Genomic DNA, 214,792 nt, shown 5'->3' on the forward strand with positions numbered 1-214,792 from the left:
ACGGTGTAAAATAGTTTTACATAATCGTTCAATAAATAACCATTAGTTTGCCATGTCATGTCAAGAAAGTGGGGTAAAGTGGCGGAAAACATGGTTGGTATTGGTTGACAGTGTAAAATTATTTTATATCATCGGTGTATATCAATTAAATCCTAATTTAAATATATAATTTGAAATTTTAATTTTTTCAAGGTCATATTTAATACATTATAAAAATCTCTCTTGGAAAAGTTTATTTTTTTTTTTAACAATTCATTATTTAAAAGCATAGACCAAGGTTGTCAGAATCGAGTTTTAACATCAACTCATTTAGTTTAGATGAAATCGAAACGTAAACTCAACTCATAAACTCGTAGAGTTTATGTCATATATATCTCTTATATGAAGAATTTTATTTTTAGTCTAGAAATTTAAGTGTGATGAATATTAATTAAATAAAATATAAAAAATTAATATATTATTTATTTTAAATTAAAAAAATCAATTTTAATATTAAATAATTCACATTCAATTGATTTTCTCTCATTCTAACGAATTAATTATGACTATAGTCATGCATTTCAATATTAAATATTGTTGTCTTGCATCAACAACTATATACCCGCAATATATCTTTTAAAGAATAGTATTTTTTTTTATTTTCATGTATTAAATATGACTCTTTAAATCATGCATGTAAGAATGACTATTATATATGATATAAATATAAAGTGATTGTATTGTAAATTTTAAGACCCTTTATTTTATTTTTACGGAACCCCTATTATATTTATGTATCTATTATTTATTAAATAACTTATTATATAAAATTTTGGAAAATTCTATAGAGTATTATTTTATCAAAATATAATTACTTATACGTTTCATCTCTTACATATTTTCATATATTCTTTTGTATTTTTTTCAATTTCTTATTTTGGCACACATGCATAAAAATAAGAGATGTTGTTTTTTTGACAAGAGATATTCTTTTGTATTTTTTTACAAGAGATATTGTTGGAAACGTACAAGTACTAAAAATTCTTATTTTTCTAACTTACTCCCTCCATTCCTTACTATAAGGCAAAATTTCACTTTTAGAATAATTGATGTATTAATCTATAATATAGGCCATATACATTAGTGGTCATTCATTGAATAGATAAAAAACAGAAGAAGTATATTATTATAAAAAGTACGTGTCAAAAATTGTTAATAATAATAAAATCTTTCTAAATACTATATGATATTGTATTTATTATTATATATATTTTTAAAAATATACATGGATTAAACAAGAATTGTTACTCCTCAAGATACTTTTTATATGGATTAAACAAAATTTGAGATATTTTATAGAGACAGAATTTATTTAACCCTTAATACTATCTGTACATACAAACGTAAAAGTGTAAAACTTCCTTCAAATAATGCATCAAAATTAAATTCTTAATATTGAAATAAACGGAAATTTTAGGCCACTTAACATCTGCTAATTGGGAAAGACATAACAATCTATACTTCCTATTTTAGGCACTTATCTATACCTGTTTTGTTTCCTTACAAGAGTCTAACATATTCCTTTTTTTAACCAACACAAACATAATATGGTTTCCTAAACTTTTGAAATAAAATATACAAATGATAATTCACCCATAATTTGCTTTATTAGTTATAATTTGGGAGGCAGAGCAGCATAGGAATTCAGTCATTTATGACAAATTGGGAGCTTTAACTATTTGATCCTCGTGAGGGATAGAGGAATGATACATTGACAAAACAATTATCAACAAAACCATTTATCCTCTAAAAAAGACAAAAACTATAAATATTAACAAATATAGCTAAAGCCTATAGACAAAATCATACATCTACTGGACTCAAACAAAACACCTCCAACAAAAGAAGTTGCGCGGGCATGAGTGCAAACACATTTAGTCTATCATCACCACCACAAAGAATGAAAAAATGGCGTATATTGCAAAATAGCTTCATTAGCATCCTGCAGCTTTCAAAAATTTATCATAGGGGCTCGAAGGTGGAAGTCTCAAAGAATGATGCTGCCTAGTGTCGTGTGAAAGGAAGCGGACGTGATCCTGTGCTTGAAATTGCTCCTGAGCTACTAACTTCAAATCGCCTTTTGAATACTCTAGTGCCTGCACAACGGCACAGTATTGACAAATTGTTATCATTTTCAGAAAACAAAAACACTGAATTCTAATCAGAGACTCAACTTTGTGACTCATTGACATGTATTATGCCCTCCTATGGCATGAGGCCCTATCTCATGAAAAAAAATTATGATGTAATTTGGGACTTGCGAGTAATTTCATCAGTCCACTAATAACACAAAATGTGGCACAAGAGATCAATACATACAGGCGCAGTCGTCAGTCTATATATATGCATGACACAAGAGATGAGAAAGCAGTATTCATGGGTTCAAATCCTGATTGACTGACAGAATGATCCTCCTCTCCATCAAATGTAGGAAAGAGGAACACGACATTGTTTCACGTTATTTTTTCAACACTACTATTGAGGGAAATCTAATTTTGACCTAATTACATAACCTAAGGTCCTAGGCACACTCTTGAATAGTTGCAAAATGGGGTTTCATCTAATACTAGAGTTGAAAGTGTACTGGTAATATTTGTCCTAAATAAATACACAAAATTTAAGCATACAGCATTGCATGTTCATATTCTTTCCAAATATACCATTACACAGTCGCTAGTTATTTATAACAAACTGGTTGAAAAAATTCATTCAATAGAAATCAAGAGGCTATGAAACAAATTTTATCATTTGATGGGAATTCTGATATTGCAGAAGATATGATACTCGGAACATCGGTTCAAAAATAGGAGTATACTATGACAATTGAGCAGATGTTGCTTTTAATAATTTAATTTTGGTCAATAACTATTTTGACCCAGCATAGCAATCCATCAGTCAATAATACTAAACATGCAAACCATTATAACCAATTGAATTCTAAATAGATCCTGGAGAAAAACTCTATTATAACATACACTTCTCTTGTACTGAAAAACTAAACTATTGTAAGAAAATACTAACCTTAACAGGTTGACGGGAAACTTCTACTTCATCTTCACTTGAAAGAACTATGGCCTTGGTCTCCTCTTGGTGCTTATAACTGTAAATGGTTGACATCTTCTGTTGTTTCCCTGTTACAAGGGCCTCACACTGGTTCTTCATTTGGTCATAAGGTAAAGGAGTTGAGGAAGTGGATACGCTTGCAACTTGCCGAGCAGTTTCCAAAACCTATCCATATGATAGTTCCCATATGTCATTAAGAGAAGAGAGTAAAAACACATTCATTCTCCAGCAGAAGCATATAAAATTTGATTCAAAGTACAATCAAAATGTTTTAGATTAAAAAGAAATGCATATCATTTTTACCGATTCCAAGAGTTGATTAACACCTAGAACATCTGGACAGTTGGTTGAAAGTGATGTTCTGCGATCTGACTGGCTTCCACTTTGTTCAGGTTCTTCATCCATCAAATCACCTGGAGCCATTATCTGGAAAACCAATCACAGTATTTGTCACAAGCTTTTCAAGATAAACTAAATGGAGATGTAATTTTAGATAATTTTACCTCATCAAAATCAGGGAACTCTATCTGAGCAAGTGGAGAACCTAGCCTTGGTGTCTCCATAAACAATGGAGGTCCCGATGGATAAGCATCATCAGGAGAAAAACCCTGTAGAAGTTGATTTTTTATGCTGGACAAATCATCCTGGTAAATATCAAAAACATCATGTTATTTCCACAATACATATACATTATACATAACCAACATATTCCCCTCCAACCCACTCCACTTTTACATCATGTTATTTCCACATTTACATAAGAAAATATTAATTTTTAGATAATTTCCATAACAAATGAGTGTGTGTGTGTGTGTGTGTGTGTGTGTGTGTGTGTGTCTGTGTGCGACACTGGAACATATACACAGAACAAATACATAATTAAATATTGAACCAAAAGCAACCATTTAACGTGTTATATTCAATCATTATTTAACACTTATCAGCAAGGTTGTCCATCAAGATGGTGTATCAAGATCGTAACTCGTAACATCGCAACTATTTATTTTCTCTTTCTTGTTGCTACTATCACTACCCTTCTACTCACATGAGCATACCCCCTGCGATTTTCTTAACTTCTTTTTAATATTGCACATGGAGGGGTTTTATGTGGGTTTATAATAGAAAGAATAACAAAGCAACATTTCAATAGAAAATCATCTTATTTTTACACACCTTAGAAAATCACCTTACTGTATATTAATTTAGACAAAAAGAATATCATTATAACTTCTCAAAGCATATCAGAGTGTTCTTTGTTCGCCCAAGCAAATTTATATTACCTCCGGCAACTTTGAAAATTTAGTCATAAAGTATGATGTTACAGTCTCTTTCAACTGTCTGTCATCCAATTGTACAGCTGATAGTGACTTCATAGCAGCAACTTCATCTGCCTCAGATCCATAAATTATCCTGTCTGGTTTTAGACAAACAGCCCGCAGCAGGGTATCATCCACCAATTCAAGAAAAGGATCTACCTGTGAGTTTATGATTTTAATTAGTTATAAGCATAATTAGAAAAGGAAAACAAGGACGTGGAATAGGGGATCAAATCAAGAGGTTAAGGGTAGAAACTAACTGTCAGGGATGCTTTGACTTTGGGAATCAGATCAGGGAAATTGCCTGCCCTGGCAGAGAATACAAGCATGTGCGAAGCCAAGGATAAAAGGGACCTCCTGCGAGATGGTGGTAAGCCTCCTTTAACAGGCATGTAAAGAAACTTGTCAGAAAATATAATTCTCAGTTAAGAAGGTCTAGCCATTGGACATTTAAAAAATTGTAATTTCATTTTTGCCACCATTCAATGGGGAAGAACATTCCTTTGTTCGGCATGTAAAAAGCCAGGGAATGATGATTCCATTCCCAACCTCGATTGCATAGAGATAGGAAGTCTCTATGTCATTTCGTCTTACGAAGTAAAAATCACATGTATCCCACTTACCTTCTTGGTCCAAAGATATGCTCCTGAGGGAAAATGCCAGTTGGAAGCATCTTACTAAACCCATGTAACTGGATGTCTGTGGAAAGCAATAAACATCATCATGAGCTTGGACAAATTAATCATGTAACTCGTTAGGTTCTAAATGCTATCCAGATTAATATTTTGGGACAAAAATGTGGTATACATTATTGTTTATTAGTTTTTGAAAAGATGAAAACTCCTGTCTGTGTATTCGCCACCGACACTAAATGCTGGTAATGATATCAAGCGAAGTAGAAATACTCTTTTATAAGTTGCTCTTATAATTAATTGCACGTTCATAACCCATGATAGTAAAATCTACTCGCAAATTCTATAATGATAGCTAATTATATGAATAATTATTTATTTTAATTTTACTAAGATATGTATAATTATAAATGAGCAACAAAGTAAACAAAATAAGCAAAGTGATTTTGGTACTTTTATTGATTAAAAATCTTTGAAAGTAATCATGGCACTTTGTATGCACCAACCTCACCTTAGAACGAGTAAATAATAAAGCAATGCTATAAGTGTGCGCCATTGCCTCATAGTTTGCAGGGCCATTTTCAGCAGATGTTGCCTGAACCCAGATTGAAGAAAGCAAGAGACTCACTTGGTGACTGCTCAACCTAAGAGATCTTGGATCCTGAAATTTGCAGAGATAAAACATTTGGTTAGGAAATGTTATAGCAAGGATGAACCATACAAGCTAACTGATTACTGAACGCCCATCAACATAACTGAGTACAACAAGAATCATCAAGATTACACTGTGATGAATAGGAACCAAATACCTTCAACCCATACGACCAATATGAACACAATTAAAAGCATAAAGTAAATAATGATAAAATATTTCTCACATCTTTTCCATCACTTCGAGCACGAGTGAAAATTTTATTTCCACTCACACCTGCTATTACCTTTTCTTCTACCAGTTTCCCGTTTAAGTGCTCAGCTCTAGAAAAACTTCCACGCTGAATGGAGAGGCTTTCACTCTCTACCCTCTTAGCAATCATTTTTTGGTCTAACCAAGGAGAAACCATGGATGGCACAAGCACCACAGAGAAGACACTGTGCGCTCCAATTTGTGTTTCACGGTCAAGATGAGTCATGGTCAGGAGTAATTGATGAAACAACCCATCAGGGAAAGCCTGCAAAAGTCAAAAAACAACCCCAAAAATTAGACAATTAAATAGAGCCGATCATGCAGAAACACCATTTCTCAGTCTAAGTAAAATTACTTGCCTTCTTGTGATACGACACATTAGGGACGGAAGTGATTATCTTTGCAGTTTGATAGACAGAAGAGATTGTTGTTCTTGCTATGATAGTAGAACTCGAAATATTCTCTAGCACTACAGCCATCAAATCAAGAATGGGTCCTGCATCTCCAACCTGATACAGTAAAAGCAGTGTGACAAGACTGCTGCAACATACCCAATCCTTATACTTCTATAGCAATTTAGTTGTTTATAAAATCAAGTCAGTTTCTACTCAACAAAAGAGAGGAGAACAGTGTAGAAACTTAATTACTCTTCTATAAAAATCGGAATTCAGAGGTGACATTTTAACAGTCTTTTCGAGAGATTGACAACCAAAGACCCCAAAGGAAACCTCTTTGGTAGAGAGAACGGATAACAAATTCAAATAGACATATAGAAATGAAGACACTTTTCTCAGAGAATACCCATAACAATATCACGTGTCTTATAATAAAACATAAATATTGAAAGAGAAACCAATAAATTGAAACATAATGTTAGCATATATATACCTTGTTTGAAAGTTGTAATATGCACATTTCAATGGCAGATTGAAGTTTAGTATTTAAGTTATATGCATCATTTCCAATGCCGGAAGCCTCAGCTGAATTTTGTAGGCATTTCCTTAAATGTTTAATGAGATCATATATTGCACCAATGAGTGCAACTGAGGCTTGCTGCTTCACATTGTGTGCAACCTGTGTTGTGATGTTAATAATATCAATCTGAAGGATAGGTTTCTTGGCAACATTTTTATGATCCAAGTGCTTGACCAATATGGACAAGAGAAGATGGGAGTTATTTCCTGGTGTTCAAAAAGCGATGATCAGTTATTGAGAAAATTTGGGAGAATTTTATATCCAAGCAAAACAATAACACGGGATGTAACAAGATTACCTGATTCAGCTAAAAGGGATTGCAAATACATCAAAACACAATAAGCAACCCCCTTTTCAGAAGACCAGTGATTCTCAGTATCAAAATAATGAAAAAGTGGTTCCAGGACACGCCGCACCGTCGTAGCTTCCTTTGCCAACTTGGCTATATTATACAAGCAAACCTTTGACCAATAAGCAGGATTCTTATCATTATCCCTGTGAAAGTGGTGAACAAAGGCTGTTGGCATCATGGATGTTGAATTCATACATAATAAAGGCAGTTGGGAGAAGAATAAGAGAAGACATACAACTTGGACTCTGTATCAAATCCTGTCGCAACAGTCAATGCGGAAGATATATGGGCTTCTTCTTTAGGAAATTCTTGAACCAATTGGTTCTGAGATTGTGAATTCAGTTTCTCTACGTTGACAAGGTTGGATTTGGATTGAAGGTCCATATAATTATCCAAAACTGCTGATATAATCTATTCCCAAAACCCACCCACCCAACAAATAAGAAAATAAATAAATTAGATTGAAAACAAAACGTGTAGCTTAAAGTATAAACTAACATCAAAATTCAAGACCCAAACTGTGGTTCAAAATTTGGAATAAATACATGGAAACTATGCTTCAAGGTTTTATGCCAACCCTTTGCTTGATGTCACTGCTGGAAACAATAAATAGACTAAAGGAATAAAAATAGGACTACAATACTCACTTTGTCAAAATCCATGGAAAGATGTGAGTGCTCACCCATGAACTTTACCTGGTCAAAAAAAAAACAACAAAGGAGAAAATAAAAAAGGCATCAAGGGAAGGTACAAATACCGCAAAAGGAAACTGCTAACTAGTTAAAATGATGTAATTGTATCACTATAAGTATGAAAAAGTTTAATACTTAAAAATTATTGATTAAAAAAACTAAAACTGCTAATGACAATCTTTGTTGTTCCTTTATTTTATATTCTGGGCAGATGGAACCTTTTCATAAAAATAATCAAGGTGTGTTGATTCATGTTTGTTTTGATCAATATAGAAAGATATATTCTTGCATTTATAAACTTATGAAAATGCAAGAGCAAATTCAGTAAGAAAGAAGTGAAAAATGAACAAGGAAAGGAGTATTACCATAGAAGATAGAGCTTGTAATCCAGCTGAGCGTAGAAGCAGAGCTCGTTCATCATCTCCCACTTCTTGAGCCAGTTGACATAGTTTCGGGATAAAACCCTCTAAGTTGAACATGTATGTACCATCTGTCTATTTTTAGTTCAAAGGGTCAATATCACTAAACTTAGGGTATTCAAAAAATGTGACAAAAAAAAACAAACTACAAAGATCTATAAATTGCAATATATCATGTAGCAGAGGACCTTAATGTCGACTATAATGTTAAACTGAAATCATTATATCTACTTTCAAAGTGGTGCTGACCACTCACAAACAGTGCTGTAAGTTTTTAACACAAAAATCAGAAAAACCGAATGACCATATACCTGGAAATAAATAAAATCTACAAGAGTATTGCAACCTAAGATCCGCACTTCATCTGCTCGAGTTTGCTCAAGAAGAGTCCGAATGATCCCTAATAAACTACTGGCAAATAGTGGTCTGCAGATTAAGAAGCATTTATTTCAAATATTACTCAGTACAATGAAATGTAGCATCTAACAACTGGAAATCAAATGGACCAAAACTTTATTGTCTAAAGCTCAATTCACTACCAAGTAGAAGAACTAATTGATAATGTTTGAATATAAACATTATATTGAAAATAAGAAGTTCTATATATCCATACAAAATCGTGTTATAAAAAGGGTTTCTCATTGCATTGTATACTAAGATTACTCGTCCAGAGTAAGTTTATCGTATAAGTATGTATGCATAGTCCCATAAACTCATAAATGCTCATAAATTTCAGAAAACCTTCCGCAATGTAATACTCTTAGGATTACGATGCCTGAATCTTAAGATCTGGAAGATAATAAATCTTTCCCTCACCATACCTTTTTGTTTCAACCAACTCAATTGGAATAAAATAACAATTCAGTTCAAGGAACATGTCTGCAATTATAACTTAAAAGGAAAAAACACTTACATCTGCTCCTTACATGACGACAGCAATTTTCTGTATATGCACAAGATAACTTTCACAGAACCAAAGTTTTCATTACGCAAATCCTTGTAACATCTTTGCTCCAAGTTCTCTGTAATCTGCCGATGTAAAACACCACATAAACTCAGTGTATGTAAGATATTGAATTCAATACTAAAAATGAAAAATAATTCAGAGTTAAATTGATCATGGTGATTACTTAAACTTTATACATGGCAAAACTGAAATTAGGTGAAGAAATACTGAAAACAAATAGAACAGTAACTCAAAAGAATGGACAAAATCTGTGAATTGTATTCAATAATGAGAACAATTACATATTAGACAAGAAGAATCTGATAGAAGAAGTATTCTATCAACCCCAAAAAGCCAAAGGCTCCTCTCACCAAGAATATCTTGATGATCTCACCTTTACAGAAATTCTTAGATTCCTCACTCACTCTCCGTTCCCCACTATATAACTAACTGCTCATGCATTCCCCACGTTCTATGCCAACTTTACACATTCAGCGAATGAGAGTTCACTAAATACACTCAGTTGCAACTCTTTCACTATTTAAAGTATTACAGTATATATCACAATTATTCCCTTTAGGCATAGCCTCATTGAAAATACTAAATGACCAAGTTTCCTTTCACATATATTCAGCAGTTGAATGAAATTGTTGCCAAATATTACAAATTAGTGCTTCGGACTGTCACTGAAAATCTCAGTGCTTAATCTTTCAGTTCAATCAAACATGTGATTCGATGGTAGTATACTACAATGACATATTAATTAAAGCAGCTGGTAGTTTTTTACGAGAATGATTATCATATGTATATTTCCTCAAGCATGTCATAATTTTATTTATTAAGTGAAGCAACTAGACTACAAGTCACAAGTAACAAAGAGTAGACTTGTAACAACAAACAGTATATCACCTTGGGAATTCTCAATGGATTCTTAGAAGAATACTCGCATAACTTTCCGATTTTCCTATCATTGAGTTCAGCAGCCTGCAAAACACGTAATCTTCGGGTGAATAAAAAATAGTAATGTTTCTTATTATTTGATCATAAAACACACTCTAGTCCTCCTTAAGGTCTCAGGTTCGATTCTCTCTGGTGCCAATTTGGGTGGGCTAATTTAACTTCTTCAAAAAAAAAATAACATAACAAAACACCGGCCACTAATAGCAATAGAAATAAACCACAAAATAGCATTACTACTAGTACTAGTACTAAACTTTCAATGCATACATTTGCGAATAATTTCAAAGTCGACTTATAATTATTAGCTTCGTAGTAAATATAATAATATTTCAATGAGGTTAAAAATAGACCTGATTACGGGGTAAGATATCGGCAATCAACTTCTTGTAACGTTTGACAGGTTGTCTTGATCTTGCTCGCAAAGAAGGACAAAAAACACAGAGGTTACCGCAGGCGGGCACAACCCGCCTGGACATAACCCCCATTTTTTGCTATAAATGAATGAATGAATTCACTCACAAGTCTCCTCCTCCTCCTCCTCAACTGAAATAACAAAATTCAGTTTCCACAGTTCACAATTCACATCACACACAGTAATAATCAATATTTACCAACAAACAGAGTCAAATTCAGTTAAATTAAGAGTGGAATATATATATTATTATTAAGTGATTATGAACAATTCAATTAAATTAATAGAAACAGAGGAATATGTGAAACATACCAAAATATGAATAATTGAAATAATTCGAGAAAATGAAGCGTCTTCGATCGCGATCTAAATTGTAAACTATAGTATTAGACTGAAAAAAAGCGAAAATAATAGTAATTATTATGGTAAAATAAAGAGAAAGTGTTATTGATAATGGTAATAATAAGTGAAGATGAAATTGAAAAAAAAAATACCGTGGAAAAATGGCGAAGGGGTGAGAGTCTAAGAACTAAGAAGGCACAACTCTTCTTCCCCAGCCATCATCTAATATGATATATGATGATGAATTGAATATACGTTGAAAAAGGTATGTTTTTATTTCATTACCAAATTAAGCAACAATATTAAATCTCTACCAAAAAAACAACAATATTAAACCATTCTCATTTTGTAAAAAAATCAAGAATATTATTGGTATTGGTATTATGAAAAATTCACCAAAATAATAATTTATACTATATATAAAGATAATACATGAGTTTTGGTGTGAACTTTTCATAATACCAATAATATCTTTAATTTTTTTTTAATAACAACAAAAATCTTTTATTAACAAACTCATCATAACATAACGTACATCTTTTTTTAGTAGTAAAATATTTTTATTAATAAATTCATCATAACATGAGTCATATTTTTTTTAGACATAAGTTAGACACGAGGCATGCGCGGAACCAACTAATAATAATAATAATAATAATTTGTCTTTTGATCAAATTCTGGTGAGTTTAGCTCAGTTGATTGGAACATCGGATATTTCACTTATCCACGATCCACGTTAAAATTTTTAGTCACTAAACTACTTAAAAAAATAAAATAATTTGTCATGTATAGCTCAATTACTAAACAAAAAGAAAATATTAATTAAAAATAATACTGTAATTTGTCAAGAAAAATATTAATATTAATTATTAGAAAATTAAAATGAACGTGGGCGATTAAACTGTTGCGGGGTATATACCTTCAAATGCCTCATGAGTTTAGAATCTTATTGATTTTTTAATTTCTTTGACTAATTGTTAATTGATTGTTATTTAAGTATCATCGATTTTAAATTAAATTATATTATCAAAAAAATATATTAAATTAAAGTATGGGTTGTCCTTGTCCAGTTGTTTTTTTGGATGATATCAATGGGGGATGGATGGTGTGAGAAACAACGCTGCAACGTCAATTATGCGTTGATTCGAATATTTAGTGGATTTTTCTTATCTATGGGAAGGTATATTGCAAAGGAAGCAAAGTCCTAACTTCTTTCACTTTTCACTTTTTTATGATAAAAATAATTTTAAGTGAATAAATCCATGTTTGGTGCAGTTAAAGAAGACATAATCTATGTTTGGATTATTGTGAGTTTCACGCAATCACTACTCTAATTTTGAAAAGTAAAAAAAAAGTTGTGTTTTAAAGATGGGAAAATAGTCATTTTAGTCCCTGAATGTACAACTCGCAGTCATTCTGGTCCATGACTGAAGAAAAAATATAAAATAGTCTCCGACTCTACAATCCGTTAGTCACTTTAGTCCCTAACGTTTAAAATAATTGTTAACCTTACAAAAAAGGCTGATGTGACATTTTTTTTGGGACACATGGCATGTTAACTAGGCATTAGTTGGACATGTGGCCTAATGATATGGCGAGGGACCAAAATGACAATATTTTTTTCTTCTTCATTTTTTCATCTTTTCTTCCTTTCAATCGATTGCTATTTACCATAACTTCTGGAAAAATTGGAACAACCAAATTGTATCAAAAATATTTTCATTTGAGGTTTTAGCGATTTTGTTTGAAAATTTGGTTAAAATTTTACAAATTTTTTTATTGATGATATTTTAAAAAATTTGGGTTTAAAATTCTGGATTTTATTGATGAATGTATGAACAAGGAGTGAGAGGAAGAAGATGAAGAAATGAAAAGAAAAAAAAGAAAAGAAATATATTGTCATTTTGGTCCCTCGTATTGTCATTTTCGTCCCTCGCCATATCATCAGACCACTTGTCCAACTAATGCCTAGTCAACGTGCCACGTGTCCCCAAAAAATGCCACATCAGTTTTTTTGTAAAGTTAACGATCATTTTTAACGTCAGGGACTAAAGTGACTAACGGATTGTAGAGTCGGGGACTATTTTGTATTTTCTCTGTAGTCGGGGACCAAAATGACAGCGAGTTGCACATTCAGGGACTAAAATGATTGTTTCCCCTTTAAAGATTCAATCAAATTTAAGGTCTTGTTAACTACTCTATCTACACGTTCAAAAAAAACTACTCTATCTACGTTCAATAAAAGTTGATTCATATTTGTAACTATTTGTTACTAATTTATTAATTAATTATGCTATTTAAAAAGAGAACAAATTCACCAATTTATGCATCTCTCTCACTATAGCCTGCCGTATAAAATGAGGAAACCAAACATCTTTCACATTTTGTCTTCATTTTCAATTTGTGACCATCAAAATTATCAACCAAACATATGGTATGTGTATAGCTATATATATATATATATATATATATATATATATATATATATATATATATTCTCATGTACGGATGACTTTTGTTTTTTCTCTAAGTGCATCAATTAAATTAAAAATTATTGAATTCGTATGACGCTAATTTATGTAACGATATATGTAAATTTTGATAGTTTTATATTTTTAATTTTTTTTTTTTAAAAAATAAGTTTATATTATAGTAAAGTTTAGATTTTTATTTTTACTATCTTTTATATGATATCTAATTGGTTTTTACTTTTATGTCTTTTCTTTTATTTCTTTCTTTTATATGTTTTTCAAATTACTCAATAAAGGAAAGTAAAATTAATCTAGGAATTTAAAATGTGCATATTGTTTTGACTCTCCTTATTTTTAACTTTTATTCTTAGGCAAGCATTAAGACGCTGATAACGACTGTTGATCGATTTCCAAGCAGTGATCGATTTTAGAAACGTACAAATCTGTTGGTCGATTTCAAAAACATGCAGCCTTGATTCACGCTTTCAGGTTTGGACCAACATAATGAATTCATCAAAATTGCAAAATAGTGCAAAACCATGATTTCATGATTTAATTTCATGTTTGCTGGGTTTTTTCATTGATCGAGCCAAGGAAATATAGGAACCTATCTTTAGGATCAATCACATCTTGGTGGTTTTTTTCCTTGGACCGAGCCAAGGAACTGGTTTGACCGAGCTAAGGAATTGCTTTGTTGCAATTGTTTTATCTGAAAAGACAAAGCCATATGCTTTGTTTTAATGGTTTGTTCCATTAAATTTGGTTTGGTAGTTCATCTTTGGGTACTATTTTGTTGGAAACCACTCACGATTCGGATTCATCAAGATCTAGCTCGGTCCGATCACTTCGTACTGTTTTATTAGCAGGGTCATTTACCATTTTTTTTTTAAGCAGGTCATTTACCAAGTTGTATTAATATGTTATTATTTTTAATTTGTTTTTTTAACTATTAATATGATTGAATCCACTATTTATAGATTTATAAAACTAGATGCTCTAAATGAAGTTGTTGATCACTACATTTTTCATGATGACATTCTTTTTATTCAAAATATTTGAAGTTGTTGATAAATATATTTATTGTTGAATACTACCATCCTTTATTTATTTTATGGTTTTTGGTCTATAAAAGAGTTGTTATAGTTGTCATTTTTTCATAAAACATTTTTCACAAACATAAGATAAAACATTTTCACAAAACATAAGATTACACCCTTCTTTATGTTTTATACCTTTTATGTAGTTCTTAGTACTATTGTCCTTCTTGATGCATATTTGCATTCGGTGAATCTTCTTTTACCATGAAATAACTCTGACATTCAGTGAAACGTATGTTAATTATTTTTTTAAGGAATGAATGGTTAAACATGGAAAAATTACCACTCAATCAGCAATGTGATGATTAAATGGAGAGAAATTTTCAAGAAGAATTTTTCTCTCTGTTTAATCATCTCATTGCTGGTTAAGTAGTTTTTTTTTTTAAACCATTCATTCCTTGAAAAAAGAATGAACATACGCCTCATTGAATGTTGGAATGGTTTCAAGATAATTATTTATTATCACAATTCAAAAGAGTCATCGTAATTTCAATAATCAATAACCAATAATTTTTTTTCCCATTTTTACATAGAACTTATTTCAAACTAAACACAAAAAGTCATAATTCAAATTATTAGATTTTAGTTTTTTTAATATGAGACTTCGTCACCAAAACATTTGTTAAGAAAATTATTAAAAAAAATCAAAATTTAAGATTTTATTATTTTAATAATGGGTTGAATATACAGTTTTTTTTTTAAAAAAATTATTTAATTTCTTACCCTTTTTTTTATAGTCTCTAAAAATTATTTAATTTCTTACAAGCCGCCTTCATCTTCACTGTTGAAAACAAAATGCATTTTTAACATTTTTCAAAACAAAATGACACGTAAATCTTGAAAACAAAAAAGACAAAATTCTTAACCAAGTATACTAGTGTTGTTGCTTTGGTTGTGTTGTGTTCTTCCATAGATTGGTTAGTGTACTGATTCCGACCAACCCTTATTCTTCCTTCAACTCTGTAATTTCAACAACCCAAAACCCTAAAACCCCTTTTTTTCTACTAATTCCTCGCCGGAATTTCTACACCTCATCGTATATCGGTAAGTATAATTCAATTTAAAGGTTTCATCATCTTTCTCTTTCCCCTCTCATTTTTTCAATTTCTTCAATCAAACACTACATTACAAAATAATATCTGCTATTGAAATGAATTCAGATGAAGCATGGAACATTCATTGTTGAAATGAAGATTGTGATATTTGTTAGTGTCTCATTTTTATGTACTATAAATAAATGCTATTAGTATCGGATATTTATCATTGAATTTTGAATGGCTAGGTTAGCTGAAGACATTCATATCCATTATATGAATTACTGATTTGAATTTATGGTTTTTTCCAATTGGGGATGATATTTTTGTATTAGCATCTTGGAGACTAAATCTAGTAGTAGGTGTAATAATTGTCGATGCCGTGGAAATTAGAGAGCATATCATAGCCTAAGTTATGCTTGGCTTTGTTTGGAGTTTGGAGGGGAAGAAGGCGAAATCCGAATGGCCGACCCTATTTGGGGGAGTGTTTTTTGGAGGAGAGGGGAAGCGGAGGCTTATGATTATTATAAAAAGAGGAGAAGGATTTGGAATTTCTTTCAAAATCATCCAAAGATACCCCCCAAATAAATAGACCCGCGTGCAAGATAGGGGATATCCTCTCTTTCCCTTTCTTTATATGGAAGTGAATGTCACTGCTAAGAGTTAATACGGAAGTAAATTCGTTGTTGCAAAATTGAGAATATTACAATGAATGATTGAAAGCACAAGACATGATAGGATAGGATTAGGAACATGCATACTAGAGAGAAAGTTAGCATAGCATTTAATGTGGAAATATGGTAGAATATCACCTTGAGTGATTTGTACACGCGTGGAGAATATATGTAGAAGCTTCAATATGGAGAGTAGAATCAGTAGATCAGATGGAGAATTTGGCAATAGTTAGAGGTATAATTAGGCCAAAAAGCTACAGCAGTGTGAGATTTGACTCATTCTCTACCCACATTCTCTACCCTCCATACATATCTTACTCCACTTTTTCTTGATATCTGGGTGAGATTATCCTACACCTCAAAGTAAGCCTCTAATTTCTCACCTATCCGTCAATTAACTCCTTCACTGCAGCTTCTAGATAAGACAGATTCACATTCATGGCAGTGTTTTCGACAGCTCCGCACTTAAGGCATGCACTCTCCAACAATGGTCTTCTCCATGTGGTACCAATATAAGGGACTTAAAGTGGAAAAGCATGCCAGTGATTGTATTTCTTGTTGAATAAGAAAGAATTGGTGTTGTGCCGCACTAGTCCATCAATTCGACCCTTAACCTCCTCCGTCCTGACCAAAAAACATTTGATGTTTTTGTTGTATTGTCTTGGACATCACCTATCAGAAATATTTATATTCCAAACAAGCAGATTAACAAAACAAATTAGAAAATAGTTACAGGTAGTTACAGGTTTTATCAATGATCCAATTTTCCTTACATGAAACTGTTTAAATTTGATACATGAAACTTTTCTCCGTTGTTAATAGTTACAGGTTTTATCAATGATCCAATTTGACTTACATTTTCTGCTGAACTGTGAAGGATAATCTACTTATATGTGTTGTGTAATTCTTCTATAATAGGATGATGGATCACCAATCTGGCCAGGGATTTGATTCATATGGCAGTGACCCTAACGTGATAGCAGAAACCAGTGAGAAACATGACAAAGTAGACGTCGACATTTCAAACAACTTAGAATTATGTGCAGGTGAAGATGAAAGGTTTGTTGAACAACCTGTGGCAGATTCAGACACTATAGAACCATTCATAGGTATGGAGTTCAACTCAAGGGAGGAAGCCAGAGAGTTCTACAATGCCTATGGTAGACGGATTGGATTTACAGTACGAGTACACCATAACCGCCGTTCACGAATTAATAAAGAGGTTATCGGTCAAGATTTTGTTTGCTCAAAAGAAGGCTTTCGAGCAAAGAAGTATGTGCACAGAAAAGATAGAGTGCTCCCTCCTCCACCACCCACCCGAGAAGGTTGTCAAGCCATGGTAAGGATGACTTTAACAGATGGAGGGAAGTGGGTTGTCGCCAAATTTGTGAAGGAGCATACACATAAACTGATGAGTCCTAGTGAAGTTCCATGGCGAAGATCTGAGAAGCACTTGATTAGTGAGGTATGTATGTCTATCCAGGCAGTTGAGACTATAAACTCTTTTAGGGCATCAAAAGTCTTGTATCAATCGACTACCAGAAGATGTTTGATCATGATATTTTGATTCATGTATAATTACGTTCGTTGTTAGGATCTAAAGTCCATGTTCTGTTTGTTGTTTTTTCCTACCTTAAACCTGTGTTGTTAATTTATGTCACAGGATGAGAAAGATAGGAGAATCCGTGCGCTATCACTTGAGTTGTACAACGAAAGGCAAAAGTACAAACGACGTTGTGCAGCATATGAAGAACAAATAAATATGATTCTGAATGATGTGGAAAGGCACACAGAACACATCTCTAAAAAAGTTGCTGATGTAGTTCGAAATATAAGAGAGATTGAGGAAGACAAATCAGAGTCAAATGGAAGGTAATTGACGCCATTATAGCACATTTAAGTAATGCCAGATATGCTGGTGAGACAGTCTCTATTCGCAATTTGAAGCTTTTGGATATAATTCTATCAACATTCGGCTTTAAGTTGTGCAGTAGTGGTCACATTAAACTTAACATGTTCTTGTTGAAAAGTGATTCCCTTGTGAGCACTTACCATAGCCATTGTATTCTTACTTTAATTGGAATCGGATTTTTCCTACTGCGCATTCTGATTTATTATCAAACATTACCGCAAGTATTTACCTTTTTTCAAGTTGATTGGAATGGAACTATGGTTGATAACTTGATACCTGTATTTATCTTTTTCAAGTTGATTGGGATGGAACTATGGTTGATAACTTGATAGTGTAAGAAATAACTGCTTTCTAGATAAACTATTGTGTCATTTTTCAATTTCAACTAAAGGCCAATTTTATTTTACTTTTTTTACCATAAACATTGGGAAAAACCGCCCAACCCATGATACGAGATTCCAGTAGTTTGTAGTTTTTTTTTAACGGCAAATGCGTACAAAGAGTACTATGTCCACATATCGGGATGAAGTACGAGGGGTACTCACCTCACATAATAGAGGCAACCAAGTGCAAACCGTAAAAAGACCGACAATGATATAGTAGTATAACTTAACAGACAATGAATGAACGTGAGGGTTGAGGTATTATGGTGTATATCTTTGGCTAGTGTTAAAACTTTTTGGGAGAGTTTGTTGCCCATTTGGGTCCCACAAGACTCGAGAGATTAGTCTATGCAGTTGTGCATAGAGGATACCTGATTTATGCCAAAAAAAATATATTTTGAGAAGTTAAGATTCTATGTATTTCTCTAATCTATTTTCGGGAGAGATAGACACTTTGGTGCATTGACTCTATTTTTCATTTCTTACTGAAAACAATACTGCTCATATATTTCAAGGTGGAATTCAATAACATGATATTGTAACAAAATAATAAAATCCAATATAAAGGGAACATAAAAATTAAAAGAAAAATATCTTCTAACAGAAGTTTGCATTACATACTGAAAACAGAATCAACCCTTATAGTCCTAAAACTAAGGAAAAATAGAAGAAAACACAAACAATTACTGTCACAATGGTAGTGTATCCACCCATTCCAACAGCCTTCCTACCCCTCCAAAAAAAAAAACCCATTAGGAATACCTAGGTAGAACTGATTTATGTCAAGCCAAGTGCTAACCTAACCCGACTTAGATTCGACTCAGATTCAACGTTGAGCCGATCTAAGTTGTTGGTTAGAGATCCGACCATTTGCATCGTATCGTGACTTTGACAAATCATAACTTGAAATCTGAAAGTGTCCAATTTTTATCAACGGTTGAGATCATTGACTGCAATAACAGCTAGCCCACAACATCAAATGCATTTCCATACTATAACCACCCAAACAACTGGGATTGGAAAAAAACAAAAACAAAAACCAATACATAGATCATGAAATGCATCTTAAGAATCCTAATACACTTACTTATTTACAACAATGGCAATAGAAATCAATGTTAAAAAAACCAAAACCCAACACACACAAAAAGTCAACAAGAGTTAAACTAACTGAGAGCAGATAAACCACCACCCTTCATCATTTGCTTAAACTCTTTATAATCAACCAAACCATTTCCATCAACATCAACATTTCCAATCATTTTCTTACAATCTTCAACAGTTCTTCCTTGTTTCAATCCCAAAGACACTAAAACAGATCTCAACTCATCAACACTAATAAACCCATCACCATTTTGATCAAACACATTGAATGCTTCCCTCATATCTTCTTCCTCATCTTCAACACGTTCATCCATAATAGACTCATACAACTCTTTAAATTCCTCAATATCAACACATCCGTCTTGGTTAACATCGATTTTCTCGATCATTTGACTTAACTCTTTGTCAGGAATGAAGATTCCTAAATTCTCCAAGGAATCATTCAGCTCCTTTTTTGTTATTCGGCCATCGTCGTTACGATCAAACATTTGAAAAACACGTTTGAGTTCATTTGGATCCATTGTTTTTGTCTTGGTAATAACAAGACTTGTTTTTGATGATGAAGAAGTGTTTGTTATAGTAGTGGTTTGGATGAGATTGGTTAAGGTTTGATGAGTAAACCAAGAATGTGGGAAGAAAGTTCTGAGTTTCTTAGGAACAAGACTTATGAGAAATGAATTGACAACGTTGTATAGAAGGAAAATTCTAAGTAAAATAGTTGGCATTTCAAACAAAGAAACTAACCACTACTTATGGTGATGTTGTTTTTTGTTGGTTGTGTTGGTTTTTTGTTTAATAGTATATATAAAGGCAAAGAAAGTTTGGAGAAATTAAAGTAGTACTAACGTATACTAAGAAGCAAGTAAGCATAGGGTTCTTTTTCTTTGAGGTAGTGAAGGGTCTTTATTGTGTCTATGATTTGAGGTGGTGGGGTTCTTTAAAGTTTTCACGCGTATTTGTGTTTGGTTTGTTAGCTTATTTTAAGACTAATTAAGTGAGAACAATTATTGATCATTAAGACTTGGTTGTACAAAAGCGCGTTTGGATTAAATTATTCAGTCACAAGTGTTTATTTTATGTGGCCTGTGTGTGTTACTTCTTCAATTGGGTTGGTTGCATTTGTTTGCCTACATGTTACTACTACTGTACTACATCATTGTTTATGTTATTTTTCAGGTAAACCAACTTGCTAGTATCTCACATGAATGTAGAGATTAATTGTATAGTTGACAAGATTTAAAAACTCACTTATAGCTTAATGTATGTCTTATAATTTATAAGTATAAGTTTTTTTCTAGAAGGGAACGGAACAGAATTTCGTGCAGTAAAATGTCCACGTAGTTTCACGCGGTTTTGGATCTCAATCGTCCGATCATAAATGAATGGTTCAGATTACAAACAGTTAATTTTAGTAATATATAATATGGACCGTCTGATTTTAATCTAACGGTCGAGATCCAAAACCGCGTGAAACTGCGTGCAAAATGCACTGCAGCAAATCCAGATCCGAAGGGAACTAAGCCCAACTAAAATTACGCAAAAAATTAAAAGTTTTGTTTGGTAACAATTTTTTCATCACGAGTTTATAGTTTATTTTAGTGACTTAAAAACTATCATTCATTATATATCGGTTATTAAAACTATAAGCTCGTGATAAAAAGACAGTTATTAAACTAATCTTTTAACTTATGAGTTATAACTTATAAGAATAGACCCTGGTTCTTTAAAAACTAATCTCTGGTAATATGAGTTTTTTTTTTTCTATAGCATCGATAAGAGATTAATTTTTTTACTTTAAATAAATAAATAAAAAATCATTTTATTTTTTTATGAAAAAATAACTGAAATATTTACTACTTGTAGGTGGTAGCACATCATGTTTGTTGGTGTAGTATTGATGTTTAATTAATGAGTAGTAATGTATACTTGTCCAGAAATAAGTATATTATGTTGTACTAGAGTAGAAGGCAATTAAAAGAATTTCTCCCAACCAGTCTCTACCCTGACTCTCCCCTGTATGAAGAAGAGGTCTACTGTTGATTTTTAGTATTTTCTGTTTTGATTATTTCTTCCACGAATATTATTGTCAAAAAGAAACTAGTAAGACTAATTCTATTTTTTTTTTCTTTGACAAGATATTTGTTGATGATGTTACTAAATGCTGAAATTATTTTCTGGTTTTAGTAAGACTAATTCTTGATGGTGGGATTAAACAAGCGCAAAATAAATATATGTTGACGATGGTTACTAAATTAGTGCAAATTATTAATTGGTTAGGTGTTCATGGTCCGTTATCAAATTTAGTCGTCGATCATGTTTTACAATTTTGTAATGTTTATTTATGTGTTCAGTAAAGAAGTTAGGACAAGTCTCCAAGTCGTTTGATTGACTTGTTGTTGGAGTATATGGGAAGAAAGAAATAATATGATTTTTGCATTCAAAGAAACATCAATTGAGGTGATGTTTGATAAGATGAATTTAATGGTGGTGGTTAAAGAGTTAGAAAATAGGTTTCATATTTAATTTAAAATTATGGTGGTGTAATTATTTGTCTTGTTTGAGTGTGTAGTAAATTAGTAAATTAGTAATTATTTGTCTTGTTTGAGTGTGTAGTAAATTATTTGTAATTAAATAGGTTTCATATTTAATTTAAAATTATGGTGGTGTAATTAGTTTTGGGCGAAAGATATTTGATTGTTTATTTTATTTTGTAAGCTTTGTGTATATATCTTTTCGTTAGACAAGTTTATTTAATAGTAATATTTTGTTGGCTTTTAAAACAAAATGAAAATATAACAAATTATATATTTAATATAATGTATATATCATTTTTTTTTGTTTTCTTAATAGTGTGTAGTAAATTAGTAATACTACTATTTTTTTTTTCAATCAAGTAGTAAGTAATACTACTACTATATTAGGGTGTGTTTGGTAACACAAATAAGTTAGTTCATAGCTTATTATACTAGCTTTTAAGCTTGTTTCATAAAATTAAAGGTGTTTGATAACAAACTTTTTTTTATTAGCTTATACCTTTTTTTCATATGTTATTTTAAGTAGTGTTTGAGCTTATAACTTATAATTTTTTTACCTTTTATCTCAATTTTAACATTATTATTTTAATTTCTTTATTTTTTTTAATAGAAAAACTAGCGACTCACATAAAATAATTTTATACTTTTATGTCATTTTATGATAGCAAAAGTTAAATCAACTAAACATTTTAATTTTATTCTATTAACTTTTCAACTATCAACTACTCCCTTTGATCCTTAATATAAAATCCTTAGTATAAGAAAACTTTTGATATATCTAAAAAATAAAAAAGACCGGAAAGAGTACTAGCTTATAAGTTAATTTTACGAAAAAGACACAAGAGTTAGGAAAAGATGACCCATACAGAAAACATTGCTGGCTTTGTAGGTAACCGTCTTTTTTGGGGAACATTGTTGTTTGTGACCGTTGATGACGGATCTAATAAACGTTGGAGAGTGGGACCCGCAAAAGAAAGTGACATGGGCCGGCATTATTATTCAGTTCACTCACACTCACTCCATTTCCTCAACGGCTCTTTGCGCGTCTCTACTCCTCCTGCTAACACGTGGCATGCCTCTTCAAATCATTTTTTTTTGAGGTGTTTGGTACAAATAAGCTAGCTTATAGCTTAGGAAAATGTTAACATGTGCACCAAAGACACATGTTAAGAATACAAATGTAGTAATATTCTCTTGTAACTTGTGCATTATATTTTTTAAATATTAAATTCTTTTATGTTATTAAATGTAAATTTCTATTTTTAGATACTTAACATGTGCCCTTGATGCACATGTTAACATGACCCTATAGCTTATTATATGAACTTATATGTTTGTTTCAAAAAATTAGAGGTGTCTGGTAACAAGTTTTTTTAATAGCTTATAACTTTTTGTCGGATGCTATTTCAAGTAGCGTTTGAGCTTATAGCTTTTTACACTTTATTCCATTTTTATCCTTTAATTTAATAATTACACACTCTAAAAAAATAAACTACCCACTATCAAATATGTCATTTAATATTTATTAACTACTTCAAAAGCTAATTTTACCAAATACTTTAATTTCAATTAGTTAATTTTTCAGTTACCAGCTATAAGCTAGCTTTTCAGCTATCAGCTAGCTTATGACTTATTTTTACCAAAAACACATTGTGTTTCATTTCTATTTTGTTAGAACAAGATTATTGTATTTGATTTGATTTATTTTCCATTATCACACACAACATAAATTTGTTTTGGGACTTCTTATGTATCTTAAAAGTTAAAAACATTTTTTTTCTCGTAGTTTTTTTTATTGCCCATTAGGCATTAGCAATGTGTGTTTGTGAAAATATGTCTCAAGCTTTTGCCCAAATTATAATTTCAAAATTATAAAATAAAAAAGAAACACACACTAAAATCATTGACATTTTGATACAAAAGAAAGAAATGAAAAATATTGACATGGTCTTTTCGGCCACTAAAACTATGTTTGAATTTATTAAAAAAAAAAAACTATGGTTGAATTGTTGGAATATAATGGAGCGGAACGGAAATAAATACAATGAAATAAAGATGAATAAAATGATGAAGATGTATTTTTATTTAAAAAGCTCAGTTTTCAAAAAAAATGTATTTTTATGAGCTTTTAAAATAAAAATATTAAAAACAACATACACGTCAACTTTTTTTATAAAGTTAATGGTATAAATTAAGTTAAAGACTAATATGACTAACTGATTGAAGAGTCAAGGATTATTTCATATTTTTATGTGAGTTGGTGACTACTATTTGTGTGTTTGGTTTAGTGGTTGTTAGAATTGAGTTTGGTAGAATTGAGTTTGACATAATTGATTTTGGTTAAAAGTGAGTTGAGTAAAATTTATTTATGTTTGGATAATTTTATGTAAAAGTGATTCTTATCAATTTATGTTGTTTGGATAGTTTGGATTAAAATTACTTTTAGATATGTAATGACCAAAATGTGTTTTAATTGTTATTAAGACTATATAATTCATTTATATTATAGATAATTATTTAAATTGAGTTAAAAGTGAGTTGAAGGTAAATTAATTTGGATCAAAATTATTTTTAGGTGTCTAATTACTAAAATGGGTTTATGATTATATTTATAATACAATAATAGATATAATTTTTACCGTAAAAAAAATTAGGCTTTAATGCAGTTTTGATCCCCTTATTTTGAAAAACCTGAACTTTTGATCCCCCTATTTTAAAACTCATCAGTTTTGATCCCCCTATTTTAGTTTTTTGTGAGTTTTAGTCCCCCACCTCTAGGCCTGTTCGTGGTCGGATATTTTGACAAACCAAACCATATCCAAACCAAAACCACTTATATGGATTTGGATATATAACCATAACCATATTTTTTTATAAACCGGTTATATAACTGGTTATAAATCTGGATACGGATACATAACCGGATATTTTTATAAAACCGGTTTAAAAGTGGTTAATTTTTAAAACCAATTTTAAACCAGTTATTTTTTAAAACCAATTTTAAATCGGTTATTTTCTAAGCATGCATATTGAAGTTAAAGCCTTTTTCCCTTCAATTTCATAGCAAAATCATTTAATTTTAAACAAAGACTTTATTTTTTATTATAGATTTAGATAATTTTTTGTGGGCAAAATTACACCAATGATCCTTTATCTTTTTGATTTGTAACGTTTTGGTCCTTTATCTTTTTTTTCCGTTTAGGTCCTTTATCTCTTGTGAATTGCACATATCCATCCTTGTTTGTATTTTTTATTGATAATTATATTTTTAAAAAATATGTTTATTAAAAATAAAAAAATCTGGAAAGGATGAAGATCTTCATCTTCTTCCTATGAAATCTTCATCATTTTTCTTGAATCCAAAAACTATCTATTCAAATTAATATTCAAATTAACCTCCAAATATTAAGAATTTTCATCTCAATCTTTACCTAAATACCAAAATCAAAATCCCCAAATTTACAATAAACCCTAAACATCCAATTTTTCTAATTCAATATGTGCCTTCAAATTTCTTTCACTTTACCCCACCCACAATTTAAACCATCAACATAAAGATGACGAAGATTTTAAAGCAAGATGATGAAGATGATGAAGATCTTCATCCATTTCCAGATTTTTTAATTTTTAATAAAATTATATTTTAAAAAAATAAAATTATTTGATGTGGCTTGCCACATCATAATTTTTTCAATAAAAAATACGAACAAAGATCAATAGGTGCAGTTCACAATTGATAAAGGACCAAAACAGGAAAAAAAAAAATAAGATAAAGGACCAAAACGTTACAAATCAAAAAGATAAAGGACCATTGATGTAATTTTTCCTTTTTTGTGGGTTTGTTTGACAAAGGAAAACAAGAGAGATAAGTAGATAACCACACAAACCGACAAACCTCTTGGACAAAAGATTGCTGGTCATTGGGTGAAAATATTGTGTTAGATCTTGATAGATGAAGAAAAGCAGTTATTAGTGTGTCTAAAGAGTGTGTTAGATGGTGTGACCCTAACATTACTCTTATTGGAAGAGACTATCGGCAATTAGGGTTCAATTGGAGAGATTGATTATGGTGGATTTGGGATTTAGGGTTCGTTGCAAATAACATATAGTGAATGAATTTTATAAAATTACATTGTAGTTTGTTACAAAAACAAATTTTTAGAACATTTTCTAAAAGAAGATTTTTTAAAAGAAGATTTTTTTTAAAAGATGATCGTGAATGAATTTTCTAAAAAAAGATATTTTTTTTTTTACAAAAACAAATTTTAAAAGGATATGGTTTAATAACTAGTTTAAACCAAATCCGAAAATTTAATTTGGACGGATAACCGACCAAATTAGAATGGTTTGGTTAATAACTACATGTTAAAATCCAGATATTTTAAAATGGACTTGGATTTGGTTATGAGTTTGGATCTCAGAACCAGATAATTTGCACACCCCTACCCACCTCAATTTGGTCAAACTTTTGCTTATGTGTCATGTTCATTGGTGACGTGGCATTGTACTTGTGGACAACACATTTTCATGTCATTAATTTTTTTTAAATCAAATATTTTAAAAGTCCAAATATATTTAAAAATTCCTAAATTACCCAAATATATAATTAAAAGTCGCTAAATTAGTTAAATATATAAATAAAAATCAATAAATTACCCAAATATATAATTAAAAATCAATTATTTTATTTTTAATATATTTTATTTTAAAAAAAATTAATGACATGGAAATGTGTTGTCCACATGTACAATGTCACGTCACCAATGAACATGACACATAAGCAAAAGTTTGACCAAATTGAGGTGGGGGACTAAAACTCACAAAAAACTAAAATAGGGGGATCAAAACTGATGAGTTTTAAAATAGGGGGATCAAAAGTTCAGGTTTTCCAAAATAGGGGGACCAAAACTGCATTAAAGCCAAAAAATTATTGTTATAAAAAATTATTGTCAAATAAATATATTAGCCCATAATCCTTATTTGTTAGAGAAGATTGGGCCTATATCCTTTAACCATCCTTTCGTAAAAAAAAATCCTTTAACCCATTATTATCAATATTCGTCGTCACTATCCTTGAGAAAGCTATTCTCTCACTCACAGCAAATAAGAAACGTACTCCACTTAAACGGAAGAACAACAAGCAAATCAAACATCTTCAATCCATTTTTTTGTTTTAAGTTTAATTTAGTACGTTTTGCTCTCTTTTCTTTATTTCATCTTCAAGAGTTAGAACTGGTTCTGTAAGAGCAGATCTGATGAAGAGCTTAAGGTAATTAGGTAACTATATCTGACACTAGAAATAAAAATCCTGGAATTGATTTTGATCTGACGCAGAAGCTCAAATTTGAAGCTTTAAGTGGACTCGCGTTTGAGGTTAGAATCACGATTGAGAGATTTGATTTTGCAATCATCCAAACATCAAACAAAAGTGTTGGAATCGCGTTTCGGTTTGGGAACTCGCGTTTGAAGCCATAAAACGTGGAACCAAACGAGCGCTATAACAACGATGCACATTCAGCGACTAAAATGATAGTTTCCCTTTGGTCTCTCGTGTCAACTCAGTAAACTGATGTGTGTCAAAAAAAAGTGTCAGATCAACTCTTTGTTGACTCAACGGACAAATTTAACGCCATGGGCTAAATGACTAAAGAAAAATAGATTAATGGATTATATAGTAGTTTTTCCTCAGTGAGAGACCATAATGACAACAAGTTTATTGAATGACGAAAATGGTTGTTTCCCCTAAAAAGAACGATATGAACGAGGAACATGAGAATATGTAAATGAAAGAGAGAGAGAAAGAAAGTGATTTTAAGAGAGAGATAAAGAAGAATGAGAGATATGTAAAGAATTGAAGAATGAGAGGATCTCATTTGAAAGTGTACAATGTCCCACACATTTACAAAATTTATCCTATAAATATTGTGTTGTTACAAAACTTTCATGTGTATATGTTGTCGCAAAAGTGTGTACAAATATTATCTTTATACATGATTATAAGTGTTATTAAACTGAAATTCTAGCCACTAAATTACTTAGAAAAAAAAAGAAAAGTGTTTAAATATTACTAATTTTCTATTCTATTTTTTTATTGTTCCTTTTCATTATTCAATTTAATTTCTTCGTCTTGAGCATATAAATTTTTTCATTTGTGCATAGTTCCATACATATAGGGTCAAGTCAACCAACGTGAAAATTTAATTCCATAATTATATATATACTTAAAGAGCTTGTAATATAAAAAGAGCTTATACTAACAAAAAAAATAGTTTGTAGTTTGTACAAAAAAAAGAACTTTACAGAATATCCTCACCTTGCATTGTGGATATTCATGTGCTATAGTAGTATAAAAAGAAAAATGTCAACTAATGTTCAAAGACACTTGTTAAAGAAAACAAATAATGTACTATTATTTTTCGTCCAAAAAATAATGTACTATTTTAGTAATAAAATAGTACATTATCTACATTTTGCTGAGAAATTCTGTATTGTTTAAAAAAGCGAGTTAATCGTGAATTAATTTTATCTACAATTTGCTGAGAAATTCTGCATTGTTTCCTGCTAATTGGTTATAAAACCAACAAATTAAAGGAAAATTTTTTGATTCCTTGAGAAAAAGTAGAATCTTTAACAAATATAGATGGTTGTGCAATACAAGTCACAACAGTATGTATACAATATGGCCAATTTATCCGCACAACAGTTACCTTCCCTGAAAATATGAGAGGATTAAATATTGAGGCCTAGCTGAAAACAATTGTTCCAACGATTCCTTAAATCCCACGGCACCATATGATGATTAGTAAATGCCTCCAAAGCGGATTTTGAATCACTCTCTAACCAAACATTGCACCAACCTTTACTGGTTGCTATCTCCATTGCCATGATCATGGCCATAACTTCTGTATACCAAAACGCAAGTGCATAAGCCAAACGTAATTGTGACCTGATGAACTGAATTTCTCAGTGGTTTTGGCAGTTGTCCCACCTGGCATGCCAATTTTTTTGTCAAACTTGAAAGTTAGCTAAGGTATCGGTTAATAGCTCCCAATTGTGATTTGCTTTTCGTCAAGCGATTACGCTGAGGAAGGAACTATGTCCATCAGTTGTATTGTAATTTAACTCCTCTAAAGTTGGGTGTTTCTTAAGAAATGCATATATATAATGTAAAGCAGAAATAAAAATTAGTATATTGCTTGTTTGATTTATTGGTTGAAAATTTTACAAGTGTTATATTTATAGGTGAAAAATAGTCCTATTGGCCAAAACAACGTGGCTTACAAAATTTAGCCTTGCTTAGCTAATTACACAGGTAGTGTTGATTCCTCCCTTTGATATGGGTGCATGGCGCCCCAAGTTTGGCTTGATCTTCCCTCCTTTGCAGCATTTTTTCGTTTTCTCCATCCACGCTTGCATTGCCTCCATGTCAATAGTTGTTGCTTTTACTGGTTTATAAACATGGAACACAACTAAAATACCAAATTGTCAAGTTTTACTAAGCTTTGATGAGTTCTATCATTCTCACGACCTTGACGGACCTTAGTAGCAGACTTCAGAAAGACTCGACTAACTCGCATTCGAATATTTTTATATTCGCCTAATTAACCTTCACTTGGAAAAGGAGAATTCGGCTAACTCTAAATTCAACTATATGGAAATCTTGGCTAACAAGTTATTTATTTTTAGGCGTAAAACACAGTTTTAAGAGATATCAGCAAGTGAGCTGTGCATAGTTGTGCAGATAACATGGAAGGCATAGGCGTAAACACGGTCACATGTTGTCTTTCTGGTTCTATAAGATATGTGAACTTCAGTTTGTTCAAGAACGAATTTGAGTGCATTTTAAACTAGACAGATACCTGCTAGATTTGATTCCTAACTAATTGAGTTGATGCAATCAAATTCTCTTCTTTCTTTGTTGATTCCTTTACTGATTAAGTATTGGCTGCTGTTACTTTTAATACCATATCAATAATCTAATAAGATAGAACTTATATGGTCTTTCTTACTTTAACTAACTAAAATATCTGATAAATTAGTTGAAATTGCAATAGGCTGTTGATGAATCTTAATCTAGAAACTTGAGGTGAATAACATGGTATTTGGCTAAGTAAATCAAAATTAACATATGCATATATATAACTCACAAATGGAGAGTAATGATTATCCAATAATAACTGATGAAAAAAAATAAAATAACGGTACAAAGTATTTGAATAAACAAATAAAAATGAGCAACATAATAATTCAAGATCCTAAGAAGGTATCAACCTTTACATTTACTGCTCTAGACAAGAATTTCATGCAAATAGGTGGCTGCACACCACCAAGAGCAAGAAACGAGCTAGGAAGCGACCAAATGCCATCTCCACAAATCAAACCAGAAGCAACAGCCGATGCAAATGCATCAGCCTTAGCCTTATCAACCTTCTGCCAAACAAACAATATCAAGCTTCCAACACACATATCAATAGCAAAATAGCTTCCAATGTAGAAAGGTATAGCCATAGCCATAGGAACTGGAATAAACTTGGCATATTTTTCTCCGACCAAATCACGAACAAGGTTAATAATTATTGCTCCAGCAAAAAACACGCAGCAAAGTACAAGACAGTTTTTCGGTAGAGCGGAGATACCGTCCACACCTAGTATAGCTATGTTACGATAAACAAGTGCATAAGGTGCAGGGTACTCTGAACCGGGTTGACCAAGAGTACCGAAAGCATGGTAGAATAGCCAGAAAACACACGGTGATATGATACATCCCATAGCAGTTCCAATAATTTGGCTGACAAACATGGATTTCGGGGAAGCCAATGTCATGTAACCTGTTTTGAAGTCCTGCATAAGGTCTGAAGCGGTAGAAACAATGTTCATCATGACACCACATGCTGCTAAACCAGCTATGACACCGCCGTTAGCTGCACCTGCCCAAGCACAGATAATGAAGATGGCTAATTTTCCGTAGGTGGATGCAAGGGACCAATCTGTCAGTCCACAACCGTAGGCATTGCAAAAGGCTAGCGCCGGTCCAAAGATGTAAATGCAAAGTATGTGATACCACTTTAGCTGGTGGAAAATGTAGGGAATAATGATGGTTGAGATTATTGCAATAATGACATAGCCGGAGATAGCAAACCAGGAGGGGATTTGATCTTTGAGAAACATCTCGGTTCTGCGCTTGTCATCGAACGAAAGTGTAGGTGAGAGATCTTGGGAGGGTGCTACACTGCTGTGTTTAAATTGGTTATACAAACTGTAAAGAGTGCGGCCAAGAACTTTGACAAAATTGTATAGACCATCACCAAGAATCATTGCTATGGCTATGAAAACTTTGTAGCCTTGAAGACCATGTAAACTGCTTTGTTTGAGATCGGAAGGGTACCAATCTCCTTTTTTATCTTCGATGAGAGGCCACATGACACCCCAAGAAAGAATCCCACCAATGAGTAGTGATATATTGATTATATATGGACATATCATCCCAACCCCGACATAGGTAGCTGAAAAGTCAAAGTAGAACTTTCTTTGATAGGCTTCTAGACCAAATGTTGGGAAGCTTGAAAATCCACAAGAATCACCAGAAGTGAAAAACCATTGGAAGAAACCCCACAAGAAACTAAAGGAGAAGAACTTTCCAAGTGCTTGTACTTGCTTCTTTGCTAGTTTGGCACCTTCTGTTGTATGGAAACTGTTGATGAGAGTAGCTGTTGCAGTACCACTTGGATATGTCAATCTGAAGTCAACGATCATAATCTTTCGGAGTGGAACCACCGAAAATATACCAAGAAAGCTAACAACAAATAGAAACGCAATCATCCATCCTAAACCAGGAATCTTAACATCCATCATCACATTGCCACCGCTTTGTTTTGCAACAGTTGGACTCATTGCAAACAAGTAACTACCAAAGCCGCCGCTAAATGCAATGCCACTTGCAGCAACAACACAAGTCTGAATAACAGTATTCTCCTGTCTTGTAAACGGTTGATTAAGCAAACCCGATTTCTCAAGCACTTTAGTCCATGTCTTGACAAAGAAGAAACCTAACAATCCGGCCGAAACATTGAGAGAAGGAATAATACCGGTTGTAAGATTAAGCTTCATCACGATGAACGTGAAAAGCACCGATAACATGAAACTGACGATTATAGCCCTAACCGTAATCTGTCTCTGCCATGTTGGCACTGATTTTCCTTCAAACCCTTTTTCAATTGAAGCCTCCTCCTCCTCCAGCTTTTCTTCCTCCTTAACCATCACCACTGTTTCGTTGTTGTTAGCCATTTTTCTTGTTGAGTTTGTTGGGATTTTAGATGAAAGATTAGAGAATACAGTACTGCTTATTGATAATGACTTAACAGAGATACTTACTTCATATTTATAAGCAAGTAAGTAGGTTGTTTAGACTGTAACTTAATAATCCCTTCTTTATAGAGATAAACCAACAAACTCCATATATCTTATCTTTTTATTATAACTTAATATGCATTATCTTTTCAACAAACTAAATTTATGTATATTTTTAGACCAAAAAAAATTTATGTATATCTTATCTTTTTCACTGTAAACCAAAAAAATAAAAAATTATGTATCACTTTTTATTTGGTACTTGTTATATCTTATCTTTTTAAATCTAATTCTTAAAATTGCTTAAGTTATTTGTTACTGCTTTACTATCTTTTAATGTCATATTTCAATCCAAACTTCAACTATAAACTAGTTTAGAGATCCGCCCATTTGTACGGTACAATTGACTTTTATTCGATTAAATGTACTCTTTTAATTGGAATAATCCTTAATTATATTTTACTTATATTTCAAGTCATAACTCAACCTAACTCACTTGGGTTGGTGCATTGGTATTGGCTTGGGACCTGAGAATGTGCTACTCACCTTAAATTATATGGGAACTGAATTCCTTGATCATAGGGATAAGAACAACAAACCTAATCATCAATATATCTTAACAAACAGTATATTAAGTATGTAACCAATCCAAGATTATCTCGGAATTAGAACAAGTAGAGAAACAAACCAACTTCACACAAATTAAACTTTGTCCATCGATTTACTTTTAAATTGTAAGCAAACTTATATGTAAAAAAATGCTTAGTAGAATATTATATATTAATAAGGAACAACAAAGTGCAACTATATATAAGTCAACAATTCAACATATAATAAATGATTAGTAGAAACATTCATTAAAAATAGCATATTATAAATGATAATCTAGAGAAATAAACAATGAAATATATACATATGGTAGAGTAACTGATATTATGCCTTCTAGCTAGGCAGCCGGATCAAGTTGATAACTTTCCGATTCTGAAATGCGATTCTTGTATTTGCGGATGAAATCTTCTGCTCTCCTGTTAATGTTAGGCTCAGCAACACCCCAGTTACCTTTGTCTTCATCGCTAGGCCATGTCTTGCGCCCATATTCATAATCGTAGTACCCTCGTCTAGACTTATTCTTAGATGAGAAGATATTGAAAATTGAGAAGCAACCTGAAGAAGATTTTTTCTTATCACCTCCCATGATGAGTAATGAATTTTGTTGGCTAAGTTTTTTAGCAAGAACTAGTAGTGATTAATGTGTTGGTTTTCAAATGATCTTGTAATATCTCATATTTATATACAACAAATGTCTTGGCTTAAACAGTTTAAAATAAAGAATCTGATAAAGGAGGGGTAAGGAGCAACATAAATGGTTCAAATCATGCTGAGTGGCAGGGTTGATGCAACTTTGTCAAGGCACTTTTTCTGTGGTCCACTAGTTTCGTACTTAGAAGTTAGAACCTTTAATTCTACGAATAACGGGTGATTATTGGTTCTGCTCTTGTACTTTCTTCTCTTCTAAGATTCACGTCGGTTATTATTATTGGAACTTTTCCACTTCTAATTCTACCACCAAATTATGTAGACTATAATAGTTTTGCACATAGTTTAGAGAATTTGATTATAAAACTGTTGCTTACTTTTTACTACAGATATGAGCCATTGCTGCCACTGATTCTTGAATCAAAGACCATCTTAATTTACATTTACTTTTAGCACTTGCTATTATAGGATACTGCTAGTAAAAGAGGGTCATGTGCTACTGCCTATATATTGGCAACCCTGTTTGAAAAGAGTAAAGAAACAACAAAAACATACGATGTTTGGTAACAAAGTTTGAACGTCTCCGATAATCACACACTTTCCCTAAATAGGACACGTTGCGCCCATCTAGTTAGGTCTACGTTGGGAGACCTCTTGGATGTTGATGATGATGGTTGATCCATGCTGCTGAGGTTTTTTATCAGAACGCAAAGTGCATAAGCCAAACATAATTGTGACCTGATGAACTGAATTTTTCAGTGGTTTTGGCAGTTGTGTCCCACCTGGCATGCCAATTTTTTTGTTGAACTTGAAATTTAGCCGAGTTATCGGCTAATAGCTCCCAATTGCGATTCACTTTGCTTCAAGCTATTATGCTGATGAAGGAACTATGTACATCAGGTATGGATTATTTAACTCTTCTAAAGAGTGTTAAGTACAAAGTTGGGTGTTTTTTAAGCTGCTTAACTAAGGAATGTATATAAATATAATGTAAAGCAGAAATATAAAAGAATAAAATGAGTATATAGCTTGTTTGATTTATTGTGAGGGTTAAAAAATCTACAAGTGTTATATTTGATAGGTAAACAATAGTGTCCTACTGGCCAAAACAACGCGGCCTATAAAATTTAGCCTTGGTCGGCTAATTACACAGGTAGTGCTGATTCCTCCCTTTGATGTGGGAACGTGGCACCCCAAGTTTGGCTTGATCTTCCCTCCTATGCGGCATTTTTCTTTTTCCACCAATTGTACCTACGTCTCTGACTACATAACGGCTGTAGTACCTTTCTATTAATCAAGGTTATGGTTTACAAAATACAACTTATTTTAAAATTAAATTATACAGTCCAGTTTACAAGATTGCCTCTCAAAAGTGTGCTTACTTATTAGTAGTAAATTATGAATAATTCTCACAAAACTTAAAAGTTCAAACAAGTTCACATGGAATAGTAAATTTTGATTCAACTTTTTGTTGTCCATTAACTTGATTAGTCATGTGATATGGTTTTCTGATGTCTTTCTTGTCCTATAAGATATGTGAATTTGAGTTTTTCCAATACACCCTCATGCCTAGTACTATATATTGAGCTTTGTGTGTTGACTGAATGTCTAAATCAACCTTACAAAACCGGTAACCGGTCTGTAAGTCCACAATGTCTAGGGGTGTTACTCTTAAATTCATTTTAGACTTTATCTCAATATTATGTGAGAGAGAATTTGAGTGCATTTTAAATTAAACTAGACATATACCTATAAAAGATTTGATTCTTAACTAATTTAGTTCAAGCAATCAAATTCTCCTTCTTTCTTTGTTCATTCCCTTACTAATTATAAGTATTGGCAGCTCAGCTGTAACTTTTTATACTATATGAAATTGAATAATACAATAAGCTAGACCTATATGAACTTTTTAGAACTAAAATATCTGGACCAAACGTTTGAAATTTGGAGTATAAAGATTAAACAAGACATAAGGTTTTATTATGATCTCAAAAGAACATCTCACAGCTAGATATGAGAGCATAACTAAATAATGTTTAATTTTGTTATAGCGAAAAACAATAGCAAATTAGCAAGAGATAATGATTGGGAAAGTAAGGATATATTTTAAAGGGAGAATGCTTTTGCAAGAGATATCTACAATTTTCTGAGAAAATATTTTTGATTCCTTGAGAAAAAAGTAGAATCTTTCACAAAATATAGATGGTTGCAAATTCCATTCTGAAAATCTGTAACACAAGAGTATGTGTTTTGTTTATGGAATCTGAATTCAAAAAACAAAAGAAAGACAAGACAAAACTCCAAAAATTATTGGTTATAGTATGCAGATGCCTTATGTTTTGAAATTCTATGATGTTTACTTGTCTTTGTTTACTTTGGTATGATGATTACTGAGGTGATAGAAGAATGGCATAGAGATAGCTTAAACACCACAGATACAATGGTATAAAGGTGTGTCTAATGTAGAATGTTAAAGCTAAGGCTACTCTATTTTATTTCTCAATCATCCAATTATGTTCTATGTATATTAGTATAATCTTTTTGATTTTATGTATGTTCCAGTTCCATCATCCACCATAATTGAATGAGTGAATTAATATCATTTAGTCATTGACTATTCCTTCTGTCACAACAAGTCACATACAGCCATTAGCAGTTGGTATTATACAATATGGTTGTCAATTGAGACTCAAGATATGAGTATGAAACACCGACACTAATGAGTACACTTAATTATGTTATTTCCTCAAATTATTATCGGTGTTGACGTGTTAATGTCCGTGTCTGTGTTCGTGCAAAGTGGTAAGAAATCTCAATTGAATACCAGCAAATTTTGTTGCACTGAAAAAAATCTTAATTGTCATAATTGAATACCACGAAATTTATTTAACTTTTATAAAAATCTTAGATTGAATACCACAAAAATTTTTTATTATAAAAAAATCTTTTAAAATCTTATGAAATCCTAATCCAATATGCCCCCTAAATGTTTGGTTTGGATTGGAGAACGATAGAGAAAAGGGAAAGAATTTTAATAATTTTGTATTTGATTCAGAAGTTTAGAGGCAAGAGATAAAATTTTGTATTTGATTTAGAAGTTTATAGGGAAGAGATAATAACTTATAGACCCGTCAATGTTAAAACATAAAGTCATGAAGATTTTTCAATTTTAATCATTCTTATGGAAATTATTATATCCTCCCTCCGGTCCTTTTTATAAGGAACAATTTGGAAAAAAAATTTGGTCATTTTTATAAGAAACAATCATTAAATTTATTCTTACAATTCCATTTCTACCCTTATTAAATTGTGTCTATTCCAAAGTTATGCATTAATTAGAGTGACATATTCCCTAAGAATAAATTAATACACCAAGGTTAGTTTTGGAATAGATTGTAAAATTTTAGAATTTTTATTAAGAAAGATAAGGTTTCTTGGTATGTGTGTTTTTACCAAATTGTTCCTTAGACTACCCACAATGGTCTCAACACCATTTTATATTCAACACTCATTTTTTCACTCCACATCATTTTCTCTTTCTTCCACCTAATCATTCAACACACATTCAACTTTTACCCTCTCCAATGGTTTTTATATTCAACACCATACCCCACCACTTTCTCTACCCCACCACTTTCTATTTCATATTCTTATTTAAATTTTAATTTTTGTTTTTATGATTAAATGACATTATAATTATCGATTAAAATTAAATTAAAATAATACACTTAACAAAATTTATTTAAATATTTTTTTTTATTTTCTTAATTTAAAATGCAATACATCATACAAATAACGTAATTAATACGATACAAATTAACTTAAAATGCAATACAACACACAAGTTACATAATTAATACGATGAAATTTGGTGTTAAACCAAAATTAGGTGTGTTTTGAGGATGTTGATTGAAAAATTGATTTGAATTTTGATAATTGTTGGGATTTTGATAATTATTGGGGTTTTGATAATTGTTGGGATTTTGAGAATTGTTGGGATTTTGATAATTGTTGGGATAATTAGAAAAATTGTTGGGATCCATTTCACTAAAAAAAAGATTAAAACTTCAAAAGAAAGACTAATTAGAAGGTAAATAATAGATTAAGATAGTGTAAAATTTGGTTTTTTTTTCTGTGTCCAAATGAAATGAACCAAGTCTCTATTTGTAGAGAAAAAAAAATCACGAATTTTGGTATAAAAATTAAAAATTAAAAAATTAATTTTCAACGAAATAATTGAGTTCAAAGGATAAAAATCATAAAAATCCACCGGACCAATCACAAGCAGCCACGTGGCCTGCTTTATCCAAAGGAGCTTTCTCTCTCTGCGTCCACTGACGGCCACTCTCCTTTGTCTGCGCGTGTGCCACACGCGCCTGGATTGGCAAATGAAATCGCGCCAGCTGGCCCCCCGAGTCAGTTTCAACTGAGTTGAAAATTTTCAACACCTCTTTCATCCACCTAGGATTCAACATAGAGCTCCAATCGTTTCAACTTGTATATTGCTGTTGAATATACATTCAACACTACCATTGTGGGTAGTCTTATAATAAGGACCGGAGGGAGTAATTATTATAGAGTTTAATTGTGGTGGACACATTGCAAACCACTTTGGACAGTCATCCAATATTATTATGTCACATTATTTACTCTTTTTTTCCACCACTATTTTAATCTGGTTCGAGGTCAGTTCTGGCATCAAGTGGTTTCAGCCTCCACCCAGTCGTAGTTACGGGGATCAAACCACGGTCTTCCCTACCAAGTTTAGCGATAATCACCACTGAATCAACTAACGATTGGTTGTCACATTATTTACTCTTAAAATATATTTTTGATTTAAAAAAATCTAAAATTAATTATGATTTTGTTACATGTGCCAACGTAATCACATCCCCTTCATTCTAGGAGTTTCACGACAACCGACTCTGCAAGCAACTCTCTTCCATTGTTCCTCCTTAAAAAAAAAAGCTCTATTCCGTTGTTTGTGGTTTCTTCGATCAAAGTTTATTTTTAAGAGTAAATGATGAGGCATAATACTATTGGATGACTGTGCAAAGTGGTTTGCACTCTTTAACCACCACAATTAAACTCATTATTATATGCACTTAAAATCATATTGTTCGATCTTGATCACACGGTTGTCAATGTCCTGAGTGTGTGATTGTATAAATTTATGGGTAAATGACTTTTTACCCTCGTAAAATTAGCGAATTTTCATTTATCATTTGGTGCAATTTTGTTTTCAATATAATTTTTTTCTACTTATCCCTGCAATATGAAGATTCTCTCATTTTGCCAGTTGGAATTGGATAGACAATTGGATATTTGACTATGCAAATTTGATGATGTGGTATGTACACGTGGGAAAAAAATTAATTTATATATATTTTAATGTCACCTGGAAAATAATTATTTTTTTTAAAAAAATCTTAATATTTTTTTTTACAGAAATTAAAAAAATTATTTTTTTTAAAAAAAAATAAATTTTTAACGAAATTGTTTTCCAAAAGTAATAGAGCCCAACTTGTTTCATTTTTGTCTTCTTCAACCTTAGCCGCAAAACCAGTAACCGTCGTCATCGCCGCGACACAAAACTTCTCGCCGCCATCTCTCCGATAACAATGCATAGTGAAGTGAAAAGAGTATTCATTGGAGCAGGATGCAACAGAATAGTTAACAACGTTTCTTGGGGTGCTTCTGGTTTTATCTCTTTTGGAGCTTCAAACGCAGTTGCAATTTTCTGCCCTAAGGTCTCTTTCCACTTTCTTTTACTATTTTCAGTGACCCTTTGTGTTTAATTTTTGTTTGATGTTTTATTCTTTTTGTGTTTTCACAGAAAGCTCAAATTTTGACCACTCTTCCTGGTCACAAAGCTGTTGTCAATTGCACTCATTGGCTCCCAACTAGCAAGTTCCTTTTTAAAGGTACACACTTTTTCAATTTTTAATCAATTTCATCACTGAGGATTCTAATACTGATTCTATTTGGTAAAAAATAGAGTGCTTTATATATGTGTTTATAGGGAAGCTAAATGAGAAAAATTCTGAAAAACTTAAATGTAGAATTTGATTTCAACTTAAGTGAGAAGCTTGAAGTTAAAATACTCAGTTATTATGAATGCTTTCCACTTTTCTTCTTTATTACACATTGAACTATGGTCAGTTTTTGCCATTAGTTACCATATAGGCCAATCTTAGATTGGTTTTTTATCAGTCCATCATCACATTGCATATTCATTTGCTGTGCTTTATACATATGGATCGGGTGGGATTGATACTTAACCTAGGGTAGTACCAATAGTTTAGATTGGAGATGTGACACTAATACATATGTGGTTAAAAGTTACAACTAGAGCTGTAAAAAGGGCCTTAAGGGGCCGGCCCTTTAAGGGGCGGACCCACTTATTCCTGATTATTAATTTTATTTAAATTTTAAACAATTTTTCTAGTGTCGTGAACTTATTCTCGTTTTCTTCAATCAGCACTGTCCACGATCGGCACCCTAAAAAAACTGTGTTTAAAATTTAAATAAAATTAATAATCAGGAATAAGTGGGTCCGCCCCTTAAAGGGCCGGCCCTTTAAGGCCCTTTTTACAGCTCTAGTTACAACTACTTTCATTTTCTGGCGTTTACGTGTCAGTATCATGCAATATTTGTGTGAGAGCTTCATAATCAATGTGAGCCACTCTGCATGAGCGTGTCAGCAGATTATGTGACGTGCCATAAAAGTGAAGTTACAATTTTGATTTTGAAAATGACGCTATAATTATTCGCGAGTAATTACTGATTTAAAAATTTATCCAAATTGACTCATAGAATAGACCATTTGTCTTAGCAGAAAGTAAAAGAAGAAAAAAAAATAATCATCCGGTGAGTATATATATATTTAGATCAATTCAACAGAGGTAGGGTGAGATACCACAGGCTTAAGCAGTTCTTCTATGATTTCTTGTGCTTGCCTCAACCTTACATCAACAATATTAGCAGGTAATTCAGCTTCAATTAAGATGTGAAGTGCATCATTCAGGTGCTCATAGTCCGGCCTTCCCCTTAATAACTCTTCCTTTAGAGTATAAAAAAAGTATAACAAAGTTAAAAAAGAGTTATCAACAACATATATATTGTATAAGCAACAAAAGTTGCCAACAAAGCCAAGAACCATTGAGACACTAACATATAAATCTGGAGAGACATCAAGTGCTTCCCAGATCTACGCCATGGAACTTCACTAGGACTCACCAGTTTATGTGTATGCTCCTTCACAAATTTGGTGACAACCCACTTCCCTCCATCTTGTAAAGTCATCCTTACCATGACTTGACAACCTTCTCGGGTGGGTGGTGGAGGGGGGAACACTCTATCTTTTCTGTGCACTCTATTTTTTCTATAATTAATTTGATGTTTTTTTCATTCTAATTGTAGAGAGGTTATGTACATGTTTAAGTTGTTTCTATAAGCTTTTATGCCATAGATAATCTTGAATAAGTCAATTCAAACAAACCTTAAGAATGTTATTAAAGACTAATATACACCCCCTTTCCTTTTATACACAGCAAAAGAATTGGAGTTGCATTATTTGCTATCTGGAGATGCAGACGGTGTTATTATTCTATGGGAACTGTCGCTGGTTGATGGGAAGGTACATCATGTTTCATTGTTCTTTTCACTTTCTTAATTAATTTTGTACACATAAAGTGTATAAGAGATGCTTGTTCATTCATACTAGTTTTTATTTAATGTTCATTGCAAATTTCTATTTTTATGTTCATAGTGGAGGCAAGTGTCACAAGTACCACAATCACACAAAAAAGGGGTTACATGTATCAATGGAATTATGGTTTCTCAAACGGAGGCAATGTTTGCATCCACTTCTTCAGATGGTACTGTTTGTGTATGGGAACTTGTATTTCCACTGACAAGCAATGGTAAGCCCTAATTTCTAAAGATCAACGTTTACTGTTATGTTTGTATATCTACTATCTATGTTAATCGAGACTTGCTCTATCATTCTAGGTGACTGTAAATTATCATGCCTGGACTCTTTCACTGTTGGTTCTAAATCTATGGTAGCCCTATCGATGGCGGAACTGCCTGGATGCAGTGGTCAAATTGTCCTTGCAATGGGAGGATTGGATAACAAGATTCACCTTTACTGTGGTGGAAGGACGGGAAAGGTATCTTTCTCGCCATAATTATAGACAACTAACACGAACTCTCAGTTCCTTATAGTTTTCTTTTTAGGAGTGTGTGTAAGTTATATAATACTTTTTTTTTTTTTTTACCTATGAACCCAGTTTGTACATTCATGTGAGCTAAAAGGGCATACAGATTGGATCCGGAGTTTGGATTTCTCATTACCTGTATCCGTCAATGGAGAAGTAAACAATATTTTTCTGGTAAGTTCGTCCCAAGATAAATGCATACGAATTTGGAAGATGGCATTACGTAGCTCTATGCCAAATGGGAATGGCATTTACAGGAAGGAAGAATCAAGCTTAGCATCCTATATAGAAGGTCCTGTACTGGTGGCTGGTTCTTCCTCTTTTCAAATATCCTTAGAATCTCTTCTAATTGGACATGAGGATTGGGTATATTCAGTAGTGTGGCAACCCCCTTTGGTTGCATCCACAAAAGGGGATGCTTATTATCAACCACAAAGCATTTTATCTGCATCCATGGACAAGACTATGATGATATGGCAGCCTGAAAAGACTTCTGGTGTGTGGATGAATGTGGTTACTGTTGGCGAACTAAGCCACTGTGCTCTAGGGTTCTATGGTGGTCATTGGAGCCCAAATGGAGATTCGATTTTAGCACATGGATATGGTGGATCTTTCCATCTTTGGAAAAATGTTGGGGATGACAACTGGCTGACACAAAAGGTTCCCTCTGGTCATTTTGCATCGGTGACTGATATAGCATGGGGTAGATCTGGTGATTACATTATATCAGCCAGTCATGACCAGGTATTTTAAAGCTTTACTATTGGTCGTGTCTGTAAATTTATCTCTAATGTTTTTATATGAAAATACCTTATATAATTTGATGATGTCTTCCTATATGTTGTTTAATTAGTATAACTTATAAGAACATTGGTTTTATAAATTTTGCCTTTTTGAAGAGAAAAACAATGAAATTCAAGCCACTTGTTATTATGAATTTGTCTTGGCTCTATAATTGATTTTGCTGTGTGAAAATTGCAGACAACTAGAATTTATGCTCCGTGGAAAGTTGATGCTTCTCTTCAAGATGGAGAATTTTGGTATGAGATTGCCCGCCCTCAGGTTCATGGTCATGATATCAATTGTATGACAGTTGTTCATAGTAAGGGGAATCATCGTTTTGTTGGTGGAGCTGATGAGAAAGTTGCTAGAGTGTTTGAAGCCCCATTATCATTTTTGAAAACGTTAAGTAATGCCACTTTGCAGAAGTCTTGTTATTCTGATGATGACTTGACAAACGTTCAGATTTTGGGTGCAAATATGTCAGCTCTTGGGCTATCACAAAAACCTATTTATGCTCAAGGTCAGTTATTTTGTTGAAATTGTTATTTTTTGGTGATGTGATTATATAATGTTGGTATTCTTTCTCATTTTTACCTGCTGGTGTTGTTACTGCAGTGGCATTTGGTTGTAGACTTGTAGTTGATTGTTATGGAAAGAAATGCCTGAATAGATAAAGCTATTGGTTGAAATCTAGATGAAATTAGTAAATAGTTAGTAAGCTGTTGTTGGGATAAAGAATAAAGGTGAACTAATAGTTAAGATTAGTTACATCAGTTGGTTAGTTATAGGAAATTAGGAATATTGTGTATTAATAGGATACAAGGATAGCGGGGATTCATGCTGATATGCAAGTTCTTGGTGAATAGAGCATTGGCTCTTTGTATAAGGGAAGCCTCGGAGGGTGTTCTCAAATAGCGGCACTACAACACCATAATAATTGATTTTGATGAATTCGCTATGAAAACCACAACCCTATCCTAGATTCGCTGTTAGGGCAATAGCAGCTACTATTTTAGTTTCTACTAGTTGGTGTAGCGGCAATAGCATAAATAAAGAGAATTTTAGGATTTTTTAATTAATACTGAAGAATCTGCATGTGTGCCAAGCATAACCTATTTTCATAATAGAAAACTGAAGAGCCGGTGAGTATTACTCATATATTCACCATAATACATTAGCAGATTTTTGCCGTTCCGTTGGTTTCTGCAATCTGCTATTGATAGCCACTATTAGTAAAAAGAGTTCTTTTCAATTCAATTTCTTTGGTTTCTAACAGCTGTTAATAAAAACTATCTAGAGTTATGGTTACGGTTACGGAGTTAGGACATGTCTTTGTACTTGGACGCCTGTCTCTCATATTGATATGGGTCTATCCTAATGATGGCTGATAGTGATATCAATATCATAGTCATGGAAGGGTTGTAAAATAAATCCTGTGTTTTATTTTCCTATGTTAAAATATAACTTTTTAAACAATTATATATCTGTTCTGGTGTATTGGTCTCTTAAAAGTTTGTAATTTTGAGGATTATTATTGTACATTGCAGCTGTACATGAGACCCCTGATACAAATGGGGCTGATGGTCTCGACACTTTTGAAACTGTTCCCGACGCAGTTCCAACTGTGTTTACTGAACCTCCAATTGAAGATCAACTGGGGTGGCACACACTCTGGCCTGAATCACACAAACTCTATGGCCATGGAAACGAACTATTTTCACTATGCTGTGATCATAGGGGTGAGCTTGTTGCTTCTTCATGTAAGGTATGGACTATTTGTCTAACTTATAAGTTGACAGAAGATTAGGTGCTTGCTTATATTCTTCATTCCAATTTCTAATGCTTTTTTTCTTTCTTTCCAACATTGGATATATATTTACTTCGATCAAGTTGACTTAGTTCTGGTTCCCAGTTTCACTCCCTTGTACACCTCCATCACTGATATTTCTATGAGATTTTTCTAATTGTTACACGTGATTTATGCATTGCAGGCTCAATCTACAGCTGTAGCAGAGGTATGGCTTTGGCAGGTTGGTTCATGGAAAGCAGTCGGGCGCTTGCAATCTCATAGCTTAACAGTGACACAGATGGAATTCTCACACGATGACAACTTTCTTTTGACTGTCTCAAGGGATCGCCAGTTCTCGGTTTTTACTATCACTAGAACAGGTAGACTGATGATCATTGTTCACAAAACGCACTATATGCAAATTGCAATGTTGTATTTTTCTTATTAATTTCTGCAACTCAATAGAAATTCTAATCATTCAATTGTGGATTGTAGGAACTGGTGAAATTAGTTATAGTCTGCTTGCGAGGCAAGAGGGACACAAGCGGATTATCTGGTCATGTTCATGGAACCCATACGGCCATGAATTTGCAACAGGTTCACGTGACAAGACAGTAAAAATCTGGGCCGTAGATAAGGAATCCTCATCAGTAAGGCAGCTTATGACTTTACCTCCACTAACGAGTAGTGTGACAGCATTGTCGTGGGTTGGTCTCCCTAATCGAAGAAACGATGGAATTCTAGCTGTAGGAATGGAAAACGGCCAAATAGAATTATGGAGTCTGTCTTATAATAGACAAGACAATGGAAGTATTGTCGTACCTGATTTTGCCGCTACTCTTCTTGTTCGTGTAGATCCTTTCATATGCCATGCCTCTACGGTAAACCGTCTGGCATGGAGGAAAAATGAGGAAGATCACAAGAGTCTGCAACTTGCTTCTTGTGGAGCTGATAATTGTGTAAGAGTGTTTGATGTAACGGTTGAGTAATTAGATTATTGTTGCCCCTATTTTTTTGATATATCTGTAGAATATTTTATAGGTATGCTAAAAAATTTGTCCCTGTTTGTGTTCCTCTTGAGAAATATGAGCCTGCCACATGATTATGTATTTTTGGATATATAGATGAGTTGCTTATTGCATTTTAATGTGATAATATTGTATTATTGTAAACAATAATATTAGTCCTATGAACCAGGGAAAAAATTGGTTAGAACTGGATATAACTGGAAGAATAGTTGAACTGGTTTCGATTTTGAGAACTTGCACGGTCTAGGTCAATACATAAGTATGCATGAATTGAGTTTGGTGCAGGATGAGGTGATGTTTCCCAATTTCATCCTTTGGATCAATGCTTGTAAACTTCACAAACCTTATGATGTAAATGCCTTGAATTTGATGAAACTCTTGTGCTGTTGCGGTGCTTGAAGACTATGCATATGTGGGATCGCGATTGGGTGACTTTAACCCGGGAAAGTCACCCTGACTTTGAATCAATATCGCCCGTATGATTAATCATGTGAACAAAATGATGCCACCTGTCCTTCTATTTACTTTATGGCTTAATTAGTAAAATGATCCCTTAAAGACATTTTTGGTTTCACATTGGTCCCTTAAAGCATAAAAGGTCTGAATAGTAAAAAAAGGTCCGAATAGGTTCCTTAAAGACATCTCTGTTAATCAGTTTGGTCCTATTCGAACCTTTTAAGGGACCTATTCGGATCTATTTATACTCTTAAATAATGAATATTATTTTGACGGAATTCTTAAATGATATTTAAAATAGTTAAAATGTTAGTAACATAATAATATACGTGGTTCGGAGTGAAGAACCCATCTTATTTATCTCACAATTTTTTTGACGCGATTAGTTACCACTCACAATACTAATAAATTAAAGACTTTGTATCTATAACACGTCGACAAAAGTTAACTCCACAAATTACATGAGCAAAAGGATGTCAACATGATTGTAAAAAATAAAAAATAAATAAATTGTTTTGTGAGTATTAAACACTCTCTCTTCCTTGAAGCAAATTATCATCTAACAACCTTACTTCCACCACGATTATCATCTAAGAATGTTTCATCACATAAAAATAACCTAAAATGCCCTTTTCTTATCCACATATAACAATACTTCATGCCATTATTAAAACTCTAAAATGCCGTTGTCGAAAGAATGGACACATGTCCAACTAATAAAAAAAAAAAAACTTTTTTTTCCTTTTTTTTGCAATTTATGAAATTAGAAGGGCAAAAAAGAAATTTTCCATTAATGATTGATTTCCCTCCTTTATTACTCATTGCCATTTCTTTCGCGCCATTCTGTTCGTTCACAGCTCAGATTCTTTTCGTCACTTTCAACAGTTCGCGAATCTCTATTCGTATAGGATTAAGGTATTTTCGTACTTCTAATTTTCTTCGTTCATTTCAGACGATTAATTAATGTCCTCAATTTCATCATCTTAATAATTTTGTGTTTTTAGTTCCAAATTTTCAAATTGAAGTCGTAACTCGCCGGAAAAAGTATCCGGAATTATCCTCGGTCGCCGGAAACGGTGATTAAATTCGTTAAGTTCATGTTTTTCTGTTTTCGTTTTTAGAATTTCTCATTCCCTTTTCTGTATGGCTTGTGTCTGTTAGAATGTGATTCCGGTGCGATTTGCAAGAGAACTCCACTTCATACCTTGATTTTGTGATTTCACGCCGAATCGGAAAAATTGACAATATAAACTGTGAATGATGTTTGTAGAATAATTTTTTTTTCTCAATTACTTCAGTTAGGGTTAGTAAGTTAGGAATTAGTGAAGTTTTTTTACTCTATTAGTTTTTTTTTTGGTATTAACCTTGGAGATTCCCAAGGAAAGGGGGCTCTGATAATCCAGAGTTCACGAGATAAGTAAAGTCTGACCAAGAGTTGTTCCAACCTCAGGAATTGAGTTCGGGATCTCCCGAACGATTCGTTCTAGGAGGAGCTCATTAACCACTTGAGCCCCATTTTTTGGTTTTTTATTCAAATAGTTAGTTTAACTGAGTTCTATAAATAGGACAATGTACATAATTATCAAAATTCTGTGCAGTTTCATGTGAATCTTAATGTGGCAAAGGAGCATAACATTTGTTGTGTTTTATATTATGCTATGGATATAATTTATATCCATTGTTAGTGTAAATGTTTTTAACACTTTTAGTTAATTGAAAACATTTGACTTTAAGTCTTTAACCATATCTAGTCCCACATATGAGTGACTGTGATTTTTTGACCGTGTAAAACTTACACCGAATGTGTATGAAAAGTAATATCTTATTTTTTCAAATCAGTCTTTAATCTGACTAACCTGTGATATCATTTATTCATTTCGTTTATAGATTTTGCATTCTAAATTAAAGCTTATTTGCTTGTTTGAATTCTGCCTATGTATTTGTGTGTTTTGATGGATTGGGGTTTTGTTTGTTATAAATTATAATTGTATTTGTGGCAAATAGTTATTTAGGTAGTGTTAAGATTAAGATAGATGGAAAATACTACATTTTTTTTCCTATTAATTAATAGTGAAAATTATTGGTTTACCTTTGTGATTTTTTATTAGTCACTACTTAACCATTATTTGAGTCTGTACCAAATGAGATTCACAAGCTCAGGTACATTCAAAATCTAGATTTGTCCCAAAGTTTCATCAATGCCAGATACTCAAAACTCTTGTTATTCATCAGTAGAAACAATTTCACCGGCTCTTTTCCTGATGGATGTAGTATTGGTTTGTCACTCGATTTAATGGTTGAATTCTTACTTCCTAGTGACATGGGAAATCTATCAAGCTTGCAATTAACAGTTGATTTGTCTCATAATCATTTTAGAGGGGTTCATCTGACTCGTCTATATTATTTTCTCCGCAATCAGTTTATGTGCAGTTTCATGATTAACATGTATAAGCTAACCATGAATAAGATTTGTTGCAAATACCTAAAGCAATCTTAGCATTTGGTTGATGTGTTATTCTTGTGCTCGAGGTATTTTTTTTCTGCCATAATGGGTTACTGGTTGGGGTGATACTTGTTAACTGCTCATAACATGATGCCAGGTCCAAACCACAAAACCTTGTGAGTTTATGATAAAGGGATTTGTTTACAGGTGTTTAGCTTTTGTCTTTGTGTTCCATGACTACTAATAATGAGATAAGGATGCTTCTGTTTTATCAAGAAACCCTTACAGTATTATTCTGTTCCCTTTCTTGGTTTATAAACATAGGTTTGTGTGTTGAACTTGAATGAGCGAGTGGATGTTTATCATTTGTGTGTTTTGGCTATTGAAACAGTTGAAATTCACATTCTTAAACTCGGATGCCTGCCCTTTTTGTACATTCTATTATGCTTTTCTCATGCCCACGTGTAAGCTGTTGTGGAAAAGAAAGCATCAGCAGAATTTTGACCGAATAAGAAGATAGATGCTAGTTTTAAAATCGACAGTCTATTTCAGGCTTATGGAAACTCTGCTAATTTTTAATCCGTACTTCTTACCTGACTGATAAAGTTGTTGATAATCTATTATCCTTGTGGGCTTCTACTTCCGCCCCTTCAAATCTCAACATATATTATTTGGAATACATTTTCCCCAAAACTCTAAATGTATAAATCCAACACTTTGTCGAGGAGTTTCATCGTGTCTCACTATTGTAGTTTATTAAAGCCTAAATGCTTATTAAATTCCATTTTGAGAGTTGATTTGAATTTCTAAGCAAGAGCCTGCAAATTTGAAACCTTCCTATGTTAATTGTCAGGCCTTTCTTGCATTTGCTCTCATTTTTCCAATTTAAGAGCCATCCAATTTTACATTTTAGTTTTTTGAGCTATTGCTATGTTTAGTTCTGAATCCATTTTCGTAATCTGACGGGAAATTTTTAATCCAGTGTGTAGACTAGTGAAAATACTCAACATGTATGGGAGAAAAGCTTGCCAACTTGTGAAAGAATTTGCAAGTGGAGAAAAGGGTCAGCTTACACCGTTTAATGTAAGCCCATTTCTTCATTTTTCAGTTAGACATTCAATGGTTTTTTAAATTGTTGGTTTATGTTGGAACCTGCTTGTGTTGTGGAAAATAATATGCATGATTGATTTGATTGTAAACCCTATTTTGGCACGTAACCTTTGGTGATTTTATTTTTTGCAGTTTTAGGAAAACTTGGTACTCTTGTGTAAAACTCCTTTAAGATGTTACCACACTATACCATCAGTATCCTGGGATCGCTAATTATTTATGATATTGCTATATGTTATCTCGTGTCTTTTTACTCTTAATATTTATCTACCGCGGACTGTTTTGCCATACTTTGATAAAGAAACTCATTAACCAATCTTTATATTGTTATGATGATGTTCTTGCTTTGGCTTGATACTTTTTCAAATGATCTTGTAGAATGACTTGTTTGACCAAGTAGTTGCAGAATGCAGCCAACATCACGGTGAGCTTCAGTCCTTGATAAGGTAAAGGTTAAGATATGTCCTGATTTCCTTTTTCCTAGTGTATCCCTTTTCTTATTGTTGGAGTATGATATCTAACACGGGTACGAGTTTTATTGAATATGTGTCCCTTTTCCTCCCTTTCTTTGTTGTATGTTTTTCCATATGGGCATGAATTTTGTGTTGCATAAACAGGAAGATGCAGGAAGAAGGTTTGGATGTCCAGACGGCAAGAAATGCTGACCACTACGGAGCCCTGATCCACCTATTTTCTATTGTCCGAAATAAACGTTGTCTAACGGCCTATGTGTAAGTATCACTTTCAAATGCAATTTACCATCACGCGTAGTTCCCATATTTTTGTTCTTTGATTCTGAACATTTCTCCATACAGGTATAACCGAGCAGAAACTATACGGAACTTGTTATGGAAGATAGGGCCTGTGATTCCTAAAGAAATTGAAGAGAAGCTTAATCATTGGGAGGAAGAGTATTTCAAGAAGAATTCTGCAGCATTGAAATCTTATATGTCAAAAGTGCTGGTTGATCTGACTGTGGTAAACTCTCCCTCCCTCCTTCATCTCCTTCCCTTTTCTCTCACAGACATACACATTTATACCTTCACATATGAGAAAGTTACTGACTTATGTTACAAATGTATCTATCAATTTATGTTTTCATGATCTTTTATCTGTAATCAAACCTTGCTTGGTAAATTTAGCTTTGGCTGCTTATATTTTTTAAAGAAACCATGTGGATGCAGACCTTGTGATGTTGCTGCCACTAAGGAATGTTAAGCATCTGTGGTGGAAACTTTAAGAATCTAGTTATACTGATAGGACAATCATGTGAACTTTTGTGCTGATGCACCTTAACTTCTGTTTCTAAACAGATTGAACTCACATCAGTCTTTTTTTAAAAAATAAAAAATAAAATCAAACACCATTGGTACAACAAAATGTACATTTCCTTCCGTATCATCATTATTCTCCCCATGTTCCTCTACTCGTTGCATCATCTATATACTATCTGATTGCATTTTGCTAAGGGCACGTGTCAATTTCTTAGAAGCAATTCTTTCATTGAGGAGGCATGCCAATTGTTTAAGACCCGCTCGTTTACTATAGTGCAGTAATAAGTTGCTTGACATGCAAAGTCATAATTAACTATTGAACAAAACATAGTATTGACCGTGATTTTTCATGCTGCTTATATTTCACTATTTTTTTGCAGCTTCTGGTTGCAAAATGAATTTGTAAGCTAACAATAAACTACTGTATTTTGCTAGGATATGGTACCACCAAAAGATCCATACATACAAGTAAGGGTCCTTGAAGACATAAGAGAAGGCATTGTACTTAGTGATGATAAAAATCCCAACTTTGCCCGACATTCCATGCACTTTCTGAAACGAACTGATGCTGAGAAATATATCTCAAGGGTAATTTTCTTGTAGCTTATAATTTAGTTTTCCAAAATACTAGTCTATAAATGTTGCCTAACCATTTTATTTTCTCTCTACAGGGCTTAATGGAGGAGCTCACTGGTTGACCAGCTAGTACTTTACTTGAAAATTTAGGTAGATGATGAAAAGACTGGTTAAACTTGGTATGTTGGATTAATTTTGTATTTAATAACATTTTTTAGAAGATACTAAGTTGTTGAGAACGACTCATATACACAAAGTAGAGGATCATAGTTCGAACTCCAGTTATAATGTTCGATTTATCAATTTCGACATTTTCATCGGCTGAGTTAGGATTTATAGACAATTTAGTCTTTAAATTTCCATAAAATAAAAAATTAGCCTTTAAAATATAAATAACATTAACTTAATTCCTAAAATATGAAGATTGATATTTTCTGAAGGGAAATATGTAGATTTTTTTTTTTCAATGACAAAAAAAGTAATATTGTGACAAGAGCATGCAATTACGGTAGACCAGTGAAAATACCGAAACAGATTTCATGCGGTATCCTTTTACGTGGATTTCATGCACATCTACGTGACAATACGAGTTTCATAAAAAATTGTAGAGTATCTTATTTAAGGTACCGTTCCATATGAATAAATAATTAATTATGTTTGTAATCAACTAACAAATAAATTAATTAAGCTGTAGTACCTTATAAGTTGTTTAAATATACACCATTAGAGTAAAATTATTGTGTTATATAAATATAATGTGGCACATTAGAGCTCACTAAATAAGAGATAAGCCGCCCAAAATGAATTTCATAGATTGTGGGTAAGTTTAGATTGATTTATTTTGAGGATATACGAAATAATTTATGTAAATTAATAAACTTTCATGTATTATTATAAGTTTTTTCAAGGTAGTTTATGCGAAAATAGTTTATAAAGATATAATTTTTTTTTTTGGTTTACAATAAGCTATGGATCAAACTTATGATCTATAACGTACTACTTAAACTTCTCACCACTAGAACAAACCTAGTGGCTTAAGATACAATTTTCTTTTTGGATAGATTATGAAAATACATATTTTGTTAGGCAAAATTTATGAATTAACATAAAAATTTATTTATTTGCGTAAATTATTTTCATAGTCAAAAATAAGCTAAATTCAAATGAACCTTATGCCAGAGATACTCTAAATAAAATTAAATAGTAATATATATATAACTAGAACAAAATCTTTGTTTTTAAATTTTTTGATACGTGTAAGATGTTAAAGATACTCTTAATTGTCTTTTTTTTTTTTTTACAGCTAATTATTACGGACTCTATTTGATACGTATATCTTCTTTTTGATACGTGTATATCTGGATATATATTTTTTTTTAAACAAGGACTCTATTTGTTATTTTGTTTACATCAATAAATATCACCTATGGTTAATTATGGTTTATTTCAATATCTTTGATCTTTTATTTTTAAGGCACAAATCTTTTAACTCAAATCAAATCTTGCATCTCAAGATACGTCACACATCATTAAATAGCAAACTACATTGATCATAATTTCATAAGTTAGCCGAAACAAAAAACTAAAGCTAAAAGAAATCAAGAACATGGAAGTTTTCAAGAATTACAACATTATGAAACGAAAGAGGTCTAATACTCCCAAGATGAAAAGAAGAGTGTGTGCTCTTCACTCAATGAACTTCAGTAGTGATGAATATGAAGCCGCTGATGGTCTTGTTTTATTGCAAACACTGTTTCAAAAGAAGAATATTGTTAGAAATTTGAAAATCACCTTTGGAGGCAAAAGGCTTTGTAAAAGAAGTGGTAACAACAATGTTCATTCGGCACCACAGATGAATGTTCCTAATGTTGTTATGGGAAATGAATACAATCCTCCAACGATTCTTGGTGTGTCGAACCATAATATTCTTGGATGTTGCAAACCCTTTGAGAAGATACTATCAACGAGTGATTTGAATGTGGCTCTAAATAGACTGTTTTTGGAGAAGGGCCATGTGGAAAAATATTTCTTGCCCTTGTTGAAAGAAGGCGAAGATCTTGAAGAAGGAATAGATGTCGTTGTATATGACATGCAAGGCCAAACATTCAACATGAAGTTCAAGTTTTGGAGCGGAAAATTTTATGTCCTCAATGGAGGATGGAAGACTTTCTTCCTGTCACATTCTTTCTTAGCAAATCAAGATTATATTACAGTGTGGATGTTTCGTCATTCTGAAACCGATAATTTGTGTTTTGCTCTTAGTGTGAGAAGAGTGCAAACTTAAAAAGTATGAGAATTAGATGAATCATTAGTTAGTTTTAAGAGTCCTTCTTTATTTTTTGTTGCAATCCAGTATAAGAAGAGCGTATTAAACTAGTCACAAACTTTTGTAAAGTTGATGCAACTTGATGTGAATTGCAACTTATTTTCTTTTATCTTGATATTTTTATTAGTTTGCTTATAACTTGATCTTTGTTTTTTAATAAGTTCTTATAACTAGTCGTTAATATGTTACTGCTAAAAATCTTTTTATTGTTTTAAACTATGATTTTGTATTTTGATCAGTCATACCATAAATGGAATGTATTATGTATGTGACGATGTTGGTTTAGTATTCAATTGCACATGTACCAAGTACCATGGGTGTGTTTCTTATGATTAAAAAATCACTTTTATCATTTTAAATTTTTAATTGTGTTTGTTATAATTTTTATAGAAGATTATTTTGTTAAAAAAATTATTTTTAACTTTAAAATGAAGAACTAATTAATCCTAACAGATTTTCTAAAATTTATTTTCTTAAAGAACAAGAAACTTGAGTGTAGGAACCTTAAATTTAGAAAAAATAAATATTTTTTATTTTTGTAAATAAACAGAAAATAGCTTTCAATTTTTTTAAAAATTAACCGAACAATCAACAAAATGTATCTTTAAACTCTGTCTCACAAAATATGTTGCTTCCTTACCAAGATCACTACTAATTGTGCACTGAGTAACATGAGAAGAAAAAAAAATTGTTTATCGAACACGAAATAAAAACCCCATCAACAACCAAGTCAAACATACAAGACAAATACTGTCTTGGCCAAAATGGCTATCTCATTTTACTAATCAACCACTCTGGAAAATTTGAAACCCAAAAATCCGTAGGGCAAGGTATTTCCATAAATGATCTTCAACACACCTCCTTTACAAGCTCACAATCCCAAAAAATATGTAAACGAGTTTCCACCGTAGCCAAACACAAATTAAACGATAAGTATGAACAAACATCATTCCTCTTTACGTTCTATGCGAATTGGTCATCATCAAACACACGATAGCGACTTTCCATAAAAAAACAGCGAATGCACTCAAAGACCCTACCACCTCCAAAGGCACTTAAAAATTTCTTAGGACAAGCTTGAACCCCAACCCTCAAAATCAAATATGATAGTAAGCTGATTTAGATGAAAATATGCGATCATTATTCATCAGTACTATGCCAATGTCATACAACTGCATCTACAAATAGAATAATCACATAAAAAACCTAAAATACCCTTATCTTATACACATATAACAGTACTTCATGCTATAAAAATCCTAAAATACCCTAATCTAAAAAATTGACACCTGTCCGACTTAAAAGTTTTTAAAAAAAGTATTACTCTCCTTATTCACCAAAACACAGCCGCTTTCTGAAACTAGTTGTCGATAGCTCTGATCTCAACTCGCCGGAAAATCAAAACCTTGCCGGAAAACTAGTCGGAGTTCGTCGTCGTAGGAAGTAACGGTGAGAAATTCCATCTTTTCCTTATTCCAATTTTCATTTCTCGGATCGTCAGAGGATGCGATTCCATCGCTATTTGCGGCCTTCCAAAAGGCAACGCACCATATAGTTCTGAATGTGTACTGAGAGAGAGAGAGAGAGAGAGAGAGAGAGAGAGAGAGAGAGAGAGAGAGAACGTTTAATTTCATATGAAAACTGAAATTTTGCAATATGTACTTATTATGCCTTGGAGATGTTTTTACCTGTTTTTGATTGATAGATTTGTTTAATGAAATGTACATAGGTTTGCTTCGCCATGCTGGCATTTTCGAGAGGCGTGGTTTCTCGCCTTCGACATATAGCTGTGGTGCCGCCTTCCCTGCGATCTTTTTGTACCGATGTGGAGAGTAAGATTATACGGACGATTGAAGCAAAACCTAGTGTAATGACACCAAATTCACGGCGAACTGGTGTTATAGCTGTAAAATGTGGAATGACTGCACTTTGGGATAAATGGGGTGCTAGAGTTCCAATTTCTATCCTTTGGGTTGATGACAACATTGTTTCTCAGGTCAAAATACCCGAGAAGGAAGGCTTTTGTGCTCTCCAGGTGCGTTAGACTTCATTCTAAGGACCAAATTCAATGTTTATAATGAGTTAATAAGCAGATTAACTCTGTTCAAAGTTGTTCATGGATTAACTTGAGTTACTCTGAATTCCAACATTCAAATCTACACAAGTTTTCGATAGATATTTAAACCGTTGGTACTTCATTAAATATCAACTGGTAGATTGCATAGCTACAAATTTTGGGAATTATGAAACTATTTGTACTTGATCATTAACACAAGACGATAATATTGAGTTAGATTGGTGAAATTCAATGTTTATAATGAGTTATGAGTTTTAAAGTGTAGTAATTCAGCTCAAAGTTACTCATGGAGTAACTTGATCGGTCTCTTCTATATATAAGTATATAAAGTTCAATGTATATCATTATCTACTATCTAATTATAGACATGTTCGATACTTTGTTTTATTTAGATTGGTTGTGGACACAAGAAGGAGAAACACTTGACAAAGCCTGAAGTAGGTCATTTTAGGGCTCAAGGAGTTCCCATGAAAAGGAAGCTTCATGAGTTTCCAGTGACAGAGGACGCACTTCTTCCTGTTGGTACATTGCTCAATGTTCGCCATTTTGTGCCCGGCCAGTATGTCGACATCACAGGAATCACTAGAGGAAAAGGTTTTCAGGTGTTTTTCTCTTTCCCACATACCACATACTTCTAATCGCTTTTTTCTTTTAAATAACAATATCTCTCTTACACTGAGTATGTAATATGTGTAGATGTTTATGCTTGTATTTTTTTTTCTGCATAAGTACTTCATTTTGTTGAGTTGTTCTTAGATTGTTTGTTGACATGATTAATTATTATTTTGTCAAAGAATTTTTTGCAAGGGCCAGTTGGTTACATAAGTTATATTAGGGTCTTAAGGGTTTCCATCCACGCCCAATTGGTCAACAACAATACTAATTTGCCACTCTCCAGAGTCTTGATAATACAATAATTAGTAGAGAGATTCAAACATGTATTATATGCCATTTACTTCTAGACAACCATTGGTGTTTAATAGTTTCAACTTTCATCTTGCATGTACAAGTTTAGGTAACGGTGCAGCTATATTCTTTTCTCACTTCCCATTTTACTTGGCCTCTATGGAAATTTGAAAGGCAAAATGTTGATTTGCATGCTTTTTCTAGGGGGTGGTTTATTTTTTATGTTTTTTATTTTATTTATATTTCATGTATAACTGCTGATATTTCTCTGTTTCATGTTGAATCCTTCCATTTGAGTAAATGAAGCAACTACATGATATTACCATTTTTACATATCTATGTCTTTTCAGATACATGAGTGTTAATTTTAATTATCCTTTCTGTTTCCAGGGTGTAATGAAGAAGCATAAGATGGGAGGAGGTCCAGCATCCCATGGGAACTCGAAAGCACATAGAACCTTGGGTTCTACAGGAATTCTTGGTCTTGGAAGGGTTGAATAGACTCATCTAGATTAATATTCTTAATTAATAAAGCTTTCTGTATTTGTGTTGAAAATATGTTAGATTGACTGTCTGTATAAGTTTATTTTCTTTACATATATGTTTCTCACCGATAGTTGTTATGATAATATTTTTTTCCTCACTGTTCAGGTTTTTAAAGGTAAAAGGATGCCAGGGAGAATGGGTGCGGACCAAAGAACAGTAAAAAATGTATGGGTCTACAAAGTCGATCCAGCTAGAAATTTGATGTGGGTGAAAGGCCAGGTAGTTGTTTATATATATTTATTTATTATTCACATTAGTTTATGAAATTGGAGCTATGGGGAAGTTACTATCTTATATCACCACATACAAAAACCTAGTGTTTAAACTGAAATGGTTAATGAGCTTTAGCTAAGTACAAATCAATGATTAGTACCCGAGTCATACCATGGCTGGAACAAATTTTCACCAGATTTTACTTGCCTCTAGCCAAACCTTGGATTATCAATGTTCCTTTCCTTTGGGAACAGGAACGTTAAGACAAAGAAAAATCGCCTCAGACACTTGGCCCTTGAATGATTTTAAATTTTTATTAAATTTGAATGTCGCTTAATTCACATTTGCGGTATTGATAGTATAGAAGCTTGTATATTTGTATGAGCTAAGAAATTGTGTCAAGTTTTTGTTAGTGATTATATCATTATAAAATATACATGGTGGATCCGTAACTGATATGTATCTAATTTAGTAGCTCAATTATTCATTAACTGGCTGAAATATTTAGAAGCTCGGCTTCATCTCGGACTGCTTATTTATCTTTGTATGATGTGCACAACACAGGTCCCAGGAGCTACAGGGAACTTTGTTTTTATAAAAGATGCAGTCTATAAAAAACCTGACACATCTATACTTCCTTTCCCAACTTACTTTGTGCCAGAAGATGAAGATATAGATGATATGAAACCTTTGGTTGCTGATCATGGGGATGTTGATCCATTTATGGTTACCGATTAAAGAGATAGTTCAGAAAATGTGTTTTTTAGTGCTACTAGGGTTTTCTTCATGTAATCAATGATGTTCTTTTATTTGAAAATATAGATGGCAAAAGTGAGTATTTTTAGGTTCCACCATCCAAGGATGATTTTTAGGTACAAATAAGTGTTGTTGAAACATAGTGAATGACTGTTACTTTAATCTAATTGATTTTCCTTTTTTGGAGCCAATTTATTTGACATTGATCATGTGCTCTCTTAATAAAAAATTATTTCATAGAAATTATCTTACCTGTACTGAATTTGATAATTTTAAATGATTAGGCACCAATTTATTCAGCTCAATTTTAAGATGACGGTGTTTACCACTTTATAAGCTATCTACCTGTTGATGGAGTATTGTACGAGCTTGATGGATTGAAGGAGGGTCCTATCAGCCTTGGTCAGTGTGCTGGTGGGCAAGGTGATATGGAATGGCTTAAGATGGTGCAACCTGTGATCCAGGAACGCATCGAAAGGTATTCACAAAATGAGATAAGGTTTAATCTCCTTGCAATTGTCAAGAACAGAAAAGAGGTGTATACTTCCGAGCTGAAGGAACTTCAGAAGAGACGGTAGCGAATTTTGCAGCAGCTGGCCGCATCAAAGTCAGAGAGACTGGTGGACAATTGTAGTTTCGATGTACTGAACAGTTCTCTCTCTGAGGTGAATGCTGGGATTGAAGCTGCTACTGAGAAGATCTTAATGGAGGAAGAAAAATTCAAAAAATGGAGAACAGAGAATATTCGTAGGAAACACAATTACATACCCTTTTTGTTTAACTTTCTAAAGATTCTTGCTGAGAAGAAGCAGTTGAATCCCCTCATTGAGAAGGCCAAGCAGAAAACAAGCAGTTCTCGGTGAACAAGGCTGTCAGTTTATAGACGAGGATCACCATATATATCATGCTGCACTTGATTTTATATTTAGCACTCTGTTGAGTACTGATACACAATCCTATCCAAGGTTACTCTACCCTGTTTAGTATAGATTCATGTGTCGCCTTGCTAGTGAATCTTTCTTTCGTCTGGATTTAATAATATACTTTGACAGGATATTAAATAATGCGAGGTCTTGAGTCTTGACCCTCTCCATGTCTGAATTGGATACAACTCCTTCATTCTTAAGTCTAGCATGATTTCATCTCATGTTATATGTGAACACTGCTTGGTCAGCATGTTACATGCCTGATGCATCGTTTTGGATGCAGATTTGCAAACATTAAGCATAGCTTTGCACGTAAAACTTTAGTTTCAAAAGAGAACATATGTCAGTTTACAATGTAAATGCAAGATCATTTTCACATATTATATCTTGTATTTTCAACCTTGAAAGGTACAATCATCTCTGTTGGATACATACTACCTTATTGTATTTTGTGTGTGTAAATAAAAGAACAAATTATATTATAGAGGAGAAAAGTTTAATTAGTGCCAAGGACAAGATAACTCCGAAAACATAGAAATTAGGTTCCACCAACATACTACATATGAAAGATAATATGGCCTCTGATATCTAGCAGTTGCTTTGTCTTTTTTATCTCAGTAGCTGCATCAACAGTTCTGATTCTTGTATCTCATCTCCAAGACATCAATTATTCAACCTCCTAATGTTTTGATTATTTTCTTGGCTTATCAATCAAGGCTGATTCTTCTCTGTTACTGTTGTGTCTTGCACCCATGTTTTGCCTCTCCTTATGTTGTCAATTGAGTTCCCAAGAATCTAATCCACCCTGCACAATATTTCTTGTATCATAGCCTCTATATTCCTAACACTAGTGTCCAACCATGACCATTGTTCCATTTCCTTTTCATTCTACTTACCATAGAGACACCTCATTCTGAATGAGAAATTCTGAGGCAAACATTATAGAATCAGTAATTTGACTTGTGAATTAGAATGGCATGTAACCAAAGCCAGGCAGATATTTTATTACTTGTATTAACATTCTCAATTTACGCTAATAATTTCATTTTTTTTAGCCGAAAAAATGAGAAGAATAAGTATTGTCGATATTCGTTAGGATTTATGATAATTTTAAGCATTGGTCTAGGATTGACCATTTATGAAACTTGTCATGTTTTTAAAACTAACCGGACCAGCCTGTTAATTGGGAATCGAGTCTGGTTCCGGTCCGTAGAAATCGAATAACTGTTAGCCCTATGAACTGAGGGAAAAATCGGTTAGAACCGGATATAATCGGAAGAACCGTTGAACCGGTTTGAATTTTGAGAACTTGCATGGTCTAGCTCATTATTATAATTTTTTTATTTTTTTTGCGTTTTCCAGTTTTCGATTGATTGCATGAGAGATTCGAACTCTCGCGGAGAAACCACATGTATTTAACGAGCACATGCCTTAACCCCTCGACCGATCTAAATTCAGTGTATTTAAAAGCCCCAATCTAATTTCCCTCGCAATTATTGATTTCCCGCTCTGTATAAAAAACCCTAACCCCTTTTCTTCTTCCTCCTCAAAACAATTCTCATCCAACAACACGCACAATTTTGTTAATCGCTATGCCTACGGATTCGCTGAACGACGTCGCTTGGTGCTCCTCCTCTGAGATGGAGAAGTTCCTCTGCAACTTGGTGTTGGACTCAACCCAACCTATCTCTGAACGCTTCAGAGCTCTCTTCTCTCTTCGTAACCTCAAAGGTCCCACTCCTCGCACCGCCTTAATTCAAGGTTACTCACTTTTCCTTTTCTCTTCAATTCAATTACCATATTATCCATCTTTTCCACAGAATTTACGGAAACAACTTATCAGTCTACTTGCATTGGTATAATCACTTCTGAGTCTGTTCCAGAGAATTTACTTGCATTGGTTTTATTGCATTGATTTCGAACTAGTTTTTTTATTTTTTATTTTTTACTTTGTTTGGCAGCAACGAGAGATTCATCGAATTTGTTGGCACATGAAGCTGCATTTGCATTAGGTCAAATGCAAGAACAGGAAGCCATCCCTGCATTGACCGCAGTTCTTAATGATCTTTCTTTGCATCCCATTGTTCGACATGAGGTAGTAGAGTTGCCTTCTATTTCTATTTCTTACTGTTTTCGATGTATCGGTTTTTTTAAGTTTTAAGATGATTGTGTTTGTTATTATCTTGCTTAGGCAGCTGAAGCACTTGGTGCTATTGGTTTGGATAGTAACGTTTCTTTGTTGAAGCATAGTTTGAATTCTGATCCGGCTCAAGAGGTTCGAGAAACGTGTGAATTGGCTCTTCAGCGTATTCTGAATTTAAAACATGATGATACTAATCATGATTTGACTGCACCTGGTATTTCTCCATTTAAGTCTGTTGATCCTGCAGCACCGGCCACATCTTGTTCTTCAGTTAATCAACTAAGGTTTGTTTGGTTCATACTGTTAGATAGAAATTCTTGTTAATGAGAGAGAGTAATTTGCTGGTTGCTAACTTAGTTTTAATTAATATTAGAGAGTTACTTCTTGACGAGGAAAAAGGGATGTATGAGCGCTATGCAGCTCTCTTTGCACTTCGAAATGATGGTGGAAATGAAGCTGTTGCTGCTATTATTGATTCCTTGGGTTCCAAGAGTGCTTTACTGAAACACGAGGTTTGATAAGTACACTTTTACTTCTAATCTTCTATATGTATTTAGTACGGTTTCTATGAATTAAATACTTTACATGGTGATATGCTAGTTCTAGCCTTTATTTTTTTAAATTAAATACTTTACATATGGTACCTTTTAAATATTGAACCATTACATTATATTCCTTGCAGAAGAATAAACATGGAATTGTCTGTCAAAAGTAGTCGGTTGTTCTTCAGTAGTGTAAAAAAAAACCTAAAGGAGTAATACTATTAGATGAATGCCTTAATGATGTGCCTTAAATTTTGAGTACACCTGTTTGAATCTCTTAATTTCTGAATGTCAGTATTTGTTGAAATTTAGGTTGCATATGTTTTGGGCCAATTGCAAAACAAAGCTGCTTCAGATGCTCTATCCGATATACTTAGAGATGTGAATGAGCACCCAATGGTCAGACACGAGGCTGCTGAAGCTCTTGGTTCAATTGCAGGTATTGCATCTAAAACCAAATATTATGGAATCATGCAACCTCTGTTGCAATCAATAATATACGGTAACCTTGCTTTGTGGTGTCAACTATGTATAGTGTGTATACAAACTAAAAAGAGAAAATGCAAGCATATTGCGTAGTGTATGGAATTCATGAAAAGATAGTATAGTAGCAATCTAAGTTAGTTTTCTTTTTGGTAATGAGCAGTCCAACTTACCGTAGTTGCAACATTTAGTATTTGTGTTGACTTTGTTCACATGTATAGAGGTGTTGGATAAGGCACATGTTACTAATCAGAAGATATTTTGAAGTTCTATGTACACAAATGTTCTGTGACAAGCTGTATAGAGGTGTTGGATAAGGCACATGTTACTCTTTTTACCCTACTAAACCATATAACACAAATATTATGTTTTGTACTTCTGTTTTGTGACAAGCTGTTTACCAAATGCTTCCCTAGTTTGACTTCAATTTAATTTTGAGAAACTTTATTTAATCTCTTAATTTTACTTCAATTTAATTTTGCATAACTTTATTTAATCTCTTACCAAGTTTGGCTTCAATTTAATTTTGCGTCCTGTAGAGTCACATGACAGATAGCAGCTGATTAATTAATCATTCATTTATTACTAAGTGCAGTTGTTTAATCTACTTGTTTACACAGTTCTTTTGTTATATGCCCTTAGATAACCAAAGTGTAGCCCTTCTTGAGGAGTTTACAGCAGACCCAGAACCTCTTGTCTCACAAAGTTGTCAAGTTGCTCTAAGCATGCTAGAATTTGAAAGATCAGGGAAATCATTTGAGGTATACACCGTGGTATTCACTGAAGATTTGTGTATTTTGCTTTAATAATGTTTGTCGACGTGACTTTCTTTTTATCTTGGTTGCAGTTCCTGTTCATGCGCACTCCAATTGTACATTAAGTGTTTTTTATGGTGACTTGTTTCAATAACATCAAGACATGAAGAATCTGCATGAGGATGAAAGGATATGGACAAATAACATACACCGAGAAAACCGTGGATTTCTACTTTTATTAACTCAAAGTTGATGAAATTAGGAAAAAATAGCCCTATAAAACAAGGGTTGAACTATGGTTTTGTTAATTTATGAAAAGAAACATTGTGATGAATTGAAGGAATATTTTATACTTGCCAAAATAATGTCAACCTTTTATTATGGCTGTGCCACTGTAAGCATGAGACATCTTTCCCTTCATTCTTTTATGTTATTTTTAACAAAACAAGGTAGGTTCTGCATTGTTTGATCAGTGATATCATCAAACCATGTTGATTATGTGTTAGATTACTCTGAGGACCAAGCTTTATTGTGGCAAGTTCAAGTAGAGTGATGCTAGCTAGCATTGTTTTGATCGTATGAAATAGTGGTATATAGCCGATATTTCACAATATTTTGTACGAATTAGTAAATAGCATGTCGTAAATAGTGATTTGTTCAAATTCCACTATGTAATAGCACTGCAATAACCTCTATTCAACAACACTAGTCTGAATTTGTAGTTAATCCACATTTGATAAATGTAAAATCAATTTTGAAATTCCTGCAATGCATGTAGCCAAACATGCAGGATATCATTCAAGTACAAGGAGTTCCATTACTCAGAATATGGATCCTGAAGAGATATTTGTGCATGCAACCAGGCTAAGGAATGCACTAGGAAGGAAAGTAATTAAGCTGAGGACAAGACATGTAACCAAACGCCCTAGTGTGCAAGTCTTGTCCCTCTTACATTTCCTCAGTTAAAGTCTGTTTTTGTTACTATATGACAAATTTTGCTATCCAACCCTAGGAGTTGTTGAATACTTAAGTTTCTGCGAACATTTGAACTATATATGTGCTGCTTTGTGTTTTGATGATTTTGAAAGGTATTTATACACTAGTTATAATTTATTTTATAAATCATACATACATGATATCAATGTTTGTTATTTGTCAATCCGTAAAGAGAGAAATGTGTTTTATTATCAGTGTCTTTAAAATATTTTTTAAATAAATTATACACGAGACAAATTTGATGTCCTAAAAAAGTATTTGATTTTAATTTAATCCTCATACATGAACTTCACTTTAGTTTGGGTTCCTCTCCAACTAGACCCCTTAGTATGTTGTTAGTAACACCCTACATTTGAACAGCTACACCCTTACATCTGAAATAAAATTGACATCTTAATAGTACATATAAATTTTGTTTGGTTAGTCCAATTTGCAAGATTAATTTCTTACTTAAACAAGGGTCCACAATTCTTAATGTCATTATCAATGTGCATTATATCTATGTCCTGAATTGTTGTAATAAATAGTGAATTTCTACAATTAACATTTCAACTTGAGTTAGGAAATCTTAATTAATTAGGCAAAAGTGTTTCTATCACTCTCTCTAAGTACAGACACGTAATATGCAAAATTAACTACCAATATGTTTGGCAAGTAAAACCTGTAATTAGTTCTGATTACTACTTGTTAATTTCCTCTTCCCCTTTTAAGTAAGGTTAATTACTTCAATTCAATAAACTTTGTAAGTTATGTTAGCACACTATTTCATGTCAACCTCAAAGGCTCAACCAACTCATTGTCAAAGAGCTCATGCTTAATAAGAGTGTTTTCTTTCCATATGTATAAATATTATTTATTTGGGGAAGGGGTTGTTAAGTTTACATAACTTCAACTCTTGCTAATATGAGAATCCAAAAATCATACTATCAAAAAATGTGAAAAAGAATAGTACTCCTATAATAGTAAGAAATAAAAACCTGGATATTATATCATTTATTAATTATTATTGTTTTCTAATTATCGAATATTTAGATGTTTTTAATATTTATTAGTATTTGTTATTTTCAAAGTTCAAACTTGTATAAAATGTTAGCCCACCAAAATATTTTTTGTTAGCAACACGGGCATTTTTTGCGCACCTACTTGCACTTTCAATGATATTATTGAGAAACATTCTTGTTCAAAAAAATTATTGAGAAACATGTTATGTGTAAAAATAAAATATCAAAGGCATAACAGAAATATGAGTAAAAATTTCATTAAATAAAACAATAAAGTTTATTGACTTTTTGGGTTAGTCAGAGAAACTTACAAAAAAAAAAGTAAAAGGAAAGAGAAAGAGTAAATAAAATGTTAAGTAAGTACATCAAAGAAGATGATAAAAAATTGCACGGGCATTTGATATATTGTAGTACGAATATAAATATATAACTTTTTTTTGCATCTGAACATTTGCCGATATCTCTTTGAAGAAAAAAAAGAGATTAAATAAACTTTAAGAAATAATATTATCATGCATTAACTATATGATAAATATAATTACATGTTTGTACAAAATCTAATAAAAACAATTAAATGTAACATTGACATATGATGACAGATGAAGAGAAGTTGTCAACTTCATCAAACCTGAATAGTCTAGAATGATAATTATCAAATTCAATAATTTGACATAAATATTTTTAAAACATAACAATATTTTTTTTGGTCAAACCTTTAAAGTGAATAAACGAACTCGACTTCTGCATATAAAATGTGATGTCTAAACCAATTGTTACTTTGTTTAGCTGTGATTGACGCTGGACTTAGTAGGGAGGATCACGGTTCAATCTCCCGCAACTGCGATCGGGAGGGGCTGAAACCACTTAATCTCAGAACTAACCCGAACCAGATTAGACGGTCTAGTGGACCAGATTCCAAAAATAAAATAAAAATACGATGTTACTACCAACAAATTAAGCTTACAAGGACATTACAAACATAACAAATCTAGTAGTAGTATAAAATGCAAGTAAAAAAGTGATAAAGTTTATGTAAATCAGTGTGAAAAAACAAACATCATTAACTACAAACCAACTAAGGAACATAAAGGATTGAAATGAAGTAGGGACTCAAATGTTTTTTAGTGCAAAGGTTGTAATTGTTCCCATATGTTCATAGTAGCTGAATCTAGATATATACACCTCTATTTTCTTTTTTGATGAAAGTAAAAATTTGTTGAGTGCAGTATTCCAAGCATGAAAACATCAACAAGCATTAACTTTCACATTTAATGCTTCCACCTACACTTACCCCATTTTCATAACTAGTAGTTTTAACTCATTTATTGCACACTCTTTCTCTCTTGTCCTTGCCGGTAACTCAACACCACCACCCTTCAACAATCCATTTCTACTATACTTTCTATCTTCACTACCAAATCAAATCTATTAGCTACTTCAAAAAAAAAAAAAATGGTGCAACAAGAGTTTATTTTACCAACTTTTACAAAATGTGAGTTTCATTCTCATTACAAACTAAAAGACAATAGCTTCACTTGAATTGGAATTGGAACTTGGAGCTTAATTGCTTTTTTCTTCTTGGTAAGTTTAGTTACTTTACACCTCTCTAGACAAATCATCAAAAAGTGTGGAACTTTCTCTTTTCATCATCCAAAATGTACAAAAGATCCACTAAAAATCCTTGCTTTTTGCCTAGAAACCCATAATGAAGATTCTGATTTTTTTAAGTCCTTTTCTTCTACATTGCTATCTCAATGAAAAATTGTGAGAAAAAATCACATCTTTGTAGATGTATTTGTTAGACTTTTCTTGTTGAGTAATCAATAGGTATTTTTTATTCATGAAATGAAAGGTGGAAACAAACAAGAGTTTATGTTGTCTCAAATCCAACCAACATTTTTGGTAAAGATTTAACCTTTAGCTATAAAAAAATAGTTTTTGAGTCTCTAGGTATCATGGGGTTCTCAAAAAAACAATTCTTAACCTACCTTTTGAATACTATACTATTTAAGGTTGTTGTTTTTTCATGGTTATGGTTACAACAAGTTACAAGTCTTGGTTCCATGTCATCAATTGCTGTCTCTTATGGAGATAAAGGTTCTGCTTTCTGTGGTTTGAAATCAGATGGATCTCACACAGTTACATGTTATGGATTCAACTCAGCTATAGTTTATGGAACACCATCTCATTTTCCATTCATAGGTTTAACTTCTGGTGATGGTTTTGTTTGTGGACTTTTAATGAGTTCAAATCAACCATATTGTTGGGGGAGTAGTAGCCATATAGAAATGGGTGTGCCACAACCTATGGTTAAAGATGCTCAGTACTTAGAAATCAGTGCCGGCGATTATCATGTTTGTGGATTGAGGAAGCCTTTGACAGGAAGATTCAGAAACATTTCCTATGTTGATTGTTGGGGCTATAACATGACAAAGAACTATGTTTTTGATGGACAGATTCAATCGATTTCGGCAGGTTCGGAGTTCAATTGTGGACTTTTTTCGCAGAATAGGACGGTTTTTTGTTGGGGTGATGAGGTTAGTAGTCAAGTTATTAGGTTGATTCCACAGGGTATGAGGTTTCAGAAGGTGTCCTGTGGAGGGTATCATGTATGTGGAATTTTGGAAGGTGTGAATTCTAGAACTGTTTGTTGGGGAAGAAGCTTGGATATGGAGGAAGAAATTTCATTGATTCCTAATCAAGGACAAGGTGGTAGGGTTGAGTTGGCACCAAATGATCCTATGCTTTCTGTTGTTGGAGGTAAGTTTCATGCCTGTGGTATTAAGAGCTATGATCATGGTGTGATTTGTTGGGGGTTAAGTTTGAAAACAAGTACAAAAGTTCCTAAAGGGATTAAAGTGTTTGAAATTGCAGCTGGTAACTATTTTACCTGTGGAATTCTTGCTGCAAAATCTCTTGAGCCTATTTGTTGGGGTGTTGGATTTCCAACTTCTGTTCCTTTGGCTGTTTCACCAAGAAAGTGTTTGTCTACACCTTGTTCTCCTGGTTACTATGAAATTGAAAAGGATCAACAAAAGGGTGATCTAATTTGTAAGGATCCAAATTCTCACCTTTGTGTTCCTTGCAGTAGTGTTTGTCCTGATGAAATGTATCAGAAAAGTGGTTGCAATTTGAAATCTGATATATTGTGTGAATATAATTGTTCGGTTTGTTCTTCACCTGAATGCTTCTCAAATTGTTCTACCTCTTCATCCAATGCTGCTAATGGGAAGAAAAATGAAAGATTTTGGTCAATGCAATTGATAGTTGTTGTTGCTGAGATAGTATTTGCTATTTTTATAGTTAGTGTTGTGTCTATAACCGCCGTTATGTACGTTCGCTACAAGCTAAGAGGTTGTGAGTGTTCAACAACAGCGTTGAACTCGGTGAAGAGACTCAATGTTGGTTCTTCGGTTCAAAAGGAGACAGGTAAGATTCGACCGGATGCAGAGGAGTTAAGGATAAGGAGGGCTCAGAAGTTCACCTATGAGGAACTTGAAAATGCAACTAGTGGCTTCAAAGAAGAATCCATAGTTGGAAAAGGAAGTTTTTCATGTGTGTTCAAAGGTGTTCTCAAAGATGGAACAGTTGTTGCTGTTAAAAGGGCTATCATGTCTCCAAACATGCAGAAAAATTCTAAAGAATTTCACACTGAACTTGATTTGCTCTCTAGATTGAACCATGCTCATTTGCTCAACCTATTAGGTTATTGTGAAGAAGGTGGTGAAAGACTGCTTGTTTATGAGTACATGGCTCATGGATCATTGCATCAACACCTCCATGGCAAAAGTAAAGAGTTGAAAGAACAATTGGATTGGATCAGAAGGGTAACAATTGCAGTCCAAGCGGCTCGAGGAATCGAGTACTTGCACGGCTACGCATGTCCGCCCGTGATTCACAGAGATATCAAATCTTCAAACATACTCATTGATGAAGAACACAATGCTAGAGTTTCGGATTTCGGTCTATCGTTACTCGGTCCGACAGATAGTAGCTCGCCACTTGCCGAGTTACCGGCCGGAACACTCGGTTATCTTGATCCCGAATACTATAGACTTCACTACCTCACAACAAAATCAGATGTTTATAGCTTTGGTGTTCTACTATTAGAAATTCTAAGTGGTAGAAAAGCTATTGACATGCAATATGAAGAAGGTAACATTGTTCAATGGTCAGTTCCATTAATAAAATCGGGCGATATAGCTTCGATTTTAGACCCTTGTTTGAAACAACCTTCTGATATTGAAGCATTGAAAAGAATAGCAAATGTTGCTTGTAAATGTGTGAGAATGAGAGGTAAAGATAGGCCTTCAATGGACAAAGTAACAACAAGTTTGGAAAGAGCATTAGCAATGTTAATGGGAAGTCCTTGTATTGATCAACCAATTTTACCAACTGAAGTTGTTTTAGGAAGTAATAGAATGCATAAGAAAACATCTCAAAGGTCTTCGAATAGGTCGGCTTCGGAAACCGATGGAGTTGAAGGTGAAGATCAAAGATTTGAGTTTAGAGCACCTTCTTGGATAACTTTTCCAAGTGTTACTTCATCTCAAAGGAGAAAATCTTCAGGATCAGAATGTGATGTTGAAGTGAAGATTATTGAAGGAAGAAATTATGGTAATGTTGTTGGTGGAGGTGGTGATGTTTTGAGAAGTCTTGAAGAAGAGATTGGTCCTGCTTCTCCACAAGAGAGACTCTTCTTGCAACACAATTTCTAATTTTTTTTTATCAAGCAAAGATTTGTATCATGTAGTAAAAAACAAAACATCATGGTTTAGTTTTTGTTGCAAAAATGATGATGATGTTAGTGGCTACGTTAATTTAGTGTTGCATGTAATTTTTTGTTTGATTATGAATCCAACTGTGACATTATTTAGTTTTGTATCTTTTGAGAGCTATGTTTTAGATTCTTTGATGCCAACTAGCTTAGGATGTAATCATGTATTTTATGTAATGTAACTATCATCTCATTTTATTGATTGTAAAACGTAGTATTATCTTTGTCAATTTCTATGACAACATACTAAGTGACAAATAATAAGTTGAAATTAAATTTTGTTGATTTTAAAGCGTTTTCTTCCAAGTTTATTAAGGCAAAAAAATTGCAAAAAGAAATGCCCTCACGCAGGATCGAACTGCGGACCTTCAGTTTACAAGACTGACGCTCTACCACTGAGCTATAAGGGCAACTTGTTATATTTTTACTTCAATGTATAATAAACCTAGAATAAGAGCCAATTACGTCTTCTTATTATCATCTAGTCACATAGTTGAGTTTACATTCCTTACTTTGTTCCTAATCTAGGACCGTTTAAAACTCTATGGAATGTGGGGTCTCATCACAGAGTGAAAGTTGTTTGGGAACATGACTTTTGTTAGATTATGGTGGAGTGTGATTCAATAATTATTGTTTCAGTTTATGTCTGAACAATGTGACGATCATAATCTATATTATAGAATGGTCTAATAAATTTACGTCTTTGGTATGACAGAGATTGGAAAGTGCGCATAGTTCATATTTATAGGGAGGCTAACATGGTAGCAAATTGGATGGCTAATGCTGCTCATTAATTCTTACCCTATTGGAGTTCAATCTGTGCATCCCTCCCTTCAAAGGGAGTTCTGTTGCTACTTGCTACTGCATGATGTTATGGAGCTTGATACCCTGCATAGAATTAGAATTTAGTAAAAAAAAATTTACCAAAATGTCCTTTGAGTTTAAAAATAAAAAATGAATGATTGGGTTCATTTTGAAGGAGCTATAAGTAATTTTGTTATATTTTGTGGGGAGATTCTTCATTAGAATTGATTCTAATCTGGAGTTAAAATTTATAACCTTTGTCTTCAAATGTGGTTTTTACACTCAAATTTAAATAAAATGGGACACAACACGTGCTGGTAAAAACTTCCAATTGAGTTAATGTTTACAAGTGAGTTTTTTGAGGGAAGGTGAGAGAATGACTTATTTTTCTTTTTAAATTAAGAATACTATAAAATATTGGTTTTTAAAAAATAATCTAAGTGTGATTGAAATATTATATGATCACTTATATTATTTATTCTTTCAATTAATTTAAAATATTAACCATATCTCAAAATATGAACGCAATCCTCCAAAATCCTCTAAAAACCAACTCGCAATGATGCTAACTCCAATTTGAGTATCATCTCTGCTTATCAATTATCAATTGTTTGACCTATGAACTATAGGTCAAATTATACAAACTGAGACCTATATTATATAGTCAAAATTGTGCTCGTAAAAGTCAAAAATGATCCATAATACTATCTTTGATCTTTTTTATAAGAGATATTGGTCAACAAAAGATGCATTTGATTTATAATATAAATTAAATACATCAACTTTTATTAAATTGTCTATCATATAAAAAGGATTGGAGGGAGTATAATTGAATAAAAGGAATGATGATTGTGCATTCTCAACTCTCCTATGCTATTGTGAATTGTCTATTGATCATGAAAGAAGGGATATGGATCCTCTCTATCCTTTGATTGGTTGCCAGGATATCAAAAGAAATTTTCTATAACAATTTGTGCATAATATTAATTTTGACTTGGTAAACCTACTTCTATAGTTTTTGTCTACTTCTAGTTAGTATTTCAATGAAGATGTTTTAAGTTTTAACCTTGATAGAAAAAGAAAAATTGGTCTAATGGTGAGGGATTTGGATAGCATGTTAGAGGTCCTGTCTTTGATTATGGGCTTTATTGTAAACAAAAAAGAAAATAAAGGCAGCCACAAATCAAATTAACAATGGAATAAGAAAATTCTATCAAGGCATTAGAATGCCATTTATGTACTCAAATGACCTGTACATTGACTGAACTAGTCTCTTCTAACAACTAAAGTATCAAAGCATATAAAGCAATCCAATGAATTATTGAACTCCATTGAACTTAACAAATTGTACTACAGAAACTCACCTTGACACCTAAAGCTGGACTGAACCAGATATCTAAGTCAGCAATTATATATTTGGCTATTGCACAATTTATCTACCACCATTCATCCAGTGAGAAAGAATTACAAGTCAAGATGATAAAAGAGAATTGAAACTATCTAGGATTCTCTTGTTCTTTGGCTTCCACCTCCTTCACACTCTCTACTATTTGCTGTATCTGCTTTGAAACAGTTTCATTATGCTCTTCGATGTACTCATATAACAATTCAAGATTCCTTTTATAGGTTTCAGTTCGCTTTTTCTCTAGGTCCAACTGCTGAGTTAGTTCTCGAACTCTGTCATGTCCACTCTGGAAATTGCATAAAAACAAAGACATGAGAAAAGGAGAAAACCGAAAAGTGGTGCCAAATACATGATACATGATACATGAATTGCTCAAGTTACCGTACATAATGGTCTCAAAGAGACAAATACATGGATATACGCTCAATCAGGGATATGTTGTCAAAATATTTTTCAGGCAAAATTACTCAAGTAATCCCTGAACTTAATTTAAAGTTTGAAATTAGTCCTATAACTTTTTTTCACCGGATTGGTTCGTTAAGTTTCAAAATATTTACACTGTATAAAAAAGGGCTGATGTGGGCATTACAAATCAGTGAGGGGATTATGAGATTAAATGACCATATTATGTCTCCTTGTGTTTCGATATACCTCTTCCAAGTTCTCCTTTTTGTCAACCCTAGAGAAAGAAGAACCGGGATTGAGGTGAGATGAGGAAGAGAATAAAGGGGGAAGAGGGATAAGGAAATCATATCTGAAGGGGGTTTGAGAGGAAGGGAAAGTTGAGATGTAAAGAAGGAGAGGGGGAAACTGAAACCAAATAAATGGGAGTGTTGTGTTGTCAAAAATGTCTGCTTTGTTTCTCTGCATATTTTACATTTTCTTCCTCTCTGATTTTTGTTGTTGTAGTGATTTTGAATGGTGATAACACAGTACTTGGAAGGGTTATCATCGTTCGTGGGGTATGCTTTGTACCGGAGGTACATTGGGTGACAGGCAAGGTAAGAGAAGAAAATTGAAATTCAATTATTTTATTTTTTGGAGGAAGGTGGAGAATCAGAAAATACAAGTGAGGGGAATGAAGAGGAAACCAAACTCAAGAATTAGTAGATATGGACTGTTGGACAGCGCAACCCATAGTGGCTTGGCTGGACCTGGTCGGGATTTCTGGAATATTTTTGCCTATTTTCTATGTATATTGATTGATATATAGACACTCAACCATCAATTTAAATTGAAATCAATAGGCATAGATATAAAACGTTGAAAGTCCTGCTTAGATATAATTGATGAACATCTTAATAAAATTAAGGAATGAGATCCTTTAAATTGTAATAGCTACTTAGATTTATTTTTTTGTAAAAAATAAAAGTACAGCCATTTAAGGGCCAGAAAGACGGTTAATGGCTCGGTGTGAGTAACAATCTAATCCATTAAGCATAAAGTATGAATGAACATAATAAATATAACAATATATACTTAAATACCACCTATCAATATTGAAAGAACATGAACTAACCGGATATTGCTCATAAACGAAGTCACGTCTGCCTCTTCCAGGTGTCAGAGGATGTGTGTGCTCCTTTACAAACTTTGTTATAGACCACAAACCAGAATTTAATTTCCTCACCATTATCATTGCCCTGCAACCAACCCTTGTTTCTGCCCTTTGCCTTACAATCTTTTCCCGCTTGTCAGGCATTCTGAAACCTTCTTTGTTACAAACAAGAGCCCGTCCAATAACAGATCCATCACGCCTTGACCTCGAGAGCTTACTTACACGTATGACAAATCCAACACGCGTAGCATATGCATTATAAAATGCATGGGCTTCGGCTTCCGATACAAACTCCTGACCCAAATAGGGTTCCTCGATTCTCACAACCGATAATGGAAGAACTGGTGATGGTATTTGGTCGGCTCCAGAAGAATCTTGAGTCATATTATCATCTTGATCCTGTTCATCAGTTGGATCCAAAGAACTACAGTCGACTATGTCTTTGTCAGCTATGCTGCTACTAACCTCTCCCATAGTAGCATTTCCTACTGGCTCACCATTGGTGTTATCATCAATCTCAAACTCCACTGCAGCAACAAAAGATTTTCTATAAGATTTTCATTGTAAGGTGATACTCAGCATAGTAGTACATAAAATCATTGAAATACTCTTTCAGTGATGATAAATATGCCTAAATCATGATTTCTTCCAGCTCAAACAAAGAAAAAAGATAGTGCAACCAACAACTACAACATTATGACACAAAATACCATTTTACTTCTAAAAGAAGCAAGCAAAATTTATTCACACTTATTGTGAATCAAATACGAATTACGCTACACAGTCAAACAAAACATGCCAGAAATTAACCAAGACATTGGGCTCAGGTAGTTAATAAGCACCCCCCTTAGGACGAATTGTTCGGGAGAACCCGAGTCTGATTCCTGGTGGGAACAATTCTTGGCCATACTTTACTTACCTCGTGGCCGAATTCTAGATTACCGGGGGCTCCTTCCCCCGGGAATCAGAGGGTTATGAAACCACTAACCCATCCATGTGTTAACAAGCATACCAATTATAAAACAGGAAGAAAAAATCTTTATATTGATTTGATTAGCCCTTTTAACAACACTCGTGATATCATAAGAAGCTACACCCCAAAAATTAAACAGTAATAACCTCAAAAAAATAAGGTACATCAGAAAAGTGCGTAATGTATTATATCTGTATCTCTAATCCAAGCAAAATGAGATTAATTCATGGGTTTAATGAGGCTCCAATTGTGATAAAATCAGAATACATTAAAAGAAAGAAAGAAAAAAGCTTCAATTTTGAGTTACTTAGCTAATTCCGTTTGAGATTGTATAAACAAATAGAAAGAAAAGAGATTGAATAGCATCGATACAAGACTGAAAATGCAGTAATTGAAAAGAAAGTGAAAACCCTAAAATTGAAAATCGAAATTGAAATTGTACAAAAAAAAAAAAAAAAAAAGAGAGAGAGAAAAGTGTGAAAAAGAAAAAACTTACTGAGAAAAATGAGAGTGACGCAAATTGGAAGATTTGGTGATTTTGAAAATAAATAAATTTATTTTTCTTTGTTTTTGTGTTTCGTTGGTTCAGAGAAGATTCAGTTGTGTTGTGTTTGTGAAAACTGAAAACAGAACAGAGAGGAGAGAGGATTCAGGTATGGAAAGCCGTATGAAGCTTTCTGTGTACCTTATGTCAACACTCTAAACATGGGCTTTCAACCCGGAATATCAATATGGGCCTGCATCATTTTTTCGAAATTTACTTTTGCCAACCATCAGTTTCTCACGCACCTTACGAGTTTCCAGTTTTACCCTTCCACTATTTAAGTAGCGAAAATTATAAAAATGAGAAATTTTCAGAAAAAACCACCCTACATGAAATTCAAGATTTTTACCAGTTAGCGGACGTTATAAAAATGTGAAATTTGAGAAGGAAAAAAAAACACCCCCTAACATGAAATTTTTTCATTTTCTACTTAAGTAGAGAACATGTAAAAATGAGATTTTTGAGAAAAAAAACATCCTCCTACCGGAAAATTTTCAAGATTTAAAACGTTGAATCCATTACGTAAGTACCGGACGGGGGTGTTTTGGTAATTTTGTAGGGCATGCGAAAAATGGGGTAGTGTGGTAAAAGTAAATCTCCTTTTTTTTTATTGAAAATTGCTCTTTAGGCCGTCTGAATTGCTTACATGCCCCCAAAAATACCTTTGATTTTGGACCTGCGATGTTTTGGAAGATACAATCCAAAATTAAAATAGGTTTGGAAGATATAATTCAAAAACGCCTAATTTACAACATATATATCTTCCGAAAACGCCTTATTTTGGAACATATGTTCCGAAGCTGTCTAACATAGGCAAAAACACTGAGAAGCTCTATCATAGTTCAAACTCAACTCCTACATATATAATATGATCCTCCTATCAACTAAACTAAATTTACGGAACAATTAACTAATTTATTGATTATAAACTATGAATTACTCGTTATAAATGATTAAATGCATCGACTATAAGTTAATAATATACCAACTATCTATTTTTTATTTTTTTGAATGGACTGTTAAGTCCAGTAAATAGATTTGAAGTTTTTTTATTTTTCTTAACATTTTAAGTAAACCATGGAGACATTTAAGTTAGAAAATGAAATGGTTATTGGTCACTATCATCCGTCACCAAATTGAGAGCCTAACTAACCAAACCAAAAGGACAATGACGTGCAAAATTGAAATATATGGCATCACACACACGAGCATCCTTTTACGTTGACATATGCTTTGTGTGTGTGCCTAAAAACTACGTACTGCATATTAATGGACACTACCAGATGACAAAAACACGACAACATTTCATCACATTTCCTTTCTGTTTTTGGATACTCCAGACCTGAAATGTACTTTCACCTTCAGAAAGATAGTCGATCGTTTTCAAATATTTGTTTGACATAAACACTTTGCTTTTTCCTTTCAAGTTTTCTAACCTCTTTGGCATTATTACACCATTAAAAGAAATAAAAAAGAGGAGAATTTCTTTTTTTTGTCTAGTAGCCTAGTAGCTATAATTTCCACCTTAAAATGAATTCTTAGAAATGAGTATTTGGTCTAACCCATCGTTACAAAACCTGCTTGTAAAGTGAGGATTGCCTCTTGCTTATAAACATTCATTCAGGTCATCTTGCAACCGATGTGAGACTCTTAACACACCCCCTCACGCCCAACACTATTGGGCTTGATGCGTGGATATAAACGGTAGGTAGCCCGATAGTGGAAATCTGATAACAGGTGGCCCAACGGATCGTGGAGAGGCTCTAATACCATGTCAAATAACCGATTATCCCAAAACCTTAAGGTGTTAGGATAATCGGTTATTTGACATGGTATCAGAGCCTCTATGACTAAGTGGTCTAGAGTTCGATCTCCGCTCCCCTCACTTTCTAATTAAAAAGTGGAATTTAAGCATATGGTAGGTGGACCTGTGCATTATCCACGCTTCAAGTCCAAGTGGGCTCTTGCGTGAGGGGACGTATTAGAAATAATATAAAACCATTTATATGGCTCTATCCTAACACCTTAAGGTTTTGGGATAATCGGTTATTTGACAAAGTGGAGTGGTCGGAGTTCGAATCACATCTCCTACATAAATATATGTGATATCCATACCAACTGAGTTAAGCTCACAGGGACAAAAAGAGGAGAATTTCTAAATGGGCCATTATCTAAATATTCCCGGTAGAATATCGCACTATCCTCAAATGTCGCTTGATGATTCCTCTATTTCATGCTGATGAGGTATGCCCTGTGTTGTCGTAAGACGTGTCTGGATAGATTTGGAGAGCATGCAATTCAGTGTCGAGAGCTTTAAGGCTTCAAATACACACATGGCTTTGTTCGGGATGTCCTTTTTTATGCTTTTAAGCGAGCATGAGTATCTGTGAAGAAAGAGACCCGTGTGAACTTCTTGATTAACCCACTGAAGGGGAGATCTACATTGAGGTCAGCCGATGTTTTGGTGTAGGGATGGGTAGGAGGAAAACATGTATGTGTGGACTTGACTGAAGTTTTCCTACTTGTGGGACTGACGACTAGGGATTTTATTGTAGGAAAAGCGGTCCTCAAAGCTGCTTCAAGCAAAGTGGCCAAACATGAGAGAACGTGTTCTGACAATCAACATGTGTTATACCATTTGCATTTGACACGTTAGATTTCCTAGTACCAGATGCTGTGAATATTTTGAAAATAGTTCAAAGAGTTATGTATAACAACGTGGTGTCTCCTAGATTTTTAGATGTGGTATTTAAGAGGGTTAATTTTGTCATTCAAAATAAATTAACGATGTAGCTTGTTGTCTGTTTGTCTTCCGTATATAATTAACCATTATTACTAACATATTTTTATGAGTAATTTTCTCATTACACACGATGACATTTTTTAAATATATTTAGTTATTTACAGTTTTTAAAATGATGTCACGTTCTTGCCAAAAAAAATTGATGTCACGTTTTCACGTGATATATAAAAAAGAAGGATGTCATGTTTAGGGGAAAAGTGTCATGTTTATCAAGTGACAATAATGGTTCATTTCCCTTAAAAAAAATGTCAAAATTATATCTTTAATTTAATTTCAGGTATAATTTTAGTCTTTTATCATTTATTATTTTTTTTGACTAAGTCTTTTATCATTTATTTATAACATTTTAAATTGAACATGTACTTGAATCGTTGAATACGTGGTTTAATTTTAACGCGTTTTTTTTTAATAATATAGACCCTTTCACTTATAAAGTAGGTGATTCGATACTGCACCTCACGATCTTTTTCACTCTCTTCTCTATTGAGTTTTAGTCTTTCATAAAAATCGAAACAGTACACTGAAATTGAAGTACATTACTCATAAAAATATGTTAGTAATAACACTCATAAAAAAAACATAAGAATAAAATAAATATTTTCTTTATATTCACTTTCTTTTATATAAGATATTTTTTTATGCATAAAAAAAAAACTAAACAAGAGAAAGAAGAAAAAGAGACAAACTACACTCTACAAAAGGTAGTTTTCATGGAGTCTACAAAAGGAGAAGTTGAAAGAGGGGGCGAACACTAACTCTAAGCAATTGAAGTTGAAAGATGGGCTAGACAATAACTCTAAAAGATCGAGTTACTATTAAAATCTGCTTTATATTTTGTTAACCAATCTGCACAACTATTATCATCTTTCAATGAATGATTAAAAGACAAAAGTTAAAGATAAGAGAGTTAAAGATAATTAATAAACCTCTTAATAAGATATGATCAACAATAGGCACATAAGGGTTGGTTGTATGTACTCTTTCTTTAATCAATTTTAATGTCGATTGACAATCGGATTCACACTTGACATGTTGGTAATCATGACTCCAAGCCTTCTCAAGATCGTGAAATATAGCTTGCATCTTTGTGTTCATATTGGTAGTAATACCAAAACTACCCGAAAAATCCAATAACTAATTGTCATTAGTTCGACGAATTAAATCTCAACATTTTTTTTTGGTAAATAGACGAAAGTACAAACTCATTATAAACTCACACACAAGTGGAGGAGCCGGAGTTCGAATCCTAATCATAATGTTCGACCAATTAATTTCAACAATTTTTGTCAGTTGAGATATGACTCGTGGATGCTTCAAAGAAACCAAATGTGGTTCCTTATGATTATTAACCAAACATAGTTTCATCGAATAACTTAATCAAGAATTTTTTTATTTTTTTTTACAAAATCAAGAATTTATTAAATATTTTTAATCCAATCAATAAGCTTATCCAAACATAAACAAACCTACCCAACACTATTCTTTGACAAAACAAACCTATTCATTTATATATAAGATCCAACTCTAACCGATAAATATCCATATTATTAGATTGAACATTTGTACTTGAATTCAAATCTATAATTTTCATACTTTGTATAATTTATAGTGTGTGTAATTTCTAGTGTTAATTGTCATTTTGTTTATAAAAAAAAATTGTCCATTCCAATTTTCCAAATTGAGTTTTGGAATTCATTTCAAAACGAAATCTAGAAAAATTAGGCTCCATCTCCGATTTAATTTGAGTTTTTCTTGTTAAATTTCAATAATAAAAAGAATAAAGAGAAGAAAACCCCATATTATTTTTTCATTCCTTCTAAATCATGCCTAGTCAGCAATCATGCTAGTGGACAACTAATTTATATTTGATTTACTACAAATCCAAATGGAACCAATCACTCTCATCCTAAAAAGTATATAAAAGTGAGTTTAAATATTTAAATATAAAAACAGTCCAAATCCATGGTCCATACCCCTAGCAAAACCGACGGCAATTCGCCAAAATTCCAAATTTCAACAACTTATTATATGACAATTTGACTCTTCAATAATAAAAAAAATCACTATTTTTTTCCCTACAAGACATAAATCAGTATTTAAAAGTCCTATAAATATCCGTAAAAAAATCCTATAAATACAAATTCAGGAATAAAAAATAAAATAAAAATTACTCCTTTGTCCAATGATAAAACAAAGTGAGTATCATCTTAAAGCTTAGCTTTTTTTGAGGCGATGATCGCTAGAGCGGTCAAAGGGGTCGTCTGGCCCAGCCCAGCCCGTGGGGCCCGAACATTTAAAGGATCTGACCTAGGCCGCTCATTATTTTTTCTCAAATGTGATTTTTTTTTTAAGGAACGGTCGCTCGTTATATTTTTCATGTGTGATCTTAACCCTCCATTAAAAATGTGAGAGAATGTGTTTTATTTTTAAAAAGGGAGAGAGAGTGTTGTTAAGGGCAGAAATTGTATCACACAATTTTCTACCTTAATACTATCTTTAAAAAATTATTTAGAGAGATATTCGATCAATTCATTAGTCATGACTCATGATAAAAAATAAAATGAAAATATCTCCTTTATCAAATTAAAAAAAATACAAAACAAAGTCATTTTTTTGTGAATCTATTTACATTATTAAGTTTTTTTAAAAAATTTATTTTTAGAAAGGTTGCAAATAGCTTCTTTATCAAGTCACCGAAAAAGTCTAAAAATTCCATTCTCTTTGAGTCTACCCATTAAACAAAGACACAAATCAAAATTGTTTTCTAAGAAAGGTAACTCCTTTATCAAGACAAATTTGACAAAAAAAAAACTAGATATGTTTCTAGCTCTTTTATTTATTTATTATTTTTTTTTGCATAAAAAAAGGCGCGCTAACACACAAAACATATCCCGACTAACACACAAGAAATATCAAAATATATGACATTGCGCTATACTAGTATATGCCGGAGCCGTGTTAAGAATTTTGAATACTCAATTTATTTATTTTAAAAGTAAAATTTATAACCGCTAAACTATTTGACAAAAAATATTTTTTTTTAGATAACCTTGTTTGTTTATGTAAAAAATAAAATCCCTTTGTTATTGTATACTAGTTTTTATATATCACAATTATAAATTATAATTTCTTATGGTAATTACAATAACTCCTTTATCAATTTAGTAAAAAAAAACTTTTGTTGTACATAAATAAAAACTGATTTATCGAATAACCAAGTCATTGGGCTCAAGTGGTTAATGAGTTTCACCAAAAATGACGAATTTCGAGAGAATTCGGGTTCGATTCCTGGGTGGAACAATTTCTTAGCCAGACTTTACTTATTTCGCAGTCGAACTTTGAACTACTAGGACTTCTTTCTCCTAACAACCAGATGGTTTATAAAAAAAAAAAAACTTATTTATCAAGTCATCACAAGACCAAACATTATTATCCAAAATCCAAGATGAATATGAATATTTTTTTGATAAGACCAAAATGAATTCTTTCCTTATTTTGGCAGAATCAAATCCATTTTTTTTTTTTTTGGGTTACAAAGAATCAAATCCATTTTATATATTTATTTTTGAAAAGAATCCATTTTTATATGTTTATCAACAAAATAATCCATTTTATTATTGAATTAATCCCTTAATTATAGTCTTTCTCTCTCCCAAGTCCCAACCCTTTTCTATATAAATAAATTACCACCAACCCCATTCTTATATCTCTCTCCCAAAACACACACTCTCTTTCTCTCTGTTTTTCTCACCAATCCCCATTCACTTTTCAAACTTCAACACATTCAACAATGGCTTCAAGCAATGACATCCCAACAACAGGCAAAGGTCTAATCGTAAGCTTCGGCGAGATGCTAATCGACTTCGTTCCAACAGCTTCCGGCGTATCACTCGCCGAAGCACCAGGCTTTCTGAAAGCTCCCGGAGGTGCACCGGCAAACGTTGCAATCGCCATCACGAGACTCGGTGGTAATTCAGCTTTCGTCGGTAAACTTGGAGACGATGAATTCGGTCACATGCTCGCTGGGATCTTGAAAGAAAACGGTGTTAAAGATGAAGGGATAACTTTCGATGAAGGTGCAAGAACTGCTTTGGCTTTTGTTACTCTACGCGCTGATGGAGAGCGTGAGTTTATGTTTTATAGAAATCCTAGTGCTGACATGCTTCTTAAACCTGAAGAACTTAACCTTGAACTCATCAGATCTGTAAGTTGTTGTTTTCACTTTTTTGTTTTCTCTCTTTTGTTTTGTTTTTTTATGGAAATTTTTAGATGTTTTGTTTTTGTGTCTTGTTTGTGACGAGTTCTAATGAGTGGTGTGATTTTGGTGTTTGTGTGTTTTGAGTTGCACGCGCGAGAAAGAACACGTGGGGTTTGAGATTGAGGGAAAGGACATTGACACGTCAGCGTCGGTGTGGGTCCTTTGTTAGATAGATCTAGGACTAGGAGAGGAGACTTTAAAATTTTGTCAAATCCGATGTTCTTCATTTTGTTTTGGTTGGTTGGTGGGTGGGTGGGTGGGTGCGGTTGTTGTTTGGTGTTAATAGTAGTAGTTTCTATCACCTTTCAAATGTATGTTTGATGATATACCCTTATAGGCGTATTTTAGAAAACTAATGTATGTGTACGAGCATAAATTGGTATACGGGTGTATATCCAGATATTGGTACCAGTATGTACCTGATCTTGGTACTCTCCCTCAAATGGAGTACTCATGCATTTTAAAAATGATAATAAATCACTGTGATTCTAACACACTGATGATGAGTTAAGTTGAGTGTGAATTTTTGCTTCACGTGTCCCTTGATACATGATAGCTCCCAACCATTACACATGAGAGTAAATTGGACTACGATGATGATGAATCCTCCTTGTTTGATTTGATCTATCCGGTTTTTATTTATCTATTGTTTGTTTCCTTAGGATCCAACAACAATATAGGATACATAGCATTGGTAGGTTTTATCGGTGCTTTTCCACGCGCCAAAGAGAGCAATTATATATATTTCATTTCATTGCGTGCCGTCTAATCCTTTTTCTTTTTCAACAATTTAAAAACAGCTACTTGTTCTTATTTGTTTGATGCTACATAAGTATTTAAAATTCCGTATAAAAAAAGTATTTAAATTAAATATTTCAATTACAAACAAATTCGCGTGGTGTTTCACGCCGCGTTATAATAATTGACTAATGCTTTAGTGCAATCATACATTATATTCTCTTTTCTTTTTTCACAAGTTATATTTAAGTTAAACTATTTTATTATACGAATCCTTTTTAAATTATTGACTCTGTGTGATCGATGATTTCTAAGAAATTGAAATATACTCCTTTAACATTATTAATGTACGTTAAATACAAAGTTTCTTTTTTGGGTTACCACTAAATTAAATAATCAGTGTCCACCCCATGAAACTATCTACTGTATATTATAAATTCATTATAAATTCAGACGCATAAGTGAAGGAGCATGGGTTCGAACCCGGTCATGGCATCTAGATTAATAATTTCAGCATTTTTTGCTAGTTAACCTAGAGTATTTTTTGTCAGTTAAGCTAGAACTTGTGGACACGGTGCATGCACAGTTAATAAATAATATACTGTTTTCACTAAATACATTATTTGGTGGCCTACATTTTTTTTAACACAATTTGGCAGCCTACACTATTTTGACCATAATTTGTCCAAAAATTCAAGCATTGTTAAAATGATTGCCTCGTTGTAGTTGAATTGTGTGATTTACTATTTGAGTTATGATCAATGGGGCAGGTGACTAATTGAAACTTAATTTGTCAGGCAAAAGTTTTCCATTATGGATCAATAAGCTTGATCGTTGAGCCATGCAGATCAGCACACTTGAAGGCACTGGAAGTGGCCAAAGAGGCTGGTTGCCTTTTATCCTATGATCCAAACCTCCGTCTACCATTGTGGCCCTCAGCCGATGAAGCTCGCAAGCAAATACTGAGTATATGGGAAAAGGCTGATTTGATCAAGGTTAGTGATAATGAGCTGGAGTTCTTGACTGGAAGTGACAAAATTGATGATGAGACTGCTTTGACATTGTGGCACCCCAATTTGAAGTTGCTCCTTGTCACTCTTGGTGAACATGGCGCAAGATACTACACCAAGGTAAAATCTATATCCTACTCCTGATGCTGTAGTGTTGTTATAGAGGGTTGATTAGTTAGAACTAATGATTTTTTCTCCACTTTTGCCAGAATTTCCATGGAACAGTAGAAGCATTCCATGTCAATACAGTTGATACAACCGGTGCCGGTGATTCCTTTGTTGGTGCTCTATTGGCCAAGATTGTTGATGATCAGTCCATACTAGAAGTGAGTGCTTAGCCTACTCCAATGGAAATACAAGTTTAACTGATTTTGTTTGTATATTTTTTTAATGTTATCTTAATTTATAATTGATTTATTTTCACAAACTAATTGCAGGATAAACCAAGGTTAAGAGCAGTACTTAAGTTTGCAAATGCATGTGGAGCAATCACAACTACTAAAAAGGGAGCAATTCCTGCTCTTCCTAAGGAGGAGGATGTACTCAACCTGCTCAATGCATAGATTTCTTTAACATATTTTGTTTTCTTTGTTTCACCTTTTCGTTGGTGTTGCTTTTACTCAATCTAAGAGGGAATTTGTCTCTAATTTTCTTTGTTTCTTCCCTTTATTTTCTGAATTGACAGCAAAAACATATGCTGAGTTTGGCGAAATAATGTTTCTTGAATTTTGATATGAGCTATTGAATGAAAATTTGATTAAGGAGTGTTGATGCTTCTTAATTCGTAATATATCTATGTTAGTTTGAGCATGTCTAATTATTCCTTTAATTTTTTCCATGCTTCGAGTACCTGTATGGTTTATTATTCCTTTAATTCATGTTGATGCTTCCTAATGAAAAAGAAAATAAATTAGGTTCCCAACAAGTTGATTTTACCTATTCAAAAACATTAGCACAAGAAATAAACGATATGAGTAATGACTCACCATTTGCAATGAACTCGTTAAGTCGGTCATTTCCACTACTTATGATAGAAGGAACTAGTCGAAAAAAGAAAGAAAAAACTTGCCACATTACTTACGATAGAAGAAAAGCCTGTGACGCTTTACTTGATTGAACATCTGGATGTTATTGGTGCCAATTATCAAGGCATGTAGTGTTTGATGAAGTTTTTATGAATGTATTGAAATTTGAAATCAATCTATCTTTTACCCAACGTTTGCTTGGAGTAGCTATTTTTATCAAGTTTACCAAATTGCTTTATGTAATCATTGAATGCACTTTCTTAAACAACATAGCAGACAAGACAAATTCTTTTGGTTCAAAACTCCATATAATGGTTACCCTTTATAAATGGTCCAATGCGGGAAGTAGCAACATTTGATATTTTACAACAAATGGAAGTTATTCTGCGATAAACGTTTCCGTTTATTTAAGTACATACTATTTTTTGAAGCACCTAATATACTTTTGGGAATCAAATTCTGTTATGCCTATAGATGCCGGGGACAACTATAACACGATAGCTTGAGGATGACATTCACTAACCTCCATCTTTAAAGACTTCCAAACATTTGGACATCTTTCCCATTTTGCCTGCATTTGAGCTGCAAAAGCTTCTGCCCATTGTTCTTTACTCCCTCTTGTGCTTAAATCATAAGGCACTGAAAAACTGTTCAAACATGTTTAGAATATCATCAATATGCTCATTGACTGAATAACCTTTGTATAAGTAGTTAGTTTTTCTTATATATCCCTCAACATTTTAATTGTAAGTTTGTTGACAGTAAAACTATTATAGCCCACTTTTTGTAGGCAGCTTAATCATATCATTGATAAATTATACCAATATTTCAGAAATATCAATTACCAAAGTTTTCCTTTGGGGGAGGAGGAGGGGGGATGAAATCTCCAAGTCACCCATATGGAACTCAATATCAACTAAAGTCCACCCATAAGGATAGGTCATAGGGCTTTTCAAGTGGGGTTTCAAAGCCGTACAATACAACTAAAGTCCACCTGTATGGAACTCAATATCAACTAAGCTACATCTCGTGTTTCAATTGTCAAACAGTCTACTCAGTATAAGTATTCACCTTAATAGTTCTTCAACTTGACTTCCTTTCTTGAGATTACTATTCCTGCAAGAGCTCAAATTATAATATAGACAATTTGTGTTATAGTGCTTAACAAGGAAAATAATATTAAAGACCATGCCACATTTAGTGATTTCAATGATATCATCTCAAATCCAGAATTTGGTTGAATAAACTATCAAGCATGATCGCAACTCTTTTACTATTGACATAAACACTAAATGCAGATATCACAGTATCCTGTTATCTCTTTTTAACCCTTTTTTAGTCTTATTTATCCGTTTTTCTTACGTATGAGAATACTTATTTTTTGGAACAAACTACATGCTGGAGAATTGAATACATTGTCTGCATCAGAGCTATAATGGCATTTTCACAAAATAAACCATGGACAAAAGGCTAAGGAAAACAAACCTGCAGACAAACACTTGGAAAATATGAAGGTATTTGTTTGAAAGATTATAAATGGCATCAGCAATATGATCCTTGCCAAACAGATACACTACTGGATAGCCTAGAAGCCATCTGAAACAAATAAATACACTAAAATGAGATAGGCCACCACAAGTTACATGTTTAATAAGGAACAAAGAAGATTAGCTGTGCTATTCTATGGAACAACCATAAAGGAGGCATAAGTTGATACGGATCCCCTATGCGAGATTTAAATGTTAGGTTAAAATACAAATTTCTTTGCACTTACAAGTCTAACGATTGGACCATGACATACTAACATCCACAACAGGGAACAGTACTAAGTACTACTAACTACTTTTAGTGGCTTTCAGGGTAAATATAATCAAAACATCCATCTCCTTACAAGAACAAGACAAGGTTGGTACGAACGGAGGACCGAAATCATTGTGTCCCCAAAGAGTTAGCAATTTGGCAAAGATGAACTACCCACCCAGCAGGATAAAAAGTATAAGCTATAACATACTACTAGATATGTAACATTACTTGTTAATTTCCACAAACTCTGATTTACATGGAACACTCTATAAAGATACATAAAATGGATTATCAGTGGAGCTGTGTGTGTATTAGTATTCAAGTATATGAGTGTCTTATGCAGTAAATGGGGACAAAGCTGACAAACTCTCTCACCCTATAAATCTGCAACTATATCATTTAGTGAAAACAATTTGGTTAATATAGTAAACTAAAAGATAAGATGATGCGTATCTAACTCCTCTAATGTGAACAATTCAATTTTAAATAAATATTAAAGCAAACAATCTCTAGTCATTGACCAAAAACAAAATTGTTGCACTACTCGTACATGCATAACAAATCATCAATAGTATAAAATATCATAATTTGATTTTCTCATCGTTGCTTGGCGTATCTTGTTTTTCCCTCAAAAGTGAGAGTTCAATTTAGTGGAACCAAATTTTCCATAAGCATATTGGCATTATAATATTTTCAAATCAATGTAGATGAATGAGTTTTTTTTGGGGGAAGCAAGGAAGGTCTATTCATTACAACAACAAAAGACATTGGCCATTTTAAAAATTGGGTTTGACCTAAAGCTCAACCTTACAAAACTGACTAATAAGTTGAGGGATGTCTCCCACTTATAAGCACATTTTAAAGTCATATCTCATTCAATGCAGGACTCTCAAGTCTCAACACACCCCTCCACTCCCAGTACTAAACATCTGGAGCATGATCTGAGTGACTCAATAGCGGATAGCCCAACAGATCTTGGATATACTCTAATACCATCTTAGAAATCAGTGGTTGAGGGAAATAAGAGTATGTTTGAGAGTAAAGATTTCTCATAAGTAGTCATATTAACAAATATGGTGAAATTGATAGAATGAGCTCTCTATATATAGAGCAACTAAGATGTGAAAGACATAAAAGGAAAAAAAGCACATTTAAACGAACATATATGCATTACTGAAGAAGAATTACCCATTCAATGTTGGCACTAAGATGTCAGTGTTTTCCATACAATAACTAAGATCAATGCACTCAGTAGAAGATGAGAGAGAACAGGGCGCAGAAGAGTCAGCATCATCCACCAACTTTTCCTCCCCATTAGACGAAAAAACAGTCGAAAAAATCTTCTGAATTGACACAAACTGCATCGCTAATTTGCTTTTCTCTATTTCCGTTATCAACTAAACACCAAATCAACAAACCATCCATTAGGAATAAGCACATGAAATCGAGAGAGACAAAAATTAAGTCATGGATGAACAACTTAATTAAGCGCTAGTAGCATAACACTTATCATATAACTGCTAAGAATCACCTACTTCTATTACAAAAGATAAAATACAATCAAACTGTTTTTATATAAGTTATAAGTTGTTTTCATAGGGTCCATTTGGATTAGCTTATTTTTGAGCTTACGCAAATAAATAAGCATTTATATTTTTTTAGTTACTAATAAGCATTTATATTAATACCTTGACATAAGATGTTTTTTTCCGTAAAATACCTTGACAAACTTATGAATAATACATACAAGCTTATTTATTTGCATAAACATGTTTTGCATTAGCTTAAAAATAAGTCAATCCAAACGGGTCCATAAGCTATTCTGAAAGAAGCTAAAAACAATTCATGGACATGTCACAGGCCATTTCTATAAGCTCTTCCAAACAATCTACACTATTTATATCAATAAATAAGTTCATCCAAACACAGTATAATACCTTTGGGGATTCATCTTCAAGGTCTACAAAGAGTAATTGAGAACTCAAAGATGAATTAACAAAATCAGTTATTTCAGTTACATTAATCAAGTAAATCATTTCTTGTATAACCATCAATCTTAAATGTTCAAAAATTTGAGATTCTTTTTGAACATGTTGAAGAAGTGAAGAGAGTTGGTGTTGAAGTTGAGGCAAAATTCCACCATAATCAATCATTACTACTGGTCTCATTCTTGTAATTAGGGCAATAATATCTGTAATGAATAAATTGAATGTGAATAATTGATTGATGAAATTTGAAAATGAAAAATTTGAGAGAAAAAGTGAAACCTAATTGTAATCGACGTTTTGAAGAAGATTTTAGACGCCAATTGATTTGTGATAAAGATGAATCCAATACTTTCATTGCTTCATCCAATTCTATCGCTTCCATTTTCTTCTTCTTCTTCTTCTTCTTCTTCTTCTTCTTCTTCTCCTCCTCTGTTCTCTTTTTTGTTTTTTGAAAATGATAACTACTTTGGTTTGGGCTGGGCCAGGATATAGCCCAAGTTCCAGGTTGAATAATAATCCAGGGGAAACATTGCACCCCCTTTTTTATATAACACACCCACCTCTTCAAAATTTCAAAGGTTTAATTTTAGAACTTATTTTATCATGAGAAAACAAGTTTTAATATGAGTTTAAAGACTACGCACCGCAAAGGAAGAAAGTGTTTTAAATAAACTGAAGCAGGGAGCGTCTTTGTCTTTGGATGAAATTCTTGAACATACATCAAATTTAAGAAGGGTACATTGATATATTTGCAATAACTTTTTTTGAAATCATTTTATATTAGATTAAATTGTATACTTAAGAGTAAGACCTTACCTTTATTTTTTTGTTAAATTTCTAGGAAGGCAAAATGCAGTCAGCTCAAAGATACTCCATGATGTTGGCTTATTGTCAGTTGGTGACCTCTCTATTGCAAACTATATATTCATTAATGATAATGAATTTTACGCTGAAGTTATGCGGCATCTTAAAAAGGGAGGCCATAAAATAATTCTAGTATATTCATAAATGATTGTGGCAGAACTGATTGAAATCGCTGATGTCGTTTGGTCATTCCACAATGAGGTGGCCTGCCTCATGAATTGCAGTGTCATAATAAATCAGATCTTTCTTCATTATCTTAAGAATTGTGTCGCATGTAACTAGACCGACCTTCACAAATTCAGCATTAAATCTGATTTGAGCCTCATCTAGCTGCGAATGAAAATAATGAATTAATAACATGCTTAATGAGTTCAATTAAAACTAAAACTAAAAATTAAAAACTATTTTTTAGTTTTTAAAAATTAGAAACTAAAAAACTTGATTGGATCAATTTTACAAAACTAAAAACCAAAATTGTTTCAAACTTATCATTTCCTCCCCCTTCATTTCTGCTTCCTTTTCCCTCTTGACAACTTCCTTTTCGTTCTTGTCAGGCTCCGGTGCTTTATTTCCAGCATGGTTTATAATAATATACAAATGTTACAATGGGTTATGTATCATGCATACTTTAAAATTCATATTGTTTAAACATAAAACATAAATTTTGAAAACATAACAAAGTTTGGTTGGATTATTCCAATTCAAATGAAAATATAACTTGATGAAAATTTGAAAAGCATGAATTAGCAAACCGATAAAAATTACTTTAAAACTTGAAACTAACATAAAAATTACTTTAAAACTTGAAATCTTAGAAAGATATACTGCGAATGACAAATGAAATACACTCACCAAATTTTCGTTTTTAAGTTGAGTAGCAAGAAATTCATTGTACTCCGGATCCTTCGACACTTCAGAAACATCTTCCTTTGCTGCACCTATTTTTTTTTTTATTATGGAATTGATTGTTTTTGCATCGAGTGACGCTCTCTCTATTGAGACCCTATTCAACAGGTCGTTGATTGCTAGCATATCAAGTTTAGTTTTTAGTAGAAGTGCGGAGGTTATCGTCAACAACGAATTGACGTTGGCCACCATTAACTTATCCATCTTATGCACGACATCTTCTATTAAGCGGGAAACATCGTCGTAAAAAAAAAATAGGGCACCCTATATAAAGATTGACCATAGCCTACTATCACCATTCCATGAGATATTATCTCTTTATCGCTAACCACCTTTGTAGAAAACCCCTTATAAACACCATAAAACATAAAAATATAAAATTAAAATTTTATTGTATTGAGGATGTCCTTTACCATCTTACGGTGAAATAATGTTATTTGCCACACAAACCTCTGTCCCAACCAAACTTTTCAAAGAAGTGGGTAGCCCATGGGTGGCGAACATGCACTTCATATTATCGGGTCTGTTGCTTGGGGCGAACCCCAACCTCATCACCATTGCAACAGCGAAATGTGTCGCAATTTCAATGTCTTTACCGGGTCTGTTGCTCATTAAATCAAGACCAAAAGTAAAATATTTCGCCGCTCGGTAGGCTAAAGCCACCACTATGCTCACCACTGTAATAAGCTGCAATGAGTTGGCCTGCCTAATGAATTGCAGTGCCATAATAAATCAGATCTTTCTTCATTATATTAAGACTGTGTCATAGGTAACTGGACCGACCAATTCTCAAATTCAGCATGAAATCTGATTTGAGTCTCATCTGCGAATGAAAATAGTGAATTAAAAACTAAAAACCAAATTTGTTTCAAACTTACAATTTCCTGCCCTTTAGATTAAATGGGGCAAATATGCAGCTGGATGATATTTACTTTGTTTAAACATTGTTTAAACATAAATGGTTGAAGGATTTACTAGTATACTATAACTTGAGGTTATATGATATTTTAAAAATTTAGGTGTTATTAGATTGTCTTATTAGGTCACGTGGCATTTCCTAGTATATAAGAATCGGTTCTTAACTATTCAAAAATTAATTGAGGTAACTTATAGGACTTGTTTTAAAGAAATACTCCCTCCGTCCCAAAATATAAGGGAAAATTGGTCAAAAAATGTTAATGTATTTGGTTAAGAATTTGGACTAAATATATAAACTTCGTTTGACCAATTTTCTCTTATATTTTGAGACAGAGGGAGTAGTGTAAAGAAATAGTATAAAGATGTGAACTTATGGGTCCTATTTAAAGTTCTTAAAGAGTTGCGTAATTGGAGTGAGAAGTTGCTAATTTTAATCGATGCTTAAATTTATAAGGTAGAAACATTTTCTTATTGAGTATTAATCTTCTATGTTTTTCAAAAGAAACGACCAACTTTAATAGTATAATATGTATTTTGTGGAATTTTTTTTTTCTTTCTAAATTTTGTGTTGGTTTTATTTGTTAACAAGAAGAAAAAGATTCTTGAAACAAGCGTCCTGCATTGATGAAAAGGTATCATTCTTGACAATTTTGCAAATAAAAATCAGTGATGATTCGTTGCACTAATTTATTTTATATATTTTAAACATGATCGATTATTGATATTCTATAATGATAATTTTATTATATTATATGTTATATTTTACTTCAAAAGCGGCATTTTACCGTGACTTTATATTATACTCTCTCCGTCTCAAAATATAAGCAAAAACTAGTCAACAAAAGTTGATGTAATCTAGTTTAAAATTTAGTCCAAATACATTAACTTTTGTTGACTCACTTTTACTTATATTTTGGGACGGAATGAGTATGTTATATTTAATAGGTTTAATTCTATCAAACCAAACTAAACTGCATTGAAGGAAACCAACATATATATATAGCTTTTAAATTTAAATTATTCGAAAAAGAAGGATGAACCTTCTCAAATTGAGTCTTAGACTCCGAGGTTAAAACAAAATCTGGTTTGTGTGAAACACAACTTTTTGAGGTAGAGTTTTGTATCAAGATTGCCAAGACCTCTAACATTCCACTAGAAAATCTTCATTGAGAACTAGATTTATGGACACTCTTATCATGAGTGTTATGATCAACTGACTTGGCTACTTGAAGCTTGGGTTTTCTACCTTTTCTATGAGTCACAAGAGTGTAACCTCTTTCATTGTCTTCAATGCCATCTTCCTTTTCATCCCCCCAAAGTTACTTAACTATGTTAATATCTTGTTGAACCTTGTCACTCAAAACTGCACTAACCTCACTAGGTATGATTATGACATTAGGAGCATCCTTAGGAGTATTAGGTACACTACGATTAGGGGACGAATGTTGTTGTGTGTCATCAAAAGAAGTGTCCTCGGAGTTTCAATAAAAGCGACAAGTACAAAAAGAACGGAGGGAGTGTCTACCAACAAAACACCGAAACACTTCCAATAATAAAAAAAAAAAACTAAACAAGTGAAGTATACATATGATTAATCTCCACACAACTTATAAACATACTTCAACTCTTAAATTATTGTACTCAGAGAGAAGTAGGAATATACAATTTTTCAAAATCTTAATTTGGAACAATAACTTTTTCTTTACAATTTCTTTAAAAAGAATTTGAGAAAAATAATTACATTTCCAAAATATTATTCCCACATAACTATATGCTTCATCCAAGATCAGGCACAGTGAACAACTCATCTTCATCATCATAATTATAATCATGTATGAGTTCAATTCTAGGCTTTTTGTTAGACATGTTTGACTTTGAGTTTCTATGTGATGAAAAATTGTTGCTAGCATAAGTCATTGGAAGTTGAGGCACTTCAGCAGCAGCCATGGCTTCTTGAGTAAATTCTTCACCAAAAAGACCATCCTCAGTGAACCATTCCATCTCTCCAAATTGCATGGATCCCTTCTGAAAACGTTCAGAAAAAACGTATTATAAATAAATAAAATTAAATATATTTTTAGTCCCTATAATTTTTTTGTTTTTGGTCGCTGTACTCTATACACATTTTGTAATCCTTATAAATTATAAAACTACTGAAAAATCACACGCAGTTTTATAGTTTATAGGGATCGAAAAGTGAATATAAAAACTAAAAACAAAATTTGAGATCGATACGAAATCAACTATATGTATATCTTACTTTGTCATGGGAATCAAAATCTGCTAACTCCAATAAGTCATCAACACCCCAAGAGGGTGTAAAGTCAGGTACTTGCTGAGAAGGTGTTTCAAGAGAAACTTGTTCTGTGTTCTTCGTATTAGGTGGCTCCATGTGAGTTTTGTCGTCGTCTTTGGCGCAACTAGAACTCATGGCAACTCGGATACCGGTCGCAAGGAAGCGCTGATGGTTTGCAGAAAGACTACCGGCTAAATGAATAGAATCATCACAATCCTCACAGAAGAGTGCTCTGTCTTCAACACAAAATATGAAAGCTGCCTTATCCTGTTTGAAACAAAAGGAGGAAAGAACAAACTAAGTAACAATTATAGGAAGTGTTTGTAGCATAAGCACTTACAAGTAAGTACTTATATATAAGTTATTTTTATAGTAAAAGATAAAACAAAGTCAAACTGTTTTCATATAGTATGCTATAAAATATTTTCATTAGCTATCCTGAATAGCTTTATGAAAATAAGCTAAAAACAGCTTAAGTATCATAAGCTATTTCTATAAATTCTCTCAAATAGTCTCACAAGTGCGTATGACAGTAGATAAGTTCAAATAAATCAACTCAAGTATACCATAAAAGAGCTTATACAAATCATTATAGTATCTTATCCCTATAAGCTACTTTCAAAATAAGCTCCAAATATAACTTAAGCACTTCTAAGAACCTCCCTCATACATATGCTCATGCAAATATCATATGATAAACATTTAATTAACGTATTTGTCTAAATTATCCCTAACACATACATACTACTTGAAATTACATACTATTGATCAGACGGTCTACACGTGGCCGACTACACTGCAGTCAATTTATTTTGACTGCACCGAACCCCAATCTGAATATCATATTTATAACTAGAAATCTAGAATTAACTTTATTGAAACATGATTAATTTTATGAGATGTTAAAAATAAAAAAGAAGAGACAAATTAAGGTAGTAATTAATTACTTGGCATATGTCACATCTAGGAAGCTTGCTAGAGAGAGATTGAAGATGAAGCCTTTGATGCTTGCTTGCAAGCTTATTAGCAGCATGAACTTCAATGTCACATTTAGCACACAAAGCTGCTTCATCAGCACAACAAATCATTGTTGCTGGAGCTTTCTCACAAACATCACACTGAATTTTCATTTTTGTTGTTTAACTTTCTCTTAATCTCTTCTAAGAACTTTTGTAGGAAAATTCACACTAAGAACAATATATCTCAACTTAAGTAGTGAGTATTGATATTTGATACCTTTTATCAGTCAAAGTGTTAAGCCAAAAATGGGCAAAGGTGATATTTGTATTGTATTATGGTTATGGCAAGTTGTATTATTTATTGAGATAATGAGAACCAAGAGAAAAATAATATTAATATAATAATAAATTAATAATATAAGGTGTGAAAAGAGTGTGTGAATGTGGTAAGGTTTGAAGAGAACGGTAATGAAAAGAACACGAGTTAGTGGGGACATAGTGTTTACTTTACCATGAGTTTGTGTGTGGCTATGATGTCTTAGGACAAAATAAACATGTTTGTGTGGCCAATGTACTTAGTTTGTGGATTGGATACCATTTGATCTTTAACAACATGTCGGCTGTCCACAGCTGCTTTCCAAACGGTTGGACGGTATCAATCAAATTAATGTCAAACTTAATTAGGGAAATGAATTTCACAATTTGGTCACATAATGTGACATTATGTCAACATGTGACCGAACTTAAACAATAAGTTAGATTCATGTATTTCATGCGATCTCTAAAGTTAATACTCAAAATTAGAATTAGATTCTCTCCGTTCCATGAGTTTAGTTCAGTTGGTTGGACATTGCATTATACATGTAGGGAGTTGGAGTTCGAAACCCGACTATCTCACTTATTCATCTTAAAGATGAATTTTCTAACCATTTGATCTTTAACAACATGTCGGCTGTCCACTACTGCTTTTCAAATGGTTGGATGGTATCAATCACTATCAAACTTAATGGAAATGGATTTTCCTCGGTTACGGTAGGCGCTGTGACAGATCAGGACCATCCGATTTAAATTGACGATCGAAATTGTTTTTACTTAGTTTTATTATATATAATCTGAACCGTCCAATTTAAAATAAATGGGTGTGATTTCTTATCGCGGTAAACCATGTTGTTTTGCAACAGCAGACAATGAACATAAGTTTATTGACTTAATATTGCTTAATATTTAATTTTTAAAGTTAATTATTGACACATGAGTAAAAAAAAAGGTTAATCATTGACATCATTAAATTACATGCAAGCTACACTTGCTGAGATACATCATTTTGAGATACTTTGGAATTACACAACATTGATTGAAATAAACAAACACTTGACTTTCTTATTGTATAGTTGATTGATTTTCATAAATTGATTTCTTATGAAGAAAATTTCATATCTCATGTTGCCTCATACATTCTGTTGATGGTCTTTGTCCTCCATGACATAGAACAACATTTGTAGGACACTTGAGACAATTATTTGCAACACTACCTTTAACATAAGTTGATGTATGAGTAAACTCCAATGGAAGATTTCCAGTAAGAAAGTTATGATCCAAATACAATCTTCTCCATGATATTGTCCTTAGTTTTGTTCCATATTCCTTTGGAATAGTACCATGATATTGATTGTTTGATAAATTTATTACAGTCAAGTTTGTAAAACTCACCAAATTCACAGGCAAATGACCCTTCAAATTGTTACCTTGTGCCTCAAGCAAGTGAAGTCGGTGTCCTTGTCCGGCATTGTTAACAAAATCAATTGATGTAAATCTGTTAAATGAAACATTAAAATGAATAACCCCTTTTAAGGACATAGTGTCCCATCTTATAACACCTGATAATCTATTATCACTTATATCTAACCATCTTAAATGTATAAGATCCTTAAGAGGTGTTATATGTCCTGAAAAAATATTATGGCTGAAATAGATGTTTTGTAAACTCACAGGAAGATTCGGTATATCACCGAAAAACTCATTGAAACTAATATCTAATGTATTCAATTGCCATAATCCAGTTAGATTTTGGATTCTACCTGAAAAATTATTGTTTGATAAGCTTAAATAAGTTAAGCTTCTTAAACCTGTCATATCAGTAGGTATAGTGCCTGAAAGCCGATTCGCGGAAAGATCAAGATATTGAAGTTTCTTAAGTTGACTAATTTCTTGTGGAATTCCACCAGTGAAAAAGTTTTCTGATAAGCTAAGTCTAGTAAGTTTCCTTAATTTCCCTATAGTTTCTGGTATAGGTCCTCTAAACTTATTACTATTGAGATTAAGTATCGTTAACTCGGTTAAATTTCCAATAGCTGGTGTTAAGAAACCTTCATAACCAATACCATCAAGATCAATAGCTGTGACTCTACTAGAAGAGTTATCTAAGGGTAAGTCACATAATATTCCTAGAAATTGTGGACCAGTACTATGACAAGGGTCAACTGTGAAATCCCAACTATTGATATAAGAAGATGAAGAAACTGAATTAGGATCAATAGCATTTTTTATTTCTTGAAGAGAATGAATGTCATTTTCATGAGTTGATGAATGGATTTGAGAAGGTATAAGAGATAAAGTTATTGTTATAGTTAAAAGAGAATAAAGAGGTGATGATGAAAATAATGAGAATTTTGTAGGTGTTTTTTTAGCCATTATGTTTGAGGACTAATTTGTTTTGGTTTTAATTTGTGATATGAATTATTTCCAAATGCTTTTTTATAAGATCCTTATTATGGCATATGATTAGAAAAATAATTGTTTTGTATATGTAACTTTTATGTCTTGAAGACATGCCAAGAATTTGAGCTACCTATAAGTACAAAATCTTAAAGATTGAACCTACTAAGCTTGGTTTTTTGGTATTATAGTGTGATTCATTTTGAAGATTCTTTGCATTGAATTGGTTTTCTTGGAAATAAAAAGTGGCATGATTATTTTTTTACAAACAAATGTTTTTCAAATGAAGTCATATAATAATGCTATTAACATGTGCACAACAAAAAGAAAACCTAATCTTAACTTTAATTAACACTTTGTTTAAAATGAAGATGAAATAATGAAATAAATATGTGGGTTCCTATTTTAAAATGCAATTGGTGTTCATTGGACACAAAAGGAAAAGAAGACTATCAACTTTATTAGTAAGTTATAAAAGTATCTTTTGACAACTTTTTTAAGGTACAAAATGTCCATTTAGTAGTTGCTAGGTTATATGTAAATTCTTCCTACAAAAATAAGTGTTTATCTTCACAATTTTTTATATATATGGATATTCCTAGTTTTATATTGAAAATTACATTTTTATTTATTCAAAAAATGTTTTCACTTTGTTATTTTCTGAATGGCTGATTTATTCATTGATCCTTACCGAATTTAAGATCCACGGCTTGATAAATAATTGAGTGGTTACCCGAATTCGAATCTAAGATCTATTTTGTGAATGAAAATTTTAGTGTTAGAAATAATGTACCTAGACATGAATCATTAGCTTTAGTGGTTTTAGTGGTTCATTTTGAAGAAACATTGCAATTAATAATTTTCTTAGAAATATAAAACCACATACCGTCACCATTTTTCTACAAGCAAATGTTGTTTTGAAGTCAAAGAATGCAATAACCATGCACAACCTAACCCCCAACTTCAACGCAAATTGTTTGAATTAGTAGAAAAGAAGATAAAAGAAATATTGAGTTAAATTAAAGGAATAAGGAAAAAATTATTTCCTCCATTTGATTGTCTCATGATCAAAAAGAGTAAAAAAAAAAAGAATGATAATAAGTATTAAAAGAGACACAAAATTATAATGTATTGAGACAATTTTTTTAAGGTGCAACATATGCAATGTAGGTTATTATTATGGACTAAAAAAAAAGGAAAAAAAAGTTAAATTGTATTTTTGGTCTCCTAATTTTCATAAACCTCCAAATTTGACACCCTAACTTTTATAGTAGCACTTTTGGCCCCATAACTTTAACCTCTTTTACAAAAGACCGACCTTCCACCGATTTTGATAAAGTCAACACACACATGGACAGTGACTTACCACATCAACAAGTCAAAATGTTGGCAATGATTCACATGATATGGTGACGTATTTGAATCCTAAATAAAACGATTCTTGCCATATATATTCACATGATTTCAATTTCTTGTGTACCAAACAACTAACGAGTTACATCATTGTTTTTCCTTATACATACCTTCTTCTCTCCTACTTTCACACCCCTTTTATTACTAGACCAAATAAAACATAAATGCATGTTGTCATGAGCAACACATGCTTTCAACAATAGACAACCTAATTTCTACCTTATATGTTGTCATGAGCAACGTACACACACATTACAACTCTCAAAATTCCTTTCAAATAAGGACTCTTCCAAGCTAAGTACTTTTAGTTCTACCTAGCTAGTTGTATAATCAACACACAACCTTACCTTCTCATCTTTGATACCAAATTCCCATATTCAAAACAATTTTTATGCATGGAGAAGAAAAACCTACTAAAAGATGAAACATTTCTCCAACACCCTTATCTTGTTGCTATTTTTCTTGTTTTGAGTTTTCTTGTGATGGACCCTTTTCATCTGGGTCCGGTATCCGGACACAACTTTAGACCTGTGAAACACAACATTGCACCATATAAACAAGTCATGAAGAATTGGCCTCGAGACAACATGAGCAGGCTAGGAATGCACGGAAAATTAGAATTTGAAAATGAAGTATTTGGACCGGAGTCACTCGAATTTGACAACATGGGCCGTGGTCCGTACACCGGTTTAGCCGATGGCCGCGTTGTTCGATGGATGGGGGAAGAATTGGGTTGGGAAACATTTGCAGTTGTCACATCCAATTGGTGAGTCTCATCAAGTAACTAGTAATCTAATTTGATTTTATCAGCTTTAAAATACAAGTATACGACTAGAGAATCCAATTTCAATAATTCTTAAATTTTATGTTTGTATATATTTATGGATCCGTTTGCTATGGACTATAAAAAAATAGTTTTAATATCCAATAATTTAGAATTTATTTTAGATTTTTTCAAAAAAACAAAATAGAAATTGCTTTGTGTTTGTTTATATAACGAATATATCACTTCTTTTATTTAAGAAAAAACGTTATAAAAAACGATCGTTTGGAGAAGTCACTGAAACAATTTCTTAGAAAGAAAATAATAATCTTCAGTTTTCATTTTAATTTTTTTTTTAATCTATAACAAACGGATGAAAACTTTGAAGAATGATTATTTTATTTTATTTACAAAAATAAATTTTAACAAAGATGTATGTTCATGCTAATGACACTTGCTATTTTTAAAGGACTGAGAAGATTTGTGTGAGGGGAAATGACTCAACAACTTATAAGCAATGGAAGCATGAAAAAAAATGTGGGCGTCCCCTTGGTTTGAGATTTGACAAAGAGAATGGAGATTTATACATAGCAGATGCATATTATGGCCTTCTTAAGGTTGGACCAAATGGGGGACTAGCTACACCATTGTCAACCCATGTTGGAGGAAAACCTATCCTCTTTGCAAATGACCTTGATATTCATAAGAATGGATCTATCTTTTTCACGGACACAAGCAAAAGATATAATCGAGTGTAATTGTTTCTATTTCTTTTATTTCTTGTATCTTTCAAGATCGTTGGATTGAGATTAAACAGTTCAGATTTAAAATTTGAACTGTTTGATCTCATTTCAACGACCACTGTTATGCTGAGTAAATGAATGTGTGTATTGTCGAATGTTAAGTTATGATGATGTGTACTTGTTTGCAGTGCGCACTTTTTTATATTATTGGAAGGAGAAGCAACGGGTCGGCTACTTAGATATGATCCTCCAACCAAAACAACTCATGTTGTCTTGGAAGGTCTTGCTTTTCCTAATGGAGTGCAACTTTCTAAAGATCAATCCTTCCTTGTATTTACTGAAACCACCAATTGCAGGTCTCTACTAATTATCTTCTTAATTGGTTTCAAGTCTGTGTGACAATAATTTAAGGAACACTACAAGGTTTAAGGTTGTGGTCTAGTAGCGTTCCTTAAATATTACATAGAATAAGGTTTAATGTGAATGTGACATAATGCAAACTCAAACATGGTCGCATCGCAATTTTTACATCGATGTTGCAGCCCATTTTTTTTAAAAAATCTATGAGAAACACGAAATTGAATCCTCTATGAATTTAGTATAGTGTTGCAGCTGTATGAACCGTTAAATTTAATTTGTCGCTACAACTACAACATCATACAACAACTATTGAGAATCTAGGTTCGAGCAACTAATAATTAATTTTTAAATTTTTTGAATGACAGGCTAATGAAACTTTGGATGGAGGGTCCTAAAAACGGAACAGTGGAACATGTAGCCGATCTACCAGGATTTCCGGACAACGTAAGAATGAACGAAAAAGGACAATTTTGGGTGGCAATAGATTGTTGTCGAACTGGAGCTCAAGAGGTTTTGAGTAACAATCCATGGTTAAGGAGTATTTACTTTCGTTTGCCTATAAGAATGATGTATTTGGCTAAAGCAATGGGGATGAAAATGTACACTGTGATTACACGTTTAGATGACAATGGAAATATTCTTGAAGTTCTTGAAGATAGAGAAGGAAAAGTGATGAAGTTGGTAAGTGAAGTTAAAGAGATGAATGGGAAGCTTTGGATTGGAACTGTAGCTCATAATCACATCTCCACCTTACCTTACCCTTAAAAACTTTGGCTAATTTAGTACTATGCATTAAATTAAATTAAATTTCTCTTGTATCTTGGATTAGAATTTTCCTTCTGGTAAAATTAAATGGTAGATTGCTTAATCTGTACCTGTGTAACAACATTTCAGTTTTAATCAAATAATTATTTTTCCAATATTCCATGCCTCTATGTTTGGTCTAGGGTTTGGATAATACGCTATAAGTTCTGAGTTTGATTCCCAAGTCATTGTAAAAAAAAAAATTAATCTCTCAAATCAGATTTTCGAAAAAATTTCAATGCTTACTAGTTCGATCACATGTTTTTTTTTAATCTCTTGTGCTATGTTTGGTTTCTATGTCAAATTTGTCTATTCATTGTCATTTAATCTGAGTCAACGTCTCTGTAATCCGAGTCAACGCCACTGTTAGTATAGTCAGTTTTTTCTCCAGTAATATATGATTTTAATCATGTAATGTGAAGATTCCGTCATTTTAGTCCGTCGTTGAATACGTTGACTTATGACTTAAAATGCATGACATGCTTAGTGAAAAGATTAAACTGAAATTCGCTAAAATTATAGAAATAAAATATTATTTAATCCAAACAGTTACTGTATAAGTCAACATATTCAAGGATGATTAAAAAGACAAAATCTTCTCAGAGTTGGAATCGCAAAAAAAAAAAAAAAAATTATAAAAATAAACTAAAATTCTCTAAAATTACAATTTTGGAAGTGTAAGATACCAACACAGGGAAAATGAATTTGCAGATATAAACTGAATGAACACGTCAGACACAACGCACTGCAATTTTAATCCGTGACGCAACTTTGTATCTATCTGCTTTCATTAATTTTTTTTAAAAAATTGATACTAATAAAAAATGATGATGATGAACACTTTATGATTGAAATTGGAACAAACAAGTTCAAATTCACCAAATTACTATCATTTTTCAGTTGTTAGTTAATTACTGCTACTACTACTAATCACTCTCTAGAAATCAATCTTAACAATGCTCAAATTTATCTCTCACTTCCTCAAATCAAAATCAAATTTAAAATCCACACTTTCCAATTCTAGGGTTCCAATCTCTCGTAATTTCTGCACAACACCGATCAGAGACTCAATTCAATACGACGTCGTTATCGTCGGAGCTGGTCCCGCCGGTTTATCGGCGGCAATACGATTAAAACAACTTTGCCGCCAAAACGACACCGATTTATCCGTTTGCGTTCTCGAAAAAGGCGCTGAAGTTGGTAAGTCAAATTCGTTTCTCTTTTCGCAATTTCTGCATCGAAATCTTCACAACAATTTCTGCATTGTTTTGTTTTGTTTTTCTCAGGTGCTCATATTCTTTCTGGAAATGTTTTTGAACCTCGTGCGTTGAATGAGCTTCTTCCTCAGTGGAAGCAGCAAGAGGTGATTTTTTTTTTTTTTGTTATTTGGTGGTTATTGGTGAAGTGAGTTTGATTTGTAACTTGCATTGAGGTTTTATGTTGTTGAATTTGCAGGCTCCGATTACTACACCGGTTTCCTCTGATAAGTTTTGGTTTTTGACTAAGAATCGTGCAATTTCGCTTCCGAGTCCTTTTAACAATGAAGGGAACTATGTAATAAGGTTTTTACTTTTTATGACATGTATATTCATTTTATACTATTTTTCGAGTTTAAATTATGCATGCAGTTTTGAATTTTATTACATGATTGCTGAATCTACTATGCTAAAATTGGTACTTTCTTTTTTGTTTTTGGTTAAGCTTTAGAAGTTGATGTGTTTGATTTCAAGTGTAATGGTGTTTTAATCTTTGGAAAAAGCTTATTTTTATCAAACTTTTGGTCTGTGCTATTAGATTAGTATAAATATTGCTGATATTATAATCTGTTATCTGTCCGATGACATGAAATCCTAAATCCTAATAAATGAAGCTCTTTATAATTTTAATAAAAATCTTCCTGTCACATACTTGCTTCAATTTTCCCTCCTCATTGATTGATGTAAGTAAAATTCAAAATTGGAAGATAAATTAAGCTCTTATATTTTTAATTTCCGTGTTTATTAAATAAAAAAATTTACTAACGGGGGTTGGGTCTAGTGGAAAGGGGCTAGACTCCTACAACGTGGCCGACCAGGGTTTGAATCCTGATTGGGAGAGGTACCCACATTTAGTGTCCGACATGCCTCAAATAGGATTATCTCTGGTCGAGGGAACCTATGGGAAACAAAAAACAACAATTTTTTTGTTGCATTCTTGCTTCTATTATGTTTCTCTTTAATTGATGTAAAATTCAAAACTGATTATGGACCATCTTACAGTTTAAGTCAGTTAGTACGATGGATGGGGGAAAAAGCTGAAGAGTTAGGCGTGGAGATATACCCAGGATTTGCTGCTAGTGAGGTATTTCTGCATTTGTTTGGATGTTGCTTCTCCATATCTGTTATTGTTTACAGGTGTATTTCCTTGCAGATATTGTACGATGCTAACGACAAAGTTATCGGTATTGGAACTAATGATATGGGAATTTCAAAAGATGGTTCGAAGAAGGAGAATTTTCAACGTGGTGTTGAGATCAAAGGTTTCATTTTACATTTCTTTATCTCATACACATGTTAATGTGCTTTGTCTTGGTTCTTGGAGCAAAAAGGTTTCACTAATTAATGCTTGTCTAGCTGCTCCAGCAGCTTGTCTATGGTTTGAACAAGTATTTAGTTCTTTCTGAGGTGTAGTTGTTAACTATGTAAATATTGAATCACATTTAGGTCGAATGACACTTCTGTCTGAGGGATGTCGAGGATCGCTATCAGAGGTTTGAAAATTAAATTTTAGGATTGGCATAGATTCTAGCTTTTTCTGTCAATTATTATGTTGATGGTAAAATCTCTTATCCCTATCCCTGTATTCCCTACAGCAAATAATGAAAAAGTACAACCTGAGAGAGAAGGGAGGTGCAGAACATCAGACATATGCTTTGGGAATTAAAGAGGTATAACTACTTCACTTATTTTTAAAGAGATTTTTTTTTTTAAAAAAAAAAAGATCATCTTCATTATTTTTCATGTGCAATCTGTCACAATTCTGCTTTCCTATTCAATTATATATGCATGAAGAGTATTTGATTGTTGACTGTTCTAAATCTAATAATTGAAAATCATGGGTGAAACTCATTGATCTTATTTGCCACCATCACTTGGATTCTGAAACTTGTACTTTTAGGTTTGGGAAATTGACGAGGAAAAGCATCAACCTGGTGCAGTACTTCACACATTAGGATGGCCCTTGGATCATAAAACATATGGAGGATCTTTTCTGTATCACATGAAAGACAGACAAGTAAGACGGACAGTTACTACCCCATACTGTAATTATTGTTGTACAGTCAGTATTATTCTGTTATCTATATCTGAAATAAACACTACAAAAATACATATGTAGCACAATACTAACCTCACTGATTTAATCCAACTTGTTTCTAGACTATTTGAGTGTACATTGTTATGTTTGAGTTTAGTCTTAAAGCTTGATGATTGCTCATTCCTAGAAAGTATTTGAAAACCGCTATGAACACAATGATATATTTCAATTTGATGAATCCGTTTTTCTCACTATTTCATGGTTTTCTATTCTGACTAGAAACCTGTTTTACCAAGTTGCTAACAAATCACCTGTAGCTGTATTTGCAAACTCTGACTGAACTGTACAACTTTAGCTTTTCCTGCTAATTTTTAGTTTCATTTATGCTGACAATATATTCTTCATGTCAAGAATTCCATTTCCATCATGACAGATTGCTCTAGGCCTTGTGGTTGCTTTGAACTATCAGAATCCTTTCATGAATCCTTATGAGGAATTCCAGGTGAAGTTTTTTCCCTTCTAGGCATGTTTAAAGCACATAAATAATTTTCTTATAACATGACAAACCATTTTAACATTTCTCTTTAACTGGTTTTTTCTGTTTTGTATGGCATGTGCCTAAGTGTTTTAAGAGACGTACTATTCCTTTTAATGAAAATATTCAAAACGTGGTTTTTGTGGTATTTAACTTGGCTTGCCACTTCCATGTCTTGTCTAAGTTGATTGTTCCAACTTTCTAGGATTAGAACAAATGGAATTTCTTGGATGCATTTTTATGTATGCAATTTAAATTATTGGGATTTTTGGAAGTCTGTCAGTGTTTTCTAAGGTACATACTGTTTCTTCTAAAGAAGGGTTTGTACGTTTAACCTGCGAAGCCACTTCTAGCCTCTTCTAAGTAGGTTTTCCGTCTTTTTGTAAATTGGGTTGCTTCATTTTTCTAATGTGCATGTATATTTATGCAACTTGTGTAAATGAAATGAGTAATGAGTCGTTTACCTTGCCAAATTCACCAATTATGTTTTGGATCTTTTTGTGAAACTTTTGCTGGTTGGTTTTGTTGATACACTATCACTTTAAAAATCTTAGAACTTACATTACTTATTCTTATCATTACTCTCGGTTAATGAGTTTTTTGCTCCTTCCTTCCTTATCCCCCGTGTCTTGTTTGTTTGACCAGAAACTTAAGCATCATCCTGCAATCAAACCATATCTGGAAGGCGGAACAGTTATCCAGTATGGAGCTCGCACTTTAAATGAAGGTGGTTTTCAGGTACATAAATAATAAATAACATTCCTTATCTTACAATTGGAAAACAATGTAGAGTATTTTTCCGTAAAAAAAAAACAATGTAGAGTATTATTTTACCTTTATGTCCCACAGATGGGAAGCCACAAGAGGTCTTTTATTACAGGTGTACTAAGATGAAGGGTGCCAAATGGATACTCCTAACTTTTAAGATTTCTAATGCAAAATTTAGCTGTATTTGGTGAGGTCTAACCGGTTTGAACATAAAATTAGAAATGGGGCAAGAAACATGGGGACTAAAACATGGACATTACAACACAACACTTTACGTGTCCGACAGTCCATGTACTTTGGAAGTGTTGCCTTGTGTCTGACATTGATATAATTTTTCTGAAATGTCCATGCTTAATAGTCTGAGAAACATGCCTGCTAACGGTTACAGTGGTCCATAAGACATAAGGCTTGATTGTTATTTTTATTATTGATAGATGAGTCTTACATTCATGAAGAGCAAGTTTTCAAAGAGTGGTGGCTAGATTAATTCTTCGTTATCATATTAATCTTTGATTGCCTGCTTTTGGTTCCAATGCATTATTTCTTTTTGTTACAATAAACATTTTTTTTTTAAATACAAACGTGATTCTAGTTAAATTTCAGTCTATCCCATATCCAGTTTTTCCTGGTGGAGCAATTATTGGATGTTCAGCTGGCTTCTTGAATGTGCCTAAGATAAAGGGAACTCACACAGCAATGAAATCAGGTAGAGGATGGAAATTTGCTCTATTTTTTGCTAATGTTGATTTTTTTTTTTTTTTTTTTTAAGTTTTGGTCAAGGGAATTTAAGGAATGTACGATTCTTTAAGGTCTTCTCTATTCTTATATTTATTAAGTCAACCCATCATTTCTTACTTTAATCAACTTTATATTGGGATATGGCGAGTTGCTGATGGTTCAATACTTCAATGTGATATGCAAATAAAAACGTTTCAGATTTTCTGCTGCATACATCTAATGGACCAGCACTTCTTTTTGTAGGAATGCTTGCAGCTGAAGCTGCATTTGGTGCGGTTAATGAAGGTCTAGATATGAATACATATTGGGATGCTTTGAGGAATTCATGGATATGGGAAGAACTATATAAAGCTCGGAACTACCGACCTGTTAGTGAAGCTATTCATTGTCACTTTGACTTTTCTGTCTTTCCCTCTCTTCATTTTTTTTTCAGGCTATTTTTGCTTTCATTTTTAAAATCTTGACCTAAGAGCCCATCTCATCTTAGATAGTTATATATCTATTTGGTAACTTTTGAATAAGTTATAATAATGTTATAAGTATAAGGTTGCTATAGGTGGCACGGCTTGTTTAAAACATAAATCACCATTATCTTGTCAGATGAATTCTTTTATGCCTTTGCTTATTTTTTATGGATTTAGAGGATATGCACTGTCAGTTTAACTTCATTTTACACTGACTTCCAGTGAAAATTTGTTTTTTGAGACATCACTCCATTCTTATTATAACCACATCGTAAGAGTGGTGATATAACATGGAAAAATAGAGAGCACATATTGGATGTCAGTGTAAAACCACTTTGACAATGTATGTCTGTTAAACTCATATTTATTAACATATAACATATGGGAAGTTGGATATTACAAATTACATGGTAGGATTTTCGGCTACATTCAAAACCATGATATTACTTGCTAGATATCTGTCTTGCATATAACCAAGAATCTACTATGCTGGTAACTCTGGAATTCTCCAAGATTATGAGAAATTCCTAGCAACTAATTATAAATTTATAACTTGTAGGAAGAATGTTATTTCATCCTAGACCATTTCGAAGCTTATTAGGGACTTATATATATCAAAGTTACTTGTAAGTGAAAGTAAAGTAAATCTTGTAACATACTCATAGATTATGGGCTTTATGTTTTTTGAACCAGATGAATTACGGGCTTTAGATCTAACTCAACCCAAAACTAGCTCAATAAGGACTAATTTGGCCATATATCTAGTCAATGTAGGGTCTCAACACATCCCCTCACGTTCAGAAATACACACTTAAATTGTGGACAAATGTGGGTGGAATAATATGGATCTCAAGTCCCTCAGATGGAATAACAAAGATAATGGGCCAATAATTGAACTAGGATATTCTGTGATACGATCTTAGAATTTGAGTATTAGGCCTAACTCAGCCCTCAAAAGCTAGCTTAAGAGGTGAAAAATGTCCAAACCTTATAAGGACTGATCTGACCATATCTCCAGTTAATGTAGGACCTCAACACTTACAAAATATTTATAAATTATAATAGAAAGATCAATGTGTAATTATAATTAATTCCTCACAGTTGTCCTAATTCATTTCTTGTGATACTTAAATATATGGTATGTTTTAGTTTGTCAAATTAATATGCCATATTTACCTTTTAGTGTTATCTCTCATTGTAGGCCTTCAAGTATGGGCTTATTCCAGGACTGGCTTTAAGTGGTCTGGAACAGTAAGATTTAAACTTCTACAGTTCAACACTGGAGAGTACAATTTCCTGTATTCCCTTTATTCTTGTTTTGGAACTTCACTTACCCTTGTGCTATTCTTGTCAGTTACATACTCAAGGGGAGGCATCCCATTACTTTGAAGCATGGTAAACCTGATCATGAAGCTACAAATGTAAGAAACATTGTTCAAGAAACTAAGCTTGTGAATGAATTTTGTTATTTACGTACATGCTATTTACCACCTTTTAGCTGGTACAAAATGGTCCTTTTAATTTCAGCATAAAGGATATTTTAGATTCTTTTTTCATTGAATATATGTATATATTAGTGAGCTTTGCTTTTATTATGTTTGTTTCTTGTTCTAGTAAAACACTGCAAATCATTTACCATGTTTGTGTGACCCTAGTATTTTCTTTTGACATTAATGCAGGCTGCACAGTTGCATTCTCCAATTCACTATCCAAAGCCCGATGGCATCTTGTCCTTTGATGTACCTACCTCCCTGCACAGGTTTTGCAACATTAATTGCCTTCTATTGATTATTGTTGAGAATTGAATGCAATCATTTTTCAAAGAAATGAAACAAGGGATGGTGCTAGGTTTTCTCAAAGTTGCACTCTAAGATTTATATAAGGTCACAAGGTTGTATTTCTATTCTTGTAATTTAAAGAACTTCTCAAAGAGAGCGTATTGAGGTGTCGTAGAGGGGAGAACTCAAATTTAAACCCAATCAGTTCATTTATACAGCAGGTTACACTTAATATCCTAATTTTTAGGCAAAAGAGCCTGCAGAATAAATGTGCACCGATTTATATATGCAGTAATTGCTTGTGTCTTCTCTCATTAGGAATTTGATAAATGAGGATAATGTTGGAAATTATTGATTTTTTGTTAGTCAACATGCATAGTGAAAAGCTCATTTGCTTCATAGACATTTATATTTAGTTTATATACAGAAGCAACACAAATCATGAGCATGATCAACCTCCACACCTTCGATTGAGAGACCCAAAGATTCCTGAACTTACAAATTTACCGGTGTATGCTGCTCCTGAATCACGATATTGTCCTGCACGAGTATACGAGTAATGCCCACTTACTAAAGCTTGGTTTCAAAAGGATTTTTAGTTTCTGAATCATTCTCTGATATTTTTCATCTATCCTTCTCAAATATAGGTACGTTGCTGCTGAGCAAAATAAACTGAAGTTGCAGATTAATGCTCAAAACTGTTTGCATTGCAAGGTAAATTTTCAGACCAATTTGAGCGATCGTTTAAATTTGGAGGATTCTATGTTTAATCTCTACTCATCAAATATTTTCAAATCTTTTGTATCCTACACGGTTTAATTCATTGCTTTGATATTCAGGCTTGTGATATCAAAGATCCAAAGCAAAACATCAAGTGGACAGTGCCTGAAGGGGGTGGAGGCCCGGGATACTCAGTTATGTAGATCTGGGAGTTAGTAGTCATACATTGTTGTCCCCGCAAAATTGTGACTTCCTTAATGTTAACGCATTCTCCTGAATTATACAATTGCATTATGGCCCCGCTTTCTTTCTAAAAGATGTAATACTGCAGTAAAATGTTATTTGTGAAACAGAATAAGTTGCTAAGGTTCCTCATCTTAAAGACAACAAGCATGTTAGACTATTCTGTGTAAATTAAGGTCTTAATAACATTGTTTAATTCCGTCGAAAAAAAATAAATAACGTTTAATATTTCGAACAAGGTAATTTTTTTTAAAAAAACTAAGCTTGTCTCTATCTAATGTAATGGATACACAACTTCCCGTACGATTTTGCTTTTCTTGACTAATTAAAGAATGTTTTTTCGACACTCATTAGCATTTTCATAAAAATTATGGTTGTCTAGTGTTTTTCGACCTTTAAATATTCTATGTCAATGTAGTCATTTTCATTTATTTTTGGATACACAGCTGAATATTAGTTTCACCTCACATCTTTTCAAAAATAGGTTTTCAGTCTCGTAATTATAGATCAAATGGTAGAAGGTTGTAGAAATATTTGATGTGTTGAGGGCACATGTTTGACAGCAGCACCTCTCTTTGAAGCACTTATTATTGTGTAATAGTTGATACTTAGAAGAAGAAAAAAAAGGGCTTATAAACGCCGTTCTTTAAATTTATTAAGAGATTAAACTTTTTATTGAAAGTTTTGAGAAATCTCCTCCTTTTGGACATGGTCCTTTGATATTTTAAAAAAAGAACAGTGGCGAAATCTTTTAGTGTATAGAAAAACAACCGGAGGCAAACTTAACAAACATCCCTACCCTGAGACAATTGGAGATTTAGTGTATAACCATAGCTAATTAAGACCCTGAGACAAAGGGCAGTATCTAACCAATGCACTGCCCATTGATAATATTTGTGCAATGTACCAATTTGTTGACATCCATCTTTCAAAGCACGAGTTGCAAAGCTACCCGGAATAGAGAAGATCGGACAAGCATGAAAAATGAGGAAAACAGATTTCATGCAATCTTATCGACCACCCGCACAAATCAATCTGCGTACAATTGAAGATGCATTTAAAATTTATTTTAAAAGATTTATTTAAATGCGAACTTTCTGACCTCGATTAAATAACTAAGATTGGTAATATGCAAGAACTTCAAATCAACCAAATGAGAAAGCATCTACCCCTTTGGTTGATTGTCCAATGGCGAAATGCTAAATTATAGAAGGGACAATTCCTAAGGTGATCGTACATCATCTCAAACAACAAAGTAAACAAGCCTATTGGAGATTTGACAAAATCATCCCAACCCCTATATATCGATAGACAATTAACTAAGGTGCCAACAAATTTTAGTATTATACAAAACAAAGATGCAACGCTGCCAACACATAATTCTAAATCTGTAACTACGAACATTTGTACTGATTAAGAATAAAAAATAGAACAAGGCTGCACCCCACAACAACTAGGACACCGAGACAAAGGGGAATCTAAAGTTATACGATAATGCACAGTTTCTCAACAATCCTTGGCCGCCGAAGGATTTGCATCTGATGAAGGATTATCATTGGGGCATGGAGGTGTAGTTGCTCTCATTTTCAAGTCGCCTGATTGTTGTTGCTGTTGATGTTGCTGTTGTTCCTGCTGCTGCTGCTGCATTTGTTGCTGCTGTATTTGCTGTTGCTGTTGTTGTTGTATTTGTTGCTGAAACTGATGATGCGGCTGCTGCTGCTGCTTCTGAGGATGAATTTGGAGATGTTGAAACTGTTGTGCAGCTAAAAGAGTGTGCATGGCATGATTATTATTGGGATAGAACTGCTGTCCCCCTCCAAAAGAAGCAAAGTTCATCATAGGTCCTCCATTTGGTGGTATAGCTTGCCCAGTCAATACTTTCAAATGCTGAATTTCTTCTTTTAATGCATCATTTAAAGCTACAAGGAAAAAAGAAAAAGTGAATTACTTCTCATAATATTAGTGCCAAAACCAAGGTTAACTGTTCATCTTGCATATTCTCTTGCTTGTATATTAAAAGACATGAAACTCAAATTTCAGGTAAAATAGCACATTTCAGCTTTACTCAACCACAAAAAACCAACCCAACAACAAAATTTTGCAGCCAGCTTCACACTGAACATGCACCTTCACCTAGGATAAATATATATTAATCTATCCGGAAAAACTGACTAATGTATATATCATACTGTAAGTTGCAATGATATCTTACACGGATATATTGCATTAGATAAATAGTTTTTCCGAGATAGATTTAGAAAGACAAGCAATTAAAGCAGCAGAGTACTAGCTACAGAAACATTTATAATGACATGGGCATACCATCCTGCAAGTGAACTTGTTGCTCCATGGTTTGCAACCGCAGCTTCAGCTCACTGTTCTCAGAATTCAGTCCGCTTGTATCTCTCTGTTCACAAATCGACCAAAATACATTTAATATATAGTCCGCCTATTAGCTTTTCAACCAGAAAGTGATATAGTAATTGGTAGTAGCAAAGCATTTACATCTGAATAACAAGCACACACATCAATACCTGTAAGAGAGTTAATTGTGCAGACAAAGATGTTGCCTCTGTTTGCAATGTCTGCACTTTCCTTTCAAGCTCAGCAATATACCGCATCTTCCTCTCTTTTGACCTTGCCGCAGATTGCCTATTTGCCCAGATCCTGTTACACACAATTATAAGTAGTGTTTGTTGACGTTCAAACCAAAAAGGAGATAGATAGAAAGAAAAAACAGAAAATAGTCCAAACACCGTCCACTTTTCAGTTGCAGTAGATAAAACAAAATACTCCCAGGGGATAATGTCATATATTGATGAACTGGAATTATAACAATAAAAAGACGTAGAGACTGTGCACTCTACAGGGGTGCCATTTTATCCAAACAGTATTTCATTGATACCTGCTGGAGTGAGGGCGGAAGATCAAAAAGCCTAATGATGGGATTTTTTGGAAGAGTAGCCACACCCACACAACAGTTTTAAAAGGCAATTACTGTTCTAGTACTACCAAAACAATGTTACTGTTAAGTGTGTAACTCTAACTAGTGTTATTTTCAACGAGATGTCAACATTTTCCTTCAAGTAAATAAAACGCAACCCGGGTGCTATAGAACTACTTCCATGACAGCATCTAGGGAAGGATTGGACCCATTATGGGTCAATTGTAGTTAGTCTTACCTAGCATTCACAAAACATTCAAAAGAGAATGACCTAACAACTTGACATGCGCCTTTCTAGTCATACAGCAGCTATTCCAACATTTTCTTTTAGTAGACTTCAGAAAAATCTTGCAATTTTCCAAGCCTCCTTATTTTTCACTATTTCCTTCAATATATTGAGTCTAAAGGTTTAATTATTGCTGCCATTATTGTCTCTAATATTTCTAAAATAGAAGTTGTAACTGAACTAAGCTAGTTACATCTCTAATATAACTAAACAGCTAAACAGATGCATGTCATCTATGCGCATAAATATCAATTATAGGGTATACCAAAACCTAACAATATTTAGTTAAAACATACTCATACAGTATACTGTTATTTCTTGTGGTTCATGTTTTGTCATGCCTTGTTTTGTGTTTATGAATTGATCAGGAAGGCACTTTTGTATTATACATAGGTCTTCTAGAATCAATCTACAGTTACATTTTTGAGATTTTTTCTAATATACAATTTTCTAAAACCCAAAATCCTATTCTGCCTCGAAGCTTGCATTTGCCGAAAATTATGTTACATCTATGCAATGGATTTTAGGGATTTGTGCTAATTTGGTAAACAACATGTTTAGCAGCTTATATAACACCTAATCTATGAATGCTAATTTACACACCAATAAATCATACAACATAATATAACATTTGCAAAAAGAATATAGTGTTCTGCTATGTAGGATTTCTTTACTAAAGATTATGTAAAATAATTAAGAAACATTAGGGTAAAAATTGACTTGTCCAGAAATAATACCTTTTTGCACGCTTGGGATCAATCAAGGCAAGTTCTGCAAGCTTGGCTGCTGACATTGCCTTTTTGGAATCAGCTGCAGACATGTCGTCTGAACCCGAGACTAACATCTCAGGTTTGATGGTTGTCGACCCATCCATAGATTGGCTGTGCTGGTGTCTAATTCTGGGCCTTTCATTAGTAGTACCACTGGCAATATTTTCCCCAGAAGAGGTACCTGCACCTGATGCCTTCCCTACTGACATTGGTGCGGAACCTGATGCTGCAGCAGCATTAGACCCCTCACCCATTTGAAATGTGGACGTTGCAGACGACGAATTGAACTTATCCATATCAAGATACATAGACAGCAAGTCCTCCTCAGTATCATCAGAGAACGAAGGTCCATCAGCACCACCAACTACACCGAGGTCACTATCGAAACTAATATCATCAGGCAAGGTAAGAATCTCGGAATGAGCACGCCTATGACCTCTATTTCTTGGAGGATTATCAGACATTCTGCTAATATCATGACTAAAGCCACTAGAATCTGAGCTGGTTCCAGGAACAGGCAGAGGATACGCCCCCGATGAGGATTCAGATTTCACATTGAAACCACTTCCAGGAAGTGAATAACCCGAATATCGTCCTGATGGAGGTGGAAAACCACCACCAAGACCCAAAGATTTGTCCTTTTCCATTCAATATTCCTTAACCCTAAATAACTCTACCCAATTCCAATTCCAGTTCAATCACTTCAAAACCCTAGTGACAAATCAATACATTGAAAAGAAGGAAAAAAAATCAAATTTTTAAACAACCATGTTCATTATAATATAGTTCATTGCAAAATAATTAAAAATAGAAGGCAAAGATTGAAAAAGTAATGAAAAAAATTAACAATTTAATTGTTGAAATGATGGGGAAATAGGAGTACCTTTGCGCGGCGTAGATCAGCGAAGAAAGGGGAGATCGGAGAATAGAATGAAACCCTAGAAATGGGAATTGATTTTGATGAAATGGAAAAGAGATCTGAGAGAGAGAGAGAGAGAGAGAGAGAGAGAGAGAATGAATAAAAATGAAGCTTCGAACTCAAGACATGAATTCTCGTCAACGACAACGAATGAAACCCAGACAGACAAAAACACATGTATTGTATTTCTATTCTATCGTATTTCTACGGTACATGTTTTATGCCATCTTTATCTATTCATGTATTTTTTTTTTTTTATATAGAATATATTTATCTTTATCTAGTATTTCTTTTTATACAATAACACATTTTAAATATACACAAAAAATTGCTTAAAAAAAAAATACACAAAATATTTGGCGATAAGTTTTTGATCTCTAAATATCATTTTTCTTATCTATTATAAGACTATTGGACTGAAATCTTTATCATAATTATTGTTTTAGTTCTCAATTGTACATGAAGATTCAATCGTTCTGATTGTATGACACTAATCTTAGTCGTATTAAATATTTTTCAGTTTATTTTAGATTAGACGGTTCAAATCAATTATTGTGTTACATAGTAGTTGCTTAGAGTTTGGATCCATGGCTATACTAGAAAAGGTGTGCTAAATAATTGTTTTGTCTTAAATGCATTTTTATCTCCATATTTTAAAAAATGCGGAATTTTACCCCCTATTAAAATATGCGGAATTTTACCCCTCTACCAGGACAATTAAATTGATCTTAGCAGTCCTTCGCATTACTTGCCAATTATCACGTTGACGGTTACAACCGTTCCTTCTATATAAGTGTGAAGGTTTTGATGTCAATGTATGATTCAATACAACGTCAATTATTATTTTCAATTTTTTTCAACTTTGCATTATGATAATGAAAATCAATCAATAGTTAATGTAATTAATTTGATAAAATTATTATTCTCTTTTTTTTAATATGTGCGAAATGATCAAATATAATATTTTTGTGAGACGGAGGAGGAGTAATGTTTTTGAATATTTGTTTGTCATCTTGTGGGAGACAAACAGACATACACAACCTAGTTGGTAGATTTTTATTTTTGTTTACTAGTTTTACAGATAGAAAACGTAAAATTTTGAAGAGTGAAGTGAGGGTCAAAACCCCTCAACCCAACTGGTTCTGGATAAGATTAAGATCAATAATTGAGATGAAAAATTTATTTATTGTCAACAATCTTGAGAGACACCTAGAGGGGGAGCATTGGAGGGTATACAAAATTTTGTCCAAAGAAAAGAAAAATAAATAAATAAATACTACATACAAGTGTATACCTAACAACTGGTTATGGCTACAATGCTTTTGCATTGTATCTCTGTCATGTCCACATTAATCTCTTAATGCATGTGAACATGTTCAGTTCATGAGAGGAGTTTAAAACTTACAAAATTGAGTCTTTTTTCACTTATTTCTTACGAATCAGGATTTGTTGTAGTGCAAAAATACACCGTTTCATGCTATTTTGCATCTCAGCCGTTAATTATCATATCAGACGGGTCAAATTAACTCATTCACAAAATTATTAGAAATGATCTCAGTCACATAATTCTGATCGGACGACCTTATCTATTAAAACCATAGTTATCATGTTGCCTTTTCAGCACTTGAGATCTATGTACTGTAGCACTGACACTACAGATTAAATGTGTGTCTAGTGTCTGACACGACATTAACACATGTATTACATTCAATCACTTCTGGTTTTTTAGATTATAACTACTAGTATCAGGATCGTGTCTGGTGTCTTATGTGTTAGTGTTTCATGAGAATGTTCCCACAAGCTTTATAGTGTATCTATAGGTAACTATTTTTCTTTTGGCTTCTAAGGTATCCCCGTGTAGAAATAGTCTATGTCAAGAAATATCAGGAGGTTATTTATGACAAATAACCACTTCTAATTCTACTTATGCAAAATGGCTTCTTAGTTCTGTATGAAAATTTTAATAGGGCTATAATTGTAAAGGATTAACCTGTAGTTATAATATTTGTTTAGCAACAAATTTGTATGCTGACTACAGAATCAAAATACATTTTTGCATGTCAAAAACAAAACAAAGACATGAAACTGTGGCAAAGTCAAGCAGAGACAATTCTGGTGTAAATTATGGTGAATGGTTTTGCAAAACATCTTGTAGTGGTTTTTTTTCTTCTCTAAAATCATGGATCTTTCATTCAATTTATGCCCCTTATTTACAAGTCTATGCTCTACGGTTAGGCAACTTACGACATGTGCATAAAGCTGTTTTCAGCTTATGTCTATAAGATAGCTTGTATGAAATTTGTTTGACTTTATTTTATCTTTTGTTGTAGAAATAACTTATACATAAGCACTTACATAATAAGCATTGAATGAAGTTGTAATATGAAGCTCTTGGAGATTTTGAAACATAAGGTGTCATGTATTGATAAACCATTCTAATCCACTTTATATGCTTGTTGGATTCTTCAATTTTATTCTCATCCCACTTGACAAAATATTGTATGTTGTACAAGTTTCCTTTTCTGTGTGGAAAAGGGATTTCAGTTTCTGAAATTTCATTCATTTTTCCACCAAAAGGCTCCATTATCAGCATTGCTTTTGTATCTTCATTTAGAAGTATTCTCCAACTTCTCCACCTGTTTCTGGTATAGGCTCTTGTCAAAATCAGACTTGGCTTTGAATGGACTTTTGTAGCTTGTAGTTCTGTTCAGCAAGAGTTCTATAGGGTCATCTTTGTTGTATCCTGCTAAATACAAAACTGATTAAATCCAACTCATTTTAATGCAATCTTAATTCAGGAAAACTCTCATTCATTGTAGAGATTAACTTATCTTTTTCTCCAAGGAAGAGAGTTAAATATGCCTTGAATTGTTTTTGAATTTGCACCAGCATTTTGAGCAACAATTCTAATGAAAAGATCTTCATGCAACTTATGTGCTATGTATTTCCATCTATGAATGAGCTTGGCTGCTCCTTGTTTTGTTCCAATGTCTTTGAACATTGAACACAGTAACAATATGTGGAACTCTAACCAACCTTATCTTCCATGGAAGAATGACTCCAAAACTAGTGGCACTACCTCCTCTAATAGCCCAAAAAACTTCTTCTCCCATTGATTTTTTATCAAGAATTTTCCCATTTACATCTATTAAGTAAGCATCAACAACTTGGTCTGCTGCGAAACCATGTTTCATAACCATGGCACCAAATATACCTCCACTGAAATGACCACCTACGCCAACGCTTGGACATACTCCTGTTTGGAAAAAAACAACTTAATTAAGCATATATTATATAAGTGTTTATGTGTAACCTATTTTTATAACAATTTTTTTAAAAAAAAAAGTCAAAACTATTTTTATCGAAGTTATAAGCTATTTTTATTAGTTCTCTCAAATAGTTGCATAAATGTTTGTGCTTGCAAATAATTTCAAATAAGTCAAACTAATTACCTGCAGGGAATCCATGAACTTTACTTGCTTTGGAAATTTTTTAGTAAAGTTCTCCTAATGTTGCACCAGCCTGAATCCAAGCTGTTTCATCAGCAAGATTAATTTCGATCGAACGGAGGTTGATGAGATCGATCATGATAAAGGGTGTCTTACAAAGGTAAGATTTGTAAGATAGCCCTTCATAATCATGTCCACCACTTCTAACTCTAATCTGCACACCAATCTATTTGCTGATTCATGGGAAGGTGTAACAATGAGAAGAGGCTTGTTTACTTGAATCTCTGTCATGTCCACATTAATTTCTTAATGCATGTGAACATGTTCAGTTCATGAGAGGAGTTTAAAACTTACAAAATTGAGTTTTTTTCACTTATATCTTACGAATCAGGATTTGTTATAGTGCAAGAACACACCGTCTCATGCTATTTTGCATCTCAGCCGTTAATTATCATATTAGACGGGTCAAATTAACTCATTCACAAAATTATTAGAAATTACCTCAGCCACATAATTATGATCGGACGACCTTATCTGTTACATCGTCCTACTGTAACAGCAGGAAATCCATTTTCATATCTTACTCAATACTCACATTTTTATTTAATACGCAACTTCTTACTCCCACTGCAACAATTTTCTTCTAGTACAAGTATTTATTCATCTGGTATTTTCTCCCTCAAGCGATATTTTTTTTTTGCATCTACATACATTTGCACTAATGTTGGCTCATATACATAAACAATTGAATACCCAGTAACAAAGTTCAAAGGTTCACACTTAAATAGAACGTGAACTAGTAAAAAATATCCATTCACCCAAAAAAGGTCCTCAAATTTCTAAGTGATGGAATGAATGGAAGGGGAAAATTACAATAATATTCATGTATTAAGCAAGATTGAAGGAGGCTTAGATGGATGGAGTGTTGCTGGTTTTGGTGGACTAGAAGAAGCTGTGTCACATTATCTCTTGTCCATTTGGCGATAAGTTGTGTCACATATTTGTTGTCCATTTTTTCCACATGCAATTTTTCCGGTCTAAGGTGTGAAACCAATATGTAAGATTTGGGGCGAAGTGAGATGGCTCCAAGCAAGGATGTGGAGATGTGTTTCATCGCAAGCTGAGACTTGCACGTTTATCTGGTGGCATTGGTGGGAGAAGAGGAAGGGCCGTAAAAGCTCGTGTCTGCTGCTGAAACTTGAAAACCATATGGGATGGGGCAACACTTGATTGTGAAAACAAGCTCACAATAAAGATCGCTAGAGAGCTTGAAGACCCACAGGATGGACACATGAACCTCCACTTTGGGAGGAGATAGGGACCAGCCACCTAATGGTATGTAATCCTACTTGGAAGATCTGTCTTTGCCTCGGTTTAGATGCGTTTGAGTGGCGGAATTACATTATAACTTCATGGTTGTTGTGTGACTTTGGCAAGGCAATGAGGGGGTGGTTGCTCAGGTCAGATGGAATAGGGTGACATACAACGTAGCAAGCAGCGGGCTTAAAGAAATGACAATAACCAATATATAGCCATGATTAATGCTATTATGTACAAACTAATATTTTTTCAAATATTGATAACCATCAAGTGAGAAATATACAACTACAAGGAATCGCAAATTCGCAATACAAGTTTCTCATGCACCAAGAATGATAAACATACATGAGGGAATTATATTTTTAAACCCGTCATGCCAATAGCTTCCAAATGAATTAAAAACAAAATTCAGAAATCAGATTGAGAAGATAGCATCAAGCATTAAATTATTCCACAAACGGATTCGTTAACTATGGAGCAATGACACCTCTAATTGAAGGCATGTTTGATGTTCGACATGTGACAGTATCTGACACCAACACGACACCGACACATGTAATTTCATTCAATTATGTTGTTTTCTCAAATTATTATTAGTGTTGGTGTATCAGTGTCGTGTCTGTGTCAATGCTTCAAAGTTCATCAACCTACCCTATACAGAATAAGTCTTTAAAGGAAAAAAAAAAATTCTAAAAATCATCCTTTGCTTGCCGGATGATCCCCAGGGCTTCTGCATCATCTGCTGTGACTGGAATGTTTAACGATTTCCGGATTTGGGCACTGGATGTACGAAGAAATGGATTGCAAGCCTTTTCTAACTTCAGTGTGGTTGGAATCTGCCCAAACAATACTTATTCTTTAGGTAAAAGCAAAACAAAAAGGATTGAAACAGGCTAACAAATACATATTATAGTGACACATGACTGGTCATAAATATTAACAAGGAAACACAATTCCAAAACTTACCGTGGGCAAGCCTTTACTTCGAAGGTTTGTCACATGGGCAGCATAGGATTGAAGTGCCTTGTTTTCAGGTTCTACCGCCAATGCAAACTTTGTATTATTCTGCAAAATTCCAAAGCACTAGAGTCAATGTCACGACACTTGGGTAGAAGAACACCGAGGATAAAATAGAAAATAACTCACCAATGTGTACTCGTGTCCACAGTATATACTTGTATCGTCTGGTAAAGACGTGATCTTTCTAAGAGAAGATTGCATCTGTAAAATGGAGGAAATTCTCAATAAATTGAAGATGCAACATGTTTTACGCTTTGCATCAGCAACAGCATTTTTACTCACGAACATCCAATATTCAAATATAGATAAAAGCATTTTTTGACCAAAAAATATAAATTGTAAACATCCTCTAGAAGACACATTCAAAGAGCGAAAGTAATAACCGAATGAACTCGGTCAGCAACATGAAATTCAATTGAACTTTTCATAAACGTGCTCATCAAAGGGGAAAAAAAAGAAACCCTTTACAAACACTAAGATTGCAGACTTGGGGGCAATTGTCTATTATAATATTCTACCGCATTGCACTCAAACTCTCTCATTCAATCCACTCTCATTATTATGGAGACCAAACATGCCCTAAAAGTTATGAGTTGCTTATTAGAGATATTTGTCACCACAAAATCCCCATTTGGTGCTATTTAAATAACAAGTCCCTTGTGCCAGTATTTCAAAGTTTCAAGGACTTTTGGCAAAGGAGCATATAAAATAAGAGGCATTGCAGTATGCGATGGATTATCTCTGTATAGAGAAAAAAGGACAAGTTAATGCAGAAAAAAACCTGTTCAGGGCTTCCTTCAAAGAGTTTGCCGCATGATAAGCTGAACAAAGTGTCCCCTGTAAAGATTGTTCCAGATCCCGGAAAGTAGAAGCTTATGTGACCTGCTTACAGTATAAATAATAATAAAATTAGAAAAAAGAGCCAGATAAAAACAAGGGTTTGATAATAATGCAAACAGGGCATGTTTGTGACCTCGAGTGTGACCAGGTGTGTCGATTACATGCACCTCATGGCCAGCAAACATCCACTTATCACCATCCTTCAAATGGATATCAATGCCTGGAATCCTTTCCTTGTCAGTTCCTGAACCAATCACCTGTAATTGAAACATGGGAAGGGTTTAACATATACATAGAGTAGTAAATAAAAGCATAAAACTACATCATCGTCATCGTCATCGTCATTATTATTATTGTTGTTATTATCATCCGATGATGATGATGCTCTCTGAAAATACATATAGAATATCAAATTATCAATAAAAGAAAAGAAACACTTAGTAGAAAATACAAATATCATACCATTGCCCCATATCTTGCTTTTAGTTCTACATTTCCACCAGTGTGATCATGGTGATGGTGAGTGTTGAGTATGTAATTCAAGTTCCGATTTTTCTTGCTCAATGCATCTATGACAGGCGAAGCTTCAGAAGGATCAACAACTCCAACTGTGCCCGTATCAACATCGTGTAAAAGGTATGCATAATTGTCACTCAGACAAGGTACCTAATTATTTATTAAAAAAAGTGACCACATAACCACAGATTAGGCTTTCACCATACTTCTTCAGAAACCTTGGAAAACTTAATGTTAACCAAATTGCACCATAAAGAATTTATAAAAAGAAGTAAGAGACCTGCTCTCACCAATTCAATCTGCAAAGAGGAAGACATATTCGCAACACTGCAAAACCGAGCCACTTTGAGTGAACGACTAGCTCCTCCACGCAGTGTTTTATATGGAGTAGAAAAAAGTCGCATAAATCCATACAAAACTCCTTTTCTAAAGCAAAGTTGCCTCACATTAGGCCACACACTAAACCCAGCTCTTACCTAAGTAACAAAGAATAATCATCATTAATCAATTCAACATCCATCATCAAATTACAAATAGTAAAATCTTGTCCCAATGAGCATAAATTGGTAAGGACGTTGCATTATATATGCAGGGACCGGGGTTCAGACCCGGATTTCCCCACTTATTCACCTCAAATGGTGAATTACTATACTTGACCAAAAAAACAAAAATCTTCAGTCAAAAACAACACTTCCCTATAGATTATAATCACAAACAAACAATAAAAATAAAATATAAAAATGTAAAAGAGCAACCAAAGTAAACCTAAAAAACAAAAAAACAGTATTAAGCAATTTCAAATGATAGACAAGACAATAATCAAATAATGATCAATCACATATAATTAAGCAATTCCAAATGATATACTAAATTAAATAATGATCAATCAAATATAATTATCATATAATAACAATAATTCTCAATTCAAAAAACATGAAGAACAATAATTCAATAAAAAAAATTACATTTTTCAATGATTTAGCTGCTGATGTAAAAAAAAAAAAAATCCCAAAAACAAAATACCTTCATAATTACTCTTCAAGATGCAACCAAAAAAAAAGTGGGATTTATTAATTTTGTATATAAATTAAAGAAGAAGCATCCAAATTGCGTTGTTGTTCCATGAGAAACTGAAATAAAAATCGAAAATTGATAGCAATTGTGAAAAGGAAATAAAAATCGAGAAAAAGGGGAAAAAAGACGAACCCTAGAGGAATAAAAAGTGGGCATTGCAATTGTTGAAGCCTTTGAAAGCATCTGAATTGAATGGAAAGAGAAATTAACGGAATGGGTTGCCACTAATTTTACTGTTTGGTTGAAAATGAAATTGCTTTGTTTGTTTGTTTTTTCTCTTTCCTGTCTTCCACCACCACCCCTTCTTCTTCATCAATACTCCTTTTTTAATTTCTCTCTCTTCTTATTATATACTTTTTTATTTTCTTACTTTATGTGAGGTTGTAATCAAGCACTCAAATTTCTATTTTCTCCTTTTCTATATACAAAAAAAAAAAAAAAAAATCCACAAATTTTAGTTCAAGAAACATCGAAATTGTCATGTCGGACGTCATTATCGGGGTTCAAACCCCGATTCTTCCGCTTTGTGTGTGTGTGTTTTTCTAACGACATGTCATTTCATCTAAAAAAAAAAGAGAATACAAGCGTCCACAAATCCTAATTCTATCAAAAAATATCGAAATTGATGGATTAAATGTCTTTGAATGTGTGAGATTTTAGTGGTTTTGTCGTTTCATCTATCTACAAAAAAAATAGAAAATATAGTCATAGTCGTTCTTCAAGTGTAAATGTTAATATTAATAAGTTAAGTGATTTTATTAGAGTTTGAATTTGAGATTTCATAACGTGTGTGAATTTCGATGGTGCACCAACATTATATTGATACGAACTTTATTTGGATCATTAAACAAGGACTTGAGTTCAAATCTAGTGGAAAATGGGTCGATTCTTTAGTAGAGATTTATCATTGATAAAATATATCGATCATGTTATTTGGACACGTGAGTGACACCTTATACTCGAACACAGTTTTGTGCTAGTTTATTTTTGCTAAACCATTATAATTAGGATCTTAGGATCTTTGATCCTTGAAGTATATCTACAATCTAAGTTTATTGAGGCCGCTATGAAACTAATTTTTGAGTTGGTAACGTGAGATATAATATTTTTACCACAATTGAACTGTCTCTTAAATGGACAACTATACTAATTTTTTGAATCATACTAATATTTACTTAACAAATTTAAGAATACACTCTTGAAAAAAAATATTTTTTTACATTTTTAAGAAGTTGAATATACAAATTTCATACTTTTACTACATTTGATTTTCTTAATTAGTGTCTGAAAAAATATTATTTAGTATTTTTCTTAAAAAAGTCATTGTTAAAAAAATAATAAAACAAGAAATTATACACAAAAAAATTATTGGAATGCATGAATGGGCGCAAATTTAGTTAGGTACACAATAATTTGAATGTACATTTAATATTAATTGAGGTCATCGTTTTGAGTTGGCCAAGTTGGTGGTGTGTGGCAGTGAGTGGGGTGTGAAAGGGTCCAAATGTATGGGTGACAGTGTTTGATGAATGATTGGAACTAGCTAGCTACTTTGCCATAATCTTTCTGACACACGTGTTGCACCACAGATCGCTGTTTTTTCTTTTTCTCTATTATTTTCTTCCACTATGCAAAAAGGGAAAACCTCAAAAAGGTTATCTATTTCTAAAGTGTTTTTGTTTTGGACCAACCCAAATGTTATCCAATACAGGTGACTCAAGCGCTTCGATTTTAGCTTAAATTCATTTATTTATATAAACTTCTCGTATAAGTCAAGAGTAACGACTATAACAACTCTTGGAATGGACACTCCATGTAGCTAATACGTTCCACACACACATTCAAGACTGTTAGATTCATCTCAACGACTCTTTTCGTTTTAAATGTTAATTGTTGTCGACTGTCACAAACGATTATAATCGTCTCCCCCTATATAAAGGCAAATTTTGATGTAAAGATATACAATTCAATTACTTTGCACTCCACGTTAATCACATATTGACTTGAACGTTTGAGTGTTAGCGTGTTTTGCATGTACCTTTCCCATCGTGATCTAGCGCAGTAGAAACGTACCTCCACCGTAAACGTTACGAGCCTCACCGTCAGAGACACCTGGTTCTCCTAAGAGTAGAACTATTCATTCTTGAAATTTCTTATCGACTCAACTAATTGCCACAAATAAAGACCAATAAGACTTACAATACAACCTTAGATATTTACAAGTAATATTATCAATAATTTTCTCTGGGTGAAAGAATCTCTAATAAAAGAATGCTCAAAAGCATTTCCAGTAGCTTGGAATCAGGAAGCTGATCTTAAACTTCAGAAATGAAGACTCCTGGATGATGCAATTGATGCCCTGTCACATTGTCGTGCAAATATGAGTAAAAGAAGGATGCATAACAGTTAACTTCAACCGATAGAATCATAAAGGCTCCTGAAAATACTGAAGTACGAACCATGCTTGCCCCGACATTGGACAGCTTCATGGCGAGCGAACAGCTCTCTTTGTATCATCAAGACACTTTGGTACTGCATTGTTTTTGTGTACAGGGACTTAAGAAGACACTGAACAATGAAAACAGACTAGTTACAGTAAAAAAATGTATCGATCAAAGTTATATATATAGAAAAAGCCACTGGGAGGGAAATTAGTTTTTGTTTGTGTAAAGAGTAGTGTATTCTGCCATTGGAGTGCACAAGCTATGCAACACAGGAAGAAGATGAAGCAGAGTTAGGCGCAATGTGAGCCTAACTGTGCAGAGAAGCAATAGGCGTGCGCGGAGCTCAATGTAAAGAGAGAAAATTTTATTGCTTAACTCATGTTACAATGGCTATGGATATGTTTATATACAAGTCTATTAAGCTACTAACCAACTCTAACAACTTGTAACTACCTCTAACAACTTGAGAAACTAACTAACTAACACAATTTGACAGTTGGCGTGTTGCACAAGCAACTGTCCTAATCCTTCAATTCTTCACTATCAACAGTTTGAGAAAGCACAGTATATCTACCTGGACAATGATGAATCAGATCTTGAGATCAACTGCTGAAAGATGGGCATCATGGAAGAGAAAAACCTCTGCTTATATAGAGGCCGTATTGTGGCATGAAATGTTTTGTTCAAACAAACTTCAGCATCACTCATAAGAACATGAAAAGCTTCCGCAGCACATTTCCTTGACAAAGGATCCCATTTATGCTCTTCATTATTTTCATGTGAACCTTCAATAAATAACATAGTGATGTCTTTAATCTTTTCATGACCGTGCATCAGCAAACCTTTTCCAATCCATGAGAGTCCACAAATGGCATTGGTTTGAAGCAATCTATCATTTGTGATGCTGAGGCATAAATCAGTAAGAACCATTTCATTTCCATTACTTGATCCACAAACTCTTCTGCAGCTCCATTTTCATGGATCCTGCCCAGATTCAATTCAAAATATAAGATACATAAAAAATTGTCAGGTGTGAACAGCATTTTATTGTGAACAGTTGATAAACAGAAAGCAAGCACCATAAGTGTATCCATTATTTTGAATACAAAATATCAAGCTTATCATATCATGGAAGTTAGCTTAAGTATATCCATTATTTTGAATAACAAAGTGAAAATAATATATAAGCCTTGAAGATCAGAATACTATGGAAGTTAGCTTGCAAGAATAGCACTCCAAAAGCTGAACAGCAATTTCAGAAGACATCGAATTTCTACGGACCTAGATGAACATATACCAGAAAGTTAAAATAATATTCAAATAAGTAAAAACCCTACTATAATAAAGATAAAAAGAAGGCAGTAACAAAATAAGTTAAAGAACTTTCTAAAAGTGAGATAACATATTCCATGATGCCTTGAACACGACAGATAGGGTAATGAAATTATTAAATATATGCATACATAGACCTCGGAGAGATTGGCAAATATAGTTCCTTCCAGCCCTTGAAGAATGGTTAGCATATTTTTCATGCCTATATCAGATAATGCTTCTACTTTGAGCGAAAATGGCAGAGCAATATCATGGAGAGACAGCAGTTCCATAGTTTTGTCTACAACAAAACTCCTGTAGCTCATAGCTTTCTCAGACTCGCTGATGTTTTGATCGAACAAACGAGCCAATATGAAATAATGCTTTCAATGTGGCATTCCATAGTAGTGTTTTTGTTGAAATCCTCTATTATAATTGACATGAATTTCTTCAAAATATTCTCCTTTTTCTATTTACTCTCTATCAGACAGATTTTCCCCAAAAGTGCTTTTCTTCTTTTCTTGCACAGAAATCGTGCCGTACATCTCATAAGAGGCAATGATGTTGATTATAAAGTTGACATCCTCATCATCCTCTGCTCTTATATACTTCACCATATCATATCCATATGGTATATTAAACATTAGAGTGAGTAAATCCATGTCTCTAAGCAAATGTGGAAAGATAGACTCTTATTTTCAAATACTTGACAAAATTCCTTCAGCACAGACAATGTAGATGGTAGTATAGTAATAATCATATATTCATGCAACAAACTGAGATGCCACAGCACAAATCAACTAGGCCAGCCTGTATTTTCTTCATAATCATAATTATATTATACTGACCAGTTTTTCCTTGAAGAAGAACCCAACCAAGCTATGTATAGCTAGTTTCACTGTGAATAGGTTTTGAGTGAATACGAGTAAGCACCTCTGCCAGAAGAAGAATTCATGAACAAGTTTTTCAAGTAGAGACATTCACTAATAAGAATTCCTTGTAGATTAGTTATTTTCATATTTCGTGCTTATGCCTCAATTTTGTTCTATAACATTAGAAACACTTCACGGGAAAACAATGACACAATAATAATATAATGAATTAAGCTTACTATAATTTCATCAAAATTATTAACACCTAAAAGTCATTTGCGACTTAATTTATACTCCCATTCCAGATTATGTCCGAACATAATAGCTTGACGTGCAGTTCAGGCCTCGTAAATTATGGCTAGGGTGGAATGGAAGTACAATACAATTTTAGGGAAACAATCATTGTGGCATCTGAATCTGCAACTTGCTTTCAAATTGGTCCCTAACTCAAACAAAAATACAAAATAACTCATGACACTGCAATCCGTAAATCACTTTAGTCCCTGATGTTAAAAACTGGCGTTAACTTTTCAAAAAGTTGACGTGACACTTAACTCGCTGATTTGGCATATTTGTGAAACAAATGAATTGATGATCTAATGAGGGACTAAAATGACAATCCTTGAGACTAAAATGACAATTGTGCTTTTAAATCCCTAAATCTAAAATTCTTCTTAGACGTGGCAATTGGTTTTTGTTTGATATATGTGGTGTATGTTGGTGTTGTTTATGTCTCATCTAGCAAAAGAAAAGATGTTTGTGATGAAGATGCCGAAATCGCAAGTGAAAGTGATTATGGTGATTCTAGGCATGGTATTTATTTGAGTATTATGTGATGGAATCAGAGAAGAAGATTAAGAACAATAGAGAAAACAGATTTGAAATTTAGGAATTTAAAAGCACAAATATCATTTTAGTTCCTGGTCAGAACATTAATCCATTTGTCCCACAAATAAGCAAGTCAGCTGTCCCAAAAAAATGTCGGCCAATTTTGTTTTAGTGGGTGGATTTAACATTGTTGACACTTTTTGGGACAGATGACTTGCTTATTTGTGACCTTAGCTCAGTTAGCAGAAACATCACATTATATATGCAATGGCCGAGATTCGAACTCCGTACATCTCACTTATTCACCTTTAAAAGTAGAATTTCTAGCCATTATGCTACTTGACAAAAAAATTAAAAAAACAATACACAATTAATTTCCCAAATTTGTGAAATATCAATTTAGTTTTTATTTTATTTTAATATATTTTATACAATTTTTTTCCACTATTTCTTGCAAAGAATCGTCTTTGATGTCTTGTCGACGTGTAGCCACTGGCCTGTGAGCATCTCAGTCTCACATTGAAGATCCTTAACTTTGTTCGCAAGTCAGTTATTATGGGCAAAATTTTGTCCGAACATAATAGTTCACGTGAAGTTCAGGCTTCAGAAATCATGGTAAATTGGAAGTACAATAAAACTTCGGAGTTTACAACAACAACACCACAGAACACACTGCACAAACAACACAATTATACAAAAACCACATTCAAGAAGTAGAAAAGATCATGTCTAGTGCTGATATCTTTCCCTGTTTCAATTTGTATAGTTTCATCTGAAAAATATCTAGAAAAATGAAAGAAATAACAATGTCCTCACAGATCATATTTGTTATCTCCCCTAACAAATAATTAGCACTCCATCTATCTATACCTCAAACCCCATGTAGGATTTATGTACAAACAGAAGATAGAGACAGAAAGAAGAAAAATGAATTTATCTTCTTGGACAACTTTTACTGACCAAGGTTAATGTTAATCCCACTCATCCCTACAATTATGCATTGTTAAGCTAAGTTATGTACTCACTCATTCACCTTTTGGCTTTAATCTGTGTTGTTTGGATCTGAGGCAATGCTTGTGATTGTGATCCGCCGCTAAGTGCAGCAGCAGCAGATTCAACATGTGTAAGAAGATATTCATATATCTTCTTCCTTAACCGGTCAATCGTCTCTGCCGATATCTGGAACGATTCTTCCTCGTCCTTGGTCAACCCTATCTCATCTAACCAATCGTTTACACTCTTTAGCTGAGTGAGCATACCTGCTATTTGGCCGTTATCTGACAAGGTAGTGTCACCATCATTGTCCAAGAATCTTTCAACAAATCCCAAAAACCAGTCTCGGGACTGTAATTGCAACATTTCAGCCAAATCAACCACCTCGTCAAGACCATTTCCTTTGATCCATTCTGGGGGTGGTTGGACCGGTTGCTTTTGCACATTTGATGAACTGTCAGTCGATTTGCGAGGAATGATGCCCTGAGAGACAAGCTTGGAATTAACTATGGGACGAGGTTTTGCACGAGCTTTTGACGATGAATCTTCGCTTGAATTGTGTAGGACTAACGCTGGTTGATTTCCAATGGCAGTCTTTTGATTTTGAGAATTATTACTTGAAGCTGGAAGCTTAGATGGTTGAGATTCTTTTGTAAAAACAGCGAAAGATGACAGGTTGGTGGCTAGGGCTGCATGGACCCAAGAAGCCGCATGTTTTTGTCTATCTGATTTTAGTTTTAGTGCTTCTTCCACTTTGCTCTTTTCATGATCCGGAGACGAAACATCTGAAATGGGTTTAAATAAGGATTCGGCAATTGTTCGGGTACTATTCAGACTAGCATGAAGAGTTAAAAACTGCTCTACTGCTGGCTGTGGGTTATGTTCCTTCGCAGAATTAGTCAGCTCCGAATACATACTGTCATAAACATTGCAAAAAAGTGTCAGCAACAACTTAGCATGTAGCATTGAATTGCATATTCCAACATGATATTGCATGTATTATGTTCGGTCATAATGTCAAAACTGAATGTGAAACAAGAAAAGTAACTTCTGTATTAGGTTGAAAACTTTACACAAAGCTTTATATTAAACATACTATCAGAGTAAAACATCCAAATACAACCAACTCAATTCTAGTTCATCCTAAAATTATGTTTGACAAACGCGCAACCAAACACACATACTCTATTCAAATAGGCAGGGCCGTGTATAGAAATTTTGAGGCCTAAGGCAAAAATTTTAAATAAATTAGATATTATATAAATAACTAATTTTTTATATTAATTTTTTTAGGATTTTCACAAAATTTTCCTCTATGGCTATTTTAAAGGCCATTTTTTTGGTGGACTAAAGCTAATGCAAACCCATTTTTCCTATAATTTTATTAAATAAGTGATAAGGTCTCTTGAATGATTTATAGCAATATGCCAATATCTATATCCATATATTTTGACTGTAGAATCTTACTAACAGGAAATTGACAGCAAAAAAACATCATACCAAATATTCATTCCTGATAAAAATTCAAAATTTTCAAGCTAATAAATTGTTAAACACACATGATATCACTTTTTATATTTACCAAATCCTTCCTAATTACTATGTAGATTGTGCACCAATTAATTACTAATTAGTTAACTTTTAATTTTTCTATACAATAGTAGTGTGCTAATATATATGTACTAAATTTTTTATTTTTTCTGAGGCCTAAAGCGGTGCTCTTAATGGCCTTGCATAATCCACGGCCATGCAAATAGGTTAACAGTGTTTATAGTTAAACCTGAAATTTTTATTTATACTCAGGGTCATACCATGGATTAAATTACATGAGCATGTTAAGAGGTACATAAGGAATGATAAAACAAAATATAACTATTAAAATTGATACGTGACTAGTAGTAGATTAAGGAAAATGCAAGTCAAAATAGGACAAAATGATGAAGAAAATCTGTACATAACATCGCTAACAATAAAGTTTAGGATTTATGCCACCAATCCAGATGCTTAAGTTTCAAAATTCTTGTCTGTATCATTTGATGATTAGATAGAATATCACAGAAGTGATAGAAAACATAATAGATAGTAAAGTATCAAGAATAAGTTTTTGGCATGATAGAGATTTGCGTCTTATGTGAACCGAGTAAAAAATGGTATTTTCCATAGTATTTAGAGGTGCTTTATTTCAACGAAGAATTTACTTAGGATAACCAAATCAGCAACATATCTAGGTTTCAAATCATATATGCAACATGGACAATCTTGATCATGCAACACTAAAAATTAAGACCTGATCCAAACATTTCTGCAGTCCAGAAGAATAATTCGTACTTAATTTCCTAAGGGTATCTTGAATATATCATTCATACCTCAGACATTGTAACAAACTCTCGGCTGCAGCGGCTTCTTGCATAGCCTCAATTGCAGCTAGTTGTGCAGAATCTCTTTGCTTCATTACTTCCTGTCACAAATATAAACACAAAATAAGAATGAAATGAAACAGCTGTAGAATTTATCATCTCAATTCACCAAGCCATAACATAATCTATCTGAATAACGCATCCATTCGGTGACTTCCAGCGAAGCTAATGAGTGGAGAACAAAGACAAAATATCTACCGGCACAAGCGCAATCCAATCATATGAAACCAACTTCATTATACTTGCAGCATACTACATATTACATTATTCTTGTTAGAGTTATTTTAATCAAGGTTTTAAAAAACGATCTGTTACCGCGAAAACGGCCGCGACAAAACGGTATAGAGCTACAGTTGTTGTTTTCATAGGGTGAAAAAAATCACGCCGAAACGCCGATACGGCCGCGACAAAATGCTAATAGATAGAGACTTACATTTGTTTCAATAAAAATCACGAATAAAAATCACATTTTTAGTACAAAGATGAACATAAATTATGAAGTGTTATTTAACTCTTTCCTAGTTCAAAATTTTACATTTATCTCTAATTTAAGTTGTTATACAAATATGATAGTACAAATAATTTGAATAAGATTTGTGCGATATTGTGAATATTTCACACCGAGACGACCGTCATCCATAACGCAGCAGCCGTAATGTCCGAAATCGCAAAATCCTTAACGCCACCGCTATTTAAAACCTTGATTTTAATAAAACAAATATGATACTTTTTCAAAAACTCACAAGAAAATAGCAATATATATTTTGCTGCCAAGAATCAAATAACTTAAATGTAAAAGCCAAGGATTTTCGAATCAAAATTACCTTTCCAAGCTTTGAAATAGATGATGGGAGTGAAGCCCATTGAACACTTGCATCGGTCACTTTTCTACTACTTAGAGAAATTTTGACCATGTTTCCAGGTAGCCCGTTGTTAGAAACTTCTGCCGATTTCTTTCCAATGGAAGCCCTTCTATTTGACTTCTCTTGTTCCTCTGTAGTTCCATTAGCAGTAACTTTCTTTATAGACATTTGAGCCTTATGTTCTTCCTTAGAGGGCTTTATTGGTGCTTTAACCTCTCTAGACAGCAACTTTTCGTTTGAAATGCTGCTTCTCCTAGGAGTCTAGCAGATCATAAAATGAAAATAAGAAGGTAATTGTTTGAGAAAGGAATGAAATCGGGTAATTCAAACCTACACCAACGGAAGTTCTAAACTTATGAGTTATGTTGTTTCAACACACAAATTTGACATCAAGTTTCGACAACAAATTCGATGGTACACAGTTTAAATATATGGTTAGTTTATGTAAAGTGGACAGTCGATGAATATAACAAGGTGTTAATATTATTAACCATCTACCAAACACAATAAACTAAAATTTTGAACTTCATAAGCCACGACTTTCAGGTATTCAAGTATACATATACTCATTAACCATCCAAACTGTGTTCAAATATACAAGATTTTTAACTATTCAAAATTTCAAATAAATATGATATTCATTATTAACCTCAATCTGTGTTCAAATATACAGTTGAAAATCATGTTAATGACGTTCAAAATCATTGTTAATTGTATTCAGTTGACGGTTAATGAATTGCAACACCTTGCTATACTCTTTATTCATCCATTAAACGTAATTAATCGCATATTTAAACTGCAATACAATCTAAATTATCGTCAAATTTGTGTCAAAATATCATTTCTCAAACTAATAGCACAGTATAAGCATAACATATATAATTTGAAACCGAAAAAGATTATAAAAAACCAACCGGAGGAAGATGCAATTAAACCAAACAATTGACATCAATAGCTGCTAAAAAGCATAAATGGCGATCAAACTTACTGAGCTATGAATTTCCGGCTTGGAAGCAGCACCCTTGATTTTGGAAGACTCTTTAGTAGTCTTAACCTCCATACTCCCTTCCCAACTCTTTCTTAGAGCCTTAGCCCCGAAATCAAACCCTTGCACCAAATTTCTAATAGGACTTCCCATAACAATTTTTTTCCCAGCCTTTCCCACCTCAACCTTCTCTACTCCCTTACCACTAACCTTTGCCCTCTGCTGCTTAACACCATTAGCAAATTTCTCAAAAGAATTAGGCAATGAATAAACACTACTAGGCGAAGAAGGAATCGACTTTGAATTCGTCGACCTCAATCTTGTAAATGATTGAGGTAACGACGATTCCTTCTTCACATCAATCTTCAACACAGGTTTTGTTCTCTGAGACTCATTTTTACTACCACCAATTCTTCCAAAAATCCCATTTTTCTTCTCTGATGATTCCTCCTTACAACTACCACCACCTAAACTTAACCTCATTCTCTCCTTTTTCTCCTTATCCTTCACAGTACTCACACCAAACACATTCCTAGGATTCTCAGAACAAACAACATTATTCCTGTCTCTACTTTTGTTGTTCTTATTAACATCATCATTATTATTATTATTATTCTCAAGAAATGAAAGTGAATGTGTAGCAACAATATCTTCAGGTGTACCAACACAAGGATGTCTACCAGGAACAATCTTAACACCACGAATTAAAGGAACAGGTGAAGAAGCTTCAAACCGATCAACAAAAACAAATTGACCCAATTGAATTTTATCACTTAAAATCAAATCATCATGTTCATCAGGTAAAGAAACATATGTAGCATGAGATGAATCTGAAACTTTAAGATAAAAACCTTGATTTGGGAAAAGTTCACCACCTGCAAGAGCTGGAACAATGCTTACAACTTGTAACAGTGATGATCTGTGTTCACCACCAACCTTAACATCTGTGTTCATGTGTTGTAATAACTTCAAAAGCACCCCAGGAACAAGATTCGCCATTTTTTCTTCTCAAAGTTTTCAATTTGCACATAACTCTTCAAAAAATTCAATTTTTCAATGGCCCAGATGGATTTTCTTGAATTGAATGAGGGCTAAATCATTGGTCAGCTAAAAAGGACAAATTTTTAATTTTTTTTTTTCCGTTTGAGAAATTTCAGGTTTTTAGACTATAGAAGGGGATTCTAATGCTTAGGTAGCAATTTTAATGTAATTTTTTTCAAAATAGAGAAAAAAAAACAACAAATAAGACATTAATCTTAATAAGGTAGCATATAATAATAAATAATTAGTATTAAAAATTAAAAAATGAATTTTCTAACCATAGCATTATTTTCCTTTTTTTATTTTATGGTTTTTTTCTGTGGGTGATAGTGACACAGCTAAGGGCATATTGAGGAGGAAAGGAGAAAACCAACAACCTCAAAATGTAAGATAAAATGAACAAATCAATCATAGAACTTTAGACAAATGTCATTTTTTATGCATATTCAAGAATAAAAACAAAGGGTGATCAATAAGCCCCTTGAAAATTAATTGGTATTGGTTTGTACTTTACAACAATAAAATAATTTGAACTAAATAAAAAACAATATAAATTATTTTTTATATAGAAAATACATAAATAAATAAATTAATCTAATTTGTAATTTTGTACTAATGATTTCTAATTTTTTTTATCAAACTTTAAGTATTAAAAAAAAGAGAGTTAGAGTTGAAGATAAATAAATTTAAAATTTTTGATTTTTAATTCTAACGAAAACAACTATTATTTAGACTTTAGTCAAGTATAATCGAACTCTAAATTATTATTAGAGTTTTTTTTATAGCATATACTATTAGAGTTCGTTAACCTAGAATCACAGAAGTCTGGTGGTATTAACTTAGGATCTGAGAGTATACTCCTATTGAGGTCTTAGGTTCGATTCTCTCATTACACGAAATTTAAGAGAATGTTTCTAATTTTGGATTCTTAACCCATGTTAGCAAGACCCTTATCTTTTTAGTAAATTAAAAAGTATATATTCCATGCATAATTTAAATTGAAGACCAATTTTTTTAACTACTAATAATTACATATTTTAATAAACTATTTTTTTTAATTCAGACCAATTGATTGTGAATTAAGAAAAATAAATACTAGTACTACTGGTAAATTAGAAGGATAAGAATTAAGAGTGAATTTATTAATTTGTAGAATAGGAGGAATAAAAAATGAGTGAGTATTTAATTGGTGCTACTTTTGTGCGTGGACTTGGAATGGTGTTAGAAAAGTTCACAAAAATTGGGTAAAGGCTATAATTGGTCCTTCCTTCCTTCCTTCTTTGCATGATGAATACGCAAAGAGCTGTCATTGTCTCACAAAAAAATGTACATAAACACATTCAATATTCAATATCATCATGAAACTTACCTGACCCACTCTCTCTCTATTGCTTTGGTTTGATTCACACCAAAGAGATAATTGTGGGGCTATGATGAATTCAATGGAGGCTTATAAGGGAAGATCCATTCAATTGAATGAATCCATCCAAAGTAATGTGTGACAAATTCAATTCTACTCCTATTAGATGGGGTAAATTTTAATATGGATAATTTCAAGTGATTCATGGACCGGTCATGAATAACATTATAATAAATACGAATTTTATAAAATCTATCGTTGGATTGAAAGTTTATATCATATAGATCATCCATAGAAAAATTTAGAAAAATTGAAATTCATTTGATATGTTATTGAGACACATCAAGATTAACGGTTTATTAAATAACGTAAATCTTGATGGGTCTCAATAACATATCAAATGATATTCAAAAAAATTTAAAAAATTTATAGATGATCTATACGATATAAACTTTCAATCCAACAATAAATTTCGTAAAATTCATATTCGATAGATCACTTGTCTAAGGTGAACCACCTGTAAATTTGATCCACCGTAGCATTAGTCTAGATGAGGTACATTACATGCGGTATATGGTTTTATTTTTATTATGTTTTTATTATAATATAATACGAAAATTCATTTTTATTTATTAATTAGTACTATTGTGTAAATAGAATTATAGGTTATTATTGTTGAAATTTTAATGCAAAGTGCATGTGCGTTGTAACGTTGGTGTTAAGATCAAGGTAATGGTGTGTCGGTTACCTAGGAAAAGTCGGTCACGTTCACATATCCATATATTGTTACGTGTGGAAGAAAGAAATGCACCTTTATTCTATGTGCTAATAAAAAAAAGAAAATGCTAAATATCTTAGACACTTGTTAAAGAATTAAATTAATTAGTCCCATAAATGTAACTTAAATGGTAGCCACCAGAAATATTATTGTAGTGGTCGAGGTTCGAATCCGAATTTCACATTTCTCTATATTTAAATGTGTGAGAGTCTAGTCACTAGGCTACTTGATAAAAAAAATTAAATTCATTATAATTCAATTATTTTGAAATTTTTGTAATAATTTTCTTAGAAATATTATTTTATGTGTCTAACATATTTCTTAAAAGGAAATGATTCATCGTTAAATTATAGTGAAAAGTTTGTGTCATGTCTCTTGATATCTCAGATTTGGTCATTGGTGGTTTGGTTGTTGGTACTAGTGGGAAATTATTTCAATTTGTTATGTATAATAATTTGGAGATACCAATTTTCTATTTTCTTTTTTAGTTGTCATAATCCAATGTATGAAGTGGGAGTTTAATATTTGCTATTTGTATAAAAATGGATTAAATGAATTACTCCACTATTGTTTTGTTAGGGAGTTTAGTTTCTTATTTCCACAATTAGTGAGTAAAGATTTAAGTCGAACACTCGTCTCAAAATTGTTTGGGGTTGTTAGGTATTTTTTTATTTTCGTTTGACCAGTCATAACATTCTCATACCTCTTCATCAAAGGACAACAATGAGAATATTACGATTGATTAATGACAAACTTTGCATCCATTTACCCACAAAATTTTAAAAAACTTGACAACAAGATATTTAAGAGAAGAGTGGAGGAGTATGAATGATGCAAAGAATAAATGACAATATTTATAAACGAGTGCAAGACAACTGAGATTTGCTTCTGCAAGGACCAAATAGAAAAGGCATCAATCAATGTACAATATGACCGCCAACCATTAGAAAAGGCATCAATCAAAGTACACTATGACCGCCAACCATTTCCTCAATTCAAATTATAGAACTCGAGCAATCAAAAATATGCTCCGAGTTCTAAAAACTCGAGGGGAATATTTATGAAAAATCAGGGGGCGCGAGAGGGGAGTGGGGCGATAAAAACTCCTTCATTAACCCTCATTTTGGATCAACAACTGAAACAGCCCATTTATGTTTACAACTTGGGCTTAATTTATTTGGACCAATCTCAAAAGAGACGGTTCTTTACTCAGTGATCCGTGTCGGAGCTATTTTTGGAAATTTTACTAAATACACCACCCTCCCTTTCCTTATATAATTTTGTCACCGTATATTATTTTTCACACTACTTTTTTTTTTTTGTTTTGTTTGATAATTTCACTACAGAATTAGTTTGTCTTTATATTATCCGATATAGGACTCATATTTTCAAGACTTTTTTGTTTGTTTGTTGAACTATATTTTCATGACTTCCATTGTGTTTTTACTTGGAGTCCTTTTAAGTTACGAGTTTGGAAAAAGCTAATCTATGAAGTCTTGTTACGTGATACGATACCGATACGTTGATACGGGAAAATTTTCAAAATTCCCGATACGATACGGCCGGGATACATTATTTAAAAATTAAATATATATAAATGCACAATATATAAAGCTTTCAATCCGTTAATCTACAAAATTAATGGTTTATGCGTTTTTATTGAATACCGTTAATCTTGATCTATCTAAAAAACATATCAAACGATTTTAGAATTTTGTAAAATTTAACATGGATGATCTATACGATATAAGCTTTCAATCCGACGGTCGATTTTGTAAAATTTGTATTCGTTAAAGCGTTATTGAGCGGTGTAACATTACTCAAATGTTACACCGGTGTAATTTGATCCCTCCCCATATATAAATATAACTAAAATCGATAATGATAAAAAAAATTAACATTCAAATTACTCAAATTGAGCAAACAAGTGACAGTTACATATCTTAAGTTAAGTACTACCCAAAAAGGGACGGGAAGGGTAGCTCAACTAGTTAAGCTAGTTGAGCTAAGTGTTAAGAAGTTGGAGATCCAGGGTTCAAGTCCTGACAAAGAGAAAAACTAACATACCAAAAAAAGACATAGTTGGTAATATCATACTATAATATTCAATACTTAAGAGGAAACGCAAATTGTATCAGTCTTCTTTCCTATGTTTCCATCATCAAAGAACATTAATTATCCCGATACTTTTCCGATACACGTATCGGAGAAGTATCCAACACGTATCAGTTATATATTTTTTTAAAAAATAATGTTAAATGCCGATACTTCTCCGATACATGTATCGGAGTATTGGACGAGTATCGGTATCGAGTACGTATCGGACACGATACGTCGCCATTTTTAGAGTATCATAGCTTCACATAAGCTAATCTTTAAAGTTTTATTTTTGATAAATTGGTTTATTTTTAAAAAGAAATTGTTTGGGAATTTTTTATTGATTATATATTAAAGTGGCACCATGATCATTTTACAACTGTCTCTAGAAATTTGAACAACTCAGTAGGGATGGCAATGAGTGTCCATGGGTGCGGGTTTGATACTATCCAAACCCACACCCATATATTCGGGTGCCACCCAAACCCAAATATTGTTCGGGTGGGAAAATGAAACCCACACCTGCTGGTTCGGGTTTTTTCACCTAAACCCGAAGCCCGTAACAAGACACGCATAATTGATTATTCGATCAAACCCGACCCGAAATGTAGCATAATTTGGTAATATAGTAAATTTCGAAATAGTTTTTTTTTTTTACTAAACAATTCATCAAGTGTTATCATCACTATAACATGCACCAGTACAACATTCAAAAGCTTAAAAGGGAGCAAAATACATAGATGTAAATATGTAATTTAATATTTAAACGAGTGGGTGAATGAGTTTCGGGTGTGGGTTTGATACTACCCAAACCCACACCCATATATTCGGGTGCTAGTGCCATCCGAACCCAAACTCAAACTCAGTCAACTCGAATTTCGTCCGTTGACTTGGGTTTGACTTCGAGTAAATCTATTGAATTTGGATTTTCCTGCCATTTCTACAACTTTGTGCCTTGTGTTTAAGAAGCTAAACTCTTACCACTCGATCGCTTCAAGACTCAAGTGTAACAAATTGGTTATTTATGTCATACAATGTTTGCACCGTTGATTTGCTGTTATGAAGTTGAGGTGACATGGCTAAATCAAAAAATTATACTATTGTTTTAATTAATTTTTATTAAAAATGAAAAACTCACAAATAAAAAATTATAGTTATTTATCTTTTTCATCAATCTTCATGCATCAATCCAAAAAAAAAACCTATAAATTCAATGTCTGTAGGATCTTTTTGGAAGAGGGAGATTTTGGAAAACGAGTGCGTTTTGGAGAGTTAGGTCTATATATATATATATATAACAATTCAATTAACTTCATTTTCATTTTTAGAAATATTATATAGCTTGTTTAATTTTTAAAAGAAAAATAAGCTCCTCCTATACCTCCAAAATCTTCCTCCCAAACATAACATTAAGATTTCCACTAAACTCACATGGAAATATATATGCTCCCCTTCCAATTTCCTATAGAGTTCTTTCTTTTGAAGCATTTAAATCAATTATGCCTATAAACAAAGTTAATTAGTAGCTTGTAATAGGGAAGCATATGTTAATATATATTCGTCGTTATGTATGTAACATATACATGTTTACATTGTTTGTTATGCATGTTGATATCTATATCTATATGAACCAAAAGAGAGAAACCAAGAGAATAAGTTATACTAAGGTATGTGATAAGCAAGTAACTCATAAAAAAGTACTAATTAATATGCCAACATAAGTCCAATCTAAAACCAAAAAGTTGCTTGCCACTAAATAATGTTGGCCTCTAAAAGCTAAAGAATTGTTGGAAGAGTTATAAAGGGAAAATATGCTAATCAAATCACTCAACCAAAAGCCGCACACAACGTTCAGTTGGCTACCATGCTGCTTGCCACAAGGGAGGGTCTATCATATTCATGGGCCATTAGCCCCCTTCTTTTTTTTTTTTTTTTTTTTTCAATTGTAGCTCCCAATTGTAAACATATATTCCATTAATTAACTAGCTAGGGTAATTTTTATTTTTATTTTTATGATAGACGATATGATAAAACTATTGAAAACTCATCCGACACTAACAATTTCGGCATTTCTGTCATTTGAGTTAAGATCTGTGGACTGATTGGTCTCTTTATTGACATAATTTTAACTTAGATTGTATTCTTCATGAAAATGAACAATGCTTTTCTTTTATTGTCTAGTTTTTGTTTTCTCTTACATCATTATCATATTTTAAAACAGTAATGCCATTTAGATTATTGTTAATATTTTCACATTAGATAAAATAAAACCAGAACAAATGTTTTACGATTATAAGTGAGAATAATTCGTATTTTACAAGCCGATCTTGTAGATTTAAGTTATGCCCAATTTAAATTTTAAAATGACAAGTCTACTCAAGATCTATTTTACCACTTGCTATCATGTGACTGCCCAGATATGTTCACAAACATAAAAGGGCGTGAAGATGTATGTTAAGAGTTTTTCATTGTATGAGATAAAACATAAATATATGTTTATAAGTAATAACGGTTATTACTTTGCAAGTTGATTTTTTAAGATTGTGTTAATCAAATCCAAATTTTAAAAGAGTTATGATATCATATTCTAGTTTTATTTTACTGGCAGGTAGGGTTTATATTCATTTTAGTTATTGTTCACTACAAGAAATATTCCATATACCAACAGACACTTTTAGCCACAGTAGTTCTAACCGTAGGTGAAGGTGTCTCTTATCAGTGGGTATAGGTCTAGCAAAAAATTGAACGCGCGGGGTTATTGCCCTCCTTAATTTTTTGCTTATTTTGATTTTGATTTCCGAAAATAATAAAAAAAACAAAAATCTCAAAAGATCTCAAACCCTAACATCATCACATCTCTTCTCCTTCTACCACCACCACCGCCACCGCCAGATCACCTATGATAGAGTCATAGCACCCAAATCTAATACCAATGCAGCATGCCAATAAAAAAATTGGGGATGAAAGAATTGAAGAAGGATACCGGAGGAACAACGACAAAGTATTGCACAACGACAACAAATCTGTGTGCATCGAACAAATAAGAAAGAGGATGCTCGTTGGAAGGGTCATGCTTGGTGGCGGCTGCAATTTGGAAAATGGGTAAAAACGTGCCCTTTATATTTTCTCTTTTATATAAAGGGTTCAAAACTTCAAACATTAAAAGTAATGTCTTTGAAATATAAATTAAAGCTTTAATTAGTTGGTGATCATTGATCACTTAAAATTAGTGTACAATATATTGATGACACTAGCTAGCTCATATAATTGCATCTATAAAAGCAAATAAAGGGAAATTAATTATAAGGGATCGATATGAAAAACCAAGTCATGGCCCATATATAGAAAATATTCTAGTTCTATATATATGGAGATTATAACTTTTTGAAAATTATATATATGGCACATCATGTACGTTTTCCATGTTTCCCACTAAGGTCTATTAATTCTCCCACATTTCCACAAAGTTGGCTTTATAGTGAAGAAAAAGAGTCACTATACGTACATTTGCAATTCTTAGAGCTTCTTTCTCGGAAATATTCACATGCAATTACAAACACATGTATATTTTACGTTTATGCTATCTGTCTTTTTGTGTCTTATCCCTTTTCTTTCAAAATCGATCGTGTGCTAAGTGACTTGGTCTAGTGATGAAGGATTTGAGTAATATGTTAGAAATTCTAGTTTCGATTCTCATCTCTATTGGGAAAAAAAAAGAAATCGATCGTGTGCTAAATTTTCATATTGCATGTACCACTCATATATGGCAACAATTTGCATCTATCTATTAGAGTAATTAGAGTAATAATATTTGAACTGACAACTTTGTGATAATTGTTTTTTTTTTTTTCACTTTTATTGGTCAAAAACAAGAGAGAATATATAAGGATAAATACATCATCTGAGTATAGAAAAAAAAATTGTCTAAAAATTGTCACAAAATAGTTGTTCAAATTCATTTCTCTATTAATTAGTATTATTATTTATTAGTGGTAGTAGTTAGAACTTAGAAGTGTATAAAAATAAATAAAACTTAGAAGTGTAAATTTGTGCAGGTTACAAGTATTTTTTTCAAGGCAGATCTTGATGGATCATGATTGTTAATAAATTATTTTTTCTAGAAAAATGGTCATGATATTTTTTTTTGTGGTTAGAGTTTTTAAATTTAAACTCTAACCATTTTTTTATTTTTATTTTTTTGTTTACTAAAACTCTTACTATTTTAGATAGAATATGCTAAAATAAGACGCAAATTTTTGAACCCACAATTTTCAATTTTTTACATTTTCAATATTCCCCCGTTCCAAATCTGTAGTCTTTTTATCTTTTTAGTTTTGTTCCAAAACTTTAGTTTTTTTAAGAAATCAATGCACATTTAATGATATTTTACCATTTGTATCCTTACTAAAGTTAAAACATTAATTAAATATATTTTCTCTTCTAATAAAGTAAGAGTAAAAATAACTTTACTTATCATTTTTTATCATTTCTTAATCTCCGTGCAAAATTTCAAAAGGACTAAAGTTTTGTGACGGAGGGAGTACTATATTTTACCAACCAAATTAATGACTTGGAACAATTCACATATTAATTGAGATTTTAGATTTTGGTTTATCTTCCTGTTTTGTTCTTCTTGGAAAATTTAAGCTAATGTACGTACTATGCGATGATAGTGATATGATGATGTCATAATCATTCGATTATTTGGTACAAAGTCGCCTCAAAAACATGTACTGTACTCCACTATATCATCATCCATGCATGAAATTTGATAAAGGTACCAATGAAATGAAAGAAAATGAATTTAATTATAAGGAAATATATATATATAATCCTTGTTCAAAAAAGTGAAGCTAGCTAGCCATGAAGAAATTCATAAAATTAAAGAGCACATGTGCAAACACACCTTCAAAATATTGAACTTTATATTATTACAAAATTAAAATAAGAAGTGCATGTAAGTAAAGAGCCTTGTATCAACACAAACTCCCATAGTCTTTAATTAAAGAAGTTTGGACAGAAGAAAGATTACAAAGTATACAAATCAAGAAAGAAAGTTAAAAGAAAAAATCCAGATATATATGTTTTGCTATATATCCACACAAAAGCAGGCCAAATCATCATCCTTAATTTATTTGTGTATATATAACATAATTATTAGCCATATAGATTGATATATAGCTACCACAAAATATGATAATATTACATAAATATTAATTCAATTCACAAAGAAAGAAAGCTATATAGCTAACTAAGTCATCTAGGGTTTCCATGTTGATGCCCAAACAACTACTTCCTCCTTCCATTTTAGATAAATTCCTTTTTGATTATCATCTCCTTGAGGCACAATAAGTGACCAACCACTTTGATATCTTTTTAGCAAAGCTTTGACATCATCCACAACATCATCACTAAATCCACTAGGTGAAAATTCATTCTTAAGTCTTTCAAACCATTGTGTTCCTTTTTCTCTTTTCTCACAATCATCACCACCATCTTCATCATCATCGTTATCGTCGAATTCGTGATCACAAGCCAAAACCCTAACTATGCTTCTTGAACACTCTCTTTCTAACATCAATTTCTCATTACTTGTTGGTGCAAAACTTTCTTCCAACATCTCAAAATAAATTGTGTAAAATTTAAGACACTCTTCAAAACATTTAACAAAATCATTACTAATAAAATCACCTTCTTCCTCAACAAATGTAACAACTCTAGGATTAAGAGATTTGAAAAATTGAATCAAATTTTCTCTTTCTTCAACTTCAACTCTTCTTAATGCTCCAACACAATTCAAAGCTATTGCTTCATCTTCTTGAACTCCTAATCTTTCTTTTGTTAACTCCCTTAAATGTTTCAAACCACTAATAACATTTAATTCAAAAGGTACTCCCATTAACCTAGCAAATTTCTCCATTCTTTGACCAACTTCTTTCATGACAATAACACTAGAAATATTATTTGTGACAACAATTGTGAGTTTAAGGTGAGGTGTTTCATCATTTCTTGTAGCTAAAGCTTCTAGAAGAGTAGGCCATTGAGTACAAAGTGTGTTACTAATATCAATTATGTGAAGTTTTTTCTCTCCTTCTAAAGCTTCTAAAATAGCACCATTTGATGCTACATGTCCAAAAGTTGTCCAAGGACTTACCTCTTGAAACTTGAGTATTAATTTTCTTGATGAATCAAAGGAATGGTTTTTGTGAGCAATTGATGAAAGAGTTTTGTAACACTTTTGACCAGATTGTGTTGCCTTAGAAAAAAGAGCTTGTAGAAAATATGAAGCTAGTTTTTGATCAATATCTCCATAAGGTGAAGATAACTCATTTAACATCCAAAGAAGATGATGAATTTTGGATGAATCTCTATTAGATATTGCTATTGCACACTCTTTGAGAAGTTTAGAAGACCATTTACCATCTTGATCATGATGACATGTCTCACTTGAATCTGAAGATGTTTGATGATTATTGCTTGATGATGTATGCATCATGTCTATTGTTGAAGCTTCTTGAACAATAAAATTATTGTTTTGATGGTTCAACTTCTTCATGTGTGTTTTTTTCTTTGAAGTATTGTATGGACTTATCTCCATGTTTTGATTCTCTTTATGATACATAATATGGAGGGTTATGGAGAATTAATATGGAACACATATGTGTTGTGAAGGAAGAAATTTTAATCTCTTTTGTGCTTAAAAGCCATGGTCTTTAATTTTATTTTTTTTGGAAATTATATACAAGGTCATTTTCAAAACTTGTCATGTGGATAATATTTTAATAATTGATTGTGTATTATTGTATATTAATATAGTATTATTAGATTAGTATGTTGACGTACATAAATTTAATTAATGTGGTTATTTTTTATTTTTATTTTTTAAAAATTGAATTTTATTAGGGTCCGCTTGAATTAGCTTATTTTTAAATTTATGAAAAATAGCTTATGTAAATAAATAAGCTTTTATGTTAATTAATAAGTTCTCGCTAGTAAAAATTGTATCTTCATAAGCTATTATTTCATAAAATACCTTAACAAATTTATAAATAATACATAAAAACTTATTTATTTTGTATAAATTGTTTTGCATAAGCTAAAAAATAAATCAAACGCTTATTTTAACCTTTGCAACTTCTCTTACCGCATGATCAAGTCAAAGGTAAAAGAGAAGATTCACATTTTTGCCTCCGCTAACTATGTATAGATTGTGATATATATGATTGCACATTTTTGTAAAACTTATTATTATTAGTATAGTTAGTAAAGTCAATTTTAAATTAATTAACAATACCAGCACAATAAACAAGTAAGTCCCTATGGAGGCGAAAGGAACCCACCAATTCCTTGTCATAGTAGTGTTTTGTTTAATCAAACAAGTCCCATAGGAAAGAATATAACATAAATTCTCACAAATAAAATATGTGGGTGAGGAATCCTCCGTCACTGGATGGCAAACAGATCATTCTAAGAGAAAAATAACAAACAAAATATTTCTTTAAGGAATGCAAACAAAGAGATATAGATAAATTCTATAGCTACATAATATTGTAACCAGATTTGATGTTGTCGGATTATTAATACCTTGTTGACATGCTTATTGCTAATTAATTTAACCTTTTTTTTTATTAACCCTAGTCAAGAATTGTTTTTCATCAGAAATCAAATTTGAATTTTTTTAAACGATTCGTTTTAAGGATAACTCAATAACCATTTGAGTCCAATAACGATTCGTTTTAACGATTCCTAACCTTTTTAATCACTAGCTAGCTAAATGTTTGACTCTTGTATATGAAAAAAAATTGAATAAGAAGGAAGAATCTGAATTGGAGTTGCCTGTTGTAACTGCTTTACGAAGTTTCATGTAGTAGGCGATCTTGGCTTTTAGAAAAGTGATATATATATAACGGCTCTGATTTATATAGTACAATTTGATCAATTTCATACAGTTTCAATCTCAACCTTGCGTAAAAAAAATTTGAATCGCAACCCTTCTTTTTTGATCGATTGATCGGCATCGGTTGTTGCGTTAACACAGTAACTGTGTGCAAAATATTTCCCAAGAACCTCTCGTATTTAATAAATTTGTCGATGAAGATTTTTTTTATTTGATAAATTAATCGTTGTTACATCTGTATGATTATTTTTATTTTTTTTTGCTTACATTAGATAAATGACTATGATTATTTGACATCTATAATATGGAAGTACAAAAATAGACATGTTAGTTGCTTGTTTACTAATTAATTATTATGATGATGATGCTATAAGATTATAATGACAGAGATGATATATGCCTGACGATGACTTCCCTCCAGCTTTTGGATTGGCATCTTGAGGGTATATGTCACCACTCACCACCTTGTAAATTTCAGAAGATGTCTAAAAAAAATATTGATTGCAATTGCATGCATCCAAAATTAGTCTAGAAAATGCTTTTCAATTCAGTTATGATGCCATCCTTTTGATCCCATTAATTTTGATGACCTAAAACATCAAATAAGTTAGCACTGCCTAATCTACACAATATGTAATAAGAGATTTTCAAAATATATGTTCAATAGTAAATAGCAATTCCTCTTTCAACCCCTTGAAGTTCAACCCTCTAATTTGTTCGAATTTTAAATTATGGACATGTAAAAAACTTTTATTTTTCATGTTCGAATATTAAAATACGAATAAATTAAAGAGTTTTGAAAAATGCGGGGATGAGAAGAGAAAACACTATATTAAATTATTGGCCCAAACTCAAACCCGTATGCCACTTATACGTAGGGTTGAAGTTCATCCGCTTCACATTTGTTGTGTTCAACCCTCTTATATAGGGATTATTCTAATCGGTGTAGTAATCCATTAGTCTGTTTGTAATGTAGTTAAGGGTTATTTATTTTGAATTGTAAGAGATTGAGTACCCCTTATACTCCTTATAATTCATACTTTTGTTTATAAAAAAAAACCCTCTTATATAGAGTACCTGTATTTATGTTAGAACTTTTCAATTTTTTATTTGTTAATTATGTATATATCATTATTTAAATATTGTTTTTTTTAACTCGTTTTTAGTTGTGCTTGATACGGTTTCGAATAGTAATCTACAAATATGTTTCACTTTTTTTTTTCATGTATATTTAAGTAGACACATAACATAACTAACTAACTTCTCCAATCATAAAAAAGAACTCAAATTAATGTTGGAGGCATTCATCCATATTTAAATGAATATGAGTTTAACAATGTAATAGCTCAAAATTTTATAGTATCAAATGTAACAATTATTCCCAGCTAATGATTAGACAAGAAGACAAGATGGGTAAAGCTCATGTTACCAACACACTATCTAATCATTGGAGAAGTGTCTATGCACAGTTTCATCATTTTTCTTAATTATTTTACTTTGTTAGAAAAAAGGTTTATGGGCGATCCTATTGATGGTTGTCCATGATTGTTTTTGCAACTTTCTTTGTCCACATGTGTCGATCATTCATTCAATTCTATAAGATATAAAGTTATGTCCGGAAATGTCCCGTTAATACAATTCAGTTGATAGTTGCAGAGATACTAATATGTAGCTACGGATTTTGAATATAAGATTTTATATTTCTCCATATTTAAAATGTTTGAATCTAACTATTAGATTATTGAAGAAAAAATATTGTGCCATGAAATATTTAAAAGGATTATGTCCTTTTTTTATACGATTTTCCCACAAATTTTCATGATAGTATACACTTTTTTTTTTGTTACAAGAGAGAAAATGATAACATACACGTAGTGTTGATAATAGAACTCCGTCACTAACTTTCATGATAAAATTCCGTCACTATTAACAAAAATAAATTTTGGAGAATCAATTTTAGACAACTTTCGCAACAATTTTTTAAGTGGTTAATGGATTTCAAATAGATGTTTAATTGATAAATCAGAAGTTGTCAAATTGTAATTGTTATAACCTTAATGCAAACAAAATAATTAGCTGATTCAAGGAGGGTCACGTAATGTTTTTCTCACACAACAATACAATAAAGAAAATCAGTTAATCTTGGTATTCAGCAATTACTAATTATCAATAATCATTGTTACATGAATTTTCTTTTTTAACATTTTAAGTATACAAGTGAGAAAAACGTGTAACTAATAACATGAACACAATTTAGTGGGAGATTCTGATTTCATTATCTCTGGTAAAGATATCTTGTCTAGCTTTTTAAAAGTTTCTAACCAATTGTGGAACTAGATATAGTACATATCAGCTACTACCAATTGAGCATAACAAACTGTAGATCCATTGAAATTTGGCCACATAATAAAGGGATTATGTAGTCTTATCAAAATCTGCAAGCTTCAGATGCATGCAATAATTACATATGTGAATGAAAATGAAAATTAATAAGAGCAACTTGACTTTGTTACAAAGATGGTTGAAAGATGCTGACATTACATTCCTCCACTAACTTCCCTCAAAGATTTTTTATACATCCCTCAATTTTCAATGGATGCTTATTTCCTATATGATTACCTATACATCCAAGATACTAGTATAATTCTAACTGAAATTGAAATTACACACCATAAGGCAGTACTGAGGCAGATAGTTTATTGACTAAATTACATTTTTAGCCCCTTAACTTTTATAAACTTGCGATTTTGGTCCCCTGACCAAGTCAACACACACGTGATAAGTAAGTCACATGCCACATCAGCGTTTCTTGCCACGTAGACGATGACTCACATGTTACATCAGCATACGTGGCAAGCCATGCTAACGTGGCCTGAGTCATTGTCCACATGGCAAGACACGTCGACATGGCATGTGCTTTGACTTGGTCAAATTCAGTGGGGGGCCATCCTTTTGCAAAAGGGTTAAAGTTAGGGGGTTAAAATCATAAGTTTGTGAACGTTAGAGGAGCAAAAGTGGTATTTTGAAAGTTAAGGGGTCAAAATCGCAAGTTTGTAAAAGTTAGGGTGTCAAAAGTACAATTTAGCCAAAAAAAAATTGTATGAAACTTCACAATATGGTGTGTAATATAATGTACTGACAATTGATATTTGTCTCTATAAAAAAAACAAGAAAACTATACAAAATTTAAAACAGGAGACATGGACTTTGATTCCTTTGATTAAGATGTTTGTTATGGTTGGTGGTTGAAACAGTTTAACCAAATTTCACAAAATCTACTTGTTATTCACGAAAACATAGGTACATATAAATGCATGCAAACAAAGAAAGACAGTCATACAACTTGGTTGGTCGTTACCTCCCAATTAGTGCTACAGCAACCGTTAAAATCAATGCAGGTATCACAGGAAACTGTTAAAAGCCTTTCTTGTATAAACTGTAATGGTGATAGATTTAGAACAACAATAACATACCAATAATATGGCAATGTAAAGGACCCAATAAGTATAAGATCAAGACATGTAGTCCCTATAATCATCTACTGCTACTATATGTAAACAAAAGTATGTATAAAACATATCATTTATGAGGGTATGAGAGTTGGTTGTTAGCTAAATAACAATTGCCGAGAAAAGTAGCGGCAAAAAAACAAATACTGCACATAATAGCAATTCATCAAAAGCTAAAAGGAAAATGGCATTCTATTACATAGGTGTAGCTGGCTGCTATGGTCTGGCTAGCAGAACTAATGCTTCCATCCCTTTGAGTGACCATCTTGCATGTATGGCTCTAAAAATCCAATAAACTGAAAAACAAATACATCAAAAAGAAGTAGGTTGATATTTTATGTTTAATATACAAGTACTATAACTATCTACCAAGTTTAAAGAATATATATATGAATAATGCAAGTTGAAAATATATAACTTTTCTCCAGGTTAACTTAACACCTTGATTCCCAGACATTATATATATATAGTATGAATGCATGTTGACTCAAATGAAAATCCAATACTACATTCAATACTAAAATTTCCACATACCTTGCTTCCATCTTCTGTCCAACGTGCACCATATCCATCAGCAACCCTTATTTCAAAGACATTTCCATGTGGCGGGACTATGTGTATATTCATCCAACAACAATGTTCTATTAAGTTGTTAATAACATCCATTGCAAGCTTATTTTTATTAGAATCTGGAAAGAACGTAAAAAAGACAGGATAAGTAAAAACAATGTGAACTACTTCTTAAAGTAAGACACTGTCAGTGACACACTGCTAGTGTATAACGAGTGTGATAGCGCCAGAAGAGAAGCTATCAGCAACTCTCACACCTGAATGAGCTGATCGGGTAAGCACGGAGAAAGTTTAAGCAAACATATTGAATCCAAACCAGAAACATCTTCGACAAACTGAGTGTTTGAGTAAACAACCTAATTAACTAAGTGCTTATTCATAAGAACTTTTTTTTTTTTTGACATGAAGAAAATCCTAGATATCAAAGGTAGAATTGAAAAGCAATTACCAAAGATATATCTAAAAGTTTCTCTTTCAAAAAAGGATTCTTACCATTCCCAACCAGAGAACCCCAATAACCACTGCTACTCCTACAGGCATGCTTGGCCAATGCCCGAGCTCCATCAGTCAAGGCATTTTCCTGAATATTTAGATCATAAAGTGTTCATTTATGATTTGTATTTAAGTATCGATAAATTTCTTAGAAACTTAATTTAATGTGGAATGATACTAGTTCCTAAGGTTCTTAAAAAATATAACAGAAATAAATCCAAAAAAAAACAAAAAACCTAGAGGTGGTAATAGTGACTAACACTCTGCAAAATTAACCCCAAAAACTCGCAATAAATTCATTTTCTTACGTTGGGATTGCATGGTAAATTAAATGATGCTAACAGAATTGATCTTGGTGGCGGAAGTGCATTAGGAACTGTGCCAATGGTATGCATTAGACCGAGAAGACCTTGAATGCCCTCATAGCTTAATCCCTAGATAAAAGCAAGACATCAGAATGATCAAGAACTATTTTAACTCTACAGTGAAATTCTGTATGAGAATACTCGAGCATTAGTCCACACGCAGTCAAATGAAACAAGACATGTAAGTGGATAAGCATTACTAGCTATAACTGGTTGTTTCTATTCTGCATTAGCAAAACATAAATGTAAAATTATTAAGCTAACCATTGCCTTTTCTGCAAAAACAATTAGTAAATCAAAGACAAAATCACACTTTAAGTTGGTTTGTAGAAATTTTGATCGGAGACTTTAAGTTGGTTTGTAGAAATTTTCTAAAGCTAACTAGTCAATTATTATGGTTTCATAGAAAAGTGAACCCACAGAAAATAAGCTAGCCAAAGAAGTGTATGGTTGAACCGGGAGTTTTGATACAGTAATTGCAAGAACGCCATTTGTCTGTTCCTTCTCTTCTGTGTAAAATCTCCGATAGATCTTTACACCTATAATGCTCCACAAGTGTTACTACGGAAACATCGTGTAAAATCTAGAATTAACAAATACAATGCAGTACCTTCTTCAACACTTTCAACTCCTGGAAGAACTTCTCCAAGGTTTTCTGTCTCCAACATGTTAAAAAATGAAGGATACCGCCTTACTCCCTATATAATCGATGAAGTAAGAGACAGAACAAAGCCATTACAGACAGTAAAACCAATTCTTAATGAAACAAAGCATCACCTGAACTTCAAACACCACAGACTTATTTAAGAGAATCAGATTTCCTAATTCAATCCTAGAAACCAAATTAAAAAAAGAAAATCAAAACAGGAAAATGAACGAGAGAAGTAAAATGACAAACATATAGCTCATAATAAACCAATAGTCAACGAGATAATAAAATCCAATGAAGTTGATATATAGCTGGTAACATGGCTCAGGAGACTATGACATAATATCGTGCAGTACATATTTTGATAAAATTCAAAACATAAATATATCACATGATTTGGCTTCCTAGATGGGGAAATGTGGCCTAATGGAGAATCAAAACTCTAACATCATCAAAATCAAGTCTAAAAGACTTGAGAACATGCCATGTAGCTACAAGCCCATTGAAATTTTGTTCTTGACATTAAAGGTTTCAAACTTTTAATAAGTCAGTTAGTTGGTTCTAAGTATGCTTTTAATTGATTATTTCGGAATGTTAATTTTATATTTCTTTTACAGGAAGAGGACTCAGAATTGATTCATAAACACACACAAGACTGAATTTGGCGGTCTACTACTAACTCCACGTGAATGGAAAAAAATAACGCTAACATCATAAGACAGTATAATAACATTGAAACCTGTTGTATTTGTCACTGGCACACCTCCCCTCAATTGTTTTCAGGCCATCTGCAGGCAATAACATCATAAGACATAGTAGAATTAAATTCTAGTTAGAAGGACAATGTCAAACCAACAGACGTTATTATCGATTCTTACTACTAGCATTCAGTTATTTTTTTTACTGTCTCTTTTAGGGACAGTATATAACTATTCAAATTCAACCTAGCAACACCGGTTATGCAAACTATGTAATTTTTTTAGCTGTGATTACATCAAACTTGATCATCATATTCGAATGGACAATGAAGTGATGAATAGAATATACCTTTTAGCTGTGTAAAAAAAGGTTCTTGGACATGGAGTTCAAAGGAAACACTCTTCAAAATCTGTTGAAACAACAAAAAAACAAAACATCACACATCACATTGAAACCAAACCAGCCTAATCATAGATACATAAGAGCAAACAAATGAAACAACAGTTCACATAACAGTAACACTATATATACATTAACTATTTCAGACCCTTTTTCCAAAATCAATTTTTGCCATTCATTATGTTTCTTCTGCATGGTAGAATTTTCAAATTCATTGTTCATCATCTCAAAATTGCAGCTTTTACTACAAAATACTTGAGAATCAATACACTTCAACAGAGCTGAAGCAAGACGCTTGTATAAAGGATATGGTGGCACACCTTCCAAAGAATCTGCAAATAAAAATAAAAATTATTGTACTACTGCCATAAGAATTTGAGGAAATTGAGTTAATTGAAGATACCAAAATAAGAAAAAGAATCATTTTCTTGTTGTTTGAGGAGAGTAGAGCAAAATTGGGTTTGGAGATTGAGAAGATTAGAGTGATAATTGAGAGTGAAGTTGAGAAGCTCTTCCAAACAATCACTGAGCTTCACCACCGGAGAAGAATCATCACCATTTTTCTTTTCCATTTCCACTCAACTCAATTGCTGCAAATCACAAAATTTTCATTTTTTCATTTTTTTTTATAATTTTTATCTAAATAAGTTTTTTTATTTTATAAATTAAATAAATCTAGTCAAATTTCAATTTTTTCAATTGAAATTTGTTTGCTTAATGGAGAATTAGATGATTTTGATGGTGAGATCTGAAACGATTACAGTGGTAATAGACTTCAGGTACAGTGTTTTACGGATGAGAAAATACTTGCAAGTCACATTAACACTTCATGTGATCAAGGAAAAGAAATTAAAAAATTATTGAATTGTGGACCTTGACACCATAGTTTGCTTTTATATTGGGGGAAGCGGTTATAAGTTATAACTGTATGTGTCAACACTGGTTAAATAGGCGATGATGGTCGTTGAGATGAATCTAACGGTCTCGTGAACATGTATGGGAGCGTATTCGCTGCGGGAAGTATACGGTAGTTATCATCGTATCAATTATCATTAGTTTGTACTCCCTCCGTCCCAAAATGAGTGAGTCATTTTGACTATATACACTATTCACATATCTTACTTTGACCCTATTTTTATACTAATAAATAAAAACAAATATTAGCATATAAGATGTTGTTAGATTCATCTCGATGAGTATTTTCAAAATATCATATTTTCATAATTTTTATTATTATACAATTAAAAATATTAATCGTCAAAGTTATATATTAGCATGCATGACGCAGTCAACTGGCTTACTCGTTCTGGGATGGAGTGAGTATGAGAAATTCCCGTGAAGGAGTGCATTTAACCTGAATCTTAACCACGAGTGTATTAATTCTTGGCCTAGTCTAAAACAAACTTCTTTATGAGTATGAAATAACTTCGACTAATTACAAATAATTTCTCATAAAAATCCTTTTAAAATATATAAAGTAATTTTTTTAACAACGTAAACAGGCAATAATATTTGTGAATGGATTTTGGTAAAACCCAAAAGACAACCAAATAGATAATTAAGTTGGTTATACCAAGTCCATCAAATTAACTATCATTTTTTATTTAGGAGTTATCTATGAGTTCAAATGTCATGTTTAAAACTTTGGTAGAAATTTGCATGGACGAAACTTTTGGATTTGGTTGAAAGATTTATTCATGGAGAATGTGTTTTCTAATGCAGATTCTAAGATTCTGGTGGATAGATTTAAGAAAACTACTTTAAGATTTTGCCAAATTTAGTGCTATTATTCGCGACTGGCGTTTATTTGGTCGTTCTTTTTTCAACTCTCATGTAGAGTTTGCTAGGTGGTGATTAAGTTAGTATAGATTGAGCGCATGTTTTAACAAAGGCGGTATAATATACAACACTAGTCATTCTCAAAAAAAATTATGCTATTCCAAAATGTATTAATAGTTGATTATTACTAAAATAAAGTAGACTTTCTTAAAAAAGAAAAAAAATTACATGTTTTGGAAAATTATGTAATATGTTTAGGTATGACTGTATACAACCATCACAGTTAAGTTCTGATTGTTAAGGCTCTTTTGTGAATTTACCTAGTAGTGAACACTGAACAATAGTGAAATATGATCATGGTTTTAATAATACAGTATATGAACTAAAACTCAAATTTTGTGTCAAAATTCAATTTATCTCTTCTAAATTCATCCTCAACGTGAAAAAAAAAAATTAAATAAAACTTGTGTGAAAATTACATCACCAAAGCCAAATTCTGGATACTTTGGTCTATCATTTGACTTGAATTTTGTGTTATGTAAATGTAACATGTATGTGTGTATGTATACATTTTCTATATATACTATATATATATGTCATGTACAAGTGCTGCACTTTTTTGTTTTTGGTGTTAACCCTTAGTTTCCTAGGGAAAAGGGGCCTGGTAATTCGAAGTTCGCGAGGTAAGTAAAGTCTGGCCTACACTTCCTATACACATGATTATTGGGAAGCTGCTTGCGCATTTTTGCCTCCCAATACCCAGTTCCTATGTTTTTGTGAACTAATTAAACACTATAAACTATAATTGATTAATTGTTAATCAATTAAGTTTCTATCAAATCTCAATCTCTTTATCTACTCTTGATTTCAAGCCATTTGGTACTTCAAAATGTGGCTCCACAGAACCATCTGAAATATGATAACAATGTTCATGACTAGCTTTTATAGTCCAAAGCAGAATCAACAAAACCATAATCACACCAAGGAACACCATTCCTACCCAAGCCATCTTAGCATATCTCTTCATAGGCTTGCAGTGATTAACAAGAACTTGAGAGAATGCATCTTTTACAAGTTGGCATTCTAACAAATGTTCCATACTTGGATACACATTCAATAAGTCTTGAATTGAATTTGTATAAGTTTCAACTTTTGCATATTCACTATTTGTTATGAAATTTCCATTCTCACATGTTCCATCATTTGCATCCAAACAAGTAAAAGGCTTCAATACCTTCATAGGAGGACCAAAGTGTTAATTAATATATCTTGGTCTTATAATTTATGGAAAAACTTATAATTTATGGAAAAAGAAGAGGCCAAATTGCACTTTTACCCCCTAACTTAGATAAACTTGTGATTTTGGCCCCTTAACTTTCAAAATAGCACTTTTGGCCCCCTATCTTTCACAAACTTGCGGTTTTGGCCCTCTGACCAAGCTAACACACATGTGGCAAGCCATGTTGACGTGGCATGTGAGTCATTGTCCACATGACAAGACATGTTTGACATGACATGTGAGTCACTACTTGCCACGTGTACGTTGACTTGGTCAAAATTAGTGGGGGACCATCGTTTTGCAAAAGGGGCTAAAGTTAGGGGCCAAGATCGTAAGTTTGTGAAAGTTAGGGGGCCAAAAGTCCTATTTTGAAAGTTAATGGGCCAAAATCGCAAGTTTGTGAAAGTTAGGGGTCAAAAGTGCAATTTAAAAAAATACTATGTTTTTAGTTCTCACAAAATCACGACTGTTTAACTTTAGTCTTTATATAAGTTTTATGCATTTATAGGAATAAAAATGAGAATATTTTTTCTAAGGACCAAAGTTAAACGGTCGTGATTTTATAGGGGACAAAAACATATATTCAACCATTTTGTAGCATACCTTTGGAATGTCTCCTATTCGTATAGTATTATCGGGACAATTCTCGGGCTGGTAGAAATAATTTGGTGGTGCTGAGAAAGGATTGCAAACATGAACAAGGTTTGGATATGTTGTTGCCTGCATTGATATGTTTGCATTCACCTAGACAACCATAAAAAAAACCATAAAATTACTCCAACATTAAGAATTTATAATGAATGTGATTTTTAAGATTATGCCAAATTTACCTCATTAACAAGATCATAGATGCCAGCACTAAATTGAGATAGAACTGGTTTTGCTTTGAGCAATTCTTGACATGGGAGAATGGAACTTAGGCTGTTGTTATAAGGATTTTCTTGAAAGTTGTCAAGAGCTACGCATGCATCACTAGAAAATCTACAATATTTAAGGACACTTTAGTAATTAAACACAAGCCTTAACTTTATAGAAATATTATTACTAGAATATCATAAAGGAATTTTTGGTTTACTTTTGTAAGAAGAAATAGAGTCCAAAGAATATCCAGCATAACACTGTCATCAACCAGCAAAGTACAACAAACCTGTCATCATATACGTTGTTTGTGAAAATTAGGGGGCCAAAATCGCAAGTTTATGAAAGTTAGGAGCCAAAAATCGCAATTTAGCCTAAATAAATACACATGATTTTCAAACAAATGAAAATTTAGCATGCTTACAGGTAAAGTGTCCTCCTTAACCTTAGTACTCCAGAAACTGTTAACAGAAAATCCAACATTTTGTTTTATGAGAATCATGGATCAATCATTATTGTGTATACCGAAGAATTATTACGCGGTATAAAATCAAAATATGATGTTAATATATACCTGACAAAACTGTTACAGCAACCAAGTTCAAGCACATAATCATTGTAGTAGTTACAAACCTGCATTAAAATTGATTGATATTTTTTAATTTAAGGGACTAAATAGTTATTTCGTAAATTTTGAGGAACTAAATTGACCGACCCTTAAATTTCAAGGACTAAAATGCTTATTTACTCAGAGTCGATGAGTCTTACACTATTTTCAAGCCATTGTTGATAAGGCGCCTATTCTTTCTAGCTTGTGTTTCAATATTTGCAGATGCATCATCAAGTCTTTCAGCTGCAGAGTCGAGATTTGAAGAAGCCCTAACATTGACATTGGCTTCCATCGAATTACTCTCCATGCCTTTTAATGCTTCTGTTGTTTTGTGTATTGTTTCTGATGCTTTGTTTGCTGTTTTGATAATGATATCAACTGATGTTTTGGCTTCTGAATGGAATCTTACACTCCCTATAAGAACTAGTCCTGTTGCAACTCTACAAAATCAAGAGCCATATACATTACTTGAGGAAAGCAAAACAAATTTCGATGTGCCAATTTTGCATAATCTCCAATGATTAATCAAGTATATGTACTTCTCACTTTTGATTTTAGTACATTCAAACTTAGATTTGTTCATGGTACGAAGGTCAGGGTTTTAAGAAAAGTTACTCCTTCCGGCCTCAGATATAAGCAAAGATTCTCTTTAGACCAAATACATGAGTTATTCGGTAAACCTAAAAAGAGAATGTTAGAAGTCCCACATTGGCTAGAGATATGACATAGATAGCCTTTATAAGTGTAGTGTAAACCTCAACCCTCAGGCTAGCTTTTGTGGTTGAGTATAGGCCACAAATTCTAATAGAGAATATTTGCTTATATTTGAGACCGGAGGAAGTACATAACAGCGATCTAGACCCGCAACATCGAGAAGTTTTATGCATATGCAACACAATCGCGATTGAGCCTGTATCAACCTCATTTGACCGCGATTTGAAAGAATATCTATATTCTTGTCTTGCATTACTACTAAAGTTTGGTCAATTGTGTCTACGTCTCGGACTGCAAAGTGGCTGCAGTACTGTTCTATTATTCAAGCTTAGGGCTTACAGCACACAACTTTGTGTTTAAATACTCGCTCCGCTCGAGCGACCTAACCACTTATACTTAAACTATAAGTCATATCCTATTCTTAAATATCATTGTTACTAGAGACAAAGTTGAATAACTTACATGGCTATTAGCATGAGAAATAAAGCCAGATGAATTAGGGAAACATCACAACTCTTGTAATTACAAGGAAACACCTTCATTCTTTTTCTTCCTTCATTTTTGTGATGATAAAACTTGTTGATTATCAAAAAAACTCCATACACTATTCCACATAGAAGGAAGAAAATTCCAATTGCATATCCATATACTCCAGTGAATATCACAGACTACAAAAACAGTAAACACATGTTAATTAACATAATAACAATGGTATTAGTCTCTGCAGTTGCGCACAGAGGATACATGATTTACACAAAAATAAATAAATAATAACTTTGGTATTTGAAGTTAGACTCAAAAATGAAGAAGGGAATTGAAATTAAGAAACTTACACTCCAATAATTCTTGTTGGTGATGTTAAATCCTCCTCTATACTTTTTGAAATTATCTAAAGGATCAACTCTAATTGTATTATCCTTCTGTATAATCTGTTCTGACACATTATCTGCAACAAAAAACATAAACATAGTACTTCTCATTTTCAGTACCAAAGCCAATTTCAAAAATGTAACATGGGATATAATAAATATGTCATGTTAAATTTTGAATATTATCATGTGAAATCTTTGTATTATCTTTCTGCATAATCTGTTCTGATACATTATAAAGCACACACACAGACACGAACACTGGACACGACACGAACACGTCGACTTGAGAAAATGACATAATTCAATATAATCATAGTGTCGGTGTTGTGACGGTGCCAGACACGCCTAATCCGAGGAGTGTCCATGCTTCATAAGTTTTAGAGACTATGAGGAAACCAAATAATTACCTGCAGGAGAATCAGCAGGTGAGACAGCTTGTGCAGCAATTTGTGGTAGAATCAAGATTATGATCACTATTATAGATAACAACCCTTTGGTGCTTTTGGCTATGAACATCTTCATCCTACTAAAATATAATTGGCTATGTTCATATATATGTAGAAGAAGCAATCTTGAATCAACTTTATTTGGAACAATATTTCATGGTATAATTGAGTTACAAGAAAAGAACATTATGCCATGTGGAAGTGCATGCAGTTTTTTCAGAATAGATTACTTGATAAATTAAGAGATGAAAATTCTTCCAAGGACCTACAAACAAGCTTTTAAATGAAAGAGAAGGGTAATCAAAATCTATTTTCCTCAGAAAGAATTACAAACTCATATCAAAGTGGTATATATCATATTTTAAACTCCCATAAAGGGTGCAAAAAAGTATATGTAGACATAAGAAAATATTTGATTAATTTTTAATTTAGTCAAATGGTAAAGTGCAAGAAGCAAAATCCAACATCTCAACTGAAACACTTTCATATATGGTTGCTGCCATCCTATCCTATGATAACTAACACTTTATGGGTTGGTTTGGTTTACTCCATAAGCCATAAGGTATACACATCCAAAAAAAATATGTATTAATTAACTAATGACAAAAATGTGTAAAGAAAAAAAAAACATTGTCCTCTTTTTGGATTACAATGTTATTGGTTTCAACTTTCCACCGAAATTCAGTGATGACTAATCTAAGTCGAGAAACTTGTAAGACATAAAAGGTGAACTCTCCTCTCCTAACCGATGTCACCATGTCCTGTTCTTTTTTTTTTAGTACATAGACTTACCAACAATTGAAAACTTACCCTCACAAAGTGAGGGATCAGGATTCGGATCCCGATCATAGCGTCTTACCTAGCAATTTTATCATTTATGTATGTTGAGCTTAAATTTATGGACAACGGAATTGTAATAGATGTTAAGTTTGCATTGCCTGATGAACTTATTTTGAATTTCATTCTTTAAACTAAATAAATAGAGTTTTAGGCAGAAAATAAAAAATCTCGAATTCAAATCTCAACTCACAACTCATGTTTATTATAATATTTCTACCAATCGAGTTATATTCACGAACATACACGGTGTTATTATAACAATTTTCTTTTGAATGACTGTTTATAACAATTTAATTATAAAAAAAAGAAAAGAAAAAAAAAGGAAAATGCTTATTTTTAAGAAAAACTTAAAGTGTGATGAATTGCTTTTACTGCTTTTGAATTTAAGAGTAAAATGATATATCTACGTAACTACGTTCATACAACCTAGTCATCAATTGTGTGTATTGAAGCAACTTGGTGCTTTCATTGGTTATAAGAAAAATAAGTTATATAAAAAAGTGATAAACTCCAAATGAAATAACCAAAAGTAAAATATAAACAACTTTACTGAATTTGAAGGCTATGAAGAAATTATTTTAAAATAAAAATCGTGTCAAATACTCTCTACTAAACTTGTAAAAAGGAGTGAATTTAATTTTTCAACCTAATCCACCCATGTAATTAGGTCATAAGTCATAAACAACAACTCCAAAATTTCAAACACTGGACATGTACCTTAATTCTGTTCTTTTTCAAACTTCCTTAAAGTCAAAATAGATGACAAAGCATGACTTTCTAGTCAAGGCAAGTGTTTGCATTGCATTTTTTCATACATGCTTTATACAGTACGTTGAAAAATGCTAAAAGAACAAGAAAAAAAAACTCCTACACAACACCGTATTTTCATAATGCTTATAAAACAATGAAATCGTGTTTTTTTCTTATGAAATCATCATTTATGAAATACAATAATCTACAAATAGTATTTTGATACATAAAAAAATCATTAATTTAGTAATTATTTTATCTAATGTACCGATACATTGAAATTTGATAGATGTACCGTAGAAGCTCCCTAAAATATATTATGGTTACCATTTTTCAGAATTCAATGAAACATAAAAGAAAATAGTGTTAGCATGTACGTGCATAAAGCATTTTTACCCTATCCAAGTTTTAGAAAGTTAGTCACAATAAATAATTATATAATGAGTTAAAAAATAAGGGATCGGACATGAGAACATCAGATGTACCGTATTTGGTTTGAAAACTGTTTTCGAGACTGAACAAACTGAGGGTCAAAGGACTGGACAAAATATTATCCATGAAATTTGGGGTATTTACTCAACAACTAATAAGAACAAGTCACATAAGTAAATTTACATATCTTATCCACAACTAACTTTTAACCAATTTTTATTTCACACGGCCTATTATCCACTTAAAACTTAAATTTCTTTTACTATATTATTTGGTCCCCCAACTTAAATTTCTGGCTCCACCCCTGGTTGTTGTTCGTTTGTTTTTTATTCAAATGTAATTTTCTTAATATATATACAAATTTGTGCATATATGTAAAAAGAAAAATAATGTGTTGAAAGAAAATAGAAAAGGGTTCCTTCCCTTAATAATAAGGGAGATGGTTTTGTTTGGCTGCTTTTGTGTTTTGCACCCCCAATGAAAGAAAAAACATTTAGTCAAAAAAAGGCAACAACAGCTCTGATCTGTTTTCAACATCGGTTGCTAAATACAGCTCCCCGTATGCTGCCTGCTGACATGATATTTCCAATAGATGTTTTCTCTCCCGACCTCTCGTATTTCTTTTATACCTCATGAATTTCCAATTTTGTCCTTGAAAAAATTATGGTTTAATGTTATTTATAGAAGATGAGGTAATTATAATTTAACAAATTAATTACCGTTGAAATGTAATAACGTAAAATTATTAATGAAGAGTCGGTGAATTTGACCGGTTGAAAATTTGTTCAACTTAATATTAAAAAATTGATGTATACACGTGACTCACTTAAACAAACTCTTAATAAGAACACTATTAAAAATGCTCTAACAATAACAATACATCGTAACTTATCATCTCATCCCAACCACGATACACTTTCTATATTAAGTTTAACTCAGCTACTATTGTGTAAAACTCATACCATTATAGCAAAATGAACAACAATTTAACCAAGTAGTTTGATCTTTTTCTTAAAAATTTAAACAATAGTTTGATTCAAGTGATTAAGAAATTTCAGCTAAAGTTGAATTAATCAGAATTATCGAGACTTAACTAAAATAATATTAATTAGGTCAAATTTTTTTAATCTATTTTACTGAATTCCAAAATATGATTTCTCTTAAAAATTGGAAAATTAAGAAAAATAAATAAAAGTGAACTACTCTTTATGGAATTCTAAAAGCAATGTTTAAACGAAGAACCAACCAAAGTGTTTTTCAGCCGTGTGTGCTTTATATCAAAGTTCTATTCTCTTTTCTTAAGCAAGTTGAAGTTAAGTTCTATGTGTTTTTTCTCAAAGCAAGTTCTATTTTTTCTTAAAGCAAGTTCTATTCTTATACACTAAGAAAAACCATATAGTAAAAAATCGAACTTCTTTTACAATCCCCGAAAGATGCAGTTTGTTAAGTCACAAAATTCATAGCTCTGTTAGGTAAAAATAAGCTATAAGCTAGTTGATAGCTGAAAAGTTAACTTATAATTGAAAAATTAGCTGATAGCTTATAGCTGAAAAAAACTAGTAGAATAAAATTAAAGTGTTTGACAAATTTAACAGTTGTAAGTACAAAATGACATAAAAGTACATGGTTAATTGATATGGTTAGTGGGTAATTATTATATTTTTAAAAAAAAATAAAGAAATAATAAATAAAATTAATAAGGGTAAAAATGGGAAAAATGTAAAAAGTTATAAGTTCATAAGCTACTTGAAATAGCATCTCAAAAAATGTTATAAGCTAGTTAGAGAAGCTTGTTACCAAACACTTCACATTTTTATCAAACAAGCTTATAAGCTATAAAGCCAGCTTATTGTACTTACCAAACAGTGTCATAGTTTATGCATTGAGGGCCCCATAGGGTTTCGGCTTATTTTTGAGCTTATGAAACTAACTTATGCAAATAAATATAGTTTAATGTTAATTTATAAGTTTTTACCAACAAAAATTATATTTTTATAAGTTGTTTTCTCACAAAATACCTTGAAAAGTTGATAATAATGCATAAAATCTTATTTATTTACGTAAGTTGTTTTGCATAAGCTCAAAAATAAGTCAATCCAAACGGACCCTGTCAAACAAAAGGTCACAAAATAGCTTATGCATTTTAAAAAATTACATCTTAAAAAATTATTTTAAATTTGTCTCTAATTTATTTACGGGTGTGGTTATGGTGCATAAACCCAAACTTATGCACCATGTATAAACTTGCTTCCTACACCAAAAGTCAGCCCAAGCCCAAAATTAGGCAATCCCTTACTCGCGCACCCCCCATATACTACCCATTACATGCGCATCCCCCTTTTGCTTAGCGCACCCCCAATTTTTTTTTCCTTTTTCTCCTAGATTTCTTGTGAGCCCCTCAAAAAAATTTTCCTCCTCTAGATTTCTAGCGCGCCCCCAATTTTTTTTCCTCCCCCAAATTTCTAGCGCGCCCCCCGTTTCCAATTAAATAATAACTTTTGTTCCTTTGAAATATATATTATAAAAATCAATTTTTAATTAATTTTCGTCATACACCCCCTCGAAGCCCAACATAATAACGAATGGTTCATGTATATATAAAACATACTTGTCAAACATACAATTTAATTTTAAGTTTTATCAATCATAATCACAATATAAATAAAATCTCATACATTATATATATATATATATATATATATATATATATATATATATATATATATATATATATATATATATATATATATATATATATATATATATATATATATATATATCGATTTTTCTTTACAATAAAAAAATGATCGAATCCAATATCTCATGCATACTATCCAAATTTTTTTCAACTAAACTAACCCTAATTGCTTTATATGATTTTTTGCTTTATGTAGCATGGTTTTGTAAAATGGTTTCAGTGTATAACATCTTGGCACTAATGCCCATATGAAACCATTTAACTAAAATAATGGTTTCAGTGTATAACGGTATGAAACCATTTGTGCTGTGGAATGGTTTCAAAGAGTTGTTCTCCAAAAACATATTTAACCCTTAATAAAAATTGTGAAATAAATTTAAATTTTTAAGACGATATAAAACTGGAGAGAGTGAGATATCCCCAACCGTTCCAAATAATTCAAAATACCCTAAATAAAATTTTGGGAAACTTTTATTAATATCTGATATTTATAAAAGCATATTTACCTCATTTAATTAACTAAAAATAGTTCCAGGTCTCAGAAAAATACCTATCTGGTCCCAAAATTCCCAGAAAATTATTTACTATTTTTCTGTAAAAAAATAAAAAAAATTGGAGTCTCCTTGGCACCGCACGCGCCCCCACACGCCGCCAGTGAGAGTGGGCGTGGAGGCGCGTCACTGTTCATCATCTTCCTCACCCATTTTCTGTAGAAACGGGTCGCGACGACCCGGTTCGTCGACCCGGTTCGTTCTCCCTCAATAATCAACGAAACTCGACGTTCTTTATACCGTTTTGATCGTCGTTCGATTTTATGAATGTTTCCGGTATTAGTTTTCGAAATCGGTGATCGAATCGCATATAAAATGTGGCCGAAATTGAGCAAGCAAAAATAGAAAGTTCTTCAGTTATGATTATTACACGTATAAAATCATCTGATGGCTATAAATGACTTATGCACCATACATAAGAAAAGACTTATGCATATTAACTATTGCCTTTATTTACGTACCTGCATTTGGGAGAAGTTATTATACATAAGTGTAATCCTTATGCATGGTACATAAGTCAATAACATCCATTAGATTGAGCATCCACATGTAATAATCCTAGCCAATCTCAACTCACACACTCACACCTAATCTCACACCCCCCAAATTTCTCACATACCCCCCAAATTACTCGCGCACCCCCCAAATTTCTTGTGCACCCCCCAAATTTCTCATGCACCCCCCATTTCTCGCGCACCCCCAAATTTCTAGCGCACCCCCCAAAATTTTTCACGCACCCCCCAGATGACTTGTGCGCCCAATTTTTTTTTAACCCCCCATATTTCAAGCCTAAACCATTTTGCTGTGGGAATGGTTTCAAAAATATACACTCCAAAACCATTAAGTGCATAAGATGGTTTTGAAGTACAACCTATAATTAGAATCATAATTGTTTTTTTTTTGTACAATTATAATCATTATTTAAAACCAGTTAAATAGTTTCAGATAGTTATACACTAAAACCATTTGTATTGTAAAATGGTTTTATGTGTGTTTTTATGGTTTCAAAAATTCTGGAAACCATTATGCTGGTTAAATGGTTTCAGATAGTTATACACTGAAACCATTTGTATTGTAAAATGGTTTTATGTGTGTTTTTATGGTTTTAAAAATTCTGGAAACCATTATGTTGGTTAAATGGTTTCAGATAGTTATACACTGAAACCATTTGTATTGTAAAATGGTTTTATGTGTGTTTATATGGTTTTAAAAATTCTGGAAACCATTATGTTGGTTAAATGGTTTCAAATCACAATTATTGTTTGTATTCTAATTATAGGGTTGTACTCTAAAACCATCTTATACACTTAATGGTTTTGGAGTGCATATCTCTGAAACCATTCCCACAACAAAATGGTTTAGGCTAGAAATGTGGAGGGGACCAAAAAAATAAAATTGGGGGGCAAAAGTCATATTGGGGGTGTGCGAGAAATTTTGGGGGTGCATGAGAAATTTGGGGGTGCATGAGAAATTTGGGGGTGCACAAGTAATTTGGGGGGTGCATGAGAAATTTGGGGGTGTGCTAGTAATTTGGGGGGTGCACAAGTAATTTGAGGGGTGCACTAAGTAACTTATGCATGGTGCATAAGGATAGCTTATGTATAATAACCAATCCCCCTGCATTTTACTATTTTTAATTAAATTATCACAAAAACTATTTTCAAAAATACAAAGAATAATCACTTTGTTTAAAGTCAAAATAAAAGGGCCCTACGACAGAAAGAGATCCACCACAAGTACTTCTCCTTCGAGAAAATCTTGTATAGGCACGGATACAACACCTAAATTTTAGGCACACCCAATAAAATTGTGACAACTCATAACAACCAAAGTTCTAATTTTTTTTCATTTTCTAATAAAATATAAATCTTTAATTTTGGGATTTGAGAACCCGACCATTTCTCTGTTATCATCTTTCATCCATTTCTTCATCCATGTTTTAACTTCATCATCAATGATTCTCATTTTTTCGAATTTCTTCTTATAATTATACTTTCCAGTTTCCACCCTAAGCTCCAACAACCTATTTCACCAATCTCCCTTGCATATAAACTGGGTCCTCCTCTTTCTTTAATTTTACTGTTCATGAAAATAACAAAAAAATTTAAAAACAACTACAAAAATTTTCAATCTTTCAATTCCTAACAATGACAACGGGGGTCAGCATCCAACATTTGAGAAGGATTTTTTATGGAAGTTTCCAATAAGCATAATACCCAAATCCACCATGCCTCTTCTCACATGCAGTGAGTGATTTCTTGATTTTCTATGCTCATATTCTTCCACCAATCAAAAATCAAACATAATTAGGATGAAAAGGGTCTCTGCAAAGCCCAAAAGAACTCCTAAGATCCAATTTAATTCTCAACTAATTGAAAACAATTGAACACTAAAAGGCTAAAACCCAAATCACCATCCCAACCCCCCCCCCCCCACCCCCCCCAAAATACATGGTTATAATCTTGAGTTTGCTAATCTCATCATCTTAGGTAGAGGCCGGATCTCGGAGACAGAGTCGCAACGTAAAAGAAAATTTTGAGAAGAAATGTCAATGTAAAAGAACTTGGAAGAGAGAAGACGATAAACAGTGTTTCTTCTTTTAAAAAAAAAAAAAAAAAAGTGATAGACACGGTTAAGTTTGTACTCCTCTGTTACTTCTATGAGCTGTCATTATTTTATTGGTTGTGCCCAAAACTGAAGTGGTGTATACGTGCCTATTGAAGACTTTCTCCTTATTAACATTTGATTTCATAAAATATGCATAATAAAATGTACTAACAAAATTACTTTTTTTGCTAAAATGTGGGGAATGTACTTGGGAATGTAGCTTGCTTGGAGACAAGGTTTCCACCAACTTCAAGTGGAAAGTGACTCAAAAACACTGGTTGACATGATCACAGGGAAAGTCAAAATCAATGGCAATCCTCCCACTTTAGTGTGTCGTATACAAGAACTTTTAAATTTGAACTGACAGGTTCTTTTCAATCATACCTGTCAGGAGGGAAATAGAAGTGCTGATTGGCTGACTAATTTTAGCTTCTCTTTGGATTCTTTTAACACTTATGTTATGGAGATTCCTCATATGGAGGTCTCGAGTCTCCTCTATGATGACTTTTCCGGGGCTTGCATGCCTAGGAATATTCATATATCTTTATAGTTTTTTTTTTTTTCGTTTGTTGGGCGTTAGCCCTCTTTTCCTACCAAAAGAAAATGTACTAACAAAATTAACATGTACTACAACTTATTGCTCTTATTGCTTCTTAAATTTAAATTAATCAATATCATGAATACAAATAATTCCTATTGTACCACTAAGTTAGAGAAAAACTAGGGAACAAGATAAGCTAACATCAAAAGTAAAAAATTATGAAAACTAATTCAGCTTGAAGATTGTGAACAATTATTCATTCTTTCTTCTGTTTTCCCACCAGAGAAAGAAACAATGAAGAGGTAAGCCTGTTATCGCTGAATAAAAAGGATCGTTACTGAGGCTGGTAAAGAAATAATGGAAGTATGTAATTGGCCAGCTCTTCATTCATATTCCAAGGAGGAGATGGCATTTTCTTCATCACTTCTGATGAATCCTTCCTCCTGTCGAAAAATAAAGAGGTAAGTGAAGTGTTACAATTGAGTCAAATGAGATTAAAGCAATAAAGAGAGTAAATATACGAAAGAACAACTCACTCATTCATTATTATTCTAAAGAAGTTGTCTCTAATTCGGCACAAAAGATAGAGGTTCTCATATATCTGGAAACAAAGATAGAGAGCACAAAAAACTATTGGTCAGTCTTACAGCAATAGACGATAATGACCTATGAATGGAAATCATATTGATAAAGTAGAACACCATTTTCAGAATGTCAAGTAGTTTCGATATCATGATGTCAGGAACTAAACTGCTATAAGAGATGGAACAACAAAAGCATAAAGGGAAATTTTTTTCAAACATATACATATTTGTTGCTTTGATACAGGTTATATTAGAGGAATCTCATTCTAGACAGTTTCTATAATCTGAACATTGGTTTAACCTCTTCACTCGTCCAAACAAAACCATAAATATAAAAAATCGAACAAAAGTAAACTTAGAAGAAAGGGCTAAAACCAAGATTCGACAATTAATACAAATGTATATATAACAAGTCTGACTTAGAAGTTCGATCAGCAGTCTAGTCCACACAAAAGGAAAAATAGATTAATGATATTGTCAACACACCTGGCGAGAGGAAAGATTTGCAGAGATTTGGCTCAAGGCTCGTGTATGTTGCTCTAATAGCTCAGCAGTAGGACCTCCAATTGCTGCAAAACGATGATGATAACAGCAACCAAATATGAGAAGAGAAGTTGTATAACAAAGAGGCAAGTGAAGTTACATCATTTATAAAAAGACAAGTAGGTGAGACATTTCAAAGCGGAAAGAAATGTCCATTAGAGATATAAGACTAAATTGTAATGTTCTCGAACCACAACATCCAAAGCTACGGAGAAAAAAAAATACAAGGTATAGAGCTTGACCTGCATATGGGATGGCATTATCATTGTCAATTCGAATCATTGGTTGCGCATATGGAGGGACATTGGGTCGAGCAGCAGAAAATTGAGATGATTTTGCTGCAGGGTCAGACACCCTTTCCTGACTTTTGGTAAGCATCTGAGAAATAATATGTACAGAAAACTTGAATTCTGCACAAAAGTTTCAGGTAACATTTACTACTTAAAATGAAATAAATGGAAGCTTTACCTTTTTGCCTTTACTTTTTCGTGCCAAATTGTGACCATCCTTCCTTCTCCTGATATCTTCTTTCTTCTGTAAGAAATGAAAAACAAACGCACCATCATAACATGCAGAAACTGAGTTTATACAATCTCAATAACACCCAGCTTCTTTATTTCATAGTTTAAATTAAGGATGGGGAAGGTTGCAAATGGAACCGAAGTGTCGTGCGCAATTTAATGGATGAATATATCATCAATGACCCTTTTGTCTCATGAAGGAACAAGACGGTTACTCTTAAATATCTTTGTCTAAATGTCTAATAACTTGTGCAATTGAGTAAATCCTAACACGAAACTTTTTTATGACAAATCCACCAGAAGTTGGGTAAAAGTGGCTGAAAGCTTACGAAAAATAATTATAATACATAATTCCATTATTAGGTGACTATATTCACCATGCAGCGACATATCAAAGATAAGATTCTCATGAGTCATGTCCCAACAAACAAGAAAAGTTCTCATAAGTCACAACCATGACATGCAGTGTTATCGATAGTGGGAATGCCAAAAAAACTAAAAACTGCTATGTGAAATAGCTAATAGCATTGTGGACAAATAGCAGAAGCCGAATTGCAGTTGAAATAAATCAATTATATAAAATAAAAAGGAATGTTGTAAACAAATAAAAAGGGGCCACTATGCAACCAACATGCAGACTCTTCAGTTTTATTTTTAAAAAGAAAGAAAATTCCTAAAATTGTCTGTTGTCCACTACATCTGCTATGAACAAAAATACGATGGCGGATACTATCAGCCATCGCTCTTATAGAGGAAATGGGATGGTATGGGATGGTATCACGGTTTTCATAGTGGACTCATCAAAATCCGTTGTGCAGTAGAGCTATAGCACCACTATTTGAAAATACATTAAACCCTTGAGCATTGTTACGACGAACTTCTAGAAAAGGATCATAATAAGATAAACCCTGATGCCTTGCGGATACATGATCCAAACAGTTCGTTAACCAATGGTCGTAAACTTGCATCTAAATTCTAATGTAACAACAATGCAATGAAATAAAGACTAGTTATATGGTGCACAAGTGAGATAAATGTTGTATCATACTCAAATTTGTTTCCACCATAGGATCAAATGAGAAGCGATGTGACTTATTGATATAATGGGGGAAAACAAATTTGTGCATGGTATAAATGCCTTAATGCAGAAAATAACGAGTATGTAGCTTACGTTTACGTTCATCCACCTGACTCGCAGTGCCACATCCCTAACGCTCTTATCATTTAGCGCTGGAACTATCTCTGCATAACGTAATGTTATGTTCGATATTGAGGCATACCTGCAAAGCAAAATTTAAAATTTTCATTAATTTATGTGACTACGTTACTACGTATATAGAATTCACATATATGCATTGCTAATCAAAATACATGTGTTGAACATTATGACAACACAATGAACTTACTGTTCAATCAAAGTACAGGAACAAAAAGTACTGTATTTAAGGAATTAAGTAAATACTAGTACTGGAAATTTCATTTACATTCCATTTCAAACTGCCATTTATCCTCATTTGCATATAATTAGTTTTCGGATCCCCTGGTTTCTCATAAAGCTCAGTGTGAACAGAAAGTACAATACACGCACGCATGTGTAAAATATTCAAACCCAATATAAAGCAAATAAGCTTTAGAGTTTAGACTGAAATGACCAAAATGTCCAAAAATAAAAACAGATGAAACAGGTATAAGTTTTAGAGACCGCTATTGAGTACTATGGACATGTTTGGATTGGCTTATTTAAGGAATAAGCCAGTCTAAGGATACACTAATCAAAATTCACAAATAAATACATAAGACGATATAAAACTCACATGTGAGACTGTTTGGGAGAATTTACGAATACGGCTTATGACAAACGTTGATAAGCTTTTCTCAGCTTATTTCCATAAACTCTCCAAGATAGCTTACAAAAACATCGTATAGGTCGTACGAAAACAATTTAACATTATTTTATCATTTGGTTATAAAAATTGCTAATAATACATATACACACTTATCATGCATGATAAGCACTTATACAAAAACAATACCTTTTTTAAGCTGTAATTTATCTTTTGGTTATAAAAATAGCTAATGCATATGCACTTATATGACAAGCCATTTAACTTTTTTTTATTCCATAACAAACGCTAAGTTGTTTATCCAAACAGAGCCTATGATTACTTGCAAATAGCTTATTTATTACTATAAACCCTAATTCATGACTTGAACTACAAAAATAGAAGACAAACACCAAAATTAAATTGATAGGGTTTAAGTAATTAACAAATTCAACTCTCAAACTAAACATCAAACTCAAAACACAAAGATAAGATATAGTAATTACATATTCATAATTCAATGTAATATGATAGGAAAATAGAAAATTAACATACTCTGTGAGTAAATCTTCAAGAGTAGCTTGTTCTTCGGGGGTCCAATATATAGCAGGATCCAAATTGCCATGAGCATGTTGTTCTTGATGGTTACCAGTCCCAGATGAAATCGCCATGGAATTAACCTAACCCTATTTTATTGAAAATTGTTATTATCCCCAAAAAAATTAAAGATTGGAAATTGATCGTTGAATGATGAAATTCAGGTAAAAGGGTTACCGGAATGACGGTTAGTTCCCGCCGGCGCAAAACGGAAAGAGTGAGTGATGAAGGAGTGAGGTTGAAAGGGAAACGTGAGAGATAAGCAACAGAGAAGAGAATTTTTTGTTTCTATGCTCAAATTATAGTAAGAGATTTCTTAAATCTATTACTAATATATAACCACTATATTTCTTAAATCTATTACTAAGAGATTTTTATATTTTTTTAAAAAATATATTTTAAAAAAAATATAGAAAGATATGATATACTTAAATATAGGAACAAAACAAATTATAGATAAGAACAAAATATATACCTTTTACTTACTAGTTTAAAGACTCATGGTATTACTTTTAAACACTATATTTCTTAAATCTATTACTAAGAGATTTTTATATTTTTTTTAAAAAGATATTTTAAAAAATATAGAAAGATGATATACTTAAATATAGGGAAAAAAAATTATAGATAAGAACAAAATATATACCTTTTACTTACTAGTTAAGAACAAATTATAGATAAGAACAAAATATAGAAAGATGATATACTATAATTTTATTCAATATTTGAGTTTGTCGGTATATTAATGTAAAAAATTTATTTAAAATTAAATATTTAAAAAATTGTTATATAATATTGTTAAAATATAGGTGGAATTTCTGGGTTTGATTCTCATGGTAGATATATTTCTATTTTTTTTTGCAGTAAAAAAAAGTGGAATTATTGTGTTAATTATTTCTTATAAACTTATTTATTCGATTTTTATGTTTACGCGATAAATAATGATCCCGTGTATATTTTTAAACAAAAATTAGAAATTTTATTAGGAATATTTAGGATAATTTAATAAACTTTGTAGTAATATTGTTTATGTTTCGTTTATAAAATAAATAAAAATTATGTTTTTTTTATAGAGTATTGTTTTTTTTATTTCTATATTTTTATTTTTATGCAATTTTTTCTTATTTTTTCTATATTCTTTCGATAATTTTTTTTATTGACATACATTTTATAATTCTTTTATTGTTATTTTTTAAAATGGAAGTTTGTTCTTGATTAATACTATTTTATTTTTCTGTTTTTGCACAATTATTTATTTTTAAAAATTATTTTCTATTTAAGCTAAATCACTTAATTGTAACCAAAAAAAGCTAAATCACTTAATCAGTCAAGGCAAAAATATCAAATTCAATGAATAAACTTTAAAATTATTTTCTATTTAAGTTAAATCAGTTAATCAGTGAAAGCAAAAATATCAAATTCAATAATAAACTTTAAAAAGAAAAGGTATAATTTTTGTTTGCATTTATTACGTGCGAAACAAACTTGATTGGGATTGTGTGACTTTTGTACCTATAATATAGAAATAAAATCACTTCTAACAAGTGTTTGTTGAACGCGTCAAAAAAAAAAAAAAACAAGTGTTTGTTGAAATTCGAAAATCAACAATATATATGTTTTTTATTATTGTAATAATTAATATTATAATATTTTTTCATAAATAATACTGTATTTCATTAACTCTCCGTCATAAAGAAAATCTCATATTTATTGTGTCGGATATATACAAATCTCAACCTATTTTATTTATTTTTAGGCTTAATTAGTAAAATGGTCCCTTAAAGATATTTTTGATTTCATATTGTTCTCTTAAAGAAAAAAAAGTCTGAATTTGTCCCTTAAAGACTTCTCCATTAAACATTTTGATCATTTCTGTCCATTTTTACCATAAACCGTTAAATTGTGTACAGGTGGCACTATTGCTGTGTATGATGAGTCAATATACTTAGTGGTACACCATAAACCTTAATAATATTTTAGTTTTATCCGTTTGATATTTTTGACAAAACTAAAACCATTAAATCTTATTGGTCTATTATATCTAATAGTGAACCACCAACGTATGATATTTTTTCCTTTTATTCATCTTCTTCCTCAAACCCAGATCTTGCATCTTTCTTTTTTCTTTGTTCTTCATCATATCAAGTTCTCGTTGTCAATCTTTGCTAATTAACACTAATATTTCGCGTTTTTGTGTTGTGGGGATGGCGAATCTGGGATCTGTGGTGGTGGTGTTGAAGAATATGAAATTGGGTATTAATTTTGAGATTGGGTATTGAAGAATATGAAATTGAGTGTTGATTTTGAGATTGAGTGTTGAAGAATATGAAATTGGGTGTTGATTTTAAGATTTATTTTTTCTGGGTTTGTTTTGAAATTTTAGGGTTGAATTAATGATAAAGTTATGAAGAACATGAAGAAGGAATGGAGGAAGAAGATGAAGGAATGATGAAGGATGAAGAACACGATGGTGCACTGTTATATTCGGTGGACATTCAAAATCTAATGGTTTATTTTTCTTCAAAAATATCTGATGGTTAAGATTAAAAAATGTATTGAGGTATATGGTGGACCACCTATAATGTTGGTACACCTAATATATTTGGTGTTAATAAATTAACGGTTGGGACCAATGTGACAAATGATAATATTAATAAGGGACCAATCTAGACCATATGTTCTTTAAGGGACCATTATGAAACTTAAAATATCTTTAAGGGACCAAAAGAATAATTAAGCCTTATTTTTACCAAATATCTACTCTAAAATGTTTTCTATTTAAAATAATAATGATTTTGTTTTCTTACAACATTTTTTACAACAAAAAGAAATTGTTTTTTAACAGTGAAGTACTACTCTTTATTTTACAAAACAAATTCTGGTAAAGAAATGATCGAAGAGTATTATTTGTTTACCAGAATAAATAAGAACGACAGTTAAATAAGAACGTTAAATCAACAGTCAAAAGACATTTAAAAATGAATGGAACGAGTATATATGAGATCGGTTGATAAGGACTTACTGAAAAGATTTTGAGTTTTATTTGTTCATTTAGATTTACAAAATAGATCTTCTTTTTCTTTTTCTTGGTGTTTTAGAAAAAAGGAACCTGTGAGTGGCCATGAATAGAGTTGTTCTCAAGTAAGTTTTAAGCTTTCTGCAGCTTTATTTATTTATGTTTTTCATTTTTTGTTTGTTTCAAGTGACTGTTCAAAACTTTAATGTTATTTTTCCTCCTATACTCTTAATTATTTATTACTTTCTCTTCTTTCAATTCTTCAATTTATCTTCCTCATACAATTAATGAAGGGTAATTTTGTAAACTAACTCATAATTTCTTTTTTCCATACAACAATCATTACATTTCTTAATATGCGTAAAAGTGTCAAAACGACATATATTGTGGTACGAAGGGAGTAGAATGCAACATAAAAATAATTTTATTAAGATAGCAAAGATCACCATGGTGCAAAAGTAGAAACGATATACCGAATTTTTAACTTCATATATCAGCAATTAGATTGCTGGCTGTTATAAGCCAATTGAATATACTTGGCATTGAAACACCAAGCAAAAAAAACCACTTTGGTTATAGTAGTCTTAGTAGATAATATTATGAGGAGTGCTAGCAACACACTCTTTAACAAACACACTCCAACACACTCTCTTTTTATTGGTTGAAATTCACATGGGTCCCATAAAAATTATATGGGTCCACATTTTTTTATGGGACCCATATGAATTTCAACCAATAAAAGAGAGTGTGTTGTGGTGTGTTTGTTAAAGAGTGTGTTGCTAGCATTATTCTAATATTATTGTTAACTTCACCTGATAGAATAAAAGTTCAAAATACATATTGTTCATTATTTTATTTCTTATTGAGTTTTGGTTTGATAGTTTGCTTTGTAAGAGTCTTTAACATAGTAAGCAAAGAGAGGGGTATTATGTAACTTTAGTATAATTAAGTTCCAAATTTATATTTAGAAAAAACATGGGCGACGTCCCGAAAGGGTTATGTTTATGCATATATCAACTTTGTTAAATATTATAGAGGGATGATGTTATGTAACTTTATGATAATTAAGTTTCAAGTTTTATATCTAGAAAAAACACGGGGGGCATCCCAGAAGGGTTATGATAATTAATATTTGATTTGATTGAATATAGTAATTTGTACTTCATACTTCCTGTTAAATGATAAGAGTAACTAACAAGTATGCCAACTAAATTGAGGGGTGAAACTAAAACACAATATTTTGCCATTTGATTGAATTTAGTTAGTAATTTGTACTATATGCTTCCCGTAATTCTTAATGGTAACCAAGAAATATTTTATCTAAATTGAGGGGTGAAACTAAGAAACAATATTTTGCCATTTTATTTATCACAAATTTATATAGCATTTGCAAATTGATAATTGTGTACGAAATTACTAAAATGCGGTGTTTCCCGTGCGTTAGCACGGGCACTAGAACTAGTATATATATATATATATATATATATAGGCGGCACTTCAAATGAGAGCAAGGTCTTATAGTGAGAGATGAGAGGAATAAATATAAACCATTAGATGTAAAAGGACGATTCTGATTAAATCTAAACTTTGATTAATAATTAAGATTCAATGCACGCTATAATAGTTCTCTCCGTCTTCCCCAACGGCCTTCCATGTTTCAATTCCCAGTTTCCCACACACCTAATTCATTGTATCCATTCATAACCTTTCAATTATTTTGCACAGCTTTTTTAATCGAATAACTAGCTAAAATGTTTTGTTTCAATATCCATAGTGATTCAGGTGTTGTGCCAAGTTTTACCCTAAAAAATTTTGTGCCAATCATAATTCAATGGAGGATTGATTTTGTTTTTTAATTTGTTATTATTAAAAACATGATTGATTTTGTTTTGCTTGATCCTGTATGCATCTGTTGCAATCAACGAGATTCTCTTATGCTTAATGGCCTTAAAACATGAAAGCTATGCAATTAACAATTTCAAGAAAAATCTAGAATTTTCTAGGTCAGGAAACTGATTTTGGGCTCGTCATTAGAAATCTTAGATTCCAGATTTTTTAATTGGAGAAGTAGCAGTGACGAAGGCAGAATCCGAGAGCAAGTGGCATCGCAGAAAGGGGTAGAGTGTATCATAGAGTAAGGGGCACTTAAAGAGTGGAATTTAATCAAGACCATTCTTTTACATCTAATGATTTATATTTACTCCTTTCATCTCTCATCATAAGACTTTGCTCTCACTTGAAGTGTCCCCTATATATATATATATATATATATATATATATATATATATATATATATATATATATATATATATATATGTGTAGGGTTTGGAGTTCGAATCTCCACTTATTCATCTAAATTAAGGGGGTGAATTTCTAATAATAGACTACTTAACTAACAAAAAAAAAGTTAAATAAGTTCTGTGTTCCTATAAAAAAATAGATTTTCCGATTTGTCTTTATAAAAAAAAAAAAAAAAACAGCCACGTAGTTTTAATTCATGTTAAATTTTCAAATTTGTTTCATTATAAAACATTTTTTCATAAAATATGAGCTCAAAATTTAATTTTTAACTCTACATTTTCATGCTAAAAAGTTCTAATAAAGTATATATTGCTTCATTAAGATTAGTTGTTTTAAAAACGTAAAGATTCGTTTTTTATTTAACGGAAAATTAGTTTTAAAAGATATAAATCTAACTTGATTCTCTCTAATTTGTTATTTTGTTTCTTTAATCAGAAACCCTTTTCCTTAACTATAAAAATAGACGATGAGAAAATAGACCTTGCTTAGAAGAAACAGTGAGAAATAAAAGAGTTTTCTTTTGTGAAAGAGCACTTTATTCATAAACTTAATTGGTATGCTACTTTTACTCTCTATATTTCTATTTTTTATTTTTGTAGTGGTAGAATATGTCAATGTTACTGCTATTACTTTGATCATTTTTACTACTTTAATTTGTAGTTGTGCATCTTTAATATGAGGGTGAGTTAGTCAGAATTAAGATAATTAAAATCGTGATTCTGACAAATTCACCATAACACTAAACATAGAGTTCATTGTATTTTATTTTCTTTTTTATGGATGAACTCACAACTTCATGCATGAACTCAACTTTATTTTGAAACAGTGAATAAAATTATGATTTTACATAATCAATTACTGTATAATTTTAGACAGATTTTTTTTATATAAATTAAAATAATAGCTGGTATCAAAGAGATTTTAAGAATACCAATTAAAGCACACATAAGTCCTCTTCGTCTACTATAGCTTTAGACAGCTATTTCCAACCAACAATGTATGATTTTAATATTTTCTTTACATGTAATTCACTCACCATTCAAAAAACCAATTTTTAGATAAAGATCAATACTTACAACTTTTTTCTTAGATTGTGTTTGGATGGGGATTCTAGAAATTCAAGAGATTTTAAATAATAGGCAATTTAATTAATTCAATTGAATTCCTTTTATTTTCAAATTTCATTGTCCTGATAAAGTGGTGAAATTTTATCAATTGTCAAAAAATTTGAAAAAAATATATTTTTTTTCATGTGATATTAGTGTAATTGAAGAGAATTTCTAATTTCTACAGTTGAATGATGGATGTTGAGGCTTCTAATAAGTCAAAATTTTGTGGTGATGGTGATAATAAACCCGTAGATCTTAAATGCACTGCTTCATATGCACAAAATACATTAGGATTTGTATTTTGTTATGATGACGACGACGAAGAGGAGGAGGAGGAGGATTATGTTCCTTTGATACGAAAGTCTTTTCGGATTTTGAGTTTGGAAACATTTAATCGTAAATGTGATGCTTCTGTTAAAAAGGGGGATGCTACTACACATCCAATTAAAAGGTTATTTGAAGATAACAATAGCCACATTTTTGTTAAGAAATCAAAAGTGTCGCCAAATGATGATTACAACGAAGATGAAGAAGACAATCCTTCATCGAATATATTTAAAAGGGCGGGCAAATCAATTGATAAACCACTTTCCTCGTTGAAGAAAGAACTTGAACCAGTTATAACCTGATAAAACTATACACTACTTTTGTTGGAAAGCTCCTTTTACCTTTTATTGATTTCTTAAAAATCATATGGATTTGTCGATTCAAATGGGAAAAATATATATTTTTCTTGCATTTGGATGGATAAATCCATAATGGTTTTTAAGAATTGTGGAGGATGGAAAAAGAGTCCTAGGGTACATGCATAAAATGTCTAATTGAAAAGAATGAAAAATTAACATGATTAACTCTATTTCATGACTCCTAGTCTTTCTTTCTGTTGTATTTTAATTTTTATAAGGTTCACTAGTTAAAGTACAAATTGAGTTTGCACTATAAGTAGCGACTGTGTTTGAGTTTGTACTATGAGTAACAAATTGTATTTTTTAGAATATTTTCATTCATTGGGGAAGTCAAGGTTGCAGACGTTGGAGTTGAGTAAAAAAAACATTGTCATTCGCTACATAAGGTGCGAACTGAGTTCGCTACCTAGATAATAAAAGGAGTATTTTGATCGGGAAGCGCATGAGAAACGATCGAGAGACGCGGAAAAAAAAACTATGGATCCTTTACTTGTGAGAAACACCTTTTTCCTTTCCATACCGAGAAATTAGCTTCAACTTGTTAGCTCAGTTTAATTGCATAGACGAGGATTACATATGCCTAACTTTGTTTACACGTTTTTTGTTGGTTTTTGTGACAACGTGTTTAGACAACACTTTTCCAATCTACAAGCCAAATAAGAGAACGAAAATGAGTGATACACTCTGTAATCCAACTGGAACCATTTTTCATATTAATCAGTCAAAAGCTTTAAAACTAAGTAGCTTCAAAGCAGACATGATAAAGTATGTTTAAACAAGTTATAATCATTTTACTATTCTTCGTCAAATATTTAAGCAACATTTAGCCATCAAAAATATATTTAAGCAACTCTGCATTTTTCTTTCAATTTAATTCATGAAAGTCTTATATTTTTTACTTAATAATTTAAGAATTATGCTCTAAGTATCAATACATAACCCTTGTACCGCAAGTAGAACATAGATGATAAAAGACCGTTGAGATATTTGATACTTTGCAGCGCGCGTTTAAACTTTAATCCTGTAGTATATTGGGAATTGGGTTCCCATAGCGGGTGACCCAACGGCTTGTAAGATGAGGAATATAAATAGTGGGTGGTCCGATAGCAGGTGATCCAACTGATCTTGAAGAGACTCTTGTATCATCTTAGAATTGGGAATTAGGTTTAACTCAACCCTAAAAAACCGACGTGTAACTGATAATTGTCTCTTACTTGTAAACTTTTATCCATGCCCACTCATATAATATGTGGGACTTTTTAACCGTATAATTCTCCATTTAACTACATTTCCAACTCAATTGATTTATTTCACAAGATTTTCTAGGATTTGAAATGAGCTAATTGACTTCTAAATTTTAAGCAAACATTAAAAGAGAATGACATATAGATGTTATAATATATACCTATGATCAACAAGTGAGACACTCAGAATGATTTATTAATAACCACAGAATGACATATAGATGATATAATACAGTCGGTTACTGAGTACCCTTTATCCACAATACCAAAATTATACATACATACATACATACATACATACATACATACATACATACATACATACATACATACATACATACATACATACATACATACATACATACATACATACATACATACATACATACATACATACATACATACATACATACATACATACATACATACATACATACATACATACATACATACATACATACATACATACATACATACATACATACATACATACATACATACATACATACATACATACATACATACATACATACATACATACATACATACATACATACATACATACATACATACATACATACATACATACATACATACATACATACATACATACATACATACATACATACATACATACATACATACATACATACATACATACATAGTAGATTAATGCTATAGTAAACATTGGATCTTTAAAAAGAACCATTCTCGTGGCTAGAGAAAGCATTAGAATTTAATGAGACCCCAAATCCAAGTAGAGATCACATGATAGCACGTTGCTTACCACCCACGTCTTAGAAGGATGTTGAAAGTGCCTTGGTGCAAGGGTCAGATCCTGAAAATTTGTATGAAATATACTATTTGTTTTCCATAAAAGTAAAGATCCAAAGTGATACTATGAATGAATTGATTCAAGTAGTAAGAGTTTTAGATCTCTTAAATAAGTGTGTTAGAGAGGTTTAATTTCTGATTTGCGTATTGAAAAAATTCGGTTAGGAAAAGAGAATTCACTTTGTGTGTCTCACATGTTACCAATGAAGATTAGTCATCGCTAGTGACGATGAAACTTTTGTATAATATGGTAAAAAAAAAGATCCAAAGTGATATTTGAGACCGAGTATTTTTCTTTTTAACTCTAGTAGGTTAGTGATTTAAGACTCATACATTTTAAATGTGAAAAAAATATAGAATTTTGAATTTAAATTCAGACTATTGCATATCAATTGAGTTGTATTTACAAGAATAAATTTAGTTAAGTTATTGCTTGATTGATATTAAAAAATCTCTGGAAAAGATTATTTCTAGCAACATTTGGTTTTTTAGAAAAGTGTAAGGGGCATCACCTATTTATTTATGGGGGAAAAAATGTTGAAATTATCACCTTGTGGAAAATGAGGTGTGTTATTCAAACACAAATTTTGTGACATAAAATTAACACAACTTTCTTTCCACTCACAAGCACGCAAAACGAGATATGCAAAAAATATTAAAAAAATCAAAAAAGTATATTTGTTGTATTTTTGTCAAATAAATGTATTTACGTAACATTTTCCGTGGAAAAGAGGTTGCCCCATTCCATTTAACGTAGATTGGTCTTTTCCTTGGTGCATGTGAATAGCTCCATGCCTCACTCTTCCGTCACACGGTGCCGTAATGCATGGATTATATTATTATAGATTTTAAAATCAGTAGTATTAGTTTATTACTTAACAAGTTTTTTTAATTTTTATACCATTCTAAAGTGTGGTCGGTTATTTATTGCCACTAGTACAGTGTGCACTTCTATATAAGCAGCAATATGCAATAATGTTCTAGCCACTGCTATCCCTACAAAACAAGCTTAGTATTATACAAATAGCAAGAGTTGTTTTTTCCCTGATGGGGAAACTTATGTATGTGGTTTTTCCAATATTAATAGTTTTTGCAGTGTTGAGCTTTGATTATGGAATGGCAGCAGCGCCAACTCCACAGCCAAAGTTGCGGTGGCATTACTATAACCAGACATGCCACTTAGCAGAGGTGTATGTCCGGCACCAAGTGAAGCTGTTATGGGATAATGACAAAAGCATTACTGCTAAGTTACTACGCTTGGTTTACACCGACTGTTTCGTCACCGTATGTCCTCACCTTTTTTCCTTTTATACTTTGGTACTAGTTAGTCTTTTATTTTCGACTTTTTAAGCTAAGAAACAGACATTCTGTGAGGTCAACGGCTGATAAGAACTTTTAGGCAGTAGTAAAAGCTAAAGGATGGATTACAAAAACAGCAGACCCTTGAAGCTAAAGAATATATATATGCAAGCTGCACTAAGAAATATATAGTCGAAACTCTAACTCTTGCTGTTTAATCTAGATTCAGTTGTTTCATTCTTAGTATTTAGAGTTCATGAGGTTTAAAGAATTTACCTTTCAAAACACTACAAATGCATAAGTTGTGTTCTTTTATTTCTTTTTCCTGAATAGGGTTGTGATGCATCGATACTGCTTGACGAAGGACCAAATCCCGAAAAGAAAGCACCACAAAACCGGGGGCTTGGAGGATTTGCACTAATTGACAATATCAAAACAGTCCTGGAATCACGATGCCCTGGAATTGTTTCCTGCGCTGATATACTCCATCTCGCCACCAGAGATGCTGCTAAAATGGTATTCTTTCAACTAGTCTACTTACAAAGTTACAATTCCTTTCCGTAATTGCAAGAAAAACTTCTCTCAAGGTAGGGTAAGAGTTAACAAACAGTAACTCATTTGAGAATTAATGTCTACAGGCAGGTGCACCTGGCTATCCAGTTTTCACAGGAAGAAAGGATGGCATGAAATCAGATGCTGCATCAGTAGACTTGCCATCACCATCCATCTCATGGCAGGAATCTCTAGCATACTTCAAATCAAGGGGCTTGGATGTACTAGATATGACAACACTCTTAGGTAAGGCAACATTACAATCCAGTAGTAGAAATTACATGCTAATAATATGTTCTAAATGAGTGTCTGTTTCATATCAACACAGGAGCACACACACTGGGTCAAACACATTGCAGCTTCATTCTTGATAGGCTGTATAATTTCAACGGTACTGGAAACTCAGACCCAAGCCTGGATGCTACTTTTCGAGACAAACTGAGAGGACTTTGTCCACCGAAAACCAAGAAAGGACAACATGACCCGCTGGTATTCCTAAACCCAGAATCTGGATCAAATTACATCTTCAGAGAATCATACTACAAAAGGATCCTGCGCAATGAAGCTGTCCTGGGAATAGATCAACAATTACTATATGGCGATGACACTAAAGAGATCACCGATGAATTTGCTGCTGGATTTGAAGATTTTAGGAGAGAATTTGCTCATTCAATGTTCAAAATGGGAAATATCAAAGTTTTAACAGGAAATCAAGGAGAGATACGCCGGAATTGTCGATTCACAAATAAGTGAAACCCAAATTAGCAGCAGAGAAATTTAATATTTTGTCTGGATTCAGATATGCCCAGTTTAAATATACTATTTTCTGTGTTCTGAAGGTAAAGAATAGTACGTGAATAAGTGACAAGAATTGTACTCTCTTATGTCCTTTGTAAGATCCAACAATTTAAGAAGTTACAAAAAAATATTGTTGTAGTATGTATAAACAATTATATTATATTATATATCCTTTCTTCTGCCAACTCAAATCTACCACAAAGATTAACTCTATGTTACCGCATAGGCGTATACTACACCAATTCCCTCCCCTGTATCTACCCTCCATTTCTTCTCGTATGCATGTGCTTTTTCCAAACTCCAAATGCTTTAAGTAGTGATAGCTTATGTATGATGTTCTCCAGAAATATGAGCTGAGCAAAAATTGAAAGAACATTATCTGTATAACCAGTCGAAGTATCCAAGACTGCCAATTTGTCAGACATGGGATCAACAAGTGATAAAAAATCCCCCTGTGAATCTTCTAACTGGCTTCAAGAGGAAGAAAAAAATAAAACATAAGCAATGTAAGAATCAAATGCCTACAAAGGGAAATAAATCATTAACATGATCTTTGGGAAACATCTCTCGCAGAATTAACCTCCATGGTTAAACAATAAAGATCAACTGGAAATGTCAAAAAAGATTAAATATTGCTTTCATATCTGATTTAATCAATTTCCAACAAGATTTCTAATCAATTACAATATGTAACCATTCAATAAACAATCCAATATCAAATTTCTAGAGAAAGATTCCAGCATTCAATAAATTAAAATCACAGCTGAAATATCATGTTAAAGATAAAAATAGCAATGTAAAGATCAAATACTACAAAAGGGAACAAATCTTTAACATAATCTACAGGAATCATCCCTCACAGAATAAATCTCCTTGATTAGACAATAAAGATAAACTGGAAATTTCAAAAAAGATATGTTGCCTTCAAATGTTAATTAATCAATTTCCAACAAGATTTTTAATCAATTGCAACACTTAGCCATTCAATAACCAATCCAAAAATCAAATTTCTAGAGAAAGACTTCAGCATTCAATAAGTTAAAATCACTACTGAAATATCATCAGTGATGCTGCTACAGCTAGTGAATTTTCAAATGGATATTGTGCAGTGCTAATCAACCAGACACAAATTTCATTTACAAAAACAATCTAATGCAATTAACTGTGTGAAATAAGACACCGTATTACAATAAGAAAAAAATAGACGAATCCCTTGCAAGGTACGCCCTTTGTCTCATTGTAATTTATGTCTTTTTAGGTCATGCGCACTTCTTAAGAAAATGATTAGCTATGTTGAATTTTTTAGTTAAAAATTGTAAAATACCCGTATTAATTAAGTGGTTGAACATGGTGGTAGTAGTAATATAATAGTTAAGCTGACTATTTAATTAAATAAGAATATTGTTGTAAAGTGACAATTAATTTGAGACAAAAATATTCCAAATGAGACACTTATAATGAGACGGAACGAGTATGAAACATAAAGTCCCAGAATCCCTTCAACAGGGATTGGAGTGTTCGTTCTGTTAGGCACATCCAGCCTTGGCGAAGCAGGTTAAAGGTGCTGGACAATTTTTATCATAGGGAAGAAGCTACATTATTAGGTTATTTAATTGCGTCAGGGTTGAGTACCAAACAAATAGAAGCAACAACATATTTGGTTCCTTTGATCACAAATGTGCCTATTAACTTCTTTGTTTACTCCTTACAGTGTTACCCAAAGCTTTCAGTACAAGAGCCTTGTAAAATACACTTTTTCTATTAATAATCCTAGCATCAAATTTCCAAAAAACAGAAACTGAATTGTGAGCGCAGCAGCATACTTGGAAAAGTCTTGGGAAAGATCATCTAGGAATGTAAAAGCATCCAAAGTTAAGTGACCAGACAAAATGTAAAGCAGAACAAAGTGATATTACCTCATAAAAAAGAGTAATGGTGACTATGAAGGTACAACAGCTGGATGAAACTCCAAAAGCAAAAACACTTTAAGCTACAAAATCTCCCATCCAAAGTGGACAAGTAATAAAAAAAATTAACACCATGATCCAGTTTGGAAAAGCATAGCCTCATAAGTATTCCTCAGTGCCTTTTGGTGCTTTTTCCTCAAGAACATATAACAATGATATTGCCCTAGTCTCTTTTCTCTGCAGCACAGTTCTTTTTCTTGGTTACCTGTCACAGGATTAGACTTCAATTTCATTGGGGAAATCTTAGAAATATAGATAAAAGTCGTATATTTGGAGGGAAGACCGTTCTAAATGCATTGTCACATATGAATAAAGAACAGCAGAGAGAAACTGATTTGAATCTAAGTTTTATCTCGCATGAAGATAAAAACATTGGAGCTAAACAATGCAAGCGTTGCAGTTCATCAGAATCAGATGAAGTTATTTGAACATTAAAAGATTAAAACAAGGATATTGAACATTGCTAAACAAAAAAGGCAAAAAGTTAGTAAAAGCAATTATTATCATCTTTTATGAGTAGCAAATAGAGAAAATTAACTAATTTAGGAATTACCTTGTTAAAATATTTCTTTCGGATTTTGATTGCTGTTCTTATGCATCTTTTTACATTGATCTCCAACATATTGTCATTGAAAATCTGTAATATATAATTTTGAAATACTAAGTTAGAAAATACACAATATCCCTTGGCTAATTTCCTTTCTTCCTTCTCTGCATAGTGAATTAAAGAACTCCACATGGAAGAATTTTTTTTGTAAAAACAAAGTTGCAAACATGTCTCATAAGTATATGCGGACATCATTAAGTATATGTATTGGTTATCAAGTAAATGGTAATAATTCAGGACAATCAGCATAGAGGGACTTAAAACTGTACAGAATAAAAGAAGATAATCTGAGCATGACCGAAAGGAATAAAATGCACAGAACAAATAAATTTAACAAGGCATTAATTGCTTGGTAAAAACAAAAGATCAATGCACCTGCCTTTATCATATCATCGAACGAGCGGGTTTCTCGAATGATCTTCTGGCGGTTTAAAACAAGAATTGCTGCAACACAGAATGTGGCTAACTCATCGTTTCCTTTCCTTGCCAAGGAGGAAATAGTTCTCGTTTGAACTTGACCATTTCTTGACCAGATATTCCTTGCCAAGCCACAAAAGGCATGGGATGCTTGCAACTTCAATTTGACATCAGATACAGGGTGATCAGTGTTCCCATGATGTGGCTGCAGGCTTGCTTTTGTGTTGTCATTTTCATTATGACTTGACTGTGAACCACTCCTGATACTATCATCGTCAGAATCAGCAATTGCTTCTTTTATATAATTGGTTGAGTCACTGGGAAGATGTAAATCTAATGCTTCCAGACAATTCTCCTCTAAATCAAATGCCCAGGATTCATCAAAGTCGGCTGCCCACATCATCTGCATTACACAAGATTACTGGCATCATGTATTGACAGACTAAACCAATGATGTATCAAAATGTTATTAATAAAGGGCACAAAATATCATCTATTTCACAATTACAGGCATAATTTTCTTTGCAACAATACTTTCTAAACCATATGTCCAAAAAAGCACTAACTCATTATTACTACTATTCAAAAATCATATGCATATTTTGCGGAGATGCCAATAAACTTGATCAAATCAACACTCACAAGATATGGAAGGCCAATCTCTGCCTTTGAATTGACTTATTGTAATAAAGCAAATCACAACTCTACCTCAAAGAAAAAGAAACAGCAAAACTAGATCTGTTTGTTTTTTAACCAATGGCAATTATTAATCTTAAAGCTGGAAGCATGTAGCACGAACCTCCCACATTGAAAGAGCCTCATTAAAAGATAACTCTCTCCGAAAGAGAACTAGCAACATACGAAATGCAAAATGAAGGCTTTCAGCACCAATTTTTGACATGTGGGCAAAAAGTTCTCTATCTGACAGCTCGAGAATATGCCATAATGCTCGCAGCTGCTTCATCACCCTAGTTGGGCCTTCCATTTGAAAATTTTCTCTCTGGACATGTGTCAAAGAAAACTAGTCAGTCACTGCAAACAAAATTATGTTCTTGAATCTTAGCCGAATTTGCAAATACCATTCTCCTCAAAAGCATCTCAAAACACCAAAATGCATCTGCGTTATCCTCAAAGATTACAACAAAGGGAGACAGCAAATCACTCATACCTAACATTCAATAGCCGGTAAAAGAAGGTAAGTTTTTGGTCCAAAATCAGTGTAACAAGAACCCAACATCGGTAAGAAACCAAGAAATTTACAGGAAAAAACATAACCTTGACAATACCCCGTTGCAGGATCAACCCATGCATAGACAGCAAGAATATCTGACATTCTAGCTAAATTTCTCCTGTCCTCATAGAATTCAAGATGACTATCGGTCCTCACAACATCAACAACTAGAAAAAGATTAAACTCGTTAGCAAGAAACAATAGCAGAATAAAATATGATGTTGTCAAGAACAAAAACGGTATACAACTTATATACCTATCCTGTGTAAAGTCCAAAGCCATTCTGATACTCTATCTTCACTGGCAGCCCATCCTTGAGACATCGAGGCACTTGTCATTGCTGGCCTCGGTATATCTGATATTTTTAGTTGATTTACCATATGTGTTTCATAAACTGGATTTTCGGATGGAAGTTCTGGTTCATCTTCATCAGGTGACGCAATTTCAATTTCAGAGTTTACAGGATGGAAGGTCGTAAGAGGTTGGCCATTTGATTCAATAACTAAGTCTGCATTGTTATTGATATGGAAGCTATGCATTCTCTCATCTTCAAATCTTAGTTTACGTTGCGCAGAAAGTTTATTGCCATGCTCTGTGTCCAACTTTTTATCTTCACCGCTCTTTACAAACAGATTGGTGACAGGTAAATGAGGAAAATCAAAACTACTATGTGACCCATCTGGTTCTCTCCCTATCTTTGGGGAACTGCAGTTTTGTTGACCAGAAGAATCATAAGTTGCACTATCTATGCTTGCTCTCGAACTAACCAAGTCAAGTTCGTCAGCCCAATTATCAGAGCTTTCATGATGGTTTGTGTTTGCTGCCTCTGCACAAATAATACTCCTACCATGACATTGTTCTACTTCAACATCATTATCATTAGATGTTGATCTTTCTAGTTTAGCTTCAATTTTGCGTTCATCTTTAGAGGAGGTCCTCATATCCATAACTTTGGATCCAACAATATATGCCAATGAACCAGTCCCCACACTTGAATGCATTGCTTGACATTGCTTAACCAGGTCCCTATAAAGCTCCCTGCAATGGTAGGTTCTCCTGAATGTCAATAAGTAATAACTACATATTCAACAATCGAAAATGTAGCTGAAACAATTAGTGTTTCCATTGAAATCCAAATTAAGTATGCAAAAATAGGCATATATAAAATCCAGCAAATACTAGAGAAAAATAAAATTAATGAAAGTGAATTGATCTGCACCTTCTAGCTGCTCTCAACCTACTTCGATACTCGGCAGTGCTGCTCAGTGCATAACAACCTAGTAAGAACTCCCAAACTTCGGGTCTAATTGATGGATCTATACCCTAACAGACATGGTAGGAAAAGGAAATGAATCAGAAAAGAACAAAAATCCTATATTAGCATCAATTTTAGAAAGGAATTCTCAGTTTGCATATCCAATGTCTCAAGAGTATTTATATATTTTTTTTTTATATTGATGTAAAAGAAATTAAACTCACAAATTTGCTCAGAACTTAAGGGAGGGTTTTTTTTTTTTTTTAATTATACTATATTTTAATGAAACCGTGAATGTAGCATATTATTATGAACAACTGCGATTGAAAATGGAGTAGACCCAGATCAACTCCAAAAATTAGCTCAAGGGAAAAAATGTTAAAGTCGCGATAAGCCGATAAGGAGTACTTTGGCAATGCACCTAGTCAAAGTGGGATCATGGTACGCCTTCCTTACAACATGTAATTTACATGACCAAACATCTATAAGTAGCCTAACATCAAGGCTGAGATATACTCTTGTATCAAAGTAGAATTCAGAACAAACTATGACCAATTTAACTGCAAAAGCTACCTCAAGCGGGGCCGGGGAGCATTGCCCAAGTCAATATAAGGAGTACTTTGAACATATATGCTTATTGGATGCAGGATCTTAGCACCCACAACTGATGGGATGATTTTAAAAAATTTACTAATAATCTAGAAGTCACATGATATGTTACTTGCTGAATATTTGATCTGCATGTCATCTGGGTATATTATATCAGAGATATAGCATAAAATTCCTACAGCACTAGCTTAGACTGGCTCAAGTATTAGACTAAGTGATATATATAATGTCACAAAGAAAAAAGAAAAACAAATTCAACTTGAATAACAACATACCCCTAACACAACCAATTTCAGTGCCTTCCGGAAACCAGACACCTTTCCTTCACTATCAGACAAGGCTTCCCATATGTCTGGCTTAAGCATTCTGTTTACCTGCTCCGTGATGATAATAGTAATAAAAATCATTAAACAAGTCATTTTATGACAAATATTTATTTCTATTTTAAACAATAAGATCCCCTCAAAAGCCCAATGTTTCAAATGAGAGGTCAATATGAATATGCTAAAGTAAAAATGCTAGCAGCACACACTAAAACTCTCTATGTGGGTGCCACAACTTCGAGGGATAGGTACCACTAAATAAGGTTTTTTAAGTTGTCTAACTCAACCCTACAAAACCAACTTCTAAGGTGAGGAAAATCTCCCACTTATATCGTCAGACTACATCTTATCCAATGTGGAACTCTTAACACATCCTATCAGAGCTACGATTAGACATCTAGAGTTTGACCTAATTGTGGGTGGCCCAACGAATCTTGAAGAGGCTCTGATACATCTTAATCTTAAAATTTAGGTTGGGTGTAACTCAATCCTACAAAATTAGCTTGTACAGAGAGGGATGTCTCGCATTTATAAAGTCATCTTCTGGTCATATCTCATCTAATGTGAGACTCTTAACATAAAGAATGAGACCCACATGATTTATGGGGGTCTGCATGAAATTTATCTGATCATAGATAAAATGTTGTTAGAGTATGTTGCCTGTACTTCTTCTCACCTATAATTTAAACTCTAGTTTATATATTACGGGAGGGTTGAGAATAAATGAAGAGGTCAAAAATCTCAATACAAGACCTTGGAAAGTGCAATTGGCCTAGAAGTTCTAGATCATCTTACTTGATGAACTAACATCAAACTACAGAACATGCATTTGGTTGATTACCCACAGTCCATTTTACACAAAGAAATCATTTTTAGAGTTAAAAACAATGTAGAACACACACACACACACACACACACACAAGAATTACAGCAAAGCAATTAGTAAAACCCAGTAGAGTGCAGTCTTACAGTGACAACACAACAACCTTTACAGGAGACTGAGAAAGGCAAGGATCTCGAATATCGCGAACGAATGAGCTCATTTTTCGCAAATTCACTGTACCAGCTTTTCCACAAGTCCATTGCTTATCTTCCCCGTCACAATACATCACACTCCTCTCTCCCAACTTCACACCAACCAACCTTACCACAAAATCAACAATGTCAACATTCACAAAAAAAAAAAAAACCCTAAATTCACAGTTACATTCCATTTCCACTAATAAAACATAATATTTTTATCAATTTCAAAAATTAAACAAAAATTCAACATAGAAACAAAATAGTGTGAGTGATGAATCGAAAAAACAACATTACTTGCTATGAATATACATAAAAAACAACAGTAATCGATCGTGAAAAACGAAAATTGAAAATGAGAATCATACCGAAATGCGATTAGTAATGAAATTTGTAACGAAATTGAAATGAAATGTGAGGATCGTAGAAGAATTGTTGATATGAATTGGAATGATTTTGATAGAAAAAATAGATCTGAGAAAATTGAAGTTCACAGATTCAGGAAGAGCTTATTCTTCTTCTTCTTCTTCTTCTTTGCGCCATTTCCCTCTAATTATAACACTTAATCAATGAAGAAAATAACGTTTTTTTTATAATGAAAATACCGTTTTCTTTCTTTTTTTATTTTAATTAATTAAACATTATTTAATTTCTCAACAGAAAAAATATAGTGTTTTAAATATGTTTTTATTCTGTCTCTCTCCGTAGTTCAGTTTTTATTCTGTTTTTAATTAATTAAACATTATTTAAATGTGTTTTACTAACATAGTGTGACACAAGTGGTAGATACTTGGGTCTCTTAAATATTTGGTCCTGGGTTTGATCTTCGATTGGTGCGTATGGAGAAGCATATGTTGGGAGATGTCAACCCCTTAAATGAATCTCAGATACCTCGAGAGGATTAGTCTCTGCAGTTACGCATGGATAATACATTTGATTTACCAAAACAAACAAAAAAAGATGGAGTTAGGATCATCTATATTTGTTTTATTCATTTTCTCTCTCCATTAATATAATTTTAAAGAGTTTTATGATATATATTAAATAATTAGACTGACTAAATGTCACATTATTGCATTTATATTTCTAAAACTTTAATAATGAAAAAATTGGATAAAACAAAAAATGAAAAGGATCCCAACTCATTCGGTTGATAGTTGTAACCTATATTGATTTGTAGGACCGGTTTGAATCGGAGATTTTTTACTTTCCTCTATTTATTGATTGAGTTTGTCATTAAGCCACTTAACAAACTTAACTTTCTAAATGAGAATCATTCTTACAAAATGTAATATTATGAAGAAACACACATATGCAAGTGGAGAAGTCGGGTTTAAATCTCATTTTAGTCATTCACGACATTTGACCTAATAATTTCAATTTTTTGACAATATTTTGTCAATTGAGTTAGAGAATTTTTAAACAAAAATAAAGACTAAAATTAAAATAGTGTAAGTGCAACTTAATTGGAGGAGTCATAGCTCCAATCTCAAATTCTCTCTTTTTCGATATTTTAAAATATGTGAATTAAACTATTAAAAAAACTTGAAATCACTTAATTTTATAGGATAGAAAAAATATTTAATCCTATTCAATTTATTTAATTGAATTTGACTAGGGCTTATTCCTAAAGCCAAAAGCTAGTTCTGGAAAACAATTGATAGTTGGTAAAAAAATATATATTTTTTTATGAAATATGTATTGATGAACACATAAGTCAGTATATACGGCCAAACAAAGTGCAACGTCAACAATCAAGATTAAAAGTCTTCTTTATATTAGGTGAGGTTCAGAAATAAAAAATAAATAAAAGATACTGTGCGTTCGTGAATTGAAAAGGTTGTATTATACTGTCAAAAAAGTATAGAAAAATACTATAGTATTGCTACTGCTACTATGGCGTATTCTAGGTACTGTGTGCAACTTTTTTTTTTGTTTAATAATGGAATTAGATTCCCTTGTAAGAAATGATGTTATTATTATATGATTGAATATGTTTTTAGTTAATCCAAAAAAATATAAGTTTTTAATTTCTAGAAAATTAAGTTATTTTAAATTTAGTGATAATGTAGGTAGCCAACATATGTTTATAACAAGAGACTTGTTATATGAACATAAATTTAGCCTACGCCATATACATATAGCAGATATACATAAAGTTTACGTGTTTGCACACAAACTGATGTCTATAATATAATATTAAAGATGAGAAAAACATACACCGATCGTATTATATAAGGTGTCATGTGTGTATGAATGTGTTGTGTTTAAAACATTTTCATTTTAAGAATTCACGGATCTGCATCATCTCTTGTCATTTCTCTCAAGTTTTATGTTATGTGTAGATCTGGACCGGCTATCAATTATATGTTGACTGCTAACATTTAATATAAATCAAAGACTGAGATGAAACAAGAACATTAAGTGGCCGGAGAGGAACCAAACTCATATCAACAATGCTTATTAGATCAAATCAATGTGATCTTGCATTTTGGAAATAAGTTTAAAAGTGTCTTTAATGAGAGATGTTTTACCTAATAGCATGAGGTGCTTATTAGCTAACTTCATTGAAGAATAAATAAGAAGAGAGATTGCTAGGAAGATGAGATGAGAAGTTTGTATATATATATATATATATATATATATATATATATATATATATATATATATATATATATATATATATATATATGTCTCTTTTATCTTAATGAATATGAATACTACTACCTACTACTAATGTAAAATTATGAGTGAGATCCATGTTATTATTTTGGTAGAGTTGTTAGATTTGAGTGATTGAATGCTCATTAAATATTAATATTAATATTAAAGAAGTTAGATATACAAATGAGATTCATACAACCAATTTGTTCAGATGTGACTCATGTTGGATTTGATAGGAAAGATTACGGTTCGATCATCCTCTACAACTACGATCGGAAAGAGGTTGAAATTACTTGATGCCATAATTGAACTATGAACCAGATTAGAAAGTCTAATAAATTGAATACTGATGGGGAAAACTAAAATAAATAAAAAAAATAAAATAAAAAAAAGACCCATATATATAGGGCCATCACTACAAGAAAAGACATTTTTTGTGGCTAGAAAAGTCGCTGGCAAATGTATAAAGTTGTTGCAAAAGAGCTTTACCCCAACAGAAAAAAAGTCGCTGCTGGTTGTTGCGATAAGCTCCGTTGCAAAAATTTTTGCAGCGACACTTAATATTGCTGTCATTAGTAATGTTTTGCCAACGAGAATATTTGCCGCCGACACACAACATGCTTGTTGTTATATCTAACTTGTCTCGACGATTAAAGTCGCTGCGATAAATATTTTTTCCCGACAATATATAGTAGTTGTTGTTGGTTTGAGATACGTAAATATAATATTTTTTTTATAAATACATTGTGAAAATTTTAATTCTTATTTATGTTTTATATAATTAAATTTTATTTGAATAGCAATTATGAAGTTTTGTCTCATAATTTCGATACAGTCTTCTTGTTGTGTTAAGTATTTTTTTTTTTTATAAGCACTTGATGTATTGAGTATAATATCTCTGCTGTGCTCTAACTCAATGGCAAACCCTGCATTATGAAAACCAAAAACTATGTTAAATATTATTAACACAAGAAACAAAAAATAATTTTTATGAGATTAAAATTACCATAACACAAAGATTCTTAGGAAGAACCGAGATTTTAGTAACAATTTTAAGATAGAAATATGAAGGAAAAAATTGTTGTAAACAAAAAGAAAATTGAAGAACAATTGAATAAAATCAAATTACTGTACCTTCTTAAAAGTACACACAATTGAAGAATTTTGAAGTATTGAATATGAAACATGATTTGAGATTACCATTACTAAATATGGATTGGAAAAATATTAAACATAGGCAATGCAATTGGAGTTGCAGTGTTAAGCGAAAAGTAAATAATTTTTATCATTTTCAAAATTTACTTTTACTTATTCTCATAAAATTTAATATAAATTACATTTAATTTACTCTTTTTTTTTCCCATAATCAATAATCAATCAAATTTCTTTTTACATCTACCAACAAAACTTCTTTCAAGAAAAACACAAAAAGTCACACGTCAAATTATCACATTTTACTGTGAAACTTTTTATTTTTTTTTCTCAAAATATTTTGCGGAGGGAGTATGTATTTTTTTATGATAAACTTACAACACTTATTAAATTTTTTGAATCCGTTCATGCTCTTGATTAATTTACATCTTTATTTTTTGCAACCATCAATTTTATCCTATATGTGACAAATTTGAATTTCCATGGAACGAGTACATGGTCAAGCAACTCATATCATCCACATTTTTTTTTTGGTAAATGTCATCCACATTTTGATGATTTTATTTTTTTTAATAAAAAAATTTAAATTTAAAAATTAATTTATATGCACAATAAATGTAAATTCAATTAAATCACATTATTATATCACTTTTATTTATAGAACACATCCCAAAACATCTGCATAATATTTCATCTATTAAAAACAAAAGGGCACTTAGGTAGTTTTACAAACTCTCAACAACAAAGTTTTTTATTTGACACTAGCGAGCCAGACAGGCGTCTGTCTAACTTATGTAAAAAATATATATATGTCTTATGTTATGGTTAGTTTGTTAATAAAATATTTTTACTGCTAAAAAAAATGTGTATTTTATTATGATGAGTTTGTTAATAAATTTTTTTTGTTGCTACTAAAAAATCAAAAATATTATTGATATTATGAAAAGTCGATACCAAAACTTATATATTCTCTTTATATATTTTATATATAGTATATAATAGAATAAATAATCACACCAACAAAGTTGAAACACACAAACAAAGCCTTTTTATTAGAAAGATATTTATTTTAAAAATTATAAAATAAATAATAAAAAATGAAAGTTTGACCCAAAGGTAAGCGTTGAGAAAGGTTAGTTAGGGAACACCGTACAAAGGGTAGAAAACGGCTTGGAAACACCGTCATACCATTTTTAGAAACCTCCCTCAATTTTCTGAATCTTACGTCCGAATTCTGTTCTGTTTTTTCTTTCCTTTTATAGCAACCAACCAACACCATTTCTTTAACTCCTTCCTTTTACCCTTTCACTATACTTTAGAGCTAAAATGTCCCTTTTTTGTTCAATTCTGTGAAACAACATTCGTCACTTTCGAGGATTTTAAGGTCGGTTGTTTATTCATTAATCTTATCAAATTCATTCCTAGGGTTCATTTTTTCGGCTTTTCCCCAATTTCATTCTCAAATTTTGAGCTTAATTGTTTGCATTACATACAATAGCTATAAATACAATTCATAAATCTTCACACTTTCATAAATTGTTGTTTTCTTTTAACTTCCTTTGGAGCTATGATCTTCAACATTCAGGTTTTTTGGGAACCCTAAAATTTCAAATTTTTTTTTTTGTCTTTCAGTTATGTTTGTTGGATTTTGATGGCTTGTTGTTTAAGGCATTTGTTTCATTTGTGTAATTTTGAAAATTGAAATTCTCTTGTGGGGTATAGGTTGCTATTCCAAAAGATAAGATTTTTTTAAAGAGTGGTGGTGAACTCTTCTAATGGTTAATATGAGTAACAAAGATGAATGATAGATTAATAGTTAAGAATCCTCCCTGCACCACTTCCTATGTTGGGTCGGTCCATACGGAGCAAAACTTTGGCTTTAAATGGGCCCCTGCTAGTGGACAGTGGAATTGGTGTCCCTTGGATTAGTCGGTCCTTAGACCTGATACCAAGTCTTAAAAAAAAATATTTAAGATTTAGAGGACTTTAAATCAGGTCAATGGCACAGTGCCTATGCAGCTCAACAGTTAAGAGTTTTTGGATGATAGATTAATAGAATTCTATTTTGAATATCAAGAGAATTTTCCTCATGCAAGTTTTACCTATGCAGCATATGATTTTGCTTGAGAAATTAAAAGATTTTTTGCTCAATTTTTAATCAATGTTTTCGCTTGAGCTGTAGAGTATCTGCTTGTGCAGTCCTGTTTATCTCACAAGTTCAAATCTGCAGCAGTTCTTATGATTTTTTTGTTGTTGTTGGTGATTGTGTGGTTTGCTAATTGTTGATTTTGGAAAATTTTCCATAGGGGCTATGCTCAACTGCTAATGTTTAATTTGCTTTATGATAATAGTAGCTGATTTGAGTACACAAACTTATAGGTTTCAAGAATTCTTGTGAACAAGGAAGCAATGTCTTGTGAAATTTTTTACGTAGAGGGACTCTAATACGGCTATATTTTGATTGGTTTTTATCTCTAACTTAAGTATGGAATACCCTTTTTACCCTAAGGGAAGAGGAATTGGGTATTGGCAGTCTCCTGGAACTCAGTTGGAAGAATCAAGATCATTAGATGGTGGAATCAGCAATTTGGGGTCAGAGGATATGCCTAGCAGCTTCTCCGAGCTCATGAACTTTGATACTTATGCTGGTTTGTGTTCTGGCCCATCCATGACTGATCAGATTATGGCTAATGAGCTTCCGTCTCTTGCCTCGGTATTATATCAATCGCCTGATGAATTCAATCTAGTAGAACAAAACACTGGACAATTCTATATGACAGGAGTCAGTGGAAATTACAATAACTCGGAAAGCTCCCCCATTTTTGGGGAGAAAATTGTGCGTCAACAGATGGATAGCCTACTTGATTTATTAGACAACAACAATGATGCAAATAACTTAAGTTCTAAGCAAAAAATTAACGACTCTTCACAGCATGTTAATACTTTTGACATGGACAATTGCATAATCTCCAAGCCACCTGATTTGTCACTTGATGAGAGAATGCTGAAAGCCCTGTCCTTCTTTAAAGAATCAGCTGGTGGGGGAATATTGGCACAAGTTTGGGTACCGATAAAGCATGGTGGTCAAGTTTACTTAAGCACTAGTGAGCAACCTTATTTACTAGATCAAATGCTTGCAGGGTATCGTGAAGTATCAAGGACATTTACATTTTCTACAGAAGGAAAACCAGGTTTTTTACCAGGACTTCCTGGTCGTGTGTTTATCTCCAAAGTTCCCGAGTGGACTTCCAATGTTGGTTACTACAGTCCAAGTGAGTATTTGAGGGTTGAGCATGCAAGAAATCATGATGTTCGTGGATCAATTGCGTTTCCCATATTTGATCTGCACTCTGGACTGCCATGTTGTGCTGTCTTGGAACTTGTCACTACGAAGGAAAAACTTGATTTTGACAGAGAATTGGAAATTATTTGTCGTTCACTTCAGGTAGGCATTTCTTTTGCCGTTTCCATTTGAACTTTCCTTTTTGCATCTTGCCTGTCTCGCTGCTTTTCATGTTGAGTTTGATGGAAGTTGACATGGTTCCCTTCACATAATTTTTTTTGCCTTCAATTTATTTATGTTCTATTTTGAATTTATTTGTATCTGTATTGCCCTAGTTTGGTAAGCATTTAAGGAATTTAGGCAAATATTTAGCCCACAACATGATGCAAATCGGTTCGAAAATTGTTTTGGCAAACATGTGTTGCATAAATACATTATTCGAGACTTATTATTATTATTCTTATATCACCATTTAGGACTTAGATGTCTCAATACAAAGATATCATGGAGAATTTTGTAATCTGGCTGGGAAAGCATCTCAGGTGTTTGTCGGTGATCGGTCAATACTTGTTTCTTAAAACGAACAATGTTAATATTGTTAGTTTTTATGTTGAGGGTGGGGATCGAACCCTTGACCTCCTTAATAATGTTCAGTGTTGTTCCACACCATGGCAAGGAGCGCTTAGGCAGAAACATTTCCATGGACGTGTATTGAGTGGCCGTGTTTCCCGTCTTCGCATTAGGGATCATAACTAAATTTAAAAATTAAAATTCATCGACATTATGTGTTTCTAGTCTACAATTGTATATGCATCCAATATTCATCTGGGAATATATTTGAGTAGTTGCATTATTTCAAAGTGCATCCTATATTCATTTGACCAAGAATTTATCTTTTGCCAAGATGTTTCAAAGACCATCACTCCAATTTCTCATAAGAAGTAACCCATATGTCTTATAAATTTGCATATTATATCATAACTTACGGTAGTAATGATGCATGTATTTCTCATGCTTTTCTGCAGCTTGTAAATTTAAGGACTACGATGCCTTTTCGGCTGCTTCCTGAGGTATTTTCTTAAACATGTTTTTTTAATTTCCCACTGGTTTTGCACTTCTTAGAATATTATTTCTTCTTCTGCAGTGTCTTACGAATAATAAAAGAGCTGCTTTAACAGAGATAGTTGATGTGTTAAGATCTGTGTGTCATGCACATAGATTGCCACTGGCACTAACATGGATTCCCTGTTTTTACAATGAGGGCACAAGAGATGAAACTACTAGAATACAAATTAAAGAGGGTAATTCAAGTTCTAGAGAAAAAAACATACTGTGTATTGAAGAATCAGCTTGCTATATAACTGATAGAGCGATGGAAGGATTCGTGCATGCATGCATTGAACATCCTCTTGAGGAAGGGAAAGGTGTAGCTGGGAAAGCACTTCAATCAAACCATCCTTTCTTCTATTCTGATGTGAAAACATATGATATTAGTGAGTATCCGCTTGTTCATCATGCACGCAAGTTCAATTTGAATGCTGCAGTTGCAATCAGGCTAAGGAGTACTTATACTAATAATGATGATTACATATTGGAATTCTTTCTGCCTATCAATATGAAGGGGAGTTCAGAACAGCAACTTTTATTAGACAACCTCTCAGGTACCATGCAGAAAATTTGTAAGAGTTTGAGGACAGTTTCAGGTGCCGAACTATCAGAAATGGAAAGCTCTCAGGAAGGGTTTGAAAAGAACAGTGTCCCAAGTTTTCCCCCCTCGTCTAAGAGAAAATCTCCAACACCATTTATAAATGAAAGCCATGGTTCCGTCAAGAAGCTGTCGTCAAAGGCTTCTAACCTGAGAAACAATGGAAATGAGCCTTCTCCTAACCAGGTACTGTCCTTTGACCCTAATAATGCATGTGTTTTAATGTGAAATTGCTGCTCTATCTGAGGAAGCATTTGTTAAAAATGATTGTGAATGATGTAGTAGAACAAGGGACCAGAAATACTAAACCTCTATGACTCTATCACACTTCACTTATGCTATAAAGGAGTATGCTAATGGGGCAATGGATTGATATAATTTATGCATCAATTTTTGTAAGTTATTGACGGTATAACTGTTTTTAGCGTTTCCTGAGCTTCAACTTTTCTGTGCAGGAAAGAAATGCACCGAAAAGACGAGCTGAGAAATATAGAAGTTCATCCGAGAAGAATGTTAGCTTGAGTGTTCTCCAACAATACTTTTCTGGTAGTCTGAAGGATGCTGCAAAAAGCATTGGCGGTTAGGCTCCAACGTTATTTATCCTAATTTCTGTGTATTTATTGACCTGTCTTATTTATTTTGAATTATGGTGACGGAAGTCAATTTTTATCATATCTGCACTCGCTTTAGTTATATAGACGGGTCTTAACAATAATTTGAAATGCATACCTTAGTGTTGTGTTTGGATGAAATAATTCAAAATATTAGATAATTTAAAACCCTTTTTTTTTAATTTTTTTTTTTTGTTTGGATAAGTATTTGTGATATTTGTTCTCGTTTCTTGCTGCCGCCATTATACACATTTCTTGCTATCAACATTATACACCCTCACCAGCCACAACATAAAAGCAAAGCCTCCTCTGACCAACCACACTATGTCCACCTTCAGCTATAGCTACCCTATACCAGCACAGCCTTTTCTACACCATCATCTGTTGGTGATCGATGCCACAAACATCTTCTCCTCTACGTTTCTAACTCTCATATATGCTTAAACCTTCCCCAGACAATATCGAGACTTTTGACAGCATTGTTTTTAACATGATCTGCATGAATTTGACCAAATAGTGTTCCTCTATATTGGAATGTAGAACTGAAGCCGCAACCATTGATAGTAAAACGTGTTATTGTATTTTGTGGATTTTGAAAACTTAATTTCAAGAGGTAGAATTTCAAATTCTCCATTTTGAGAAAAAATTAACATGAATAAGATTCATGTAAAAACTATATTTCCTCCTTAAAATCTTGTATCCAAACACATTTAGGTTTTGAGAGGCATTATGGATTTTTTATTCTATAGTTATCACTTCTACACAAAACAACGAAAGCAAAAATAAGTATTGTATGATGAAATTGTTTAAACGGTTCTGGTTGCATGTTACATCTCTGTCTTAAGCATCACTTGATTGTCAAATTTTTATTTTTTTGAACAAGCAAATTTATATTGAAATATACAAGAGAGATGTTTACAAAGTGAGATATGCAGTGTGATAACTTCAAAGCTTAGTGTGGTTAAATAATAATATCATCATTGTTACTAACGATTTAAATTGACATCAAGTTATAACTACTGTTCTATCTAAGACAAAAAATGTCCTTTCATTGTCCACAGAAGATGTTTATATTTCTGAAAGCTATTCTTATTAATTGAAACATGTTTTTTTTTAACTATTCTTATTAATTGAAACATGTTATTTTTTAACAATTGAATTATTCTTTGAGCAGTTTGCCCGACAACTCTGAAAAGGATATGCAGGCATCACGGAATTTCAAGATGGCCATCCCGCAAGATTAATAAAGTGAATCGTTCTTTGAAGAAAATTCAGACTGTGCTTGACTCTGTCGAGGGAGTTGAAGGTGGGTTGAAGTTTGATCCTTCCGTGGGGGCATTTGTGGCAAAAGGGACAGCCATCCAAGAAATTGATGAAAATAGAAGCCTCCCTTTCCCCGAGAAAAGTACTACAGAAGACTCTGAGCCGTTTTCACAAGATGCTGCCTCAGTGCCTCTTGCACATTGTAGTGACGGTGAGAATTCAGCAAATAAGTTGGATGAGAAATTGAAGGAAACCAATGCATCTTTGATTGATTGCAGTGAAGATTCAAAATCATTTGCAATGGATGATTGTCCTGAACAAGCTTGTTTTGGTTCCGTTCTTGGAAAAGGTGATCAGTGGGTTCTGAACAAGGGTGGTTTGAGAGAAGAAGAAAAATGTAAACATAATACTATTGGCAAGAGGACAAGTTCCTTTGTTGTTTATGAGATGGACACTGGTGTGGATGGGGATGATGAGGCTGTTGAGAACAACAATCCTGCTTCTTCAAGCTTGACAGGCTCGTCTAATAGCTCTGGTTCAATCGTACATGACAGTTCATCAGGTTACCAGAACCTTAAGAACCAAAAGCAGTCCAAAAGCAAATCAATCATCGTCGATAGCGGGTCAAAAATCGTTGTGAAAGCTACTTACGGAGAAGACACCATTCGTTTCAAGTTTGATCCAGCCACAGGTTGTTTAAAACTATATGAAGAAGTTGCATCAAGGTTCAAACTGCGAAACGGGACATTCCAGCTCAAATATCTAGACGATGAAAAAGAATGGGTGATGTTAGTGAACCACTCAGATTTACAAGAGTGTTTGGAAATATTGAATGATATGGGGACACGTAATGCAAGGTTTCTTGTTCGCGATACGCCTTGTACTTTTGGCAGCTCTGGTAGTAGCGTGTGCTACTTGGGAGGCAGCTCATAGCATATCAGATGATGGAAATGGATGACTTAAATGTAACAATTTTAGTTTTTTTGCTTTGACAAGATTTTGATGATATTTTCACAATCTTATGGAGGGTTCTGCATCTCGACGAGTTTGAATTTTAGGTATGCTAGTTGCCAAGCTTAACTAGAGTGTCCAATATTGTCATTCCCGAGCGGCCTCTGGAAATATTCGGCTTATGTGGGAGCACAAGCTTTGGCACAATGATAAGGCTGTTGTCATGTATACCAACAGGTCATGGATTCGAATCTTGAAAACAGTCTCTTGCTTGCAGGGTAAGGCACATTTACTCTCCAAACTCCATTTGATGAGAGCTTTTAGTTCTGTATATGTTGAACACACAGATAGCAGCAGCATAGGAATTTATAGTAGTAGTGAGAACATGAGGTAAATGGCTCTGCAGTGCTGTAATGTAATGTCAGTTTGTTGTATATAATTATCAACCGATGATATAATTAAAATGTAGTGACAATATATATAAAATGAGAAGTGTACAGAGTGGTTGTATGAATAAGATATGTGATTCCTGAGTCATGTAGTGACAACTTTAGCGATTATACTGAGTCTTTTCTAGGAAAAAAAAATACTATAGAGTATGGTTGTAAAAGTAATACTATAATTAAGTGTTTTGGTGGTTGTTTCTTCGATTTCATTGATGATATTGACAGTGACATACCAAATATTTAAGTGTATCTATGAAAGAGTGCTTTGAAGAGTGTGCTGCTGCTGGCTTATCAAATAGTTTAACAGCTAATTTGGTCAAGGAGTGTAAAAATTATTTTTTAGAATTTGTATATTTTAATTTTTTAAGTATTAAATTTTTTGCTTAACTACATATTTAGTCTTCACGTTTAAGAAATATAAATTTTTCTCTTACGTTTTTATCGTTTACATTAGTTAATCCTTTCCGTTAGTTTTGTTACATGTGGCAGACAGTTTGTATATGTGGACATACACTTGGGCAATTGGACACGTGTATAGTTCAAACAGTGTTAGTGGAAAAACTGATGGAAATGACTAATTAATGCAAATAGCGGAAACGTAAGGAATCAAATTGATACTTTTTAAACGTGAAAGACCAAATTAAATCATAAAATAAACGTAAGAGACCAAATGTGTAGTTAAGCCTAAATTTTTTGTATTATTAAATGTATAATTTTTATATTAGAATATCTTAATATGTGCTCTTATGACACATGTTAACATGACCCTTTATTCGATACTTCAAACTCAACTCGCCAATTTATCCATCATGCAATTATCTATTATAAGTTCACTTAAACAATTCAATATTTTTTGTATGAAAAAACATATAAAAGATAATTTTTTATTGGGTTATGCTAACCAGTGCCCCCGGGGCACTAGTTAAGGATATCAAAAGGAGTAATTTTTGCATTGAAAAGAGCATTTTTTATACTTATAAAAAGTAGATTACACAATTTCCAATATATTCATAGCTTATTTAGCTCCTTAACCAGTGCCCCAGGGGCACTAGTTAGCATTTTCCTTTTTTATTCGCAGAAGAAGTGGCGAGTGAAATTAAAGTCCCATATTCAAACTCAAATGAAAATGTCTATATTAATAATATCAGTAATGTGTCGGTTAATTATTCAAACCATGATATAAATACAAATTTTTTATTATTATTAGCGATGACTAATAAAATAAAATTATTTTCTCTCAACCGAATTAAGAAGTTAAAAATCGAACACACCTACTTGGGAAGGTCTAAGTGACCCTTATCACTTTGACATTTTTTTTATCTAAGTAGTCTCGTGATTAGAAATTTCATTTTAAAGTGAGTAAGTGACGTGTCCGGAATTTGAACTTGATCCCTGCATATATAATGTCATTTTCCTACCGATCGAGTTAAGTTTTCTAGAAAAAATCCCAATATTTATAAATTAATTTTGTAATAAAAATTGAAATAGATTTTTTATATAATTCCACCAGATGACAAATTAGTTATTGGTGTGCAATGCATAGTTGGCAATTAAAAGCATGTGTGTGATTGATTATATAACCAAACCAAAAACCTCAAATGTTGACAAATGGTGGGGCCCAATTACCGAGTGTTTGAAGATGATGTAACAAATTCTTCATTCATCCCCTTCCTTCCATTTTCTTCTTCTTCTTCTTCTCAAAAAGCCCAAAATCAACAATAATCACTTCTTCATTGAGAAAGGGTTTACATGGTGTTTTCCCTTCTTCAATAATCACTTAATTAATCAATAAATGGATTCTAATTCTCAACCATCAGGTTCCTTCTCTTTCTCCTTTTCCCCCCATCAATTTTACTTTTTTTTTTTCTCAATTAATTCATCATAGATTATAAAATTTTAATCTTTTTTCATCTGGGTTTGCGTTTCATTCCTTTTTACCATATCAATTAATCACAATTGTATCTCTATCATCGTCTTTATCAAAGTTTCCGGAACCCTAAAATTCATACTTGCATGTCTGTTTCTCTTCCAAATCATTCATCAATTTATATATGTATGTATGTATGTGAAATTTTGAATAAGGATAATCTGATAGCAACGTAATTGAATTTGAATTATGTTTATTTCTAATTTATCTTTCACAAGATTGATTTTTTTCTTTTTTTTTAGGTTAAATCTTCACAATATTGTTAGTTTTGAAAGGTTTTGTTTTTAAGAAAAATAATGTGAATAACCTAAAATTGTGTTGCAGCAAGTAATCCTCCACCAAAACCTTGGGAACGGGCGGGTTCTTCATCTGGTCCTGCGCCATTTAGACCCCCATCAGGTGGAAGTACAAGTGATGTTGTTGAAGCTTCAGGGACTGCAAAACCTGGGGAAATTGTTACTGCTACCGATCGAAATACAGCTGTTAATAGGACTGCTCTTGCCAGGCCTGTTCCCGCTAGGCCATGGGAGCAGAATTATGGAACTACTAACAGCTATGGAGGCGGTGCATTAGGCGGTGCGTTTGTTTTTATTTGTAGCCTTTCATGTGCTTTCAATATTTTCCTTGTTTTCTTATATGAAGGAATCTTTTTTTATTTTTCTTATAATCTGCAGGATATGGTTCTACAATGAATTACAATTCTGGATATGGATCTGGATTGTATGGTTCTTCTTATGGTGGTGGGCTAGGAGGAGCCGGAGGAATGTATGGCGGCGGAATGTATGGTAACAGTATGTACAGAGGAGGATATGGCGGTGCCGGTGGCCTTTATGGGTCATCAGGGATGTATGGAGGAGGTGGAATGTATGGCGGTGGCCTTGGAGGTCCAATGGGTGGTTATGGCATGGGAGTTGGTCCTTATGGTGGTGATCAAGATCCCAATAATCCATATGGCGCCCCTCCATCCCCGCCAGGATTTTGGATTTCTATGCTGCGTGTGGTGAGCCATAATACTTTCAGAACTTAGTTTTTCTTCCATAGGGATAATTATTCAACATGTACCATGGTCAATGTCAATGTTTGTCCCATTTTGTTAAACTGGATTGTTAAGTCACATAAAATTCTTTATCGCTGACATCTTTCATATTTGTAATTGTTAGTCTGTTTTAGATAAAATTCTCTTTATTTTTCCAACTAAACTGTATTTAGCACGGTATATTTTTCTTCGAATGTTTTTGAGCAAAAATCAAAATTTTATGTTCATTATATTAGTTAGGAATTAGGATTGTATGTGAGCTACGTGAGACAAGGCACCAATAGAAACAGTAATCATGTTAACGGCCTGTAATGAAACTTCTTGTATCTAGAAGTATCCAGTTAGTTAAGCTGCATTTTTGTGCACTCTGCTTACTGTTACTGTTGCCCACCATTGCTTCTCTCCTTTATTTCCCCTTTGGATTATTTTAATATGAATATTGATTTTTTGTTATTTGTTGTCCAAAAATATGCTCGGCACATGTTGAACTTATATATTTCCCTCTAATGACAGATGCAAGGCGTGGTTAATTTTTTTGGTCGGATATCAATACTTATAGACCAGAACACCCAGGCTTTCCATTTGTTCATGACCGCAATGCTCCAGGTTTTGTGTTCATCATTCTCTTGTGATTTTTTTATTTGCTAATTGTTTACCCGTCTTCTATGACTGGTTGTTTGAAGATTGAAATTAAAGTAAAATAATGAAATCATATATGCTTTATTTGTGTGTTTTTAATTGTTGTGATTTTTTTTTGGTTTTGGTGAAGCACCAAAGCTTATCAACTTTCACTCATTAGTAATTTTGAACCTTGTGATTTGTCAAATTGCCTATGGACTTTCAACTTGTTATGCTATTTTTATGTGCTGAGCTACGAACCTGTCTCATGCTTTGTGAATTTGTCCATTATTTTTTAGTTTACGTAGACTCTCAAGTTTGACTTTTAGTTCTGTTTAACCAATCAAAATTTCATATTAGATACTCCCTCCATCTTTAATTATAAGCAAAAGTCAACTTTTCAGATTCGTTCAATAATTGATTAATCTGGTCTATATAATATAGACCAGATACATTAATTATTCAATGAATCTAGAAAGCAAACTTTTGCTTATAATTAAGGATGGAGTAGTAGTTGTGTAAAAGGTATATGCTGAAACTGTTGTCCTTCGGTATTATGGACAAATATAATTTCTGGTGTCAAATTATTATGGTAACGTGACAGTTTGGAATACACCATTTTTGTATCTAAATTTGTATTTGTATAATGTTAGTTGAGGTTAAGAAGCATTGGATTAATAAGTTATATAAATGCACAAGTGACATCATAGATTTATATACGTATGATTTCTGATGTGTTATTTCAGTGTGTCGCAGGAATACACTTATTTTACCCTGTTTGATATTCATTTTGACTCATTGGTCATTCTATTTTTATTTTCTTGAACTTTCCAACTCTGGAAACTCATTCCGTAATTGCATTTTTTAATGTGTTGTGAATATAGTTTAATTTTAGATGATCACATGGTGTTTGCTGCAGCTATTTGATCGCTCCGGCATGTTGTATGGAGAACTAGCTAGATTTGTGCTGCGATTGCTCGGGATCAAAACTAAGAAGGTTAATCCGCCAGGTCCAAATGGACATCCACTTCACGGACCACACAATCCTTCTGGAAATATGAACTACATTGAGGGACCAAAGACTGCTCCAAGTGGTAATTGGGACAATGTCTGGGGAAATGAAAGCCAGTGAATGATTTGGCGAATTTAGTTAGTGTGTTCAAGTACATTAAAGAAAAGAGAGAAACACCGGCATTTCCAATGAAGATACTGAAGCTGCATAATTCATGTATATCCTAGATTTAATTGCAGTTCTCTATTCTTGTTTGCCTATAGATTATTGGTTTTACTGGAAGTGGGATCTTCAGATGATAAGATATTATCCCTACCTTTATACCATGTAATCGTTTGCTTTGAATATGCAGGATGCTGCTATTTCTAAGTACATGTATTATTTTGTGTCTAGAATGAATCTTAACTTGCATAACTGCATAAGTTTTGTGAGACACCTTAAATTGCAAATTGGTGATTTTGGCCAGATGGAGTACCCGTTTGTTCCCCCCTCCCCCTTTGTTGAATGTGTTCTATTCAGCTATATAATCATAATTTGTGTGTGCGCGCGTGGGTGTTCAATTCCACGAACTTTAGTTTTGTTTCACGACAAACCAGTCATTGAGATGGTTCTACAAAACAGTATTGTAGCTGTTGCTCTTTCATATAAGATTCTACAAAACAAATTGGTATGATTATATGAAGCGCGAGTCAAATTTTATTTCTGTGATTACGTTAGAAATCATGATTCACATGAACAAGCTTGTATTTTAGGAGCTTTTAACTTTAGATCTGACTTTGATCAGATGGTATGCTCCATAAGGCATAGCTCAAACTCAATTTCTTATAAGTTATAAGTTATTGTCACTTCACAAAAAATAATGATGTAACATATTTTAAATAATGTGGTATATAACTTAGGGTGCGTTTGATTTGCTAAAAAATAGGGGACTGGACAGGACAACTTTTGTTGTACTCTGTTTGATTTGAAATTTGTTATGGGACTGGACAAACTAGATAGCAAGGGACAGAGCAAAAACAAGATTTTTTGTCCCTCACTAAACCACGAGACAACTTTTTGTCCAAAGTACAAATATAAAAAATACGAAAATACCCATTTTATTTTTCGAATATAAAAATATTATCGTCCTATATCTTTCCGGTACAGGTTTGTCCTGTCCTGTATTATCTTGTTCTGTACTGTTCTGTCCAGTCCTTGCTGTTTTACGAATCAAACGCACCCTTGATGTGAAATTATTCAAATGAGTTAATTATTTATAAAAATAAAAAAAAATTATTTCAGCTGTAACTACGAGGGAGGAACCAAAATCTAGAAATTTTAAAATGGGGACTGATTTCGTATCTCATCTCTCACTTCGTGCTCTCTCGCCGGAAGAAGAATCAGGTCCGTTTCTATCGATTGAATCTGGTTCCTGTAATGATTGCTTTATTTAGTTTGGATTCAAGCATGATATGATTTTACTTTTCACTTAGTTCGTCGATTTGTGATTTTGTTATAGTGTTTTTGATTTTGATTTGTTAATGTTAATGCGAGTTACTTAGTTCGTCGGTTTGTGGTTTAATTTGAGTTACTTAGTTTGGATTCAAGCATGATATGATCACTTTTCACTTAGTTCGTAGATTTCACTTAGTTGATTTATCATTTTGTTATAGCGTTTCTGATTTTGATTTGTTAATGTTAACGCGAGTTTTCTTCAAAAAAATGTTAACGCGATACGCGAGTTACTTAGTTCGTCAATGTTTTCACTTAGTTAGTGATTGTTGATTTGATGATTTCATTTGTTAATGCGATTTTAGATTTAAGAGGTGTTTGTTGTTAATCATCGATTTGTTAGGATTTGATCCGTGACTGGTTTGATTTTGTTACAGGTTTCTCTCGATGGAAATATGTACTCCCTGTAGAGTCCGAAAAAGGAGGGATTGTAGTCCAAATTGCCCAACTCTAACGTACTTCGAGGATGAAGTCGTTGTTCGAAGAATTTTATACGTATTTGGATATGTTAATTTGAGGATGTGCATGTTGGAAGCATTGAACGTCGGTGGTGCTGACGAGGCCGCCCGATGCGCTCAAGGCATCATATGGGAAGCAAACTGAAGATACGCAGATCACATCCATGGAGGCCATCGACTATTCTTGGGCAGTCAACAGCAAATTGCCGCGTTGGAAACAGAGATTCAGCGTTTGGAGGCTGAGCTTGGTAATGTCCAGGTCCACAACGCTTGGCTTAATAATCAATTGAATAATGGTGGTGGTGGTGGGGTGGGGAATGGTGGTGGTGGTGGTGGTGGTGGGGGGGGGGGAATGGTGGTGGTGGGGAATGGTGGTGGTGGTGATTGGATGGATGGTTTTGCCTTTTAAAAAAGTAGCGAAGGCTGTGGTGTGTGTGTGGGACTTAGCAAAATGTAATTAGAAAAAATAAATAAAGAAATTGTGGATAGTTATGTGTGACAATCTGTTAGTCAATTAGATATGGTAGATGACAAAAAAAATAGAGCAATTGTGAATACTATTGACAACTTGTTAGTTGTTAGACCATGTAAATTGGTTTAAACATTCAACAACACTTTTTTCACTCCACATTATTTTCTCTTTCTTCCACCTACTCATTCAACACTCATTCAACTTTTACCCTCTCCAATAGTTTATTTGATGATTTCATTTGTTAATGCGATTTTAGATTTAAGAGGTGTTTGTTGTTAATCGTCGATTTGTTAGGATTTGATGTTTGATTTTGTTACAGGTTTCTCTCGATGGAAATATGTACTCCCTGTAGAGTCCGAAAAAGGAGGGATTGTAGTCCAAATTGCCTAACTCTAACGTACTTCAAGGAGGAAGTCGTTGTTCGAAGAATTTTATACGTATTTGGATATGATAATTTGAGGATGTGGATGTTGGAAACATTGAACGTCGGTGGTGCTAACGAGACCGCCCGATGCGCTCAAGGCATCATATGGGAAGCAAACTCAAGATACGCGGATCACATCCATGGAGGCCATCGACTATTCTTGGGCAGTCAACAACAAATTGACGCGTTGGAAACAGAGATTCAGCGTTTGGAGGCTGAGCTTGGTAATGTCCAGGTCCACAACGCTTGGCTTAATAATCAATTGAATAATGGTGGTGGTGGTGGGGTGGGGAATGGTGGTGGTGGTGGTGGTGGTGGTGGTGGGGGGGGGGAATGGTGGGGGGGGGGGGGGGGGGGGAATGGTGGTGGTGGTGATTGGTTGGATGGTTTTGCCTTTTAAAAAAGTAGCGAAGGCTGTGGTGTGTGTGTGGGACTTAGCAAAATGCAATTAGAAAAAATAAATAAAGAAATTGTGGATAGTTATGTGTGACAATCTGTTAGTCAATTAGATATGATAGATGACAAAAAAAATAGAGCAATTGTGAATACTATTGACAACTTGTTAGTTGTTAGACCATGTAAATTGGTTTAAACATTCAACAACACTTTTTTCACTCCACATTATTTTCTCTTTCTTCCACCTACTCATTCAACACTCATTCAACTTTTACCCTCTCCAATAGTTTATTTGATGATTTCATTTGTTAATGCGATTTTAGATTTAAGAGGTGTTTGTTGTTAATCGTCGATTTGTTAGGATTTGATCCGTGACTGGTTTGATTTTGTTACAGGTTTCTCTCGATGGAAATATGTACTCCCCGTAGAGTCCGAAAAAGGAGGGATTATAGTCCAAATTGCCTAACTCTAACGTACTTCGAGGAGGAAGTCGTTGTTCGAAGAATTTTATACGTATTTGGATATGATAATTTGAGGATGTGGATGTTGGAAACATTGAACGTCGGTGGTGCTGACGAGACCGCCCGATGCGCTCAAGGCATCATATGGGAAGCAAACTCAAGATACGCGGATCACATCCATGGAGGCCATCGACTATTCTTGGGCAGTCAACAACAAATTGACGCGTTGGAAACAGAGATTCAGCGTTTGGAGGCTGAGCTTGGTAATGTCCAGGTCCACAACGCTTGGCTTAATAATCAATTGAATAATGGTGGTGGTGGTGGGGTGGGGAATGGTGGTGGTGGTGGTGGTTGTGGGGGGGGGGAATGGTGGTGGTGGTGGTGGGGAATGGTGGTGGTGGTGATTGGATGGATGGTTTTGCCTTTTAAAAAAGTAGCGAAGGCTGTGGTGTGTGTGTGGGACTTAGCAAAATGCAATTAGAAAAAATAAATAAAGAAATTGTGGATAGTTATGTGTGACAATCTGTTAGTCAATTAGATATGGTAAATGACAAAAAAAATAGAGCAATTGTGAATACTATTGACAACTTGTTAGTTGTTAGACCAGGTAAATTGGTTTAAACATTCAACAACACTTTTTTCACTTCACATTATTTTCTCTTTCTTCCACCTACTCATTCAACACTCATTCAACTTTTACCCTCTCCAATAGTTTATTTGATGATTTCATTTGTTAATGCGATTTTAGATTTAAGAGGTGTTTGTTGTTAATCGTCGATTTGTTAGGATTTGATCCGTAACTGGTTTGATTTTGTTACAGGTTTCTCTCGATGGAAATATGTACTCCCTGTAGAGTCCGAAAAAGGAGGGATTGTAGTCCAAATTGCCTAACTCTAACGTACTTCGAGGAGGAAGTCGTTGTTCGAAGAATTTTATACGTATTTGGATATGATAATTTGAGGATGTGGATGTTGGAAACATTGAACGTCGGTGGTGCTGACGAGACCGGCCGATGCGCTCAAGGCATCATATGGGAAGCAAACTCAAGATACGCGGATCACATCCATGGAGGCCATCGACTATTCTTGGGCAGTCAACAACAAATTGACGCGTTGGAAACAGAGATTCAGCGTTTGGAGGCTGAGCTTGGTAATGTCCAGGTCCACAACGCTTGGCTTAATAATCAATTGAATAATGGTGGTGGTGGTGGGGTGGGGAATGGTGGTGGTGGTGGTGGTGGGGGGGGAATGGTGGGGGGGGGGGGGGAATGGTGGTGGTGGTGATTGGATGGATGGTTTTGCCTTTTAAAAATGTAGCGAAGGCTGTGGTGTGTGTGTGGGACTTAGCAAAATGCAATTAGAAAAAATAAATAAAGAAATTGTGGATAGTTATGTGTGACAATCTGTTAGTCAATTAGATATGATAGATGACAAAAAAAATAGAGCAATTGTGAATACTATTGACAACTTGTTAGTTGTTAGACCATGTAAATTGGTTTAAACATTCAACAACACTTTTTTCACTCCACATTATTTTCTCTTTCTTCCACCTACTCATTCAACACTCATTCAACTTTTACCCTCTCCAATAGTTTATTTGATGATTTCATTTGTTAATGCGATTTTAGATTTAAGAGGTGTTTGTTGTTAATCGTCGATTTGTTAGGATTTGATCCGTAACTGGTTTGATTTTGTTACAGGTTTCTCTCGATGGAAATATGTACTCCCTGTAGAGTCCGAAAAAGGAGGGATTGTAGTCCAAATTGCCTAACTCTAACGTACTTCGAGGAGGAAGTCGTTGTTCGAAGAATTTTATACGTATTTGGATATGATAATTTGAGGATGTGGATGTTGGAAACATTGAACGTCGGTGGTGCTGACGAGACCGCCCGATGCGCTCAAGGCATCATATGGGAAGCAAACTCAAGATACGCGGATCACATCCATGGAGGCCATCGACTATTCTTGGGCAGTCAACAACAAATTGACGCGTTGGAAACAGAGATTCAGCGTTTGGAGGCTGAGCTTGGTAATGTCCAGGTCCACAACGCTTGGCTGAATAATCAATTGAATAATGGTGGTGGTGGTGGGGTGGGGAATGGTGTTGGTGTTTGGAATGGTGGTGGTGTTTGGATGGATGGTTTTGCCTTTTAAAAAAGGTAGTGAAGGCTGTGGTGATGGTGGTGGTGGTGGGGTGGGGAATGGTGGTGGTGTTTGGAA

At 32.8% G+C, this 214,792-nt stretch overlaps 27 protein-coding genes, 1 non-coding gene and 2 pseudogenes across 38 annotated transcripts; 13 read left to right on the forward strand and 17 right to left on the reverse strand.

The window, feature by feature from the left end:
* Window positions 1-1,627: 1,627 nt before the first annotated feature.
* Window positions 1,628-11,429, reverse strand: LOC123894060 (protein SEMI-ROLLED LEAF 2-like). 2 transcript variants are annotated; one of them, XM_045943934.1, is made up of 21 exons: window positions 11,205-11,429; window positions 11,023-11,101; window positions 10,649-10,841; window positions 10,248-10,322; window positions 9,306-9,421; window positions 8,704-8,818; window positions 8,339-8,467; window positions 7,929-7,976; window positions 7,517-7,692; window positions 7,228-7,424; window positions 6,843-7,135; window positions 6,314-6,463; window positions 5,989-6,219; window positions 5,562-5,711; window positions 5,042-5,117; window positions 4,679-4,797; window positions 4,383-4,577; window positions 3,606-3,746; window positions 3,406-3,528; window positions 3,061-3,267; window positions 1,628-2,135 (listed from the first exon to the last, which is right to left on the reverse strand). In XM_045943934.1, the coding sequence occupies exons 3-21, from the start codon at window positions 10,781-10,783 to the stop codon at window positions 1,974-1,976; spliced, it is 2,838 nt and encodes a 945-aa protein (XP_045799890.1). In that variant the 5' UTR covers window positions 10,784-10,841; window positions 11,023-11,101; window positions 11,205-11,429; the 3' UTR covers window positions 1,628-1,973. The 2 variants fall into 2 exon arrangements, with proteins under 2 accessions (XP_045799890.1, XP_045799891.1); XM_045943935.1 differs by lacking the exons at window positions 9,306-9,421; window positions 10,248-10,322; window positions 10,649-10,841; window positions 11,023-11,101; window positions 11,205-11,429 and having other exon boundaries at window positions 8,339-8,463.
* A 3,994-nt stretch (window positions 11,430-15,423) lies between these two features.
* Window positions 15,424-18,564, forward strand: LOC123894061 (protein FAR1-RELATED SEQUENCE 5-like). The gene is made up of 3 exons (XM_045943938.1): window positions 15,424-15,664; window positions 17,247-17,793; window positions 17,992-18,564. Exons 2-3 carry the CDS (start codon window positions 17,248-17,250, stop codon window positions 18,202-18,204), a joined length of 759 nt encoding a protein of 252 aa, XP_045799894.1. The 5' UTR covers window positions 15,424-15,664; window position 17,247; the 3' UTR covers window positions 18,205-18,564.
* Window positions 18,565-19,196: 632 nt separating this feature from the next.
* On the reverse strand, window positions 19,197-20,699 carry LOC123894062 (calmodulin-like protein 3). Its single transcript, XM_045943939.1, has one exon. It carries the CDS (start codon window positions 20,450-20,452, stop codon window positions 19,790-19,792), a length of 663 nt encoding a protein of 220 aa, XP_045799895.1. The 5' UTR covers window positions 20,453-20,699; the 3' UTR covers window positions 19,197-19,789.
* Window positions 20,700-30,508: 9,809 nt separating this feature from the next.
* LOC123894063 (probable metal-nicotianamine transporter YSL7) lies at window positions 30,509-32,494 on the reverse strand. Its single transcript, XM_045943940.1, has one exon. The coding sequence runs from the start codon at window positions 32,396-32,398 to the stop codon at window positions 30,509-30,511; it is 1,890 nt and encodes a 629-aa protein (XP_045799896.1). The 5' UTR covers window positions 32,399-32,494.
* Window positions 32,495-39,367: 6,873 nt separating this feature from the next.
* On the forward strand, window positions 39,368-45,852 carry LOC123894064 (elongator complex protein 2-like). The gene is made up of 10 exons (XM_045943941.1): window positions 39,368-39,615; window positions 39,702-39,789; window positions 41,419-41,504; window positions 41,637-41,790; window positions 41,879-42,039; window positions 42,160-42,831; window positions 43,069-43,390; window positions 44,418-44,635; window positions 44,862-45,039; window positions 45,155-45,852. The coding sequence occupies exons 1-10, from the start codon at window positions 39,487-39,489 to the stop codon at window positions 45,646-45,648; spliced, it is 2,502 nt and encodes an 833-aa protein (XP_045799897.1). The 5' UTR covers window positions 39,368-39,486; the 3' UTR covers window positions 45,649-45,852.
* A 1,136-nt stretch (window positions 45,853-46,988) lies between these two features.
* On the forward strand, window positions 46,989-51,869 carry LOC123894065 (DNA replication complex GINS protein PSF1-like). 3 transcript variants are annotated; one of them, XM_045943944.1, is made up of 7 exons: window positions 46,989-47,058; window positions 49,569-49,669; window positions 50,075-50,142; window positions 50,314-50,427; window positions 50,512-50,674; window positions 51,406-51,558; window positions 51,642-51,869. In XM_045943944.1, exons 2-7 carry the CDS (start codon window positions 49,595-49,597, stop codon window positions 51,666-51,668), a joined length of 600 nt encoding a protein of 199 aa, XP_045799900.1. In that variant the 5' UTR covers window positions 46,989-47,058; window positions 49,569-49,594; the 3' UTR covers window positions 51,669-51,869. The 3 variants fall into 3 exon arrangements, with proteins under 3 accessions (XP_045799900.1, XP_045799898.1, XP_045799899.1); XM_045943942.1 differs by lacking the exon at window positions 46,989-47,058 and adding an exon at window positions 47,129-47,231 and having other exon boundaries at window positions 51,642-51,863; XM_045943943.1 differs by lacking the exon at window positions 46,989-47,058 and adding an exon at window positions 47,129-47,219 and having other exon boundaries at window positions 51,642-51,863.
* Window positions 51,870-55,201: 3,332 nt separating this feature from the next.
* On the forward strand, window positions 55,202-58,613 carry LOC123894068 (50S ribosomal protein L3-2, mitochondrial-like). Its single transcript, XM_045943946.1, has 6 exons — window positions 55,202-55,321; window positions 55,602-55,907; window positions 56,342-56,551; window positions 57,246-57,347; window positions 57,507-57,620; window positions 58,179-58,613. The coding sequence occupies exons 2-6, from the start codon at window positions 55,614-55,616 to the stop codon at window positions 58,350-58,352; spliced, it is 894 nt and encodes a 297-aa protein (XP_045799902.1). The 5' UTR covers window positions 55,202-55,321; window positions 55,602-55,613; the 3' UTR covers window positions 58,353-58,613.
* A 68-nt stretch (window positions 58,614-58,681) lies between these two features.
* On the forward strand, window positions 58,682-59,765 carry LOC123894069 (annotated as a pseudogene).
* An 882-nt stretch (window positions 59,766-60,647) lies between these two features.
* Window positions 60,648-63,620, forward strand: LOC123894066 (deoxyhypusine hydroxylase-like). The gene is made up of 7 exons (XM_045943945.1): window positions 60,648-61,057; window positions 61,258-61,391; window positions 61,488-61,723; window positions 61,813-61,951; window positions 62,294-62,420; window positions 63,107-63,225; window positions 63,312-63,620. Exons 1-7 carry the CDS (start codon window positions 60,889-60,891, stop codon window positions 63,342-63,344), a joined length of 957 nt encoding a protein of 318 aa, XP_045799901.1. The 5' UTR covers window positions 60,648-60,888; the 3' UTR covers window positions 63,345-63,620.
* A 2,908-nt stretch (window positions 63,621-66,528) lies between these two features.
* LOC123894070 (serine/threonine-protein kinase-like protein ACR4) lies at window positions 66,529-70,114 on the forward strand. Its single transcript, XM_045943947.1, has one exon. The coding sequence runs from the start codon at window positions 67,172-67,174 to the stop codon at window positions 69,932-69,934; it is 2,763 nt and encodes a 920-aa protein (XP_045799903.1). The 5' UTR covers window positions 66,529-67,171; the 3' UTR covers window positions 69,935-70,114.
* Window positions 70,115-70,331: 217 nt separating this feature from the next.
* TRNAT-UGU lies at window positions 70,332-70,403 on the reverse strand. Its single transcript has one exon. It is a non-coding gene; the product is annotated as a tRNA-Thr (tRNA).
* Window positions 70,404-71,847: 1,444 nt separating this feature from the next.
* Window positions 71,848-75,400, reverse strand: LOC123894071 (protein FAR1-RELATED SEQUENCE 6-like). The gene is made up of 3 exons (XM_045943949.1): window positions 75,230-75,400; window positions 73,722-74,287; window positions 71,848-72,488 (listed from the first exon to the last, which is right to left on the reverse strand). Coding segments are annotated over exons 1-3 (762 nt in total). The 5' UTR covers window positions 75,231-75,400; the 3' UTR covers window positions 71,848-72,293.
* A 6,159-nt stretch (window positions 75,401-81,559) lies between these two features.
* Window positions 81,560-84,876, forward strand: LOC123894073 (fructokinase-2-like). The gene is made up of 3 exons (XM_045943951.1): window positions 81,560-82,284; window positions 83,874-84,206; window positions 84,296-84,876. Exons 1-3 carry the CDS (start codon window positions 81,871-81,873, stop codon window positions 84,422-84,424), a joined length of 876 nt encoding a protein of 291 aa, XP_045799907.1. The 5' UTR covers window positions 81,560-81,870; the 3' UTR covers window positions 84,425-84,876.
* Window positions 84,877-85,400: 524 nt separating this feature from the next.
* On the reverse strand, window positions 85,401-89,327 carry LOC123894072. The gene is made up of 6 exons (XM_045943950.1): window positions 89,182-89,327; window positions 88,852-89,105; window positions 88,103-88,311; window positions 86,597-86,707; window positions 86,183-86,227; window positions 85,401-85,758 (listed from the first exon to the last, which is right to left on the reverse strand). Exons 1-6 carry the CDS (start codon window positions 89,282-89,284, stop codon window positions 85,599-85,601), a joined length of 882 nt encoding a protein of 293 aa, XP_045799906.1. The 5' UTR covers window positions 89,285-89,327; the 3' UTR covers window positions 85,401-85,598.
* Window positions 89,328-93,146: 3,819 nt separating this feature from the next.
* On the reverse strand, window positions 93,147-95,264 carry LOC123894074 (B-box zinc finger protein 25-like). Its single transcript, XM_045943952.1, has 3 exons — window positions 94,834-95,264; window positions 93,851-94,153; window positions 93,147-93,615 (listed from the first exon to the last, which is right to left on the reverse strand). The coding sequence occupies exons 1-3, from the start codon at window positions 95,014-95,016 to the stop codon at window positions 93,367-93,369; spliced, it is 735 nt and encodes a 244-aa protein (XP_045799908.1). The 5' UTR covers window positions 95,017-95,264; the 3' UTR covers window positions 93,147-93,366.
* A 952-nt stretch (window positions 95,265-96,216) lies between these two features.
* Window positions 96,217-97,538, reverse strand: LOC123894075 (LRR receptor-like serine/threonine-protein kinase FLS2). The gene has a single exon (XM_045943953.1). It carries the CDS (start codon window positions 97,534-97,536, stop codon window positions 96,277-96,279), a length of 1,260 nt encoding a protein of 419 aa, XP_045799909.1. The 5' UTR covers window positions 97,537-97,538; the 3' UTR covers window positions 96,217-96,276.
* Window positions 97,539-99,102: 1,564 nt separating this feature from the next.
* LOC123894076 (protein STRICTOSIDINE SYNTHASE-LIKE 13-like) lies at window positions 99,103-101,759 on the forward strand. The gene is made up of 4 exons (XM_045943954.1): window positions 99,103-99,739; window positions 100,206-100,490; window positions 100,668-100,835; window positions 101,205-101,759. The coding sequence occupies exons 1-4, from the start codon at window positions 99,369-99,371 to the stop codon at window positions 101,602-101,604; spliced, it is 1,224 nt and encodes a 407-aa protein (XP_045799910.1). The 5' UTR covers window positions 99,103-99,368; the 3' UTR covers window positions 101,605-101,759.
* A 631-nt stretch (window positions 101,760-102,390) lies between these two features.
* On the forward strand, window positions 102,391-110,354 carry LOC123894077 (electron transfer flavoprotein-ubiquinone oxidoreductase, mitochondrial-like). The gene is made up of 18 exons (XM_045943955.1): window positions 102,391-102,843; window positions 102,930-103,006; window positions 103,099-103,205; window positions 103,902-103,983; window positions 104,053-104,161; window positions 104,346-104,392; window positions 104,495-104,569; window positions 104,800-104,916; window positions 105,371-105,439; window positions 106,118-106,210; window positions 106,844-106,946; window positions 107,222-107,346; window positions 108,644-108,693; window positions 108,797-108,863; window positions 109,122-109,201; window positions 109,648-109,776; window positions 109,868-109,934; window positions 110,060-110,354. The coding sequence occupies exons 1-18, from the start codon at window positions 102,600-102,602 to the stop codon at window positions 110,141-110,143; spliced, it is 1,725 nt and encodes a 574-aa protein (XP_045799911.1). The 5' UTR covers window positions 102,391-102,599; the 3' UTR covers window positions 110,144-110,354.
* A 1,048-nt stretch (window positions 110,355-111,402) lies between these two features.
* On the reverse strand, window positions 111,403-115,333 carry LOC123894079 (probable transcription factor PosF21). The gene is made up of 5 exons (XM_045943956.1): window positions 115,067-115,333; window positions 114,151-114,894; window positions 112,718-112,850; window positions 112,506-112,590; window positions 111,403-112,102 (listed from the first exon to the last, which is right to left on the reverse strand). Exons 2-5 carry the CDS (start codon window positions 114,828-114,830, stop codon window positions 111,690-111,692), a joined length of 1,311 nt encoding a protein of 436 aa, XP_045799912.1. The 5' UTR covers window positions 114,831-114,894; window positions 115,067-115,333; the 3' UTR covers window positions 111,403-111,689.
* A 1,611-nt stretch (window positions 115,334-116,944) lies between these two features.
* On the reverse strand, window positions 116,945-119,063 carry LOC123896672 (annotated as a pseudogene).
* Window positions 119,064-120,266: 1,203 nt separating this feature from the next.
* On the reverse strand, window positions 120,267-123,666 carry LOC123894080 (probable hydroxyacylglutathione hydrolase 2, chloroplastic). Of its 2 annotated transcripts, XM_045943958.1 has the most exons (9): window positions 123,454-123,638; window positions 123,271-123,377; window positions 122,538-122,723; window positions 122,194-122,397; window positions 121,865-121,988; window positions 121,673-121,773; window positions 121,018-121,092; window positions 120,838-120,936; window positions 120,267-120,707 (listed from the first exon to the last, which is right to left on the reverse strand). In XM_045943958.1, the coding sequence occupies exons 2-9, from the start codon at window positions 123,274-123,276 to the stop codon at window positions 120,561-120,563; spliced, it is 942 nt and encodes a 313-aa protein (XP_045799914.1). In that variant the 5' UTR covers window positions 123,277-123,377; window positions 123,454-123,638; the 3' UTR covers window positions 120,267-120,560. The 2 variants fall into 2 exon arrangements, with proteins under 2 accessions (XP_045799914.1, XP_045799913.1); XM_045943957.1 differs by lacking the exon at window positions 123,271-123,377 and having other exon boundaries at window positions 123,454-123,666.
* A 5,484-nt stretch (window positions 123,667-129,150) lies between these two features.
* LOC123894081 (general transcriptional corepressor trfA-like) lies at window positions 129,151-135,316 on the reverse strand. Its single transcript, XM_045943960.1, has 4 exons — window positions 134,038-135,316; window positions 133,011-133,310; window positions 132,136-132,227; window positions 129,151-130,685 (listed from the first exon to the last, which is right to left on the reverse strand). Exons 1-4 carry the CDS (start codon window positions 135,031-135,033, stop codon window positions 129,806-129,808), a joined length of 2,268 nt encoding a protein of 755 aa, XP_045799916.1. The 5' UTR covers window positions 135,034-135,316; the 3' UTR covers window positions 129,151-129,805.
* Window positions 135,317-144,250: 8,934 nt separating this feature from the next.
* Window positions 144,251-146,016, reverse strand: LOC123894082 (protein SHORT-ROOT-like). Its single transcript, XM_045943961.1, has one exon. It carries the CDS (start codon window positions 145,930-145,932, stop codon window positions 144,571-144,573), a length of 1,362 nt encoding a protein of 453 aa, XP_045799917.1. The 5' UTR covers window positions 145,933-146,016; the 3' UTR covers window positions 144,251-144,570.
* Window positions 146,017-150,471: 4,455 nt separating this feature from the next.
* LOC123894083 lies at window positions 150,472-154,699 on the reverse strand. 2 transcript variants are annotated; one of them, XR_006803611.1, is made up of 12 exons: window positions 154,294-154,509; window positions 154,023-154,222; window positions 153,840-153,900; window positions 153,532-153,580; window positions 152,921-152,975; window positions 152,754-152,841; window positions 152,564-152,682; window positions 152,087-152,212; window positions 151,779-151,866; window positions 151,251-151,405; window positions 150,854-151,012; window positions 150,472-150,618 (listed from the first exon to the last, which is right to left on the reverse strand). XR_006803611.1 is itself a non-coding variant. In XM_045943962.1 (11 exons), the coding sequence occupies exons 1-11, from the start codon at window positions 154,460-154,462 to the stop codon at window positions 150,953-150,955; spliced, it is 1,170 nt and encodes a 389-aa protein (XP_045799918.1). In that variant the 5' UTR covers window positions 154,463-154,699; the 3' UTR covers window positions 150,762-150,952. The 2 variants fall into 2 exon arrangements, 1 of the variants encoding a protein (XP_045799918.1); XM_045943962.1 differs by lacking the exon at window positions 150,472-150,618 and having other exon boundaries at window positions 150,762-151,012; window positions 154,294-154,699.
* A 1,445-nt stretch (window positions 154,700-156,144) lies between these two features.
* On the reverse strand, window positions 156,145-160,805 carry LOC123894084. 2 transcript variants are annotated; one of them, XM_045943964.1, is made up of 11 exons: window positions 160,679-160,805; window positions 160,410-160,525; window positions 159,964-160,076; window positions 159,593-159,798; window positions 158,575-158,856; window positions 158,381-158,439; window positions 158,231-158,267; window positions 158,024-158,095; window positions 157,779-157,929; window positions 157,552-157,692; window positions 156,145-156,903 (listed from the first exon to the last, which is right to left on the reverse strand). In XM_045943964.1, exons 2-11 carry the CDS (start codon window positions 160,522-160,524, stop codon window positions 156,505-156,507), a joined length of 1,575 nt encoding a protein of 524 aa, XP_045799920.1. In that variant the 5' UTR covers window position 160,525; window positions 160,679-160,805; the 3' UTR covers window positions 156,145-156,504. The 2 variants fall into 2 exon arrangements, with proteins under 2 accessions (XP_045799920.1, XP_045799919.1); XM_045943963.1 differs by having other exon boundaries at window positions 160,410-160,528.
* An 8,146-nt stretch (window positions 160,806-168,951) lies between these two features.
* On the reverse strand, window positions 168,952-173,251 carry LOC123894085. 2 transcript variants are annotated; one of them, XM_045943966.1, is made up of 8 exons: window positions 173,113-173,251; window positions 172,894-173,024; window positions 171,687-171,795; window positions 170,463-170,528; window positions 170,237-170,372; window positions 169,938-170,020; window positions 169,404-169,468; window positions 168,952-169,310 (listed from the first exon to the last, which is right to left on the reverse strand). In XM_045943966.1, the coding sequence occupies exons 2-8, from the start codon at window positions 173,007-173,009 to the stop codon at window positions 169,202-169,204; spliced, it is 684 nt and encodes a 227-aa protein (XP_045799922.1). In that variant the 5' UTR covers window positions 173,010-173,024; window positions 173,113-173,251; the 3' UTR covers window positions 168,952-169,201. The 2 variants fall into 2 exon arrangements, with proteins under 2 accessions (XP_045799922.1, XP_045799921.1); XM_045943965.1 differs by having other exon boundaries at window positions 172,894-173,233.
* Window positions 173,252-183,095: 9,844 nt separating this feature from the next.
* LOC123894088 (probable peroxidase 26) lies at window positions 183,096-185,049 on the forward strand. The gene is made up of 4 exons (XM_045943969.1): window positions 183,096-183,409; window positions 183,758-183,940; window positions 184,063-184,222; window positions 184,305-185,049. Exons 1-4 carry the CDS (start codon window positions 183,173-183,175, stop codon window positions 184,727-184,729), a joined length of 1,005 nt encoding a protein of 334 aa, XP_045799925.1. The 5' UTR covers window positions 183,096-183,172; the 3' UTR covers window positions 184,730-185,049.
* Window positions 185,050-186,866: 1,817 nt separating this feature from the next.
* On the reverse strand, window positions 186,867-192,861 carry LOC123894086 (small G protein signaling modulator 1-like). 2 transcript variants are annotated; one of them, XM_045943968.1, is made up of 11 exons: window positions 192,572-192,861; window positions 192,170-192,326; window positions 191,136-191,234; window positions 190,216-190,319; window positions 189,253-190,034; window positions 189,041-189,163; window positions 188,845-188,933; window positions 188,565-188,765; window positions 187,728-188,168; window positions 187,295-187,378; window positions 186,867-186,946 (listed from the first exon to the last, which is right to left on the reverse strand). In XM_045943968.1, exons 2-11 carry the CDS (start codon window positions 192,290-192,292, stop codon window positions 186,905-186,907), a joined length of 2,088 nt encoding a protein of 695 aa, XP_045799924.1. In that variant the 5' UTR covers window positions 192,293-192,326; window positions 192,572-192,861; the 3' UTR covers window positions 186,867-186,904. The 2 variants fall into 2 exon arrangements, with proteins under 2 accessions (XP_045799924.1, XP_045799923.1); XM_045943967.1 differs by having other exon boundaries at window positions 192,153-192,326; window positions 192,572-192,792.
* Window positions 192,862-197,126: 4,265 nt separating this feature from the next.
* Window positions 197,127-204,392, forward strand: LOC123894089 (protein NLP9-like). Of its 3 annotated transcripts, none has more exons than XM_045943973.1 (6): window positions 197,127-197,403; window positions 198,399-199,464; window positions 200,328-200,372; window positions 200,447-201,193; window positions 201,463-201,586; window positions 202,793-204,392. In XM_045943973.1, the coding sequence occupies exons 2-6, from the start codon at window positions 198,505-198,507 to the stop codon at window positions 203,812-203,814; spliced, it is 2,898 nt and encodes a 965-aa protein (XP_045799929.1). In that variant the 5' UTR covers window positions 197,127-197,403; window positions 198,399-198,504; the 3' UTR covers window positions 203,815-204,392. The 3 variants fall into 3 exon arrangements, with proteins under 3 accessions (XP_045799929.1, XP_045799926.1, XP_045799928.1); XM_045943970.1 differs by having other exon boundaries at window positions 197,147-197,604; XM_045943972.1 differs by lacking the exon at window positions 197,127-197,403 and adding an exon at window positions 197,775-198,045.
* Window positions 204,393-205,847: 1,455 nt separating this feature from the next.
* On the forward strand, window positions 205,848-209,336 carry LOC123894090 (peroxisomal membrane protein 13). Its single transcript, XM_045943974.1, has 5 exons — window positions 205,848-206,095; window positions 206,530-206,781; window positions 206,880-207,205; window positions 207,755-207,847; window positions 208,779-209,336. The coding sequence occupies exons 1-5, from the start codon at window positions 206,071-206,073 to the stop codon at window positions 208,989-208,991; spliced, it is 909 nt and encodes a 302-aa protein (XP_045799930.1). The 5' UTR covers window positions 205,848-206,070; the 3' UTR covers window positions 208,992-209,336.
* Window positions 209,337-214,792: the final 5,456 nt, after the last annotated feature.

The sequence above is a fragment of the Trifolium pratense genome, linkage group LG7, assembly GCF_020283565.1.
Source record: "Trifolium pratense cultivar HEN17-A07 linkage group LG7, ARS_RC_1.1, whole genome shotgun sequence".
Lineage (NCBI taxonomy): Eukaryota > Viridiplantae > Streptophyta > Magnoliopsida > Fabales > Fabaceae > Trifolium > Trifolium pratense.

What these genes read in the sequence shown, in the direction of transcription:
- LOC123894076 (XM_045943954.1), top strand. Translation starts at nt 99,369, where the DNA reads ATGGAGAAGAAAAACCTACTAAAAGATGAAACATTTCTCCAACACCCT. An exon ending in GCAGTTGTCACATCCAATTG is followed by an intron (nt 99,740 to 100,205) that starts GTGAGTCTCATC and finishes CTATTTTTAAAG; the next exon opens with GACTGAGAAGATTTGTGTGA. An exon ending in AGCAAAAGATATAATCGAGT is followed by an intron (nt 100,491 to 100,667) that starts GTAATTGTTTCT and finishes ACTTGTTTGCAG; the next exon opens with TGCGCACTTTTTTATATTAT.
- LOC123894066 (XM_045943945.1), top strand. Translation starts at nt 60,889, where the DNA reads ATGCCTACGGATTCGCTGAACGACGTCGCTTGGTGCTCCTCCTCTGAG. An exon ending in TCTTCAGTTAATCAACTAAG is followed by an intron (nt 61,724 to 61,812) that starts GTTTGTTTGGTT and finishes AATTAATATTAG; the next exon opens with AGAGTTACTTCTTGACGAGG. An exon ending in AGCTCTTGGTTCAATTGCAG is followed by an intron (nt 62,421 to 63,106) that starts GTATTGCATCTA and finishes ATATGCCCTTAG; the next exon opens with ATAACCAAAGTGTAGCCCTT.
- LOC123894063 (XM_045943940.1), bottom strand. Translation starts at nt 32,398, where the DNA reads ATGTTATCGGTGCTTTTCACGTTCATCGTGATGAAGCTTAATCTTACA.
- LOC123894079 (XM_045943956.1), bottom strand. Translation starts at nt 114,830, where the DNA reads ATGGAAAAGGACAAATCTTTGGGTCTTGGTGGTGGTTTTCCACCTCCA. An exon ending in CACAATTAACTCTCTTACAG is followed by an intron (nt 112,591 to 112,717) that starts GTATTGATGTGT and finishes ATTTGTGAACAG; the next exon opens with AGAGATACAAGCGGACTGAA. An exon ending in ACAAGTTCACTTGCAGGATG is followed by an intron (nt 112,103 to 112,505) that starts GTATGCCCATGT and finishes TTTTCCTTGTAG; the next exon opens with CTTTAAATGATGCATTAAAA.
- LOC123894074 (XM_045943952.1), bottom strand. Translation starts at nt 95,016, where the DNA reads ATGAAAATTCAGTGTGATGTTTGTGAGAAAGCTCCAGCAACAATGATT. An exon ending in CTAGATGTGACATATGCCAA is followed by an intron (nt 94,154 to 94,833) that starts GTAATTAATTAC and finishes TGTTTCAAACAG; the next exon opens with GATAAGGCAGCTTTCATATT. An exon ending in ATTTTGATTCCCATGACAAA is followed by an intron (nt 93,616 to 93,850) that starts GTAAGATATACA and finishes GAACGTTTTCAG; the next exon opens with AAGGGATCCATGCAATTTGG.
- LOC123894065 (XM_045943944.1), top strand. Translation starts at nt 49,595, where the DNA reads ATGTATGGGAGAAAAGCTTGCCAACTTGTGAAAGAATTTGCAAGTGGA. An exon ending in CGTTGTCTAACGGCCTATGT is followed by an intron (nt 50,428 to 50,511) that starts GTAAGTATCACT and finishes TTCTCCATACAG; the next exon opens with GTATAACCGAGCAGAAACTA. An exon ending in TGCTGGTTGATCTGACTGTG is followed by an intron (nt 50,675 to 51,405) that starts GTAAACTCTCCC and finishes GTATTTTGCTAG; the next exon opens with GATATGGTACCACCAAAAGA.
- LOC123894073 (XM_045943951.1), top strand. Translation starts at nt 81,871, where the DNA reads ATGGCTTCAAGCAATGACATCCCAACAACAGGCAAAGGTCTAATCGTA. An exon ending in ACCTTGAACTCATCAGATCT is followed by an intron (nt 82,285 to 83,873) that starts GTAAGTTGTTGT and finishes TTAATTTGTCAG; the next exon opens with GCAAAAGTTTTCCATTATGG. An exon ending in GCGCAAGATACTACACCAAG is followed by an intron (nt 84,207 to 84,295) that starts GTAAAATCTATA and finishes CACTTTTGCCAG; the next exon opens with AATTTCCATGGAACAGTAGA.
- LOC123894081 (XM_045943960.1), bottom strand. Translation starts at nt 135,033, where the DNA reads ATGGCGAATCTTGTTCCTGGGGTGCTTTTGAAGTTATTACAACACATG. An exon ending in CTATTTCAAAGCTTGGAAAG is followed by an intron (nt 132,228 to 133,010) that starts GTAATTTTGATT and finishes TATTTGTGACAG; the next exon opens with GAAGTAATGAAGCAAAGAGA. An exon ending in AGTTTGTTACAATGTCTGAG is followed by an intron (nt 130,686 to 132,135) that starts GTATGAATGATA and finishes TGTTTATGACAG; the next exon opens with TATGTATTCGGAGCTGACTA.
- LOC123894068 (XM_045943946.1), top strand. Translation starts at nt 55,614, where the DNA reads ATGCTGGCATTTTCGAGAGGCGTGGTTTCTCGCCTTCGACATATAGCT. An exon ending in CTAGAGGAAAAGGTTTTCAG is followed by an intron (nt 56,552 to 57,245) that starts GTGTTTTTCTCT and finishes TTCTGTTTCCAG; the next exon opens with GGTGTAATGAAGAAGCATAA. An exon ending in GAATTCTTGGTCTTGGAAGG is followed by an intron (nt 57,348 to 57,506) that starts GTTGAATAGACT and finishes CTCACTGTTCAG; the next exon opens with GTTTTTAAAGGTAAAAGGAT.
- LOC123894060 (XM_045943934.1), bottom strand. Translation starts at nt 10,783, where the DNA reads ATGGGGGTTATGTCCAGGCGGGTTGTGCCCGCCTGCGGTAACCTCTGT. An exon ending in TAGATTTTATTTATTTCCAG is followed by an intron (nt 8,468 to 8,703) that starts GTATATGGTCAT and finishes AACTAAAAATAG; the next exon opens with ACAGATGGTACATACATGTT. An exon ending in TATTACAACTTTCAAACAAG is followed by an intron (nt 6,464 to 6,842) that starts GTATATATATGC and finishes TTACTGTATCAG; the next exon opens with GTTGGAGATGCAGGACCCAT.
- LOC123894083 (XM_045943962.1), bottom strand. Translation starts at nt 154,462, where the DNA reads ATGGAAAAGAAAAATGGTGATGATTCTTCTCCGGTGGTGAAGCTCAGT. An exon ending in CTGTGGTGTTTGAAGTTCAG is followed by an intron (nt 152,842 to 152,920) that starts GTGATGCTTTGT and finishes TCGATTATATAG; the next exon opens with GGAGTAAGGCGGTATCCTTC. An exon ending in GGACAGAAGATGGAAGCAAG is followed by an intron (nt 151,013 to 151,250) that starts GTATGTGGAAAT and finishes TTTGTTTTTCAG; the next exon opens with TTTATTGGATTTTTAGAGCC.
- LOC123894062 (XM_045943939.1), bottom strand. Translation starts at nt 20,452, where the DNA reads ATGCCAACTATTTTACTTAGAATTTTCCTTCTATACAACGTTGTCAAT.
- LOC123894064 (XM_045943941.1), top strand. Translation starts at nt 39,487, where the DNA reads ATGCATAGTGAAGTGAAAAGAGTATTCATTGGAGCAGGATGCAACAGA. An exon ending in TTGCAATTTTCTGCCCTAAG is followed by an intron (nt 39,616 to 39,701) that starts GTCTCTTTCCAC and finishes GTGTTTTCACAG; the next exon opens with AAAGCTCAAATTTTGACCAC. An exon ending in TATCAGCCAGTCATGACCAG is followed by an intron (nt 42,832 to 43,068) that starts GTATTTTAAAGC and finishes TGAAAATTGCAG; the next exon opens with ACAACTAGAATTTATGCTCC.
- LOC123894061 (XM_045943938.1), top strand. Translation starts at nt 17,248, where the DNA reads ATGATGGATCACCAATCTGGCCAGGGATTTGATTCATATGGCAGTGAC. An exon ending in AGAAGCACTTGATTAGTGAG is followed by an intron (nt 17,794 to 17,991) that starts GTATGTATGTCT and finishes TTTATGTCACAG; the next exon opens with GATGAGAAAGATAGGAGAAT.
- LOC123894089 (XM_045943973.1), top strand. Translation starts at nt 198,505, where the DNA reads ATGGAATACCCTTTTTACCCTAAGGGAAGAGGAATTGGGTATTGGCAG. An exon ending in TTATTTGTCGTTCACTTCAG is followed by an intron (nt 199,465 to 200,327) that starts GTAGGCATTTCT and finishes GCTTTTCTGCAG; the next exon opens with CTTGTAAATTTAAGGACTAC. An exon ending in ATGAGCCTTCTCCTAACCAG is followed by an intron (nt 201,194 to 201,462) that starts GTACTGTCCTTT and finishes TTTTCTGTGCAG; the next exon opens with GAAAGAAATGCACCGAAAAG.
- LOC123894080 (XM_045943957.1), bottom strand. Translation starts at nt 123,504, where the DNA reads ATGCTTTCAAAGGCTTCAACAATTGCAATGCCCACTTTTTATTCCTCT. An exon ending in CCACTTTTTATTCCTCTAGG is followed by an intron (nt 122,724 to 123,453) that starts GTTCGTCTTTTT and finishes TTTGTTACTTAG; the next exon opens with GTAAGAGCTGGGTTTAGTGT. An exon ending in GTGGACACGAGTACACATTG is followed by an intron (nt 120,937 to 121,017) that starts GTGAGTTATTTT and finishes GGAATTTTGCAG; the next exon opens with AATAATACAAAGTTTGCATT.
- LOC123894090 (XM_045943974.1), top strand. Translation starts at nt 206,071, where the DNA reads ATGGATTCTAATTCTCAACCATCAG. An exon ending in TTCTAATTCTCAACCATCAG is followed by an intron (nt 206,096 to 206,529) that starts GTTCCTTCTCTT and finishes ATTGTGTTGCAG; the next exon opens with CAAGTAATCCTCCACCAAAA. An exon ending in TGGAGGCGGTGCATTAGGCG is followed by an intron (nt 206,782 to 206,879) that starts GTGCGTTTGTTT and finishes TATAATCTGCAG; the next exon opens with GATATGGTTCTACAATGAAT.
- LOC123894075 (XM_045943953.1), bottom strand. Translation starts at nt 97,536, where the DNA reads ATGGCTAAAAAAACACCTACAAAATTCTCATTATTTTCATCATCACCT.
- LOC123894077 (XM_045943955.1), top strand. Translation starts at nt 102,600, where the DNA reads ATGCTCAAATTTATCTCTCACTTCCTCAAATCAAAATCAAATTTAAAA. An exon ending in ATCACATGAAAGACAGACAA is followed by an intron (nt 104,917 to 105,370) that starts GTAAGACGGACA and finishes CCATCATGACAG; the next exon opens with ATTGCTCTAGGCCTTGTGGT. An exon ending in TGTCCTGCACGAGTATACGA is followed by an intron (nt 109,777 to 109,867) that starts GTAATGCCCACT and finishes TCTCAAATATAG; the next exon opens with GTACGTTGCTGCTGAGCAAA.
- LOC123894082 (XM_045943961.1), bottom strand. Translation starts at nt 145,932, where the DNA reads ATGTATCATAAAGAGAATCAAAACATGGAGATAAGTCCATACAATACT.
- LOC123894086 (XM_045943968.1), bottom strand. Translation starts at nt 192,292, where the DNA reads ATGTATTGTGACGGGGAAGATAAGCAATGGACTTGTGGAAAAGCTGGT. An exon ending in TGCAACGGGGTATTGTCAAG is followed by an intron (nt 188,934 to 189,040) that starts GTTATGTTTTTT and finishes ATTGAATGTTAG; the next exon opens with GTATGAGTGATTTGCTGTCT. An exon ending in GAAAGAAATATTTTAACAAG is followed by an intron (nt 186,947 to 187,294) that starts GTAATTCCTAAA and finishes ATCCTGTGACAG; the next exon opens with GTAACCAAGAAAAAGAACTG.
- LOC123894088 (XM_045943969.1), top strand. Translation starts at nt 183,173, where the DNA reads ATGGGGAAACTTATGTATGTGGTTTTTCCAATATTAATAGTTTTTGCA. An exon ending in ACACCGACTGTTTCGTCACC is followed by an intron (nt 183,410 to 183,757) that starts GTATGTCCTCAC and finishes TTTCCTGAATAG; the next exon opens with GGTTGTGATGCATCGATACT. An exon ending in CCAGAGATGCTGCTAAAATG is followed by an intron (nt 183,941 to 184,062) that starts GTATTCTTTCAA and finishes TAATGTCTACAG; the next exon opens with GCAGGTGCACCTGGCTATCC.
- LOC123894084 (XM_045943964.1), bottom strand. Translation starts at nt 160,524, where the DNA reads ATGAAGATGTTCATAGCCAAAAGCACCAAAGGGTTGTTATCTATAATA. An exon ending in CCAACAAGAATTATTGGAGT is followed by an intron (nt 159,799 to 159,963) that starts GTAAGTTTCTTA and finishes CTGTTTTTGTAG; the next exon opens with TCTGTGATATTCACTGGAGT. An exon ending in TTTCTCATGCTAATAGCCAT is followed by an intron (nt 158,857 to 159,592) that starts GTAAGTTATTCA and finishes TTGATTTTGTAG; the next exon opens with AGTTGCAACAGGACTAGTTC.
- LOC123894071 (XM_045943949.1), bottom strand. An exon ending in TCGTTTATGAGCAATATCCG is followed by an intron (nt 72,489 to 73,721) that starts GTTAGTTCATGT and finishes TGCAATTTCCAG; the next exon opens with AGTGGACATGACAGAGTTCG.
- LOC123894070 (XM_045943947.1), top strand. Translation starts at nt 67,172, where the DNA reads ATGGGGTTCTCAAAAAAACAATTCTTAACCTACCTTTTGAATACTATA.
- LOC123894072 (XM_045943950.1), bottom strand. Translation starts at nt 89,284, where the DNA reads ATGGAAGCGATAGAATTGGATGAAGCAATGAAAGTATTGGATTCATCT. An exon ending in TTAGTGCCAACATTGAATGG is followed by an intron (nt 86,708 to 88,102) that starts GTAATTCTTCTT and finishes TATTTGTTTCAG; the next exon opens with ATGGCTTCTAGGCTATCCAG. An exon ending in CAAGTTGAAGAACTATTAAG is followed by an intron (nt 85,759 to 86,182) that starts GTGAATACTTAT and finishes ATGTTTGAACAG; the next exon opens with TTTTTCAGTGCCTTATGATT.
- LOC123894085 (XM_045943966.1), bottom strand. Translation starts at nt 173,009, where the DNA reads ATGGCGATTTCATCTGGGACTGGTAACCATCAAGAACAACATGCTCAT. An exon ending in CTTGAAGATTTACTCACAGA is followed by an intron (nt 171,796 to 172,893) that starts GTATGTTAATTT and finishes TTTGCTTTGCAG; the next exon opens with GTATGCCTCAATATCGAACA. An exon ending in TAATGCCATCCCATATGCAG is followed by an intron (nt 170,021 to 170,236) that starts GTCAAGCTCTAT and finishes ATCGTTTTGCAG; the next exon opens with CAATTGGAGGTCCTACTGCT.